This window comes from Pezoporus wallicus, unplaced genomic scaffold (genome assembly GCF_028554395.1).
Source record: "Pezoporus wallicus isolate ANWC-B61680 ecotype Strahan unplaced genomic scaffold, APGP_CSIRO_Pwel_v1 contig_8512, whole genome shotgun sequence".
Taxonomy (NCBI): Eukaryota; Metazoa; Chordata; class Aves; order Psittaciformes; family Psittacidae; genus Pezoporus; species Pezoporus wallicus.
In genome coordinates this window covers 1,095,182-1,383,539 of record NW_026635168.1, presented here as the reverse complement: position 1 = coordinate 1,383,539, position 288,358 = coordinate 1,095,182, and the positions used below count along the sequence as shown (strand labels likewise).

At 44.9% G+C, this 288,358-nt stretch overlaps 2 protein-coding genes across 7 annotated transcripts in view; one reads left to right on the top strand and one right to left on the bottom strand.

Annotated features, from left to right (window-relative positions):
* Window positions 1-12,170, bottom strand: part of ATOH8 (atonal bHLH transcription factor 8) — a 24,109-nt gene extending 11,939 nt beyond the window's left edge. For 2 of the 4 annotated variants that reach the window (XM_057410060.1, XM_057410050.1), the window contains exon 1: window positions 11,242-11,921. In XM_057410060.1, coding sequence (XP_057266043.1) covers window positions 11,242-11,688 — 447 coding nt within the window. In that variant the 5' untranslated portion in view covers window positions 11,689-11,921. Of the gene's footprint in view, window positions 1-11,241; window positions 11,926-12,152 lie in introns of those variants that run through there. The other 2 variants (XM_057410044.1, XM_057410035.1) reach the window with 2 other exon arrangements.
* A 90,452-nt stretch (window positions 12,171-102,622) lies between these two features.
* Window positions 102,623-275,389, top strand: FGFRL1 (fibroblast growth factor receptor like 1). 3 transcript variants are annotated; one of them, XM_057410013.1, is made up of 7 exons: window positions 102,623-103,101; window positions 104,141-104,250; window positions 188,717-188,989; window positions 260,681-260,761; window positions 266,123-266,407; window positions 270,405-270,758; window positions 273,571-275,389. In XM_057410013.1, exons 2-7 carry the CDS (start codon window positions 104,190-104,192, stop codon window positions 273,978-273,980), a joined length of 1,464 nt encoding a protein of 487 aa, XP_057265996.1. In that variant the 5' UTR covers window positions 102,623-103,101; window positions 104,141-104,189; the 3' UTR covers window positions 273,981-275,389. The 3 variants fall into 3 exon arrangements, with proteins under 3 accessions (XP_057265996.1, XP_057265989.1, XP_057266005.1); XM_057410006.1 differs by lacking the exon at window positions 102,623-103,101 and adding an exon at window positions 103,359-103,438; XM_057410022.1 differs by lacking the exons at window positions 102,623-103,101; window positions 104,141-104,250 and adding an exon at window positions 177,469-177,595.
* Window positions 275,390-288,358: the final 12,969 nt, after the last annotated feature.

Below are 288,358 nucleotides of genomic sequence, written 5' to 3'. Positions count from 1 at the left end.
GCTACTGATACCCCTGATGAGGCAATGAATCATAGAATAGTTTGGAAGGGACCTTTGGAGGTCACCTAGTCCAACCCCTCCCTGCAGTGAGCAGGGAATCTATTTATTCCCTGGGAATACCCAGTGTCACTGCTGCATTTTCCTCAGGTGGCAGCTGCACAAAGCAAAAACTCTGCTGGTAACACCAACCCAAAAGGAACAGAGCCACTTCCATGTCCCTCCTGCTGGAAACATCACTATGTGTCCCATGGGATTCAAGATACACCCTGTAAGACCCTCTTTCCAAAGCTGGCAGTCAAGGAAAAGGCAAAGCTGAGTGCTGTCCCCATCTCTCTATAGTGAATCAGTGGGGTGGCTGGAAATGGCTGGAGTCCATTTCCATGGACATGCTGGAAAAGGGCACAAAGGGCCCCTTTTTGACAGACAAAATCTCTCTCTAAATCCTCATCTTCACTTCTTCCGCAGCACGATGCACGCACCAACTGTGCTTGCCCTCAGACCGTAATACCTGGCCCCCAGATGCAACAAACTCAGAGTTATTTTGAAAGCAAGAGCTCCAGGCCGCAGAAACTCCCAGTGTAACAGTGGAGATCCCAGATCAAACAGCAGCGTGAAAAGAACAAAGCAAGATGGAAACTGAAATGGAAGAATTCAGTGAAATGTGGGAATAATTTCAGAATTAGAGCAAGAAGGAAGTTAAATCGAGTGGAAGGAAAATAGACCACGAAATCCTTGATGCTGATGCACAGACGCTGTCCAGTTACAACACAAGAAGGCAAAAGTCTTTTTTTCCTCATCTGTTTTGCTCTTTTTTTGTGTGTGTTTTAAAAAAAAAACCACCCCAAAACAACCCAAAACCAAGAAGAAGGAACAAAATAAAACACAAACTGTTCTGTGGGACGCTCGCTACTAATTGTGAGAAAGATCTCAGTGCTAACACAGCTGACAAAGCCCTTGCCTGGGAATACACAACACTCTTCCAACATGCTCCAGCAAAGTCCAAACTGGAGCTGCCCCATGCATCCATGGGAAGAGGTTCACCTTGAGCAGCTCAGATAGCATCGTGATGGGTGCGGGGCACCGACATCAGGAGATAAGAGTTTTGCCATGGTTACAGTGTTAGAATAACTATTTCATCTGAACCCTCCCTGTCTTGGCTCAGCTCCTGCCATTTTAATGTTTCCTTTTGAATTAAACATGGGAAATTGAGAGAGGAATGAGCCACTTAGTTCAGATCCAGATCCAAAGCTTCCCCAAGCAGGGGGTGGTGTAAGAAAGTGAACTTTGATTTTATCCCTTCTTTACTATAAAGCCAATAGGGAAGAGGATATAGATTTGCACAAGCTGGAGTGAAGGGTATCGATGACACACCTGGATGCCAAGAGTCTTCAACATCCAACCCAAACCAAAGCAAGCATCTCAGAAATAGGAAAAATGCCTGATGCTGGTGTGGCCACGCAGGTGTAACCCTCCCAGCTTCCATGGTACACAGATTTTCATCACGAGGTAATGTGAGCAGGCATCCATCGCACTCCTGGTGAGTACCAAGCCCTTTCCTTCCACCACCTTCTTGCTCATCACACCTGAAATGAACAGACACCAGTGCTTTGGTGGGAGAGCTGTGAAGACAGGAGCTGAGCAGATCCATTCAGAGCCCAAGGGAAGCAGGGGAGAGCTCAAGTTCCCATGCAGTTAATGACAATCCCTTATCTGACCCCACTGTTTTCTGCCGAGCGGCAGCGCAGCTCACCATCTATCCTGCAATATTTGCAGTGATTAAAAGGAATTAGGAAGGAACTGCAACTGAAATTTCACACTGATCCGAAGGAATGCAGCTGTCTGCTAGAAAGCAAAGCATACGGGCACCATCCTCAGCGTTGGGAGATCAGTATAATAGTGGGCTGGGAGCAGCAGCAGCTAGGGCTTCAGCCAAAGGATGTCTGTTGGTTGTGTCTGAGAAGGGCTCTGCAGAGTCTCACCCGTCTTATCAGTGATCCCCAGGCTGGCAGGGGCTGGAGATGAATGCTCTTGAGACATATTCCTGTGCAGAAGAGTCCTTCTTTGGTAGGAAGGCAGAACGGGATGTGACCTAGCAGGTCTTTTCTATCCTTGCCATTTGTGATTTAGAGGCAGCACGCTTGGAAGACTGAAGATGATCCCTTGAAGTTCATGGGAAGACTGCTGCACATTTGACTGGAGCAGCGCTCAGCCCACAGCCAGCCCTCTCGAGGGTCACTGTTATCCACTAGTGACATGGTCTTGGGGTTTATTCACACCAGGACACAGGAAAGAAGACAGTGGGATAAGGCTGGGGAACAACTAGAGAAAAAGATGGCTGAGAGGGTAAAATAACCACCCTGGCCATGCAAGGATGCAGGGTATGTTCACCATGACAGGTCCATGGGGAACAACCAGGGGCATACCACGGACTTTAGAAGCATTAAGCCAATTCGCACCACTGAGCTGTTGGCTGGGTAGCTCTGTCTTTATCAGTAAGACACAATTTCTACGTCCACTCTGCATGAGTATGTTGGAACAAAGAAGAGTGTTGGGTGCTGGGGGTCCAGACCTCTCTGTTGCTGGAAACAGGACTTTGCAGCACAGACTTGCACAGATCCCTTCCACATGAAGGTCACATAGGGCAGAATAGGCCCTCCTGGGTAAAGCAGGGAAGACGGGGTGGCTCCAAGACAGAGAAACGCCTGTGTTTGCGACACAGCATAAGCTAAGCCCTCCTGAGAGTTAGCTCCTTCCCAACATGCCGTATTTAAGCTGCTGAATTTACCTGTCTGCTAATCCATCTGGTTTATTTTTATGCTGGGAGTTAAAACACATCAGCCTCCCCTCTCAGGAGAGCATCTGGCTGCCTCTTCCCTGCATCTGAACACCATAGAACTGCACTGTCTCATTGTCTGTGCTGTGCCTCCTGCCAAAAATGTTTCCAGAAGGTTCATACAAATGTCCAGTGCTTAATAGTTCTGGCTCTCATACATCTCTCCTTCCACTCCAGAGTGAGTCAGATGTTTCCTGGGGTTAAGGCACCGCAGGGGAAAGGCAACAGGGCTGCTGGTGTTTCCTGTGCACAGGGGAAACCTTCCTCTCACCACCTAAGGTATCTCCATGGCTGGTGTATGAACTACTGTGTGGAGAAGGGGAAGTTGTGGATGCCCCATCACTGGACGTGATAAGGGCTAGATGGGGCTTAGAGCAACCTAGTCTAGTGAAAGATGTCCCTGCCCATAGTGTGGGGTTGGAACTGGATGAGCTTTAAGGGTCCCTTCCAACTCAAACCAGTCTGTGATTCTATCAGCCTGAAGGCCTTGTCCAGAAGATCATTGTCTGTGTTAACATTGTGGAGCGTGTTTGGAAAGGGTTTGGATCCAGCCGTTTTCTTTCCACCCAGTTCTGGATGGAGAAGTTCCTACCTCTTGGGGGACCCACTGGTTGATGGGCTAGTTGGTGTGTTCAGATTCACCAGCAAGGGACTTGGCTTCCCTACCTTGCTCCTTACAGCTACACACCCCGAGTCTTCCTAACATCAAGGATGGGATATGATGATTTACACACTTTTGTTTGATGGGAAAGCCTGCAAGCGTTACTGGGATGTCCTTTCCCAGTCCTGCCAGACCCCTTCAGTACAGTTGGTTACCAGTGAGTGGATATGGTGATTGCAGTAATGGCATCATGGCATCCATGGCGTGACTGAACTTAGGACCCAGAAGAACCACAATGAGCCACCAAGCAACTTGCAGCTTAGCTGCCTGCAATACTACTCCCAGAAGCTGCTGAATGGCCCTGGTCCCTAAACACCCTTCCTCCTGCCCATGGCACAGCAGCAGTCAGCTTCCACCGATGGCTCCTCCATGCCACTGGTGCTCACTACACCAAACTGGACCTCTGGGGCAGCACAACACGGGTTTGAGCCCAGCAAGGCCAGATCCTGCTTTGTGGATGGTCTTCATCTTCAGCTAGATGCTCAGAGCCCTGTTCAACCTGGCCTTGAACACTGCTAGGGATGAGGCATCTACCACCTCTCTGGGCAACTTGTGCCAGTGCCTCACCACCCTCATAGTAAAGAATTTCTTCCTTATATCTAGTCTAAATCTACCTTCTTTTAGTTTAAACCATTACTCCTTGTCCTATCACAACAAGCCCTACTAAAAAGTCCCTCCCCATCTTTCTTATAAGCCCCTATAAGTACTGAAAGTCTGCAATGAGGTCTCCCTGAAGCCTTCTCTTCTCCAGGCTGAACAAGCCCAGCTCTCTCAGCCTTTCCTCATAGAGGTGCTCCATCCCTCTGATCACTTGTGTGGCCCTCACTCCTCTGGACCCTCTCCAACAGCTCCATGTCTTTCCCATGCTGACGTCTCCAGAGCTGGATGCAGTACTCCAGGTGGGGTCTCACCAGAACAGAGTTGAGGGGCACAATCACCTCCCTCAACCATCACTGTGTCAATTGCTCCTCTATTCCTGCCAGCGATAGCAGCTATTTCATACCAGGGGCATGTGGGGCTTTTGTTTCTCTGCCACCAGGCTGCAGCGGTGGGAAGGGGCAGCCTTGCTCTAGCCAAGCAATCACAGCAGCTTCAAAGCAAGCCTCATCCCTGCCCCGCCACAGGCAGCAGAGCATCCAGCCAGGGACCAAACCTAGCTTCCAAATGCCAACAGGAACAAAAGCAGCATCGCTCAGGCAGGAGAACTAGTCCCGACCCAGGCGCCTTTGCCTCTTGGGTGGGTCCAGGCTGTCAAATAACCTAGCTCCCGGTTCCCTCCCTGCTCCTGGCTCCCCCATCGCTCACATTGCAAAAACATGAGTTCACTCCTTGGAGCGAATGAATTGGCTTCCTCCAAACAAAACCTAGGTGTGGTGCTGGGTGAGTTCACCCCAGGGATCTCTTCCAAATGGCAGTCTGGTTAATGCTGCCCCAGCACTGGCTCTGCTCCATTTTGGACAGTCCTCCTGCACTATCCCCGGACGTTTTGCACCGTCAAAGCCTCCTGCAGATCCTCGGGGCATGCAACACACACTCTCAGTATCATGCATGAAAAATACCACGTTGCTGGGCTGCAGCAAAGCTCTTATTGCAGGCTCTTTGAACCACCTCCCAGAATAAATCACTACACAAAGGGCTACTGCAGTATCACAGGAGAAACCCCAGGGCATCTCCTCTAGAAGGGGCTACCCTCAAGCACTATAGTGGGGAAACACTTTGAGTGACACTTTAGTAGTGGTCACCATATCTGAGGTCCGATGGGTCCAATTCACCTGGGGAATAGGACAACAAGCTCCACTGTAGCTAGTGGCATTACACCAGTTTTGTCTTGGTGTTCTTTAGTCACCAGCCACTGCTGGACACCACAGGGGTTTCCGCTCCCTTTCTATCACTGCTTAGACTCAGGAGCTGCCCCAAGCCCAGCTCAAGGAACTCAACTCTCCTGCAGCACAGACATGGCTCTGCTTGCATCCCCGCATCCCTGCTTGGCACAAGGGACAGTGCAAACTGGGACCGGGGTGGGATATATCACTTTGTGAAGACACATGGCATGGACCCAAGGAGGTGCAGGAAGGGAAACAAAGAGCCTGAGGGAATCTGCTGCGAGCTACCATAAAGTGTCCCACCTCCCCACCACAGCCCGGAGAGGAATTTGAGAGCGGATTAAGGCAGGGAGCGGAGGCTTGATTCAAAGCCCGACGGAGAAAAGCAGGCTCTTTCCTCTGATTTCAGCAGGAGCCGTAAGAAAACACAGAGGTTAACTCGGGGTGGCTGCAGCAGGCACAGCAAATACCTCCTGACAGGAGCGGGATTTGTAGCAGAGGATAAAATCAGTTAGGCAGTGGCCAGGGGAGCAAACAAACCCCATTCTTGATGACACACAGGCATTGTTTTCAGGATTTTTGTCCTTTTGTCTGGTTTCTCCCTTATTTTCTCTCCCCTCGTGTTGCCTCGGGCCAGTATTTTGTCATCTTCTTTAGCTGTTAAACCACAGTGCCACTCAGTTCTTCCCCAACCAGGCTCTAAATAATCCTAAGCATCACTCTGGGCTAGCTGAAACCACCGAGATGCTCCAGTTAACACTGTGCTGTTTGATGACGACGTACAGCGGTGGCACCACGCATTGTAAGCAACACGTGGAGGATGCTCCAACTCTCCTGAAGCCCAGCAGCATCTCCCCAACTGCCACCGTGGAGCAGAGTCAAACCTTCCTGCTGTCACCCCCAAGGAGCTCACTGGGAGGTTGGTCTGAAGGAGCTGTGTTTGAAGGCATCATAGGGCTTCCTGCTGGTGGGATCATTGGGGGATGAATCACTGGGAAGAGGGCTGGGAGATGTCAGCAGGTGATGGAGAAAAGCTCTCAGTCTTCCCACCACGCAGTAAGGACACTGGTCACATACAGTGTCCCGTCTGCAGAGGTGACAAACCACAGCCACCTTTGGGATGACACGCAAAGAGGACAAGCACGTAATGTGGCATTCCCAGAATAGTCACAGCCTCCACTGGCTTGTGGCTAAGGGACTGCTCAAGCCACAGGCCCTGACAGGCTTGTCCCTTCGAACCCCTGCAGACAGCTTGCCCTAATGCCACCCCACAGCAATACAACCTTCTCCCATGGCCTTGAGGCTGCTGCTCTTGATGTCCCACCATGCTCCTAATGGGAGTGAGCTGGGTCTTCTTTGCACTGATTTAACACCAAGCCACAGCAGCCACGTGCATGCCAGCAGCAAAGAGTGAAAAGATGCTGGTGTGGGGGAAAAAACCTCTACTCCAGCAGCTAAAAAGCCCTATAAAACCCTAAAATATCCCCTGAACCCACATGAGTGCAGAGAGCGAGGCTGTCAGCTGCTAAGGCTGAGAGAGCCCTGGTAATGCAGTGGTGAAAAGATTTAGAGGAAAGTCAATATACTTCAAGGGAAAATAAATGTCTGTGGACACATTTGCTCCCGGCGCAGACTCGAGCTCGCTGTGGCTTCATGCTTTGCTGTCTTGAGGAGGAGCTGGACAGCAGTGCTCCATAGAGAAACCAGATGTGCAAGAGTAGGCAGGCTCCAGATGAGGAAGGCTGCTGTGGTTGTCTCTGTCCACCGAGGGAGCGTTTGCTGCCACCTTAGGGTCTGTCAGCACAGCTGAGGAGCTCAATCACAACCCCTGTGAGTGCTATGGGTTGGTGGGAGCTGGCTTGCTTGGGTGCCCACTGCAGCCTAACGGAGAAGAGCACTATCTCCTCCTGGCCAAGGCCTCCAGGAGCAAACTGGTGGCTAAGTCAATGCTGTAATAACTGTGCAGATGGCTCTGTTTCACACTTGGGATGTATTGGAGTAAGCAACCCTTGTTGCCAAAAGGAATTTGCAAACAAAGAACGGAGCCAGTGTTGCTGGCAACCATGACCCAGTCTGGGTAGCAGTTGCTTTGCAGATGTGCAGTGGTGGCATCGCATCTTGTTTCCTCTGAACAGTTGCACCACTTCATGAACTGGAACATCCACAAAGGCACTTCAGATGGAGGAGGAGATGACCCTTGGGCTCTTGTGAACTCATTGCTGCATCTCCTCATCAGAGATGTTTGGGTTCATTGACCACCCACAATGGCAGAGAGAGGAAGAGAAAAATGACAACGCACCATGTCACTTATGGGAGGTCCAGGCGCAGCTGGGACAGTTCAGCTGGACAGCAAGAACTCACTGACCAGCACTTACCAGAGCATCCGAGGGCAGACCAGTGCTCCAGGTAGGAGCTGCCCAGTTATGGGGACCAGAGCAGCACCCAGGAGGGACACCTAGAAAGGCAGCAGCAGAGGGACAGCAGAGTATAGCAGAAGTATCTCCACCATGTCAAAAAGCCGGTGAGTGTTTCCCATGGGGAACGACTCTATTAGCCCCAGTGGAAGGATCACAGGGACAAATGATGCTCTGGATTGAGCAGGGGAAACCTCTTGCAGACGGCACTTACAAGTGCCAAGATTAAGAGGAAGGAGCTGTATCTCAGGAGCATCTACCCTTGAGTCCCACTTCAGTGTTACAGACCTATGGTGAAGGCAGCAGCTCAATACAGAGAGAAACCCTCATTCCAAGTGGCCATAACACCAAAGGGCAAGCACTACAGCAATGACACATCTCTCCCAACAGCAGCCAGCTTCCCGTCTATCTCCCACCTCTGAGGTGGCCCTGGCCTTGGAGGCGAGCCGGGGACAGCTTAGCGCTCAGGGACACGGCTGGATTAGTCTCTCTGGTATGAAACAACTGTGGTTGGCTCTTCCTCCATCAAGAACTGGGGAAGAAAAAGGAAAACAACACCCCTTCCTGCCATCTGGATTGCTAGACGACACAAGCCGAAACATGTGTGCCATATGTACACAGCTGTGCAGCGCAGGGATGCCGCTGTCAGCCCATCTGCCCCACACGCTGCGTGCCAGTCACTCACCCTGGGGTGGGCTGCCAAGATGGGGAGGGTGCCCTGCATGGCTTCCCCTTCTCCTCCTCCTCACCAGGCATGGATGGGCTCCCTTCCTACAAGCACTAGGGTTTTATCCCATGCATACCAGCAAGGATGGGCATCTCCAGTCCCACGCATCCAAACAGGGTGGGGAAGGGGATGATACTGCATGGGTGCTGGGTACCGGTGGTTGAGTGGGGCTCCACATCCAGCACCCAACCCCTTCCCAAAGGGGCTGGAGCCGGCTGTGTGCAAGCACTGCGCTCTCCCGTGCTCCTCTCCCCCCTGTCTGCAGGGAGGTATCAGTTTCAGTGCCTCAGGAAAAACCTCCCAGCTGCTTAAGGGCCTGATACATGATGACAAGGAGGGGACGGAGGACTAACTGAGGAACAAGTAAACCGAGGTCTGTGGCTGTTGCCACACGGGGGTTGCCTCCCGCATGGGGAGGCATGCCCCCTGCTCAGGGATGTGGAAAGCTAATGCTTACCCAAAGCAAAAGAAAGCCTCCCTATTGCATTTCCTTCCTCAAACACACCTCTCCACGCCCCTGCTTCTCGCTGGACATGACCGAATGCAACGTCCTCTCATCTGATCCGATCCAAACCGCTCCTCACAGACCCTTTCCGCCAGCACCGGTGTGAATGATTTGAGTGACAAGCCAGCGCCGTGCGTATGTTCCATGAAGCTGACTGTCACCTGATGTCACGTACAGCACCAAGCACGCCGCTGGCAGCCCAACAAGAAATGAATGCAAATGTCATCCAATGATGGTGGGGACAGCCAGCCCACCCCTCAGCAAATTGCTAGGAAGACCTCGCAGCAAGCGTTTCCCAGAGAATGATTCCTTTCTCTCTGCAGCGTGAATACAGCTCTGCCTGTATGCTCCTGTGCTGACCCTGGAGAACGGCTTTCATGGGAAGAGAGGACAGCAACTTGTTCTCCAGGCTCTTTGTGCTCCCAGCTGAGTCCAAGGCTGAAATGATTTATGAAGGCAGGGCCAAGGCCAGGAATCTGAGGCTTTTCAAGAGTTGCCCATTTCCCAAAAGAGTGCTGCTTTAATTTGTTGCTTGCCTGACTTCTGCTTGAGGCTCAGCCTGGAACAGGATTGCCAGTGATTTGGGAAATCAGTGCTACTTCCCCTTGCGGTTTTGGTGGTGTAGATGTCTGTCCATGGAGAATTAGGCTGACACTTCCAAGCGTGTTACACAGTCGCCAAACAACCAAGATATGGAAGCAGCTTAAAGAAACAAGATATATCAAGTCTGGAGTTTGCATCTACAAGGGACAGCCTCTCAGCACTGGAGGGACAGCATCCAGCATGGGCTGGATTACCGTGATTATAACAGAAGCTGTCAGATCCCACCACCGTGCGGTGATTTAAAATGCTCTGATTTAGATGCTCGTTGGCAATTCCCTTCTGACATACAGTCCTAGTCTTAGCTGAGGTTGGGGATGGAAGTCTGTTTGCAGCAGATGACAGGGAAGGATTAACTCTTGGGGTGCAGCTACCCAACACACAGCAGTCACTGAGAGGGGCATCATGCAGGAGATGGGAACAAGCAGAGCTCCTCTAAGCAGGAATCAGGATTGAGTCTTAAAGTCCCCTAGGGAATGGGTTGGATAAGTAATGTCTGAAAGATGGTAGCCAAAAGTCTGAGTGTGTGAGCCCCGTGCTGCTCCCACTGGGCTGGAGGGACCATCCTGGGAGAGGTGATGCCCAGCATCACTCACCATTAGATCCATTTGCAGCTCACAGCCTCCAAGCCCTGTGCACCTCCTCCTGTCTACACACCTGGGATAGTCCCAGCAGCATCCTGGAAAGGCAGAAAAGCTGGGACAGCTGGGCTTGCATAGTGTGACAGCACATCTTTGTCAGTGAGCTGTTACAGGATGCCTACACACAGAAGAAAGCACAGGGCTGATGACAGTGGCCAGGGCACTGATTTATTCTTCTGGAAAAGATACAAGAACCTTGTGGCTTCTCCAGATCAAACCTCACCTTCCATAAAGGTAGGAAGGTGAGGGAGGGATTTTGTCCAGAACCTTCATTTACCTTTCAGGAGGTTCACCCTGCCAGTGAGAACACATCTATTACCCTTCACAGGAGACCACAAGCATTTTCAAGACCTCTCAACAAGGAAGCCCAGCACCACACATACTTCAAGCACACACTACTATAAAAACCTTGGGAAACTAACTGGGACCACAACTGAACTCTGCTATCCCGGGCAGACAGAGGACACACAGAAAGTTTCAGAGGTGGCCGCAGGAACCTCAAAGACCCTGACACAGAAGTCAACAGAAGTTTGCTACTGCCCAAATTCCAGGTGATCCCTTTGAGCGAGCCCACCCCAGCAGCAGAGCTGCAAGTACACGTGCTCTTGGTACCAGAGCATCACCCAGCTCGCAGCGTGGCCAAGTGCCTCTCTGCACCCGCTGTTTTCACTCGGAGGGCTTTCTCTGTTCTGTTTTCATTTCCCACCCCTCCATGCAGCTCTCTCTCCGGGATGATGGGGGGAAGTCCGAAAGTTCCTAACTGCAAGCAAATTAAAAGCCCTTATTTATTTATCTTGAGTGTTAGCATACTTGCAGGGCTGGTACTTCCAGGCATTTTGAACCGACTTCCCCTTCTGTCAGGCGTCCACTCCGGACTCCTGCCTTTAACCCACCCTGACCTCAGCGCAGAGCAGCCGCCGACAGGGAACGCGGGGCGGAAGGCGATGGGGGGGGGGGTTGCTATTTGCCCAGCGATGCCCATCGCCATCCGCGCACCCTTTACGCGCCCGTCCCGCGGGGGTGCGGGCGGCAGGTACCTGCTTGCGCAGCGCCTCGAAGGCGGCGCTGATGGTGTGGACGCGGGTCCTCTCCCGGGCGTTGGCCAACAACCGCCGCGTCTGCTGCAGGGCTTTGATCTCCGGAGAGACTCCGGACGCCTCGCCCGGCCGCGGGCGCGGGGAGGCGGCGGGCGGCGGCGGCGGCGGCTGCTGCGGCGGCGGCGGCGGCGGGGCGGCGGGGAAGGCGCTGGCGGCGATCGCGGCGCTGCGCGGCTGCCAGGCGGGCGGCGGTGCGGCGGGGGGCGGCGCGGGGTGGCTGTGGTTGTGGTGCGGGGCGCGGAGCCCCGTCCTCCTCCCGCTGAGCACTTTGAGCTCCACGCGGAAACTTTTGCAGCCGTGCTTGCGCCGCAGCCGCCGCAGCCCCCCCAGCTCGGCGGGGCACAGGCGCGGCCAGGGCTCGCCTTCGGTCAGCGGCGTGCTCCGCATGGCGCGGAGCGCTCAGCGCCGCCCGCTCGGCCGCTCCGCTGCTGCTGTTGCTGCCGCCTCGCCGCTGCCCATCTGCGCCGCAGCGGGCTCCGTCCGTGTGTCCGTGCGTCCGCGGCTCCCCGCAGCCTGCCTCCCAGCGCCGGCAGCCGGCCCGCCGCGCCGATGAGCGGCTTTAAAGAAACAGGAAGGCTGGGCTTCTTTTTTTTTTTTTTTTTTTTTTTCTCTCTTCCCAAAACAGCTGTGCTGCCAATCTCCTTTGTTCATCCCCCCCGCACCCCCCCTTCCCTTCCCTCCCCTCCCACCCCACTCCCACTTTCTTCTTTAATCTCGCTTTTCCATGCGATGGAAGAGAAATCCTGCCCCCCGGAGACTCGCCGCGACCCACCGTGTGCGCTTCCCTCCCACCTCCCCCCCCCTTCGCTTTGCCTCCCCAGGGAAATCCGTGATTTGCTTTGGTTTCCAACCCGTCTTCATCCCGTTTCTCCCCTCCTATCGCTTGTTCCCCCCCCCCCCCCAGTCAAGATCCTCATCTGCGAGGCGGGGGGTGCCTGACTTCACGTTGCCTTCCTAAATGTCCCTGGGAGCAGCGAGGGCAGCCGGCGGGATAGGTAGGGAGCCGGGGCAGCTCCAACATCTCCCAGATATCCCTCCCGCTGCTGCTTCGCCTTCGGCTGCTGCTCTGCCAGCGACTTTGGATCTGCTTGGAAGAAGTGTTCTGCAGCAAAAGGGCTGCCCTGTTTTCCAAAGGGATAACAAGGGAGCCCGGATGTGTGGGTAGTTCCTACCAGCCCTGGGCTGCTTTTTGCCTGCATCCCAAAACCCCCTTAACTCCTCTTGCTCCAACATGCTGTCCCAGTGTGGCAGGGCCAGGGGTCTCAGCAGAGCAGGAGGGAGGGAGGGATGGAGAGATGCAGGGACTTGCCTCTGGTCACAGTCAGAGCTGTGGCACGTCTAGGGATAAACTGCATTTCACAGGGTTGTAGGAAAACTCAGGACAGAAGGGACCTCAGGAGATCTGTCAGTTTTAACAGTATCTCTGTTATTGAGGCTTCTGTTCTTAAGTCACCTAAACCCCTTAGACACGAAGTCATACTGAAAATCAATGGGGTGTAAGCCCTGAGATGCTTGAGTTCACTGAAGAGAAAGGGATGTTGGTTCCTAACCTGCTTCTCCCATGGCATGTCACCCTGGCAGCCACCAGCGCTACATGGGGTGGGCAGAGGGAGCTTCTAGTGACCAAGGTGAGGTCCATGAAGCAAGACAAGCTCTGCCTGATGGCTGATGTCCTCTGCTTTGTGCTACTGTGGCCAGGCTGCCCCAAAGCAGACACAACAAGGTGGAGAAACTAGAGGTACCGGAGATAGTACTAGAGAAGATGATGGGTCCCAGGTCAGCATCACCCCCTGCCTGTGGTGGTGCTGACAAACTGCTCTGATATCCTCAGCTAGAGCCTCTGAATTATTGCTACTAGTGACAGAGCATGCCCTAATGGCCCTTTTCTCCATCTTTTGTCTCCAAGTTCCTCTAACTCGCAAGGGTGAGAGCCAACAAAGGGGTTTTTGGTTATCCTGGTTTCTCCCAAGTGTCCCAATGAGCGGCAGTGGCACTAGGCCCTCCAGCAGCATCTGTCTTTCAGTGGAAGCCTACGTTAAACACTTAGTGCCTCTTCTCACAAGAGAAGGAGGATTAAGCCCAAGATCTTGGCCAAACTTCAGTCTTATCCATTAAATGCTGCCTACTTAAAATCCTCCTGCTGTTCCAGATTGACTCCATGGACCAAATCCATTTACCAGGGGGTAAATAGATGAAGCTCTTTGAAAACAAAATCATTTTCAGCCACTTACACCATTTGTTTTTCACATCTTGCCCTTAAGGCGCATGTATTTTCTGGGTGCTGGTTATGTAGCTGCTCCCTTGGCGGTGGTTGTATTACGGAGTGCTTCCAAGAAGAAACCTAAACCTGAGTGTCCCCAGTCACATAACTGCCTGTCAGACCTTCCTCTTCTCTGCTTTTAGTATCCTCGTGGTTATGGGCATCACGGGAGAGCTGGGGAGGCCCGAATCAGGCTGAGTCACCATGGTCCTTGTCCCTCAGGGTGACGCACTGTGTGGTGCACACAGTCCGTCCCCCTCTGTGTCCTGTTTGCAGACAATACAGCAACGACAGACGCTGAGTAGATGCAAACCTGCACCGAGTGCATGAACCTGCTTTCATTTCATTAGTAGAAGTAGTGCAAGCTGCCTGAGGACTCTCTTGTATCATAGAATCACAGAATCACAGACTGGTTTGGGTCGGAAAGGACCTTAAGATCATCCAGTTCCAACCCGCTACCGTGGTCGGGGATGCCTCACATTAGACCATGTCGCCCAATGCTCTGTCCAAGCTGGCCTTGAACACTACAGGGATGGAGCATTCACCACTTCTTTGGGCAGCCTGTTCCGGTGCCTCAGCACTCTCACAGTAAAGAACTTCTTCCTTATACCTAACCTGAACTTCTCTTGTTGAAGTTTAAACCCATCACCCCTTGTCCTATTGCTACAGTCCCTGATGAAGAGTCTCTCTCTGGCAACCAATCATCTGATTGAGTTGCTCCTTTTCACCTTAGAAGTGGTTGAACATAAAACTTACTTGAGACTAAACTGAAGGGAGAGGTTTAAACTCCAATGAAAAGGCCCAATACAACCTCTTCTACCAGCTGAAAGTTACTCTTTCAGTTAAGCAAGGATGAGTTTCCTGCAGAGTAAATCCTGTCCTTCACAGCACAAGCCACAGTAGCCCCAGAGTCACTGGCACGCTTTCCGCATGCAATGGAGGTGGGCAGTGATGCCTAAGGTCACAGACATCACCTTAACTCTGCAAATTAAAGCAAGTGGGGCCATGCTGGCATCAGTATTCAGGTTAGGAGCAGCATGGCCTTGTGCCAATGCACTGGAGCAGCACACCTTTCGGGACTGAATGCAACAGCATCTCCAGGCAGTGCTGGCTGCTCTGGGCCATATGGATGCAGGAGCTCATTCTATGCACCAAAATGATGGCATGAGGTAGAAAACGGAGGGAATCGCCTGCAGAGTAAAGGAGCATGGTTGTGAGTTGTAGTGAAGCTTCTGACCTTTCCTTCCTGCAGACCACTTCATGTCAGCCCTGTCTGCACTCAGAGTTACATCATTTTAGCAGTGCTGCAGTGTCCTGCAGCATAGATGCAGGTAAGGGAGGTGCTTGCCCTAAGCTGGTCTCTGGGTGAAACACCTCAGTGGGTGTTAGTCTGCTCTGCTAAAAGTTAATGTGGTTGAAAGAAATGTATGTTCAGACAATATGTTTTTTAAAAGGATAAATAAGTAGAAAGGAAAAGGAAATGGTAGCAATATATTGTCAAGATTTAATGGGAGGTGCAGTCTAGGGTGTTTGAAAGGGGCAAAGATGTGCTGCAGGTGGGTGCCAGGGAGGTGTCTCCAAAGCAGAGCCCAAAGGACAGGACTTCTTCCCTAGGAAAGCATCCTGAGCATCTCTGAAAGGTGCTTCAGCTGGTGACAGCTTTGTACACTCTGCAAAACATAGCACACTTCCAACCCCTGTGATAAAACAGAGCTCTGCGCTTGTACGAAGGAACATCTACTCTCTTGTGTGCTTTCCAACATCCTCAGGCAAGAGGAATTACTTTAAAACACTGTTGAAGAGCAAAAACCTAAAGTCTGATTGCAAGTGACAGGCCGAGTATATCAATGTGAAGTTGAGTCATCAAAGTGAGATTGAGTCACAGCCTTGAGCCTTCTTCTTTCAACGTTTCAATGTGTGTCGTGTACTCTGACATTATCATTAGGAGCTTGACAGCATTGGAGTCTTTCTTGGGAGCTAAAAAAACACAGTGTGTGTTTTGAAGCGTGGAAGATAGAAGAAAGGAGAAGAGGAGAACTTTTCTCTTTCTCTGCCATAAAAATTCCATCAGGAGCACATTCTTGTATTGTGAAGTATTTAAACAACAACAACAACAAAAAGGAATCAAGAAAAAGCTTGGCAGGATTAAAGTTTGTCCAGTCCCAAATCCGGGGAAAAAAAGAAAGAGAAAAAGAAGAATTAAAAAAATGCAGTGTTTTTATAGTTCTATGAAAAATGCTTCTTAAAAAGCAGCAATTGGAGAATATAGGCAGAAAAGGAGAGAAAAACTGAGAAAAAGCTGCTGAACACATGTCTATTATTAGTGAAGAGAAGAAAAATTTCTCCAGCATTAGGAAAACCCTGTAGCATTGCTAAGTACCCATAAAATGTACAGTGGGAGTTGCAAGAACCAGTAAAGTTGGTGGTCTCTCATCAGTGGGGGTTTTTAAAGCTATTTGGAGACTTGGCGAATGTGCATGGGCAGGATTATAGGATAGTGCTCTTGGATCATATGAAACTGAGGAAGGATAGTGAAATGAGGTAAGAAATGAGAATTATTCACACCCAGTGTACATTGGAGACGTATCTGTCATTGACTTCAAACTGAATTTCTTTTTAAATGCTTGGGTTTTTTACTTGACACAGTCCATATGCACTCAGAGGGAAAAGTGCTAATGACAGTCTGCAGCTTAAGGTTATTCTCTAAATGATTACATTTAATCCTCCTCTCCTCTCCTCTCCTCTCCTCTCCTCTCCTCTCCTCTCCTCTCCTCTCCTCTCCTCTCCTCTCCTCTCCTCTCCTCTCCTCTCCTCTCTCTCCTCTCTCCTCTCCTCTCCTCTCCTCTCCTCTCCTCTCCTCTCCTCTTTCTCTCCTCAGCTTAAAGAGGGGCTGTAAGAGTGATCCAAGGTCTGAACAATATGTGTTGGCAGTGTATCTCAGCAAAGAACAAAGCGTGAGGTGCTCATGGCCCATTCACATCGCTGCTGCTCAGTCGCTTTCTAGCCCATCAGAAAGAAGTGCAACGATTTCCAGAGGCAGAGCAAATGAGGCTTGTGATAAGAGCTATGTAGTTATGCTGAACATAACAATCTTTGCAATATATTACCTAAAGGAGCCTGTGCTGCTTGAATTCTGTAAGCAAAAGCTGGGCATCTTTTAAAAGTATGTTATGGTTTAAGCTGTGGACTTGCTGCAGGAGTTGTGGTATGAATTTATGTGGAAAGCTGGGCTAAATGCTGATGCGGGATCCCCCTGGCTGCAATAGCCTTGAATCCCAATCAGGTGTCTGACTGTCTGAAACATCAGTGCACGTGTTGTTGGAAGGCATTGGGTGCTCGGTAGCCTTGCAGGTTGGTTTGGATGAGCTCTGCTGCACATCAAGAGGCTCAATTTTATAAGAGCCATTTTATTTAGAATCTTTAAGAGCCTGAAGTTCTCAGCCTAGCCCCAGTGGAAGTACTGTGTTACCCAGACCAACACTGCAATGCCTCCCTCCTGCTGTAGCAAGGTGAAAGACGCATCTCCTCTAACCTGCCAGAAGGCTGAGCCACGTGTTATACAGTGACCCTGGAGCCACCAAGTCCAAGGACAACTCTTCCATTGACTTCAGCAAGAGCAGATAAGGTCTCCTGCATTGCAGGGATGTGAGATGGGATGTTGGATAGCTGGGGAAGGACCTGCAAAACCCTCAACTCTTTCTCCATCCATGAGCTAATCCACGGGTTTATGCAGTTGTACTGCCAGCTGGACTGGCTTCAGCCCGATCTGACCTCATCCATCACTGACACCAGTAAAAGTCCTCCCATTTGTTTGTTTAGGTTGTTCGTGTGGTCAGGAGAGGGGTTGTGTGTAGAGGTGGACACGAGGTAGTCCCAGCTCTGCCAAAACTTCTCTTGTGGGTTGCTCCCTCTGGTGCTTCTGGTCTCTTGTGGACTCTGGCACGGAGCAGTACCCTGTCCTTCCTCACCCTGACCCAACTCCTCACTGTGGTCCCTGTGCCCTACAGCACCAACAAGATACCCAGTGTCAGCATTAGCTCAAACTCCTCCTCCTTTAACCAGTCAAGGCAGTGAGAGCTGAAGTAGATAGTATTTTCTAGGCTTGTCAAACAGTTACTCTTTACATCTAGACAAAAGATACACAGGATCATGCAAACAGCCTCGGGCTTCCATCTGCTTAGTTTCCCCGCTGAGCATCCTTTGAGCTTTGCCGATCTTCTCTTTGGAGTGTCAGGTCCCCTTTCTCAGCCTATCTCCCTCCAGCGTTGCTTTTCCCTAGTCAGTGAAAGCAAGCTTGTTCCTCTTGTCTCCCCATCACTTGATATTCCTGGTCAGCCACAAATCCTGCCCTGTTCCTGCACCACTTGGTTTACTCAAGTTCTTGGCCAGCTCTGAAATGCCGATAGGCAAGAGGATAACATGACCTTGAATAAAGGTGTCTTCAGTGACAGTGTATGCATAGTGACAAATGGCATGGCAAAACCAGTACTAAAAATCTCTATGGAGAAATTGTGGCAGAAAAGAGAACAAAAAAGGATGAGGTGGCAAAGTCTTTCACTTAATATTCTTTTGGGCTAGAAAAAGGACAGTGGACCTTAAACAGAACACAGGTACAGTCTCTTTTTGAGTTCAAACCTATGTATTTTGGATGGAAGTTTACTTCTGTGGGTGAGGGCAAAGCACTTGTTTGCCAGATTTTTTTAGTGGTGGCTGTTGAATGTAGTTTGCAAAGGCCCAAAAATTCCAAAGTGGTTACAATTCTCTTAGTGGTTACAATAAAGAGAGCAAAATTAGAGACACTTTTATTATAAACTCTCTAGTCAAATGCTTCAGGTGTAAAAGAGCTTTTAATGGTGAGGAGGGAAGAGTACTACTATGGGAGCTTCATTAATGTAAGCCATGTGCCTACATCTCCTGTGGGCAATCACAATGATGGTGCAGAAAAGGAGGTTTGAGAAGGTAGGGGGTTCCCAGAGAGGTTTATCTTCATGAAGGAGGTCTTATCACCTGCTAAAGTTTATTATTTTCTACTATTAACCATTCATCAGAAGGGCTGAATTTGGTATTTTCACGCAAAACTTCATGTAGCAGCCTGTTTCTGGTTAGGTTTGAACTTCACGCTGGGATCCGTTACTTTAGAGGCATATTAGTGAACAGAGACATGGGAGTCCAAATTCATACTGTTTTGTAGTAGAAAGATTGTAAGAAACTGTGCAGAGCGGTCCTACCCATGGGATATCATCCCAGCTTAGCCAACAGCTAAGGGAACTCGAACTAAAGGTTGAGTTTGGACTGTGGTGTTTAGTATCATAGAATCATAGAATAGTTAGGGTTGGAAAGGACCTTAAGATCATCCAGTTCCAACCCCCTGCCATGGGCAGGGACACCTCACACTAAACCATGTCACCCAAGGCTCTGTCCAACCTGGCCTTGAACACCGCCAAGGATGGAGCATTCACAACCTCCCTGGGCAACCCATTCCAGTGCCTCACCACCCTCACAGTAAAGAACTTCCTCCTTGTATCCAATCTAAACTTCCCCTGTTTAAGTTTTAACCTGTTACCCCTTGTCCTATCACTACAGTCCCTAATGAAGAGTCCCTCTCCAGTATCCCTATAGGCCCCCTTCAGATACTGGAAGGCTGCTGTGAGGTCTCCACGCAGCCTTCTCTTCTCCAGGCTGAACAGCCCCAACATTCTCAATTTAGTAGTTATGCTGGAGCTCACCACCATTACTATTTTAAGCCCATTTGGACTCATTTGTAATATTTTGAGTCCCGTATCTCATTTGTGAGAGAAATGTCTTTCTTCCTGTTCTAAACCCACTGATAGTTTCTCTGTCCCCTGATGTTCTCAGAAATGGTGCACAATTATTTCCTATTCACCTTCTCTATGCAACTCGTGACTTCAGAGACCTCTCTCAGATCCCCTCTACCTTCTTTTCTCCCCCGTTAAAGGTTTTTAGCCCATTGTGGTTCATCTTGTCTGGAAACTGTTCCCCATCTCTGGTGTCTTGTTGCCCTTTATTGCCTACTGTAGTTCTGCTCTATCCTGTATGAGATTGGTGCACTGGAGCTATGTGCAAAAACTCTTTATATTGCTCTGAATTGTTTTCCTACTAGTTTTTAATTTTCTCTTTGCTTTTTTAATCCCCACAGAGCACTAAGTTCTCATTTTTAGAAAACCATTCAGAGTAGCTCCAGGATTTATTCCTAACAGTGGAAGCTCACTCAGTGCTCATTCTTGTGGATGTGCCCTTAGGGTTGGAACTTGATGATCTTAAGGTCCTTTCTAACCCTATGATTCTATGATTGCTTTTTTCTCGTTACTTATATTATTCTGAATGCAGTTTTCCATTTTATTGCACAGTCGTTTAGCACTGTAAGTCCTTCTGAATTTCTTTGCTCATGACTTAATTTGGACTATTTTAGATGGTTTAGTATCATCAGAAAAAGTTATCCCCCTGCTCTTCTGGAATAAATATATGTCGAGCACCAGAGGTCCTAGCAGCATAGAACCTCCTCCAATTATTTCTTGTTTGATCTCCTAGCTTTAACCAGTTATTGAGCCACATTAGAACTGTTCAAGAGCAGCCTGACAGTGTTCAAGGACAGAGTCTTGGGCGACATGGTCTAGTGTGAGGTGTCCCTGCCCATGGCAGGGGGTTGGAACTGGATGATCTTTAGGTTCTTTCCAACCCAAGCCATTCTATGATTCTATAGGTTCCCACATTGAGAATCCAAGAGAACTGTGTTATTCAGAACACCATCCCCCAAAACTCAGTAACACCCTCAAAGATCTTGATTTGTGAGGCATGACTTCCACCTGTACTGGACTCTTCCCCATGATGTCTTGCTCCCTGATGTGTCTAATACTCTTTTTGTTTGCTGAGTATTTATCAGCTTGCCCTATACAGAATCACACTTGCCTGTATTTATTTCTTCAATGAGCCATCTCTGGAAACTGCTATTTCATTTTGCACCACGTTTACGGCTTCTATTCTTTTGCTGTAGGCTGATTTAAACAGCAGGTTGGCTCTGCATCACAGAACTGTTCAGCAGCTTCCTCTTTGGATTTCCATTGAGCTTTTGGGTGAATACCATCTGCTCTTGCAGATTTGTCTTATTCACTTTATCAGCTTGTTTGAAAATCTTTTCTACTGACACTTCAATTTGAGATATCTCTTCAGATGTGCTCCCTGTAAGGGAAGGCTGTAGTGTGGGATGCATCTACAGTATTTATTTGACTTTGCTATCATGAGATAATGTGTCTTGAGTGCTCATCTATCATGTATTGATCATCTAGTAGTCTGAACAGCTGGCTGGCAAACTACTTGCTTTGAGGGTTTTGGAGCAGTTTTTATTATTAAGTTTCAGAGCTTTAGGAAATTGCTCTTCTGAATGCTTTTTAATAGATTGATATTATTTTATAACACTGGCTTACCTATGTGCATGGTTTCCCTATATTCCCCTTTTGAACTTTATTCCCACATTTCACTTTTGAATAGACTTTATTCTGTTGTTCATTTTATTAATATTTAAGATTGAAAATGTAATTTAGGATTGAAATGAACACTGTGAGTCCTGAAATCCTTCAACTCCTAACTTCCCCTTTCAACTTCCTTTCAGTACAATTCTCCAGTTTTGGGTTATTGCCTGTCAGCATCCTACACATACAGAAAAAGCTCTGTTATTTAATATATGAAAGATGTGATTGGTAACCTATACATCAGTTTACTGCACGACTTGGTTTAGTACTAGTCAGTAAATGTCTTCCTAGGTTTAGTATGATATAAAATATGACCCCTTCCAATATTCAAGCCAGTTCTGAAATGCAATTACTCCACTTTGGCCTCCTAACATGATTCACAGCACACAAATGAATGCTTTGTGGATATTATCAACTTTCTGACAGTTTGGACTGTGAGCTTCTACATTGATCAGGATCATGGTGGGTAGGGTAGCAAAAGAGATGGGGAAAGAGAAATCAGTGGTGGGCTGAAGTACAGTCGTCAACATGTTCCAAGTCTCTCTCTAAAGACCAGAATGCTGGAGCTGCTGGAGGACTGAGATTTGGCCAAGATTTGATGACCTGTTGACAAATACAAAGCTGCCTTAGCAGCTTTTCTGCCTTCAGGGTTAGGTTTGGGTATCCTGCTTTCTTGCATGTGAGCTGTTCAGTTCTGAGAATTGGACATCCATCCATCTGGGTGACATAGAGACAGCGTGAAGAGGTTGATTCTCTAGTGCCATGTCTGTGGTTTGACACTTTCTTCCTTGGCTAGCGATAGGAGTGGTGGTCTCTCAGCTGTATGAAGATGGATTGGTTTGTTATTGCTGTTGAATTCATTCCTGTCCCATCAGCCTGGTGAGGACACTCATAGTAGGACTATGTCAACACACCAGCCAAGCCTTTCTTTCCTACCATTGAAACTTTCCCAGGAGGGCAGGTAGATGCCAAACCAGGACCATCCTCCAGTCTGCACACAGAAGTGCACACCATGTCAGAGGACAAGCTGTTGCCCATACTGTTAAATCACAAGTATGCTCTGTTGGGTGGGTTTGGTCTGGGCCAAGTGAATTTTCTCAGGCAATGCCTGAGCACACTTTGGGGATAGCCTGAAACAGGGTTGATTCCCAATGGACAATTTTTATGTGGCCAACATTGGGGTTTTCCATTCTTTTTTCTGTTCTTTTTCCCCTTGTGTCTGGGTGAGGAGCATTTAGCCATCTGGACCCACAATATGCCAAGACAATTGACATCGTAGCTGTAAAATGGCCTTTAGCTGTTTCATTTATCATTCTGCATGCAACTGCAGTCTTCACTGTTGTTCTTGAATGGTCTTGGGTGTAAGTTTGAGCAAGTCTCCTTTTTTCCTCCAGCCTGCTGTACAGTCAGCCTCATAGATTCTTGGCTTGGTTTGTGTTTGGGAGAAAAGATAACTAAGCATGCTGATTATTGAACAAGCAATGGCATTGCTGATCAGCCATGTCCCTTAACCAGGTCTCTGGTTGTTAAGAGGTCTCAGCAAGGTGGTCAGGGTCAGGCAAGGCTCAAAAGAAGTCAGTGAGGGCAAGTGTGGTCAATGGATGTGAAGCCAAAGAATACAGTGGTCCAGATAAGCGAGATGAAAGGCCAAGGTATGTCTAGGAGCTCTTTTAAGATGAAAACGAAAGTTTAACCTGGTATTAAGTTGCAGATGAGGAAGAGCAGTGACATAGGAGAGGATCCAGTACAAGGACTAGACAGAATGGGAGTGAGGTCAGGCGGATGTGGACCAGGGTTCAAGCATAGCAGAAATCATGCTCAGGAGGAGCAACCATAACCCAGAAGGATGGCGAGGAGCAGAGAACAGTGAGAAGGACTCCTTGAATAGTGACTGCTTGAGGCAAACCTCCAATGGAACCTACATGAAAACTCTCAGGTGCTTGGGCACATTTGTTTTTTTCTTCCTGGCTGCAGAACACAAAATTCAGGCAGAAGTCAGCACTAGTATGGGAAACATTTTGGGACATAGCCAGAGAACACAGGAGAGGCAGTGACGCAGAGACTGCAGGTCCTATGAATAACTCTGAAAATTAGCTGTGAATAGTCCCCAGCAGTACTTGGCTGTGTTTGTGAAAGACATCGATACTCATGGTATCAGTGGTGTTGCCCAATGCAAAATTAGCAATGGAGGTAACACGTAAGAGTTTGGGTAATAGCTTATTAGTGGTATTTCTTACCTTCTCTAAATGCAATTTTGAACAACCTTTTCCTGGGTATCCAGATGTTTACTTGGACTCTGTTCACTGCGGGTTGGGTGGTTGTTCAAAGGAGGAGCATCTTCCAGCAAAGCTGTCGAAAGCGTGTTTCTAAATAAAGTCTCACACTTTCAGGCATGATCCAAAACCATCTTTCCATTGGTTTCCAGAGGCTTTTGGATTAAGCTTCATATGCAGATTTGCCAGTGCTCTCAGATGAAAAACAGTGAAGGATATGAAGTGCCAGATGGTGTTAAGTGAAATTTATTGGGTTTGGAGGTAAGACAGAAACCCTCAGCTGAATAGACCCAAAAATTCTGGCTGCTGGAGTGTGGTTCCCCATCTGTACTGAACATCAAGGTGGCTCAATTAAAGGTCAGGGACCCATATTACCATTCTCTGTTCCACTGGTGGCTTATAAAATATTTTAGGATGCATTGAGTGGGCTGTATAGGAACAGCCTGACTACTTTAGCAGATGTCACCCCTAGAAGAATGTCTGCCGTGATGCGGTGTCTTGTCCTTTGATAGCTGTTCAAAGAGCAGGCAGGAAATTGCACTGCTGAAAAATAAACGGGATATTAACACAGCAGAAAGAGCTGATAGTGTTTCTCTTTGTGATACCAGGCTGGGTTGGAAAGCTAACCTTAGCCACCCTGAAACGGGAGCTTGCCTACTGAAATATGTGGTGTGAACTTGAGTCCAGTTTTCATGGGGACATTTTTATTCTTGTGCTTTCCACCCACCTTTTAGCAGAGCCAACAAACAAGGCATTGAGGCCCTTTAATTGTAGCATTCACCCTAACTTCCAACCATTTTCCTGCTACTGATTGCTCCTAATGACATTCAGATTCCCCGAAACTCATTCACTTTCAAATCTAGAGGTACATATCTTGGTAACTGTTAAACACAATCACAATCAAGGTGGAAATGGGGTGGGAGGAAAGCCATGGAGCTACTATGAGGCTCTGTTGCTGAAGTTCCAGATGACTGTTTCAGCTGATATTTAAAGTGGTTAATGTGCACTGAACTGAGCAAGGCAAAAGAGCTGTTGCAAAATGTTTACCTCTCAAATGTTTTCTGACAGAAAATGTCATTATGGATTAAGCAACTTTTTTTTGACAAGTGTCTGTTTTCAGCATGAAATTTCAGATGTTTACTGAAGATTTTCAGCTAAAAGCAGAAAGTTTATTTTCAGCTGTTTCTATTTTCTTTTTTTTTTTAAAGTAAAAGTTAGAATTTTTGAGAGAGAAGAAGAAAACTTCATTTTGAGACCAGCTGTGGTCTATCCACTCTTTCAGGTGGAGAAAAGCCTGAATAATGGCATTCTGAAGTGTCAAGCTCTGTGTGAACACTGAAAACCCTTAGTAGGGTCCTGGCTAGATAGGTCTGGCTCATGCCTGTCACTTGGCTTCACTTCCTGCCATGGGAGAGACCAACGGAAAACAGGGCATGTATGAAACCTCACATGTTAAATGTTTGACTGTCTTTAGAGCAAAACATTTGCATCATGAAGGGTCTTTGTTCCTCTTTCTTAAACAGTGGATGCCAAGCTGCTTTTGGCGCTGACAAGATAGCTCGTTCCTACCCAAGTGCAGCACTTTGGTGTCCTACCCATCTCTGACCATGTGTACCATGTTGAGATCAGTGGACCACACACACGATGCCTTGAGCAGGCCAGGCCCTGGGTTTGTTTGTGCTGTGTGACAAATGGTTGAGATACAGCCTGAGCAGGAAACAAGGCCAGTTGAGTGACTCCCATGCTTGATGATGGAGTCTTGATGGGTCTCCACAGCATACCTTGCTCTTCTGTCACAAACTCTAGGTGCCTGCTGATGCTGATCTAAGCCAATTCACCCTCTTCAGTTCCAAACCCTATGAGAGCTGGATGAACCAGAAAATTAGTTTGGCAAGGCTGGTATTGAAGGAACTTGAGAGTATCTTTCTCCCTGGAGCGAAGGGTTTGAGCAAGGAACAAAGCCATGCAGTGTGTGTGGGGAAGGGGACACCCCATTCTGCAAAGAAAAGTGTTTTACATGGTGGATATGGGTACTTGTTATTTGTGACTGCTTAGCAGAAGCAGTGCTGGAACATTTCAGGACTTCCCACAGAGCTGCATTCAAGTGTAGGGCACAGGATCCCAACCACGGGACGACATGGTGAGCCTGCATCATCACATTTGGGTACGTGTCTCCATGCATGGCCTACTTGCAGCACTCCGAGTCATTGTTTGATCCTTTGGTTCCACAAACAATCTTGCTCCCTCCACAGGAGGAATTATCCTTGTTTCCATCAGTTGATTTTGGATCTTCGCACTGTGAAGCGATCCAAGCAGTAAAGAGCTTGTTAATCCGTTAGTGCAGAGCCTGAATAAACTGACTCACAAGGTAGTGGCTGTCACTGCTGAAAGCCTCTGCATAAGAAGATGTTTAATTTGTCCTCCTGGGGCTGATGCACAGCCTCTGTTTTGCTGCTTAATTCCCATGTGTCACAGAGGGACCCTCCTTCATGCTGCTGAGAAGGCAGCACCACTTGGCTCTGCGGCATGCAGGCATCTTGGCCACCGACGTGTCGGCTCTCTGGGGGCAGCTGGTAGAAGTGATGTGGGAAGCTCAAACCTGAAGTCATCTTTCCCTGCTTGCCAGTATGAATCATTAAATCATCTGCTTTTACAGGCTGTGGCCAGCTATAAGCACCCGTGGAAAGGGAGATTTCACTCTCCTTCTGCCTCCACACAGCCACACATGGTCAGATCCTAGCCTGGTTCCACTCCAGTGGCTTTACATCAAGAATATTTGCTCTTTTCTAAATTAAGCTAAAAGTGTTGCTTGTTTTATTCCCCCACACTCTCTCAAAGATTGTTTCAACCAAAGCTTCTTGAAGATATTTTATAAAGTACTTTTTGGGAGGGCCAAGAACACCTCTTAGTGTATCTGAGCATCTATCTAGACATTACTCCCACTAGCCCATCCTAGCCACATAGGGTGGGAAGGGCAGAAAGAACAAGAGGGAGGTATCTGCATGCAACAGGAACTCCCCCTTTAATATAGGGGATATTTTCTCTCTCCCACTTGATGGTCTGCTAGGTAATAACTTCTGCCCATTGAATATGAAGCTGGTCTGCCACAGCTGGCTACAGGTGAGCTAAAACTGTCAGACCTGGATTTGGTTACTGTTGGGTGATCTTTCTGGCAGTGGGAAGAAGATGATTGTTGAGAAGATGATTTTGTTTAGACTGAACAACTTCCCTGAGCGCAAGTCCCTTTAGCAAAGCTAGAGTTGATGGCAAAGTGGTATCTGGCAAGCAGAGCCTTTGGTTGACTCTCACATCTCATTTGCTTTGTTGGGTGGAAACAAAGTGATGTTTCTTCTTTCTTTTTTCTCAGATACTGAGACTCGAGGCAGCCTTCTTTAATGCCAGGCTGCAAAGGTGGAAAGGTGCAACAGCAGCACCACATAAATGTACCCCAGCAGGCTATGGACAGCAAAACACATAAAAATGGCTTGAGATGTAGAATAACCACAATTGGCACATGACTTATTGATTACACCCGTCATATGATCAGCCCTCAGCTAGTTATAAATATTATATTAGAAGTGTTAGTGAAACCAGATGGGTTGCAACCAGTCCAGAATGTGGTGAGCCTGCGGCCTGAAATAAAGAGGGAGGAAGCACAATGCTTTGGCATTAAAAATCATCTTTGTGCTAGAACCGAACACTGATGAGGAAAAAGAGGAAAAGACACAGAGCCGGCTGTGCTGTGCGCATGATGCCTGGGAAATCATCTTTCTGTGTCCCGAGGCATCGAAATCTATTGCTCAAGAGTCTGCAGTGTATGTTGGATGTTTCATCCTGGTGCTAACTAGCACTTTTAATTAGTCTGATTGTGCTTATTTTGAGTCAGCAGTGAAAGAAGAGGGAGAACATGAAGGCTATTGCCCATTGGATGTTTCTTGCATTCTTGGATGTGGCAGGACTTTTCTTCTGAGCATACAGGACTAGTGCTTAGGTTGGTGCAGGAGTAAGGAAAGAGGTGAATGCAGCTTTCTCCATCAGTGCCTCCTTCCCTGACCCCTTCAGATGCTATCCCCTATGTCTGAGAAGGTTTTAGTCCCCTGATACTCAGTGCCTGCTCCAGCTCTTGCCTCTGGGTGCTTTATATGTCCTCAAACACATCCCAGTGACTTCCCAGCTTGTGTTAATACTCCCCATGTTAGCTCCTCCCCCAGAAATCTGTTCTGGTCTCATCTCTACTTGGAGGACCCCAAACATCCATTAACTGAATCAAGAGACCCTTAGAACCCCATTGACTCAAGGGGCTGATCCAGGAGCATACGCATCCCACGAGCAGCAACCCCGAGCTGTGGGACATGATGGAGCAGGGCTGGCTACACGCTGCCGAATCCCACATGGATCAAAAGACTTGTATAGCATGAGGTGTGTTAGCATTTGCATCAACCCCTGCTTCAGAAAAGCCCCAGGGTTGTCCATGGAGCAACTGATTCATCCCCCGGCTCGGGAATGGAGCGGTCAGCAATACAGCATCAGAGTGCAGTGTCCGGCTGTTGACAGTGGGGCTCAGGGTCACGCAGGTGCACGCCGAGCCCTGTGTGACAACCCGCAGCCTGTGCAGCTGACAAAACATGCCCGGCATCTGGCGCTGTCCTCGTGTCTGGGTCTCTGTGCTGGCACGCCAGCCCCGCGCAGCCGGTGCCTCCCAGCGTGGACAGAGCTGGATCCTTACACAAACACATGGAGGCGGCCGCAGCGGAGCTGTGCCAGGGTTGGATTTGGCCCTGTCGTGCAAAGCAGCTCAGAGTCGTGCCTCCAGCCTTGTCTGCGAGGTCCTCACCAACCTCGCCTGTGCCTGCATCTCGCCTCCTTCCAGCTTTCTTCCCCAGCCAAACTGTGCGTCACCATCCTGTCTCGCCTGGTCCTCTGGAGATGCCGTACTCTCCTGCTGCGGTCCCTAGGCAAGTCTCTCTGCTTGCTCTTATCACCCTCCAGTCTAACAATAAGGCTTATTGAGATGCTGGGGCTCGCAGGCTTGTTGAGGGCTGGTTGCATCCATCCTACTTGAGCTGTCATGGGGAAATTACCTGGCAGCTTTTAATGAGCCCAAAGTGTGTGGTTGAACTCCTGTGTCAGATGGCTTTAGGCTACACACTTGCTTCGGTTGGGTTTTTGAGGGCTGCGTGCATTTGCGGCAATACATGGATACAAATGACTAAGAATAGGAAAGCATGTGCTGGGTCTGCGTCCCTCCTTTCTGTCCTGAAAAGGAACGGGCTCTCTCTAAGAGCCCTAACCTTGTCTTGAAGGCCAGGACAACATGCTTTGCTGATGAGGTGGCCTGAATTTCATCACCCTCATATCACTTTTGGTTCTTGGCAGACGTGAGAATCTGTTGCTTATAATACTACTTACCTCTTTAAAAGGGCTGTTCATCTCAAAGGGCTTTAAAAAGAAGCCAAGATCATTATTTCCATGTTCCAGATGGGGAAACTGAGGTATGGGAAGCAAAACTGATTTCCATGAGTTACACAGCAGCGCTGAGGCAGAGCAGGGAAGGGCTTCATCCTGCCCATGTCCCTTGGCTACCCTGCTTTGGGCTGCAGTGCTGGAGCACAGGGTTAGGTGGGAGAGCTGACTGTGACATTTATCCTTCAGGGTGATCGCTGTCCATCAGTGCTCCCCTTGAACCACGTTGAAGGTGCTCCAGTGAAGAAAGAGGCACTTGAGGGCAGGCCATTAGGTGTTATGGTTCAGTAGACAACTACAGCCTCTAGTACGGTTGTATGGGCTGGTCATTTGGATGTGATCCTTTATAGAAGGATTAAACATCTAGAAAAGAAGTTGGGGAAATGTTTTTTTTCCCTAAGACGTTCTCAGGAATGTGGGTATTTTATTAAATAATGGTTAGAGATACTTTACAATAAACCCAAATAATTCTCACTGTTTTTCTGTCCATGCACTTTGTGAAACAGAGTCTCTTTCTGCCCTTAAGGCTACAAAAAAGCACAGGAAGGAAAAGTTAGTAATATCTATCTTACACTAGAAGGATCTGGGACAAGGGATTCTTCTCACAATCACACAAGAAACTGGTGACTGAGCTGGGAATGCAATCCATTTTAACTAAAGCCCTTGTCCAGTGATTTAATGCCAAGCTCTTGTTCCAAGTGTGAATCTCTTAAGGTGAAAAAGGACGCAGAAAAGGAGAGCGATGGAGAGCTGGGATACTGGATGCACTTTGCTTTGTTGTCGCCTGTACAACAGGTCCAAAGCCAGGGGGAAAGTATAAAAAGAAAGGAGTTGATGGAGAGACAAGAGTGGTTGAGCTGAAATCATCTTTAAATCATCACCCAACCTAGGAGACCCCCTCAGGGATCCCCACCTGCAGATCATAGCTGGGATCTGTCCCTGAGGATCTATAGTTTCTATCCAGTTTCTTTATGGATTGATCAGATTTGCCTGTGCCTCTTCTCCATCTGCAATGGCAGTCTCCTTGGGTGTCTTTGCCCTGTGGAGTGGTGACACTGCAGTGGAAGATGGGTGGGTGCTGGTGATGGACATCGTGATGCTATGTTTAACTGCGAAAATGCTTCTGAAGAGTATTGAGCCCTGTGGTTTGGAGTCACAGGTACAGCTTGGTCCCTGGGTGTGATTTCACCAGAGCTCCCCTCCCTCTCACACATTGGGTTTTACCTATATAGATGGAGAAGGCAACAATAAGGGCAATTTTATTGCTCCTTTTTATCTCTGGAGAAGTGACATCAGCCCATCATGTTCTGGTGATTGGGCTGCATTCAGCTGCTGGCTGAACACTGATTTCCCTCCTTACCAAAAGGGGTTATCCCTATCAATAGTGGTCACTGTGAGTCGGGTCACCAGCTTGCTCAGAGCATCTCCAGCTGGGATGCCCTCCCTCCCCGGGTTATTTAGGCTCTGTATGCAGCCTGACACCCAGCAGGAACAATACAGCAATGAAAAACTACAGATGTGCAGACAAGAATGCCTCCTCCTGTGCTGTGGGGAGTTAATGGACATTTTTCATGTGGAGAAATACTTCTTTTTTCTTTTACCTACTTTCTCCACTCCTGTAGGCAAGTTAACCTTGACAGAAAACCCTATTGCCTCCCCAGAATATAAACAGAAGTCTCTTTTCTAGTTTTTGGTACTTATTACTGGAGGAAAAGCTATGCTTGTTTGCTGGAGGGTATCTTTGGAGGCATTGGTACTGCCCCATCCCTTCCCTGGGGCTGCCCACTGCCCCAGCACTGCAACTTCTGCCTTATGCATGGAGGCGGGATCCAACCTCACCCATCGAAATACAGCTTCCTCTGCCAGATGTTACCACTGCGCAGAGCATGGGGGTATTCCTGCATGAAATCCCATTCTCCAGCTCCCTGGCCCCAGAACTGCTGGGGCTCTGTTTGCCTGGGAAAGGGGGAAAAAAAAAGGGAAAAAAAAAAAAAAAAAGGCAACATATACACACAAGAAGAAAAAAAATCTGAAGGCATCCAGTTGCTCCTGGGCAAATTGCCAGTGATTGAGTGACCTGCTGCTTCCCCAATATTGCATTCCACTGGCATGTCTTTAGCCCTGGCTGACGCCAGCCATCTAACTCACCCCCAAAGCAAACATTTCCAGTTGGCACCGCTGCCTTGTTTTTCTGAAGAACCGATTCATGCCTCCCTTAAACAGTTTTACTATATCCATTTTTTTTTCCTCCCTTTTTCTTCCTCCCCCCCCCTCAGTGCACGGAGCCACCAAGGACCGGCTGCTGCTTTAGGGATTTCTCCTTCAAAGAAGAAGGAAAAGAAGAGAAGAGGGATTTTGCTTTCCGCCTCCCTTTTTAGCGAGCATGATAAATCCATTCAGAGCGCTCCTTGTGCGCCAGTGTGGAAACCTTCTGCTAAAAGAGTTATTCTGTTCTCATTCACAGATAATTGCTCCCCGAGGGGCCTGGGAGGGAGTGAGGAGGAGAGACTGATAATCCGGGAGGACATGGATACAAATATCAGGCTGTGGCGCTGAGTGCCTGCTTAATTTATTGGGAACGAGCTGTTACTCAGCACTTTGCAGGATTAGACCCGCTGTTAATTCTGTTATTTAAGGAGAGACGGACGACAACAACAACAACAACCCACCCGGGGCCGTTGCGGAGACGGGAGGCGTTGGAGAGGGAGCACATGCTGGTTTATTTTTTACGCTATGGAAAGAATGAGCTTTTAGGACACAAAGTCCTCACTGCCAGCAGCAGGGGAGCGAGGGGACAGCCTGGCTCCGTGCTGGCCGCCCTGACGTACGGACCCAGGTTAGGGTTGCTGCTCGGGCAGCTGGGATGATGTATGGCAGCAGGGGGGCTCCACTGCAAAGGGCACTGATTTACTGCCATGCGGCACCATCAGCATCCTCACTGCTTGGCAGGTAGATGAGTGACAGCACCCAGCATCACGTAAGTGGGTCATGGTCCAGACCACCAGTGCTCACTGGGTCTTGCTTGGCTCTCAGGGTGCTGCTTTATCATCGGTTGTATCTAATCACGTAGTGCACCAGCCTCACATCTGATGGGCTGTTCTTACCCAGGACTTCACACAAAAGTGAGAATTCAGCTTCCTTCCCTTTTAAAATCTTCTTAGGGTTCATCCTGCATCCCCAAAATAGGGGTAAATTACTCACCAGGATGCCAAGGATCTTGAACAGGGTAAAGGAAGGCGCCTTCTTTTCCTTGTCTTGACGGATGGCTTCTTTCATTCTGGAGTCCTGGTGATATTTGACACATTTGCCTGTTTTTTCATTGACCATTAGGAAAAACACCCTCTGGGAAGCCAAGGATGTGGAAAGAAATGTTTAGACTTTTCTGGCCCAAGTGCAAGTTGCAGTGACATGAAGATATAGCAGACTTTTCTGCACAAGGTTTCTTTCTTCAGGGACAATAAATGCATTAATCTGATCGTCTAATAAAGCATCTATCACACCAACAGAAAGAGCCTGAACATGGCATTCTATTTTCTCATGGGGTGGTCCAACAAGGGTGCTCTCTGTAGTGTTATGAGCTATTTATTTCTCCCAGATCCTTGGGTGTATTTCTCACCTGGCTTTCTATGTTTGAAGACCCATTCAGCTGGGGAAACAAAAACAACCAGCTCATAGAAAACATGGTTCCTCCTTGGGCAACATCTCCCACTGTCAAACCAGCAGCTATGACTATGTCCATTTGACATAGGGGGAAACTGAGGCAGCATGGATGAAATAACTTCCCTAAGGACAATTTTGTTGGATAAGGGTAAGTGCTTTCAAGCTTTGTTTCATGTGACTATTGAAATAAGAGAACTGAGAGCCACTTTAGGGCTTCTCCATGTATCGAATTGTTTCAGGAGAGGTTTCTTTTTGACAGAAGTAATTGGGAATTTTGGTGATGCGGGAATAAATTATCGCTTATAATTCTCTGGAATTTCTTGTTGAGTGGGATTAATGATGATTTCAAATCAGGGGGTTGCACTATGGTATCAAGGATATCATCCCAGGGACGTTTTCCCTTCGAACAGCAGTAATTGCTCCCCTCCTCCTCTCCTTGTGGATTATTGAGTGATTTTTGGCCAAAACAACCCTGTGCTCATTTCATAGTAGCAGCAAGAAGAAAAACTGACAGCTATGAGGTAGTAAAGACAAATAGTGGAAGGCAGAGACTTAGGAAAGCGGGTCTCAGGCTGTGCTTATGAGGAGTGATGACAGCAAACCCGTTTCTCCAGCAGAATGAAACCTGAAGGGGAATACTTTGCTCTTTCAGGCTGCTAATGTAAATAAAAGGCACGCAGAGGAACACTGGTAGGTTAACAATCAATTAAAAGCAAATTTCCCACCCTGTGTGGTGTTAGAAGGCTGTGGGTGATATAAATGAGACAGAGATGAGGCACCGTGGCGAGATTCTCGGGTAGTGCAAAGACTGGGACAACCAGCACAGCAGTGGGGTTTCCCCTTTGGTTTGCAGTCTCACCCTCTCTGAATGCTTCAGGGATACATTTAAACTCACACAATTGATCTGATTTCAGCTAAAAGAAGAATGATGAGAATATTGCTACTGGTCTTTCAAGAACTCTTAAGGTATGGTCTTAATGTGATCTGACTTAATGTGTCCCTTCAATGTCTCAATGGTGCTAAAAACACAAAAGCATATTTAGTTCCCTAGACATGTAATTCTTTAGCTGTTACCTGATTGGTTATTTTAGTGATGATGCTGTCATTCCATGATGCCATATCTGAGCTCTTCAAACCATTTTCACCTGGTTTAAATGCCAGCACCAAGCTGGAGCAGAATGGGATGGTGCATCACCAACAAAACCAAGGTTAAACAAGCCATGAAAATTGATTGCTTTCAGTCTATGATATCAAAGGCACATAAATGCAGGGCCCATAACATCTGCTTGGATTTCCATATTGTCCAAACCATGTCTTTTATTCTGCACTGCTCTTCATTGCTCCTCCTGGTGGAATGAATCGTGGCACAGTCAATGGTTGCACCCGGTGTTTCCACATGTGCTGGTGGCTGTTGCATAGCATCACAGCATGATTTGTGTTGGAAGCGACCTTAAAGCTCATCCAGTTCCAACTCCCTGCCACGGGCAGGGACACCTTCCACTAGAGCAGCTTGCTCCAAGCCCCTGTGTCCAACCTGGCCTTGAACACTGCCAGGGATGGGGCAGTCACAGCTTCTCTGGGCACCCTCAGCACCTCAGCACCCTCACAGGAAGAGCTTCTGCCTAAGATCTACTCTAAATCTACCTTGTTTCATTTTAAAACATGAATGCGTGGTACCTTCACCATGTCTAGAAGAAGCAGCCACAGAACATATGCCCATCATGTGCTTAGCCCCATCATGCCTGATCTGACCTACCCAGGTATATGGTTTGGATGGGGCCATGGGCTGAGCCTGCAGCCTGTTGGGATGGGGATGCTGCAGCTGGAGGATGCTCCAGTCCATGCTGCACAGGGCAGGATGAGGCCAAGCCCTTGCGGTAAAGCTGCTCTCCTGCTGATTGCAGCTGCCCTGCAGGCAGGAGGAGGAGGAGCTGCTGGCTGCCAACTGTGCCCTGGGGGATAACCCCAAAGCAGCTCTATAACCCTCTGGCCACGGCTGCTCCAGCTGTCAGGCAGCAGTTGCTGTCTGCGAGTCGGCGGCTGCCTGTGTGTTATCCCACAAGCACAGCTGGGGAGCATCTCTCACGGCGCCAATGCCTTCAAAATGGTGTTGATTTGGCACCTGTCTGCAAGATATATATGGCCTCCCTGTAAGTACCTAAGTCTGGTACAGCCTGCAGTGTGCAGCCTTGCAACTGAGCTGTCCAGGAGGGAAAATGTCCCTTGTCATCCTCATTAGGTTGTCAGTACCTGTGTGCCTTGGTTCCCTGAGACACCCCATACGTTTGGGGCACCTGGACAGAAGGATGACACATGGGTTTCTCTGCAAGAGCCTGTGTAGTGTGGCTGCCGGTGGCAAAATGGTCCATTGATGTTGATGCCAGAGCCATCTCTAAGATGGAGAAGTGAAGCCCACCACTGTCTTGGTAAAGACACTGCAACCTTCTTTTACCTTTCTGGACCCACTTGGACACAAACCCAGCCTTACCTTACCGGGACCAGCTAAAGATGTATCTGGGTGACACGAGAATGCTTTTTGCTGGGTGCAGGCTGCTCTGGTCTCCCCCAAACCTTCCTCTCCCAGCATGCTCCAGCCAAACAATTGCTATAGTTGTTAGCAGCCTCAGAACTGTCCAACTCCCTACTCCATTTCCTAATTTTCTTTTTCATATGGTGGTTTCCAGAGGTGGTTTCTTTACTTTGGATGGGTCAAATCCATATTTACAGACACCTCCAGGCCAGGTCTGAACTGTGGTTTGGACCTTGTTGATCAGACTCATGCCTGGTCCTGATGCTTTAGTGGCCAGCACTTCCACACTTTCCTAGTGAGCACTAAATAACCTCATAACAGTCCTAAGGCTTAGGAACCAGAGCACAAATAAAAAGTGCACTTTAAAAAGTATATATATCCCCTGTTCTTGAAGGCAGTCTCATTACATGGGGAGCCTGACAGCATGCTTCTGGCAATAACAAGCAACTTCTCATCACTCGACAAGGAAGAGTGATGGGCAGTATCAGCAACCCATCTGAAACACTGCTGAGAATATAGATGCTTGATGCAGATGATGCTGATAAATCTGACAAAAGTAATTGGTACATCGAGAGAATTTACAGGGATAGGGCCCTGGTGCTGGCTAAGAACATTCTCTAGCACCATCTAGTGCTCCGAAAGTCCAGTTCCTTAACGCTGGGGTTTAATCATTGAATAGGTCAATACCATAGGCAGCTTTGAGCACTATGGTGCAGGACTGTGAAGTGATGCATATCTTGGAATAGATTACATGAAAGAGTGAGCATTAAACTGAGTTAAGTGTTGGCTGGGAACCTAGGTAATAAAATGTGGCATATATACTGCAGGCAATGCAGATCTGTGATTTATGCTCGCTGGGCTTTGAAAGCAGGAATCCATATTATTAAAGTATGTGTTCATCATTTCATAAAATAGGAATGGATTCATAAATTCAGACTTCAGGGGCTGAGCCTGAATACCCCTGAAGCATTTCAAATGTGTCCTCCTTTTCCCCAGCACGTTGCCACTTCTAAATATCTCTGTCCCTCTCCAAACATGCCTTATCTTATCTGATATCATTCCTATTTTTGCAAGGCTCCCTTCAAGGCTGATGAGATTCATCCCCAGAGGAGAATACCCCATTTAAAAGGAACAGAAGAGGGGATAATAATGAGCAACTCTCAACATCTGCAGCAGCTGAAGGTGCTATTCAAGCTGCATTGAATCTGGCTGTTAAGTTGGGGGGAGAGAGACAAGAAACTATAGGGAGGACACCGGCTGTTTAGTTAAGAGCCTGAAATTCAAGCCGGGTTTGTCAGGTGAAACCCACAGCAAATCTGGGGCCAAATTCCGAGTGTCAGAAAGGGGAACCCATGGCACTATGCTGTTGTTTAAATATTGTATTTTCCTTATTTGTTACATGCGACTGTATAGACATAGTGTTGAGCTGTGAACCAAGCTTGTAATGTTTTCTATTCGGTTTTATGCCAACTGCATTATGGATCTTACTTGCTGTTTCCAGGACTTGTTAAACTCTGATGGAGGAGATATTTTTTACCATCCTGTGTAATTTCTCTGGTACAGTATTTTCCCAGTACCTTCTTTCTGGAATGTGATAAAACTGTTATTAATGAGATGGTGCTAACAGTTCTCATAACAAATCTCGTCAATTGTCAGGTTTTCTTCCCTGAAATTCCTTATGGTAACACAAGTTGCCAGTAGCCAATGCCAAGTTGATCTTGTCTGCTGATTTTCTGTGTTGAGCTTTATTTCTTCCCTGTCACCACAAGTAAGCCAAAGCAAGAAACTCAGAAGGTACATGCTTTATCCATTAAGCCATTATAATCAGCAAGTTCGTTCAGCTCAGCTGCATTCACTGCTCAGACATTTGTTTCTAGCTTCATTTTTTCAGGGTCAACGGCAGTGAAGTTTTGGCTGGGAAGTTGTGAGTGAAAGTTATGAAGGCTTCATGAGATTTCAACACAAAACAAAATCAACCTCCAAGACAGACACAGCAGCCTGCTGCACTATTTGTGCCAGCTCCAGGGGTTGCAGCAGGACAAGGAGCCCATACTCGAGAGGTAGCCCATGTTTTTTGGCATGCAAGTGAGGATGGGACATTGCACCTCCATATGGCCTCTTCATCACCAGCACTGATGAAAGTCTCTCTTGAAGTAAAACCCTCCTGAACCAAACTGACGCAAGGGAAAAGAGGTGAAGAAGACATCAAGAGGTGCATGGCCATGCAGGTTACTCTCTAATCTAACAGGAGTGTAGGCAATTGCCATTTGGGGGGCTGGAACTAGATGATCTTAAGGTCCTTTCCAATCTTAACTATTCTATGATTCTGTGATTTTATGATTCTCAGCTTGTGAAGTTAGACCCTCCTGGGGTAATGCAATAGTTCTCATTGAAGGTCTAGGACTCTGGATCTCTCTTCTGGTGCCCGGTTCTTTAGGTAGAGAAGGACCATTGCTTTGAGCCAGCACTCCCCTGCACACTGGGATTGCTTATTTCAGTTAAAGAACAACACCCAAAGTACTTTAGAATGTTAATAAAAAAAAAAAAAAAGAAAATATCCTTGGAATCAAGTGGGTTCTCACTTACTGGAAAAATGATTTGTTGTAAACAGTTTATTTCTGGCTGCATCTGAGCAATATGTGTCACCAAAAGGTATTTGAAAAACTTGCCAAAAAATGGAAACCAAATCTGTTTCAAAACCTTTTTAATCTTCTCTTGTTCAGCTCTCATTCAATATCCCCTTTGCTTTCAAAACACTTCAAAACCTACATTATTTCTCACATTCAGAGATGCAAGATAGAGAGGAGCAGGTAGACAATTTTATAGGTACATCTTGACCTTGGCTAAAACCCCTTGGGTCTGGATCTAAACAAGAATGTCTCCAAAGCTGTGGGGTTTGGGTTTTCTTGAAATAGCAGGTGGCTGTTCAGATAAGAAATGCTGGTTCTGCTCATTATACAGACAGGAACCAGGTGCAAGGTGCAGATCTGCACTGGAACTTCCTGTAAATTTGGGAGTCTGCAGCCAAAATGCTTCTTGGATCTGATCACTGCTGTGCTTCCAGTTATAATTATTACATTAGAGTGTGTCAGATTGCCTGCAGCTGAAAACACAGTCTAAAAATATACATACTTCAGTATGTCAATGGGAACTGTGCTAATGAACGGCTAATAGGCTAATGAGCAATGTCATGTTTGGGATATTCTCTGCCATCGAAGAAGATCAGTGCTGGAACTAATGCAACGATAACTTTTTGCTTAAGAACAGACTCACGGAGTAGGAAAGTGAGAGTAATTTATGGCAAAAAACGTTGTTTAGCTAGTTAGTGGCTGCCAAATAAGTGAAGTTGGGCTATGGACACATGTGGATGTATTTATCCTAATGCATTCCTTGCCACGGCAAGGGTTTCAGATCCTGGTGGGCTGCTGGATTCCTCTGCTCATCCAGACCCCGCCACTACACTGGCAGCTCAGTCTTATACTGACCTGGAATTATTTCATTGCTGTGTTTGCTTCAATCCCATGACCCCCAACTTAATGTCAGTTTACATGCAGAGAACATCTTAGTTATCATCCGTTCAGGACTCATTCAACATATTTAATTAAGACAAACACTTAGAGGTATAAACTTTCTGGTACCCAGTGCCCCTTCTGTATATGGGAAAACCAACTCCATTACCTGTGAGTAAGAAGGAAGACATAAGGTCATGAAAAATGTACAGGGGGAATTGTCAGTGGTGTAAGTTTGACTTTCTCCTGTATTATTACAACTTATCTTTTACTAAGTAATAAGGCCTCATCTATAGTCCAAGATAAACATGATAAACATGTTTATCATAATGATAAATCATCTCTTTTCGACTTTGAATACACACTAGAGAAATCAGACGGTGTCTGATTAAGATGGAGCATTTATTATTTCTTAGAGCAGACAAGACAGTAACAGTCTTAGTGACTGCAGATATTTGTGTTGTTGAAGACGGAGTTACCACCAGAGGTTATGCAAATGCCTCATCTGTGCTACAAATTAGACGGTGGTGTAACCCAGATGGCTAATCATAGCCTAATGGGAGTTTCCAAGCAACCTGTATTCATAAAATATATCACATAAAATCACTGAAGATAAAAAGTTAAGAGAGAGTGGATTAATTCTGACAAAAATCTTGCTCTAACACTGGATAGTCCATGTATCACCCCATCTTCAGAGCTCTGCATCAGTGAACGAACAGTCGTAACCTATCCTTCAACCTCTGCCTCCAGATGGCTTTCCATTGCCTCAAGTGTATTTAAAGAGTTCTTCTGAGAAAATGGAAAAGTAGAACATGCCTGACTCATAGAGAGAGCTTTCCAGAAATGGGCAACTCCTCTGTTATGGAAAAATGCACATCCCTGGAGGAGAACATATAAAAACCTTTGACTGACTTTATCCAGCTGAGATAAGCTAACTTGTGCAATTTGGTGGATCTACTACAGAGTTGCACCACTTGTTTAAAATAACCTTTTCTTTAGGTTGTTATATAGTATTTTACATTGCATCTCACTTCTGTACATCCTGCCTTTAGAAAATGTCTCATATTTGTGGGCCTGATTTCGCACTTGCCAAAAATCAGATGTTTGAATTTGCACCTAGACCACTGGAATAGTGTTTCTTTGGGTTTCTGAGCTACCTAATTTCAGGCATATATCTATATACCTGAATATATATATGTGGAGATATATATATATATATATATATATATATATATACCTAATTGCAGGCAGCACTTTGCACAAAGACCTGACTCATGAGGAGATTCAGGTGAATGAAGGAGTCTTTCTGGTTCTGACACCTTTAAGAGCTGGTTAACATGCAAGTGCGGAAGAAACCTGCAAGTTATCCCAGAATTCCCTAAAATGACTGAAACGTGCTCCTGGTGCATACTGCTTTCTTAAAAATATGGTTATTCAGCATCAAGATGGAGGTCAAGTTTGAAGCTCCACGCTATAAGGCACATCTGCTGTAGCACATGAAGAGGGGAGGGATTCTGCGGTGGGTAGTGGGCAGTTATTTTATGAACACCTATGAAAAGCAACCAAGTTAGTGACTCCTGAGTTTCCTTTCCTGCTCCATTCTGTTGATGGCCACATCACCTTTATAGGGTTGTGTTGGACACCTTGACTTCAAAAGCAGGGCCCAACTCTGCCCGGATCAGGAGTGGAAGGTGGAGAACTTCCAAAGGTTTGCAAAACCTGGAAATAATCCCCCTCAGCAGGGAAGGCTTAGGTTGGGTATTAGGAAGAATTTCCTCATGGACAGGGTGCTCAGGCATTGGAACAGGCTGCCCAGGGCAGTGCTGGAGTCACCGTTCCTGGAAGTGTTCACAAACCATGCAGAAGAGGCCCTCGGTGACATGGTTTAGTGGTGGCCTTGGCAGTGCTGGGGTAATGGTTGGACTTGATGATCTTAAAGGTCTTTACAACCTAGTTGATTCCATGATAAACGGAGCATGCAGTGCAGGAAAACAACTTGTTTTCTCAAGTATTTTTCCATTGTGAGCTGCATGGTTATTCGTCTTTTAACTGCCTGCTCTCCTGCCTGCTCTGCGGGTCAGGTCGCTGTAGCTCATATTGGTTCCCATGAACCTAATGAAATCACGGCGTAATATTTTCCATGCCTCATATTGTGTCCTTGCTACAGTGAGTTACATGTTGCTTGTAAATTATTTGCTTTGTCTGCTTAAAGGGGAGGAATGGGGGCGGAGAGAGGGTCCTTTCACTGCCTGATTTATATGTCAAATATAAAACTAAAATGAAACATGTGGCTGATTGCCTACAAAGTTTTATGTCAGGTGTAGAAGTCAGTGGCCCCGCTCGTAAATCACGCTGCTCATTTGTAGCCGTTGCAACAGATTTATGCGATTTATAACTGGGTTATTGAGCTATGTCATCAGCGTAAGCATTTTCTTGTTAATAAAAGTACTGGCACATTGAGAGATGGTTTGTAAAGCAATTGCCTAGAAGTTTTTCATGATGGGAGGAGGGAGACACTATATTGTTTGTGATCTATTAAAACAAAATGCTTGTGAAAGGCCTGGGCCCCTCCCTGTGCTCCCACTGCTTTATTTCTTCTCTAGGGACTTGCAAAACAAGCTCCTTATTCATAAATATGAGATGATGCTGTAAGGATGATGTTTCCGGTGGTGATTCATGTGATTTACTCAGTGTGTTTGATTCATCCATGAAGAAAAACAAGCTCTGGCTGAGGGACAGACACTTATGGGGATTTGACATTTGATTTTAGCTGGGTTATACAGGGTTATGGACAGGGATGTTTTTTTCTCTATATAACAGCTTTCCCCAGAGCAGGAAACCAAAGCAATGCCCTAAAATGTTGCCTCTGGTCTGTAATTGCAAAGGAAAGGAGGCATTTCTACATGGTTTAAGTTGCACTCTGAAATTCCCCTTCTAAAGCTTTGCATTATGTTGTAGGGGTGTTAAACCTTCCAAAAGGGAAAGGAGGGCGTTGCACTGGTGGGTGAAGAGCCTCGGGTGCTGTTGTTTCAGGATGCCTTAGGGTGGAAGATGCCATGTAAATGTGATGTTTGCTACAACGGGGGGATCATCTAACTAAAGAGGGGTCTTCCACAGATGTTAGGAAATAGAATCAATTGAGATTCCCAGGAATGGCTTCTCTGACCCCAAGCTCTGAAGCAGGTAATCCCGCTCATAAACTGGAACATCCAAGTTCATATTCATAACAGGTGACTTCAAAGTCCCAGCTTTGAGCACCCAGAGTTTTAACTGAGCTTGGTTTAAATTTATGCTAAAATGTCCCAATATATTTTTTCATTAGAATTTATAAATATGGTTAATATCAAGAAATTACTCAATCTTTTAATGCAAAAGTACCACTAATATGTTTTATTGTATTTTATTTTTATTATTTTATTTTATTATTTTATATTTTAATTTATTTTAATTTGTGTGTGAAGTCTCTTATCATTAAAAATGACTACAAAGACCTGACTCTACAGTGCCTTGTATCCAAATTTTATGGATGCTTCTAAGAAAATGTCCCACAAAGACTATATTTGAATCTTATTTAATTATTTTTCTTGTAAGAAATGCGAGAAGCCCTGCCCTACAGGACTCTGTCAGATCATTAAACCCAAAACTAGAGTCAGATTTCATTGTAGCAAAAGGGAAGAAAACAAAATGCCACTTTTCATGGGATGAGATTCTGTGTGACGATTGTGAAAAAAATCTCAGCATTTAATAAAACTGCTCAAAAGTGACCATATTTTTTCAATGGAATTTTTTAAATTGTTCTAATAATTTACATTTAATACTTTTTATTTGGAAGTGATTTCTTTGCCTCTTTATTGAACTGGGAATATACACAAGGCAGTGGTAGCTTCTTTAGCAATATCGGGGACAGTTCTGATCATTGAGGCTAACTGGTAGGTGATGGCCTTCAGCTACCCTACCCTAGCAAATGCTTTCACCACCCAGCCAGGTTGACTGCATCCCAAACACCAATTGGGAACAAATCCTGGACTCCTCCAACCCCGCACCAAGCCTGGGAATAGCTTGGAGATGTTTGTGACTGGGTTGGGACATCAGGAATAACCTAACAATTTCCTCACAGTGGCAAATGCCTCCCATGCATGGTAGCATTGCTGGTTGAGCCTGAGTTGACCAGAAGAGGCACAGCCTTCCTGTGTGGTACTCAAGGGGTGCCAGCAACCAGGAATAACCCTTCAGGGGTCTTCATTTGAATGTGCAGCTAAAACTCTTTATAGTATACATGCTATTCCTGTTCTAATGGTGTTCGAATACTTCTTGATCTTAAATGAATCTACCTTGACAGACGTCTGGGGAAGTGACGATGCACAGGTAACAGTGTTCCATAGGGGGAAAGACAAGGTTTAGAGACACAATGCTTTTTAAGGACAAAACACTTGTGTTTTTTCTTTAAATGACACACTTTTATGCTGGCTTTGCTGGTCCATTTACCTTGATGGAAGTGGAAGAGGAGTTCAAGCTAGAAAACGTCAAAGCTGAGTCTAGGTCTGGGTATTTGGTGCCCTGAAGGCTGAGACCACATAACATTGTCAGTGATGGTGTCAGATCCAGCCCAGCAGTGAGCATGTGCTTGAATTCATCTAAAACAATCAGGATTGGAACACAGGACTCTAAGTAGGTGCTTAGGTGTTTTGTTGCATTTGGGGTAGAGAGAAGAGAAGCAGGAACTGTTTGGGCAGATACTGAGAGAAACACAATCCTAAAGCTCCTGGAAGTTGCATTCATTTCAATGAGCGATTTGTCCAGGGAAAGGGAATGAGGACCCTGATATCTGTGCTATTCTGGACTTGGACTGGGCAAGGCACAACAGAACTAAGATGTGAAGCTGATGTCCATCGCTCACTAATTTAAACTCCACTTGAACTGCAGCTGCCTTTCCTAGCAATGCACTATTTTAAAAACCCATTATCTGTTTTCTTCTGTGCTTCACTGTCAGTAAAACATCAGAAACTTGATTAAAAAATCCACAACAAACCAACAAAAAAAAAGAAAACCCCCAAACAACAGAAAAAGCATCTCTACCAGATTTATCCTCATCCATTTGGCAAACTTTGCTTTTCCGCCCCGCTGTTTCCTATGAAGCCACAGCCAGCATGGCTTTCCAGCTTGTTGATTTCCTTGTGCCATCATTTTTAGTGCTGTCTGTAAATATCAGCTCTGCTCTGGGGATTTAGGGCAGTTCATCCTGTCCACTCTGCTGGCTGCCTGTCCTGCTGCAGGAGCAGAGTGAACTCATGGCCGGATGAGGATCCATGTGCTGCCTTCTCTTTGCTTATTGTAGATAATGGTGGTTTTAATAAAATGCTGGGCACTGTTCTCTTCCATTTTTGACATTTCTGAATGTCTATTGCTTGGTGGTCTTCTTGGAGGCTGGCAGAAATAACTTCTGCCCAGGACCAATACAAACTCATGAGAACTTGTGCTGATGAGAAGGTGTACAGGTACCTGCCAGGAAGGAAGTGGTCACAGAGGTCTGCAACACAATGGAAGTCCTCTCTCATCCTACCACAGACTATTAAGGGCTTTGGTATTATAGAATCATAGATTCATAGAACTATTTGGGACAGAAAAGACCTTAATATCATCTAGTTCCAACCATGGGCAGGGACGCCTCACACTAGGCCATGTTGCCCAAGGCTCTGTCCAACCTGGCCTTGAACACTGCCAGGGATGGAGCATTTACCAGGTCTTTGGGCAACCTGTGCTAGCGCCTCACCACCCTCACAGTAAAGAACTTCTTCCTTATATTAAGTATCCATTGCTCTTCTTGGTGTTAGCAGAGAGAGTCCTTGGGAGGAAGAGCTTGAGCTTTTCAGGAGAGGTGTATTTTCATTTTGCCTTCCGGACTGAATCCGTCAGCTGCTGATGTGATGTGTGAGTATCTCGTTACAAATGAGGAGTGCAAAACCTGTATGGTTTTAGTTTCTAACTGACTTTTTAGCTGACAAAGTTCATATTCTTGTAGCTATAAGAGAAAAGGGACTATGTTACATGTGAACGCAGACTGGGAAATAAAAATATCAGCCAAAAGAGAAGTTAAATGCTTGTGGCACCTTCAAGAGCATTGGTGTGTGGCCCTTCATTGCAGAATGTGTTACCTGAAATATGTGTACAGGCTGATAGGGCTGTAGTTACAGACTGTGATGTTACCCTCTCTCCAAACATAGGAGTCATAAATCCAGGGTCTCTTCTGTGCCCTTTACCTCCAGTCTCTGCCTCCTGTCACATAGCCATTTGTGATGACAAAGTAAGATGCAAGTACCCAAATACTTTCAAACAAACTTCCGATTTCCTCGTTTCTAAAAATGTTTATGGCAAAGAATTCTAGAGAATTGGGCACTGTGACAATCGTTTAAGAACCAGATTTGACTTTCTTGTTCGTTCTTCCTGAAGTAGAGGCAAAATGTAGATAAAGCAGTGTTGCTTTGAGTCTGATGATGGACCGTGTGTGCAGGGATCAAGCTCCTGTGTCCATAACATACTATGAAGTTATAACTTAATGATAGATACCCTGATGGATCATAACAACTCTTCACTCAGATTTTGAATGCCCAAGGACTAGCTTTTATTTATCATTTAATGTGGCCTCTCTGAACACAAATGCCATGGCAGCCTACTCCAAAATGCTCCCCCAGTGGCCTCTTTACTGCTCCTGAATGTATGTGCCCATGCACAGTGAAACTCCACACTAAAGACAAACCTAAGAGGCACAAAATCCTCACTTCATATTGTTGCCATCCACAGGAAGTGCCAGGAACAAGAAGTGGAGATCCCATGGAGAGGATTGTGATGTTCAGGTGCGGAGTATCTCTCCATCAGGCTGGCTGGGGAGGACCGGGGCAGGGGAGGGATGCTCTGGAGGTGGAAGATACAGAATGCATGGTGAAAGGGTGGCAGCTTCCACCCTTAAGGCTATTTAAATAGTAAGGTAATGAACTGCTAATTTATGGCCCAGTTCTCCTTTGTCTTGCACCTTGTGTGGTCCTCTGCTGCCAGACACTGGTTGAGCAGAATTCCCCACTCTCACTGTTAACAGCTTCCCAGTGTGTGAGAGCACAGATTTATTGGGGGAGAAACTGCCTTTTAACCCAGCAGCTGGCATCCGCTGTAGTTCCCTCTAAGGCTTTGGAGCTGTGCTGCTCCAGAGAAATGGGTTCAGTATCAATTTCAGTTTTATATATTTTATTAGAGCTGTTAAATAAACTAACCTAAACCCAGGAAAACATCACTGAAGTGAAGCTTTTTATTAATAAAATATTGAGCTAACCCAACAATAGAATACTTAAACTATCAAATGGACTAGCCAGGGCAAGACAGTTTCAGTGCTGGACTGAAGCTGAATTATCAATTGCACTAAAAGTGTAATGTCAGCTCTTTTGTAAATGTTAAAAGGGGGTCTAAGAAGGTGTAATTGTAAGTTGTTAGTCAGGAATTTTATCACTGTCATTCAAATGCATTTAAAAAAGTCCTGATTAAATAGGTTAAATGTCACTTGTCTGAACCACAACATAAGAACCATTTCCTTACATTTCAGTTCTCAACTTCCTCTGCTCTCTCTCCCAGAAAACATATCATAATTCAGACATTAATGGAACACTATATGGCAGGTGGTTCAGAAGCTTTGTTTATTGGGATTTCAGTAACAGCTCAGAATTTGGGGACTTCTAAGTACAGGGATTGTTTCACTGAGTTTGGGAAGGACTCCAAAGTTTGTTGACTTTGGAATCATTGGGCCTGGAGGACTTTTCTATCTGACCTTCTCCCGTGGCAGTTTTATGAGCATACCCATCCCCATAAGCACACAGTCACTTTCTGACATCCGAAAGCTAAATGGGATCAGAGGATAATTTGGACAGAAAACCTAGAAACATGGAAAGCAGGTTGCTGAAAATGCTGAAGCCTCAAAAACTTGTCCTTTATTACTGCCTTCTATGCTCCTCCTGCTCTCACAGTGGTGTGTCTGGAGCTGCTGGAGAAGGCCATTGATTGTGGTGATGGCAATTCTTTGCTGGACAAGTGCTCCTCACCATCAGGCCATCTTTGAGCATAGTCCAACACTACCAAGAGGTGTCTAAAACAGCAGACTTACAGAATCATGGAATCAGAATGGTTTGGGTTAGAAAGGACCTGAAGATTATCCAGTTCCAGCCCCACTGCCATGGGCAGGGACACCTCACCCATGGACCACGTCACCCAAGGCTCTGTCCAACCTGGCCTTGAACACTGCCAGGGATGGGCATTTACCACTTCTTTGGTCAACCTGCTCAAGTGCCTCATCACCCTCACAGTAAAGAACTTATATCTAATATATAGCCTTATATCTAACCTGAACTACCCCTGTTCCAGTTTAAATCCATCACCTCTTGTCCTATTGCTACAGCCCCTGATGAAGAGAAGAGACTTCCCTCAATCATCCTGGTTCAAAAGATGGGACTTCTTAGCCATCCATGGGCTTCTTAAAACTCATTTCTCTTTTCACTGCCATGCAGTGTGCATTGCTGAAGCTGAAGGATCTATCTGGTACACTGGAGCCCTGCAGCTTAGTCCGGTCAAATCTGAATTAGGTCACTGCTGATCATTGGTAAGTAGGAAAAGTCATGCACAGGCCAAGAATATTTAAAACGTTTAACATTTTGCATAGCAGAAATTACTGCTGGGTTTCCCTCCTGGTAAGTCAACAAATAAACAATGAAACAGAATATCCTGGGACATCAGGTCACTTCGGAGTAATTTTCCATGGCCTTATTTGTGTTACTAGTCCTAAGTTTTCTGAGAAGTAGTTATAACCTTCCCCAAGCAGGATGAATAGGAAAATCCCAGCCCAGGTGAATCAGCTGCCCAAACACCCATCCATCAGCAAAATCAAAGTACATTCACACTAGCAGGAAAGCTCAGCATCATCCTTCTGTCCTTTGCCCCTGAGAGCTTTGCCCATGGAGGCTGATTCTTCATGATGGCAGGGTGCTTATAATAACCTCCCTGTTACTGGGGAGACGGGTTGTTGTCAGTCATGTACATCTCAGTGGTGAAATGCTTCTAGAATGTTCAAGACTGGGCTTGAAATATAAACTTTAAAATTATAAAGTATAGGGAAAAATCTGTATCCAAAGAAAATCAAAGCTCTAAAAGCAAGCACTTGGATTAGGCACGTAACCAGGAGCTTAACTAGGAGCTGTAATTTATTAATGCTCTCTGTGCAGCTTGTATGCTTCTGTGCAAGGAGAGGCTTCCCAGGAGAGGGGAGAAGTTCAAAGGACTTAGTGCAGTGGAGCAGTGTGTACCGAGATCACACAATGGCATTGCTTCTTCTCTTCCCTTCCCTTCCCAGCTCTCCACCCTATTACTGGTTGTGTCCAGATGTGTCCGCCTTTCCTCATTACCCACAAACTATTTATTCTTTTATGAGCTGCCCTTTATTTAAGCAGCTCAGTGTGCTGCTGTTCTGTATTTTCCTTTTGCCATTGTACAAAATTTGTTTATAGGTTAGGCTCATGACAGTGACAAAACCCAGCACATGCATGAAGAAATCCTCCTGACTGCTGAAGAAATCACTGTGGTACAAAGTGCTCAGCTGGCATTAACCATGCATCATCCCTTGGGCTTATTGCTTCACTTATTGGCTCTAGACTGTGCTACCCACACAGCATGACAGGTCTGCCCCATCACAGGTGTTGCATGAGTTGTGTGTGGTGGTAACGCTTGGGAGCTACTAGCATGTGTATCTGGGTCAAAAGCTAACTCCTGCATTACTTCCCTCTGTTTTCCCTTCACTCAAGCACTACGCATTGAACCTCCAATGATCTGGACATCTAAGCAAGATATCTGGAGTAGGCCTTACCTCTTGGAACTGGGAAGGTGACCTGATGCTGAACCAAGCAGGGGTAGGATCAGGACTATGGAGAACCTGTCACATGAGTTGGGATTGCTGGATTTGGCTTGTTTAGTTTAGCAAAACAAAAGCTCAAGGGAGGATGTGACAGCTGTCTATAAATATACTAGAGAGAGAAGAGAGTTATTTCAGCCTAAAGACAATGTTGGCACAAGAACAAATGGGCATGAAGTGGCTATGAATATATCTAGGTTAGAAACTGGGGAAGGTTGTTAGCAAATGGGGTAATGAGCTCCCTCCTAAGCAGGTAGAAGATGGAGTGTGGTTGATTTATAGAAGGATAGAAGGATTTTTGTGATGATTTTGCTTAGGATTGCAAATGTCAGTGAGACAGAGGACCTCCCAGGCCTGTGTCTTGATGCTCACTGGTTGGGATGCTGCTAGAGGTGCAGTAGCTGGGCCGAAATGAAGTGCAGGTAATTCGTTTACAGATTTTCAAGGTCAAAACAGAATCTAACACCCAACCAATCCGACTTCTACCCAGCACAGCTGGTACCTGGATCAAGTTCAGTGTTTCTGTCATGAGATGTCCTTACTTCAGGCAAAGAATCAAAACAATGGGGAATTCGCCTGACTTTGGAAACCTGTTCCTCAGGGTGCACGCACAAACCAGGCTGTGAACTGAGGGACAGCCCTGAGCAAGCAGCACATGGCACTAAGTCCCATCCAGCACCTCTGTGATCCATGATGGTCTTTGTAACCAGCTGCTGTGATGTCTCCTGCAAAACATGAGGATTCTGGGACTAAAAGAGGATAAACAAGCACATGGTGGTATTTCCTTTGCTGCATTCATCAGTTTGGGTAGTGCCACCGGGAATCTTGCTGAGCAGTGGGTTCAGAGGGGTTAAGGTCTGATGTCTCCTACAGCTTGTTGTGTGGTGGCCCTGCACGGTGGCTAAAGGAGGCTCAGGCTGAAGTGAAATAAGTGAGGCAGTTGTTTTTCCAGATATCAGGCAGTGTTTTGCAGTAAAGGGTTGTTTCTGGCTGCTGTGACCGTGACTCATGGCGATGGGTTGTAATCAGCGCAGTGATGGGTTTGTCGCTGCAGATGGAGAGGTCAGGAAACCACTCTGAGTTTTTATTCTTCCAGAGACTGTGTTGCAGCATGGGAGATGTAGTACAGGTTTAGAAAACCATGGAGGTGTTTGCTATACTTGAGCTCCTTGCCTCTTCCAGGACAAGAGCATGCAAACCTGACTGGAATCTCTTTGGCGATGGCTACTGCTAGTCAGTCTCACCCCACAGCATGGCCACCATCAGTCTGAAATCCCAGTCCTTCCTGGGTTGCATGAGGAAGTCCATGGTGTGGACTGTGGCTGTGCCAAGACCTTAAAGTCCAATAGCACATGGGAGTTGTTGGCAATTTTCCCCCACTGGGATTTCTCAGAGAAGATAGAAGGAGCTCTTGCATGGGAACGTCCCCCGGCCTGGGCAATGGCCATTTCAGCATGAACAAGGTACATCTGTGATACAAATATGACTTCATACTGATAGGATAACAGTCTGGAAAGGGCCATGGCTGAAGATTACCCATCCTCTGGCCAAAACAAGCCAGGGGAAGGCTGATCTCAGATCACTTAAGGACATGGACAGAGATGAGATTTTTCTAGGTATTCTGGAGGAGGCTTAGGTTTTCATTGTTTTCTGTGTACCCTTACATGGGGAGTTTAGAGGAGGATACTGGTCTTATGTGTTTCTGGAAGGCAGAGAGATATAAAGCAGTGCTCTGTGCTAATCATGGCTGTTTCCCATCTGTTTCCTTTTGAGATAACAGCTTCATGGAGAAGGCTGTGTAATACCGAGGGAGATGCTAGAGTACGGGTTGGAGAAGACATATTGTAGACAGGTGAAAAAAATGCCCCACTTGAAGACAGGAAGGTCAGGAGTGCATTGTGCTTCTGCTTTGAAATGTGCTGAAATAAAGAAGACAGGTTTCTGATTTACTAAAAGTGATAATCTGGGAGGATGTAAAACTTTAGAAGTGTTGGGCAGCACTTTAATTATATTTTTTCCATGAGTTGCACAAAATGAATGTATTTGAGTTGATAAAAAAAGGGAGAAAATGCACTGAATCTTAAAAAAAATTGAAAGCATATAAATAAGATTATTGTGGATCTGACTATGGAACACAGCCGTTGTAGCCATGTGATAGAATCACGTTGAAGGCGTGGGCAGAATTGTTCTCCTTTTCTGCTTCTACTGGAGGTGAATGTTTGGAAGATGCTCAAACTATTTTGATCAAAATGTGCTCCAAGCCATACTCCAGCATCTCCCTTGGTACTACATAACCTTTTTGGTACACAACTACTTCTTTTCCCAACTACAAGCTTAAGATGGAAAGATTGGATTTCTTCAGCTTGCGAATGCTGTCCCCATCTTTTCCTTGTACTCTGAAGTTTCTTTTTAGATGTTAAGAAGTTTTCCAAATCTCTTTCTACAAATACTCATCTCTGTAGTGAAGAAGCAGGGCAAGCAAAGACAGCATAAACGAAGAGGGCAACTGCAAAGCTTACACAGCCTCATTGAACTCTGCATGGTGAAGTTCTCCTTGCCCACAAGAATTTAAATAGGGAAGAGATATCCTGCCAGAATAACCTGGGGCAAAGACGAACACCCAAGTGTGAAAGCCAGTGCCAAGACAAGCAGTGCGGGGTAGCAGTTAACACTTGCCAGCGGTGAGAGCAGTGGGAGTCCATCCACAGCTGCCCAATAAGAACAAGCTCTCTGCAAATAAAAGAATGGGTGATCCAAGGAGCCCTAACTATAGCCAATTGACCTGGGTGAAAAGCAAGTTGTGTGCGTAAGGCATCTTAGAATAAACCAGCCTTGGCTGTTGATGTGACTTCCCAAGATCCTTCACAGCAAGGTGGTAGTTGAATAATTGAGCAAAAGCCCCAGTGCTTCTCACAAACCAGAGGTCAGCCGTCAATGGGTATTAATGGACTGAGAAAAGTAATTAGGTCTAATTTCAGATGTCTCAGCCAATTAAATATCAGTGAGAAAAGCTGCGTTAAATATCAGTGAGAAAACCAAAGCTGTTGAGTTGCCTACATTTACAGATCTCATGCTGACCTCTTGGAAGGCTTAGGCAGGGCTGGTTTGGGAAAACATGCAATTTGTGCACAAGGTGTCAAGACCAAGTGCACCTTATGTCTTTCTGGTTCATAAAATTTGCGTCTTTCAGGTTGAAATGCTTCAAAGCTCAGCTTCAAACCTCAGGCATTCCCATAAAATCAAGTTGAGCCTAGCCAAACCAAGAGCTGTGGCTGGGTCTGAAAAGAAGCCTTCAATTCATAAATGGGAAATACTCTCCCCAAAAAGCAGCTGTGTGCACTCGACCTGACAGATACCAGAGCCCACATAACCACTTGCAATTGAGCCGTATCTTACAATAGCAGTGTCTGCAACTGTGGCCCCAGATCTTGGACTTGGTTGTTCATGACCTCCATACGCAATGTGAATGCGATAGAAGTCAAGCTCTTGTAACTAAGGCTGGAAACTGGCTCCTAGACTCCAGTTCTCCCTGATGTACATGCTGGAGCTGGGCCAGCCCTGCTGCAGTCTCAGGTATCATGCTGTTTGGCCAGGCACTACTGCTTTCTCATGCTGTGTCTGCTCAAAAACATCTTTGACAACTCAGAAGTAACTATTGTAAGAGATGAGGTCTAAGGTGCAAAGCTGCAATGGAAGGTGCTGAAAGCCTGGGAGTACAGGAGCTGAATGTCAGAAAGATGTATGGTGTCTGTAGCCTTCAAAGACATAAAGACTCTATAGCTAGCAGCTCGTGGAGACTGTCAAATGAATGACTGACAAGCTGTTTGGCTAATGGGGGATCTCAATATAAGCCTGGACCAGTCTCAGATCCCACACTTCTTTACACAAGACCTATGCTTGGGGCAGATCCACCTGCAATTGGAGAAGCCAGTGAAAATCTTATACTCTGTAATAGCATTTTTCCTCTGGCTACAAGAAGGGATTCACAGCTGATCAAGCCAAAATTTGCATGGTAACATCAGAACACTCTTCATTCTGTTGGAAGTCAGGGGAGGAAAATAGAAGGAATGATGTATGAAGAAGAGAGACGGGACGTAGATATGTCGCTTCTCTGGTTGATCAGTCTTGGCTTTAAGCTCCCTCTTCCAGAAGTGCAAATGTACAGATAGTCTTATGAATATGAATACTTTGCACAACACCTTTCCTTGTGGAAAAGGTCACCCATCTAGTGATCTGGTGAGACTGCTTGTGGAGTCACCAAGGCAGGGAATTTGGGAGCCTGGCATTTGCTAAAAGCAATACATGAAGGCCACCAAAGTAATGCCACATTCACCCCTGAGGACTCAGTGGATGAAGATAACTTACGGCCACTGTTGACCTGTGCTGGATTTGAATCAGTGACCCAGAGATGAAAGGCTTTCTGTCCTACTGCCAGTCCTTTGACTCGCTCTGCTGTAACAATAAATATCCCCCAAATCTCTTGGAACTCCCAGCAATTATAGCCTTAAAATAAACTTATAGCACAGGCTGGTGATTACTGAATGTTTCTTATTGTTTCCCCTCTGGGAGACATGTATCCCTCAGGAAATGAGTTTCTAATTAGATCGCAGAAGCAGGTCAGTAACAGTAGTGTGGGAAAGTTAAATTAATAAAAGCTTCTGGGTACGCACTGATCACCCTGTTCAGAGAGCTGAAAAATGGTGAAAGGTGACCAGAAGAAGAGTTTTTAACTGTGTCTCTTCTTGGGAGTTGCCCTATACCAGCGGTGGCAGAAGAGATGTGAATGGAGGGAGAGAAGATAGAAATAAAGATGCTATTAGAGACCCCTGCAAAAAGCTGCATGGAGTGGCACACAGGAATGCTACAGCCTGCAAATCCTAGCCTGTGTGAGGTTACTGGCAAGATCCTGTACAGTACCTGAGCTACTAATTCTTTGGCAGGTTAACAAAATTGGTGCGCATGCTCTATCCTCCTGAGGTGTTAACACAGTTCAGAATCCAGTATTCCTTTTAAATACACAATTTTAAGGACTCTGGAACCAGTTCAAGTCAGTACCCTACATGTTTACAGAAGGCTGGGGCTTAAACACTCTCGGGGCACTGTATAGATACCAGGACCAGTGAGGGTGGAAAGAGCCTTTTGGGCATAAATGTTTGTGATAGTTCATCATGCCAACTGGAATCCCTGTGTCTGGTTTTGTTTCTGTGAGTGCAAGACAAAGGCCTCTCCATCCCTTGGTTGTATTTCATAGAAAAACAGAATGGTTTATGTTGGAAGGGACCTTAAAGCTCATCCAGTTCCAACCCCCTGCCACGGGCAGGGACACCTTCAAGCAGACCAGGTTGCTCCAAGCCCCTGTGTCGAACCTGGCCTTGAACACTGCCAGTGATGGGGCAGTCACAGTCACCAATGACCTCCTTATTTCCCATGTGCCTGAGCATAGTTTCCAGGAGGATCTGCTCCATGATCTTGCCAGGCACAGAGACTGACTGGCCTTTAGCTCCCTGGGTCTTCTTTTTTTCTCTTTTTAGATATGTGGGTTACTTTCCTCTTTTCCATATTTGTTGTTTTCCATGTTGTTTTATTCCCCTCAGTACATACCATTTATAAACCTTGGCAATGCAAGTAATCCCTTGGAAAATATCTCAGATTTCATTGTGCAATGGGTTCAAACACATTGAGTCCTTCTGGAAGTGAATATCAAGTCTGCGCCCACACTCAGGAGCTGTCCTGATGTTGGTTAGTACTGAAGACCAAAATCTTCAAGCTCATCTTTCATGCTGAGGGTCATTCTTGTTCAGAAATGGTCTCTTGCTTTGCTGTGATGGACGATACATTGGAATACAAAGAGAATGGTGGGAGCATAAATATGGGTGTCATGTATCAAAACATGCATACTGCAGCCCATTTTTGCAGTGGATGTCAACTTTGAGGTTGTTTATGGGGAAACCCTGTGAAGTCTTTTGTGATTTACTTAATACTAAAGAAGGCAGAAATACCATTTATATACATATGTAGCCCAGAAGCATCGGGGAAGGTAGGATAAACAGCAACAAGTCAAAATAAAACTTTGAGGAGAGAATAGGATTTAATTGTAGGTGAGAATGTTGCCGTTCTCTGGGCAGCTCAGAGCTTTATTTTACTAGTCCCTATGTGGCTGAGGATATTTTTAGTCTGAAGCCAGGGAACCTATTTTTGCTGAATTTCAGCTTGCAAACGGAAGCAAATTGCAGGGATCCCAAAACTGCTCATACCAAAATCAAGAAAGACAAAATTAGCTTCGTCGTCTTGGAACCGAAGCCGCAGGATCTCAGCCTGTTGGAGCTGCACTTAAAATAACTAAGTACTCTGTCCTTAGGATTATGCTCAACATTTTCCTCAAATCCACAGTTAAAACCTGAGCTTCTTACATGTTTAGTGAATCAGCACTCCTCTTAAGCCCCCAGTCTATACATTTATGTTATCCTTTTACTGTGCAGTTTGCCAGATGGGTCTTTATCCTTGAGAAACATAGTAAGGAGCACCCTCACCTCTTCTGTGGTTCCAAACCGCACCACTTAGGGATTCCACCTGTGGGTATTAATTGAATCTGAAATGATGGTACCAACAAAACATCATAATTTCAGCAACGTATGTTGAAATGGCAGCAGCATAGGCTGTGTATGTACAGGTAATACGCTCAAACTGCTCCTTAGGGAACTAGAAAGAACTTAAGCATCCGCTGATGCATCCTATCCCCAGGGTTAAGACAGAATCATCAGGTTGGCATACAGCAAGAATTTACCCTCCTGCAGCTGTAATTGTGTTTTGTCTGGCTGGTGAGAGCATAAAATAAGACAGGACACATTCATAATAGCTTAAGGTAGCCCATTTTACTTTGCTGTTGCTGCACATGAGGAGTTTTTATGTCTGAGCTTCTGAAAGAGAGGAGGTTACCTTTTCAGGTCATTCAAACTCAACTGATTATGATCTTTTGTAGCTACTCCTAGATCATCCTGCCCCAGGGTAAGACTCTTTTCCAGCAGATAAGCATAACTGTTGGTTTTGTCTACTCTAACTGTAAATAGCTACCAGAAATAAACATCTTCAATGTCCCTCAAGAACCTGTTTCACAGCCAGTGAGATGTTGGTATATTCTAGCCAGGTTTTTAGTATGAGTACAAAGTCTAGGTAGGGTTGGTCTTCAGAAAAGAGAGATTATTTGGAACAAAACAAGACATTAACTCCAGGAAAGCACAAATGGGAAAAGCACTGAAAAGAAGCACTGAAAATTGCCTGCTACATTGATTTATCTAGTGTCCTCCTGACTTGTACCAACATCTTCTGTTCAATGTGTACTGGTAGTAACTCAAATTTAGTTGCAGTTGGGTTTTCACCCTCCATATTTTCTTTTCATTGATTATTAACATGATGAACAGAGAACAGAAAAGGACAAGATGCAACTGTGGAGAACAGACCTCTCCATCTGTCCTATCATGGATTGTTATTCATATAGATAAGAACGCCTTAAACGGTAACACATTCATGGGGATGCTTTTTGGCGTGTCTCTTTTTATTTCCAGCTTGCAGTGTGAACCATCTGCCATTGCTGGTTTCACTGGTGCTGGAACTAAAGCTGCTTCAGGACTGCACCTGACAGAGCTCGGCTTGGAGTATCCATCTTTAATGTCTTGACTCTATCCCACTGGTATTTTAACCTTGTGACTGCTGTCTATGCAGTGCCCTCTCTGATAAAGGGCACATATCAAGGTTCTGTTTATTAAGAAGAGACAGTGGCAATCTGTCAAGAGATATTGCTGAGACCACCATTTACTTTGCTGGTCCCTATTACATGTTATGTATCCACCTGCCATTTCTTCCATACTTAGATTGTCAGCTCCTTGGGCAAGGACTGCATGCATGTTCTGCATTTGTAAAGCACAATAAAAACACAGCAAATATCAAGATATCTGACCAGCATGATCAAAAACACAAACGTGTTGCGTTTTCCTTTTGTCAAGTTCAGTCTGGTCCAAGTGTCACATAATCCCAGGCTGTAGAAGGTAACTGTTCTTAGAAGGACCAATCTCCTTGAACTGTTTTCCCCTCTCGTTAGCAATTTCCATCTCATTTCCTATTTCCGGCTCTAACTCCTGCCGATAATGGTCCTCAGCTAATATTGAAACCAAGAGGGGAAAATATATGAATAGTAGACATCCGATCCAAGCTTTGTGTGGAGAATTCAGGGATGTAATGTTCTTGAGAACAAGAGGGGTTTTTAAATAGCAAAAGATTGCTTGTTTAGGAAGAAAATCTGCACCGACACCTGTATTCAGCGCTGCTGACGTTTGTTCCCACACTGCTCTTAGGTACAGTGTAACCATCTTCTTGAGAATGCTTTTTTCCTTCCTTTTTTCATCAAGATGTTCTCCATGCAGAGGTGCCTGCGTGGCACTTCGCTGCATGGCTGCAGCTTGCAAAGGCATTGTCTCTCTGGCTTAAAAGAGTGAGCTTGCAAATCCCACAGCAGTCACTGGGTTTGTGGGAGCATGCAACGCTGTCTGTTGGTTGGCAATATTGGCTTGCTGTGCCCTCGCCTCCAGCACTGGTTTCTCAATCTCCTGCTGTGCAGCAGTTGTGCCAGCAGTGTTTTCTGCATCTCTCCAAGCCACATCCAGTCCCTTCACTTCCAGAAAAGGCAGGTTTTCTGCACCCGACACACTTCTTGGTGTGCAGATGGTTGTGCAGATGTTCAGCTACTGGTGGAAATGAGTAGCTAGGGCACATATAAGTGTAAATCAATATAAGAGCATGGGGCAGACCCACCTTATCCTGGTGCTGCAGCTAGAAGTATTCCAAAACCAATTTAGGTGAGTTTCCACAAACTCTTTTGCAGAAGAGATAAAAGCTAATACTTTATTTATGTAATGATGAGTACTCATGCAAGAGGTGGATATGGGAAGTCCTCCCTGTGCAGTGACCATGCGAGGGTCTGTTGTAGCAGTTTTACAACCTAACCTACACTGGAAATGCCTCAAAGAGGCATTGGCTATGAAAAGCAGGAAGGGAGTGGTCTGAGGAATTGCAGCTACACCAGTGAGTTGAGCAGAGCCAAGGAATGTCCTCAGGCACCGCAGCTCAATTGTGCTGTTAGATTGTCAGTCCCTGGCCAGCAAATGCAGATGGCCTGGGAGTTGGCAGGGGCTTGGGACACATCCCCATGGCAGCTTGGAAGTGGCCACCCTGCTTTGGAGGACAGCAGTAGGAATGTGGGCAGTTGCACGCCCGTGGGCTTCAATGCCAGGGAGCCATTCCAGGCATGAGCGTTGGGATAGACAATTGCTGATAGGAAGTTAAAATGGCATTTGATGGATTCATTCCTTTCATATTAATATACCCAGATTTCTTTGTTGGAAGGAAGCGGATGTATGTGTTTCAGAGTCTCATATGCAGCTCCAGAAGTGGAATTTGGACTTTTCAGAGCTGCCTAATCTCAAGTTACTGGAAGATCTGTCTCTCCTTTGTTGTAAACCATCGCATGCTTGGGGCTTAGAGTTGCTTCTGATGGATATTCAGCTAATGGAGGACTGGGATGCACAGGGGGAAGGGCAGTCCCAGTTGTCCTGGTGTGTAATGTTCTGGCCCAGTCTGCCTCTACTCCTGCTGTTGGCCCTGGTTGGTGAAGACAGGTCTCCAAGACATGCTATAGCTCAAAGTCAGGTGTGCATCTTCCTCCTTAGGGGTCCTGGCTCCCCAGTCTCTGCTACTGGCTTCAGGATCTCTGCTTTGATTGTTTTTATCATGTGAATTTCAATCTCTTTTGTGCATTTATCTCCCTGAATACCTCTGCATATGACACATCTCACAGCACCAAGGGACCAACAGTTAGCCTAAGACTTAGGTGATGATATTTGAATTAACTTTTTTCTTTAACAAATAACCCTCAAAGGGAATGATTTTTTTGGCTCTATACTGAACACTTTGTTGGCTTCAAGCCACAAGGGATCCCATCAAATCCCAGTCTATTTGTACTCTTTTCTTTTTCACAAAGCCATCTGGGATGGTGTCTTGAGGGCAGAGTGGAGCAGCAGAGTTACGAGCACATCAATGCTAGCAGTGTAACTTCTATGACCATCACAGCCCAAGGCATCATTATCCCTCCATCTATCACTCCCAAGGCAGCCAGTGTGTGTAGATTCCTGATACCCCACTCTTTCATTTACCACTCCTCTTCATCCCTCCCTCATGCCCTGCTCTGGCTGGTCCCCACCACTGCCACTCTGCAATAACCTCTCTCAGGGTCTGAGAGCCTTCAGTAGTTAATTTGTGCCAATAACAGGTTTTCTGCTACCAACAAAATAATTCCCTTTCCCTCCAAATGATAACAATATAACAGTGAGTCAGGAAGGCACAGGTGTGTGTATTGTCCATAGAAATGGTCTACAAAGCTTCTCCATGAGGCCAGCAATTCTCCTACTGACCCTCAGCCACAAGTTGTCCTTTAATCACAAATGGTTCATGTATTTTATCAAAGATGTTTCCAGCTTCAGTCCTCATGATCTTTGGTACGTATGGATGAAAGAGGGTCTTTGAGAGCAACCATGACCTGAAAAGAGATGCTTCCATTGTCATCACTGCTTTATTCCTATTCTCACATTTTCATTGAGGACACTGAGGTGAAGCAGAGAGGTAGCATTTGCTAGGACCGTGGTTTCTGAAAGCAAGCCTTAATTTGGGTGTTTCTGTTGGATGATCCTCGCAGACAGATACAACCCTGTTAAGAAGGTTTGGTTCAGCTTCACCTGGACCAGGTGTGACTTATTTGCCCCCATGAAAGGAGGTGGGCCCAGGGCTTATAGTGCTCAAACCCAGGTTATTTAGAGCTAAAGGAGGTTGAGGATGGTCTGTTGGTTTGCAGGTTGAAAGCCTATGGGAATAATGCGAGTGGGATTGTGGGGAGCAAGGAAGATGACACAAAACTTCAGTGCTGAGCTAAAGCATTGCCTTATGGTGAGCCAGAGAAGAACTTTTAGGGTTGTCTTAAGCTGTGTGTGACTGCTGGGTCAGGGCCTTAAAGAAAGCGAAGATGCTGCTTTGCTTCCTGGAGTAAAAATGGTGCCTGTTGCTGGAAAAACTGGTAAGTCCTTTTGATTTTTGGCAGTCCAAACCCTGGTGAGTCCCATCCTGAAGCTTGGCAGTGGAGGTCAAAATCCTTTTTGTGTGTAAGGGCTTCTCTCCTGTTCTTCTCTCAGCTGCATAAACACATAGGGGATTCATAGAGGAAGTCTCCAAATCACTTCCCTTAACCAGCTTTTTATTGCTTTGACCTGAGTGCTGTAATGTGTCCTGAGCTCTGCCAGCACTGGATAGGGCTGAGTTGTCACCAGAACTCAGTATTGGAGTATTGAGTATTCTGTGGTTGGGCTCTGGTAGCTGGGGAGGGCTCCTCCAATGAGGAACCAGACAGGTTCAGTTACAGGATGCTGAAGGCAGGGAAAGGCTGGGGACATGAGCTAGAAATGTGAGTGTTGGGAGCAGGTTGTGTTATATCCACGTGGGGTTTGGCACTGGCACAGACCTGTGGGTCCTCGCTCCCTAACCGTGCAAGTGTCTCCTGGACTTCTGAGCCTCTGATGGAAGAGTGAGGATGCAATGGGTGGCAAGGCATTTCCTGGAGCAAAGGAAAAGCAGTCTGGAGAGTGAGGGATGGGGTTGGAAAGGCAGTGGAAGAAGGAGCTTCAGATGTGCCTGAGAGAAAGAAACTGTAGCTCCCCTGCTGCCCTGAGAAGGGCAGGGGATGCTCCATCTGGAGAGTGATTGTTCTCTTGACAATCTCACCCAGAAGACAAGCGCTTGGGGATGCCCATGAACTTCTATCTTGAGTTGTGGGGCAGGAGCCGTGCTGCTTGCTGCTGGGGCTGGGGGAGCTTGGGGGGCTTGTGGATGCGCCTGCACTTTCTCAAAGGCTTTTGGAAGCCCACAGAGCTGGGTGGGGGAAGCATCAGGGAAGAGCTGCCAGCTGGAATGGCTCCTCTGCTCCCTGCCTTGGCTCCTTGCTGGCAGTTTCCATCCCTCCATGGAGGTTGTCCTTTAGGAGAAGGCATCACCAAGACACTTTACGCCACTAGTGACAGTGCTGGCAGGGCCTAATGCAGAATGCTTTCCAGTTCTTGCATGGTGAAGTGGCCAGCTTCTTGCTTTTCAAATGTCCCTTCAGATGCTTCAGGCTGTGAATGTTCCCATGAAGCAAGAGTGAGGATGGGAAACAGACTTATTTTCCTGGGGCATGAATAGCAAAAAGGACATGGAGAAAAAAGAATGACAGGAGCTGGATCTCCAAGCCTTGCATCTGCCTAAATCCAGGGAAGTAGCAGACTGAGGATGCCTGGCATAGAACAACCCCAGTACAGCAGATGGTGGTGTGGGGCCACAAGATTTGCTGCTGATCCAGCTGATGGGAAGCTGAAGAGCAGCCAAGATGGGTGAGAAAGGGGGAGCCTCAGACTAGGCTCTGAAGTGTAATTCTGGACACCTGAGAAAGAGAGTGGCTTCTCAAAACCACCCTCACTCAACTGGGTGCTGTCAGCGCTTGCTATGGAACTGCTCCCAGTCCCAGCACTTTGTTTTTTTCCCCCCATCAGAAAATGCCAATTCATTACAATGGAAACACTCTGCAGGGCTGATGCTCTGCCTCTGTGATGCTGTGAGAGAAGCCAGGCTCTTTTCTTACCCAACTCCTTGGCTCCTCGCAGCCCCCCCTGGCAGGATGCTGCAGAGCCATCATCCTCCGGTTTAACCCTTTGTCCCATCCCGATACCTTGCATCCCTCCTTGCTTGATGGCCAAGCTCCTGCTGACCTGTGAAGGTGAAGCAGCGGTGCAGTTTCTTGCTCCCTGGTCTGATAATTTTTTGGCTCAGGCATCACAGTGGCTTTTCTGACTAATTGTGCAACTTTCGGGAAGTCAACCAGGGACTAATTTCATTCCCGGGCTGTTTGGGGAGATGCTGGATCAGGACTGCTTACTTTCCTACTGGAAGCTGGTCTGTTTCCAGGCAAATGGTATGTAAATGGTGTCTGGAGGGATGTTATTGAAGCAACTTAATCTAAGGAAACATCCGGATGAAATTGCCCTTTTGAGGGGGAGTGCTAAGATTGGAATTGCAGCTTTCACAAAACACATAGCTCTGTGCAGAAGTTGCCCGTCTTAGACCAGTGGTGTTGGGAAACCAGAGCATTTTCACTTCAAGATATCACAGCAACAGCTTGAGGAGCTGTTCTGCTGCTTCCTTCCTCGTTTTCCCCTCTAGGAGACAGGATCCCAACACCAAAGACTCGGAGGTAAAAACCTGACTTGCCCTTTGCAGGTGATTCATGCCCAAAACTTACCTCTCCACAGCATTCCCAGATGGAAGCAGTTTACTGCTTAGAATGCCCCAGCCTTGGTTTTCCTGCAGACCTAAACAGCCTGAGCAATTGAAAACTTATTTTGGCTGAAATTCAGAGCAATCCTGTTCACAATCCCTTCTCTTAATAAATAAACACCATTAACATCCAGTGAGAAATCCCTGGGCTGGGCATGATGTAGCTGCAGCACCATGCTTGAGCTGAGCACAGCTTGATCCAAAGACGGAGCTGAGCCAAGAGCAAAGAGAGGAGAAAAATAACACATGGAAAAATTAATTACATGCTAAACCACCCCAACACTGCAGCTTCCATCCTCTCAGGAGCTCACAAATGGCAGGGAGCCTCTAATAAACTAATTATTGGCTATGGCAAATTGTGGAGGAGTTTGCAAGTTGTTCTAGTTGAGTAGAAGTCAACAGTGTCTGGTTTACAGTAGCCAAGACTCTTGCTCATAACTTTGCATTGCACAATGTTATAAATAGTGGAAGGTATTTGCCCTGCCTCTGTTAAGATACTGGTGGATTGGAATGAGACTTTCCTTCAGAGCTCTAATTTTGATCAAATTTTGTTTCACATAGAAAAATAAAATATATGTGTAGAACATGTATATAAAATATACATAAGAGATAATTACTCAGGGCCTTAAATGAGCTATGACAGTGCAAACACCTCCATGATTTACGGCTTTAATCTGCTGCTTCTCAGAGTGGTGCAGCAGGAGGTCAGGATCCGCAGGCTGCGTGGCACAGCAATGCTCATGGGTGCAAATAACCTTTGAGTCTCCTGAAGCAACGTTTCACTCTGAATAATCCCTGTGATTTAGCTCCCACTAGAACATCAGTTTGAGTTCCACTTTGCTTTATTGCTGCCATGGTTAATTGATTCAACACCAGGATGGAGCTGCATAATGAGGCTGCTTAATTGTAATGAAAGCATCACATTGTCAAAATTGAGTGTTTTGTCTGATTCTGGAAAGATCACTCATTAAACACTTCAAAACTGCTAGATAAACTGCTAGAGAGAGGTGCAGATTTAGGAATGCATGAAGCTGCAGACCTGGAGGACTAAATATTTCATTTCTCATCCAGGGCTTCTCCAAATATGTCAATAGAAATTTCAGGGAAATCAATCCTTTTTTAAACACCCAGCTATGAAATACCTTTAACTGGAGATGATTGTCACTGGGAGGCACTTGTTTGTTCCGTGTAGGTTGATGTTAGCTACATGGCTGCCTCCTAAGAAGTCTTGGAAGGCTGCTTATTTTGGGAGCACAGCTTGGGAGGTGGATGCTGTATGCGCCGTGCCAACAGCCTCTTTGCTGGCCTCATGGCTGTGTTTGTAGTGGGAGACCTGAACTAAACAGCTCAGTCTCAGTGTGGTTTTCATCCTCGCTGAGCGCCTACTGAAAAGGGGTGGAAAATTCAGTTTCTATGGAAAAATAAGGCTGAATAGCCCTGTTACATCTTCTTTCGTTGGGATTATTTCCCGCATCCCTCTGCAGCCCCATCTGAAGCAGCCAGAGAGAATCTGGCTTTCTCCACCAGGTGGTACTGTTAAGCTGTGGTTGGGGGAAGATTTGCTTGCTCCTTCCCAAACCCACCCAGTTATCCCCTTTGGATTGGCATTTCGAAAGCTTTCCGCTCTTGGTGTGTTAAAGTGAAGCTGGAGCCCCTGTTAATCGTGAAAGCATCAGCTGAATGAGTGCATTCATGCTGTGTTTCCCTTCCCATTTAAATCATCTATGGTTATTCCCCCCACCAATGAAAGGAGTGAGCTGGGATCTTCCAGGGAGACAGTGCTCACAGCATGTATTTGGGATCACTGCTTTTATGAAGATATTATCTATAGGAGCACTGTAACTCCTTGATAGCTGTAGAAAATGCATTGGCTTTAATGTGCCCAAGGACACAGCAGGGCCTTGCTGCGAGTTTGTGTTCCTAATCTGATGTGCAGCTTTGCATGTGTGATGCAGATAACACATTTGGACTCTCTACAGTGGCACAGGGGACACTGTGGTACCATGAGGGCTCCTGGGGCTCTCCCATGCAGGGCTGATACCTGTCTATATACTCTTAGACAGCTCTTCTGATGACCTGGAAATGTTGTTCAGGAAGACTCTTGAAGGTGTTTTCTGTGATTTTATTCCCTCTGATATCTGTAATGGAAGTCATTACCCAGCCCTACAGTTATGTATCTATATACCATAGTTCCTGTGCCTGCACTGCCATCTGTCCTGAGCTCCCAAGTGCAGCCATAGGACATGTCCCAGAACTGCATATATGTGCAAAAAGCTGGAGGCGTTTAAGAAGCATCTCTCATGCACAGTAATTCTGTCAGGTTGCAGAGATGTCAGATGTAGTGTTGGTATTGCTCATCTGGGAGAGAAGAGGGCACAGGTATGATGATGACTGCTGTGCTGCTATTGAGCTATTAAAATGCCATAGGAGCCACACAGTCACTGACATCCCTGGAGACACTAACAACCCCTTAAAATCTGATGACATTAACGTTAGTAGGTAGTTCAACTCTTGCTTCCATGAGGACACTGCCAGTGTACTCCATCCATTGGGATTACCTGCCCATGTAAGCATGATTAATACTTTTTTTGTGCTTAGTTAACCATGAATTTCTGTACGTCTGAGCAAACACAGCCCTTATCTACTGCTGACTTTCTACACATCCTTTGAGTACTTCCCTAGTCCATGGCCTTGCTTAAGCAAAGCTGTTTGCATGTGCTGTGCTGGCGTGCCTGGCAGGGCTTTTGCTTCAAGGCTGGTGCTGTTTATAGAGGGCCTATATAGAGGGCCTACATATATAGAGGGCTCTATATATAAGGCCACAGAGATGATGACAAGAGATGTACAATGGAAGATTAGGTGTTTTCCAAAGCAAACCAGTGGTTTGGTAGAATTTGGCCAGCTGGAGCATCATCAACAGCAGCTGCTTTTGGAGAGTTATAGCTCTGAGAAGAGTTCATGATGTTTATGCCACTGTGACCATCACACAGGCAGTGTGAGGGGCTTTGAACAATGAGCCCAGCTGTAAAGCAGTCTTCTGAGCATAGAAGAATGCCTCCAAATTCGGCCAAGTGGTGGCATGATGTGCTTGGTTACCCTGAGGGTCCAGATCCAATAACAAATCCATATGGTGCAGGACTGAGAAGCCGGAGTGATGGTGTTGTCTTTCTTGTTATCCAGGCAAACTTAAAAAAGCTGCCTACAAAGCCCAGTGGACCTTTCCATAAAGCATAAAGAATGATGTTGCATCCTTAAGATGATGGATGAGGCGAAGAGAGTTAGTCCCCTTTGTCTCTTCTCCTTCCCCAAACAAGCACTGTAAGATTTAGGTTGGTGAATTAACAGAGGGAATGAAATCTGTTTCAATCTAATGAGAGCCTTCAAATCAGTCATTTTTTCCTGCTGCCTTGGGAACTGGTGCTAATTTGCAAACAAGACATCTATTGCTGCTTGGGTTTGACTGTTACGGTTTTGTCATTGCCACTCCTGCTCTGTGATGGCGTGACCTTGTGTGATGCTGTTGGGCTGCGGAGGGAGAAGAGCAGGGGCTGCTTCATGGGGAGATGTGAGGGAAAAGGGGCCATTGGTGGAGGAGCAGCAACAATTACTGGGAATGCTTTTCCTCATGCCAATGTGTAGATGGAGAAAACGTCCTTTCCTTGATCTTTAGGGGTTTGACAGACCTTGGTACATCCCAATTAATTTGATTTGTATTATTATTAATGGAGCATCACACTGGACTCTTTGAGCCTCTTTTAGATCTGCACAGAGTGTCCGCTCCTGAAGTGAAGCAGGGGTACCTGCAGAAAAGCAATTGCCGAAGCCTGAGACTCCTCATGGGGCAGAAAGCTCACAGCAGGACCAGCCTGATGTCATTTATAACTGCCCATTCCTGCTTCCTCTCAATTTAATCTCTTCCTGGCTTAATTCGCTGGTGCCCTGTCCATAACCTCGCTTTTCCCTGGTGTCCTTTCTCCTGGCTCTGGCTGCATCTCCTCAGCTGCCTTTGTGGACCTGTGGAACGAGTTTCACAAGTTTCCAGCTGTGTAATGTTGACGTGCCAAAACGATTTGGTTCCCGCGTATCAATATTGATGTTGCAAGTGGTGGGGTCATGAGACGTTTTGTTTTTATTCCTTTGGGGCTCCTTTGTACCAGTCCTTTTGCTCTCCTCTTATATTTCTGTCCATTGTGAGCATTGTTGTGGTAATATCTACCTGCAGCACTTCTCACTGTAAGAATATGTGTGTGTCTTTGGTTAAAGTCCTTCTTAGGGCTTAAAAAACAGCTCCAAAAAATCCTCGCAGCTTAAACATTCTTTTTCGAGCAAAGGGTTTATCATGTCCCCTTTTGCCGTGCATTTCCTCTCAGATAAGGCAGGTGGTTCCTATCATCACCTTTATCACAGAATCCTAAGGGTTGGAAGGGACCTCAAAAGATCATCTAGTCCAACCCTCCTGCAAGAGCAGGGTAACCTAGAGTACATCACACAGGAACTTGTCCATGCGGGCCTTGAATATCTCCAATGTAGGAGACTCCACAACCCCCCTGGGCAACCTGTTCCAGTGCTCTGTCACTCTTACAGTAAAGAAATTCTTCCTGATGTTCACATCCTTTAACTTTCTACTTCTTTCCTTAAAAGTTGAAAAGAGAGACAATATTTCTATACTGCAATTGCCCAACAGAGGAAGGTGTTACCAGCAAATCATTTGGCTTTCAGAGCTCCGAACACTGTGCAAAGCCTCAGTGGACTCTGTGTGATGCTCATCTTTGCTTGAATATCTGATTACTGGTTTTGGTAACAAATGCACCCACATATCCCTATGAAATACATGTAAATAAGAGCTGCTGATATTCTCTAAATGAATTCCTTGTTTAAAGCCTGTCTGTTCTGGGACTGGACAAAGATGCCCAGCAATGGAAGAAATGGAGCTTGGTATTTCAGCCTGCTGCTCTAAAGAAACCAAACTGTCTAGGAGTCGTATTTGCCCTGAAATACCACCTAGATATAATAGCGAGAAAAATGTAGTTTCAACCCAGATCAAACCAAAATACCACCTTTGTGTACTTTGAGCTGCAGCACCTAAGAATAGACAACCGCATGAAACCAATTTTCTGTCCTCAAACCACTTTTACCTGGTTTGACTGAGCAAATGCAATCACCATAGCACCACTGCCAGCAGGTTGAGATGAGGAGCTTGTCTGAGGCTGTGCTGGCCTTGGGCTGGTGATACATGGCAAGGATGAAGGGATAAAGGGGGCTTGCATAGGAAAGGTTCATAAAGATCCCTAGTGCTTGGCAGGCTCATGGGTGTGTTGGCCAGCATAAGGGTGGCAACTCGGAAGTAATGAGATTACTTTGAAATAAATAGTCTATAGCAAACACAAACATTTGGAGGAAGATTCTGCAAATGCTCCTAAGCTCTGTAATTCCTTATATGTTTTAGGAACCAGTTATCCGCTGCTTGCAAACAGATTTTGCTGTTATATATACTGGAAAAAAGTAAGCATTTGGTATAGTAGTAGAAGATTTTAAGTGAGGAGAGGGAGTCAGCCATGCTTCATTAGAAGATTTGACTGCAGAAATTGTTTGTCCTTCCCTCAAAAATCATGCGTTTGATTTTAACTTTTCCCCTCCCAAATCTCGCATAAAAATAAAATAATTTCAATATTTAAATTAATTTATTTAAATCGTATTATTTAATTATTTTAACAATTTATGGATCACTTGCATCAATCTGTATATGTCACCAATATGAGAGTTATCAACCAGCTCTATAATCTATGTACATACTATGTATCTATATCTACCACCCATCAAGACTATTTCCTTAGCTGTATGCTTGAAAGCTTGCTTTATTTTATCAAGAAGTGAGTTTGTAATAAGGGCTGGAGCCCTGGGGAGAGCGCCAACTTTAATCTTTGAATGCAGCCTGTGCCTTCACTCTGCAAGGACCAGCCTCCGTTCTGCAATGCTATAGCCTGTAATGCTATACATACACTGCCTTCTGTCCCCCAGCCTTCCCAGCAGCTGCACAATGTAATTGTTGCCTTTCCTATATGGTTTCCTTTCCCATTTCCTTTCCGATATGTTTGCCTGTCCCCCTTGCAAGCTTGTGCCCGCTCCACTGTGCTATGGGGGATGCATGACCAATAGTGAAGGTGCTACCAAGGACTAAGGTATCATGTGTTGGTGACCTTGTTTTGCTTGGGTGTGCTTTGGGCATCTAAGGCCAGTCTTTCGTTGAGTGGGGAAAATGCCATTTCCCAGTTATGGAGGGTGCTGGAAGAACTGATTGTTGGAGGGTTGTGAGCTAAAGGACTGTGCGACAGTACTCAGGGCAGCAGGAGCTCTCCCTCAGCATCACAAACCCTCTACTCAGCTCTTTGCCTTTGAGAAATGCTTCAAGGTTCACAGAGTGTTTCCTGGAAAACAAAAGATCAGTTTTGCAGTTCTGAAAGCTAAATGAGTGCTTTTGTGTGAGACTTCCCGTGCCTTATGTTGGGGATTGATCATCTTGCTCACGTCTTGGGAAAGCTAGAGAAAAATGTAGTTTCAACCCAGATCAAACCAAAATGCCTTCATCTGGATGGCCAAACTGATGGATTAATTCTTCTCAGTCCTCCTTGAGCACTGGGAAGAGATTTATATCTTTTCCCTGTAAAATGAGCCATGTAACTGAGAGATGTGTGTGTTTTCCAGGAGCCAAACTGACTGATTGCACGTATTCTATATGCAAGCTGTGGTCAACTGGATGAGACTCATGGTCACAGCTGGTATGTGTTACATGTAACAGTTTCAAAACTGGGTTCCTGCAAAAGCTTGTGCAATGCGCTCTTCTCAGTGCCACTTTGCAATAATAGTAGTAATAATAATATAGTCTAACTAGGGAATTAAGCATTATGTGCAGATTGGTCACTGGAGGTGACTAAGTGGCCTGATGATCCCTCTCCTTTGGGTTATAGCCTTGGCTAGCTGGATCGAGTCATTGCAGTATATGGCAATACCGTAAGCAATAACTGAAGAGAAGGATACTGGTTGGGGAATGCAATTCATGTTTTCAAAAGCTTCATGGTAATAGATAAGTTGAAAGTGATACTGCTTATCACCAAATCTCCTTTTGCTTATCCCCAAAACTAGAGGGCAAAACTTAGCAGAAGACCAATTTCAAGGAGGTATTAGAGCTTCTGTGGGTAAAGGCAACAAATGGTAGGACCACAGGAGGTTGTGGAGACAGCCTCAGCAGGCCCGAGGAGGAGCTGGACAAATGCATTGACAGTAGAAGGACTCAGTCCTTGCTGATGTACAAGGTGACAAGCACTGGCTGGGAATGTGGAATATATTTCCTCTAAATATTTGTACAGCTAAAGCTTCAATGTTTGCGGAGCAGGAACGTCGGATGAAGGTGAGTTTGCCTAAGCTGAATTAATTTGCAGCCTTCAAGGAAAAAGCATATGGAAAACCTGTTGGAGCTGATCCACCCCTCACCCAACACTCCACGAACGGGATCTTTATCCTGCCTGTGGCCCCTGAGCAGCCTGCTGTGCCTCAGCCACATCTGCTGGGACTTGGATGCATCAGATGCAGCTTCCAAGCTTACTGTGATGGAGCACCATGGATGCTGGGGTCCTATCTGGGCTTTCCTATCTCTGTTCGGGGTGGAAAAAGGGGCTTGTGGGAAAGTGGTATAATGGAACTGGCTGCTGCTTGGCGTTTGTCCTTGCTGTGGCTAACCTGTGCTTTGAGGTACATGCTGTGGAAAGATTGTCCTTCCCCTTGCCTGTTGAACTCCAGCACCAGCACTGTAAGGGACACAACAGAGCCTATTTTCAATCAGGCTGGGTTATTTTGGTGCGTCTCGGCGCTCCGTTGTGCTTCTCCAAGTGCTGCTTAGGCATGTGTGAGTGAGCTATGGGGTGAAGCTGGGGTGAATAGACCCGGGTTTGTTCTTGAATAGCAGCAGAAAATTCCTTTGGAGGTGTTATGTGTACACAGAGGCTATTGCAGGCTTCCTGAGGGCCGTTACACCTTCCTTTCCTTGATGGATCCATGGGGTTTCACACACTGGATTATTACAGGGTGCCCTTTTAGCCCCTTCTAACACGACACCATTTGCATTTGTTCTCCCTCTGGAGAGCAGGAGGGAAAGAACAGTGAGATATTCAGGGGCTTAAAACCCCTGCACTTAACAAAAATGAAATGGGATCTCATGCCAACTGCGTGATTCGCACTCTCCTTGCTTTGTGTGCAACTTCAGGGCTCTCTCCCTCCTCTCTTTTTAGGTGATTAATTCCACCTTCTGCTAAATGAATTTACAATTAAAATGGGCTTATTTGTAGCAGCCACTGAATTTTCACTCTTTTTTTTTAATATATAATTGAAAACACACCCAAACTCAGGCCGCCTGTAAGTATTAATTTTCATTTCCACAGAATGCTCTGTCTCCGGGGCAAGGAAGGAAATTCCAGAGAGTTAGCCAAGACAATCAGGGTTAATGCACTCTTTGAAAAGCGTGGTGCAAGCAGGACCCTAGCTTTCTCATCCAAAGGTCAGGCCTGCTGCTGGGACAATGGTCTGGGTACAGGAGGGAGAAGGCACGGGTCTGGCCCAGTGTGTTTGGCCCAGGATGCGGTTTGGGAGACCACAGTCCATGTGCAGCAGCCATAGGAATGGTGATGTGACTTTTCAGTGTGGATCACTTGGGGAACATGTTCGCAGAGGAGCAAAGGCTGTTTTCAGTTGTGCAGGGGATGCCTGTCTGCACAGCATCAGTGATGTTGTACAATTGTGTGTATAGAAAACACTTATGGAGCTGGTGCTGTTTGGTTGCCCCCCCCAACATCCAAGAGAAGTGTAGACTGTTTAGGTGAAACCTCATTCAGCTCAACTTGAGTTGCTTCAGAAGTGAAGTAGAAATGAAGATGGTGATAAAAGACACAGCATGGCCTTTCCACCTTGCTAGTCTAAGCAGTGGTCTGGATCACCCACCAAACGCTCATTTACCAGTGACCAAAGGCATCTCAGCAGCACAGATACTGGCAGGGCTGATTTTATGGCTCTTCATTCCATGTGTTCAGCTTGCTTTGGTGTTAACATGCCTACAAAGCTCACCCATAAGCGTTACAGACATCTGCTCTTGCAGTGTCCTATGTGCATTCAGCGCCTTCTATCTCTCCATCCCCATCAAAAGGCTCAGAAGCCTGAACACAAATGTGTTTTTGTGCATTGGTATAAAACCCTCAAAGTGAGACTAAGTTACTGTTCTTCTACCTCTTCAGTTAATCATATTTGGTCTGTGTGTTTTTAAGGTCTTGCTCTGTTTCCCAGCTGGCTCCTTTCTCCCCTTCGGAAACAGGCAGGAACAGCAAGTTCTGCTTCTGTGATAAGTTTCATGGTCATCCACCTAAATTCCTCTCCTCCTCCTGGACCCAACAGCTGAAATGCAGAGGAGTGCCATGGCTTGTAGGAGCGTTTTCAGCTTCCTTACAAGTATTCAAGCCAGCAGCTCAAGGCCTGTGCTAGAGCAATGAGGGTCATCTTTTCCTCCCTGCCCTCCTCCTCCTGTTAGCAATGGGGATAAGAAGTGCTGATAAGTTTACTAAATATTTTCCCTGATGAAAAAGCTATAATAATATTTAGGCTTATATTCAAATCTAAGCTCTGCTTGCCCCATAGCCCTCCATAGTATGTGGTAGCAACACTTTGGAAAGCATACCGTGCATTGGTAGCAACAGACAGGACAGTTTGGGGAAGATGTTCAGCAGTGCTAATCCCTACCTGTATGTCCTCCTCTGCTCCTGTATGCTCCCGACAGTGGCTTTAGTGAATGTGGACATTTTCAGAGCCATGCTGCTAAGAGAGCTTTCCAAGAGGTTTTCTTCATTTAAATCTTGCTTTTTGGTAGGACCATAGACCCAGGCACTCAATGGTCCTGCTAAGCTGTTGCTCACGGGCATGTCGCTCTGTTGCTGCTTTGATCTTTAATGCAATCTTATGTTCAAAGATTAAATCAGATCCTGCATGTGTCTAGCTGGGCAACCTCTACTTACATGTGAAATGGGGACAACGTGTATGAGGCTGATCAGAAATAAAAGGAACATCTCCTTTTATTTGAAAGGAGCAGTTGGAGAGGTGAGGTAAAGCAGTAGACTGTTGCTGACCAGTAGTCACATGTGAAATCTGCTTTTCTGTACTCGTTCTGGAGGTAACATTGCTATCGATACAACTGGTAAAGATGGTTTGTGCTGTGAGGCTGGTCCAGCAGCTTGATAATTAATAATCTAATTTAGAAACATGTCACTTGGAGAATTGGGAAAGAACAGAGCAGTGGTAGGTCAGGCATGTGTTTATTGCCATGGTCTTCAGAAATAAGACATACCTAAGAGATCCAGACGCTGGTCTCTTGACCACAAACACTGTCTTATGCATGAACACAAAATTAGACTCTCTTTCTGTATGAGAATGCAAGCATCCAAATCACTAATCTCTCTGAAAAACCACCTTGTTCCTCAATGCTTGTTTTTCTTTGTAATGCTCCAGGCTGTATTGATGGCATGTTGTTTTGTGAGATCTTAAGAATACCTTGGACAAAGAGAAGTCTATAAATTAAGAGTTTGTGCAGACAAATAGTTTTGTTTTTTTAATACTCCAAACCATGTAAACAAGTAGCATGGAAATGTGAGGGTGTTTCTGTCTGCAATGATCCCCTTAAGGCAGGTATTTTACTTGTTAATGAAAAGCTGATGTCCTACTGGTGGCAAAGGAAACAACAGACCTGCACACAACTATTGAGAAACAGGGGCTGTGGGGATCTCTGGAGACCATCTATTCCAACATCCTGGCCAGGGCTCAAAGCATCATCGTCTCATTTGTTAAGGTAAAACTGACTGCATAAAAGGTCTCTTGCTGCCATCAAGTAACAGGAAGCTGAACAGTGATGATACAGAATTTTTCCCAAGTTTGTCATTTTGAGATGGTTTAATTTGCTATGATAGGTGTGGATATGATGTGGCTGCAGTTTTGGGCAGCTTGTGGTTCTCTAACTCTGCACTCCTGCATCTTTAGCATATGTACGTTGAGATGGTCGTTGTCTTTCTCTAACGGAGAGATCTAACGCTCTATGGCCTTGAGAGAATGCTGCGCCATCGAGAAAATGACTTTATGACTTAGGAAAAAGTGTATCAGTCAAATCCCTGCGCAGCACAGAAAAACTCAGTTTTGTGGCGTCAGAGCGGTGGCTCCAGGCAAGTTAATTATAGCAGGGTTATTATTTCTTCTACCTTTGCAGCAGCAGGCTTGATTAGGAGTCTTGGGCATTGCTTTGACAATGGTGAATAGTCGAACTTTATTCCTTTTAGGCCTTTACGCAGAGCCAATCAATCTAACAAAATGCTTATTTGTATAGCATGCCAAGAAAAAGTGATTACGTCTAATACTGAACTTCTTGTGTCCCCCCAAAACAACCCAGGTTAGAAAAAGAGCAGTTCAGCTTTATAAAGTTGTCATTTGTATAGAGCCAGGCCAGGAAATTGTGCTATGGGTAGGGTCAAACTAAATGGGACAAAACGGTAAAGAAGAAATGCAGTTAGTGCTCTTGTTCTTGTCCCCTTTGTACTGGGGAATCCAGCCCAATTTGAGGATGTGTCTTCTTTTAAACCCTTTGTCCTCATGACTGCAGCCAGGTCTTTGTGGACCAGCATTAACAAATCTCTTGCAGACCTTTCAAAAGGCCCATTTGTGTTTGGTTAGTCTGTAGGTTCACTCTGTTTGGATTCCAACTGTGCAAATCTTGCCATGGAAAAAGGCCTCCCTGTGGGAAGTGACATTCCTCACTGTGAGAGTCGTCCTGTTCAGAAATCCCCTTCAGCTGACTGGCAAAACCAACCCCTTTTCTTCAAAACACTAAAAACTGAGGCAGATAAGACAAGCTTTTCACTTCAGGCATGACTGTAATCCTTAGAAAGGACATTTAACAGACGGCTCTCAGAGCTTCATGACAGCATCATCCCTGTTCATGTGCTAGGGGTATAGATAAAGAGCAGCATGTGCTGGAACCACCTCAGAGACCTGGTGTGCTGGTCAAGGAGAAACATATTTAAGTGTAATATTTAAAACACAAAAAATACTTTGCAAATAATGTGTATTTCCACCATCACATTGTGGCTTAGCGAGTTGAAAGATGCGAACCAGTTAAAGTTTGCAGAGGGTGGTTGTATCTTTTGTTCTCTAAACTGGTACGATTGAAGCAAGGAAAAAGAACATTTTCAAGGTGTCCTAACAGCACACAAGGAATAGGGTTTGAGGACGGACTGGGGTTTGAGGAGGGACTGAGAACTGATTCAGTGTTGAACTCATGGGGCTGGATCTAGCAAACCTCAGCAGGGGTTCATAGCAATGGGCAAGGGACAGCTGTTCTTCTCCATGCTCCTCCATCCCCCATGGCTGCAGCTGTTGAAGGAGGAAAAGATCTGGGGTCAGCAGAGTGGGTTGGATAGATTAAATAAACCTGCCCTACCCAGCAAAGGGGCTGGGAGGCTCCACCCCCCACTTGCTTGCTCAGTAAAACATAGTTGTGGCCATTTGTTATCCCCCTGTTGCATGCTTGCTTGTTGGTTGTTATAATTGGGACTGTCAATGGCCCCAGCTTCCTTCATAGAATCAGAGAATGGTTTGGTTTGGAAAGGACCTTAAGATTATCCAGTTCCAACCCCCTGCCATGGGTAGGGACATCTGACACTAGACCATGTCACCCAAGGCTCTGTCCAACCTGGCCTTGACCACTGCCAGGGATGGAGCATTCACATCTTCCCTGGGCAACCCATTCCAGTGCCTCACCACCCTCACAGTAAAGAACTTCCTTCTATCTAACCTGAATTTCCCTGTTTCAGTTTAAACCCATTTCCCCTTGTCCTATCACTACAGTTCCTGACGAAGAGTCCCTCTCCAGCATCCTTGTAGGCCCCCTTCAGATACTTAAAGGCCAAAAGGAAAAAAAGGCAAAAAACCCCTAACCCTCCCTCCCATAAAAAAATCAACCCCAAGACTAAAAAAATACCCCACAAAACAAAACCCCCAAACTTTACCAAGGGCATTATCTGATTACATGTGTGATGCAACGAATGGGGACAGCATGGCCAAGATCTGTCCGTCCACATGACAATAGGACAGTTCTGGCTTTTTAACCTCTGCCTTTCCAGTTTTCTTTGAGACCTTGACATTTGCAGACTCAGGAACTGAGGCTTCAGCAGCCTCCTGTACCTAGGGGCCACTGCTGGACTAATCACTAAGCTTATGTTATTTTAAACTGGTGTGGATGAAGTGCCTAGGAAAGACTGAAGACCACTCACTTTATATGGAAATAAGGGTAATGCAGTTGGTAAAATTGTTTTTCAGTTGGTAGAACTGATTCCTTCTTAGCTTATGGTTCTGGTGATGAATCTCCCAAGTGCTGCGCTAAAGCTGTCTTACTCTGTCCATGAAACCCAAGCTATAGGCAGGACCTTTACGCTACTGTGGGCTTGCAGTCTCCCTTAGTCTTGGTTGAAATACTGAAAGCCTCATTACACCTTTAGCAACCCTCCAGCTTTTCCTTGAGGAGATCTTTCCTGCATGGCTTCTCATGGCTTCATGCAGGGTTTCTCATACTTTTTCATACTCTCATTACACCATTTCTCCTTCAGCGCTGAGCCAAGCCATCCTCTCTGCCACTGGAATTGGTGGGTTTGGCGTGGGTTGCATCGAGAGCATGACCTGTGACTCCAGCCATAGCCTTCCTCTTCTCCACCTTAGCCTAAGACCTCTTCATTTAGTGATGTCACCTTCACTGTTTCCTGTGGATCCTGGCCATGCTCTAGGGATTGAAGTATGTGTTGGTAGAACTCTTCTCATAGGGGACTGCTGTCATCATGCCTAAAATCCCAATTGGGCTGGCAAGGGATGGAGTGTAGTGCATGTGCCAAAACCGTGTTTTTTCTAGAAACTGGGCTGTGGAAACTGATCCAGAAATTGTCTTTTCCAGACTGCCACTGCTTTTTCATCAGACTACAGAAGATTGCACCAAAATCTCCCTTCTGTCTAAAACAAAGACCTGATGATTGCATGGGCTGTGTCAAATCTTTGGATCAACAATTCCTCCTTTCCTGTTGTCCTTTCTCAGCCCTTCAGACCATCAGGTGAGTGGATGGCACCCAGGAAGAAGGCTTCTTGATGAGGATTTGCTAAAGCCTTCCTGGCCTCAGGCTTGTTTGTAAAATGAGCACATCCAGGTCCCTGACTACACAGCCCTATGGTTTGGGGTGGGTTTGATTTGCTGCTTTATCTGTATTGAGCCCCTGGGGACATTTGGGTAAACAGTTCAGTGTTTGGCTGTGACTGACAAATAGATTAGTACATTGCTGCTATGGGAGAGAGCAATCTCAGTTAAGCTAATAAGATATACCTGTTTCCTGTCACTTGGGAGGAATCCTCCCAGGGAAATGTATGCATTTCTTAATGTTTATATCAAGTTTTAAAAGGATTCTCAAGGTAAACTCAAACAATGAGGGGGTCATAAAATTAACAACCTGTTTTCCTCTAAAGTGTCATGTGAAAATGTAGGAAGGGCCTTGGGTGAGGATTGAGCAAGCATAACTTCCTCCTTCTTCTCTTGGCTGTGGCTACTGCATGCTTTATGGTTCTCCTCCCTGCTTGCTGTGGCCACGTACAGCTACAGGTTCAAGTCCTGGAGGTGAAAAACAGCAGTTGTTGCACTGTTGTTTCCCATATTGATGCAGAAAGTGACTCCAAGATCTTGCACTGCACAAACAAATGTTGCAGCTGTGGGACCCTTGCTCAAGTGGGGATGACTTTTGTTCATTGGAAGGAGACCCGAGACACTCTACCCTTAGGATGAAATAGTTGCAGGGCTAATTTAGCACCTAAGCTTGAGAGAAAGCTGGAACTGCAGCCGTATCCCTATGGATGGGACAGGAACCAGCAGGTTCCTATTGGCAACAAATGATTCTTTCTTTACAGTGACTTCAGGGAGGACACCCCACTTACAGACCCAAGAGTCAATGCAAGCGTCTATGTTATATCTAGAATATCTAATAGCGATGGTCTGAATTTCACCTGATGTCCATCTAAAGCAAAATGCCAACAGCATCATGCCCAGATCACTAGAATTAAAACTCCAGAGGACTTAATGCCCAGAAGTGGGAGGGGGTCTGTGTAAACCACGTTAGACGCAGTGGGGTGAACTGCAGCTCATGGCATGGCTTGGAGTCTAGCAGGGGTTGTAACTCCCAAACTGCTGCTCCACAAGCATGGTCCTTACCAGTCTGGGCTTGTGGCATGAAAATCAATGACGTCTACTGCTTTAGCAGATGGCAGCAGGGGAAGAGCATGTAGGTACATGTATATGCACACATGCGCTCGTGTTCCTGTTCTTTACAATCAGAAAATTAATGGAACACATTCGCCATCCCATCTGAAGGGATTGCCATCAGCACACACTGTTCTCTGCAAGTCTCACTGTAGCAATGTCAGTGCCCGCCAACATGTTAAATCCTACATGGTCCTCCTAAAAGCTGCTTTCTGATGCTTATTACAGGTTAGATATAAGGAAGAAGTTCTTTACTGTGAGGGAGGTGAGGCCCTGGAGCAAGCTGCCTGAAGAAGGGGAAAATGCACCATCCCTGGCAGTGTTCAAGGTCAGGTTAGACAGAGCCTTGGCTGACATGGTCTGATGTGTGGTATCCGTGCCTGTGGCAGGGGGTTGGAACTGGATGATCTTAAGGTTCTTTCCAACCCTAACTATTCTATGATTCCTTTATAGCTCTTACAGCTTCTTTTCCCTTGGCTCATTGCTCCATGCTCCGATATACTTGTGGCTGGCTCAGTGTCAGGATTCACACAGCGGCTGAAGGATGGCAGCAGAGGTGAAGGTCAGCAGCCCCAAGGAGTAAAACAGGAGGATGGGGGGGGAGTAAACTTCTAAATTAAGGGACATTTGGAAACAATTTCCTTAGTGCTTTGCTATGCAGCAGATGGAAGAAGGGTCCCTGTTGCTGTACAGCACCCCCCAAACACCTGCTGAGCAACTCAGAGGTCCCAAGGAGTGGAACTCACTTTATCACAAAGTCAGACTGAAGGAGCTGCTGGGCTCGGGGCTCTGACAATGAAGGTAGTGTCACCGGCTTGCCAGATTCAGCAGAAAAGCTTATTAGAGCCTTATCTTAAACAAAGCTGCAGTTTAGTGATCTGAAATCATTAATCAGGCTAATTGCAGCTCGTATTTATTGGCCTGTAGCTGCTGTGTAGCCATGAACAGCTGAACACACTGAACTTATCAGTTGAGTAATTGTCTCTGATAAATGAATTGCCTTCAAAAGAAAACAAGTGATGCCAGCAATCCATCATCGGGATGTCTGAGGGAAACCATGGGACGTGTTCAGTTCATACAGGCACAGTCCTACTTGGTGATAAATAAAGTGCAGGGGCAAATTCCTGCAATGACCTAAATCCTGCACTTACACCCTGAGGTTGTGCAGCTTCTGGTGCAGATGATGAATTCCTTCCCAGAAAGGGCAAATATATCTTTTACTTATATATATGTATATTATATATATTTTATATATATATAATCTCTGATGATGCCTTTGTTACCAGCTTGCTTCTCTTCATGCTTTTCTCACTGTGTCTTCAGTCCCACAGACCCAAGGGGCTACAGGGGTTTGCCCATGGCACGCAAACTCATAGGATGAGAAGTCTGGATTTAGAGAGTTGATGGCACAGCTTTCCCAGTTCTTTCCCCTTCTTCACAGTGGTTTCTCCTGGATGTCTAACTCAGCCTCAGAATTACCCTGGAAATCAATGGGAATTTTGCAACTTTAAATTCTGGCTGTGACTATGAGCATAAGTAAGTTTCTTGAGTTACAAAACATGCTACTGCAGGCAAATGTTGGGGAAAGATAGGAATAGGACTTGGGAAAATGGTAGGAAAAGGTGATAGTGTTGCCTTCTTAAACAGTCCAAACCTAAGCAAACCTCCATCCTTGCTCCATGAAACTGCAACAGGGCTCATAGCAGCAGGAGGAAAGAGCAAAGGGGCCAGGGTAGCTTTTCCTTTGCAAATGGCCATGACCCACATGTGCGAGAGAAGGAATCACTGGAAAAAGAAGGCACACATACCTGGTAGGAAAGAAAGGGGTGTTTGTGCTGCTAACACACTGGAGGAAATTGTTGAAGAACAGTTCATCCATGTAAAAATATGACCCGTGTGAGGCTGCCAAGGCGAGTTAGAGCCAAGCAGATTGGTTGTCTAAATGCAGGTCAGACAAGTTATTGGTGCCTAGGGGCAGCTTTCAGTTACGCACACCATTTCCCACCCCCCATAATTTGTAAAACTTATGGACAGCAGGATACAGGCAAATGGCTCATTGGGGTCCCGGTTACTCCTTCCTCTTTCGAATTCCTTGGCCTCCTTGTGGAAATGCCCTTGCTATTGCTGTGTTTATCTTTAGACTTGGAGCAGTTCCACTTGCAGATCGTGGGCTGAGCTGGAGGAAGAAGAGTTCTGTTCTGCAAGAGAAATCACCTTTATGTTCCCTTGTTTGTCTCTTTGGTAATAGAGAGAACAAACACTAACTTGTTCTGGTGGCCTTAATGCCTTTAGTTAGCAGGAAGACGTCATAGATTTGTGAGACAGTTTAGAAGTGGTGTTTCAATGATCTACTCTGACTTCCTAGATAACAAGACCACAGCTCCTGCTAACACAACAGTACAACCACAAAGTGAGAGTTTCAAAAGGCAGCAAGCCCCACAGAACTTCCACACCGTCCATTTCAAACAAGCGTATCCAGTTCTAAGGTTAGGAACCAATATTTATCTTTCTGTCCTAATTATAAGACAGCTCAAGTAAAAGGAAAAGCCTTGCTGCCACCCTTCTGCTTGCTTAATTTCTGTTTTATAGAGAAAAGTGGTTTACAGCCATAGGTTAAGAGTCAGGACTCCTGGGTTCTTTTCCCAACTTAGCTACTGACTCATATTACATTTGGCAAGTCATTTAACATCTTTGCTTGGCTTTCTCTTCCATAAGAGAGATGTAATAATACTTCAGTGGCTTAAGTAACTAAACCTTGTAAAGCACTTTGAGATCTTTGGATGAAATTGTTCTGAACGGTGCATATTGTGATGGTAGGAACAGCATGATAGAGAAGCACAGCATGTACCGGGTGTTATGGTGAGGAGAATCTGCCATGCACTGAAGATACTGAGAATGCTTGGGAGGAAGGAGCCTGAAATTTCCACCTCTCGTGACAACTAATCTTTGATGGGTGGCGAATATCATGTCTTTGGATGCATGGAGAAAGTGGTTTTTGAATAGAGGGCAGCTTTGAAGGGTAAGGCTAAGCTGCAAGCCCTTCAACTCGGCTTCAATGGCAAGTAGTGCAAGAATGGGTCAAGTCTGTGTGCTCTGGCTGTTCCCTTTGCAAGGAAATCTTTGGGATAAACTATTGTCCTCCCCCCCATTTCTTGCAACTCTCCTGAAGTCAGTGGAGCATCTTGCGCATAGCTATCAGCAACCTGTTCCCACAGAGAGCCCTGATGGTTTCAGTGCATCCTCCAAACAAAGAATGGAAACATGGGTGCTGGGACTCCTGTGTGAATCAGGCTAGCCCATAAACTGTCCTCGCTGTGCTTCATTAGTCAGCATGATGGCAAAGTTAACAAATGGGCTGTATCGCCTGGGCTCCTTGGCTGGATCTGTGAGTGATGGATTGCAGATGCAGGAGTTCCTCCCAAGACATGCAAAGCCTCACCCCATATGCAGCACAAGGCACTCCAAAATTAACATGATTTCAAGGGTGCAAGCCATGCTGTATCCATATTGCCTTGGACCTTCAAGAAAGTAAGAGGCAACAGGGTCTTTTAGTGCTGATTATGTGCTTATGAGAGGTCCCACCATCCCCATGCAGGATCAGGGCCCTACCAATGGGCACAGGGGAAAGCCAAGTGCATGCTTCCTATGGCTTAGTTTTGACAAGCAGCCTGGCTTGCAGCAAGGAAGGAGTGAAACAGCCAGGAGGGAAGAGAGGGGAGAGTGTAGGAGCTGCGAGGCATGTGATTTCACAGGCCTGCTGGGTGCGCAGCCGTGGGGTGTTGAAATGTTTAAAGGGATTCAAGATAAATAAATCTCACCCAGGCCCTGTCTCAGCAATGCCTGTTAACGTAACTCAGCATCGGAGCAGAACGTAACCTGCTTTTTATATGGAGAGTGTGACTCAAAATGGGTTAATCCATCACTCGTTTCTCCCCGCCTTGCCCTCGCCCTGCTCCGTCTGGGATAACTTCTAATCAGTGCTTGGGTCCAGACATCGTCTCAGCAGCTGGTCCTGACGCAACGGCGCAGCAACCCCTCCACCCCCTGCCAAATGCAAACCCCATCCATGCTTTAGCTACACCAGCAGCCAGCCTCATCCTCTGTGTGCCAGCCCTGCCCCAGATAGGGTTGTGCTTGCCCCATCTTGCTTTTCTTGATGCCCACCAGCCCAGAGGGGTCTGCAGCCTGACCCAGTGCCCCATAGCTGGTGAGCTGTCTCCAGTTTAGCAGCTGGACATGCTTGGTGCTGGCAGTAAGTGGAGAGGTGGTGGGTGTTTTATTTTCCCACTCCATGCTCCTTTAGGCAGTGTCAAATGTGTAAGAACAGCCACATATTCTGTATTAGTTTCTATACACGTTTTGTATTAGGCAAAACTGCCTCTTTGGGTTATGATTTCTCTAGAACTTGCCTGTTTTCTCCTAAAACTCACATGGTCCTTTCCTAATGTGCTGTTGTTTCCTGTAAGATGCTCAGGCTGGGCTGGAGAAGGCTAGTATGTGTAACAGGATGGAACTTTTATGGTGAAGGATAGGCAAGAAAAGGGATGAATAGAGATGTAACAAGAAGCCACTGGTTTCATAGCAGTTTTCCATCTTCCCCTACTTGACTCTTTCCTTTGGACAGGGGATAGGAAAGGAGCAACAGTGTTTTTCCATGTGATTTGTTAAGCAGCAAGAAGTGCAAAAGATGGGCCACTTGGGCTCCGTTAAAGGATGGCGTGTTATGGCTAAAGTCATGGATGTAAAGCAAATATCTGGGGAAGCAAAGGGACATATTCTTCCCCTTGTGCAGCCCACTTTCAATGGTTCAGCAAGGGCATCTCCCCAAAATATTTAATGATATCTGATCTGAGTCTCTCCAACACAGGTATTGCATGGATCACAGGTCATCTCCATGGGGAGGGAATACAATATAGGTCTAAGAAATTTTCCTCCTCCAGTTGAGGAAGAGCCATCATTATCTTGAAGGTCTCCACCACTTGATTTTTCCTCTAATTTAGGGAGAAATTCAGTAGAAACCTCCAAACCCCGTTTCAGGCTGCTACCAAAAGGCCCTTATGTATTTTCTAGTGATCTCGTTCAGCTTTGAACCATCCATATCCTCTGAGTCTCCCTGTTCCTGGTGGATCAGATGCGTATCTCATTCTTCACGGCAATGCTGTCTCTGCCTTAGGACAGGGATGCATTTCTCCACTGTTCACATTGCTCTGCTCCATCGTTCTGATGTCCTACAAAGCCCTTTTCCAGCATTGTGTGTAGGATTGGCCCATCCTCCCTTGGAAGTAAAACTGTGCTTTTGAATCATTAGTCACTTCTAGGTCCTGCCCTCCCCGCGCTCCCAGTGCCACGACATGAGTCATTCCTCAGTTTTCTTGGCAGACAGACCCCTGAGGAGCAACAATTCAGGCCACATTACTGCCGAGTGTGTCATATGATTGAAACAGTGTTGAGAGACTCTCTGCAAGTCAGAAAAGGAGAAACAGCCTTTCCCAGAGGATGCTCTGCTTCATTAGTGCCTTCATGGACAGTTTGATGATGGGGCTGGACTTCTTCCAGCACCCATACTAGGTGGATGTGGGCTTTAGAGGGAGGGTAACAGCATTAGATCCAACTCCAGAAAGTGCCCAGGCAAGGTGGGCAGACCTGAAGTGTCATTTCTACTCTGTCTTGCTAGGAAACACTGTCCCAGGATAAGACCTTTTCCTCCCTCTGCAAAATACTTGGCAAAGACCCAGGCTTTTCTTGGTGTGAGCTCAGTGATGGACTTGGCTCCTATGAGATTGCATTGCACTGTCAGCCCTCATAGCCCTATGTTTATAATATGGAGATGTCAGTTTGTCCACTGCTGGTGCCATGTGGATAACAACATCTCTTGAACAGTCCAAGGTTTCCTTCAGGTGTGTCATGGTGCACCTGCAGCATTGTTCACTTGCAGATAACACTGCTGTAAACCTGGAGTGGGAGAGGAGGGTTGGACAGTTGTGGAGCTCACATCTGGCACAGCCCTCCCTTGGGGTTCTGGAACAGTGGCACCCTTAGAGTCCTTAAGGAGCCTGTGTGAACTTCTAGGTGGACATTTCAGTTTACATGGAATTTATTAGGCAAAACCCTGTGCTGGACCAGTTTGTTACCAACCTGGAGAGCAAAAGTCAGGCTGGCTGAACAGTGGTGGCCCATGGTGGCCATGGCAAATGGATGGCTTCTCATAAGCAGAAGTCACAGCGGTCCTGGAGGTTTTATGACATGACATCTCCTTCTTCCCTGTTTTTCCTGCTTTGTTATGTTAACTAAAAGACAAAGATGGAGCCAGTACACACAGGCTGGTATGCGTGCACCTAAATATGTATCTGTGTGTATCCTGGAATGAGGAATGAGTTCAAGGCATGATGTGGCACATCTTCCTTGCAATACAGTCAGCGACAGAGCCTAATCATAGAAATATAGGATCAGAGAATGGTTGAAAGGGACCCTAAATGTCATCTAGTTCCAACATCCCAAATTGATTTTTTTTCCAGTGTTATGCCTGTTTACAGAGCCTGAGGGTTTGACTTGGTGACCAAGAGGGATTTAAAACCCTTCACAAAAAATATACTAAGATTTTATTTTCTTATTTCAATCCAGCCTCAAGGAATGGTATTAAAAGAAGAAGGTATATTTCATGGGGAAAGACACTCAAGAAGTCTTTCACAGGGCCAGGGTTTGAAATGAAGCCTCTTACTCAGTGCCACACATTGAGAATCATCCTTCTTGCTTCAACAGAGCCTGTGAATTTTGTCCAGTACACAGTTTTTAACCAAAGGTTTTTAACCTTACATGCTGGAAGGAGTCCTATTGCTTTCAAAGGGAAGTTCACAGACAATGAGAACCTCTTGAAGTTTGATGTCTGGCCAAGGTATCTCCCGGCAGGATGGTTGCCTGTGTTTGTAAATTAAACGTGCAAGATGTAGAAGGGTTAGTGTTCTGCTCTCCCTCTGACCTCTCCTGGGCACAGTGTCAGTGCTGACTGTAAATAGCTTTTGTCCCACGAGCAGAGTTTACTCTTTGTTGGGTCCTACAGTAATATTATTCTAAGAAATATCTCCGCTTTCTTGCACTTTTTCTCGTTGTTCACACAGATCAGATCCAGGTTGGCTTTAGGAAGCTGAATTCTTTTTCAAGATAAGGAGGGTTATTTTGGCTTAATGTCTGCCCCCACTTATCACTTCATTTGGGCACAGACTGCTGTTTCTGAAGCAAGAAGAACATTTCAATAACGACGTGACCGTTGTGTCTTCAGTCGCCTTTTCTTTTTGCACTTGGGTGTTTTTGTTTCTCCACCAAGGCAAACTGACCATTTCTCACATAAATCAACAGCTGAAATGTACCCAGGGGAGCTGGAAAAAGCCAGGGCTGTGTCCTCTAGCCCTTGATCAGCCAAAATTCTCTCTGTTGTCAATGGGAATTGGACAACATGAGAGGATCAGGCATCTAGTGAGAAAACCAACCTGCCAGTTAAAATTAAGTCAATAAATATCCTGGTCAGAGGCATTTGAAGGCTGGCAGCAAATAAATATGGTACCTGTCTTTAAGAAGACCATGAAATCAGGTCTTGGCATCTTCTGTGTTATTACCTTGTTGTCTGTTTTGGGGAAGGCTTAGGCTTCCCAGTGTTGAAGGAGTTTGTGTAGCAGCAGTCAGTAGAAAAGCATCCAATAGCCAGCAAAGAACAGGGGTGTATTCAACATGGATCATGCCAAGCAAATGTATAATTGTCTTTCTGATTTAGTAGGTGCAGTGAACCTAGTGCAGCCGTCACGTATTTGGGATTCAGCAGGGTATTTGATATTGTGCTATACTAGAAACTGGACAAAAATACTAAGTGGTTAAAAATACACTTGCTCAGACTATATATTATCCAGGAGGAGGGAGCTGTTGCTATTGGTGAGCTCCCCAGGGTGCAGCAGGGTGCCAAGGAGGTCAGTAGTGGAGGTGACTCTTATTTCATGCCTTCAAGACCAGGCCAGGTCCCGGTCATCTGGGGACTTGCTGTTTCTCTTGGTCCCAGACGGTATCAAGGAGATTCATGGGCTGATGGAACGCTGAGAGCAGGCAGCACTGCCAGGGATGGTGAATAGGGATCTGGTGGCAGGGACTGCTCTGTGGTGAAATGTTGGGGTATTGCAGGTGATGGCAGTGGGTCTAAAACTCCTGACGTGATCAGAGTAGAGAATGGAGGCAGAGATAAAGTGGGATTGTTCTCTGGGAAAGGAGAGCAAGTTCATGAGCTGTGGGATCCTGCAAAATACACTGAGGGTGGATGTGTTCATAGAATCATAAAATAGTTAGGGTTGGAAAGGACCTTAAGATCATCCAGTTCCAGCCCTCCTGCCATGGGCAGGGACACCTTACACTAAACAATCTCACCCAAGGCTCTGTTCAACCTGGCCTTAAACACTGCCAGGGATGGAGCATTCACAACCTCCCTGGGCAACCCATTCCAGTGCCTCACCACCCTCACAGTAAAGAACTTCCTCCTTATATCCAATCTAAACTTCCCCTGTTTAAGTTCTAACCCATTACCCCTTCTCCTGTCACTACAGTCCCTAATGAAGAGTCCTTCCCCAGCATCCCTATAGGCCCCCTTCAGATACTGGAAGGCTGCTATGAGGTCTCCACGCAGCCTTTTCTTCTCCAGGCTCAACAGCCCCAACTTTCTCAGCCTGTCTTCATACAGGAGGTGCTCCAGTCCCCTGATCATCCTCGTGGCCTCCTCTGGACTTGTTCCAACAGTTCCATGTCCTTTTTATGTTGAGGACACCAGAACTGCACACAGTGCTCCAGGTGAGGTTTCACAAGAGCAGAGCAGAGGGGCAGGATCACCTCCTTTGACCTGCTGGTCACGCTCCTTTTGATGCAGCCCAGGATACGGTTGGCTTCATCAGTGCTGATGACCTGGCAGAAAACCTTGTGGTGCCAAAAGTGGAGGAGGACAGAGCCAAACTGGAGTGGAGAGGAGAAGTGTGGCAGCCATGAATGAACAACAACCCAGATCTGGGGAAGAAATGAGTCCAAAGAAAATGTGAAAGTTGCAGTAAATAATGAAATAAATGCAAGTTCAGGTTGCTGCTCTCGGAAGCCCACAGCCCTGAAAGACCCCATACTGAATGTTTTAATTGCTCTTGGCCTGTGCAAGCTAAGAAATGTAGGCATAGAAATGATCAAACTGCTGCAAGGTTTAAAACCTGATATATAAGGACTGATATTTGGTATGCTTGCAGGCAGGAAAATCACCTCATATTTTATTACTAATGTGTTCAAGCAATGATGCAACTGTAGGGAGGGACTTGCTCATTCTTGGGAGATGACTAGATAACAGCAGCCCTGCCATGAGATGGCTGTATACTTCAATTCTCATCTCAGTCCACTGAGCATCCAACTTCACGTCCAAAATCCTTCTTGTGCTGGTGGTGACAAGTGTAAACTTATCCTTGGAAAACATATTCCTGCTCTCCATAGGGACATCACGTACCACTGGCCTGCAGCATGGTGCAATCCAAGCTCCTGATTGCTCATGTGCCAGATCACTGAGGGTACAAACCTTTGAAATGACTTAAAAATCTGGACGTGTTCCCATATCTCCTCAAGATGACAGACTTGGGCAAGTAGATGCACAATACGTGTAAGTGTAGGCAGATTATAAGTGGGCAGACTAGACTGAAGTCATCTAAATCTTGCAAAGCTCTCTCTGCTTCTCCCACTTAAGATTGAAATGGTAGTGCAGTGCTGGCTGATACCTGTAACATCATCAGGATGCTTCATTGCCATCCTGATTTACTTGAAACTTCAGTGCACTATAAAGAGACATTTCGAGACTAAACACATTTGCAGAGCTCATTGCAGACAAATAATTTATCATTACTAAGACAGCAAATGCTTGCAGCCATCAGTCTGTCAGGTCCTGTACTCTGCAGTGCCTGAAATGCAGCGGCTATTTCCCCTTCTTGGAACAGGAGATGATTTCATCCTTTCATACTGTTTCCTGTAGCAACATCATTACATGCCAGTTTTTTGGTGGGGACGGCTGTGCACCTAATTCATCCAGCTCACTCTAGTGCTGCTGCTGACAATCCCTAGCATGGATCTTCCCTGAAGCTGTGTTTGTTTAACCAGTATTTAGTGAAGTCGTTGTTTCTAATTTGTCTGTCTAATCTGTGCCTAATTAGCTCCTTTTGAACTCATCATCCTGCACACCTACTTCTCGGAAATGATCCTGGGAGGTGGAGAAACGTTGCTGTCGAAATCCAGTGAGCTATGTTGGTGCAAGTGAGCTCAGAGCTGGGCGTGATATGGCAGTGCTGGAAATTGCTCTACTTTCAGGGGCCATGTTTTAGACTTGGATTCTAAACTGTGCTGCTGCAAAACGAGTGGGTTTATCAGTTAATTTTTTCACATCAAACCTAGGCTTGCACATTCAGACCAGTTATTTCTCCTTGAAGAGCTCTTTTCCAACATCACATATCCCTTTGCAGTTGCGTAGCTTTGCTCTTCTGCAGCAAAGGGTGGATTGGGAACATCCAGTTCCCCATATTCATGATCCAGATGAGTAATTGGCAGCTGCTCCAAACATGTGTCCTAATGCATTTATGGATATTTATGATCTTCCTTCGTAGAGAGATGAGCATGTTTTGTCTCTGAGGACCCTGCTGAGTCTACTTTCTTTTTCACTTTCATTTGCCTTTGCTCATTGCCTACACGTGGCTCATGGCCACACAGCTGGACAAATGGATATATGGGTATCTCAATGTCACATTGAAGAGATATGCTGAAGCATCGTTTCTCCTGGAGGCAAGACTAGCAGGCTTGGCAGACCAGGGCTGTGTTTGACAGCTCCTACATCTCCATGATCCTCAGTAACTCTGCCTTGTGCTTGCGGTTCATTTCTGCAGGTAATGCTGTTACACCACAACAGCAGAGCTGTCTCCAGATCTCACTTCTTGAAAGCTTCAGAAGAAAGCTTTTCTTCTGTGCTGCAGTTAAGCAGAGAGGGAATCCACATCCTTTAACCAGAAGATGGCACAATGTAACCGTTGTATGAACCTTTCTATCCTGGCGGCCCATCAGAGCGCTCTTCCTAAATAAGAATGGAGAACAGCAAAGAAGAAGGCTAAACCATGAAGCGTTTTCCAAGGGAAGGTATAGTGGCTCTCAGGTTCTGCGTTGCACATCACACATTTCTCTTCCTGGGGTCTTTTTGTGCTTCTGCAAATGCATGCAAGCTACTTGCCTCTTCCTTCTCCCCCATGTGTTTGTGTGCATGCACGGGTGAGGATATCACATATACATCCACACGCCTGCATGGTTTCCATAGGGTTACACCCTCTTCCAGCAGGCCTGGCTTTGGCAGGCACGCTGGACAGCCCACCTGCTTAATTATCCCCCAAACCCCCAACAGATGCATGCGGGACCCCAAGAACTCATGTACAGGGACCCTGAGCTGTCATCACCAGCTCATGGCCACACTCTCCCTGCCTGCCGGTGCACACCTGGGCTTGCTGGCAGCGTGGGGTCCCCCGTGCTCCCCGTGATGCATTCATTCCTCTGTACTCCTTCCTCTGAGCTTCAGGGGCTTTCTGCCCGTGTTTGTGTGACTCCTGTGCGCTCTTTGCCTTGTTGTGGCCCCTACGCCTTGTAACAGAGCTGCCTGAGTTGGGTTTGTGCTAAAAGGGTTGAAAAGAAGCTTCAGGTTTGAGAGGGCAACACAACACAGAACAGCCTGTGTTGGGTTTATACTGAAAGGGCTGGCAAGGAGCTAAAAGAGTCAGGGAATGGCTTGAGAGGGCAACCTTGTTGAAAGGTGGTGAAGAGCACCCAGGCATCTCCATTGCTGTAGATAGCTTATTCGTACCATAGGGGTCCCATGGCTGGTGTCACGCTGCTGACTGAAAACCCAAAGCTCCTTTTACAAATGGGAAACCGAGGCTCATAGCAAGATACGGGACTGGGCATGCAGAAAATGACACAGCCAAGAGCAGGAGTCCTCCCTTTCCTCCTTGAGCAGCCTCAGCTGTGGCCATAGGCAAGTGAGTAGCTTTACTGTGGCAAACACAGCTACCCCTCTTGTGCCTCTGACCAAATTCTTAGGCACATTGTATTGCTTAAGCAGCCAGGACATGTAAAGCCCTCTGAGAGTCCTGTATGAACAGGCCCTTAGGAGTGCTAAGTGTTGCGGTGCTGAGAATGGATTATTTGAAAGGCAGGGCACAATTAATGTTGTTGATGGTGATGGCATGACAGGCAGTAGCTTAACAGCAGATCCTAGAGTCATAGCTGCACTGGGGTGAATAAGTGAGCAAAGGCCAGATACTCCTGTAATTTTCTTCTTCTTTTAGCTCAGTATTGACATTGAAGTGGCACCATTGGGTATCACTGTAAGAGATGTGTTGCAGAGGTTTTGTGTCTGTCTCCAAGGACAGAATTGATTCCCAAGGTTTCTTTGATTGCACTTTTGCACCCTACTCAAACACAAACCCTTTGCCTATCTAGGAAGATACGAGTCCAAGAAAACTGGTGGCAAAGAAAGCTTAAAAAAGATAAATTAGTTACTTGTGTTTTTTCTTATCTGGGTGAAATTTGCTCTTTGGAGTGGGCTTGATAATATTTGCATTAAATTATCCTCCTCTGAGCAGAAATTGTTGGGACTAATTTAGTTTCAGGGCATAAATCCAACCTTAGAAGACTATAATAACGTGGCAGCTCTTTGCCATTGAATTACATGTTAAGTATCTTACAGTGGAACTGTAATTACATGCTCACTCCAAGCATTGACAAGTAAACAAGATTATAACAGTCTCTGGAACCAATGTTTGCATGAATTCTTCAAGAGAAAAGAGAGACTTGAGGACACATATGGGGTTTATTTGCTGGCTGAAAGCATATCATCGTTATTTATTATTCACACACTACTCCTATACATGGCAAAACAGAGGCTGTGCAGCACCTACCAGCTAAGAGGGAGACATGGGTAAGAAAAGAAGAATTAAAAGTAAGTGTCGGCATTTTCAATGTTTCTTTTATCTGTGAAGGCAAGTGGAGATAATCGGATATTAACAAAAAATGAGGTAGCTCTGGCATGCACTGGGAGCACAATGGAGATGTGACTGCACAGAGTCTGCACTGAATCATTCGGGCCTTCCAGTGATGATCAGTGCCCATCTTAGCAGGTCTGGAAGTCTCTATGCAGAGCTTCTTACCTGTTTTTCCTTTTGCTTCCTAACACTTCTGCGTCTCAGAGGACTTATCCACATAAGGCTTAAGTAACTTTTCACCTGGCCCTGGAAATCACACAGTTCAGTTCACATGACATCGGTTGTAAGGAGCAAAGTGGTGGCATGTTGCGTCCGATGGAGATGTCTCTGCACCACCAGGAGGGTTCAGCAGCAGATGTATAAACCACCCACCTGTTACTCATCCATAACTGAGGCCTGGCAGCACTTATTTCTCCCTTTCTCTTTTGTCTTAATGCTGGGATAAGGTAGGGGTATGGCTAGCAAGGGGTAGACAACAGCTTAGACAAACATGTAGTCTTCTGGCTATCTTCAGGATGAAGTGAGATGAGGAGATGTATTCCTGGCAAAGTTCAGAAGTGTCTGCAAAACTTCCTTAAACATGATACTAACCCAAGTGAGTTGATGAGAACATGTCAGGACAATAGGAGGGGAAGAAGAAGATGCTGGGAGTGCCATCTGCTCATGTAGGTATTTGGAACAGGCACTAGAAACCAAAGCAGCATGTGTCCCAGTGTCTTTATGAAAACTTCTGTTTCCAACAGACTGAAAAACAGCTCCAGGCCCAAGTGCTCCTGAGCTTTGGAAAAAAATGGACTTGGAGATGAACTCTGTGGCTGTGGCTCATCCCTGACCAGTGTTTTGCTAACCTTAACCTGTGTGCTCACATTTGCTCTCTGCGCAAACTCCCTGTGTTAGGGGATGGTGTCAGCCACTTGCCCTAATGAAAGCATCATTAAGAGACATTTTCACACCATGTGTCCTGTACTCTGCAGTGGCATCCAGGGTTTCATGCAGGCATTCTCACTTCCAGCTTGGAAAATGGTGGCGTGGTTTGCTGTAAATCAGGAACCTGCATGGGACTGACAATTGAACTGGCAGCTAGAGGAAAAGGGCTGGCATCTGGCTTATGCATGCTCTGTGCCAAAGCTTGGCTATGGCCTTGGTGGCAAAACCTCCTCCACTGAAAGCCCTTCAGCTTGGTTGCTCTGCGATCCTGAGGTCTCTCCTGTGTTGTAGGCAGACTTGTTCTCACACCTAATATTGCTCTTTTATGAAATGGGAAATGTCCATAATGAAGCACAAAGGCTCATGAAGGACAAGGAGTCTGGGCTCCAGAGCTGCAACTGACTGGGAGAGCTCAGGCAAGTGACTGAACTTGCCAGTGTATCTTGCTTCTCCATCAAATGGAGGTACTTACAGAGCAACAGAGCAGGAGATGCATCCAAAGGTAACCCTTGCTCTATGCAGAAAACTCACATGTAAGCCTGGAGACATTACATTCATGGTATTTCATCTTACAGTTTCAAACATCTCAATTACCTTGTGTCTTTACCAGTCTTCCCAGAATAAATTGTTGATTCAGTTGCCTTTTGCACACCTGAGATTGTTTTAAGAACATCTTTATTGGTAAACCAGTTATAAACTTCTAAAGTATGTGGTTCATTCCTAGAAACATTTGAGCTATGTCAGCATTCAAGTTTGTGTTTAGCTCTGAAGCAATCTGGCATCTGGTTTTGTCAGGGCTATAAAACCATGCTGTCTGACTTAACCAAGTACATAGCTCAGTGGTCTGATGCATGTGATTCCAGCGACCCCCGTTAGACAACCAGTTTGAGGGTCTGGAAGGATTCCTACAGAATCATACCTGCAAACTGTTCTCTAGCATGGCCATGATGTGCCTTTCTGCATAGTGCAATGAGGCCTTGGCTTCAATTAAATGCACAGTACCAATGCAGAGAGTGGTACCAAAGGGGCCTCAAAGTGATGGGAACAGCAGATCACCTTCTTCAAGAACCTGCACTCTCTTTCTCACAGGATTGTACCCGTGACTAAATGTTATTACATTCTTACTCTCCTTCCTGAAGGAAACACAGAGACAGAAGATGCAAACCAACCTGCCAAGAGCTGAATATAAGAAGGTATCGGTTTCTTTGAGTCCCAACATCAGATGGATGAAAAGAGGCTGGACAGGAAGGCTTAGCTGATGAAAGCAGAATGCTCTGAGGGACCATAGCATCCCTGTAATGCCCATCTGCCCTGTGCACTGCAATTGATAGAACTGTGTGCCCTGCCAGAGCACACTAACCAGCATGGCTCTCCCCACCTGGAGTCACAGTCAGTGATTTGGAAATACTGACCTCCAGTTTTAATCCTCTTTCTGCTTTTAATCTCTTTGTTTGAAGTGGAACCTTTCATGCAGATGACTTGGGTGTGTGTAACGCAAGTCCCTCACCTTGGTGCTGGAGCACGCGACCGATTCAGACTTACTCCACTTTGTTGGAAAATACAGCTGAGTTTAGGTACGTTGGATTATTCCTGTAATTCCTCCTGGACTTGAAATATATTATTTTTTTCCATAATGCCTGGCCTGGATTTCCATGTCTAAAGCTCAGGATGTGGTATTCCTTGAAGAATTCTTCTGCACTGTATAGCTTTACAATGTGTACAATTCCTTCTCTCCATTCATTCAAGTGCTATGCTTAAGTAAGGGTGGTTGTGTCGGTAATCTGGGTCTCTCAATTAATGGCCACATCAGGACCCAGAAGTGTTCCAAAGTTCTTATCCTTTTCATATTAGCAAATGATTTATGAAGAAGACATTTGGGGTCTGGTTAGGAAAATGACTCCATAAAATTGGATGTCTTTAGTATTGCTGCACTTGTGTGTCTGTTTTCAACTGAAATGATGATCCCTATTCCCTTGCTAGCACAGAAGAGGTAATACATCCATAAAGCTGAGCCAACAATGTATAGCAATATGCTATATATTGTCAAAACTCTTCATTAAAGCTCTGACACTAGAGTCACTGTAGAAATGAGGAAGAGAGCTTCATTTTTGGCTCCCAGATTCATTGTCCTGTTTTCCCATGGGAAGGACTCTCGCACCTTGCAAGGGCAGAGAATTTCCTCTGCAGCTGATGGGAAACAAATGTTCCCGAGTCACTTACAATGTACTTTTTCTAATGCCACTGCATGAAAATGAGGATGTCAGCTCTGAAAAACTACTCCACATATGTTTTACCCTACTTGGATATTTACTGCTCATATAGCCAGATGAGGGTTGATCCTCAAGTCTTTTCCTTTGCTCTCTGCAGGGCAACCCAAGGATGAAGGGATGGAGACAGACCAGGATCCACCTTGGATTATGTATGAACGCAACAAGAAACAGACTCGGACTTGCACAAAACCATTCATTTTTGCTTTGGTTGCAGAGAGGTGAGTGCCTCATTTCTCTTGCAGGGCTCTTATGGGTATAAAACAGTAGTGAGCGGGGGGGGGAATGTAGTGATCTTTGTATCATCCTCTCCTCAATTTCTTGCTGGGGGTAAAACAGCCTGCGGAGGAAGACATATCAAGTGGCTAGCCATTCACAAAGTGGGGATCTCCATGCTGAGGATGGGAGCAGGCAATCCTCCCAGTCCCTCTCCTGCCCCGGGACATCGTCCTGCTGGCTACTATTGTAGGATCCCCTGTGCTAGGAAAAACCCATTACTGCCTTCAAATGTGCCCTTGACTTCACTGGAACATCCTTAAAGGAAAAGGGGAGGTGAAGCTGAGGGCTTGACCCACCAGTACAGGTTGAACTGCAGGGCTGGCAGTGAGATAAGTATGGTGCTGAACAGATTTGGTCTGGAATCAGTAAGGAATTACCCGGAACAAACCCAGCTTTCTCTGCACTCCTTTTAGGAAACTTGCACGGATCATTCAGAAACTGGGTTTCTTCACCCACACAAACCTGGCTGTTGCAAAGATTTTTCCTCATTTTTTTCCTTCTATACCTTCTGTTTTTTTTTGCTACTGTTTCTAGTGTGGATTTGGGGACACCCCCAGAACATCCTCTGCTCCCCTATGTGTTCTGTTGGGTTCTCCTTCTTGCAAACATCCATGTTCAGGTTTTAGTGTGGGCATTGTTTTCCCTTTGATTTAGCACAGCCAGGAGTTATTCCATTATACCCAGACTTGTCTATTTACCCTCTAAAGCATGTTCCTTTTATTTACTCCTCCGGAGCTGCCTGTTTAATCCAATCTCTTTTCCACTGAATTACACAAGCACAATGACACCGGCCAAACAGGTTCAGCCTGGGTCACGGGTGGCAGAGAAAGGAGCTATATTCTTGTTAGATAATAACTCCAGTATTAAAACCCTCCGTAGCATTTACTGGGACTGATGAGCTTTATAGCTAGAAGGGAGCTGCTGTTCCCAGTCAATGGTTTTGCAGCACCTATCCCTGCAGAAACTAAGCAAATGAGGGTAGAGTCTAGCTCCTTCCTGCAGGAAGTCTGAGGTTTGTTGGAAGTCCTGGGAAACGGGCAATCCTGGTCAGTCCAACCTGGGACCTCTTAGAGAAGGCAGCGCCTAAATTCACCCCAAAGCTCCACACCACAACCCTGGGATGATATTCATTTGTTTGACCTCACAGCCATGTCTAACATGAATAACAGCACCCTGGTGAGCGGAACCTGGGGCTCAGAGCCAGCGCTGCAGTGGGGGCTGCACCCTGTATCACCAGCATCTTTCTTCCCTCTGGCCTTGGGTTACAAACTGGGTGACAGCCGAGGACACCCTCTTAGGTATTTATGGCACATTTCTGCTCTTTTCCTAGTGTGTTACCTCTGCCTTGTATTGCAAGACTGTCAAGTTCTTCATTGTTCTTTCTTGAGAAGCAGGGGTTTTTTTGGCTCTTCATTATTAATGTTATATCTTCATTGCTCTCCCAAGTAAACAGACACCTGCACTTTACAGAAACGTGAGAAGATAAGTTCTTCAGCCTGCGGAGGTTAAGTTCTTATTTATATCTTTGATATACGATTTACTCTCTAGCCATCTTCCTAGCGAGATACGCTGTCACCTTCTAGCAACCCTGGGTATATCTGCTGCTCACCAGGACAACAGCCAGCCCCACACTGCTCCTGTTACTTTGGAAAACCAGAGCTATGGGTTTCATAAAGGCTGGGTTAAGTAAACAACAGATTTATCTTCGTCTAAAGATAAAAGCGTTTGGCAGCAAACGTTGGCAGCCCCTTGCATGTTTCCAGGGCTCCTTAGTATGCTCTCTGCTCTTGCCTTCACGTGGGGATGGCTGTGGGGGCAGCCGCCCAACTGAAATGGCTGTCTCTAACACTTAGCCTAAGTAGACCTGGTGTGGTTTAACCCTGACTGTGCCTAGGGAGGGTGGGAAGGAGGATCTCCTATGGAGGCTCTGGTGCATCACATCCTGGTGGATTCTGTATCTGTCTTCCTTGGGCTGTGGGCAAGTGGGCAGGGAGCCCAGTAGCTGATTCCCTGTCATGAATAAACATAGAACCTTGGAATGATCTGGGTTTGAAGGGACCTTAAAGCTCATCCAGTTCCAACCCCCTGCCATGGGCAGGGACACCTTCCACTAGACCAGGTTTCTCCAAGCCCTCTCCAGCCTGTCCCGGAATGCCAAGGCTGAGCTATTGTGTTGGTGTGGTTGCATGGGCTGAGAGCCATTCACAAGCCAGCACCCAGCCTGTGGCATCTGCTTCAGGAACAGTGCATGTGCAGGAGGAATGTCCTAAAGCAAAAGCATTGAGGATATGGATGCATCTCCCTGCAAACGCTGTTGCTGTACCAAAGCAGCCTGTCCTGGTTGGATCTGCACTTGGGGGACATCCAACCAAGGAGACTTTCTCAGCACACCTTGGGTGAAATGAAGCTCCTGCCAGTCCAGGCAGGATGGAGCAAGAGGCTCCTCATCAGCCAGTGCTCCCGGGCAAAGGCACAGCGTCGTGCTGAGGTCCCGCTGTCACTTGGGACACAAATCCTCACCCAGTGATGTCTGACCCCATCCCGCTACTCAGTAGGGCAGCAGAGTCCTTCCACCCCATTTCTCAGCCAGCATCCCATGCCAGCCTTGCCTATTATTTTTATTTGCATACAGATATGAAAAGCAATGAGATTTCCAATGAGGATTGTTTTCGGATGGTTTTACGCATAGGTAAACAAGGCATAGCTGTCGACTGTATAGTTAACATGTTTCTGGTGGTGTTCCCATCCAGAAAATGCAGCTGTGTTATATTCCTGTTAAAGTGGAACTAATGTTCAGCTTCAGCAAGAATGTTAATAAATGAAAGACATTTCAAACAACACTGATTGAGGCAAAGTGTAATCTCCTCCCAAACCCCCCAAATAAGGCTTCATTTTTCTGTAGAGTTGCAAAAAACTCTGGCATTGGACCTGGAAACCAGTAAATTTCTGCTCCTGGTTGCACTTGTATGAACCTGAATTGGCTTTATTGGTTTGGTCACTGAGAACAAGGGTTGTGCTGTTGCTTGCACTCTGCTTACAGGTTCTTCCTTCAGATAATTTGGTTTCCCTTCATCATGGAGACTCAGCCAGAAAGGGGGAGGTTGTGCTAGTACCACCTACGCTGAGCCAGTGCCCCTGACATGCTGCATGTGGCTATTGCCTAATATCCTATCGCTGACAATTAAAACACAAACGTATAGTCACATTTTTGGATGGAACTGGACAAACATTTCAAAACAGTTTATGCATGCAGATTTGTATGTTATCAGAGCGCCACACATGCACATGGAATTTATGGAAAATGCTGAGAGATTTGAAAGGAAATAGTTTGGGAAGTTGTCTTATTTTTTTGAACATAAATCCCCAAACAGTTTCCCTTAACATTCCTCACGTCTGTGCAGCAACTACTACTTGACGTTGCTGGTTTTCACTCTGTCTGCTGATCCTGGGCTTTTTTTATCCCTCTTCTTTTCTTTGTTGTTTTTCACATCTCTCCTTTCGTGTTTGCTACATCTGTTTGCTAAACCCAGCATCAACATGTACAGACAAACTTCCTTGCATGGGAGGTTGATGTGAAGGAGCAGTAGGAGATTTAGGCCTTCAAAACTGTGGTCACGTCCCCAGATGAGGTGTTTAGACTCAAGGATGCATATTCAGCCTTCAGCTCTGACTACCTGGACTGAATAGCTGCTGCACAGATGAGTCTGTTGGCTTGATCAAGATTTTTTCTCACAACGATTCCAATGGCTCCAGTGGGATTATTCTTGTCCTAGCCAGATGTAAAAGGAAAGCAAAATCAAATCCTTCATACATCAGTGTCAGACTGACTCCAAGAAACCAGTGTTGAGTGATATAGAGGATAAGGGGCCTGAGGAAGGATGTGTTTATGGAGAACATTTGGAAACTTTAACTACTTGTAGTTTGAGCAAATGCTGAGTAAGGGAACTACCGGCACACGTTTAAGAGTGGAAAAGAAGAATGAGAGCATAAGCAAATTGCTTGAAGGGATGTGAGGAAGAAGAATGAGGTACAATTAAAGAAAGCAGGAGTACAGTTCTTTTAGAAGAAGTCAGACCAATTTGACATAAACCTTTTATACCGTATTCCTCACCCAAATCGCTGAGCACCTTGCAGGAGTGTGGAAATGTTGTGTTGAGTGCCAGATGTGGTATATTCCTATTGTAGCAGTCATGGGGATATAGTAGTTGGGTAGAAGGGAAAATTCCCAAAATCTTGTTGGGAGACCTAATACCTACTCTTGGATCTACTGAGAGAAGCCAGACAAAAAGCACACGAAGCCTGGGACTTGCTTGTCCAAAACCTTCTCTGTGTTCTTCCATCTGCATTGCTTGTTTAAAACCCTTCCTTGTGCATCACCTGTCCTGCAGGAAAGGAGAATTTTGCATGGATTATGCTATTTTATTATACTGGGACCTTCTTATACACACTTTTAAAGGAGGGAAGGCTGTCTTGGGCAACGTGGTCTAGTGTGAGGCATCCCTGCCCATGGCAGGGGGTTGGAATTAGATGGTCCTTTCCAACCTGAACCATTCTATGAGTCGATGGTACTATATTTGAAGCTGTCACCAAGGGTATATTAGCTTATACTTCTTAGGACTGCCCTGGGATGCTCTGGCTCTCTTTGCCTTTGAGAGAGAAGAGTTGTCCTTTGCTATAATCCATCTTGGCGACCTGAACTAAGCTGCCCAGCAGTGTGATGTGGACATTGAGACTTTGAACTTCACTTGGCAGCTCCTGGGAAGGTAGCGTGAGAGACTCGTGCTGCTTCTCATTGGGATGGCATTCCCTGCGCGCTGCCCGCACCCTGCTCAGGGCTGTCCTGTTTCCCTGGTGCCAGGGAGCACTGACACAGTGTGCCTAACCTGGCCAAGACAGATAGGGTCTCCCGGCCAACTGGGGATGGTGGAAAGCATTTCCTGCAGATGCCATCATGTGCAAATTTAGCTTCGATGAGGAATCCAAGCACATTCTCCAGGCACAGTGAGGCCAGGCAGTGTGTGTGTGACTGATCCTCAGGGGATATGCTGGCAACCCTCTCCTGGTGGTACTTCAGAGAGGGGTCATTTGTGCCCTCAAAAAGCCCTGAAAGCCCCAGTGCAAGGGCCATGGGGTAATGGGACCTCACCACATCCTGCACAGAACCTGAGGTTTGGTGGACAGGACAGTTAACCCTGTTAGCATCTTCTCTGCCTGACAATGGTATCCACACTTCATGTATAAATGTCAACCTTATGCATATGATGAACCATTTGTTTCTTTGCAACGCTGCCTAGAGCAAAGCATAGTCTAAGGGAATACGTGTATATGTGGGGAGAAGAAAAGTCATTTTTGGCTAAGAACAAAATACAGCTTTCAAGACTGTAACACCCTGGCTCATCTTTCCATCTGCCCGTACCTTTTCTCTGTATGTTACATAGATCTTGGTTACCACAGACAGGGGAGATGGTGATTCAACTCTCACAAAACACTGCTTTCTCTGAAAGACACAATTTCAGCCTTAACTACAGACCCAAGTGGATCAGCACAGTGACTCTGGTGGTGTGCAGATGGCAAGGTGTGTGTTGTGCTCCATGTCTGCCTGGTTGTGACATTTTCCGTGCTGTCCTGTTGCACGCCATGTGCTTAACCAGAGCTGATCCACCCAGGGAAATCTGCCCCATTAATCATGTTATTTACCTTTTTCCTCATGTCCAGAGTGATCCCTTCATCCCAGATGGATGCTCAGGCTGACCCCACGTGGCTGCTCCCATTTGGTAACACGAGGAGGGCTGCATAAACGGGAGAATGTGCCTAATCCTGGCCGTGCCCTTCCACCACCTTCACATGCTCTGTCAGCTGCGCCCAGCCACCCGGTCCTGCACACCCTCTGCTCCGGTGGCATGTCCCTGTGGACCCGTGCCATGGAGCCTCGTGCTCTTGCAAGGCACCGCTGCCAACCCAAGTCACTTGAATGGCCTCAGCCCTCAGCCTGCCGGGTGTGATGGGGGAATTCAACCGTTTGAAAAGAATCAGTGAAATAGGTTAAGGAAGTAGAGCCTGGAGGTGTTGTGTCTGCCAGGTCTTCTGTAAAAGGCAAAAGAATCAAGATGGAAGGGAGAAAATAGGGAAAAATGGAGTTCTGTGATGATGGAGATGAGTGGCTCCTGGGAGAAAAGAGGCAAAAAAGCTGGAAAGATTCCAAATGGTGGTTTCAGGCACATGAGGAAAGTCATTCTGGGGATGGATGCTCACTAGACCATCACAGCTAAGCAAAACCCAAAAAGCCACAGTCTGGAAGCAGGGCTTTGGGGACAAGTGGGATACAAATGGACTGCTAGGCTCCTTCTCAGGCCACTTGGAGACACGTACTTGGTTGCTTAGCATTCCGTTTTGTTTGTCAGCTCCAGAAAGCTGTATTCCCACAGCCTTGTCTGAGGACTGTGGAGTGCAGGAGCAAACCAGGGCTGTTGACTTTCAGACTACTCAATCATCCTGCACATTACAGCCAGCCCAGGGAAAACACAGCTCTGCATGTTTCCTTATTTAGGTAGAAGTGTTGGGAAAACAGCATGAGATTCAGTTCCTGATAGACTAGGAGCTGTTTCAGGAATATTAATTGTTCTTGTTGTATCAGTGTTTTACAGTTATTCCTCTGTCGCAGTATCGGGAATGAGACGGATGGAGTCTACAGCGTGGTTTTGGACTGTCATGAGCTCCCAAGCCCCAGCATGAAAAGTAATTGTGCTGACATTTTGGAGGCAGTAGGGGCTATTTTCTGGTTATTTAAACCTGGGGTATGGAAGCTGTGGGCTCCGTTCCTTGCCCCATGCAATCCCTTTGCCCCATCACTTGGAGTCAGATTCCTAAAGAGGTTCTCGATGCCTAAAGTTTAAGGGGGATCTAAAGGTGTTCAGGAACCTGGGTGCCTTTGAAAATCCTATGTACCACCTCTGTAATCCTTCATCTCTCAGAACTTCCCGCTGGTGAAAGGATGCAGGAGGGATTTTGCTGCTTTATTTGGAGGAGAAATGCCCACAGTGGGAGATGTTGGAGCCTACAAAGGCACACATGGGATTTTCAGTAAGTAAGAGAGGATGGAAGGAGTGGATCCATCAGAGGATATTTATCTGTTAAGTCCAACCTGAGCTGAATGCTTGACACTGTGTTTGGCCACAGCCTGGGTTGGAAGATGGTCTCTTCTTCCAGACTGGAGCTGAGTCAGGACCAGACAGTTCACCCCAGTCTCTCGACAGTCTGTGATAAGAAAGCCACAGTCTATGTGGGAATTAAACCTCAGTCTCTGTGCATGAACCAGAAAAACAAGGCGAGGAGCAGGAGCTCTTCAGTAAGGCCCTCTAACATGGTGGGAAGCCCACCCATGATGGGCCAGCATCCTGCATCTGAGCCAGAACTGAGGCTGCTTTAGACTTCAGTCCACATGGGAACGGAAGGCTGTACAAACAGTTTTGGGGCTGGATCACCTGGATGGCAATGTCCTTGAGACAAAGTCCTTGATTCCTTCGTGGTGGAATGGCTGGGAAATGCTTCACACACCATCCCTTGAGATGCAGCCTGCGGTCGAGCTCTCATTCTGGCACAAGTTGGGAGTGATTTTATCAGAATCCATGGCATGAATATGACCATGTAGGTCAAGTCCTGAAGGTTTGCCTCAGTCAACACTGTCTTTGAAGTCAATGAGGCTGAAGTTATTGCCTGGTTGGAGGAGTAGTCAGTCTCGGGTTTCTCAGATGAATTAACTTTAATGTTGAAAATGATGATATAAATATGTAAAATATCAAAACAGTACGGTCAGCTGCATTGTCTGTTTCTGGTTCAGGGGAGTCGTATGTGTAGTCTTCAATGCTTTTTCACATTGATTTTGTATATCGAGATTTAATGCTATCAGGAAACACTGAATAAAAATATTTAGTAATAATAAGAGTGTGTGATTTCATAATCCTATCAAAACAGATGAGATGGATGTTCAAACTACTTCTTGGCTTGGGTTTAGGGGTTCTCTGGGTGCCTATCAGCATTGGGACAGCTTAAATTTCAAGGAGGCCTTCATGCTGGAACATATCACATAAGAGATCTAATAAACAACAGCATCAGCAATAACATTGTACAAAAAGCACAGCTATTGAGGCAGCTTTTCTTCTCGTCATTTTGTTTAGTCTGTTTGGTGAATTCTGCCAGGTTGATTTTTACCCTGTGAAGAGAGAAATTCACTGTAAGAGCGGATGCATCAGCCGCGTCCTGTTTGGAAGTAAATAATAAATAATAGTAACAGTTAATTCATAGCAGCAGACGCTTCCACTGTTTATTTTCCAGTTGGTTTAGTTTAGCTCAGTCCCGTCTCTTTCTGGCACGGTTTGCAACCCAGCCGAGAGACCAAAACGACCCCAGCGATGGGTTTCAAGGAGCTCTCCTTGCATTGGAAATAGGAGCGGTTTTGGGGGGGGGGGGGGGGCTATCTCCACCACCGCTGGGGTTACGGTGTGCTCCAGAGGATGCAGGGTTAAGGGAGAGGATGCTCTGGGATATAGCGGGGCTCAGGGCCGGCACCGCGGGGTACCAGGGGGTCTCGGCACTGGGTCGCTGTCTGCGGGTCGGGCTGCGCCGGAGCTCCGCGGGCAGCCGCGCTTCTCGCCCTCGGCCGGTCCCGCGAAGGGTTAAGGGGAGCAGCGGCGCGGCGCGGGCCGGCGGGGATGGGCGGGAGCTCCCGGGGATTGGTGCGAAGTTTGGAGCGGGGCGGCACCGCACCGCCCTCCGCCGCGGCTCGGCCCCCACAGCCACAAAGCCCTGCAGGGAAAGTGGCTTTATCGCTTGTTTCTCTCGCCCCGGCTCTTCCCCCCCCCCCCACCCCCCCCCCTCCTCTTCCCCAACCCCCCCTTTCCCTCCCCTTCCCCAGCCCCTTTCCCCTCCTCCCCTCGCTCCTTAAACGGGATTCCGGCTGGGCGAGCCGCAGGACGGCATCACCGGGCATCCCGCGGCGGCGAATGTCAGGTCCCCGCTGTCCCTCCCCGCACACACACGCTCAGCCCGACCCGGAAAGCAGGAAAAATAATTTACAAGGTCTCCCCCCACCCCCTCCGCCCCTTTTCCCTGAGCTCCTCGTCCCAGTGCTAAAAATCGCCCCTGGGGCGAACGGGGGTGGTTGGTAAAAAGCCGGTGTGGAACGGGGGGGAGCCGCCCCGTGGGGAGGGCACCCCGGAAGGCAGCGGGCAGCCCCTTCCCGCCCCCCTTGAGGAGGGGGGGGGGGATGAGGTAGAGGCCGGCGGCGGAGCGCCCCGCCGGGCGCCGTGGCCGCGGAGACATGAGGCGGCGAGCGGCGGTGATGGGCGTCAGCAGCGCACGGTGCTAGAGCCCCGCAGCAGCCAAGGTAAGTGCCCCCCAAACCCGGCCGGGAGACCCCCGCTTGAGTTGACGCAGAGCTGGAGGGTGTCGTCCCCCCCCCCCACTCCATAGCCCCCGGCCCAGCCTCCCTTCCCGGACCCGAATATCCCGTTACCGGCAGCCGCGGGGCTGAGCCGCGCTGCGCCCCGGCTGCCGCCTCGGGGGGAGCCCCCGCCGCCCGCCCGCCCTCTCCTCCGTACCGGCTCCGCGCTGCAAGCGGAGAAGCTGGTGGCACAGCGTCCGTGTTTGCTTTGCTGGATGCTGTACGCGGGTTGTTGTGTGTCCTGGGGGCACGGAGTGTTTAAACCGGGGAGTTTACAAGGGTGAGGAATTCAGACAGTGTTTAGAGAGTGAGAGTTTTAGGAGGAGAACAGGGTGTAATTAATGTAAAACCTGATCTACCCCGGGTTCCCGTATCGCAGCGAAGGCATCTTCAAGAAGCTGGGTAATTAAGTGCGGTTTTGCTTTGGGACGCACCTCTGGAGCTCACGGAAACAAGTGGGACTTGAGGGGGGGGAGAGGAAGGGGAAAAATCAGTGCTGCTCAGAGAAGTTGCGGAGTGGAGGAAGGCGCGTACCCAGAGCGGAGCCTGTCTGAGGGGCACTGAAGCAGCAACGCAAAGTTTTCTGGGCTGTTGATGGGAGAGGTAACATTCCTCCTCCCCCTTCCCTAAGTTCCTCCGCAAATTGTTAACCTGAAATCTTGTTTTATGGCCACTTGCGCGTGTTTTGTTTGCCTTCCAGACTGGTTCTGTACAGGATACCAAAGAATTATGCATTAACTGTAAACTTAGAGGAGCTCGCTGGCCTCAGTGGGTTCTTGATTTATATCAGGTTAAAGCAGAGAGGAGGGCAAAGTTTTACTTGCTGAGCGCCAAGGAATGAATTACAAGTACGTTGCTCTTTCATTTGCTGTTTCTGCTCTTAAGTCTTGGCAATGGGTTTTGAAACTCTGCAAAGTTGTGGGCAGTTTGGGGTTTTTCTACCCCTAGTATTTACTTTGCTCTCCCTTTCTCTTGCCTCCAGGTCTGAGAGGACGGCAGCCTGTGCGATACGGAGGGATCTGGTTTTCAAAATGGAATTGCAGTTCGCGCTCCTTTTAGCAGGGATAATCGCGTTCTCGGACTCGGCCAGAGGTAAGGAGCCTGTGCTCTGCAACTCGCACTCTTCCCTCCACTCCACTGGGATTAAGCTCCAAAAGCACTCGTGGTGCCCTCGGAGAGACCCCGTAAGGGAGCTGCTGTTGGTGCTGTCGGCGTGAGCTCTGCACTTTGCTTATCAGGGCCATTGGTTTGGATGGAGCGCGGTTGCTCTGGGTTTGCTGAGGTCTCTTAGGCGCAGGTGAACTTCCAGGGGCTTTTCTTGTGCATGTGTTAAAACCACACAGACAATTTTAAAGAAAAGCAACTGCATTCCTCTGTGGATCAGAAATACCTCTCCCTTCCTGTAATCCCTCCAGCCTCTGCCCTGTATATTCCCACTCGCAACCTAAACAAACACATCCATTAACTTCCCCGGTGACAGACAAATGACAGTTCCCAACAGTGAGAGCGTGTTTTAGCGCTGGGGCTCCAGCAGTTGATCAGATTTCAATAAACAGGTTACCCTACCAGAGGCAAATTGAAGTGCATTGACCTGGGAGTGACAGGGGGGTAGGAAAAATGAAGTTTCTTTATGGGAAGGTGCTTTAAGCAAAGCTCTGGGATCAGAGTGGATGGAGCTGTGGCTTTTCCTCCGCTCTCGCCTGTGTTGTACCTTGGTGGGTGCTGTCCTTGGAAAGCCTGAATGAGAAACCATGCTTTCAGCTCCGGTCACAAAGGAGGGGCTTCATTGTTCCAGGAGAATGGGATATGGCTTTAGGATGCAGATTTCTCCAGCTGCAATTCCCAACAGTATCAGTGTTGCATGAATTATTGAAAGACCTTTAAATCACCCAGTGCCATGGAGTTGCGAATTAAAAGGTTTAAACTTGCCCTTTGCTTGGACAGTAACTTGCCAAAAATAAACCTTGGGGCTGAGGGTAGGAAAGGACAGGGGGAGCATTACTCTAAAACCCCCAAGGTTTGGTTAGTGTGCTGCTTTTTTTTCCTTCTTGGCATTGACTCCCAAGCAAATATTTTATGGAGGCAAAAGCGCTATAAAACGATTCGGCTGGAAGCTGAATGAAAAAGAAAACAGTATATAGGGTGTAAGTCCTGCAAACTTGAATTCCAGGCAAGGTTTACAATGGAGACTCAGTTTAAGTTGTAGGCAATGGGCAGCAGTGTACGAATTAGGATGACCTCATGGATGTATATTATTGCAATGGACCTGAGAAGTTGGTGGAGTTCCGGGAAAAGATCTGAAGTGTGCAGAAGACAAAAAGATGTTTATCTCTGTTGTGAGCGGAGCATCTACTGCTTTCCTGGCTGACCCTGTTTCAATTTGGTTTGCACTTGTCTTGCTCAAACTCTTTTATTATCCCTGGAAAATGAAGTGCTCTGGGCTGCTGTTGTGGGAAGACGCGATAGAAAGTTAACAGCCAGTAATTTTGGGACATCATCATTTTTCCTATGGAAAGGTCTTTTTAATGTAACTTTGATAGGATCATATTGGCAATTGGGTTATTTGAACTCTTTTCAGAGCTGGAAAAAAATCTTTCCTACAAGTGGATGGAGAGATGATCCTGGTTATTTCAAAAACAGTATAGAAACATAGTTTAAATGATGTAGAAATCGGGTTTAAAAACCAGTGTAAAAATAAAGTTTAAAACCAATGAAAACTGTCATTCATTCACATGCTGATATCAAGAGAGAGGAGCTAAAGAAGAAAAATGTGTCATTGCTGTAAAATATAGACAAAATCCTGATCTCTAAACCCTGCTTTGGACCTTCTTAAGGTTGAGAGCATTTTTGATAGCGGAGGATGTAGATGGATGATCAAACTTGTGAGTGCGTGGAGTTGAGATGACAGCCTTATTTTGTGCTGTCAAATATCCCCAATAATTAGATATTTACATTGGGATGATTTCAGATTCTTGGAAAAACGTGCTGGGTTGTTAATCTGCCTGCAGATTTTTTCCACATGTCTCATACAGTGGGTTCGGCCACTGGAGATGTATAAATGTTACCTGCTTCAGTCGCTCAGGTTTTACAGACAGTCCATGGGCCAAATCCCAGCCTGAGGTTGTGAGGCTTTCCTCTGGAGGAAGAAGGGCTCTTTGTTTTTGGCCAAACAGCTTTTAATACCTGTATCCTGATTGCAAATGAGACGTGTGTGGCCCAAAGCGGTTCCAACGCCTCTGATCTGAGGTGTCAGAAGTTAAATAGGTGCTTGCTGGCTTGCCATCAAGGGAAGAAGGTGGCTGAGGAGGCTCTCAGTGAAAGCGCTGGTCCTTCTCTTGCACTCTTATAAGGCAAAAGTACCTTGTGCTGGAGTTAGGATGTTAACTTGGAGCCAGCTGATGGCGTGCTGGTGTTGGGGAAGGGCTGTGCCATAGTGCATTTGCACAAGGGGGCAGAGTGAAGTTGCCCACGCGCTCTGGCTTTGCTATTTCCTGACAGTTGAGTGCTCAGCTGCAATCTTGCATTAAATGTTATGTTGTATTATTTTTACATCTTCATTTAGGTGATGCCTTTAAAGGCAAAGGGCACCGCAGAGATGAGTGATTGGGCTGATGCGGCAACTTGGGCTTTTTCTTTCCTTCCCGGCAAATGGGGACATATTTCCAGGTTCAGAGCTGTGCCTACCAACTCTGTTCCTTCTTGTGACCTGATGTGTCACATCACTGACGCACAGAACACTGCAAGGAAAGGGATATCTTAGCGAACCAAGATAAACTCTTCAGAAAGAGGCAGTATGTTCAAAGTAACCACACAGAACAGAGAGCAGGTCTGATTTTAGAGGTCCGGGTGCAGAACTTGCTGTGTCTGGAGGGATGAAGGAGAAGATAGGTCTGGCTAAGTTTGAACCAATGCTTTCAGGCTTGAAGTTTAAAGACTTTGGCTAAGGGCTTGTCTACACCTGCAAATGCAATGGAATAACTCTTCCAAAAACCTTAATCTGGAATAACTCCTCAGTGACCAATGTTATTTTAGGCTAAGGATCTCCTGTTGAGAGCCAGTACCAAAGAAGTCTTCTTCAGGAGCTATTCTGGTAGATATCCAAGCCCCTTCTTTCCCTTGAGGGTGGAGAGAAGACCTTCCATGTGCTCAAAATCCACTCTTTGAGAACAAAACCTGCATGCTGTGGTTTCCTAAGGGTGACTATGCCTTCGGCTGACAGCCAAGACATAGGGTGGCAGCTTCAGCCCAGTTGCCAGCTGCACTGGATAGTGCTGGCCCTCAACCCAAGATAATAGTGAATGTCCGGTGGCTCGTCCCTCTTGTCAGTCCATCCCTGTTCTCTCCAAGCAGCCCTATACTGGGCATAAAAGTCCTCAGTGTCCTCCCCTGGCCCTCCTCTGCGGGGGTGAATGCCATCTTGGCTCAGTAACCTTTAGTGACTATGTCCCGCAGCAATGTAGCTCCTACCACCCCACACCTCCGGTCGGATACAGGTAATACAATCTGGTATTTTCCTGCCCATATTATCTCAGTGACACACAACACAATATTTGTTCCAAATCTGTCAAGTTGCCATCGTATTCACATTGGTGACCGTATACGGTAACATTGGGATGTGCTTGGCTAGGTCGCGTGGCTTAAACAAGATTTCACATGGTATGCTCAGGAGTTTTTGGTAAGAGCAGCAACTCCTCTTAGTGAGTAAACTGATATTCTGCTGGAAAGTAATTAGTTTGGATGTTGATTTCGTTTTCAATGCATTGCGTAGGGAGGGGAAGAACGGGACCTTAATTGCTTTCTGCTCTGGCACTTCTCTGTGCGACACTTGGTTTGCAAACCTGGGTGATGTTTTACAAGGACTTTGCTGATGGGGCCACCTCCAAATACAGTGGTTTCTGCAGAAATAATGTTACGTGCCATTTTTGTTTCTCTGAATGTTGGAGAAAAGGGAATAGGATACTAGAAGGTTCTTGTTGTTTCGTGGGAGATGAGTTCTTCATTCTGGTGAACATATTTACCAGTCTGTAACTCTGGGGTTTATAAGAGTGAATGGTGTTAAGCGTGGAAAAGATAAATAATGACAAGATGAGTGATGGTTGTTGGCTTCTGTTTTACTCCTTGGATGGTTGTTACCAAGTATAACGATTAGGTAATTTCTCACTTGTGAAAGAGAAGCAAGTTCAGATTGAACAGTCTGATTCAGGCTTTATGTAAGTCACTGCATATCTTTTGGTTAAGCTTGGGGCATTTTTTGAATGGTGCTCTTGGGGAACTTGCTCATGAATAACCTGCCAGCATGATTTGTACCTAGAGTCAACATGACGACCTAAGAAAATCCTCCTTGTTTTCTTAAACCCTGGTTCCTCCCTTCTTCCATCGTCTGCTATAAATTGTGGCTGAGTTTAAGCATAAAATACAGCATGCGTCATATTGGAAAATGAGGGTTGATTTTATTTTATTATTTTATTAGCAATATTACAAAACTCAGCAAATTGCTCAAATAAATTTAGATTTTCCTTAAAGTTTTTATAACCTTGTTTTCCAAGTCCATATGTTGCTTTGACCTTCATTAAAAGCTGCAAACAGCAAATTAAAATACATCTTCCCTGTGATGAACTTGTACACAGCAAAGGCTGGACTCCAAAGCCTGACTCTTAGCCACAGGAGAAACTTTAATGTGCCATGTGGTGGTGCTTGAGAAATTACAGGAAGAAGAAGTCATTCAGGAAGAAGAAGTCATTCAAATCTAAAAAGCCAAAGTGACACTCGCTAGCAAGAAGGAGCCCACTTTGCAAGGCTTGGGACCACTGGTACTGATTTATTAACTAAAAATGAAGTTTGCCAGCTGGCATGAATTGCCTGGTACAGCTGATCTTTTCCAATGAACCATCTAATAATTCCTTTTAGAGAGACAGTCTCGCGACAAGCAACACTGGTACATCTGGGTGCAGAATACCCGTTAGGGAATAGCGTGAATGCAGTGGAGAAGGTCACTGTCTGGCTGTGCACTTTTGGATTAATTATTGGAAGAGATAAAACTTTCCATTCAAAGAAGAGAATAATAATGCAGAAGTCCTGTTCTGCCTAGTTTGAATCTAAACAAAACCACCCCAACACCCTTTAGTCACAGCTCTGTTCATTCAGTGGGAGTAGAACCAGTGGAGCTTTCTGATTTTCCTGAGACATGCAGCTTCTACTTGTGCCTGCACTGAAATGTAAAATCATGCTGCTCAAAGGGTCCGTGCAAACATATTCCAGTGTTACAGGAGTCAGTGGAAATGCTCCTTTCTCCCCTTTCTTTCATGAACCTGCTCATTTTGTCTTGTTTCAAGGAGTTTGTCTTTTGTCTGACCTCTTCCTGTCTTTTCTGGTGGGCTGATCAGGCTGAAATGCATTTGATCTTGTTTTGAATGTTTAATTTGGATTTCCATTCCTTGTTCTCTGTAATCAGTCTTGACTTGGAGCTTCCTTTAATAATAAATGCCCCCCATACATACTTACCTGTATTGACCTGCCCTAATTTTTTGCACCAAGGTGACACAACTAGGTGATCTTAAGGTCCTTTCCAATCCTAACTATTCTATGTTTCCATGTAAGGGACTTCTTTAAAGAGTAGAGCCAGAGTTCATGTAGAAGTTGTAAGCACCTCTGTCTGATGCAAGCCTGTTGAGTCTGGTAGCTGTGGCACTAAGGGAAGAGCAAAACATTTCCACAGGTAAGCTTGAATAATCCGATCCTGCTGCCCCAATGTTGTATGAGATATGCAGATGCGCCCACGCCAGTTTATACAGGTTAGGACCTGATTCAGAGCCTCTGAGTGTAGGTGCAGTGACTCCTACTCACTCCCCTGGGCTCTGGATCCATCTCTGAAGGATGACTTACATAGATTATTTGTTATATCAACCTCTGTGTGGATCCCCCACTTGCAACAGCAGGACAGATGTGGGTTAAGTGAGGTACTTTGGATCCTGCTGTTTGCCTTCTTCACCAGACAGCTTGGATTCCATATTTTTATTCCAGAAACACACTCCTTCTGCCCACTGTGGTGGTGCACTGCCAGGGCTGAAAGCAGCTTGGAAATGCATTGCTTTAACTGCAAGAGGGGTTTATCCCCAAAAGAAAGGGTGCTGTTCTTCTGGCAGTGTTGCTAGGTGTGGAGGGGCTGAAGACTGGCCTGAGTGTTCTTTAGCAACTTAATATATGCTGTTTGCCGCTGAATCCATTCACATCTCTGATTTTCCCCTTATTTTTTTTCCTCTCTTTCCTAGTCAAATAAACACGGGCTGCATAGAGCTTGGTTGCTTGCCCTGATTACACAGTCTCCCCATTGTATCCCTGTAGAAACACGGTATCCAGCAGCGCTGCGAATAACCTAACGTTTTTATTTCATGCCGACCACGCCAATTTTCAGGGAGAAATTCAGCCAATAACTCCAGGCTGCTACTTCCATTAAGTGTTCAAACTTAATTTTGAGCTTCACTAAGGGAAGAAGAATGTAAATTGGGAACAGAGGCTTCTCAGAGCAGGTTAATGTTTCTCAGGATCGCTGCACCTCTATTCTTAGCCTCTCTGCGAGTGACTTCCAGCTTGATGGGACCCGAAATCATTTCTCCTTATGTCTGGTTAATTTATTTTATGACAGATTTACACAATATTGGCTGTTCTGTCAAGTGACTGAGAAGTGAGTAATGCAAGAGGTGTCATACCCTAGGTGCCACTCGGGGTGGTGGTGAGTTTGGTGGGTATTTTAGGAGCTGTCAGTACTATGTGCATGCTAGATCAAACCACAGGAACAGCAGACGAATGCAGAAATGTGGACTTGGTTTGTGCAATAGGCATTTCAGCTCATATTCTCCTTGCTGGGTTTGCTCACACATGCCTGCTGAATGGATGTGACGGTAAGAGTCTGATCCTGGAGTTGTGCAGACTCTTCCTGGCAATTGCAGGCTTGCTCGTTCTGCCCAGAACAAGATAATCTGGAGAGGAGAATAAAAGCTGGAGGAGGACATAGATGGAAATGGGATCATTAGCCAACCTCCAAGAGAAAATCTAGGCTGAATTAGAACTGCTGCTCTTGAGAACTGGTGCAGCCAAGCCTTGGGAGAGGATTTGAAGTGGGCAGCATGTGTGCTCTGAGGAGGAGGCTGGGATGCGGCTCTTCAAAATCTGGGCTGTATTTCTTTTCCCTGATGTCCCCACATATAGATGTGATGCTTAACCGACTTTGAGTAGAAGAAGCATTCTGTGGTAAAAGGGGAAGGGAAGTTCATTGTAGTAGCTAGTATTTTACTATTGCTTGTATGGATTTAAATCTTCCTTTTTATAGACAGAAGTGAGGATAAGTCAGCCGCAAAGGGAGGGAGAAGGGACAGTTACTCAGCCCCAACGGCCTCCTACAGCTGAAAAAGCAAAACTCCTGGAGTTAGGCTGCTGCAGATGCTGGAGCAACGCAACCTGGTTTCTTTTCCTCCTTTTTCTTCTCAAATAATAGACTTGTGTGCGTTGGAGTACTTGAGGAAACTATTTTTCTTGGGGGTTATTCTCAGCTAAATGTGTGTGTTAACACTGGTTAAGCAATGACAAGTGTCAGATGAGTTACAGGTGTATGAACTGTGTGCCAAGGATGAAGGGTTAATGAATAACAGGATAAATCTCTGGGTGTTGTAGAACATCTCCCCTGCAATACTGCAGACTCTGTGGAAGGAAGAACATTTGTTTGGCATCTACCAGTCAATGTAAAACTAGTGGCTAAAACTCCTTCAGAGTGTGGATAGCCTTCCAAGAGAGAATGCTGTGGCCATCTCACTCACCTTCTGGTTGGATCAGTGTCTCTTCAGCCAGACAAGTAATGTTAGGAAGTGTTTAATGTATCTTGGAACGGCTTAAAGTGGGAAACTGGGAGAAGATTTTCCAGTTCCACCATCATATGGAGATCAGGTTCTGTGCTCTGATAAGTTGTTTCATATTTTAATATTCAGGGTCGGATATTGCTCTCCATTATAAAGGTGGTGCTCGTCCCTTTAGGTTCAGTGAGTTGTGGCCGAGTATCTGGGAGTAGGATTTGAATTTATAACCTCACTAGAGAGGAGAAACTGGGCCCTTGTAAAACTAGGCTGTGTTTCAGTTCTCTATAGTGTGGCACCAAGCCACGGGAGGGTTGACTGTGATCTGCAATAGTTAATATAAAACTAGATTAACAGATGAGAGCTGATGAGTATCTTTCCTCCTCCTGGTGTTCACAACCAATCAGACTTGCAGTATTGCTGGGTTTAATTTTGTTAAGGACTAATGAGAGTGGAGCTTTTGACTTAATGACAGGTGATTACTGTTCCTTGACAGGTTCCGTGGATGTGGACAAGGAATCCTAAGCGTAGGAGGGAGCTATTTGCATATGCAAAGGAACTGGCTTTGGACAGTGGATTCCTAATTGCCGGATTTGTTATCTGCAAGTGTTTACCACTGCTCTCAGCACACAGCTATTGTTTCGGGGGTACAAAGAGGCACAAAGAAGCGGTTGAGGTTTGTCAGGGCGTTTTGCTCAGGGGCTGAAGGAGCCACAAGGAAGGGATGGGGCAGTGTTTTATCCAGACCGAAGCAAGGTCCTGCTTGTATCACGAAGGCAGAATGTTTTTCCTGATTCCCTGTGTGCTCAAACAGGGGGAGGCCAGAGGATTTGGAGGATTTCAAGCAGTATTTTGTGGTAGTGATCTATACAGGGTTATTCCTGTCATTGGAATTTCATTGGAAAAGTCAAGACTAGTCCTTTGCAGCTGGTGAAGTACCTTCAGGATATTTAAACTGAATAGTTGAGTTCAGGGCTCTTCTCCCCTGTATTCCCGCTGGGAGGAGGATTGTAGCTTTACTAACAGGGATGTGGATCTGTCCCTTTCCCCCATGTTTTACTGCTAATCTCAAGGAAGAAAACAGCAAGGTGTACTCAAAAGTAGTCACAGCAATAGACCTGCACATTTATAATAATTATTACTATTTATTGAGAGTTTCCAGTGAAGAAGAAAGATCTATATATAAAAGGAGCTCCCCCAAAATGCTGCTCAGCATAGGCAGCATTCCTCTTCCGGTATCAGGAGAAAAAGCTTGTCTTCCTGAAGACCGCAGACCAGCTAAGTGGAGTTTGAGGCTTATTTTTCTTTTATCCTAGAAAATCCAATAAATCCAGTAAATTCATTCAGTGTGGTCTTCCAAGAGTTTTTCAACTTCGCCTGACTCTCAGATTATTTCAGTGCCATTATAGACTTGGGGTCAAGCAAGTTAATTCCCCGAACAGTATGCTGCCCTGTTTTCAAACTGTGCTAATCGGGGGGTTGAGTCAAAGCATGGTAGTTTGCTCAGTGAAATTATTTCCCTGTTAGAAAACATTACAAATATGCTCTGACTATTCGTGTTGGCTTCAGTCACCAGAGCACTTGCATCACATGTGGAACAAAGCCCCACAGGGATGTATCAGGGCACTCGTGGGGGCTCATTTCCCAGCTTCCAAGACGGAACTTGTGCAAATGGGCTGAAAACTTATCAAAGGAAAGAAAGAAATTGTTATGGTCACATTTATACCTTCCATAGGACCAAGGGAAGGCTGCGTGGAGCCCATCCAAGCTGTACCGTGAATGTCCTGCCTTAAAGGAGACATTTGGTGGAGTTATTCAGTTACCTCTCCCCCTCACCTATTTGTAATTGGCTCTTGTTTACTTTTTCCTCCTCCTTTCCCGAAGCTTATTACCACTGTTTAGGCAGAGGAAATGAATTAACATAATTTACTGGGATTTAGAACAAGACACATTCCCTCCATGTACGCGTACACACGCTCCCAGTTGCCCTCCCAGTGCTGTGCAGAGGAGCGTGTTTACAGAGTCTGGGTCCATTTAGGGAGAACAATACCCTGATTATGGAGGGCAGCCTTTTATTCCCAGAAACCAGAAGGAACCATTCGCTTTGAGCAGCTACTGTTCCTTGAAGGTACAGGCAGTGTGAGCTGCTGGAAGGGAGGAATAAATCTGTTGTGGACACAAACCAGCAGCATTGTTCTCTGCGGAAGTTGATTTAGGGGTAGGGGTGAGAAGTGGTCTTGGGACAAACCAAATGCCAAGGTTATGCTCTACCAGGATGCAGAGAGGTGTTGTGACTTCCAATTTAATTCCCAGATAATAGATGTGAGACTTTATGGAGGAGACCTTAGAGCGGCTTCCAGTACCTGAAAGGGCCTATAAGAAATCTGTAGAGGGGGTTTTGACAAGGGCGTGTAGTGATAGGATAAGGGGAACGGCTTTAAACTGAAAGAGGGGAGATTTAGATTAGATATAAGGAAGAAGTCCTTCCCTGTGAGGGTGCTGAGGCGCTGGCACAGGATGCCCAGAGAAGCTGTGGCTGCCCCATCCCTGGCAGTGGTCAAGGCCAGGTTGGATGCAGGGGCTTGGAGCAAGCTGCTCTAGTGGAAGGGGTCCCTGCCTGTGGCAGGGGTTGGAACTGGATGAGCTTTAAGGTCCTTTCCAACCCAAACCATTCCATGTTTCTATGATTATTGGTGCTTCCTGAGCTGGCAAGGTGCTGGGGAGGCTGGGTGGGAAGAAGATGGTAATTGAGCCACGGAGTGTTTCTGTATGGTCTGAGTCGGGTTGAAAGGTGCTGTTATGTGTGAAATGCTGGTCATTTCTAATTGCAGTCATGCACCTGTGCCTGGTGGATAATGCTGGAACCATGTCATATGGAGCATTTGCTTCACATGATGTTGGGAAAGGTCAAGCACTTGATTTCTACCCTGCTAAGTTGGGCCATTAGTGGCACAAATAGGGCCCTTCCTTTCTCAGCCCAGCTGCAGACACTCGGATCCTGGCAGTAAATGCTTCTCAGGTGTAATCTCCTGGCAGCTGAAGATGACTGAACTTGACTCCATCACTGTCCTGTCCTTGTCCTGCTCTGCTCCCAGCCTTTTAACTCCCTTGTGCTGGCATAAGAGCAATTCTGACCTTGCTTTTCAGTGTTTTGGGAGGTAACCTCGGCAAGAAGCCAACCTGGAAAAGAATGTGATGGATTAAATTGTTAGAGGAGCATGGCCTGAGCTCGTGGGGTGTCGCAGCGTGACCACAGGCAGCAAGCCTTTTCCATTCCCAATTATGGCAGGAAGGCTCACGGAGGACTGTGTGTTTATGTGAACATTTATAAAATGACCCTTTAGGAATGTAAAATGCAGCAGTGTCCACAGTGCAAAATGCAGTGCCTGGGGTACTGAATGTGGACACTGGAAAATCAGATTTGGATCCTGGATCTTTCCTTGGTGGATCCCATTGGAAAAAAGTGCATATTACCGTGGTAGAAGCTTCTCATCCAGTAGTGGTTTGGGCCATTCCAAGCAGGCAGTAATTATTCCTCATTGGCTTGCACTCTTGGATCTGCTCTGTCAGAGAACAGTACTTGTGAGATTACAGTTTTCACACTCCATATCACGACAGTTTTCTGTTTGTCTCAGTGCTCCCTTGAAATCTGGCTTGCTTTATAGAGAAATGGGAACCTTCCTTTCTCTGGCCTCTGCTTTTGGCTTCTGTGGGAGAAGCATCATTCTGGGGAGCTGGGAAACAGCAAGTTAATGCTGTCAGCTTTTGCTGCCCTGCTGTGTCATTGCCTGCTGCAAGCAAGCAAGGAAGGAACTGCTCCATGAGGAGCACAGCCAGCAGCAAAGACAGGCTGCAACCGGTGCTGCTGGTGTCCTAGTTCCCTCTGGTCCAGGCACAGTGTGCATCAACCCTGGTAGCAAGGTGAATGTGGCCTGAGATGGAGCCAGGTTCCCCACAGCCTTGACTTTGTCTCTATGGGGACTCCTGAGTTTTGACACCACTTCAGGGGGTTACCAAAATAAGGCAGATAAAAAAAAATCTGTGCAAAACATTCCATGTGGGAACAGAGCAGGTCGGCTGCACAGGGAAAACTGCAGGGCTGCATTAACAATGCTTGTAGGGGTTTTCTGGAGTGAGGATGTTTATGTTCGCCTGTGAGATGTGGTGGGTCAGTTCTGTCTGGGGATGATTGATGCATGTCTGATGTGATGAATCATGACCCTGCATCCCAGAGAAACTGTGGCTTTTGCTCATTGATCCAGCTTTTTGTAGAGAGGGGGAGGTCCTGCTGCTTGTCTCAGTATCTACATTAAGGCTGCTGGGGTTACTCCACATGGAAGACTGAAGTCTGGTGCACGCAGGAAAATCAGAACTTGGTACTAAGTAATTATAACTCTTCATAGGCAGCGGGGATGTGCTTTTAAATTTAAATATCCTCTAAAATCTGCCAGATCTTCTCAGGCTTGGATGATGCAAGAGGGACAAGCACCGGTTCCCATGCTTGCATGGGACTTACTGCATGGACTGCAATAAAGGCAACAAGAACAGAGCAGTAAGAATCGCTCCAGGGTCCATCCCTGTGTGTCACCACGATGGATTTCTGCTGAGAGCGTGAGGGTGTGCGGTGATCTGTGGAAAAATGTGAATCTTGGCAGCAGTCCCTGATTCAAAATATCTGGGAAACGCTGAGCCGGGAGGTTGAAAATACATCTTTGGGGTTTCTTTCTCCAGAAGGAAAACTGGCATTGAACTTCCACTGAGACAAGTGTTTGAAAGAAGAAATGTGCAGTGCAGAATTCAAAGGGACACTGATTGAAACAGCAGCAGAGAGGAATAAGCCTGAGTGGCTTTTGATGGCCTCTTGATTTAGATCTTTTTGTTTGCATACTTGCAGGTGTTTTAGGTCTGCAAAGTAATGTAGATCCTATACTAAATGCATAAAAACCCAACTAGCAAATGAATAACTTGTCTGAGGGAGATGAAAAATGCACCAACATAATTGAGTAAGCTTTCTGCTGTATCCCAGCTTTAAAACCAGAGCGGGGCCTTCTGTCTGTGGCATGTGTTGGAGGGTATTTTGCTACAAGATGGATGTTAAGGCAGAGATCAAGGAGGACTACAACACCTAAAATGTTTAATACTGCTCTTGGATCAGGTCAGCAAATGAGCAATGGTTTTGGTTGATAGCATGAACACAGTGTAAGGCAAAGTTGTTATTATAGCTGGTGTGATTTTTTCCAGTATTGGGATTCCAATTGCACCAGATTGTATCAAAGCTGTTTTGTTGTGTTGAGGGCTGTCAAACCCAGAATGAATGAGACAGCTATAGTCTTCAATGTAAGTTACTAATAGCTCTTTGTATAGAGACTTAGTTTTGCTCTGACAAAGGCTCCCTCCCAGTGTTCTATTTTACCCACATAAACCTGAGAAAGGAGAGATCCCATATTCACCTGTACCACGCTGTGCAAAGCAGACACCTTGATAAGGATTTCTCGCTGCTGCTGCAATACTATGCTACAGGACAGATAATCTTGTGCCCAAACCCTGGGCAAGTGCCCAAGGTGAAATAGGTGCAAATGTATCATTCATGCACAGGCTGAAGAGCTTGCACCGTGTACCTGATGTGGTTCGTACGTGGAATCGCAAGCCCAGTCATCCCCTCTCTGCTTGGTACAAACTTCATCGTTGGCTTTAGGGAGACTTGGGCATTGCACCATGCTTGTTTTTTATGGAAACAACTATCAAAAGTCCTCAAATGAAAAGAAACAATTACAGAGATTATTAAAACATTATTATTGTAATTGCATGATATTAATAATAAATACATGAATATAATTAATAATAATCATAAGCAGCAGCAGCAATGTGCTTCCATGTGTGCTAATAACAAGGTTGATCTAGTTGAAGATGTCCCTGCTCATTGCAGGGAGGTTGGACTACATGATCTTTGAAGGTCCCTTCCAACCCAAACTATTCTATGATTCTACGATTCTAAGGTCCCACTGCTCCCAAACATTGCTCTACATCCCACTGGAGCCACCATGGGTTTCTATTCCCTACTGGAAAGGTGCAAAGAAAAGCCAGCCTAAAATCTAGGGGACGGGAAAAGGGTTGATAAGGGCAAATTTTCATGCAGGCACAGAAAAAGAGGCTCTTCCGAATGATTTGGTTTTGCTTGGAAAGGCTTGAGGTGGCTGGTTGTTGAAAGGGCATTTCAGTGGAAAAGGGCCAAGCAGCCCTAGGCAGAACCAACACCCTCAATTGAGAGAGATTTTTCAAACAGCAGGGCTGTTAAGAAGTAATTAAAATCAAATAAAACAAGGAAAATAGTGTATGACACATCAGTTTGAATTCATCCTGGTCTGAATCCACTGAAACCCATGCAGTGTGACACCGGAGGCACTCAAGGGGAAGTACAAACCCAAGTACTTCAATGCACTTTTGTAACTGCAGAAGATTCTGATCTCAGACACCACTTTTACCAAGTGTTTGAGCACATGCTTACTTTTAAGCTCCTGAACATTGCTTGTATTTGAAGAAACACTTGCTGAGGACGTGTTACACAGTATGCTACAGTTATTGGAAATACAGAGGAACTAAGAGTAGGCTAAAGTGGTAGCAACTGTTTCACAAGGATTCTGATGCTGGGTTTTTCACCATACAATGATTTTTCTGGGAATGGAATTGGGAAATAATTCGGCTTTCAGTTGAAGAAAAAGAGAACCTAACCTGTAACATTTCATCCTTGATGATTTTGAAGGGTAGATAGAAAATAAGAGTTGCGTGCATCAACCTTGCTTAGGCACCAGGAGGGAAATAAAGAACCAAAGCACATTTTGAATGACTCCTCTAAACCAGCCCTGCTATTTTGAAGTCTGCTTTATGATTTTGGGGTGCTGTGTTGTGAGGGCCTGAGCCTGGTTTTGCACCCTCCACATTTGCAGTTCCCTTTGCTTCGTTCCTCTGGCTCTCCTGCAATGTTACCTGGGGAAAAACTTGGAAATAAAGAAAAAGAAAAGGGAAAAAAGGACATTCTGGGGGCCCAGCTGCGTCACTTCAAGCTTTGCTGGCTGTTGAGGAAGATTTGTGAGGACTCTTTGGGGAAAAGAAGGTCAGGTCAGTGGTAGAAAGCCGCTTACCCTGTATCAGAGGAGCTTCTAGTGCCAGGGCAGCTCCCTGAGGAGCATCTGTCTGTCCGTCCATCCGTCCCTCTAGGGTTGGCAAGAGGCAGACGGCCTTCCCCCCATCTGTTCCCTCTGTCATGTTATAAGTGAGATGCTGAAAAGCAGCCCTTGGCCTTGAGACAGCTCTTCTCTCTCTAGCTCATTCTGCCCATCAATTCATGTCAAGCAAAGGAGTTTTATGGCTGTTTTATCCCTTTTTCAAGAGCGGGACCCTCACAACCTTGCAAAGGGAAAGTCCAGCTCCTGTGCAAGGTGGCTGCCAAAAATCTGTGAGTGGTGAGTTACGTGTGAGAGCAAACAGGGCTTTTCTTTTTGTGATAAAAATCATAGAATCAATCAGGTTGGAAAAGACCTTTAAGATCATCAGATCCAACCGTTACCCCTGCACTGCCAAGTCCACCACTAAACCATGTCACTAAGGGCCTCTTCTTTACGTTATTCCATGGAGAGTTTATCCAGAAAAGAGCATCTTTATTATAAGTGAGTGTGGGGAAAAAGACATCATTATCCTTCTCCATCAGGACAGTGGTACTTGACACCAGTGTTGGACGTGATCTTCTGTCTTCCATTTCTGATGTGCTTCAAAACCTGGTACCAAGAGCTGGTGGCTTTGCCTGGACTCCACTGCTCCCTAATGAGATCAAGCAGCATTTTGAGTCATTGTTCACCCTTGTAGCTCTTGGCCTGAGTAGTGGGTGTGAAGTCTGAGAAGTGAATTATATAAAGATCATGCATAGCAGCATATTTCCTGATGGAGAACAGCGGGCTGATGGTGAAGGCTTTCAGGCCGTCTCTTACCCGCTCACCCTCTCCTCTTGTACCAACTTCCAGCAATTCGCCTGTGTGTTTTCTTAGGAACCAGCTTCCACCCAAAGGCTACTGGATTTTTCTTCAATGCTGGTTTCTGTCAGAGCTGATAAGGCTGCAGCCAGCCTGCAAAGATAACACAGGGTATTGAGGCTCCTTGGGTTTGTCTTTATTTGGATTTTTTAAGCAAGTCTGTGACACATGCTGAGAGCTGTCTGGAGACTTTGGGTTTAGTGGGTCTCTTTGTCTTTGGTTCCAAAATGCTTTTAGGGTGATTTCAGAGAGAAAAAAAGAGTGCTAATGGAGCTGGTGAATTAGTGGTGTTTACTGAAGGGAAAGGGGAAGATGGGCAGCTGGGGCTGGATGCTGAGAGCAGCTCTGGGTCCTGCTCTTTTGATGGCTCCAGTTGGAAAATATTCACCCCAACCAGGGTTTAAAGGGGGTGAGGAGCCACAGAGTCACCCTAAATGCCTGATCACTGGCAAAAGTGAGGAAAGCTTGTGATTCATTTTCTTTTCAACTTCCCCCCAACTCTGGCTCCCCTTTTCTTGAGGTGTTATCCCTGTTTGGGCTGCTGGCTTTTGTTAACCTGTGAGGGAGTGTTTACACTTGGCTTATGTTAACCAGAAAGGAAAGTTTTGCAGCCAAAAATTGATTTACCTGCTGATGCTAATGATTTTGTTATAGGGAGCCTGGTGAACAAGGCAGATGCAGATAGAAAGCATAACCCTCGTCCTTACACAAAGATGTCTTCTATCACCCTTGGAGTGTGAGATTACTATCCATCTTCAGCCTGAGCAAGCCCCAGGTGATGTAGTGTGTTCCCCCATGCTCACATCTTTGCAGTGACCCCGTATGTCCCCAGCTTTCTCTCTGTCTGATGCAATACTGTGAATGGTTGCATCATGGACCAGGACAGAGATCTGGCTGGAAATCCCACCAAAAGAAAAGTCAGTCATGGTACAGCCCCTATAGCCCTGGGTTTTCTATACCTGCCTGTTGCTTGTGACACCCCTCAGGAGGTTTGCACACATGCTGTTCTTCACTGATACTGAATACTCACTGTTTTCTCAGTGATGTTCCTCCATGGCTGGAATTATGACGCCAAACACCAAGTATCATTTTCAAGTTTCAATGCAATTTGTGAGCACATTTTAATTAGGATTCACAGCACTGCTTGGAGGAGTGTATTTTATGCCTGAAGTATGGTGCAGGCAACCTCGTACAGTGAGTCAGGAGCAGTATGGGAACGCAGTGTTTTTGTTATGCGCTTCTGCCCAGCAAATCTTTCTTGCTCTTTAATGTAACCTGTCGCATATGAAAATAATTTCCAACATACATTTGCTTACAAAGTAGCATTCTTCACACCAGAAATCCATAACAGTAGAAGAAACCACTGCCAGATGTCTGTATTTATAGAAAACTGGCATGTTCTGTCTGGCGATGACAGAATATTTCAGGGTATTTATGAAGTGCTCATGTTTGTAGAAATATAGAAATCCATTCACTATCAGTAGAACTATTCATCAGACATCTTGCTTTCTTTATTTTAGCCGGCAGAACATGTTTCTTTAGTTGATTCAGTACACCCCCCCCCCCCCCCCCCCCAAAATCTTTCCTTACCCCTCTGTTATCACTGTGACTCTTTTCCAGCTTTACAAACCTCTTCATTTTAGAGGGGCATCTCTGGCTTTAAAATAAATGTCGCTAGAGTCTCATGCAACTTTGACGATGTACTTCTATGTCAGGCAATTTTACTTGGGAGATAACTGCTCATCAGGCTGAAAGAATAATTTCTACTCTAGGAATAGATAGTGCAGCATTTTTCAGCTTTCAGAGGTTTTTTCACCTTACATGCCTTGGGTGGCATGGTTTAGCGTGTGGTGTCCCTGCCCATGGCAGGGGGTTGGAACTGGATAATCTTAAGGTGCTTTCCAACCCAAACCATTCTGTGATTCTATGATTCTGTGCCCCCCTCGGTTGGGTTGTTACTGTGCCCAGGGTGGCACATTTGGATCTGATCCCATTGAGAGTTAAATTTGGATCGAGCCAGAGGTGTTGGAGGGGGCAGGAGCCCTGATGGTTGAAGTGTGAAGCCCATCAGAAATTGTGTTCTCAGGACAGTTCAGTTTGGTTCCAAACTTCGATGATAACAGTGAAATTGAGCCACTTGATGCCTCAGTGTCAAGGTTTTTGCTTTTACAGCTGGTGTAGACGTTGGAGAGTTTTCAGAGTTAAAGTTTTGAGAGCTCTCCATATTTCTTGGTTAGAAAGTGCTGCTGGAAGCCAGGGATGCATACCTGGCAGTACATAAATTGAAGGGATTTAGATAGGTGCCGTTATGTGTTATGGTGACAAATGAGGAGCTGTACAGAAACATAAGCGAGAGGGGCTCCTGGTGGATTTTACTATTGGAACACAATTGCTAATCTGTGCAATCTACATATCAAATTAATTGGGTTTGCTCAGACCATTGCTAAGCACAGTAGCTTGCAATGAAGGCAATGGGGGTTTGGCCTCCCTATCTTTGCTGCTTACTTGGTTTTTAGAGAAAATGCCTTTGATAAATGTAAGTTATATTTCCGTGCATTACAAATGATAGATTCCTCCCCCATATCCTGTGACAGCCTTCCCTGGAGACAGACAGTCTGTGTTGGTTTAGTGAGATGAAGAAAGATTAACGGGAAAGGTTTTGCTAGTGTTTGCAGACTTCCAGCCAAAGGGAAAGGTTTGGATTGAGGATTTAGTGAGAATGAGAACTGAAAACCGCTGCTTGCACACAGGGCTCCCCTCTTAAGCAGGCAGCAGCCTGTAAGGAGCATCAGTACATCCCTGATAAACTCTGAGGGTGCAGACTTAACATGCACTTGGCTGTGTGCTCCTGCTCAGGTAGATCTGATCCCCCTGCACCTGTAGGCCTATAGGTTATTTTCCTATAATAACCTATATTATAGATTATTATCTCTATATATAATCTATACATAGATTATATATGGATTTCATATAATCTATATAATTATGTAATAATCTATATAATATAGCTGTGCTGGTGCATGGGTCTTTGGCTGGGCAAGGAGCCTGTATACCACTGGGGAGTGTGAGAAGGTGGGTACACATGGGGTAGGTGCTCCAGGGGATTCCTTTGTTTTTTCCAGCTTCCATGGGGCTCACCCCACCACACATGGAAATACAGTCCTACAGCATGAAGCCAAGGCACTGTGAGAGGTGTTCAGTTCTCAGATTCAGTGTTCTATGTATTGATGTCTGATCTGCCCTCAAAGTGGATGGAGATGTTAGTAAGCAGGGCACTGAGCTAGTATTGACCATCTCTCTGCAGATCACAATGGGAGTTAGACACCTAAATTTAGGTGAATCCAAGAGCTGAGTCCTGGCCATATTTAAGTTCCTAGGATAGTCAGCGGTGATGCTATATATGGTTACTGCTCATCTATCTGTATGCAGTGCCAGTAATTAAACCCTCTGGCTAAAACACAGACAAGTCCTCACTGAGGTTTTTTATTCCGAGCCTGAGCCTGGTTGGGCTCTAGCTCGCTCCTTAGCTCCCTGATATCCTCTGCTGAGGTTAGACCACCCTTGCCCAGAGCCCCCAACTCCTCCCTGCTTGGTGTGGGTGCCTGAGGACACATCACAGTTCACCCATGGTACCTTTTGGTCACTGTCAGCAAATAACTGCATCTAGGAGCTTCACACACAAGCCGATTGATCCTAAGTGTATAATATTGCACGTATTTGAGGGAAGGGGTGCTTTTCCTCCCTCCTGGTTTTCCTCCCTGATCAGTTCATAACCCAGAGTGGGAAGGACTAATAGCCCTTGGGGTTTTGTCATCACCATGAAGAAATTAGGCCAAGCAGGAGGGTCTCAAGGACCTGCAACCTTGTGTGGTGTTTTCTTTGTGAAGCACAGGCGGGATGTACAGTAAAACAGTAAATCAGGTTCAGGCAGTTCTGTTTGATGAAAACAACATCATTTCCCAGTGACCCTGAAAACATGACTATTTGTTTAAGTGTCCTAGCAGAGGGATTGTAGGTGGATTAAGGAGGAGGAGTTGTGCGTGGTGGAAGCAAAACTTTCTTCTCTGATTCATTGCTGTAAATCCTGCCCTTGCTGACAAGGCTGGTGATGCACACAGAGGACTTGGTGGCCTTCACCATGGCTAGGTATAGGGTTGATACACCTTCTGCTTCGTGTGAACCAGAAAAGGTAGTCATGGTGGCCTGGAGCCTCACTGTCATGAGAAGGAGCAACAAATCATGGCAGCAGTTTGGAAAAGCCACCAATAAAAAGTGTTCTGTGCAGAGCCCTGATGGTCCCTCTGGCAGTGTGAAGGAGAGAAGGTTGTCCAGGCCCTGCTATGATGCAGAGCAGGATATACCTGCATGGGACTGAGACGCATCATACCCTAAAAGCACCTTTCACTCTTGTAAAGGGTGGTGAGGGACCACTCAGGTGCCTGCAGTCTGTGTGTCTGAAGGTAGAGGTGAAGGAGTCTTGATGAAGTCTGTTTTTGAGCATGTCCGGGTGGAAATCAGGAGTGGTTTCTTTGAAGTGGTAAAGAAAAGGCTAATTTTAAGCCAATAAACATGCATTCACCCTCAGGCTTCAGTGAGTGTTAGAAGGATTAATGTGTGAACCAGCCCACTTCCTTACACAGGCAAATCTCCTCATGCTATGAAATTCAGCTCGTTGCAGAAGGCCCAGGTACCAGCAAACCCCTCTCTTAAGGACTTGCACGGGAGGCCAAAGGTCTATAGACATTATGCTGCCTGAATGTCTGCACATGGAGAAGTGTCATGGTAAATGAATTCATTACCAAGGATTGTTGATTTAACACCTTTCTTCTACCTCTGGAAGAAGCTTCTTTCCGGGTCTTAAATCTGTGTTATCTACAGCTCCCTTGGTGTAATTGGGGATTTGGGGATTAGAGAATGGGAGCCAACATTCACTCCTGCTTTTCCACAGTTTTGGAATGTGAGGGAAGAAGCTGGGGGTGGAAGAGCTCTCCTATGTGCAGTTTACTGGTGTGTCTTGGGTGGAGTTTTATTGCTTTGTTAAAAGATGTTGAGCTGTATGATTTATTAGCACTGCCACGGAGCCTGTATTAATGATTATTTCACATTCCATGGGATCTTAGTGGGTCCTGCCCATGGTGAGGTCAAAACGAAGGGGCGTTTGACATAGTACTGCTTTACTTACAATAACAACTGATAAGGAGCCTACAAAATAAGCAAGTCTCTTTGACTGCAGGGAGCGTTATCTTGCAGCCTTCCAGAGAGAACTGTTGACCCTTTACTGTGTGTTGTCAGATCTCTAGGAAGTGCCATGGCAAATCTGCATACGTGCACACACTTGAAAGTGCTTTTACTTGCTTAGGAGCAGCCATCCCAACATTAGCAATTATCCTTGACAAACGCAGGCTGCTGACCATACGAGATCATGGGGTTTGGTTGGGAATGACCAGGCCCAGTTGGTATGAAAAAGAGCTTGTAAACATTTGCTTTTCTTTTTCAGGGCTATTCTCTAGTAAAAAGTCAACATGACCCATTCGGTGCCTTCCAGAGCTATGGGTCAGGTCACTAAGCTGGGGCTGGTTAGGCTCAGGTTCATACCTGAAGTAGCTTGTGGTTCTTTGACTATTTCTGCTGCACATTCAGAGTTCTCTAGAAACATGTGGGTGTTTTGGACTGCAGCTTTCACATTACTGCCATGCTGCAGGAGCTGAAGCTTGAGGGAAATCAGTAATGACTCCAATTATTTTAATAATTAAACCCTTCAGTATATTAGGCAGAGAGTTCCATTTTGGGTGATTGGTATCTAGCACGGCAGACCAGTTCCATAGGGCTGCATTTGACCTTGCAGATTTGGTTAGGCTAGCTTGGAGTGACAGGTTGTTCATGGGTCAGCCTTGTCCTTGCAGCATCTGTACTGGTGGAATCATAGAATCATAGAATTGTTTAGGTTGGAAAAGTCCTTCAAGATCAAGTCCAACCGTAAACCTAACACAGCCAGGTCCACCAGTGAACATATCTGTAAGTGCCACATCTGCACATCTTTTAAATACCTCCAAGGAGGCTGAGGAAGTTGGGGCTGTTCATCCTGGAGAAGAGAAGGCTGCGTGGAGACCTCAGAGGAGCCTTCCAGTATCTGAAGGGGAGCTATAGGGATGCTGGAGAGGGACTCTTCACTAGCTACTGTAACAATAGGATAAGGGGTGATGGGTTAAAACTTAAACAGGGGAAGTTCAGGTTAGATATAAGGAAGAAGTTCTTTACTGTGAGGGTGGTGAGGCACTGGAGTGGGTTGCCCAATGGAGTGGTAAATGCTTCATCCCTGGAAGTGTTCAAGGCCAGGTTAGATAGGGCCTTGGGCTTGGAATTAGATCTTAAGGTCCTTTCCACCCCTAACCGTTCTATGATTCTATGGTGACTCCACCACTTCCCTGGGCAGCCTGTTCCAATGCTTGACAACCCTTTCGGGGAAGAAATTCTTCCTGATACCCAATCTAAAGCTCTACTCATGCAACTTGAGGCTGATAAGGCAGCAATCACACCCTCTGCTAGCTCTCCCTTGCTTCCAAAGCAGATGTTACACTGTTTTGTTAATTCTTCACAAGCTGCTACTGCCCAAGCAGAGACGTTCCTTGTCTGTTATTCACAGGGAGAAATGCTTGATTAGGGCTCCTCTTCCTGGAAACACCAGTAAAGCTGATGCCCTGGATACTCTCCTGCAGATAAGATTAACATTGAAATCAGCACGCTTCTGGCAGTGGTTTTGACTGGCTTAGGGTGGTAATTGCAGAGAGGCCGTTCTGGATGGCAATAAGAAGTTTTCCAAAGGATTTCCCGTATCATTTGTCAAGCACTGCTTGCTGGTGGGTGCTGGGGGCAGAGAACTCACCTAACTGAGATGGATACCTATTTTCATGTTGCTCCTTTTGGTAGCAGTGGCTGTGAGGGTTGCTGCTGTGAAGGGAATGAGTCGCTCATCTGTTTGAGGCGGTGAAGAAAGGTTCAGTGTGTTCCCACTGATATAAACATGAAGCTGTGATGTTGGTGGTTTCCTTTTCTTTCTCTTTCAGTGTATTTGGTTTTCATATCAGGGAGGTCAGGAATTCGGGTTTGCTGCCTTTGAGGAGGAAGGGATCATGCCTTTTTTAGCTCTTTTTGGCTGCCCATCCCAAACTGCTGTCATCGGAGCACCACAGAACCTTTTTCACTTGCCATTTTCATGGGGAACCTGCCTAAGCATCCAGCCTCATGGAGCTATTTTACCTCACTTGTTTTTATTAAAGTCACTGAGCAATACAGCCGTGGAAGGCAGCCAGGCTTTGTTTCATGGCATTACAATCTGAAGGATGTGAGGATCAGTGTGTAGCGTTAGAGTGGCTGGATTGTCCTGCCTGGAACAGAGCTGGGAGCTTCATCTACTTAGTCTCTTGTGGGGGCACAAACTTGTGTTTGATTAAACCCATTCTAGCACCAGTCTATGTAATTATTTCCCTGCAGGCAAGTAAAGGACAGAGGGAAGCAGCTGGCATGTGATAGTCTCCTTTCAATAATCAGGAAACCTCATTTCCCAATATTTTTCTGCACAAATTCCACTGACTTAACCCCAGTGGGTTTTGCCTCTTTAGGTCTCTTACTTAGCAAAATGATGAAGCTGTTCCTCTGGTATAGCACCGGTCCAGGAGAAAGTTGCTTTTCCTGCCCTGCAAGTGGTATAAGAGACTGCATCCTCCTCCATTTCACTCCCCACAGGTAAATTTTCTCCAATAAAGAGTTGTCATCTGGGACATATAAATCTAAATATTGGGGAAATTTCAATTAGGTATAAGGCAGAAGCTCTTCCCTGTGAGGGTGCTGAGGCGCTGGCACAGGGTGCCCAGAGAAGCTGTGGCTGCCCCATCCCTGGCAGTGTTCGAGGGCAGGTTGGACAGGGCTTGGAGCAAGCTGCTCTAGTGGAAGGTGTCCCTGCTTATGGCAGGGGGTTGGAACTGGATGATATTAAGGTCCCTTCCAACACAAATCATTCTATGATTCTATGGTATGTGTGCATATTTCACATATAAACCCCAGCCACTGTCTTGTAAACGTTTGTTGGCTGCTGGTCCTTCTAAAAGCTGGAAAAAGCAGATTTCACTTACTCCAAGTAAAATCTGACCCCCAAAGGGACACATCTCCACCTGACATCAACAGCACCCCGTGAGTCTGTCATCATTTTTACTTTCATTGGATCTATAATTAAAAAAGCAAAACCATCCTCACCCCCACAGAGACCATACTTAGAACTGGCTCTTTCTGTTTGATGCAAACTCATCTCTGTTTGATGCAAACTCATCTTTTTAAAGCAGAAAATGTGTCTGAAAGTGATGTAAAAGCCACACTCGTCAAAGAAAAGCACCAACCCGTTTTGCCCTCACAGTTCTGCAAGGGGTTTTATCTTGTGCAAATCTTTCCCCCTCGGCCCCTTGCCCTCACCCAGAGCTGTAAGTCTGCTTTTGTTAGGCCGGTGTCGTGGAGCTAAATCCTGGAAACGTAATTTATTCAAAGTGTTCTGCACACATGTAAATGGGCAAAACTTATTGACAGCTGAGTTAAAGTGTCTCTTTCTTCTGCGCAACAAGGCACTTCTGCTGAATCTGTCAGCCGCTGGCTTTGTTCCTTCAGACGGGTGAAAGGAGCTTATGGGGGAGAAACAGGCAGGCAGGGAAAATGCCTCTGGTTGTGTGTTGTGGCCTACATGGTCACTAATCTGCACATGTACAGTGTGGCAGCACCTCTTCCCACACCTACATCCCAATTGCATTGTAAGGTGTATGTGTGATGCATGAATGTGGGTATATATCTGGTCATAGAATCATAGAATCCCAGACTGGTTTGGGTTGGAAAGGAGCGCATCCAGTTCCAACCTCCTGTCATGGGCAGGGACACCTTCCACCAGAGCAGGTTGCTCCAAGCCCCATCCAACCTGGTCTCAAACACTGCCAGGGATGGGGCAGCCACAACTTCCTTGGGCAGCCTATTCCAATGCCTAAAGATATAACAAGATATTAAAGACATAACAATATAAGAAGAGCTGCTGCGACTGCATGCAAGGGTACACGATCAGTGTACGTGGTCCTTTGAAAAGCTCCAAGTGGCCATTTGTCTACCTTTAACTGTGTAAAATGACAGTCCCCAAAAGGCTCTTGGTATTTGTGTATGGTATTCCAAGCACACAGTCGGTTGGGCTGAACTTTCTGCTGCTTAAGCACTACTCTTTCCTCCTCCATACAAGGCCTTGAATTAGCTAATTACAATCTAGTGAAGAGAGGGAACAGCCTGCAATGTAGTGAACACACCAGATTTCTGAGGTCATTGCTGGTACAGAGTTCCCTCACTCTGTCCCATGAAAAGATTTTTAAGTATTCATTGGAAATCTCCCATGGATTTAACTTCTTCCTTTGTTTTGCTTTGCAGCAAAAGCTTGATTGAAAGTGGCTGTGGCAGCAGTAATGCCTGGCTGAGTTTGGAGAAAACAAGCTCTAGACCCATTTAGACGTTTCATTTGAAAGCAGCTTCCATTATCTCCTATTAGGGGCTGTGGTTAGTAAGTAGCAGTGTGAATGCATGTGTGTGTTCATCCATTGTGACTTTTTATCAATTTTGGTTTTTAATCACTGTTTTTTAGGGAGAGATGGTGTTATTTTTTTATATGTATGTAGGTAATTAATGTCTGATAAACCTGAATCCAGATTTCTAGGGATAAACTTTGATGCAGGACCCTAGCAGTATTAATCCAGTTGATTCCAGAGTTAAACTTATTCCTCTTTATCCATCCATCTTTTAGAATTTCTTTAGCATTCCATGAAAGAAAACTAAGAAAATTTGGGATTTTTCCCCCTCTTATGTTTTTTTTTAGGGAAGAGAAAGTTTTCAAAACTAGAAATACGTACTGGAATTGAAGCATCAATTAGTATAACCTGATCAAAGGTACCTCATGTTATATCAGTCTTGTTTCCTGAGCCTCAGCACCAAAGTCACTTTGAGGAGTGGTTCTGCCTGCACTCAGGCACTGCAGCCCCACTCACTTTAGTGGTACTGGATGAAGATTTTGAGTTTGGCTTTGTAAAAGTGGAGTAGATCAATGCATGAAATGAGTACTTATTAATTAAGGACATGGCTAGAAATGTTTTGTCTTAATCCCCAAGCAAAGAGGGCACACGGAGGCAGTACTGGCTTCTGCAGCATATCTCAAGCAGCATATCTCAAGCAGCATATCTCAAGCAGGGAACTGCATGAGGGAAGTTCTGCCTTAGCAGCTTGCCGTGCTGGGACAAAGAACTGTTTGTCAGCAGAGACTGTTTCATGTAAAAATCATATTTTCAGGTGAGTTTCATTCTGGAGGCCCTTCTCTCCCCACAGCCTTTCCTGCTGCTGGCTGCCTGCTCCCTTCTCACACTTCTCTGGCTGCATTGGGCCAATCCGACTCATAACACTAATGCAACAGAACATTTTCTGCTGGATTAATGACCTGACTCTCCCTTCTTACTACATCAGTACCTAGGGAGTGACCACACCGTGATGGGAGGAAAGACTTGGCTTGATTTTGCTGTAGTGTTCCTTTGGATATAGGTCTCTCCAAGTTCATAGCCTAATGTAAATGTCTTCTTGGTGCTGGTGGGGGTTGCTTGGTTTTATCTTTGCATTTTGAGGCTGAGCTTGAAAGAGCTCAGATTTAGGTCTTTGAGTTCTCCATGGAAGTGAAAGGTCTGATTCTGCGGTGCCTTGAGGTTTCTATTTTTGTTAGGCTAATGATAGGAAAATGCCACTTGCTGTTTAAATTGATAGGATAAAACAGCTCCTAAAAATACCCTTTCTGTGAGGGTTTTCCCTGGCTGCTGGAGGAACATAGGGAAGGCTCTGTGCTGGGACAGGAGATAGGCTAGAAGCAAGCCAAAGTGTGGGGGAAATGCAGTCAGTTTGCACTTCCAGAGCCTGAGGTGGTGGGAAGGAGTTAAGATGAATCCTATGAATCCCAAGGCAATTTCAGACCACTCTTGTAGGTTCTCCTCATGGGTCATCCTTGCCTTGAGTAAAGAAGGTGGACTGGGGTGATGTTAGGTGTTGTTCACCAGGCACACAAAGCCTCCTTAAGCTGGAGGCTTCCTTTGAACAGGAATTTCAACACGCTGGATGAAGCAGGGAGCTTCAAGAGGGGACTATGATCAAGAAGAACCTCAGGACTCTCTGGGATGGATGTTAGCTCTACCCCATGATGGACAAGAAGATGTTTGACTGTTGTGACTGTTGTCCTATGAGTCTGTCTTTCAAGAGTGAGGCTCCTGGGCTGACCAAGCAACGTGCTGTGAGGATTAATCTTAAATTAGCCCAAACCAGATTACTTAGTGAAGCCTCATTCTTGGGGGAGAGGTGTTGGTGTTGTCAGGCTTGGGCAGGGCCTCCCTGTGGCTGCTCTGATTTCTGTCAGCTTTATAAGTGCAGCCGTGAAATTAATCATTTAACCATGTAATGACTTTTTATTTGATTTAATTTTTCCAACACTATTTATGCACAAGCACCAGGAGGGCTGGGGTTTCTAATGCAGTACTTCTTCGGCTCATTTCCTACCCAGCTGTTGTCCTCTCTAGCCCCATGTCCCCTGACCCGGTGGTGATGTGGCTTTTTGGAGGTCACATCTGCAGCTCTGCAATGACCACCTCAGCCTGCTCTGCTCTTTAGGGAGCTGGAGCCAACCATAGCCTGTAACCATCCGGTTTCTGGCTTGCTTCAACCGTCATACTCAGCATTGACCTGGCTGCTATCGCGGCCATCAGGAACTTTATCTCCGGACCTGGTGTCTGATGAGGCCGTCATGGGGCAGGAGCACTTACTGGAAAATGATTTATACTAATTAGGTGGCTCAGAGGTTTCTTGTGGAACAGTAGGAGGGAAGACACAGAGGTCAGTCGTCTTTATTCTCCAAAAAGCCATCATCACCTGATAAAGATTCAACTGCCTTTAGGTTTTGAAGAGGATGTTTCATGCCGCTTCAGCCAAAGCGGGGAGTGAAGACTTCAATCTTGCGACCTTTGTTCTCTAAAGAGCGTGTCAAGTTTTGGCTGTGCTGCTGGCCTTGACTTTTAATTGTTGAAGAGGATGTGAGATCAGCCCCAAGCCTTTGTGCTGCAGCTTACCCGGTGGGAGAGGGGAAGTGCCGTGCTTCTCTGCACATGGCTGCCATGATTTAATGTGAAACAAGCATAACCAGCCCCAACCCTCCAAATAATGAGCTACCTCTTAACAGCAAGAATTAAAACAAAGTAAGAATAAGACGTGTATTAGAGATGGGAAACCTGATGATATCAATACCTGTTTTCATGCAGATTGTTACACCACGATGCAATAGGGGATCGCTCTTAATATAGCTTGTCTTTAGCATAAATTTAATCCCCATATGATGATCCAAACCCCACTGGCTTCCTCAGTGATAGCATGTGCTTGTGGGGTATCAGAATCTGGCCTGACAAGGCTGCCTAATCCTCCCTCATGTCTCAGAACCAGTTCCCACCCCACTGTGATCCAGCTGAAGCTGATGCACCAGAGGGAGGACACAGCAGGATGGGTTTGTCAAGGGCCAGTATGACTATCCCTGCCAGGATTTAGGGAAAGGGACCTTGTTCTGTGTTTAGATCAATCCTGAGCTCTGAGGGGTATTTCTCCGCCTTGCTGTCAGCCCATCATGTGTTGCTCTGGTGGGGGAAAGAGACCCATGGTGGTTTGCAATCATCTCCTGTGGAAGCATATCTATAAATGAGGTGCCCTGTAGACCATGTAAGGCCATGCACTATTGCTCCATGCCTCTTGAGTGTACCATCCTGTGATTACCTGGCATCCTCTCCTTACCCCTTGTGCTGGTGTTTGCAAGGAGGCCCTTCGAAGGTAACTACGTGTGCTCTGCTGTCTTTTCTAGACAGCACAAATGATTTATGGCCTTTATATGCCTCTTTGGCCCTTTTACTTGACATAAAAGCGGTGGAGTATGACTCAAAATTTCTCTGCTTGTCTGCAGAAAAGAGCCAGGCATTAGAAGGTGCTTCCTGCTCTCTCTCCCAGCATGACAACCCTCTCACTAGTGATGGTGGACAGTCATTTTTTGGCTGATCTCTCCCAGGATAGTCCCCAACGTGTTGAGTAGTTACTGTCTTGGTTTCAGGGTTGCTGAGATGTCTCCTGTGGGGAACGGTGCTCAGGAATGATCTTGTTTTCTTGACAAACATCTCCTTACAACCTTGCTGCTCATGTAGGTGATGTGATTTTCAGGCTGGCCTGGAGCCTAGAAGTGAACTCATAGGCCTCAAGGAGCAATAAGTGCTGCAGCATTTTAACCAGCCCAGCCAAGCTCTGTGTGTGTGTGTACGTGTGTGAAAGCACTTTCCAGCAGGCTGGCTATCTGGAATGATAACCCACTTGGCCTAGATCCATTCGATTGTGATAGCAAGTTGCAATGCTCTGGTCCCATCAGAAAACCCATGCCAAACAAAGGTATTTCCTCCTGAAAACAGCCTGTTTTAAACTGAACAAATGTCACCTGTAGTAGTGTGTGAATACAACAAGCCTCTCTCAAACTCAAAGCAAAGGAACTGCTGGGAAAGCTGAGGTCTGAGCTGGTGCCTTTGCATCAGTGAGGCATATCGCAGGTAATCAATCTGAAATCAGCTCCCCTCATTCCTCTTCCAGGTGCTGCCGCCTTTGCAAGGGTTATAGCAAAGGGATTTAAAGGCAGTGAACATGCTCATGATGGATTTGGAGGTTCTGTAAGCAAAGCCTCTAGCCTGTGGCTTGGAAACAGAATCTGTTCTTTTATATTTGCATTGTGCTCTCCTATAAGTGGCTCTGGAGATGCTGGGCTGGCTCCTTTGAGAAACCAAGGAACTTGTAAAGGTGTTGAATGATTCTAGTATGAGCTGAAAGGAGCTGTGAGTGCTTCACAAGCCCATCAGGAGTGAAAAGCCTGTCTTATGGTACCAAAGCAGTTTTGTATCTGGCTAGAGCCCAAGAAGGAGGCAAGAGAGAAAGGCAAGTTTATGCATTTGCATTTTCCAAGGGTCTTAGAGCTTCAGATCATAGGATTGATGAAGGCTTTGAGTCGGAGCCCATTCTTATTTTACAGTGTCTGCAGTCATTGCTCTATTGCTGTCTGAAGAGCCTGTCAAACGGGGTCTTTGAGGAGATATGCTGGGCTATGGGCTAGAAGACCTGGTGTGGGAATTGTCTGATCTGTCTTAAGTGCCTGCATTATGAGGAGATGAACAGAGTCTCTCTATGCTCATGGTACAGAGAGCTGAACATAGACAGCTGCATTGTGAAAATCTGGGCTCCTATTTGGTTTCCCAAACACAGATAACTGGCTGGTACATGGGGAATCTTAGCCAAGGCTCTGTTACCCTCCAAGAATATAGGCATCCCATAGGTTCGGTGTCCCAACTGCCAGCTCCATATGGATGACCTGGGGTACCTCGTGCTGCCCTGGGCATTCTATGTATGAAGTGACTCAAGACCCTAAACCCAGGAGAGTTCTTTCCCATCTCTGTCTAACAATGGCTCTGACACTGATTTATCCTCATACGGTGGCAATTCCCTTTGGAATTATTGTAGGCCTTAGAATATTTCCTTCCTATACCACCATTTGGAAACGCAAGGAAAATTAACCCCCCTGATTTAATAGTTCTGTGCATTTTTTTCTTTCTCGTAGTCCTAAATCAAGATGTTTCTCCAGAAAAGCTTTGTCAGCTTGCTGGAATCCCTTCAATAACACCGCAGCCTGGGGAACAAGAAGGGAATATTGGGAAAATCATTTGTTTAAAACCAATGTAGTGAATTTTGAACTGATGTAAAGTAGCAGCACTCAGCTGGGGCTCCAGTGCCCTGCATATACAGCCATGATCCAGATTTTCATGGGCATGCGTTGTGCTAGGAAAAGGTACCACTCCCCCGACTCCAGGGCATCTCTTGCGGAGCTCTGATTTCTACCCACCTCCTCAATGTGGTACAGTTCAAAAACACAGTGAAAAGGCTGGAGAACACTGTTGTTAAATAGACCTCCAGAATTTGCTGTTTACCATGGACCAGCCTGCCCTGACAAGCCCTTGAGCCGTCAGAACTTTTCCCTCTCAGCTTCCTGACAGGAGTGTGCACGCCGTAGTCCAAAAAGACTCCTGCCAGGGCCAGAAAAGGAGAGACGGTGTTGCTTTGCTTGGAGTTGTCCTTGTGCATTTTCCTCCCTCTTGTTACTGAGATAAGGAGTCCGTGAAAGACTGTGCAAAGCACCATGTCGGTTTAATCAGCGTACGAGGGAGAAACTAGATATGCCCTGTTAGTGCAGTCACAGTCCAAGCATGAAATTAAGTGGAGGTGGGGGTGGATGCAATGGAGAGAAATGCTGTCCACCTCTCAGGCATGTAGCTGAGAGCCCATGGAAAGGGAGAACTGAGCGAGTGCCCTTGCAGAAAGCCTCTTGGAGCCTGGCAGGCTGGGGCTGCTGTGCCTTGCAATTATTGCACATAATAACCCAAAGTGGGTCACGCTGCTGTTTTGTGCGATGGTATTAAATGGCACTTTGGGAGAGTGTGCATGCTGATTACAGCTGGTGAGGAATGCCATTGCTTTGAGAGGGGTGGAAAAGAAGAAGTGAGAACGAAAAGACTTTCTTTGTGCCGTGAGGGATGTGAGGATAGTGTTTTCCCCGTCACCTCAGAGATCAGGGGAGAGTTTCACTCACTCAATCCGAACATCAGACCCAGAGGCTGCATGTTGACATGGGATTTAATGCAACCTATCTGCTTAAATGCTCCTTGAAGCCATGGGGCTGTGTGGTGGCTAATCCTTCCTAGCCTGAATTACTGCACAGCAGTGCTGTGCACTACCAAACGGTTCCTGCCCTTCAGCCCGTAGCCGACTGTGATTGTGTGTCTGACACTCTTCACAAGCTGGTACCACTGATGAGAAAAGTGGTCCTACCTGCCTGCTGCCCCAGACCACCTACCAGGAGTGCTCTACCCATTCCTTAGTGCTGCTGTAAGCAGCTGTTATAAACTGGCCCTAATTAGAACCAACATCAGCCGCAGCAGTGATTTAGGCCAATGTGCATTGCACCGCTACAGCTCTACTTTCCCCTCATGGTTGTCTCATGTGGGTGCAGGAGGAGGCTAGGTGAGTTAAAAGTGGTCTGAGAGTCAATCCTTTTACAAAGAAGTTGATACAGGTTGAGGTTTTACTGCCTGTTCTGCAGAGCCCCCCAGGCTGGAAGCTTTATACCAAAGATTGCTCCAGGCTGTTGCTGTGGTCCTCTGCTCTTGGTGTTCTGATGCACGTGAGCCATAGGCTTTTTTATTGGTGTTGTCTATTAAAATGAAATATCTTTCTGGCAGTGTAAGTAAAAGGAAAATTACTTATAGGAGGATGTGATTCAGGACTGCCCTTGCAACTGGTGAAGAAGCCTTTCTTGAGACACTAATTTTTCCATCAAGTCTGACTTTTTGCATTTTCTACAATGATTTTAAATTGGTATTTAAGCTTAAAAACTGAAAATGTTGTAAATTTAATTGCTTCTGACAATACTCAGCTGTTAATAGATGTCACAGACGTGACAGTTGTTTCTGATTTGACAATTAAATGGGGAACCCACAAGCAATGCTGTTGCAGTGACACGCCATGCTGCCTCAATCTCTGCTGTTTAATTATCCTTTCTCTGCATACTGATGAAAGCACTTTCCATCTCTTTCAGAATGAACACATTGAGCAGAATACTTTTATGTGCATCTTATTTTTGTCTTAAAGCAAAGAATTATTTTAGTAGTGTCAGCCTACCCTTTGAGCTCTGTGTTCTACCTTATTCAGGCCACTGCCCTGCTGAAATTCATGGGTGTTGGACCTTGTAGTGGAGAGGTCTTAAAATGCTTTACAGAGGCAGTTGGCACCCTTGTCTCTGCTTTACAAATGCAAGACACAGGAAAGAGTTTTCTCTAAACCAAGCAGCAAGGACAAGAATCACAGAATGATTTGGATTAGAAAGGACCTTAAAGCTCATCCAGTTCCAACCCCCTGCCTTAGGAAGGGACACCTTCCATTAGACCAGGTTCCTCAAAGCTGCACCTGATAGTGGCAGTGTTGTAGGTCGGTGTTAGATCACCCCAGCTCAAACTGCTGCTGTCTGCTCTCCCTCCCGCGGCTCTTTACCTGGGGCTGAACATGCTAGTTATTAATATATGGAGAATGAACTGGATTTGGCCTCGCTTATTTTGTGTGTACAACGTGCAGGGTACAAATCTAAGTGTGTAATTTTGCTGATATGGAGCCAATTCCCCAAAACAGGGCTATGGGCAAAAGAAGTTTCAAAGATAAGTGAAGACAGGGATGCTTTGCTGAAAGGGGCTTCTCCCATATGCTGGAGGATTTGACATTCTCACTGCTGCTGCTGTAGCTTGTGTAGCATCACTGCGGAAATCATGTCATGGCTCTTTGGTTTCTTATTCTTAGTTACTCTTGATAGTTCTGAGTACATCAGTTCAGTGCTGGTTGGACAGCTTACTCCTGCTGTGGGAATGAGCTTTCTGTAAACTACATAAAATCATCTGGCTGCGGCACTTGTTCTGACTTGATCACATAGACCCTCTGGTTTTCTGCCTGCCACTAGTCAGGTTGGAAAGGGTCAGGAAGCAGCATATATATTGCTTTTGATGTAGTCCTCACTGCTGCTTTTCCCATTGTGGCATGCTGTCCTGCAGTAGGTCAGTCCCTAGCATGGGGGCATCAATCCTGCACGGCTGCAGGAATTGCTTTGCTCTGAAGCCATGCACAGAGCGTTGCCCTTCATCCAAACTGCGATCTCTGCCATTCTCCAGCCTGGTCCCCCAAATTCCCCACCTCCTTTCCTGCCCAGGCCCTTTGCATGCAACGCAGTGGTGACCTACAGAGCCGTCTCCCTGCCAGACACCCGGGCATCCTGCCAGCCGCCCTGCTCCCTTGGGCTGACAAAGGCTGGGGCTGCTGCGGGAGGAAGCGTGTGCAGCTCCCAAGGGGAAAAGGAGAGCGAGCACTTTGTATCGCTTGACAGGAAGGCCTCTGCTTGACAAAAGAGCGTTGCTGACAGGCTCCAAAAAGCAGCCTGGGGCTTGTGTTTCCTGAGCCAGCAAGACACCGCGAGCCTTAGTGCAGGGGGGTTAAATAGATGGGAGCAAGAACAGGAACCGTGGGTGTTTGCGGACGTTAGCATGGCTTTTGCATCCTAGAAGGTGAGTTTTTCCCTCCATCCCTTCCAGGTTTTTCCCTGCAGCAGCTGGGGCACTGGGGATGCTTTGGGAAAGCACTTCCCCTTCTGCTCCCGCCCTGGAGGCTCGCACAGCGGTGAAGTAATCTGTGACATTCAGACAGCGGGAAGGGGAAGCCGCTGCAAAATAAAACAACAGCATCAGGAAGCGGCACCGTGCTCTTTCCCGCTCCCAGCTGGGAAACGACAACACTTCATTCAAAGTAGTTAATGGACAAGGCTCAAAGCCTGTCGCCGGTCCAGCCCTCCCTTGCTGAGCAGCGCTGGGTAATCACCTCCCTTGGCTGTCCCCACGCGGTGCTGTCTGCCCACTGGGCTCAGGGGTACCAGGAAGATGATACAGGCGAGATGCCAGCAGAGTCACTTTAACAGCAGGCACTGCACAGTAACACCTGGCAAAACAGTTGCTTGGGTTTACAGCTTCTATGAAGACCCTGGAGGGTGTTTCTTTCACATTCTAATTCCTGCTGGCTATATTTTGCAGGAAAACCGGAGCCTTCCCCCTTCCTTTTATGGCGGCTGTTTCTTTTACAGATGTATTGCAACCCAAAGCTTCACAGCCCAAATCCAGTGTGTAATGTGTCAAAGCGAGACCGCCGGAGGCAAGCTGACCGCTTGGGCAGCCTTTGGAGAGTGGTTTTTCTCTCCTCCTCCCATTCTCAGTGCAAATCAACCCCTGTGTGCAAGGCACTGCCTCTCCACACAGGTGTCTGAGTGCAGCAGGCTGGTCCTGCATTTAGAATCATAGAATCATAGAATAGTTTGGGTTGGGAAGGACCTTACAATCATCCAGTTCCAACCCCCACTTCATCCATGGCTTCTTTTTAATGTGCATGAAAGTGCAGGGAAGTCGATGAGCCTTTTTCTTTGTTTCCAACCCTAACTTTTCTATGATTCTATGATAATCTGTGCATACAGACAGCCAACAGGCAGTTGAACCATAGCTCCCAGGCAAAGGATGAAGTTTGTTCCTGGGGTAATATAATCCTAGAAGAAGAGACACCTAGTTTTGTGGATGCCTGGGTTTGTTAGCACCAATCTGTCAGTGTGAGGAGGACGTGAAAGGGAGTGTGTAAGAAAGTGGAGGTATCATCTAACTGTAGGCATCTAATTTGGGTATCTAAGTGAGGCCTCGGAGTGGTGTCTACTCTGTCCATTAACTACACGGGAGGGTAAAGATAGGCAGTGTAAATAGCTCCAGACATTTGAGCCTACAGGACAGCCTCTGGAGTGAAACAGTGCTGAAAATGCCACCACTTTAATGGTTGGAATGGGGCTGGACAGTGCACCAACAAGGAGCTCATGTGCTGATGAAATGCAAGGGCTCATAGCGACAGGTCTCTGTCATTATCCAGCCCTGCTAATCTGAACCAGAAGTGTTTCCCTTCCTTCCCTAACAGCACGCAAAAGCAACCCCACTTTTCTCTTCTGTAATGCTTTCTCTCTTTCTAAAATATTAGGAGGTAAAGAAGAAATCAACCTGGCACATCAGGGCTGATGGCACCAGCCAAGCACCTTAACATTGACAGCAAGATCCATAGACTTTAAATCCTCAAAAGCAGATTGTATTCTTTGTTTATGTATGACTGGAATAAGCAAGGCAAAGCCTCTTGGATGATGTTGTGGATGAGGTTGCTGTTTGACAGGGGTGTTTAAAAAGGATGAGTGCTTGATTGGAAACAAAATCTTGCCCACCAAAGACTCACCGTGATGACTTTTGAACCTAGAATGCAGCTTGTCTTCTAGGGATCCTAGACTGGTGTTTCCAGTAATTGGAGTAGTTCTCAGGGTTAGAATACAATTCCTGTTCTTTTTAAATCAGATTTATTCTGATTTACATACACTAACAACCTTAGGAAGTAACAAAGGTGATGGAGCCCCACAAGTTGCCCCTAAAGCTTCCAGCCCTCCTCTTTGCATGCTGTGGCTTGATGGCATTACCCAAGAGATGCTGTCATCTCATCACTGCGCTGCCACCACTGGACATGGGGAAAGGAGAATACACTCCATGGCGTGTATTGGTACATGTATTTGGTACAAAATACCAAGCTGGTCCTACAAATTGCTGAGAGGTTGCACTCACTGTAATTGAGGGTCTCCCCATCCACTGACTTTGTGGATTGTCATTTCAGCCCTTCAGATGTTTGTGGCCTGAGCGGTTACCCCCATCTGCATGGAGCTGCCTTGTAAGGATGACATAAATGTCTGTCCATGTCCCTGTGGGGTTTTTGGAGTTCCTTCTGAGTGTTGAAGTCAGTTTGTGTTTTATGCCTGTTTTTTATCACCCAGGCTCCACCACTGTCAATCCTCTTCCAACTGCTTATGTTAATCCTCTCTGTGGCTATTTCTTTTCCTCTACCCAGAGTTGGTCTCCCCAGGCCTCTCATCCTGCTGTAAAGCTAAATCCTGAGAGCACTGCACTCTTCACCTGCATCCCGAATCAACATAAAACACCTGCAGTTTGTCTTGGCCAGGTGCACTAAGCAAGCAAAGATATTAAATGATGTCACTATCTACTGATGGTGCTGGTTTGGTCCTGGTTTGCCACAGAAAGCACGAGTGCAGCTGTGAGCTGTAAAGAGGAGGCCCCTCCCATGTATGTCTGGACCCATGGTGTCCCAAAATCATGTTTCCCTATATAGTGAGTCTGATTTTAAAGTGTCTGCTTACTTGCGATTGTGCAAACCTGTGTGAAGGCTGGGGTGACCTGCCCTTGGGTGATTCCTGCCCCTGCAATCAACCTGCTGTGGGACTGTGGCCAGGTCATTTCACTGCATGGTGTGTTTATACCATGCCTCATTTGATAGGGCTCTCATCCTGGCTGGGACCTTGGGGGAACTGTCATAATCATGGTGTAAAACCCTACTGTGTCAATGTGACAGGGCTTTAACCTGTTTTGCATCACTGTAAATGACTCTTGCCTGTAGCAGAAGGACAAATATACACTCTCTCTTTTCTGTTTATGTAATTACATTAGCACAGATATAGAGAGTAAAGTGAAATCAGGGACAGAGCTATTTTCCATCAGAAATCATAGTCCTATTGCATTGATAAGAAAGTGCCTCACAGAGTTGCGTGGTCTTTACTGACCTTCAGACCTGAACAATCCTCTTGAAAATAAGGCTTTCTTAAGGCAATTTCCACACTTTAGGTGTTGCTGCTGCTCCACATCAGTCTGGATTTCAAAATCTCTGAAACTGTGTATGAAGCAAAATACCCACCTTCTGCCTACCTCTGGATGGCAGGAGGGTTTCCATGCTCTTCCCTGTGGGCTGAGCAGCATGTGGGCTTTAGGGGGAGTGGGCTGAACAGAGGGACACAACTCAGGGAGCAAAATGATCTCGGTTGTGTTGTCCGCCTAGGAACAGGCTCCACGTTCAGCCCAGGTCAATGAGCTGTGTCTGCAGATAAAGAGCTATTCTGGTAGAGTGCACTGAGAAGGGATGTGTAGATGCAATAAACCCTTAAATATATGCAATACATACCCACAGCTGGGCTGCTTCTCCCCTGGAATTGGAGCTTCTGATCTGTTTTAGGAAGTGGTCCTCCTTAAATTAACAAATCAGACAAAGCTGGCAGTAAATAAAGGGACTCGTGTGACACAGAAGCAGCAGCAGCTTTGCTATGGGGACACCCCACAGCAGACAGGGACACTGCCCACCAGCTTGTTAATCTGAAACCACCATGTGCTGGTCTTGGGATGGGTTTTAAATAGCAAGTCAAGAGGGAAGCCACATTTGTCTGGGGCTGAGGAGGGAGCCAAGCCTAGGATAGTGGCACTTGCTGCAGCATCTGGACAAGCATGGATGGAAAGGGCCCCCTCTTCCCATCATCCAGCCCCTGCTTGGGTTTTTGGCTTCAAAGGTGAATTTTTCCTGATAAATGCCTACTGGTGTGGGGATTGGCGGAGGAAAAGTTGGCAGCTGAGGCAGAGAAGGGTCTGCTGTACTTTATCTGATGAGATAGTGGTCCAGACTGGCTGCAGTAGGTAGGTAGGGTGTGATGTAGAATGATGCGGTGGGTAGGGCATGTTGGTGATAAAAACCTGAGGTGGCTGGTGGGCATGGTGTGTGTGTGGAGTGCCAGTGGTGAGGGTGATGGAGCAGGGCAGGGTGACAGATGGGATAGAAGGGATGATCCTGGTGGCAATGGGAACTGGATGCAGGGCTGTGTGCAATGAGGACACCAAGGTTTTCAGGGGAAAGGGGATGGAAGTGACATCAAATACAAGCAAGATTTATAAAATGCAGCCTTGTTTTCTGGTGTCTGTGGCCCTTTCAGCTGTCCAGGGATGGCTGTTGTCCCATTGGGTGTCCTACACTTTCATTTAAAGGGTGTTTATGGGGTTTGCCCGATTTCTGCAGATGTTGCAATGATGAATAAGGCCTCACAGCCAAAGCAGCTCTTGTAAGGCCAAGGGAGTAGGATCAGTCCATGCTCCTGAAAAAAGGGTGAAGGAGCCTTCTAAAGTGGTCTTGTTCCAAGGTGAGAGGAGACCGTGGTGAGCCCCGCTTCCCAGCCTGCTGCAGTCATAAAGTCATAGAATCACAGCATGGTTTGTGTTGGAAAGGACCCTAAAGCTCATCCAGCTCCAGCCCCTGCCATGGGCAGGGACACCTTCCACTAGAGCAGCTTGCTCCAAGCCCCTGTGTCCAACCTGGCCTTGAACACTGCCAGGGATGGGGCAGCCACAGCTTCTCTGGGCACCTTGTGCCAGCGCCTCAGCACCCTCCCAGGGAAGAGCTTCTGCCTAAGAGCTCATCTCAGTCTCCCCTCTGGCAGGTTAAAGTCATTCCCCCTTGGCCTGTCCCTACAGGCCCTTGTCCCAAGCCCTTCTCCAGGTTTCCTGCAGCCCCTTTAGGCACTGGAGCTGCTCTAAGGTCTCCCCATCAGGAGCCTTCTCTTCTCCAGGCTGACCCAGCCCAGCTCTCTCAGCCTGGCTCCAGAGCAGAGCTGCTCCAGCCCTCGCAGCATCTCCATGGCCTTCTCTGAACTCGCTCCAACATTCCATGAAATTACTTAAGGTACTAAGTGGTCATTTTCACCCTTTGGAGGTTCCCTCCCTCGCCCTGGGGATTAACTGGGATGTGAAGCAAGGCTGAGGTGGGTGCTGGAGCCTGGCGTCTATCTCAATACAAAGAGGTGTGGGTCTGCTGTGTGGCTGGGGCGCCTGCATTTGCATCTCACTTGCACCCTCCAAGACATGAGCTGTGTCATTTGAAGTATATACCCGCTTCCTTGTACGTATTTGGACCAAGCAGATAAGAGCTAAACCTTCAGCCAGGAGTGCTCTCCTCATTTATTAGAGCCTTGACAAGTTAAATAGAGGTAGAGATTAAATATGAATGGGACTTATGTTGGAAAGATCAACCTGAAAGACATTAAAGAAAAGGGAGTTAAGTCAACAGGAAAGTCACCTGCCTAATGGGAGGAAAACCTAAGTATGAAAGAGGGGGGGTTCTGTTGGTGTTCTGGTTCCCTTGCAGAGCAGAGGAACAGGGGGCAGGACACCTGAAAGGTGCCTGGATGATTTGGTATCACCCAGCTCATGGAGGGAGATGCAGCCATGGATAAGCACCATTACTTTAAACTTCTTACAAGTTTGTCATTCTGAAAACCAAAGCTGTCCATTTCTTCAACCTACATGCAGTGCGATTAGTGGCTCCTTTCCATGTGCTGACAGATTTCATCTTAATTATTAATCAGTCTGCTAAACACAAGTTTCTCATTCATTATCTTTATTTATCGTCAATACTTGTCTGATGGCATGCATGGCTGTCAGATCGAACTAAGTATTACCAGTTCCTGGCATATTTGTGTATTATTGCATGGGAACAGCTTTCTGCTGCCTGTTAAAATCAGAGTGAATGTGCACTCATGTTCATGACCAGATCAGGATGACTCCAGCTTTGTGTCATCGTAACAGAGAAACTTGGACAACAAGCTATTTTTTGCCATTGCATAGGAAGGTTTTTTGATAATTGATGGTCTTTTTCTGTTTCTTTTTCAAAACCATTTACTGAATAAGCAAATGCCATTTTAAGGCTGTTTCTTTAGCAGGGAAGTATGTTATAAATAGAAGGCAAAGTTCTTCATTCCAAGAAAGCGCTGCAAATCTGGACACATCTGCTGACTTCAGCAGAGTCACACCAGGTTTGCACAACACTGCAGCTGGTCTCGTGTGTACTTAGAGTTAAGTCATCACTAGAGGTGACGGGAACAGTTCTGTGAAGTGAAGCTTTCCTGAAACTGTTTTTGTTGAGACCAACAAACCTGTGAAGAAGTAGAAGTTCTGAAGAAAATATAAGCCAAGGTGCCCCAAGAGGCCAAGAAAGAGGAAGAGCAAGGCAGTGTGGTGCCCATCATGTTGAGTCCAGGTTGCTAGCTCAAGATATGAAGCTCCAGGTTCAAATCTCTGGTCTTGAATAAAATGTACCTTTGAAAGAGGGGGAATGAGGGACACTTGACTCTGCACTTCCAACTTTCACCATCAAAACTGTAACCTCATTCCTGAATAAAAGCTGAAATGAGAGTAAAATGAAAAGAAGAGAGAGAAGAAGGGTGAATCATAGAATCTTTGTAGAATCATAGAATGTTTTGTGTTGGAAGGGACCTTAAAGCTCACCCAGTTCCAACCCTTGCCATGGGCAGGGACACCTTCCACTAGAGCAGCTTGCTCCAAGCCCCTGTGTCCAACCTGGCCTTGAACACTGCCAGGGATGGGGCAGCCACAGCTTCTCTGGCAGTTCACATCTGCACTAGTTGGTGCAGTATGTGTTTGTGCATTGCTTGCTGTGCTTGTGGAGGTGTACAGCCTTCCCTCTGGTGTCCTGTGTGGCAGCCTTCATCGTTTTAAGAGCTTTCACAGTCACCTTGAAGGTACAATAGCCCCGCAGGACTCAGTATGTAGCTCTTCCACCACCAGAGCTGGCTCCTTGGTTACTGAATGGTGGAAAGGCAAGTGGAGCTCATCCTTCTAGGTTGAAGCATGGGGGAGCTGGGCTCTGCCACATAGATCCATCCTCCTTCTTTATTATCCCTGGTCATCTGATGTTGTGCTGGTGAGGTTGTTTATGTGTGTGCTTGGCAAATAGGATCAGTGAAATGAACCAGTTTTAAAACCCCAAAATGCCCCAAAAGAAGATAGCAGAAAAACCCTCCTTGAGAGTTGGTAATGCTTCCTTTCCCCTATTGATTCTTCTATGCAGACTGTAAGCATAGAAGGCAAGGCAGGAGCTGTCTCTCTCTGGAGCACAGAGACCCTCTGATCTCCCTGGCATCCTTGAAGAGATGTGTCATAAACAGGAAGGAAAGAAGGAATAGCCCAGGTCTTGTTGACAGAGAGTATGTGGCTATGTGGCTATTTTTTTGCAGGCAGAAAACCTTACCAGACCCAATAGCTTGGAACCTGGATGTGCTTCTGAGAGGTAGCCAACCTTTCCTAGATGTAACCTTTTGCACTCTTGCTGTTGAAATCCCCACACTGACATCCTAACCCTGCTGGAGTGCAGCCTTTTCATTTCTTGGATGTGCCAGCAAGCTTTTCCTTCTTTTTGTTCCTCCGCCCAGTCAGTCCATTCAGTCCCTTTAGAACAGGCTGTCCTACTGGGGCTTTTCAGTGCAATTAGATATTAGGTGTCAGGAGCAGATAATGGGCAAGCACATATCAGGGGAGATGGCACTTAGCTAATCACTGGCTCCCTTTATCCTACAGGCTATTTTGGGGGAAAACAACAACAATGCAGGAGAAGTCCCACTGTAGTGTCTGTGGCTGAGATGGGCTGCTCTTACGCTGGGGTTGTGTTGGCATTTCCATTCTCGCCTCACGTGGTGCTTTCCCAGTGGCCTTGTTTTCACAGCTGCCCATGATCGGGAGCCGAGTGGCAAATCAGTGTAGCCACAACTCCTGCAAGACCTCGTTGTGGGTACATCTGCATTGCTTTTGTGTTGTCTTGCTTGTTTCCCCTGGCAAACCAGGGGAGTAGGGTGTATCGGAAAGGGAGATAAGCTAGTAGGATAATTAGCATCATCCATGAAACTTCCACAGTTTATATCAGAAGCATTTAGGGCTGAAGTTGCATCTTTAAGTGCATTTAACCACTTGATTCCCTGAATCTCCAGCATCTGCCTAGTTGAGGTGTCTTACATCATCTTTCTGGGATCTGTTTCAGCAGCAGAGAAACAAAATGTATGTTGAAGAAAACCTGGGATTGCTGACCTTACGCACACAGATTAGTTTTCAAACCTTCTTTGCCTGAAACTAATTGCCTCATACTAATTAGGCCTTTCAAAGTGGTGAATTGTTGGGGAGGCAGCTGTGGGTGCTGTCAGTCAGGCTCCAAAGTCTAGCTCCTGGTGAAATGAGAGCCCAGTTGAGCCTCTGTGGTTTACATGAGGGTTTGTTCCTCTGAGGACTTGCCCTGGGTACTGCAGCTGGTTAAAACAGTGGAGAAAAGCCAGGAGAAGCTGTGTAAGTGTGACAGTTTTGGGAAAACAGCTTTAAAGAGGGATGGAAACTCTATCTTCCTGCTTGCTGCTGTGCCATGCAAAAAAGAAATCTCTCCGTGTAACTCCTGAATTGCAGGAATTCCTGGAGTCCCAGCAAACCCTGTCTAATCTCTCCCAGTCCCTCACATATCGCCTCTGAATGTTTTCAATGAGTTCCCAGACCTCGTGCTTTCTTGCTCCTGATAACTAGCCATTGCTGGGATGCCAGAACCACTGCACTGCATAGTTCAGCTATCAACAGAAATACAGTGAGATAAAGGGGGTGGTTAATACCAGGGTGTCTGTGGTAATGCAGATGTCAGAGATACTCAACTGGCTTTCCCGGAGAACTTCTTTAAATGGGTCAAGTTACTTTGGGAAAATAGTATCTAGCCCTTTTGACAGTGTTAACATCCATAAGAGCATCATGCAATCATTTCCTCCTGTTGAGGAGTCAGGCAGCCATCAAATATACCCTTAGTACTTCAGAGTCTTGGCAAAGTAATACCACCTCCTCTGGGACTTTCCAAAGATAACCGTCTGGGTGCTGAGCATGTTTGGAAAGCTCAGAGTTGCAACTGCAGATGAAAATGTGGCCTGAATGATGGCCAGTGATACTTTTGAGAATTAAACCCATTTAGGACCATATTAAGCCCATGAAAAAAAAATGAAATCTGATAGAGGAGCTGAAGGATTTATTGAAATGACTGAACAATTGTAGGGTTGCAGATGCCAAAGAGGAAGAATAGGGCTATTGGGTCTTCCTGCCAGACCAGATCTTTTCCCTGTGGTACATAGTCTAGCAACCTGTTCAGTTGTTTTGAGTGATAGTTTCCCTTGCTTCCCTTCTGAGACCATTGTATTTCCTGATAGGAAAATTTAGTAATGAGACCTAACTTCCAGGCTAAATTTTACTTCCATCTAATTGCTGGCGAATATTCAGTTTAATGGGAAATACATACTCAAAACAGAGAGAAGGGATCCCATGGGGTCCCTTAGATGATGTGCCATTGTCCATGGTATTTCCACCAGTCCGTCACTGAAGAGTAAATCTTGGCATTTAAGTGTTCATGTCTGTCCACGTCCAACGGGTGTGATGAATTCGTAGCTGAGACAGTTTATACAGCTTGTTGTGAAGAGCAGTTCCAAACATGTTTTGTGTTGAGGTCTGTGGCCTGTGGAATTGAGTAACGCAGGAGAGGTTTCTTAGTGTTGAAAACAGTTCTTGGGAGCCAGGATGTGCAGTCTCTTTCTGACTTTGCTACTAGTTTGGGAAAGCATCTTTAAGCTATGGTGAACTCACGAGTGAAGTAAGAGGTTTTCCCTGCTGGTCCCCATCAGAGGGATACTCGGTCTTTTTGCAGCGCAAATGACGTGTAAGGCACTACTGCATGTGTCAGAGCAAATGTGCTCTTGGCATGTGGAAAGAGCAGGGCAGAGTGTGTCCATTTGGTTTCTAATGAAAGACATTTGAGCTAAGGCATTGGCATTTGAGATGTATGCAGAGCAATGCTGCACTGAGAAGTGGTGGCTTGATTGTATTTGGGAGTTTATATCTCCTATAGGTAAGGTCCAGAGAATATTTGAGCTCTGTGCGCTGAAGAAGCTCTGGAGAAGTGCAAAAGGCAATGGTTAGAGAAGTCCAGGGTTTTATCCATGGGTTTCTGGCTCAGCGTGGGTCTTGTATGCCTTTCTGCTGAGTAGGGGAGTGAGAAGCAGGAAAGAAGAAACTGCAGTCACCTCCTCCATTCATGGGGATGCTATGGTTTATGGAGGGGGGTTGGCCTCAGCTGTGGAGGCAGCTGCCAGTCTGCCCCTCCTGACCGTTAGTTAATGCTTGTTAAATGAACACAACTTTTAGTTTAGGTTCAGCATTTCACTTGATAGCTCTCTGTGCAGCCACCGGGGCTGGGAAAAGGGAGGGAAGAGGAATCCCAAGAGCAGAAGCAAGACAGAGGAGAATAGTAAAGGAAGCGAAAAAATAATATAAGGACATTGTTTCTAACAGCACTTAGTGGCCTAGATTTTCCTTTCACAGCTATTTCAAAAGTCTGCTTTATTGTAGATCCATTCAGCTTTTATTGGTATATAATGCACTGCGTGGTAGCAGCCCCTGTTGTCTGCTCAGCTCTTAACATGATACTGTGCCAGATGGCAAGAATATAAACCTGCATTTGTACTCCGGGACTGATCAAAGTGTTTTTGCTGTTGTCACCCCTGTAACGTTGTCACAGATGTAAGGCTACTACACCCTGGCTCCCATCCCTGCAACCTTCCCGTGTATAAATGCAGCACAGTGCCCCTTTTCATAGCAATATAATGCCCACATTCCTTAAATCCCAAGGATAGCCCTGTGTAGGGGAGGACGCACTGCAAGGTTGCACCAGGAGTTTTTTAGACAAGGCTTGTGCACGCGTGAGCATAGGGAGTGAAGCTGGCTGTGAGGAGGATGCATCTCCACTAGATTTAAATCAGCAGCCCCCTTAGTGTATCTGATTTACCTCAGTGGGGATCCTGGCTTGGGATCTGGACAGAATCCTCCAAAGGAAAGGCATTTGGGAGTGATTAAAAGAAATACTCAAAACAATGATTGTTCAGTGGGTTTGGATGAAGGATCCAAAGGAAGATTGGAGAGAAGCTGTTTTGGTAGGGGGCATGGGACTGTGCGTGCCTATGGAGCAAATAGAAGTCTCACCCTGTGCAGGCAGGAGATACAGGGGGATGGCGCAGGGGTCCCGCTCTCTGCAGTTTACTCAGAACAATTTAATTAATCTTTAATGAATTTTTCCTTTCCCATCTGCTTCCTCCCATCCTTCCCTGGTTTTCATTCCCTATTCTCACATCCTTTCTCTTGCTGAGTGTGTGCTAACACACTCCTGCAAAGAGCACTAGTAGTCCTTGGTGACTGCACCACAGGCTGCACTAAACTCCTTCCCCTCCCTTGTTGCCTTGGGGAGACCCATGGGGATGCATTACAACATCAAACCCCATGGGGATGCATTACAGCATAAAATTCCAGCGATATGGTCTTTGCTTAGAGGGAAGATTGTCTTTGCTCCAAGAGAAGGAGGGTGTCCTGTGGCCAAAAATGTTGCATGCCCACAGCAGACAGAGGGGAGCAGATCAAGAGAGTCAGGAGCAGTTCTTACCCCTGCCCTCTATCCAAACAACTTGTAAGGAGGAAGAGGGGGAAGTTGATGTCCAGAGTCTGTAGGGAGAATAATGTCCAGCGCAATGTAAGGCTGCAGAGAGAGCAGCAGGTCCTAGGTGGGAAATGAAAGGGGTCTGGAGATTTGAATCAGATGCCAATACCCAGTGTGTGGTGTTAGAGGTCTGGGAACACTACTCTTGCCTGTTGCCTAAATGATTTTTACAAGACTGCGCTGCTGGAATCCCACCTTACCCTGCTGGACCAGGGCCACATTGTGTGGCAAGGTGAGATGATCGCCTTCAACATGCCACTGCGTATGAATCACGTCTGGAAAACTGGTGCTGATGCACGTTGTAAAAAAAGGCAAATCTGTCAGTTTTGTCCTCCTGGGGCTGCACAAAACTGGCAACTTTCTCTCATTTTTTCTGTTTTAGTCTTTTTTTTTTTTTTTAACAGTTTGGGTTTTTCTCATGTTGATGGAGAGGAGGGGAGAAGCAGCCTGGTTTGAGATGATTTAGGGCTCCAGGGGTGGCTAACTTTGCAGGACCCTTGTAGGAAGAGCCTCCAGAGCATGCCAGCTCTTATCAGCTGAGCTTTCATGAGATACACTGAGAGAGATAACGTTTTATTTATCCTTTCACAACAGGCTGATGGAAAACGTGCGTATCCCAGACAGGGGAATTCTTTCTCCTTCCTCTGTCTCTCTTTGCCCCATTTCAGGCTCCCCAGGAGCAGCTGGGCTCACTTACTCCTGCAGTCCCCAACAGTTTCAAATTCACTTCCCTCAGCTCCTTCAAAGGAGGTTTTGATAAATGCATTGCACTTTACAGCCAGCCAGGGCTCTAATTGCCAGGAGGATTATGATAAGTTTTTTTTCTTGTATCAAGACAATCTGGAGGACAGACAGCATGCCCTCCGGGTGCAGAGACCCCCTGCCACAGCCTGACTTCAACTGGGCACAGAGAAGGCAGCAGAGGTGCCATATTTACCCTGGTTATTGCATTAAGCTGGTGGTTAGCTGGTTATAACATATATATGATGTAATATGTAATATATAATAAATACATACAATGTATACTATATAATATATAGTATATAATATATAGTATATAATATGTATAATACATAACAACCAAAGCATTGTCAACCCACACTCTCTGCAGGCCTATTGGCGACCTGTGTTCTATGGGAGACTTTTGCCAAGGCAACTTCTCCATTTACTGCCAAGTATTCTGGCACCTCTGGGGTCTCGGGAGTCCCAGCACCAGCCCTACCTTATGGGCCAACGAAGTGGAAAGGGAAGAGGTCTGTCAGCCCCTAGGAGTGATTTCCTTTCTCCAGCCATTAGCTAGTCCATGCGTATGGTGGGGTTTTTTTATCTAAAGGACATTCTTGCTCCTTTGCTGTGAAATTTAATGACCATTGTCTGGTTAAAGAATAATGCAGGGGAAAAAAGCAGAGCTGCCTTAAGTTGTGATCTAAAATTAGGGAAACCTACACCATTAAATTGAGAGGATTTAGAAGCATAACCATAAAGCCAAGAAGGGTTTGCCAGGAGCTATCGAGTGACACAGATTTCAACTCCTTGCTTCTTCTGGTTTTCTTCCTTTAAAGGTGAACTGAACAGGCTTAGGTTTCTGGTTTGCTGCTTTTGACTCCAAAGAGAGTTCAGGGAGTTCTCACTGTGACAGTTATCGATAGAGGTTCCTTTGCAATTTTTATTGATTTTGTTTGTAATATACTTCAAGCTCCTTACCATCAGCAGTAAAAAGGCTTTGTAAACTCTATTTAACCCTTAAATATCCCAGTGTGGGATTGATGTACCTGAAATCTGTCTGGGAAAGGAATTAAAGGACTTGTAACCTAGAGGGGAGGGGAAAGACTGGTTTAGTGGTTACCTTTCTCATCTGGTGTGTAACAAACTATGGTTTAAATCTTTGTGAATCAGTCTTCCTGACTGAGCTTAGAGAAATCCCATTTGTCTGTGCCATCACCGGCATGTGCATGAGTTTCTCAGGTATGAAACAAGTATAATGATGCTCCACAGAAATACTTTGACTGGAAAACACCAGGTTGCCTGTAATTGGCTTCCCCTGGAGAGATGTGGTGTCCAGGTCAGCATTTGGAGTGGTGATTGGATTGGAGGCTTTGAAATAGACCTTCTAAACACCATGCTATGCTCTGGTACCAAAACTGTTACTGATATCCTTTAGCAAGATTTACCCTGTGGACCGTTTTGGAGGAACACTATTAGGAAAGTTCCTGTAGGTTGATCTTTATAACATAATTCCAGGTGATTTCCTGCTCAGTGACTGACCAACTCACCTTAATGGTCCCCATCTCTTTATGCTCGCAGATCATTTCACCTCAGTGAGGTGTTTTCAGACAACATGAGTTCCACTTCATTGTCACTTCTCTGTAGGGTTGGTATAAGCCAGCGAAGCTTTGTTCAAACTCAGCACCACCTTTTCATGTCTAGAAAATCAGTTTTCATATCAAAAGCAGATTCCCACTTAGCTGGCATTGTTGATTAAGAAATGTTGCATTTTACCCAATATTCTTATCTACTTACCTACCTTTGATTGCTCAAGGCTTCAAGATGTGCTATAAAACCCTACATAGAACTGAGATTGTATTCTTGGACTGGTACTCACCTTAGATGACGCTGTGCTGATTCACTATTGCTGTGCATGAAAAAGGGACAGCTTGCTGTCAAGGAGGGCCTTGTTGACCTCTTTTTTCTGGATGGTCTCTTTGAATCAGCTGAAATATGTTTCTCAGATGCCTTGAGTATGGACAGAGCTGTCCCTTAAGCCACAGGCAGCATGACAGACAAACAAGGAGAGATTCAGGGAACTTTGAAGGTGGTGAAAAGCAAAGTTATTCTAGATAAGCTCTGGAGCATACTGCCATGAGATAGTACCAGGGCCACATGCTGGTTTGGGATTAAAAAATATGTAGGTATGCTGATAATGGGAATATCTGCTCTCATATTACCCAGTTTTTCTTTTTTAAGGGATGTTAATCCTTGATGGTTTAAAAGCATATGCTGAATACTGAGGATACAGTTATTTAAGGAGTGCTTTACCGGTATATAATGCTGTGCTCTGCAGTCAGTGGCTTCCTGGTGTGAATATGGCTGCTACATGTCATCCGTCACAGCTAAAGCATCCTCTGAAAACTTAAGAAGCTGAAGGCTTTCCCATATATGTTGTCTACACTGGAGCCTCCTGCCTGAGGCTGGGATCACTCTTATGCAGCCTCATCGGTATTAGTGCCTAGATAATAGTCTAGATGCAAGATGCTCAGATCAGGAAGGCTGTAGATGTGAGACAATACCTGCACATCTGATCCATCACGACTGCAGTATGGTGATGCTATGAAGGCCACTGGCCTGGGTACCAGCCTGAAAGTCCAATGCAGGACATAGTCAGGCACCTCTTGTATCAGGGAGGAAATGTGATGGCTTTTGAAACGCTGTGGTTGCTGGTAGTGTGGGTCTAAACCATGCTGTATAGGAAGGAACTCACCACTGGCTTTGAAAATACCTTTCTAGCCCCCATGCTGACAGCTGGCTGCTGTTGTGTTGGTTAGCTTGATATCAACTATCAACTTGGGTTGACCAGCTAACAGGGGAAACAGATTCTGCTATCTTAAATATAAGGTATTGCCCTTCTTAAACTTACTGTATGAGGGAAGACACAAATATATGCATGAGAAAAGTACATGGGTATTTTCAGTGTCCTGCAAATGAAGGGGGAAAAGAAGATATCACAGTATGGCTTGGCTTGGTATTTTGAAGAACGCTTCAATCTGAATTAGAAACACTACCTTTGGGCAGGTATGTTCTGCATGCTTCAAAATGGGATTAGAGATGTCAGAAGAAAGCTTTCTATTGATTCAAAGGGAACTGCATCTATATTCTGACCTGCAACAATACCCCTAGAGCTCCTCTAACTTCTCTGTCATTTCAGAGCAATCCCATTTGTTCTTAACTCCCCCTCCCTGTCTCCATTGCCCCAGTACTCCAGTTTATTTAGCAGACATTGGCCCAAACTTTTGAAGCAAGGGTAAACAGAGCTAAGGTCAATCTGAGAAACACAGCACCCCAGGAGAGCTGCTGCTTTTCACTGCTGCTGGTGAGCCTGCATCCAGCTGGAATTGGGGGGAATCTGAAAAGATGTGTTTAGGATTAATCCCTGCAAAGGTAGCAGGGTTTATGTATTAAGAAAAATCACACAGAACAAAAGTGTGCAACCTTAACATGAATTGGGTAAAGCTATACCCCTCTCATGTTTCCTCCCTTTGAAGACCTTGCATTTTGTATTCACATCCATTACCATATGAATCAATGATTAAAACAACCCCAAACCCAGCATCTTGATAAGAACCCAACTATGCTTTACCAGTCCATCCTATAAGGTAACCAGAGAGAGTTCCTTTCACTCCAGCCATTGTTGGTAACACAGATTATGTTCTTCAAAGACTGTCTGTCTCATTCAAACACAAGGTCCATATCTTGACTGAACATTAACGTTACCTGATAGGCCCTATGTCCAGCAGCACCTTGCCCTTCCTGGCGAATTAGGCTTTATAGCAGAGTCACAACATGAGCAGAGAGAATAAAGAGCCTTTGTGCTCCTGCTGGGTCCATCTCCTGAAGCTTGATCAAGCACCAGGATTGATTACCAGGCAGGTAAAGACCTGATAACCTCCCCAATCTGCATGAAGACCCCTTTCTGATGACTTCTTCTTCTGACTAGCATTTCAGGCCTCCGTCTCAGTTTAGAAGTGATTTTATCTGTCTTTCACTACAGTGCAAACTGGAGGAAGTTCACATGAGAACAGGCAGCAAGGAGAGCTTCAGCTTGAAGGCCACTCTTTTAGTACCCTACAAATAGAAATCAAGACCATAATCTGTTATTTACTGTGCAGGAATGATTAAGTCAACTCCTTTCCTTCACTTACCATTCACTTAACATCCATTAAATCTATTTGTAAATACATAAAATTACATCAAACAAGTCATTAAGGCTGCAAAACAAAGAATTGAAGAAAATGTCCTTTTCTGCCTCAATTCAACTTGTCTGCATGTGCCAAATCGTAGTATTCCTAACTAGACATTCTCCTACCGTTTTTCTCTCGTAAGAATGTAGTTACATATCTCAAGCATGGAAAAGGCTCAGCCCAAATAATCTTGCTTGGCAAAATGATGAGCAATTAGAATGTTGTCTTCATCAGTCTTAACAGCTTGTTGATTCTCGCCATAACCACAGGGACTCCTGGTAGTTATTAGCTATGGAAGTCCCATACGTAACTCCTCACTTTCGTTTGGGATAGCAAGATATTTTGTGTAGGAAGGGTTTCTTAAAATGCTTAAATTATGCAAAATTATTCTTAAAATGCTTAAATTTCTTAAAATGCTGATTAATTTAAAAAATGGTGCTTCATTTTTAAAATGCTGTTTCTTTTATGGAGGCCCTGGCAAGTAATGGTGGATTTTATTCAGTGCCTCTTCTCCCCCTGCTCTACTGGTGCGTGGTGGCTCCTAGAAGTGGGTATGGTTTGTGCAAAAGGCTCTCAAAGTGGGACTGTCCTCCCTGCTATTTGTGTCCATGTCAGCTGGAGGATGCTTGCCAAAATACGTGAAATACTCTAAGAAACTGTCTCCTCTCCCCTCTATTTGGGAAGTGACCCAACATGCCCCAAAGCTCTTATTGCTGCATTACAGGAACTATGAGGAGAGGTGAAGCCTCTCCTCGCCTAAACCCAACAATTATAAACAAGCCACTTAGCCAAAACATAAAAGATGGTATAAATGGAAGTATGTCTTCCCTTAGGGTTTTCCATCAGAGGGTCTCTTTCCCTGACACCCATCCCTGGGGAATAGCCTGCTCTTTTGTGTGAGCAATTCCTACGGGAGGTCTGAGGAATTCCGAAGCTGTCAGGCTGTAATACCCCGGGTTTAGCTCTTTTCGAGACAGCACACTGTTTTCCAGAGAGCGAAGCCAGATTGCTGGTTAAAGCTGCTACATCTCACCAAAAGAATGCTGATTATTTCACAGTCATGCGAGCGCCTGACCGGTGAAACGTGTGGGCTGTCTCCCGACTTCTTTTTTCTCTCTTTTTTTCCACTGATTTGGCTCCTTCAGACAATGCCTGAAGATCTTTTGAAAGGGCCAGAGCAAAATCTGCTGACGGCTCACGCAGCTGATCTGACCCAGAGCGCCTGCTTGGCTGAGCAGAAAGATGACACTGCAGCAAAAATGTTACTTTAAGGGGAAAAGAAAACAGGCGCAATGCTCCTGCCATTGTTTGCAGCCTCTGTTCTGGTGCCAAGCTCTGCGCTTAGCAAAACACAGGGGTACCAGGTTTTAACCTCTCGCCTGCTTCCCGCAGGTGTTATCTTTTGCTCTGAATAGGCAGGATGAGGTCCACAAATCACATTCAAGCCTCTAGCAGCCCCGCTGGCTATGAAAAGACAACTTATAGTGAGTTCTGCTTCCAGGCTTAACAAGGTTTTCAGCTATTTGATTCTTTCTAGTGTTTCAATGTAATACTGGGTGAAGCCACTGGTGCCTTCTTGCGTAGTGCTGAAACCAATGGATGTGGTTTGACGTTGGGATATTGTCCTGGGTTCCAGACAGATACCCATCCCATGCTGAATAGGTCCTATGGAGCAGGCAGGTCTCTGTTTTTGTGATTTAACTATATTTCGTCATTGATAGAGGAGTAAAAAAACCCCATCAAACTGAAATGGCTTTGGTGAGGCTCCCGTTTAAATAGTTATTGTTTTGAATGAAAATGGTTTATGGAAGGAGAGCAAAGCGCTCTGACTTCAAAGCTTGTCATTGTAAAGAAATCTGATGGTGAGTGGTCACGCATACCTGAACGTCACTCCTCCTGCAGTAAAGCCAAAAGTGCTGGCAAGCAGCCTGGTCATGTTCCCATTAAAGTCAGGGTGAGAGATCCTCAGCTGGTGCAAATCGTGATAACTGTGTTGAAGTTGGAGATTAGTTTTGTTAAACTCACTGCCTGCACCGGGGGCTGGATCGAGCCCCTGATGAGCCTGTGGGAGCTTATTAAAACCTTCTGATCCTGTTATTTGTTTAAATCTCAGAGAAATCCTTTGAGCCCGCGAAAATGTGGTACAAGTACAAACAAGACTTGCTGTGTTTCTTTTTGGTTTTCCAGGCTGCCTTGCCATCCTGTTGCACTTAACAGGACATTGATAACTGCCCGGGTGTGCTGTTCGTGCCTAAGAAACTGAAACTGCTCATTAGTCCTACTGAAGGGTCATTCTTTTGAAGACCTACCATACCATGTTCCTGTAGCTCAGTTGGGTGCCGTCCTGGACCACTGGGACATGGCGGCCAGAGTTCAGCAATGTATCTCCCTATACTGTCTAAGCAGTGTTGGTGTTCAGCTTGAAATATGCAGGCCACAAGCCATTTTTCTCCCCAGTAGATAGACAAGCAAAGTAATAGGCATGCACAATCGCACCCTGCAGATCAGGTAGCTCCGTTGTGCAAGGATGATGTGCTTTACAAGGATAATGCAGCAGTGATGACAAATGGGTGCCTCTAAGTATTTAGAGGGTGCCTGGAAGGCAGACAGATTATCTCAGAAGCACCTCAAGCTAATCCTGCTCAAGAAAACCAGTTTTACTTAGCCTCTAATCCACCTGCTGAAACGAGGGTGGATTTGGTATGCCTTGTTTTGGAAGAAATGGGAAAGGAGATGACATGCAAACCTGCAGTTCAAGTCTGGAGATTGCTTGTTTGTCTTTGGGTGTGGAAAAAATTGGAAGGCATTAAATATTCATTGACCAGTAGTCATTTTTAGTGTGTTTGTGGAGATATCCTCCTGCGTACTTGGAAGTGATAGGTGTTGATGAAAACCCACTGCCACAAGCACTGCTTGGTGCTTTTGTCAGCGAGGGAGCTGTGTATTATTCTGCTCTGGTCATGCTTAATGGGAGGTTTGCAATGATTCAAACTTTTCTTCTTGGTCTCAGTTGTGAGCACAGTTTCAACAGAAGCATCAGAAGTGATGTGTATACAACGGGGAAGATTTTACAGGAGGAGGCTGTGATTTCAGCTGTCCAAAGGATGGCAGATCTGTTGCTTTTTTGAGATGAAAAAAGCCACTACTGTTCTGCACTGGAACAAACCCAGAATGTTTCACATTTCTTTTTCCCTGCAAGATGGAATGTCAACAAAATGTCCCTTTTGGACTGAAAATCTTGAGCTTTTCCAGTTCTCCTGGCCACTGTTTGAGTTTACTGAAACATGCAGTTACTTATCCCTGCTTCTTTATGTGGCCATCCTGGCAGTAGGACTTTCAGCTATGCCTGTGCAGTGTTGCTTAGATCCCAGTCAATGCTCTCCTGGTGACAGAGATACCTTCCCAGGTGAAGCTGTAGCCCAGTTTTTGCCAGGATTCTCCTTGTTTATGGATGAACCCATTAACTGTCACTTAACTCCTCAATCTGCACATTATATTTAAGTAAACATTAAGCTATTCCCCCTCCCTAAGATAAATCTTGGAGGCCTGCTAGCTGGCTCATTCCAGGTTGTTGTTTTTGTCATTGCTGGGGTTGTTGTCAGGTCATGCTAACCTAAACACAGATGTATATTTTAATTGAAGGAAACATGGGGCTGAGTCTTCAGCTAAGCTTCATGGCTGAGTTACAATTGCTTAGCTACACCAATTTGCTTTAAACGAGCATCTGTGACTTTTTAAAGTGACATGACCCTTAAGAAAAGAGTTTCATGAAACATGGGCTCAGACAAGCCTGGACCAACCTGTTGGGGAGGCAGGAATGGAAAAGAAGAGAAAGAAAAAAAGCCATAACCTGCACTCTCACAGGGTTTCCTGGTGATGATGTTACCTGGGACTGTTCTGGTGCTTTCCCTTAGTGAAAACCTAACCACTTTATATATATGAAAGAACACAAATACCACCATCTCCATTATACAGATGGGGAAATGAGGCAGAGAAAGATGAAAGGACTTACGCCTATTCATCCCACCAGGAAAACAACATCCAGGTCAGCCAAGTCCCAGTCTTTACTCTCTAATCCTTGGCCATGGCTTTCCAACCACCTTGCACCTGTGTAAATAGGGAGGCAGGTGCAGAGCCCCATGTGCTGATCCCACCGCTTTTAGCTGTCCATTGGGAAGACATGTACGCAAAGAGATGTTGTCAGAGGGTGCTTGAACAATGTAAGTGCTCCTTAACTCTGCTGCCTGCCCCAGACAGTATGGCTTGTGTCCCCCCATTGCTCTTGCAGTGTGAAAGCATGTAGTCAGCACAAGAGATTTCATGCTCTGTCTCTTGAAATCCAATACGGAGCAGTTGCCTTCTCTCCATCCCACAGGCTCATTACACAGCTCCATGTGTGGCCTCTCCCCATAATTAACCTGAGGGGGTTACTTTCCTTTTCTAATTTGTAGGAAGTGGCTCATGACATCTGTTGCAGCCCCGAGGCTCCTTCCTGCAAACCTTTAGCTGGTTTTCGTTGAAATAAAAAAGGCAACACAAAGAGGGATAACAATTAACTGACTCAAGGCCTGGCTTTGAAAGTAGCATCTTCCAGTTGCTCAGTAAAAACCTACTGAGAGCAGAGGAGGGTGAATATACCTTTGTAAAGGGAACCATGGACTTAAACCTTGTAACTAAATATCTTAATTTCTCATCTTGTTGACCCTTCAGAGAAAAAAAAAACCCAGGTAACCTAGGGAGAGTTCTAATGTTCTAATTGCTCTAATTGTTCTAAGAGTTCTAATTGTTCTAATAATATTCTAAGAGTTCTAAGAGTTCTAATTGCTTCATTCATTCTGTTTGTTTCATGGTGCAAAGTTATAGTAGCCCTCTTCCTGTCTCACCCCTACTCCTTTGCAGATTTGCACTACCTGTTGCATCTTACGTTAACTGAGATTTGGCACTGTGGGGAGCTCCCCTATAAAAACTGCTAAAGAGTTTGATACTAAAACTTAAGCCTTTTGGAAGCAAGAAACATCTTTCCTGGACTTGAAAGTCAAAAGGGATCATCTGAATTCCCTTATTATGAATAAGCTTTTCAGTTTTTCCATTGTATTTGGAGTTAGGTGGTGTTTTGGCAAGGAAAAAACCCAAAGAGACAGAAAAATGCACCAACCTATTCTATGGGAGGAAAATCATGGGTCTCACCAGACCAATTAGTTTTAGGTGACACTCTCCCAGTCTCACTTCTTGGAGCTCTTTATTATTATAAAGTCAGTATTCCTCAGGCCAGAAAGAGAGAAAAACTGTAGAGGTGCATCTATGCATGCACTAGAACTGTGAGAAAATACCTAAGTCTTGTTCTCACTGATTTATTACAGGGCTTACACTGAGATTTTTGTGATCTAGGCTGTGGATGTTCTGGGAAACATAAATTTCCATCCCGGACCTAGGAAGTTTTTTACAGTATATCAATTTTGATCTACTTTCATCCCAAATTTGCGCTTTTCTTCAATTTGGCAGCTTCTGACTGAAAAGCAGGCAGCTGGGAAATGCTTGTGCCGTAATCTCAGCCGACCTCTTGCATAACGGGCTTCACAAATCTCACCGCAATTTCTGTATCGTTTCTGTTGGGCACAGAATTGAGGTTGTGTTTAGATAAAAAAAAACCTTTAGAAAGCTGTCTACTTTGTGTTTGCAGCAGGCAGTTGTAGCACGAGTCGGGCAGCTTTGACCTCCGCCAAGGGTTGTGATACCTTAACAGCAGTTGTGTATGTGTGTACTGCGGTAACGGCAACTGAATGAGAACGTCTTTGGAGTTCCTGGCTGGCTGAGGAGCAAAAGTCCCGTCGTCTTTCAGCACTAGTGGTGCCTGCCAGGCCATCCGGCACTACTGCAAATCCCCCTCCCTGTTCCTCATTGTGAACGTAGTGAAGATGACTGATAGTCAAAGTGCCATTTGCCTCCTGCTCTCTGAGCGGTGGAAGTAGCCTGGTTGATCCCACTGAGATTCATATCCGTGTGAGGGCATTTTAGGTTTTGTGATTGTTACTGAGGACTTTTAAGGGAAAAGAATCCCTTCCTTCATAAACTGAACTGCTGTTTGTGAGGGTTTGCAGATGACTAATGCCTGAAATGTTGAGTTTTGTGGAACACTGTGTGCCAGCTCGGTCAAATTATGGCCCTTCCTCTGGAGCAATTTCACATCCAAGAGCAGGGGCTCAGCAGAGCAGAGCACAATGTCTCCTGCAAAATCCAAAGACTGGTCTGATGAACCCAGGCCTAAACCCCTGTTCACTGTCTGAATGGGGTCAACTGTGTCCTGCCACATCCAGGCTATCAGAAAGTCCTCTCAGGAATGAACCTGTGCTCCCACCCTGCTCCTTGTGCATTGGGGTAATAACAGTAATGTCACTGCTCCCCATTAATAAGGATTATTGCTGTACCTAGGGTACAATATATAGCAGGGAAGGAACATTCTTCTGCACAGCACTGCACAATGACAAAGGCCCTTTTAGTTTAAACACTGTATTTTTGAGAGGTCTGCTTGGCAAAGAGCTGAATGGCCTCATGATCTGTACAAAGGAGAAACGTATGGCAGAAAATATATGGCTCTGTTAATAAATAACAAGGTATATGTGAATACTTTCTAGGTGGCTATAGCTGTGCTGCTGCAGTCTTGAGGGCTCTGTTCAAAGAGAAGGGGGGCTGATGGAACAAGCTGTGTAGGATCCTGACTAAAAGCTGATGGGCTTGGATATAAGGAAAATGTTCTTTACTGTGAGGGTGCTGAGGCACTGGCACAGGCTGCCCAGAGAAGTGGTAAATGCTCCATCCCTGGCAGTGTTCAAGACCAGGTTGGACAGAGCTTTGGGTGAGATGGTTTAGCGTGAGGTGTCCCTGCCCCTGGCAGGGGGTTGGAACTGGATGATCTTCAGGTCCTTTCCAACCCAAACCATTCTATGATTCTACAGAGGTTGCTGAGCTGACTCTTCTGGAGAGGAGTAGTAATGCACATACTACTTGGAGCCATAGGAGCCTGTGCTCTGCTTGTATGTGTGTGAAAAGGCTCAGAGAGGAAGATGAATACTTGCTACATCCCTCAGCATGTATCATTCTTTGCTTTGTAAACATCAGAAAACTGTTTTGTGAGTTCCTCCAGAAGAGCCACTTATGTTTTGGAAGGAGAGGAGAGGGAAGGAATGGGAGGGTTAAGGGACAGTAAGAAGTATAGTTGACATGTTGTCTGCAAGTGACCTGTGACAGCTTTAACCACTAAAGCCCTGACCTGCTCAAGTGCCCATCTGTTGATCTCAGATTTGCACTGTAGTGCCTGTGTCAGTATAGTTGGCCTCTTGCAAGAGGAGCTGTACTTGGGGAATTGCTGAGAAACATTGGTCAAACCTCCCCTGCTCTTCTTCCTTCAGTTTGGTGTGTCCCTAGTACAAAATGCACTTTCCAGACCTTGCCCTTACTGGCTGTTAGTTATCACACTGCTATCACCCATTCGATTCAATTTCAGGTTATGCTACAGGCACTAGAATAATCTCATGATGCTGTAGTGAGACAGAGATTTAGATTTTTACCTACTTCATGTGGAAGAAAGAACACTAAGAAGTTAAGGCCCAAGCCTTCAAACTCACGTGTTTAATGGTAAATGCTTAAATCTGCTTAGACACCTAAATGTGTTGCCTTGTCCTGATCAATGAAGGCTGTTAAGCCTTGTAATTCCATTAATTTAATGCCAGTTTAACAAGCTGGCCTCCCCTGCTCCTTGCTGGGGACCATCCTCTCCACAGAATAGACAGCAGCTCAAAATGGTTACAGAAAACCTCTGATTTCATCCTAGTCAAGTCCTGCAGCAGATGAGGAAGATGTAATGTTGTCCTTCCCAGAACCATGACTCAGTCTCCATCACTCAAGAGGATATTGTAAGGTATTTTAAAATTCCCATTTGGGCTCTTGTTATTTGTTCTCTGGCTCAGGGCTCAAATTCTCAAGCTTTTCACAAGCTTGTCACCACAACAGCTAAAAAATTCCTTAAGGTTCATCTTTTTCTTTGTGTTACCTCATTACTTCAGAAGGAACTTCATGAAAACATACTAAATATAGTGAACTCGGGGTGAAAAGTTGGCACCTCAGAGAGTTTTAGTCGAGCCCTAACGTTTACAAGCCTGTGAGAAACAATGGACTGTGAGTGGCACCTTCTTGTTGAGTTGACTTCTTTCAGGAATTCCATAAAGTCAGCACAGCCGAGGGAGGTTGGGGTCACTCCTCACCCTCCTTGTGCCTTGTCAACAAAAAAAAAAGCATGTAAGCACTGACTGCAGGTTTTCCTTTAATTGCATGAGATGGTTTGGAGAGAACCAGCTGTTATTCTCCTCCCCAGAGAAGCTTTTGGGCTGACATAACCCAGCAGCAAGGGAAGTGGATAGACGTGGGAGGGAAGTGGTAGAGGAGGGCAGGCGTTGGGTCTCACGCCTCCCCAAACTGAATTAGATGTCTGTCACTGTCACATCTTGAAGGGGATGGCTCAGGAGGCAGTTGACATAGGTTAAGCGCTACAAGAGCAGTAGAAGTACCATAGCAGTGCATGTCACAGTGGGGATGCTGTGACAGCCACCCCGTTTGTGTGAGTTCAATTCAGTGTCACCATGGGAGCTGTTTTCTTGCTCCTCACTGCGCTTGTATCACACGCCTCAAGACTCACCGGTGGTGGTGAATGTAACTTGATCGTCCAGAAATCAAAGCATGGCTGTGCAACAACCACAGAGCTTGGCCTAGGCTGAGTCCTCGGTGGTTGGTAATGAAATTCAGGGAATTCCAGACACAAGTGCTTCTTCATCTCCCTCTGCTTTTATCTGAATGACCAGAGTCATTTGTGCAGAGGGATGGAAGGTCTTGAAGGCTATGCCAAGATAGCGTGTTGTGCAGGGTGGAGAGTAGGTCACTCTGCAAGCGTGTCACTTCCCATGGCAGGGAATTGAGAAGTACAGGCATTCCAGAGGGAAGGGATGCCATTACCGATGTGTTCATCTGTCAGTGCATGTGAGTGAAATGATAAGGTGCATCTGGCATGAGGTCTTGGTGCGTTTCCTCCTTGTTTGCTGACATGGTGAGCTAGCCCTACGTTACAGCTTATTGGTGATGTACATGAAAGAATTCAATGCATTGCATCTTTCATTGCCATTGCCATTAGGGGAAGGGGTTACTTCTACTTTTCTAAAGTCCAGTGTGCATGAAATGTTCTGTATTCTGTGTTTAAGAAGGGTAGCTGGTGGTTGTGCCAATGCACAGCTGCAGAAGCACATGGGTTAACATAACACCCATGAACTGCTGCAAGGCATGGAAGTTTAGGGTGCTCCCACATCACCATTGTGTCTAGCTGAGAATTTTTGGAGGTAAGATTTTTGGAGTGCAAGTTGCTGGCTCATCATAGCTGAAATGTTGAGTGTTGGAGTGATTTTGGTAATTCTTCAGGTTCATTTGAAAAACCCCAACACACTGCTCTTTTAATCTGTTTCACAACTGTGCCTGGGAGAATTTATCTTGGATCAGGACAGGCTAATTGTTGTACAAATAAAGAATGGAAGGAGTAAAATTGTCTCTCACCCAGGGAGGTTGTGATTGCAGTTAATGTCCTTCAAATGAAAACCAACATTTTCTGATTTGGAGTAGTTTGGGTTTTGTCTGTGATCTAGGTTATTTTTTACCAAAAAAGCTTGAAAAGGTAAAAAACCAAATAACAATTGCCAGGATTGAAATGAAACACTCCCAAATTGCTGATGCAACATTTGACCAGATACGAAAATGTTCTTAGATTAACATACTGAGAAATTGCTGAGATCCTCACTTTTCATTATTATTTGTTAATCCTCTTTGGAAGAGAATTTTCCTTCTGAAATTCCAGAAATAAAAATCATCTCTGGGGCCTGGAAAACCATTTCCCCCTCGTTTTCCTTGCAGCTGCTGCAATTGGGCTATTGTTGAGGGGGGGTGTCAGGGTATGGGATTTTTCCCAGTGTTTTTCCTAACCCCACTCACTCTAAGCTGAGTTAGATGATCCAATACTAAAAACAGCTGAGTCCAGTCTTGCATTCAAGCACTGCTATTGCTGCTACTGGCCGAGCAACCCTTTCTATTTAATGAGGAGGCCAGTTTTTGCAGGGCAGACAAGGCCAGGATTATTCCCTGGATGTGGGGTGGGTGATGTCATGCTGTTGCAGAAAGTAGGCTCTGCATGTGGTAAAATGGCCATGTATTTCAAGATACAGAGCGAGAGCCCTCGTGGCTGTGGAGTAGTGCCATTCATTTCACTAAAACACTGCTATCCCAATTCTGCCTTCATGAAATATGTGGCAGTGCACACACATGCATTTCTTTGTACGTGGGGTGGTGACATGTCCTGATCCACAGAGCTATGGGATAAAATGCATGCATTTTCACATGTAGGCTGGGTGTGCCAACATATGTTATGTGTGCTGTTCATGTGTGCGTGTATATACGTATATACTGCTAAGTTTTACAAAATTCTTTTGTTTTGACTTAGAAAAGTAGATTTTTAATATTTTTAAATATTTTCTTATTTTTTAATAGATAGTTTTTGATATTTTCAGTCATTGGCTACATTATTTAACCATCCTCTTTGCCCCCTGCTCTTTGTACCGTTCCCACCAACAGTCACCATTCTTTTCCATAGCAGGAATACCTTGTTGGGCATGCCCAGTGTCACAGTTTGGTGGGAGGGGGGGTTAACAGGAGCACTTAGGCAGTGATGATGCTGTTGATGTATGTGTGTTATCAGCAAAGGTGTATCTGCACTTGGAGCATTGTGTGCAGTTCTGGTGTCCTCAACATAAAAAGGACATGGAACTGTTGGAACAAGTCCAGAGAAGGGCCACGAGGATGATCAGGGGACTGGAGCACCTCCTGTATGAAGACAGGCTGGGGAAGTTGGGGCTGTTCAGCCTGGAGAAGAGAAGGCTGCGTGGAGACCTCAGAGCAGCCTTCCAGTATCTGAAGGGGGCCTATACAGATGCTGGGGAGCGACAGTTCATTAGGGACTGTAGTGATAGGACAAGGGGTAACGGGTTAAAACTTAAACAGGGGAAGTTTAGATTGGATATAAGGAGGAAGTTCTTTACTGTGAGGGTGGTGAGGCCCTGGAATGGGTTGCCCAGGGAGGTTGTGAATGCTCCATCCCTGGCAGTGTTCAAGGCCAGGTTGGACAGAGCCTTGGGTGACATGGTTTAGTGTGAGGTGTCCTTGCCCATGGCAGGGGGGTTGGAACTGGATGATCTTAAGGTCCTTTCCAACCCTAACTATTCTATGATTCTGTTCTATGATTCCGTGCACCAGCAACAATCACAGAACAAGTGGACTGTCCTAAAGATACTGGGAGGGTGAGAGGGAGAGGGTATGCTTTCTTGTTTTTTCACCTTGGCCACCAGCCAGAGGTCCTCCAAGACACACATTTTGGTTGCTAATCTGTGCAAAGCCCTTACCACTGTGCTCTCATGGGTGTCTGTCTCAGCGCTCAGCCTAAAGCTCACAGGCACGTGGTTGTCTGGGCTATGCGCAGCCCTGCGCTGCAGGTCCAATTTGGCATTGCAAACGTTCACCATCCACAAGGTTCTGAAGCTGGGTGTGTTTCTTGCAGCATGACACAGGCTTACTCACTGTGAACAGCGTGTTCACACAGGAAGAGGGGAGCGGAGTCACTTCTATATGAAATCCTGAGTCCCATGGGTTATGTGGGCTGCTTTCCCTTAAGGTTGCTGCACATTGTTTCTTCCAGCTCAGCCTGCTGCCCATTAGTCCCATCTGCCTCTTGCTCAGAAGAAGTGAAAATAGGGGGTTTCTTGCTCCAAAACAGCCTCTGAGCTGGTGGCCTCAGTCCAATGCACCTCCCAGAACACCCCACTGGGGTTGGCATGACAGGCACCTGCTTTCCTTACCTGTTTAGCTGTAATACATCTCACAGCCTTCCTCTGCACTGCTGCATGGGACTGGAGTTCTGCTGTCCTGTGGGACCCTGAGCTGGAGAGGGCTGACCTCTCTGCATCCTCCTCCTCCATCATACCTGAGGACAGGTTCTCCATCACAGCAGGGAAATGCACATTCTCTGTATAGATGAGCTTTCTTCCCTGCTGCCAGTTATACAAGTTCTGTGAGTACTGAACCCCCTTAAAATAAGCATAAATGAGAGAACAGGCAGTTTGTAGAGCCCCTGGAAGTTCCCTCCTTTACATAGCATCTTCTTTCATTTTTGCTCATCTCTTAAGACTATTTTTCTTTTTGCTTTTTCCAATTCCCTTTTCCTTTAGGAAAAAAATGGTGCCATATCTGGAAGCTTTAGGGTCACAGAGTCAGCCCCTTCCTCCTGCTGGTACACGATTATCTGCCTGAAGGGTTTCATTTAAATCACAGCAAATTAGGTGTGTGAACAACTGCTCACTAGTGAAAGAAAGGTTCATATTCCAGTCCTGGGGAAAAAGAACCCCGCCAGCCTCCCAAAAAACCCAGCTTCACATTATCATAAAAGTTACTCCAAAGAAATGCCTTTCACTTGTATAATGATTACTTCTCCTGGGACATCTCTCTGCAATAGCTGTCCTCTTCCTTTAAGTAGTTACATATTGAGGATATGATATCCTGCCAGGAGAGCCTTGATTGCTCTACTTCAGGCTAAATGAGCTGTAGAAAAGAAAGGAGCTTTATAAGATTGGTGCTTTCTGCTAATTGCTCTGCAGAGAGGCTTTTGCAAGCTCCACACTTTGTGCCAGGTCAAAAGCCCTCACCGCGCAGTCATATTTCTTTTGCCCTTCTGTACTGGGGGGGTGTTTGCAGTAAGAATGTCAGAATTGCTTCTCTTCACCATCCATGGAGATATTTAGAAGACATGTAGCACTTCAGGACATGGTTTAGTGGTAGACTTGGCAGTGCTGGGTCTGTACTTTGACTTGGTTATCCCAAAGGTCTTCTCCAACCTAAATGATTCCATGATTCTTCTCAGATGTGACTCTGAATCAGAAGGACATTGACATTTTGGGGGGGAAGGGGGGGAAGAAAAATGAGTTAAACGTGGCATTTTGCATTGATTGGATTTACAGACGTGGCTACGTAAGCACATCCACAGGCTGAACTCTCCATGCTGAAGTAGTCCCAGTCCTTGCGGTAATGACAGTTGCAGTTGACATATGGTGCATCCCCATGTGACTTTGTGTCATGTTGCTGTGCCTGCTTCTTAGAATGGTGGATTTTCTCTGTTTCAGCATGATATTTTTGGTCTGCCTATTAGCATAGTATTTGAAAACTCCAAGGCTTGCTGAGCTCCTCATTCATGGCCAAGGTTTCATAGGAGACAGCATTTCCTGGAGGTGGAAGCATTACCTGATTGTCACAGTAGAGCACTGCGGGTCAAAACTGGATTCCTGATGCTGCCACTGAAGCCTTGCAAGGCAGCCTTGCACAAGTCGTGCTGTTTCCATACTGGGCTGCATTACATTTGCAATGTAGCTAATGTGAAAAGGGGTAGAGATGCCAGCAGGGACCCTGGCAGTAGTCATTGTGATCAGATGTGTGGTGTAGGTGGACACAGTTTTTTCTTCTCCATGAAGTGTGTGAGGACACTGGCCGAAACATTTTGAAGCCTTTATATCAGAAAGTATCCTGTGTCATCCTTACGTTAACAGGCAGCTATGCAAAGTATTGTAGTCCTTATGCTTGTATTCCCTAAAGGGAATAGTGAGCAAAAGCAGCTTCTAGAGAATTTCCCATGCACAAATGAAGTGGAGAGAATGAAACTTTTCACCTTCAAGGTGGTGTACCACTTTCTGCCCTGAATTCTGATTTTTGGATAGTTTAAACCAGAACATTTTACTGTTTTAATGTAAGTTTTATGTTTAAAGCACTGCAGTACTATACCTCTTCTGTGCTGGATGTGCTCCAGTCTAAACGATCTCCGTTCTGCTTGCCTAAATCCCCTTCTATAGTTTCAGCTGAATGTGAAATTCTTTTCTGCTCCTCGCTCTGAATTGCCATGTGCCCTTCCTTGGGGCTGCAGGAGAAGCTCGTGAGCTCCTCGCTGGAAGTGGCAGCATCTCTGTAGTGCGTGAAACGGGGTCCGTGTAATCCTGTGGGATCTTTCAGGATAAAAAGCTACCCTATAAATATTGTATCATTTTCATTGTCAGTCTGGATTCAGGAGTGAAATGATCCCACTTAGTTAAAGCAGGATGAAGTGTCTATTTTCATATTTGCTTAATTGAACCACTCAGCGTGTCTGCTAGTAATGGCTTTATTTGAAGCATGTGGTTCTTGTGAGCTGTTAAGATACCAATAGCATTTGGATTAGTCTTTCTGCCAAGAAATCCAGGTCAATTCTTTGGGAAAAAAAAAAAAATACTAAGGCAAATTTTATTTTAACAGTGTCTTGAGTTTCACTTTAGGTTCCATAAATATTTTTCAGTGTTCCTTTTGTAAGACCCAGGCGAGCCCTTGGCAAGACATGAGGTCTATCTCCAGAACATGGAATATAAATAAATTCCCTGAACCGTGCCGGAGAATTGGAGGTAACTTCAGCCCGTGCAAGAGACCTGAAGCCAAGCAAAGGGTTGACCGTGGTTCTTGAATTACTATTTGTATAGAGGAGAGGGAATGGGGGAAAAAAGGAGAAACAGAGAGAGAGGAAAATACAAACAGTAGTAGAAGGTATGTGAGAGCCCACACCAACCTGTACAGAAGGTGCAGGTCATTTACCAAGGCAACGACAGAAATGTGACTTCTGCCTGGATTCCAGTTGCTGTCTGCTCCTAATGCTTCCAGAAGAGTTAACAATATTTTCTCATGCCCTGGAGGATAAGGGAGGAAATCTTACATTCTTGATGGGGACTGGTAATGCCATCTACTTCAGGACAAAAAAGCACTGTGGAGCCATCCTATATGGCCCCATCCCCCAGTTTCCTCTGAATACCTTTGATATTCCTGAAAGCTTGGTTTACTTCTGTGGTTTTCAGAGCTATATCTAAGAAAAAAGGGAGAAAAAAGAAGCCCGTGATGATTTCAAAGGCTTGCCTACAGTAAAGTACTTAACCAGAGGTTTAGGGTGCAGGGCTTTTGATTTAAGAGCAAGCCCTGTTCCGAGGGGGGAAATAGCTGAAATTTTATCCTATCCCTGACCACAGATTGAGATTACCAAAGCAGTACAAAAGCAGGGAGTCAGAATAAAGGAGGTGTATTGAAGGAAGCGGGACCTTGGCTTCTAGCAACACACTCTGGTTGCTGGATCAGCTCCAATAAAAATCTGAATTCAGACGAGCTGAATGCCGTGTTTGTCTGGTTAAGGGGGAGGAAGGTGGGGATGGGTGAAGTTTTTCCTCTACCTCTAAATGTTAAAATAATGGTAGTAGGGATGTGAAAAGTACCCGTTCCTGAAGAATGTCCTGTTGTAATATCAGGTAGTTAGCAACTGGGTTTCTTTCTTCATTACATGCATAAGCTGAAGGACTACAAAACGTGGATAGAGGTGTGAGAGGCGTTTGCTAGATGAGAACCCTTTTAATAGTGTCTGGAGATTTAGAATTGTATAGTGTCCATAGATTTATATCTGTCCATAGATTTAAAGTTTCCTACAAAACACTGGACAATTTTAATCTCCCTTTAAATTAATGGGAATTGAGTGCTGCTCATACTTCATGAGATCAGACTGCCTCTTTGCATGAGGAATTTCCAGCAGTGATCAATGATCTCCATACCAGTCCTCAGTTGTCTGCAAATACTGAAAGAAAAGTATAAAAGAACCATTAACCCCCTGTTTTCTGCTTTCACAGACAGCTGTCTGGGGCCCTGTAGCAGTTGATACCCTTTCTATTCCTGCTATGCTGTTCCTTACGTATGGTTTGGAAACAGTGACTGAGGTTTGCTAGCAGTTCCTTAATCTGGCTACTATGGATGTTAAGGGGGGGAAAACTCAGGCAACAACCTCCATCTGCAAAACTACTTCTGGTTTTGTGACTGGGCTTAATATACAATGAGCAAAGTCAGATCGTTTTTTACTTAGAAATACCCTCTCTGCCTCACCAAAACAGGAAGCATCTTTCCAGGAATGCTTGGGAAAGCGTTTAGCTTTTGTGTCACTGAGATAACTGGAGAAAATATTAACTTTAAAGCTAGCAAAGGTTTATCCAGATAGAAATACTTTTCACACTCTATAGGTGTAAGAGCTGCCTCTTTTATCTAATGTGAGACCGATTTCTCCTCAGTGTATATGTGTGCATCTCTCCATGGTGACATGAGCAATTATCAGACCACAAATGATGGTTGAAATGTGGAGTGTGTCCCTTGGGAGCCACTGCCCAGGGTCACGTCCTGATCCTGTTGAATATGCACCAGAGATTGCTCTGGTCTGTCCAGAGTACCATACCTCATGCCTATCATGGATAGCAATGCACATAAATTGAGTTCAAGGCATGTAAAGTGTTTCAAACTCCTTACCTAACTTTGTTCATTCTTATTCTTAAGATACCATCCCTGGCAGCATTCAAGGCCAGGTTTGACAGGACTTTGGAGCAGCCTCATCTAGTGGAAGATGTTCCTGCCCATGGCAGGGGGTTGAAACTGGATGATCTTAAAGAACTAGATCCTTTCAACCCAAACCATTCTGTGATTCTGTGATACTAATATTTTTCTTCCCAGCGTAGTTTTTTCTTAAATGGTAGTTTCAGTTATGTTTTGGAGCTTCATAAAACTTGCTGAAAAAAGCTTTGCAGCCCATTTCTTAATCCTATTCCATTATATAGCTCATGCCAACAATACGGTTTGGCAACTGGCTGTTTAACTTTCTGCACAATGTCCAAAGAAGTGCAGGAGGGACAGAGCCACAGTTAAGTGCACGCTGGCAGGGTGTATACAGGCATTTCTCTGCCTGCAGGTCAAAGAGTTGAATTACTTAGGAGGCTGTGCAGCATTTCCAGGAGCTGCTGCTGAGCACAGGCTCCTGGCTAATGGAGGAGGAGGGGACGGATGCTCTCGTCGTTCCTGCACCAAGGGCTACAGTTTGCACAGCTTCCTTGTACTGCACAGGGCTTTCCTGCCCTGCAGCTTGACTTGCTCCGTGACAAATTATTCCTTAATTGCTGGATGGCAGAAGAAAAGCTTTACAGCCCTGAGGTTATTGCTAACAAATCAGGTTACAGAAGCCTTGGAAATTATATTGAGCAGAAAAGAAGCACCATGGGGTTTCCTTGGGTGCTCAGGCTGTGTTAGGCGATGTGCTAATGAAGCTTGTTAAAATGCAATCGTTCGTTAATGCTGTGGATGTAGAAATGAGGGTAATCGGCAAAGAGGTGCTAGTGAAGCTGTTGTGATTATCATGATTTGTGTGTGTGTCACGGCTGTGCTCAGGGCCTTCACCCCGCTGTGCAAGGTGTTGTCTGAACACAGCAAGGAGGCTGTGCCCAAATTGCTATGAGGTGAAGGATGATGGCAGGAAGATGGAGAGATGGGTGGAGCAAAGCAGCAGTGGGATGGTGTTGACCATGGGGACCACCAGAGCTTAGTTGCTGACCGGTGATGGTGGGTACGTGGTGCAGGAAAGCTTAAAGGAGGAGTGTGTGGGGAGAGAGCTGGTGCTGATGAAGAGCTCCCACACAGGGCAGGCAGCTTGGCAGAAAACACCTATGGTTTTCATTGAAAACTGTAAAAAAATGAGAAGAAAGCCAGGACTTCTGGGCCAGTTGGAAGAGGGCAGACCTCTGGTAGGAGGAGGCCAGGAGGATCCTTGAGAAGTGAAGACAAGTAGCAACTTGATGGGCAGGGAAAGAGAGAACTAGACGTGAAGAGAAGCAGATGTGCCCAGAGCAGTGCCTACAAAAATGGATATGAATGAGGCCAGAGTGTGCTTCATCAAGGCTGGAGCAGAGGAGTCACGATGAAATATGATGGGAGCCTGGATGAGAAATGCAAGTGAGTGTAGGGACAGCCAAGGCTGGGGTTTATCAGTAAGCTGCAGGAAGACTCCGCAGCTCACAGGATCTGGAGAGCTAGAGCAAAGTAAAACATAACACTGGGGATGTGGGCCTGAGCGACAGGCAGGACAGTAGCAGTGTCTGCGGCAATTAAAGCAGGAGGTGGGGAGGGGGAGGAAGATTAAGAGCTCTGAGCTTGAGCTGACAGCTCGACTTCCATGAGATGTCAGGGAGACAGGCATGGGTTTTGTCCGGACAGAGAGAGACAGGCCCGGATGATCAGATCAGACAACTGGGGGCACTGATTTATGTGAGAAGATTAGAAGAGCTACTTGTAAATATATGTGTAGCTTGGCTAAGTGACACCTGAGGGGACAATAACTGTCTGCAAGTGTATGAAGGGGTTGGATACTGGAGCCAGGAGGAGGGGGAGGGAACAGCTTAACAGTGTAGATGAGGATTTTGACTAGAGGCAGGGGAATGAGGTGGAGCGAAGCAGGGTGTATTGCCTGGTTAGGGAAAACATCACTGCAAAACTGGGGAGACTCTCCAATAAGTCTTGAAGCCCGCATATCTATCTGGGTACCCACCTGCACCCCTGTTATCACAGGGTGCCTGGCAATCTAACATTTGTCCCCAGAGCATCCCAAAGAGAGAGCTGTCCCTTTTTGTAGTTGTGGCACTTCAGTACCTTGTGTATCTGCCTTGAATCAAGGACCTAAGAATGTATCTTAACCATTGGGCTCTCTTTCCCTTTACTTGTCTCTGTTTTAAAGGGTCAGTCCTGGTGATAATACAGTAGGATGGATGGGAAGGAGACCTAACAAAGCTCCTCCAGCCTACAGTTTGTGTGGTCTTCTCCACATGTTCCTTATAATATTTTACTCCTTATGAAGTTTTACCCTGGGAAGCCAAGAGAAGAAGCAGGTATTTGTTGCTCACTCCTACACAAAACTGCTACATCCCCAGTGTGGGGTTGTACAAGCATCAGTGGGAGACTGCAGGAGAATGTGAATTGCTGATGGGTATTGCACCTCTTTCTGTGCACAAGGTGCATGGGGTGTCATCTCCTACCAATGTCAAACCAATTACCTTAGTCTCACTGTGTGTTGGCCAAAAAAAAACCCCAACAGGTGGGACTCAAATAATTGTCTTTTCCATCTCTTTATGCAGACTTTAGCTGCATCTCAATGGTATAGCACTTCAGCAGAGACCACAGGTCTATTTGTTTTATCCTGCAAGGAGCTCGTATTTGACCTTGGCACTCACAGTTGAAAGCAGAGCTCTCTGCTCTGACTTCCACTTCTGTTTCAGCAGGACCAGAATCTGTGGGGCCTTTCTGAATATTTCCCTCCTCACCCAATATTGCTGAAAATGAGCCTGAAGTGTTGACAGACAGCAGCACACTCTGTGTGTAGGAATCCAACATAAACAGACTTGCCGTTTGTGTACTTGGACATGTTAAATGAGGTCTCTGCTTTGATCTTCCCTGCACTATCCTAGAGCCCAGCAAGCAAAGGCTAAGTAAACACACCTTTGATTTCAGGGCTGTTTGGAGCAGAGGTCTTGTAAAACTTTTATCAAGGGCACAGCAGAGCTACTGAAGTCCCTCTTGGACTGTAGGTGCTACAAGAGGGGCAGTGTGGTTTTATTGACCCTAACGTCCCTCTTCTCCTTCCTTCCCATAATGACAAACATCTGGGGATATGAGCCAGCTTCCTGTTGATTGTAGCATACCAGTTTTTCTAGGAGAGACACCTGCTTATAATCTCCTCTATGGTGAATGGAGCATAAGCTATATTAGACCCTACAGCTATTGGATCCCACAGCCAGTATAGCTTTTTGTGAATGCATGTCATAAAAAAGGTTAAATAAATCTCAGGGGATGCACTGGGAGGAAACACTCACATTACTAATCCTGTGTTTTCAGCACTCCTGGGTCAAACCCCAGAAAACCAGTACCCTAGGTTTAAAAAGCATAAATGCCATGAAGAATTGGCTTTTATTTATTTGCTTCCTGGTTTTAGCATATTTAGTGATTCCCCACAATAACAAAGGACACAAATTTCCTTTCATGTTCAAATAAACAGGAGATTCGGAGATTCTCCTTCGGGATTATGGCCTCAGAAAACAGACATTAACAAACAAGCACCTAATATCACAAGATTTAAAAAAGAAAATGGTGAACGCTGGCAAATTCCCCTCAATGGATGAAACACAAAAGTTATGTTGGCCTCTGCTTTCTTTTAGTTTAATATTTCTATCTGCTGGGGGGGTTACACAAAGGAGGCTTTGGCTTCCCTTCCTACTGTAGGAAAATGATATGAGTGTAAGAAAGATCCCGCAAAGCTAATTTATTTATCTAAAATTATGAATTTTCCATTGTTTTCAAAACTGAGAACCACTGTGCTTAGCAGTGATGAAGCCCAGGCTCTTACCGATGAGCCAGAGCTGTGGTCCTTACTTCCTGGGCCTTTTAATCCCAAACTTGGTAGCTCAGGATCGGAAGTTGCAGCATTTTGCTTGTTGGTTCTTATCAAGGTGAGTACCAAATGGTAAATTCATTGGCCAACCACTCCATGCCAACACTTGCCATACTTCCTGTAGGTAAAGCTGAGATTGTTGGCTAAGTCCGAGCTCCTACCAGTACATTGTGAGGCTAAGTGCATCTAGACTCTCTTTTCTTTTGTCCTCACATTTCTATAGCATGGCCTTAAATAATAACCTTTTTTACACTGCCTTTTCTGCCTTAATCACCTGTCTTCGTTTACTGTGTGTAAAACAGTGCCCTTGTTTTCAGAAGTGAATTTTGTCTTTTGTCAAACCCGCTATCAGATAAAAAAGTGTTTTTAACAGCCCTTCATTTGTTGCTATATGATGGCGGTTCTTTGATATCTGAAGGGGTGTGCAGCACTGTATGTGATCTATAACAAATTGATTTTACACATTTCCATTTTTTATCGATGAGTCTTCCAATGGGGTTTCCCTGTAATCAGATTGGAGATTACCGCGGCACAGCCGTTGGGAAGGGATCGGAATTTACATGCAATAAAGATTAGGGGATTAGTGACTGATTAGGAAAGTGCTGGTTTATTCAGCCACAGGTACAGCAAGGGGTCTTGCACGCCTGCTTTTCTTCTGACCTTGGGTTTTGACCTCTTGACTCCTCACTTAGAAATGCCAGCGTGCAGCACAGAGTGATTTCTGATGTGGCTTCTTTCAAGAACAAGTTCAAGTCATTGCAACAGTAAAAACTCCTGTTCTTGGGAGCAAAGTTCAGAAATCCTTATGCGAGTGGACGCTTTGCTCTGATGTCCATTGACCAGGACAAGCTGAGCAGACAGTGGCAAAGCTTTAATCTGGAGTCAGGAATTCCTGCTGACAGCTGATGGGATGTGCGTGTGCTGGTACACGCACGCACAGTGGGGGATAAAGCAGCTATGTAATCACGCGGGGAGACCATATTTCTCCATGCACAGCTTTTCCTAGATAGCTGTTATGCTCTCCAGGTTTCTCCACACACACACACACACTTGCAAGAGAGTAGCTGGGACCATACATTACCAGACTGTGAGGTAATAGGAGTGCACAGTGATAATCCAGTGTAGCTCTATCTACCTGATAGATATGATGTTACATGTCAGTGCGTAGCCCGCCACTGCAACGACGTCATTTGGAATTACAGGGCAATTGATGTCAGCAAAACACTCATTAGCTGTGTAGCTGCTGGAGTTTGGGCAGCTCAAATAAAGCAACCGTACTGACAGTCACAGGCTGTGCTAATAACAGGGGGTTGGCAGTTTGCTTGTGTGTCACATAATAATTAGCATCATCTTTCTATTCATGCAGATTTATAGAGATAAAAGGCAGGCGATGTGGGATCTTCAGCAAAGGTGAACTATTTCCAAATCCTTTGGATAGCTTGGGGAATTTAAATGGATTTATACTTTAAATATTTATTTTTAGTGTTTCAGTTTAGGCAGAATATACTTATTGTTAGATACCGTTTTGGTAACATCATCCATCCTGAGATATGCCACACTGGTGTGCAATAGAGATTAAGGAAGAATACCTTCCTCCAGATGAACTGAAGCATCTTTTGAGCAGCACGGGGTGCAGTAGAGCTTTGGACGTGATATACACTGATTTTTATCTGATCTTAGCTGCTGAACAATCCTGGGGCTGTCCAGAAAAGCACCTGCTAATCCTAGGCACAAACCATGGTGCTGTGATTGGATATAGTAAGCCTAACAAAGCAACAAGTCTTCACTAACTCCTGCTAGAAAAACTAATAAAGTCCACACAAGAGTGCACTAACGCTGTGAACAAACCAGCATGTAGAAAAGCAGGAGCAGAGGAAATGGATCTGTTTGAAGCTGTCCCAGTCACAGGCAGGCTGCAGAAATCTGGACTAGCCTCTGTCCAAGGCACCAGCTGAGCCCTCAGACTGTGCCAATGATAACTGACAGCCAGCAGGTCACTTGTGTATGGACTTGTGCAGGCATCACTGTGTGTTTTACACTGTGCTGTGGCACTGGTCCAGGTATGATCCGTTTGAAGAAAAGGTTACTGCTTTCCTTTGGGTATGGCCGGGAGCTGAGGCTGTTTCCTATATGAGATCTGACAATATTCTGCAGGTATGAAGGCTTCATGCATTAAGAAGTCCTGGCTTCTGGCAGTACTATCAGGTATCATGTGCTTTTACATCAGGTATGGTGTGCTTCAGTGCCTGGGGAGCAAGGAACCAGATGTGAATGCTATAAGAGTTCAGTGATGGTTTCCATGTTTTCCTATGCAGAAGACTGGGCGTCTCTTGAGTTTAAATGTAAGTTTTCACTGAATCAACCTTGTGAACACTGTCTTTTAAAATGCATTTAGGTATGGTCCCCTCCTGGGAGAGCTGTACAGGTGTGTCTACGTTAGCTTGTAGAATGGCACAGCAGGAGCAAATCTTTAAAGTAAAATATTTGGTGCTGAGGAGGTGATGTTCACACTGGAGGCATTTGGGGAGTTTATTTTGGATTTGCTCCAGTCTGGTCATGTAGTTTGAGTGCTCATTAATGGAAATCCAAGAGCAGAGCTTCTGCTTTTTTACCAGGAACCCCACTAGCAATTGTTGGCTGTGTCTGCTTTAGCAACCGGTGGGATTTGCAAAGATTGGATCTGTAAAGCAAAGCATTTGATGCTGAGGACCTGGTACCCCCATTACAGAGGGGTGTTTCACTTCAGAATAGGCTAGTCTACTGCTATGAACTAAATGCCCATTGGAACTGGAGCGCTCCTTGCAGCTCAATCTCATATAGAAGCAATTCAGTTCATGTTGATTATTTTGTTTGTACGTTTCATTTTAATTTGCCAAAACTATGACGCAAAAGATTTCTTAAACTGAAAAGAAAAAGAATATTGAAAGAGAAATCCAGAGAAATTCTTATTTCTTGACAAAAAAGTTATTTTCTGATAGAGAAACATTTCTGCAAAACACTCCATACCAGGTCTGCTCTGCAGTCATTCAGCTAGAAGTGCTTTGTGCTCTAGAGAAGCCTCCAAAAATATCTTCAGTTCTTAAATACCAGAGTGTTTATCTCTTTGTGGTCACCAACAAACAGTTGTCACCACGTTTTTGTGGTAACCAAACTTAGAAGCCCCCAGTGACAAGGGCAGAGCAAAGAGAACAGCCTTACCATGTAGGGCACTGCCACTGATTTCCCAGCAGCAAAAGGCTAATGGGTATTTTGGCAGTGTCTCCTGTTTGAGAGTGAGTGTTCAAGTTGGGTTTTTTTACTGAGCCCTTAATTCCATAATCACACCTTTTCCATTGTGGCTATTGGAAAAGGCCATCAGGAAGCAGCACTGGATGGAAGAGTTTAAAGTCTTCTCCAATCATCCCTTAGAGAGAAGTTTCTAGAAAAAATGATTTTAGAGAATATTCTGAGGAAAACCAAGCTCTTGGATGCAAGTGAAAAAGGCTCCTGTGTCAGTGTATGGCCAAAGACTTGCCACTGTGGAAGGCAAACCAGCTATTTAAAGGTCTTCATTCACATCATTCCCGAACATGGCACGAAGTCAACAATCGTGATTTCTGTTTCCCTGCAGACATAAACAATGACACTTACAATTTCCTGCTTGCGCAGCTCTCACACAAACGTCTGTCTGTAAGGGAAACGGCTAATTACTTATTAAACTATGTACTGTGCTTTGACTGGGTTAAATATTGACTACCAAAGTTCAAGGGGAATCCATGCCTCCAAATGTGAACTTGGGCATCCTATTTTCTTGGAGCTATTCAAATAAAATGATTGGGCAACAAATTACTGCACGTAGGCAGGAGGAACAAAGAAGTGGACAAAAACTAGAGCAGATTGGTTCAGAAGTAAAAGGCTGTCTTTGAAGCACTGGGTTTTGGAACATGGCTGCAAGTGGTGGCTTGAAGGGGAGTTTTTGTTACGAAATGAGTGAATTAAACTGAGATTTGCAGAGTGTCTGGTTTGTTTTGCTGAAAGTCCTGGGAGATGGTGGGTGATTTGGCTGGGAAATCCTCTGGGCTCGTGAAGCAGGATTTGCATGGTTGGGAAGCAGTTGGAAGGGCAGAGTACAATAGCGTTTGGGGTAGATTAACCCCAGAAGCTAATTCAGAGCTGCCTGACTGGATTGTTTCCCAGAGATTATGGGAGGCAAACAAATGCCTTACGTTGGCAGGAATGGCCCCTGTGTGACTTGTGGTGGGCATGCTGGGGTTCGGGTTAGGTTTGGTGAGACTAGGTGGGGGATATGGGGAAGGATTTTCAGTTGGGTTCTGGACCCTCCTGCATCTCTCAAGACAGAGGATTTCCAGCTTTCTTCCAGAGTTAGGCAGTCTGTCCTTCCTGGAAACAGGAGGCTAAAAAAATGCCTTTTAATTTGAGAACCTTGAAAACGTGTTTTAATGCCGCCTCTTTTGAAAAAGCGCATTAGGAATGCTATTGTTCAGATGAGTTTGTCTTCCTAAATGGGAATGAAAAAGGCAGATTATGAGTATGTGTGCTAACACACCTTGGTTGTACTTATGTCTTCTCTAAGAAGAGTTTTCTGGTTATCCATTGAACTGCATACCTGAACTGCGCCGTCAGTATAATTTTTGCCTTAGAGTAGGAATATTAGTCTTCTCTTCTGGCCCACGCTAAGCCCACTGGCAGCACTTAAGAAACAATAAATAATATCTTTTATTCCACACTGGATGAGAAACCTTTTAGCATATGAAGTCTGTTTCTTCAAGAGTAATTTGAAGTAATCCTAACTCTCCTCTACATTTGCTACCTCAAAACCTAAGGGATAAAGTTACTATTTTTGTTGCTGAAAAAAGGTTCAGCAACACTTGCAATTGAATGTCACCCATTCATGTTTAATTTAATAAGATGGTAATTTCATGTTAAATAAATACCAACTGAATATTGAAAACATATGCTCAAAGGATTTAAAATCCATGTAAGAGATACGCATCTCATCTACTGTTGTTGAACTGCAATAAATCTATGCAATAATCAAGTGCCAATTGTTTAACATACAATAACTATTTTATTAAATCTCAGTGAAATGCATGTGCAGGACACTTAATTAAATGGAACATGTTCCCAAATATTCTATTTTTCTTATTTTTGGAACATCTAGAGTAGAAAATTTACTGGCAGCCTACACCCAAGGGGCTAGTTATTACTCATGTAAAAATATGGCAAGCACTTCTTGTGCTATCAATAAATATCCATTTCATCAGGAAAGTAGCTGCTACCTCAGAGGTAGGGAAGAAAGAGAAAATATGTCACTTTGCTTGTTGTAAAATGAATCCACAACGCTGTTTTCTCCATCAGGTTGTTGGGCTCAGCTGTGTAACCCAAGCTTAGAACTTGCTTATAGTCCGCTATTCCCAAGGCTAAGCTTGAGCAGTCATCAGGGCCAGTCAGCAAATACTTGTGGTGTTTTTGTGTTCCTCTCTAAGAGTCTTTGTTTCACAGAGCTGCTGTTGTTTTTTTTCTTTAATCTTTTGATTGTTTTTGATAAGCATTGTTTTTGTCTGTGGGCGCCTATGTTTTCAAATCAAGAAGGACTCATTAGCTCATCTAATCTGATCTCCTCATGTCACATAGCAAAGCATTTGGCCCAGTTACCCCTACGCTGACCCCTACTTTACTTGGCTAGTGCGTACCTTTGGGGAATGAGAACTGTTTTGTTCCGAGCATATGAAAAGATGTTGGATTCACCAGTCCTTTCAACTCCTTAATGGTATACATGAGCAAAACATTCATCCTTTTATCTTTCTCACAAAGAATTTTATAAGTTCTGCTTTTCATATAATGCCTTTCCACTGTGCAGAGAGCCAAGAGTTCCTCTTTCAGGAACACCTACTCATGTTGACTAAAACGCTTGCCATCATTGCTTTGTAAGCCCTTCCCTGTAGGATTTGCTTCTTGGTAGGCGTTTTGTCCAGCCCCCAGTGTAGTGAGGCCTCTATCTATTGATCTGTCATTACAGATTGAATACCAATACAAATAATGGGAAGAGTGATGTGTAAGTGTATAATCCTCACATTGGTCTTGCAGAGAGGGTTAAACTGTTGCAGAAAGTGTTAAACTCCTACCAGGATTTGTCCAGCCCAGCTTTCTAGCAATGGATGACCAATAGTTAGCCAACCCTGGATTCAAGTTTAAAGCATGGCTTTTAGATAGTCCTTTCCAGCCATCCATGTACATTCAAAGGATGGGAGAGGTGAAGGAAATCAACTTTGATGTGAACAGCCTTGCACTATGAACTTTGGAGGATCAGTTTTTACAGCAATGAGTATGGTGAAGGTCAAATATTGCCTCAAGTGCTGGTGTAAGAGGCTGTGTTTATACCAAAGAAATGGTTTGGTTAGTGGCTGTTGTCCAACTCGTTTGTCTCACTATCATAATGAAAGATTTCTGTGCTTGGCTGTATGCTTCTCATAGGACATGCATTCTCTGTGGTACCCCAGTCCATGATGTTAATTCCTTGCGTGCATTGATGAGCTGTTTGGGTGCTACATGGCAAATGACTTTGCTAATTTGCTAACACAGCACTTCAAAAGAAATCTTATCTCCATAGAAAGTGAATGTGTTTGGTATTAAATAATAAAGTATACATAACCCATGGGACTCTTAAAACTTATTTAACTTCTTTATAAACTTTACAATACAGTATGTGGATATTATAAATTACTTTCCATTCCAAGAAACTGTCCAGGCTGGTTGACCTTCCTTGGAATTTCCTCTTTGTAATTATGTTTAATGTGTTAATAAAGTTCACTTTGAACTGTATCATGGCAAATGGTCTCATAGGACGTGGGTCAGTGCTGGTGCGTTCACCATATGTGAAGCTTGATGTTTGCATGCAGTTTAGTTGAAGGAGTAACAAGGCTAAGTCCAAACAATTGTAGGAGCAGTATCTCCTCCCCAGGTTAGCAGTAAAAGGGGTTCATGGAAAGTTAGGAATGTGGAGTGGGAAATCATTTAGCTTTCACTGCTAGGTGTTACTAAATTATAGTGCTAGGTTCAAGTCACTATCAAAACACCATATATCTAGAGGGTTTTCACACAGAGCTATAAATCATGTTTACTGCATGTATGAGTTGAATGAGTGCACGAACTTTGCAATGCAGTCCAGGAAAATATAATTACATGTGTGTATGTTTTTGACTGTGAGAAATACGGACAGGAAGCTCCAGGCTATTCCACTGGTGTGTCTTACATACACTTCTAGAAATTGTTTTTGCTGCTTCCCGGAGATAGCTGTTTGCTGAAGCAAATTGGCTATCTTGGGTTTTACATACCTCCTTTTGCCAAGAAGTGGCAACCACCATCCCTTCCAAAGCACTGGGTGGGAGAGCAGGAATGCTGGTAAAGCAGAGTCAGCAGCAGAGCAGCAAGTGGGGCTTTTCTGTGGTATAGGATGGTGGATATAAATTGAAAATTGCCCAGCTGTTCAGTAGGACAGGTGTAGGATCTGTCTTTTATATAATGGAACAGAATGGAGATTCCAGTTGCTTGTATTTGTAAATGAGGCGAATAAATCTGCACACTTGTCTGCATGTATATGAGCAGAAATATTTAAAACAAATGAGGTGATCACAGCGTTTCCCTGTTAATGTTTGACTGGGCTTATACGATCTTGCACAGAAAGCTTGGTATCTGGCTGGGCTTGATGGCTTCTTTCTGGGTCTACTTACATGTATTTGCAGATGGGGAACCTACAAGAGAGAAAATAACTTGGTGGAAAATGTAGGTTTAAATTATATTTTAAGCCTGATTGCACCCTGGCCCTTGGAACTTTTGGCATGATCCCTTCTAGTAACTAAAATGATTTGAATGTGATGGGGCAAAGTTATATTTAGTTTGTATTTGGAGAAAGAAGAACGAGCAGCCACAGGGGGAAGCAGCTGCATTCCCGTCACTTCTTCCCAAGTCACATCCATGGATGTCAAACCCCACCCTCCCCCTTAGCCAACAAATGATTCTCTCAAACTATTGGGTTGAGGACAAGGGGGACTGAAGAAAACCTGTGCACGGTGGGTTTGTGTCGAGGTAGGGCTTAACCTACAGTAACAGCTCCTTCTGGTCGCACAGGCTGTGAAGTCAGCTGCCTCTTCTCCAACACGGTGGGGCTCTAAAGCATGTTTCTGAGCAGTGCACTGATGCCATAGAGAGCTGCCTTTGCCTAATGGAAGATTGCAAGAGTGGAAGCAAGAAACAGTGGTTGTTTTCCCTCTCTCCCCACCATTGCCCCTCCTTTCCTGACTATAAACGTGTGAAAATCCAAGTCAGCACTTTTGTTGGAATACCTACCTGGGGCCTCGCTTTTGACCCCTTCTCACATATCCCATGGCAAAATGCTGCAGAAGTAATTGTTGCTTCCAGGAACATGAGAGGTTGTAGATTCTCAGCACTTAAAGACTGACTTTTTCAAGAATCACTGCCTAGCGGCTAAGAAATAAGGGGGAATATGGCGTAGGACACCTCCTCCAGGATTTACAGCAGGACTAACGAGCACTGCTCTCTCCTCCTATGGTTTGAAAGGATCCAGTCTGGAGCTTTAACCCATGGGTGCAGGCACATGGCAATTCATGACACACACACACACACACACCCCCCCACAGACAGAAAGATGGTATAAACTGGCATTAAAAAAATTGTGTTGGTAGATATATGAGCTCACAATTGTAACAACCTGGTCTAACAAAATGATTCAGGCTTGATGTAAGGAAAAAATTCTTTACAATGAGGGTGGTAAAACACTGGTACAGGTTGCCCAGAGAGATGGTGGATGTGCTGTTCCTGGAGACATTTAAGGCCAGACTGGATGTGGTTCTGGGCAACCTGATGTCCCTGCTTATGGCAGGTGGATTGGGCTAGATGACCTTTGAAGGTCCCTTCCAACCCAGACTATTCTATCATTCTATGATTTCAGGTTTGTAAACAATCCCTTGTGGTGTGGCTATCCAGCTCTTGCGGGGTTGCCCTGATGCGTAACCCACAAACAAGGCAAATGGCCATAAGGCATTGCTCTCAAAGTATGTTAAATCATTTCTGCTCACATGCAACACAAAGTTAGAGCCTAGGATGGCTGAGGCTGTGGCACTGGCTGCTTGAGGAGTAATTGCATCTGCTTTTTTATGCTGAATTAGAGCACATGAGAGCAGCCTGCAGCAACAAGGGATGGGAAGTTGGCAGCAGTCAGGGTTCAGCCTGCTTGTACCTCCTTGTCAGCTGAAGGTGAAGGAGCAACTGCTGAATTTTGGTAATTAGATAGCAGCATCCACTGCTTGGCAATATTATAGGCATATTATGATTTTGCCCCTCTGTGGTGCCCATGAGAAATTAGGGTGCTCGGCATAGTTTTGCTGCGTCTTTTTGCTCTGATCATATCGCAGAAGATGGAGCTGCCGTAGGCAATTAATGCCTGTACATTAGGAAGAGAGACAGAGATCCGTGACGATATCAACATTTTATTCTTGCTTAGCCATCTACAGGAGGCTCTGCTCTCAGCCGTGAGCACACACATGCCCCAGTCCTGTGGGAGACACCACCAATGGACACCCAAAGTGACCTATGGCAGGGCTGCCAGCTCCTAAGCACTCTGCTCTTATGGCAATATTATAGGCATATTATGGGACAGTTCTGTAAGGTGAGGAGCTCCCTTCAGTATCAGTGGTGCCCATGAGAAATTAGGGTGCTCGGCATAGTTTTGCTGCGTCTTTTTGCTCTGATCATATCGCAGAAGATGGAGCTGCCGTAGGCAATTAAACTCCAGGGTAACCTGGGTTATTCTGGGCAGCTTAAATATGTGGATTCAGAGTGGGAATACCATATAGTGCGGGATTTCATGGTATGTTGTGTGATGCAGCTCTGTGTCAGCAGCACCCGCTGCACAGGGGATGCTGGAGAAGGGCCTTTTTGCAAAGCATACTTCCCCCTCTCCACCTCCTCCCCTCTAAATACTGACAGTGCAGAGCGGGGAGATGTGCCAAAGTATATTTTGACTTGAAGAGCATTCATCTGTCACTGCTGCAGTCCCAAGGCAGGGCTGGGCCGTGTGGATACGTAGTGAAATAGGACCCGGTGGATGCCTGTACATTAGGAAGAGAGACAGAGATCCGTGACGATATCAACATTTTATTCTTGCTTAGCCATCTACAGGAGGCCCAGCTATCGCTGGCTTGCCAGGGCCTCTGAAGCTCTGGTTGCAGAGAGAGAGCACTGCTTGCACAGAAAGTTATTAAGGCAAAGATGCTAGGTAGTAAAATGGGAATATTTACAGCACCAAATGAACAGAAGAAAGGTTTTAGCATCTTTGTCCTGAGGCTGTACCTTATTGAGGAGTGCATGCAGCTGTATCTGGCAAAATAAAGCAAGAAAAAGGAGGGTGGGTGGATTTTTATTCCTCATCCTGATAAAGTCGCTTGAGGGGCTAATGAAGGGCTGCAGAGTACCAAGCTGGTGTGTTTCTTTTCAGACAGAAAAGCCCTAAGAAATGCAGCCTTTCCTAAATGTCATCAAGGTCTGTGAATAGATCCTGTGACAGGGCACGATCCAGTGATTCCTCAGAATGAAAGGTCAATCAAAGGAAAATGGCACCTGGGAGAACAAATCTTCCTGCTGACCCAAACATGTGACGGATCCAGAAGCAAGTCTGGTGCCATCGGGAAAGCTGCTTCTGCAGCCTGCCCCAGTGAGGCACATGACGTGACTGGGAAACTATCTGATTCCTCCGGGTCTCGGAATTCATCAGGAGTCAACCTGAATGTCGGAAGGAAAAGGATTTTGAAGGAGCTACAGCAGGTTTCCAAGTCAGGAGGAGGGTGCTGTCTCTCCAATGTCCCTGCTTGCCCTGCACCAAACATTTTTCCCTAGCACTAATTATAGATCTGTTTTTGCTATTTGAATATGCAAGGAGTAGTATCCTGGCTCACGAGTAGATTGCAATGAAGCTACTCTTAAAGTCTGGTTTGGTTCAGTAGGGCTCTAAGGCAGAAAGACCTCTCCAAGGGCCAACCCAGAATTTCAACAAGGTCGTGGAATTGTCTGGACATTTCTGTTCCTTTACACTGAGTGGAACGCTGCACCATGTAGGGAAACGTAGCAGGATTTTGGGCTGGATCCTCACATGGTGTTGGTGAATTCTGCTTTATCAAAGCCAAAGACACATACACACCATCCTCCCGATGGGTGGATTTTCTCTTTAAAACACTCAGCATCATGACTTGTGTCAGATCAGCATTCAAAGAATCTTGGCATTATCTCTCCATCCACAGAGCTGGAACGTTCTCATAGCAGCCTTCCAGTATCTGAAGGGGGCCTATAGGGATGCTGGGGAGGGACTCTTCATTAGGGACTGTAGTGACAGGACAAGGGGTAATAAGCTCAAACTTAAACAGGGGAAGTTTAGATTGGATATAAGGAAGAAGTTCTTTACTGTGAGGGTGGTGAGGCACTGGAATGGGTTGCCCAGGGAAGTTGTGAATGCTTCATCCCTGGCGGTGCTCAAGGCCAGGGTGGATGGAGTCTTGGGTGACATGGTTTAGAGGTGTCCCTGCCCCTGGCAAGGGGGGCTGGAACCAGATGATCTTAAGGTCCTTTCCAACCCTAACTATTCTATGATTCTATGATTCTGTGCGCTGCTGGATAGGCAGGATTTCTCATGGTGTTTTGCCAGTCCCCTTGAAGGGGGGGGGCACTGTCACTCTCAAGATGCGGTCCCAATGGTGTCTGAAGGAGGGATACAGAGATGAGTGTTATTTTTGCCAGGGACTGACTTCTTTAGAGTAAGTACTCTCAAGATGCCCACTTTGGGTCTTGAGTAGTTCATCAGGATCTGAATGTGTCTAAGACCCATTGGTTTAACCAGGCTCTTAGTTGAAATAATTAATGAGTTTCAATCTAGTTCATGACTCTCTTCTCAGCTTGAGCAGCACGTCTGCTCTCCAACAAAGCTGCAAAATTCATGGGTGAGATTCAGCATGAGTAACTGCCACAGCAGTTCTGTAGTCACTCAGGAGCTGGACTGTATGTGGTGCCTTAGTCATGCTGGGGAAAATTCATACAGGCATTGGAATAACAGGAATTAGTCATGAGGAAGTGCAAACACCAGCTCTGTATCTTATCCCGTGTGAGTCCAATGCTGCAAAACACTAGGAACAGGAGTCAAACATGAGGGAACGGTTCCAAACCCCACAAACAGCTTGTGGGTTTTGGGTGCAACTCGGCATCAGCAATCCTTAGCAAAACATTTTGTCCTTATGCAAGAGCAGAGCATTTATTATCACACCCATTAATAGGTTGTTCTGGGAAGAGCATTGCTATTGCAGTTTGTGTGGGGAACTTGTGCAATGGAAAGGCAGAAAAGGCAGATGCAGGAGAAAGACTGCTTCAGCTTTTCAGAGCCTTGGGAAGAAATTCCCGTTTAATTCAGCTGTGGGACCATTCCCACTGCTGGAATCTTTATCACTTCTGTTTTCTGAGTGTTGGCCTATCCAAGAGCATCCTGTTATCGAATGGCAAACAGTGTGCTCACTCTGTGGCATTCCAGGGACACTCTGTTTTGCATGAAATTATCACATTTAACAAAGAACAAATATTTGTCAGTTGGGTCAGACCAGCAGGGTTGCTAAGGGAGTTTATGAAAATACCCTCTTTTGGACTGTAAGCAATGTTAACGTGTGAGGTTATGCTGTCTTTTGGTGAAGTGCTACCCAATGAATGCTTTGTGTCCAACAACTGCAGGCTCATGCATCTCAGAAAAAACCCATCTGGTGACTATTAAGGGGAATTACTGTACATACAACATGAAAGGATTGAAACATGGGGGGGTGAGGGGGCAGTGTTTTGTTTTAAGTGCCAGTGCTGTTACTAATTTTGCCTTCAGGATAGGTGTTGAGTTTAAAACAACTACAGTTGCTCTACCAAATACAGCTGAACATTTTGTGTGTTGGCCTCCTCCTTGCTATAGTAAAATGAGGGTGCTTTGGAAAAGCAAAGAATCAGGCTTCCCTGGTGGATTAGCATGAGCTGATGATGATGGCAAGGCTACAGCTTCATGTCTTGCACAAAGCAGTATCTCTGTTGTTTTATCCTTCTGTAATTGCCTGTATTTTAGCCTTGATTGTAAGTGATTTTTGGTAAGCACCTTTCACTTTATCTCTGTGTAAAAGTCAGTGTAATAGCCTGATTGATGACTTGTCTTTAAATCAGTTCTATGTCACTAGCAAAAACAATAACAGCTCACTAGCAAAAGCAATAACAGCTTCTCCTCTCTCTGTTCTTCCTTAGGCCCCCCAAGGATTGCAGATAAAGTGATTCACCGCCAGTCCGTGAGGCTAGGGAGGACCATCAAGCTCCTGTGCCCAGTGGAGGGTGACCCCCCACCCCTCACTATGTGGATGAAGGATGGCCGCACTATCCACAGCGGCTGGACAAGGTTCCGAATCCTTCAGCAAGGGCTGAAAATTAAGGAGGTGGAAAGTGAGGATGCGGGGACCTACATTTGTAAAGCCACCAATGGCTTTGGCAGCACCAATGTGAACTACACCCTCATTGTGATTGGTGAGTAGGGCTGGAGAAAAGCCAGGCTTCACCTACTCTGGGATATGAGAGCAAGCTGATTTCTGTGTAGCTGTCAGTGACTGCAGATTTGCTTTGCTAATCATTTACTGACCTCCACTCTTAACTGGCCCTTTCCAGTGTTTGAGGATTGCCAGAGCTGGCTATGTTGCTGCACATCTTCTGCTGCAGCCAGCTGCAGGCAGATAAGATTACGCAGTGCCAAAGGTTACAAATAAACAGGAATGATGCAATAGTCACTAGGGTCTAGATCACAATGAATTCCACACAGGAAAGGCTGTGTGATAAGGAGAGGTCACGCTGATCTTTATGTTTGCTGTTGTAGTTCTCAAAACAAATGTTGAGGCACCCGTATAAAGGCATAGAGCTGGAAGATCCATGCTTTTGCAAAGCATGGTGTCTTTGGGAATAATAATATCAAGGTTAAAATGAAGCTCAGAGCTGGCATATGACCCAGGGATGTGCAGCTCCTGAGAAATCTCCTTGGTGGAGGCAAGATTGAAAAAGCGTCAGATCCTGTCTTGGTGACCATGGGCTGTGCTTTTGAGCATCTTCAAAGGGCTTGCTTGGCCTGGCAATGGGATTTTGGGGTTATCTTCTGGGCTGGGAATTCCTGAAGGCCCCAAGGATGCTTCTTTGGATAATCAGAGATTCTGCTGCTGTGCCTATCATGGAAATACGCTCATTGGTCCTTGTCTGTGAGAAGGGAAAGAGCTGGATGAGAATGTGATGCTGAAAGATGCTGAGGGAATAGAGAGGGTTACAAAGCAGGGGGTGAGATCACGTGTTGCTCATCCTATTGCCTTGTTAGCATTCCAAGTATATGGTCTACAACGTTCTGTTTCTCACAGACAGTGGAAGAGAGGATAGAGTTTAGGGCATTTGCCATCTGCCTACTGGTTGGCACTTGGCCTGGTTTTGTTCTGTTTCTCCCTCTTCCCCTTTGCAGTAGGAGTGCTGCTATGGACTCAGAGCATGTAGCAGACACTTGGTGCTGCTTGATGGAGGATTATCACCCGATAACAAGGTGATTCTTGGAGAATGCACTTTGCTACAAAGCCAGTAAGGGAAATAGACCAGAATGTGAATGTCTTATCAGGAAAGAGATGTTTAGGTGAGGGAAAGCCTCTCGTGACACGACTCCTGTAGCATCAATGGGAGAGAGCCACAAAAACCATCTTATAGTTTATATACTTTGCAGATTTGTTTTTTCTCATTCATCTCTTTCCTGTACATGTTCATCATCTTTGCTACAGTGAACAAAGTGGATATAATCTATAAAGTGTCATGTCTATACAGACTTATTTTGGATGTGCTTTCCAGATGGTTTGGTGAAGAGAAAGAAATGCTGCAAGAGCCTGCTTCACTCCTGCTTGTGCTTTTGCAGTATGTGGAGGTTGCCAAAGGTTTTGAACTTCTGTGTCATCCAGTATCTTTTGTAAAGCTCAGAGCCCAAGCCACATCCCGTTGTTCCAAGGCAAAGAGGCACTGAAGTATCTGTGAGTCAAAGAAGGCTCTAACTATTCTTGGTAGCACAACAGAAACAAATGAAAGGGAAAAGCCTGGAAGCAGAGGGTAAAAGTTGGACTAGAATTCAGGAAAGATTGAGGCAAAACCTCCAATTCAGTTGCTTGGGGAAATGGGATTATCAAATTTAATTGTGTTAAGAACAATAGTGTTCATTATATTTGGCACTGAAAAGCCCTGGGCGCAAACACTACTTATTTACAGCCTCATCGGGCAGCTATGGAAGGAAACGGCAAGCTCCCGCTGGTCTGCTGTGGGTGTGAGGTTGAGCCCTATGCAAACAAAAATTGGTCACCAAGTGCCAAGAAAAGGGTAACTTTAAACTAAAAGTGTGGCAGACATATGGGCTTGGTTATCATTCATCTCCACGCGTCCTTGTTGTAATGCTGCTTAACCCCAATACTTCTTAGCCTCTGTGCACCTTCCTTCTTTGACTCACTGTGTACCCTTGTGCACTGTTGCTGCTCAAACCATTTTCGATGGATTGCTTATGTCCCTTTTCTCCAGTGGTACAGAATGTGTTCATGTAATGTTTCAGACCAATTGCTCTTCACTAGAGCAATTTCCCCTGAAAACAAATGTTCCCTCACTGTCTTTCTTGCCAAAGTGCAAGTAAACACAAGGTATCACTGACTTGTTCTTTCAAGGGACCCAAACGTTTAATGTGTTGACCAGATGCTTGTGTTCGTCTTGGTGAAAATGCTTTTGGTTGAGAGCAAATTAATCCTTTGTTGACTTTTGAGGAGGCAGTGATTTAAAACCAACTGCATGTCAGTTTTGAGGATGAAGATCAAATTGATGGAGCTGTTTTGCTTGTGCCCCAGAAAGCACAAACTTCATTAGGCTGAGTGGCTTTTTGAACCATATGGCCTCTTTATTCTCCCACTCCTTCAAAGGAGAAAAAGCCCTCTTATTCCAACTTTACTGCTGACACCAAACATGTAAACCCATGCAGGTGTCAGACATGGGAAAGGTGTTTAAGATATTAAATCTAGAATAGCATTAAAGGATTTGTTAAATGCTGGACCTTGGAAAAGATAAAACTCTTTTGACATTAAAACATCCTGGAAGCTTAAGCAATAATATTTGGAATTGGTACAGTAGCTTATTGAAAGGTTTTGGACTTACCCTACATGCTTTTAACGGAGCTCTGCCACACTGCTGGAAATGTCACACCTGTGTTATACACGTGTACACTGCAATAGGATAAGATGAAGGTTTACCCAAGGTTCTACAAAAAGCTGAGACTAAAGTTCAGCAGCCCTGAGCCTCTCTGCCTGCATTCAATGCTATACAACTCTTATTAATCTTAGCTCTGTAATCTGTTATTGTATAGGGAACCAACAAAAACTGTGACATGGTACATAGGAATAAGAAGGGCAATGGTTCCACCAACATTAATGGGTGCTGGCAGACATGGCAAAGATGAGCTCCTTGTCTCCGTTGCAGGTCGGTCTCTGTGAGGTGTATTAATTTTGGTATAAGCCTGTTTGAATGTTGCTTTGTGGCTTTCATGACTGATCTTGCTTGCAAGCAGCCAGCTCAGGGAATGAGCAGAGCAAACTTAAGTCTGCCTCTGCATGTCTGGTAGACATACCTACATGTTGCCTGGACAGAGAGCTTCTCAGTCTGCAAGTGTGGATGAGACAGATTACTATGATTTTACAACAGTAACTAAAGCAAAGAGAGACCAGGTGATTAGTCCAAGGCCACGTAAACTATGAGCTGTGGCTCAGAGTTGAGTCTAAACCTCTTAACTCTTATCCTAAAAGACTGTTCCTCCATCATAACACTTTCTAAACTCTTTTCTTACTAATTTAGCATCTTCGTGCTGCTGTGTTGGAAGGGAGTCTTCTCTAGGTTTTTGATCTTCTTTCTCAAACAAAGGTTTTGCCAACCCAGATGGCAGTTTCTGCCCTGCTGATTTCCCCATCTTCTCAGACGATGGGGCCTGGATCCCAAAGATCCAAGGAATCCTTCTCTAATACATCCCTGCATGAAATGTAAGCCAGTAAAAGCAGATAACCAATATAAGTCAAATTTACAATTTCCTCTCCTAGCCAGCCTTAATAGTTTTTGTGGCTTACCACAAGATTTGGGATGCCAATTACACTGCAGACAGATTTACAAATGCTGGAAGAGGAACTTCTCTTTAATCAGTATTAAATCAGTAGTGCAGTTATTAAGCACAATAGTTCCTTTTTGTGGAGAATTATCTGTAGCTCATCAAAACAAATGTGCTGTACCTTTCCAGAAAGTTATTTGTACAGTGATGCCCATGAAAATCTTGTCTTTAAGGGTTTTTTTCCCCAGCTGAATCAATTCAGAAGAGCTGATTTATGATCTGCAGGTGTGAAAAAGTTACTTTATTTGGGTTTTAGATGCTTGGTTGAAACCTGTGGTTTCTTTACTGCAGAATAAAACTCCCTTGCCAGTGTGCTCTAAAAGGAAGCCTGAGGTCAAAGAGGAAGAAACACAGCATTTGAATAGCTGCTCACTGTTTGAAAACTGCCCACCTTGTGTGCTGCATGGAGGTATGCTCTGCAGAGAAAAACAGCATGTGATGATGCAAAACTGAAGCCTGTATCAGGCTGTGACCAGCTTGGAGAAACTGAGGTTTCATATATGGAGCCATCACACGCTCCAGCCAACAGGTCATCCTGGGAAATCTTAGCCTAAATAGGTGAGATTTGCCTGACTTGTAAATAACTGAAAACAAAGTCTTCTAATAAGGAAGTGCTGGACAACCTTCACTGCCGTCTCTTGCAATTGCTGTTTATTATTGCAATAATAAACAACATCACTTGTTCCAGAGGCCTGGTCATTCTCTGAAAGGAAGATTGTTGGTGAACAGCTGTAGGAAGGACTATTAGTAAATATTTATGCTGTAGCATAATGACCTCTTTCACTAATGCTCAACACAGAGGACTTTTCACTTGCAGAAGTGTTATGGGCCAAGTCCTGCTAGGTGTGCCAGCATTGCAACATGCAGGGCTATTGCTACAGGTGCTTCCAGTAAATACTTCATCTTGCATCAGTTGCTCAACCAAGTGATGAAAGATCCAGCTCTCTATTTTCGCATCTGCCTGCATGTTTCTTATAACCTTCTGCAGCAAAGAAAAAGGAAGCAGCAACAAGAGAAGGGTTTGGGATTGTCTTTGCACTGTCGACTTCTTGCTTTGCTTAGGGTTTGTAAACTGCCAAAGACAAATCTTGCTCGTGTGCATGTCAGCACAAGAAAGATCAACATTTAAATCCAAGGAACAGCTGCTCCAGTGTTTCTCCTTCTTGCCCCATGTCTCTGACTGTGGCAATTGCTTTTGCTTTTCTTTGGATTTATTTGGAGGACGGTTTTGGTGAAGAACCCGTCATCCATCCAGTCCATACACCCTCTTGTGCCTGGCCCTCTGAGAGACTGAGCCACTTGGCTCCATTTGGGCTGTGGACTGATAAAATCTTGATGCAGAGAGCAGGAGGAAAAGTGCAGCTTGTTGTCCTAAACCTCTGATGGGCTCTTCAGAAATTGAGCTGCATCTCATTTTCAAACAAATCAAATTTACCATTAAATGTCTGCTGTCTGTCTGCTGCAATTGATTGCTTTGAGAATCTTCCCTGACATCAGATGATTTATTCTTAAAGTAGCTTTTTCCTGCTGAGCCAGCTGCTATTTTATGCTTTTTTTACAGCTTGTCCAAAGACAGCTCTCTTTGATAACAGACGTGAAAAATTTGCATTAAAATAACCTTTTTTTTTAAACAGTCAGCATAAGTATCCTGCAAAAAAAAAGAAAAAATCATGGCAATGTCTGAATGGGTATTTATTTAAATGTGCTTTTTTTTCTGCTCACAGTAGTAGAAAATACTGTGCGAAAAAAATCACAAGTGCAGTAAAATATGGTTTGCATTACAGTTCTCCAATGAAGTAATCAATCCATGTCTCAGAACTCATTTACAGTGCAAAAGCTGAGAAAACATTTGTAGTCCAGAGTCAGGTGCCTCCAGCCATCTTGGAAAAGCATGACCAATTCATTGGTGTTTGGGTTTTGGCCTCTTAGTAAACTCTGGGGACCAGAGAGAGATGTGCTCGGCAAGAAGATGTGAATCAACACTGAGTCAGCAATGTGTGCACCAAGGGACTGCTAATGCTAAGCAAAAACTGGAATGAGTCAACTCTTAAAAAAAGGGGGAAAGGTGCTGTATTTGCATTTGAAAAGAAGATGGTGTAGCTTGTGCTGGTTGTGCTATGGAGTTAGCAATCCATCTTTAGCGCATTTACTTCAACCCGAAGTGTGAAAGGCAGCCCATCCAGCGTGGGACCGTTAACACAATCACAGGGCATATAATCATGACTAATGATGATTAGTCAGTTGTTATATGGAAATGAAGAATTCCTTGTGACAATAAACAGTAACAAAGTTCTCATGTTTAATTTGTTCAGGCCCCAATCCGGCAGCTGGATCTACGTTGGTGGCCTCCTGTGCGCATGCAGTGTGATTAACACCAGATGAGGATCTGGCCATAGTCACTGATGCTTAGTAATGGTTATGTTGCTAATTAAAGCTCAGATTGTTTTTGGCCTTTGGGAGCCTTAGTTTACTACTCGAGGCCTAACAATTGCAATCATTGCACAAGGACTTCTTGTCCCCATGTGGTGTGGTGTCACTAGGTCACAGTAACCCCTCTGTGGAGATGCAGGTTCATAACAAGACCTGTCTTCGTTGTGTTACTAAGTGAGGGGGTCCTGCATGTCAGCCTGTGGGAAGAGACTGTCAATATGCATGAAATGATTCCATTGACTAGAGGAATCAATGAAGTCCTTGGTACAGGAAATGTGTGTATTGCCATGTTTTGGTGCAAACTCATAGCTAGAAACTTGTTCACTTGGAAGTGAAGCTCCTTTTCCACTGGAAGTGACTCATCATTGACTAATGATGCCCTCACCCAGTCAATGGCTCTTCTTTCTGGGTGTTTATTAACGTAGGCATAAAACACACACCCTAGCCAGATTTGGTGTGCTTAACAGCACAAGTATGCTAAAAGCAATCTAAAAGCAATCAATCAGGAGTTCCTATCCTCTGAATTTCAGTGGTGCTTCATTTCCTCCTCATCTGGGGAATCCCACTCACAGCCCAACAAAGTCCCTGTCCCCATATGCAGTATGTTGAGTCTTGGACACTGTCTGGGAGAGGGAAGGAGGAGAGAGAAATGCTCCAAAATGAAACGGCGACTCTCCCTGGGTTGCTGCAGAAAAATGATTTCACTAGTTTTCATCATTTTGATGGTGTTACCTTAGATTGTTGTCACAACAGCCCATAATAATTTGTTATTGCAAAGCTCTTTCTCCATAGAAAGGTGATGATGTGAGCACCAGTATTAGCTGTAACTATCCTAAAAATGACTGATCAAAAATGTAGCACCAGGTGATTTAGCTGATGGCTCTCACTGAATGGGTGTAAAAGGCTGAAAAAGTCACAGCTGGGCAGCAGTCTTGTTTCTCCAAGTCCAGATCTATAATGTAACTCAGTGCTAATGCTGTATAATGTCCACAGTTTTTACAAGATCTTTGTTAGGTTTTATTAGTTTCATTTGATTTTGTAACAAACTTTACAGTATGCTTATCAATACATCATGTTCTGGCTAACAAAAGCAGCACTGTTTAAGCTGATCTCTTGTTTTCTCTTCGTGAAGCTGTAACATAGAAGCCAAGTTAAGAAGGTGACAACACCTGTTCACAATTTAAAGGAAATGAAAAGATTTTTTTTCCATGGATGTAAGCATGAAATTCATACATATCTGTATGGATATATAATTTCCCACCATACTCCATCCTGTGGTAGACTGTGGCAAAGCCAGAGCTGCAGCCAGTGGAAATTCGAGGCATGCAGGACATATGGATGCGTTTAGCCCACAATCCTTTGCAGATGCTTTGGAGTGCGTAGAGACTGCTACACCCATGCAAAAAGTAAGCTGCAGCTCTGTTTGCTGAATGAATATTGTTTGGGAATAAAAACAATATACACAATACTGGGCAGGCTGACATTAAAAGCGCGTTTGATCTGAGCAATTTATAGCTTCCTTCTGTTAAATGATATTAATAGAATTAGCCTCTGATCCCAACGAGTTTGTGGTTTACATGTCAGGTTTTTCTTGTCAGTATGTCTGAGGCTAAAAACATCTTTTGCCTCTGACTTTATAGAATCATAGAATAGTTTGAGTTGGAAAGGACCTTAAGATCATCCAGTTCCAAACCCCCTGCCATAGGCAGGGACACCTCACACTAAACCATGTCACCCAAGGCTCTGTCCAACCTGGCCTTGAACACTGCCAGGGATGGAGCATTCACAACTTCCCTGGGCAACCCATTCCAGTGCCTCACCACCCTAACAGGAAAGAATTTCTTCCTTATATTCAATCTAAACTTCCCCTGTTTAAGTTTTAACCCCTTCCCCCTTGTCCTGTCACTACAGTCCCTAATGAAGAGTCCCTCCCCAGCATCCCTGTAGGCCCCCTTCAGATGCTGGAAGGCTGCTATGAGGTCTCCACGCAGCCTTCTCTTCTCCAGGCTGAACAGCCCCAACTTTCTCAGCCTGTCTTCATACGGGAGGTGCCCCAGTCCCCTGAACCAGAGTTGTCTTTGTTACTATCTTCCATACATCTATTGGAGAGCATTTCAGCCTGTGGGGACAGAGCAATGGTGATGTGCACAGCCACTGATTTGTTCACATCTATGGATCTATGATGCTGCATTTGTGAGTAAAGCCAAGACAGTCCCTGGTCAAAGCAGGTGACATGTATGTGTGTGAAAAGCAGGCATACAGATGGTGGTCTAGATTACCAGTCAAGATCTGCTGTGATTGCAGAATTTAAGAGTATTTTGATTAATAGCACCCCAAGTAATGAGAAGCCATCAAGCTAGTTGCATGCCTGATCATCAATGGTTTTGAGATATCTACCAACTTGCCAGCCGTCCAAGATGAACATCTTCCTCAAGTAACAGGATCATTCAGTTGACTTCCCCACTGTACTCCCCTTTTCCTGATAGTGTTTCCTTGGCACTTGTTCTCCATCCCTCTATTGCTTGCCAAAGGCTGGGAGTGAAGGACTTAACGTGGCCTTGCTGGCCTCAGAGGACCACTGAAGCTGAGTTGAGTTTCATCGACGCAGTGTCTTCAGGACAGAGTGCTCCAGAGAGAACTGTGCCCCATTTCCTAGTGCCCAGGGGAACCAGCTTTAAGTTGACAGAGGGAAGATTTAGATTAGATATTAGGCAGAAGTTCTTCCCTGTGAGGGTGCTGAGGCGCTGGCACAGGGTGCCCAGAGAAGCTGTGGCTGCCCCATCCCTGTCAGTGTTCAAGGCCAGGTTGGACACAGGGGCTTGGAGCAAGCTGCTCTAGTGGAAGGTGTCCCTGCCCATGGCAGGGGTTGGAACTGGATGAGCTTTAAGGTCTCTTCAAACACAAACCATTCCATGACTTTATGATCATATAGCTCTGCTGTCCTCCATTTGCCCAATAAATACCACAGTTACCTGGTTCTTAGCCAAATTTTAGACCTGTTGATACCAGTTAACTCAGAAATACACAAGTGGCATACTTGTAAATTAAGGTGCAGTGTATAATATTTATTATAGGGAGAACAGCACCAAGTTGGGCTATTTTATAAGGTGAAACTTCAATGTTGATTTTGGAGACTCCCCCTTCATGTGTAAATGCACATACATACCACTGATTGCTCACATGCTGCTTCTTGATCTATGCATGCAGGTATGTTGCTTGTTAAAATGTAGGTTCTTCAGGAGGTGTATTTTTACATTCCTGCAGGGTCTGGTTCTGTACCTTTCCTGTGCTGTCTTTGGCATCAACATTAAAAAAGAGATGAAAAAAGAAGGAAAAAACCAACCAACAAAACTGCTGGCAATTAGTGTCTAAACCTATTTTTAAATCAGATTTATTTTTGTTTCAGGAGAGAAAGAGCGTATTCTACATTGTGCTTGATGAATAATGTCATTGTGCTAGAACACTTGTTGATTCTCCTTCATAATAACGTGGGTTTCATGGTGAGAAGACCTGAGTGTTTATGTTATATACTTTTGGCAATAAATTTGGAAAAGGGGGGGGGGGAAGCACTAATCCCAGGAGTTCTGAAACCTACACTCCTTCTTAAATGTACCCTGTTAAAGACATTAAGTCCCTTGCAAACATCCATCTATCAGCAGTTGAGAGTTTGTAAAAGGCGTACTTTGTTCTGAACTCCCTGCCCTACTGATTATGCACAGTTCTTTTATTCTGTGAATAGGATGACGACCCCTTAGCCTGGTAATGATGACAGATTTATGTATTTTAACACCCAGACGCTGCTGTATTTGCTAAGGGCTGCCAGACTCCAGCAGTGCTGCAACTGTAGTTTATTTTCATTGTCAGTTTGTGCTGCTTTTTAAGGTGTTCTGCAGCCACTGGAAGCAGTGCCGTGGCTGCTCGCAGAGGTTGAGATGTCAGGATGTTAAGAGCATAAGCCACCATCCTTGGACTGTTTCCACTCATAAAATGTCAGTTTTACTCTGGTTGCACTCACGGGGTGGAACCTGCTCCTTGCACTGAAGCCAGGGAAAAGAGGGGGGAAATAAAACCCCTCTGAGCAGTAAAAGGAATCAGATAACATAGAATTTATCCCTTCACTTTCTACTCCCATGATGTATTTTGCAGCTCTTGAGTTAATGTTTTGAAGAGAACCTTCTATTAACGTCTAGTAGAAGCAAAGAACATAACCATACCTTGCAAGCTTAGCTGGTAAAGCACTGTATGGGTCAATACATCTGTCCTCGGCGCGATGCATCTGTCTGTGATTTCTTTTGGGTTGTTTTAAATTACTGCAAGTGGCAGAACAATAGGGAGACAAACAGTGAGAACAATGCTGTTGTTCAATAACGAGCTAAATCATTAACAGGACTGTGCAGAAAATATTCCATGTCAGTTAAAGGGAAACAAATTATTTGATTTTCCATTGCAATGACCCAGTGCAACAAAGGAGGTTGATGTCTTTCTTCTTTTCTTCTTTCCATTCCTTTCATCTCACTGTTCCTGTGAGTGTATATAATTTTCTTACAGACACACTACAAAGGTCAAACAAATGCAGAATATGATGCGTTTCTGATCTCTTCATGCCAACCAAACCACTACCTCTGAGTTTATCACACAATCCTAATGACACATAGGGCTTTTATGGACTTTGGGTTTAGGTTTGTTTTTTTTTTACTTCCAATTCATTGTTTCCCTGAAAAATGTTGTCAAGTCAGTTGAACTCTTTAGATGAGTCAGTTTTCTGCTTCACTGTCAACAAAAGGCTTGGAAATATTTGGGATTAAATCCTCCATTACGAAACTAATCTGTTTTGGAAAAAGCACCACCACCGAATTCTTTGCTGAGTTTTCTTTGGCCCAACAGTATATGTTTCACTTCTTAAAGAGAAACCGTGTGAGTTGGCGTGTTGGGTTTGTGTTGGTTTTTTCAAGGTAGAATAAATGATGGTGACATTTCCGTTGAAGTAAACAAGGATCTTCATCTTACCTTTGTTGAATGTGTAACTGACAGGAAAGGGAAGAGCTGGTGACAGTCCTCCTTGTTCACTGGCAGGGAATTTGGGAATGGAGTTGGGTTCACTTCAGACGCAGGCTGGGATTCCCAAACCTGTCTGCTGCTCTCTCCCGAGCAATCCCAGGAATCTCTTCAAGGAGAGGAATGGCACCCCCCCAGTCCCAGCACAGGCCAGTGTTTGTGCTCTGTTTGCAGTGTCTCCTGACAACTGCAAACTCACTGCAGTTTCTCCTGATAGCCTTTGGGTGTGCTTTGGCAAGAGAAACTCCAACCCAGGAGAAAGTTGTGGGAATCTGACATCAAGGGGGGTTTCCAGCTCTTGGGAGCTGGTTTGGTTTGAGTGTGGTTTCATTAGTCCCCTTTCCTTCAAAGAGGCTTGGAAGATGCAGCAGCCTTCCCTTGTGGGAAGTGAATAATATTGAGGGTGAATTTTGAGAAGCTGATCTGTGCCTTCAGCTTGAAATGCAGGCAAGGTGCTAAATGTGCTCCTCCTGTACTGACAGGCATGCTCCTGAGATGGGAGCTAAATAACAGCTAAATAGCCCATCCTGCTCACACTGGTGGATTGGTCGGCTTTGTCTATGGGGACCCCATCATGCCCAAGGAAGCTGTGAATGCTCCATCCCTGGCCAGTGTTCAAGGCCAGGTTGGACAGAGCGCTGGGTGACATGGTTTAGTGTGAGGTGTCCCTGCCCGTGGCAGGGGGGTGGAACTGGATGATCTTAAGGTCCTTTCTAACCCAAACCATTCTATGATTCTATGATTCCCTGTCTTCTGGGATTGTTTTCAGAGCCTCTGGGGAGGTGTTCAAGGAGCTGTAATCACAGCCATGTGAAAACATGTCTATGTGACCTTCAAACAAAACAAGGTTGTTCTCTGGGTGCTCCATCCTTGAATAATTATGGAGAATTCTGTGATGGCCCCTTGAAACCTTGCCATGATAAACAAACAGAAGGGCAACAGCTTTCAGGGGTAGATCGGTGGAATTGCATCAGAAAGGGGTTTGGCCACCTGACATCCTCGGTACTGTCAGAGCTCGTGTGTATCTCCAATCTCTGACAGGAATGATTTGGATATATTTTACCCATGTTCTAGATAAAACCAGGGTCATGGACATACTTAACTATAAATTAAACTGTTAAACCTTAAATACAGAAATTACGCCTTATATGTGGTTATTGCTATTAGTTTGTTTGACCCATGTTAGCTTTTCTTAGGAAATTTTGGCCTTGTGTTCAAAGCTCCACACTTTACAGGACAGGCCTCCCACTGGGGGCCAGTTTCGCCACCCTTCTGCATCTGCAGTGAGGGAGGGAATATTGCAGCTCCTATGACAGCAGTCTCTCTTCCTTCAAAGCCACGTTGGCTTGTCCTGAAGGGGAAATAAGTTTCTCCAGATCCTTCCCACCTGGTATTTGAAGAAAGCACTGTTCTGTGTCTGGGGCAAAATCGCTTAATCTTTGCTCATATGCTATGGACCACAGAGATAGAATGAAAGCCAACACGTTGCCATTCACTGAAATAACAATTCCTGCTATTTCTGCTGCAGCCTTTTTTTCACAGTATTTTATTGCTTTTCTTATTGACAGCTACCTCCCTGGAGCCCCATATCAGCTCTTTAACTTAGCACAGGGAGCCTGTTTGCTGTGGGGAAATAACCAGTTTCTTATTCCTTTATGGAGTTCCGACCTGCCTTATATTTCACGTGTGGTGCGATACCTGGTGCCACCCCAGCTCTGCTGGATGCGCAGTGGTAATGTTTTAACTTACTGGGATGGCATTGCTTTTGTGCCTTGCTTAGATGTTGTCCCATTGACTTGGAAGGTATTTTCAAGCGTACTCACTTCACCCTGCCTATTTTGGGGGCTTTGCTATTGTAATGCAGTGGGACTTCTTCCGCAGTCTCAAATGCTAAATCACTGCTGAGGTGATACAACCATTTCTTTGGTGATGCTTTGTTCTCTGCTCAGAGTGTAAAGTAGTGGGTAGATTTTTAGTCACTGCTTTTCTCAAGCTTCTCTTCAAATATGGTATGACTGAATCCACGAGTGAAATGCTTTTCATGTTCTTAGTGAGGGAAGAAGTAGACCCCACTTAGAGGTCTGTGATTTTAAAGGAGGATGGTAAACTAAAACTTACAGCACTTTATCTTGGGGGCTGTGAAAGATGGAAGATAAAGGGGAGGTTTTCAAAAGCAGTCAGCCGAGGCTGGGTCAATCGTTTTTGAAGAATTCCCATGAACTTCCATGGGATGAGTATTGCCCGTGCTGAAAGCTTTTGAAACCTTACCTACCCATCCGGTGACACCTTTTGAGACATGTGTGTACTAAGCACACATTCCTGGGAAAATGTAAGTAGGGTGCACATGCGTTGAATACCGAGGAGCTATCTCAGAAGCAGGTGTTTTGAAAGGAAATTGAGAAAACAGGTTTCTAAAGCAATTTTAATGAGCTCTATTGGCTGCCCTGGTCAGTAGGGACACTACTTAAGTTGAAGTTATTTTTTCTCTCCCGCAAACAAGGCCTGGCCATAAGTTGGCTGTTGCAATAAGCAATCCCTCTAACACCAGTCCAACACATTCAGCTGTTGTGTGAAGTCATGCTGAGCACAAAACAATGGCAAGGTTTGCTAGGGTCTAACTCAGAGCTTGTACGATGCTTTGGGATTCGGAATATGGAGGACATTTCTGTGCCACCTCTGGATGTGAGCTGTAACTGCTGTAACAGTTAAATACAAATTAATAAGAACATGAATCCGGGGCCTGAGACAGTCCCAAGGTTGCAGTAAACAATTTTTATTGTTTTTTCTGCTTTAAGAAAACTCAGGCTCAAATATCAGGATCACTGCTGCTGGATGTGGTCCACACATGCAGTTGACATTGGTCGTGTCAGGAAATCAGTGGAGTTACTCACAAGGAATGTATGCAAATGATGGAATGATAAGTAGAGTGCTCTGCCCGTGTTGCAGGGTAACATCCCAATACCTGCCCTTGTTAGCTTCAGGACTGCTGGAATTCATCAGACTCATCTGAAGGGAATGGCTTGTCTTGCAGTTCTGCAAAGGGAAATGAAGGAGAGAAGGAGCGAAAGGAGAAAAACATCAGGGGAGGGATTTTAAAGAATTCCTTCCTTTTGCATTGCAGACACATTAAGCACTTAATATTTTAAGAGCATCTTCTTACTTAGAGAATCTGGCAAAGATGGGATTCAGTATGAGCCTGCCAGATTGATTTACAAATCGGCCTTACGAACTCCTGCTGCTTAAACATACCAGAATGCGACAATTAAAGCCAACATCTGGAATTCATTGGTGGATCTGATCCTAGATAAACATTAAATGAATGTCCATTTCCTTAGCATTGGATTTCCTCTGGCTACCACAGCTTAAGTAGTGTCATCCTATCAGATAGAGCTGATGATGATAGCAGAGCAAATGTCAATGTCATGAGCCAGGTCTGTTTGTTCCATCTCTTAACACTGAAACTAGGACTAAAGCTGGGCTGAAAAGACAGTGTTTTTTTATCACTAAACTGTGAGAATGGGTTCCTCATCTCAGAAAGCTGGGCTAGGCTGGTTGTGTGGCTGCCTTTCACTCCTGTGAAGATGGAATGTTTCAGATTAGTTAGGTTAATCTCACCTGAGGAATTTTGTCTCAATAGAGCTTCTCCTCTCTGTTTCCCCCAAACCTGTCAGGGTTACTGCAGTCTCCCTCCATTCTGCACATCCAGGGAGAGATTCTGTTTGTTCATTTGTTAGAAACAGAGAAAATTGGCTAATGAATTTGGGACTAAGTCCCAAGTTACATAAATGGGAGCCAGTCACAACAAACACCATGTTTGTTGTGACACGTTATTTGTTTCCCTTTGCAACAGATCTCTCCCCTGAGGCTTGGCTGGAGTGGGGAAGTGGTCAATGCTGTACATGTCCATAGTGGTTGAGATGGAAAGCCCTAGAGAATTCTTCCTCTCAAGGCCAAGAAAAGCTTGCTTATCTTAGCAAGAATCAGATTTCTTTGTGCCATCCAACCTACCTGTCATCATGGGGGAATTGAAAAGCACCTTTTGGCTTTCAGTCATGCTCATGTTGCCCTCTAGTCTCTGACCTCCTTTGTCACTGGAGGAGCAAAACCTGATGGTCTCTGGGGGGTTTTATTTGCACAATCACTGCCTCCTCCCTCTGAAGCAGCTCAGTTCTGGATCACTGAAATGAAGGTGAGGAGAGGTGTTTCCATGTGGGCAGGCATTCTGGACCCCACAACCTGAGGAGAAAAATGCCCCTTTAATTCAAAACCATGACTGCTTTTAGAGGTGTAGCCTTCCACTAAGGCACATGAAAACACATTTGCTCAGGTCTGTGCTCAGGATACCATTCTTGCCTCTTATCTCAAAGAAACTGGATGAGGTTTGGGGTCTTTAGGAACTTTCTGGGAGTCAAGGGCATATATTGAAGTGCCTGATTTCACCTGTCTGAGGCATGAGGTTTTGCCCACAAGCAAACAGAAATGGATTTTGCAGAGAGCCCTCTGAAGCAATCATTTTCTGCTTTGTACTGCACAAGAGCTATACTGAAAGAAGTAAATGAATTCCTGGTGCAGGGGATCCTCCTTCCAACCTTGAGGGAATCTCAGTAATCTCAGTTAGTGCCTGTTTGGGTCTCCAGGTCACCTCTGCTAGGCTCCTGGCTTTTGCTCAAAGCACAGTCTCTCCCTTGGGACCCCATAGTCAGCATCTTCCCACTTTCACCAATCTGAGAATCAAGAGGTCCTCTTTCCCACTTCTTGCCTAGTCATTCACCTTCATATGAGCATTAGCTCAAAACCTTGGTTTCCTTGGGGAAAATCACATGAATCCTTCCCTTTCCTTCCCTCCACTTTCGCACCCTCAGCACGGTGATGCAGAGGAGCCACGAGTGGGACCCATACGGTCCTTGCAGTTTGCATTCTGACAGAGTAGAGTCGCCTGCTTGGGGAGACTGAAGAGTTCTTCTTGCTGGTTGGCCCTTCTTCCCTTGTGGGTCTAGGAGCATTCATCTGCAAGTTGAAACCATACCATGAAAGTGCTCCACAGAGGGGAAAGATTCAGGTAAGCTTACAGTTGTGTTATTTTGCTTTGCTGGTGACTTCTATCTGGTGGGTTTTCCAAGGCAGCTGATAAATATCTTTGTTATGGTGCCAACAGTAGCCTGAAGTCTCAATTTCCCCCTACAGAAGATAGACCTTAGAGGTCTGTAAAATTTATACAGTATACTTTCCAATTTTTATTAGCCTAATAAAAGAGATCATATTTTGTGTGCTTCTGTGTCACTGGAAGTTATGACTGGGAAATCATTCTGCGGGGCAACAAGCTGAATGCTGTGGTAGAAAATAGTGATTTATCTGAGCTGTGAAAGTGGTAGACCAAGCAGATAGTGAAGGTCCTTGAAATGCTTCAGACACACACAGCCATTTTAGACTATCCCACAAGGGGGCTATGGGTTATGCTGTCATTTGGCTTTTAGTTGCTGCTCATTAGTTCCACCTAAATAGTGATTTCTCCAGCCCATTCCTCATCTCTCAATTGTAGTACTCCAAAGAGTGAATTTTCTTTGGCCTCTCTGTGTTTGAAAACAGTTTTATGGCAACTGGTCTGCTTGTGGATGTGCAGCCCATCTAAACGCCTTTAAAAATATAATGATTTTTAATAAACGTGCTTTCAGGCCCAACTATGTGTGGGAAGAGTAGGGCATAGCAGAAAGCAAGTCCCAGACTTTGTAGTCTGAACAGGTGAAGTTGATCAAGGACTGGTTGAGTAACAGAGGTACAGAAAGGTAAAGGGAGTCTCTCAACCTTGTGCAGTACATTGGCGCATAAGTGGCCTCTTTATGACCCCTATTAGTTTCTTCTCTGCATTGTTTTTCTTATCAGAGCAGCTAAAAAAAGAAACAAAGCATTGGCCAGTAAAGCACATGTTGATTAATAGCCTCTGTTTCTATTCAAATAGAAGTTTGTACCAACACTGGGTAAATAGTTCTGCTTGGGACAGAGCAGGGCTGGAATGGATCTACCCTTTAGGTGTGTGTAACTTCTCCCTGCAAGTTCATCCATAACTTTTATCTTGATAATAAGGAAAATGGCTTTCTTCCAGTGAAGAAGAAAAAGAAAATTGTGGAAATTTGAAGAAGGAATAAGTTTTTTCCATTGCTTGGTTTAGGCTGGAATATTTTTCGGTGTGCACATTTTGCTAAAATCATTTGCGTGCTAGTGGGAAAGCCTCAGAATGACTTTATGTCCATACACCAAGAAACATGGGAGTGGAAGCAGTTGATACTGTCACTTGTTTGGGATGCTGGGAGGAGCAGACCCTGATGGGAACTTCCGCTCTTTTCCCCTGGGAAAACGATGGCTGCTGCATATCCTAGGCACAGTCTCTTGCAGCCAAAGGGCAGCTGAGCATAGAGGTGAGGAGGCTTTGGGGCTGCATTACTTCTGCACAGTACCTAGAGGTGCTGTCAGAAGGAGATGCCACATCCTCCTGGCCTCCTCCTTCCATGCAAAACCCTACTAAATAGCTGTGTCTTTACCACAGACATAGGTGAGTCCCCCTTACCACCACATGGAAGCAATGACTGAGCTCTTTGGCCTTTTTGTTCAGTAAAGGGCAGTGGAAGGTAAAGCTGAGGTGACTCCGTTGCCTTCTACATCATTTTTGTGACCTAAAAATAACACTGTGGCCCCTGCGGTTGCCATTAGGGTTATTTAGTGCTTCATCCTTTTATTTTTCCCCCTTCCCTTTCCAGAACACTAGTGCTGCTGAGCAGAAGAACTGCTCCATTGTGCAAGCCCAAAGGAAACACTGCATAGAAAATGCAAGGAATTTTTAGGCCATGATATGTTTGGACTAGGAAACAGGGGACTTGCAGGAATGTGGAGCACGGTTCCAAAAATATTCCTTGCAATAGTGCTCTTGGTCAGTAACAGTTATTTTTGTTGGCCGGCCAGTGCCCTGGAGCAGAGGTGATGTCATTCCCCAGCATTGGTGGAGGTGGGAATACAGAGAGTGCCCTGTGGTTTTGCAAGGCTGGGAGCAGACAGCTGAGCCAAATGCCTTCTCCTGTCTCAAATGCTCTTTCTGTTGTAAAAATAAATGAATTAAAGCAATAGTGTATTGTGGGGGATGGTGAGGATGGCTTTAAAATCATTCACGGCACCATAGAAACATTTTCTATAATGATTGTCTCTTCACCCTAAGTGATCTCCCTTCCTGTTAGCTCTTCTGCTTTTCTCCTTATAGTGACATGTGTGCTTGGGGGGTGCTTTGTGTTTATAATGTTATACTTCTGTAGTTACTGAAACTGATCAAATCATAATCAAATGATCAAATCATCATCAAATGATCAAATCATCACGTGCCTCAGCATCTCTGGGCATGTGAATGTCTTCACAGTGATTGAAATGAGCTGATGTACCCTAGAACAGCCCTGAAGAAGAAAGCCAGCACTTCTATAGTAAACAGGGTAGAACAGCAAAATATTGGGACCTTTATCCTTGCTGTTGACTCTCAATATTCATTGTGATCTTGGTGATGCTGATTTGACTTTTAAGAGCATATGAGAGAGAGAGAGCAAGTGAGAAGCTGTGATTTTTTAAAACAGTTTGTCTAGGCTGGTATGATAGTAAAAGCTGTGTGAACCCAGTGAGACTGTAACTGCACCACAGTCTTCCCTACCCTATATTATGTTCACACAGGTAGCTAAGCCAAATTTCCACTTTACCCCAGAGATGGGTGCACAGCATACTGGACATGAGGCAAAGAGATAAGAAACCTGGATTTTAATCCTGGTTCTGACATTTAGCTACTGGGTACCACTGTGTATTGCTTTCCTACCTGGATCTTAGATATGCCACTTGTATACTTCCAGAGGGACAGTGTTTGACCTTGAAGGGTCTTATGGCATCTTTATTTAATTGCATGACAAGTAGTAGCCACATCAATGATGTCTGCTTCTTCACTAGCACTTGGCAACAGATTTGAGCTGTTTTGGATCATGAGAGTGGTCCAAAAGTCTCCTGTTCAGCTCTATTGCATGATGTTCCACAGGGAAAGGAAGAACCTGCAAGAAATCACAGCGCTGCCTTTCCCAGAATTCCTCAGCCAGGTATCTTGGGGCTGCAGATGAAAGAAAACTGCATAAAAACAACCCAAAAGCATACGAATGCAAAGGTTTCCTAACCTTGAAATTTAACGTTGGGGTTGATAAAATCCATGCGACGCTGACAGTTATACAGTGGCAGGAAATTGTTAAAGGTGTCAGGTTTTCCATTTTAATTCCGGGAACACTCTGGCAGTAGATTTCCTTGAAAATGCTGTTGAAAAGGTCCCACTTTCTAAATTGGAAAGATTTACAATTTACCTTTACTGTTAACCTCTTGTTCCTCAAAAGGTTAAGTAAGGGAAATTCCTTAACACTGGCAGCTATGTGACAAGGTTTCCTTAGCACTGGGCTACACTGGCTTTCGCACCAATGCAATGGTAAAAGAAACTTTTCCTTGCAAGTCATCTACAGGAATAGGACATTCCTTCCAGCCCTTTCACCAGCTTTGTTGTTCTCTGGATGTATTTAAGGACCTTAACATCCTTCTTAAATTGCAGTACTCAAGATGAGGTGGCACTAAATACAGAGGGATAATCACCTCTTTTGACTGCATGGGTGTCATACACCTTCAAAGTATTATACAATGTTGAGTGAATTCATCCTCATATAACCCATGAGAGAATCACATATTTTTGATGGCAAGGTGGAGCTTGAGATATCAGCACAGCCAATTAATGAGGAGAAATCTACTTTGCTTGAGGGTGGGCAAGCATATTTGGCACTGCTGTTGAAATCTGAATTCCTTTAGGATAATTGTAAAGCAGAATGGGGTCTGGTAGGCTAGGCATCAACATGTGGCATAAGACTTACCCGTAATCAGTACATAATGTCATCAAGTTTTGCTGGGGAAAAGATTGATCTTTGCTAATGTGAGCTTGAGGCAATGGAGATTGATGCTTCAGGTGCAGGATGGTTGCTGAGTGCAGAGCTTGAAGAGTGGGAGAAGGAAAGAATGCTCCAATGTGCTTTGGAGGTGTTAACGCAGGCTGTGGGATGTGAAGGCTGGGGCAGTGCTGGAGTAGGAGCACTAGGACAAGCAGATGGGAGCTAACTTGGGTTAAAACTAAAGCATCTATGGCAAGGACTGCAAAAGATGTCTCTCAAGAAAGAAGTTGTTGAAGCTCTTGGAGGGTCTGGAAAAGGATCAGGTAATCTCAAGGAAAGGTTTTCCCAGAGATAATCCACATCTCCAGATTTCTGTCCATAACAGTTAAAGAACCAGCTGCCTCTTCCCTGCCTGGACCTTGATATGGTCGGAAGAGCACAAAAAAACAGTTGCTTCTGAGGTTTCATCAGAATTTCTTGGATTATATGCTGACTGCGGAGCAGGCATGGAAGACTGCGGGCAGACTATGGGCTGGGGAATATGTCAGGATTAATAGACCAGCCGTTCCCTTGATTAGCTCTACCCTGGCAGCTGCCTAGTAGCCAGCTTCCAGTCTAAACAATCTTATAACTCTTGGGTTGATATTTCCAAAGCTTAAAATATGAAGGCCATACTGTGCTCTTTCTCAATATCATGACCTTAATAGGTTTCCAGTAAGAGCTATAAAAACTGTCCCCGCATCCTCTCTGCTTTGTGACTTGAAAACATCTGTGCAACAGTGCATGGCTTACTGTCCAGGGCAGGACTGAATGAAGCCCATTGCCTAATTGGAGAAGAAAGGTCTTTGATGTGCCCCAGATTGAAGACATCTGATGGTCTCTCAAGTTAGCTGTTTACTGAAGTAGATTTTTAGTTCTGAAGCAAATTGTGTCAGAAACATTAATGGTCGTGGCTAATTATATTTAGAATGGAATGGAATGAAAAATGAAATGGAACAGAATAGAATAGAATTTTTCACTTGGAAGGGAGCTACAACCATCATCTGGTCCTCCAAACTCCCTGACCAATTCAGGGCTGACCAAAAGTTAGCATGTTATTAAGGGCATTGCCCAAATGCTTCTTAAACACTGACAGTCATGAGGCATTGACCGCCTCTCTAGGAAGCCTCCTCCAGGATTTGACCACCCTGTCAGTAAAGAAATGCTTCCTAATGGCCAATCTAGACCTCCCCTGTGTAGCTTTGAACCATTTTTGTTTCGATTCTTCAGACAGTCAGATAAACTGCAATTAATTAGTTTATTGTTGGGACACATACTGAAAGAGACAAACAGGACAAAGGAAGCAGCAGCACATTGTACTGCACTGGGAAAAGCGGGTAGCGAAGAGGGATTGTAGAGGGTCCAAAGGTCCCTAGTGCTTTGTTTTAAGGAACTCAGTGGGGCAGGCTATGGACACCTTATTCTGAAACCTAAAGCATCATGTTTCTGTTGATAAATCCTTCTGTGCTACCCTTAGGTAAGTTCCCAAATGCCATGAAAATTGAAACAAGGTTGTGCAGAGGCAGTTTTATACAGCTGGCTGGAGCATTAAGGGAAAATAAGCAACCTTTGGACTTAAGGGGTCCTGGAGACAAAGATGGTGAAATGGGGAATAGAGACGCCAACAATTTCCTGCAGGGGGAAGTCCCTTTTGTCTGCTAGAGCCTTGCTGTGTATTGATACAGGTTATTGAAACAGGGTGTTACCATAGCCACTTCCTCACACTGGCATTGCAACACCCTCCCCCAGTGAAATTCCTGCCTTCACTTCAGTCATTAGCAAAGTCCCAGTTTCTAGCCAGCTTTCCCATGGGTTGCTTTGCAGGGCAGGTCATTTGCTGCCAGGCTCCTCTAAAAAGGATTTCTCTATCTGGATTGTACCGTGTAGCAAAGCCGGCACGGAACACTGGATTCATTTTCTGTGTTATTGTTAGAGTGAGCTCTTTATAACCATTCAATTTTCTTTTAAATAAATCCCATTTGGAAAAACAAATCCTGCCCATAAAAGCAGCTCTCTGTGCTGGGTTAGTTTTCAGCATACCGTACACAGCTGTATATTTGGGTTTATGTCTCCAGGCTAAACTCTCATTCCTCTGTGCAGCCAGTGTATTCATGCCAGAGCAATGGCAAAGCTGTTTCTTGGGACTCTTAGGGTTTCATTTGGTCTAATGGCAGTAGGGAAGATGGAAGAGAATAAGGTGGGAAGGTGAATAAGCCAGACAGTTTGTCCCAGAGGCTCTTGTGTGAAAGATTATAAAGGGCCCAAGTTCATGCCCGTAAAGTCTAAGGTGGTAGAGATCCCTGTGTCAGCTTTTCCCCAGTCCTAGGCATTGGATTCATCCTGCCACGTTGGCTCCCAGGTTTTGCCTCTTTTTCCCTACTCTTTCTTCTTCCTCCATGCCGCCTGTGCATGGAGGTAGAGCAACACCTCTGACCACATGTGGAGGTGGGAGGGACATCTAAACAGGGCAGCCATCATCCAGGACAGAAGTGGAACTTCTCTGTGACCACCACTTTTTCTGTGCCTACAGCGGATGCTGGGAGGGCTGAGTCTGATTAGGAATAGATGAAGTTTGCTGGCACCCAGGACTGCATTAGAAAGCTCCTCAGAGCATCATCTATCCAAATAAAAGTATCTGACCAGTGTATTCATGTTTCCATGGAGGACAGTCCTACACAGTCCTACAGCATGGCACTAGACTTCCCAGATTCCTTGGCTTGGAGACCTTAGTGGCATTCAAGAGTTGCAAATGCAAGGGGAGAAAACATGGGCACTATAATTTTTGCCAAATTAAGAAAAAATCTTCAGCTGTTTGAGTTTACTCAGTTTACTGTTGGAGGTTCCCAAAGGGTCAACAGCAGATAAATGGCTTAGGCCATGTTGTGTTCATGAAAAACAATCCCACTCAGGATGCCCTGTGTGTCTCCTAATTGCCAAGTCAATGCTCTTCCAGCTTGACTGCCTCAGTCCCCTGGCCCTTCCTGCACACAGCCATGGGATGGGGAGGACCAAGTGAAGTTGTGCTGGTGGCATCTGACTGTGGGAGTCATTAAGAGCTCTGTGATACAGGTCCATTACCCTTAACTTCTGCTTCAGTCAGCCTGCTGGAGAACCTAGATATTGAGGTGTGCTGCATCTCTCCAGTTCCCCAAGCCTTCCACTTCATAGCTTCATGCTCTCTGAAGTGTATGGTTTAAGCTTCACGGCTTCTTGCAGCCTGTCTCTTTAAATTCCTTTCCCCCCTTTTTTTTCCTTGCAAGAGGGAGATGAGAAGAAGCAACTGTCCCACAATTGCTGCCAATTATTTGCTGGCTGATGCTTAAATATAAGGAAAAGTCAGCAAAATATAGAATCTGTGCAGGGGGAGACAGATCTCAAAAGAAACCATGGGAATTGGAGCTCGTTTGAAACAAAAGCACTATTATTCATCATGGACTTCATCTGAGCAATTCCAGTGTGCAAGGCACTGCAGACCTCCACTGTTGGGACACAGAATGGGATATTCCAGCTGGAATGAAAAAGTCATATGAAGATATAATTATGAAGTAGCGTGAGGCACCCTCTTCGTTTCCATCCTCATTACATCTGGAATTATTTCACACTGTTATTTAATAACGCTGTAACAATAATACTTTGCAGTTCTTTAGCAATAAAGAAGGTCATTAGTGGGGAGTTAACACTTAAATTACGTAAGATTATTTAAAAGTATATTTCTTTTAATTTCTGTGTGGAATTCTTGAGACAGGGTCATTTATTTCTGCTTCTGTCTATCCTGGATGTGAGAGAATTCAAAGACCTACTTCTGGATATTGTCTTTGCGGAGAGCTAGGGGCTTTTTTTTCAGCGAGCTTTCAATGGTGGAAGGAAGCCTGGTTTAATACTTCAGCCAGAGCACAGGATGAAATCTTTTAAAGCAGTTTTTGCTTGCTCTAGGGCCTATGTGCCACTGTTGAGGAGGTGGGGCAGGATTTTTGGACACTGCAAAGAAACCATATTGTTCTATATAATGCGGAGTGAATTCCTAGTGGGACTTCCTCAGGCCTCAGTGCACAAAGTTGGCCAAAGGCTCCTGTTCCTGCATTGCTTTTGACCTCCTGTTCATCCTTTCTTGTGTAAAACAATGCAACGGTCATGGGAGAAAAGTCCTTCAGTTCCTGTGGATCTTCACAGCTTGCAAAAGGTTCAGCATTTGTGTAGCTTCTGCTAAAACAATTTCCTTGCAGAAAGAATTAAATGGAAATTGGAAAAGTCCCCTTATTTCAAGTGGCAGTTCTCAGGCTCAGGAAAAAGCAGCTGAGCTCAGGTTTTCATTGTGATTCTCCTGTCTAAGGAATTTAGTGAAATGCGGGTTCTGGTTATCTCAGAGTTTACTATGGAGTGGCTGAATGAGAAGACGCAAAGAGAGAAATAGAAGTGATTTGCAGATTCATGTCTTAAATATTACTGAAGGCCAGGGCTCAAGCTCTCATTCAGGTCAGACCCTCAGCAGCAATTCATGTCACACCAGCAACACCTTGCTTTTCCTCAGGTAGATGTTTTACTTGCTGTGTTCATGTCCTTGGGGAAAAATAACAAGTGCCTATGATTAAGAAGGTGATTTGATAGGACTGAAAGGGAAAATTGCTTAAGTTTTAAACTGAGGTAAATATTGAGTGCCTATGTCAGGCATACGGCATTTGATTTCCTTAGTGCGTTACCTCTCCTCCCTCCCTCTCCTCTTACCTTTCTCTGTCACCCAGCTTTTTGTACGACATGGAAGTACCTGGTAGAGGTTTATGAACTCAAGGCTTTTACAGACCTTTAATTTGAAGAGTGCTGGTGTGATGGCCAGAAGTGCATTGATAAAAAGCAGGATGCTGCCTCCTGTGCTCCCTTGGGTTTCAGTCTAGCCTGAGTTGTCCGTTTGCTTGGGAGTATGCCAAGCCTGCGTTTGATTCTCCAGTTTCAAAATGTGCTCCCTGTCTCTGGGAACATCTCGCAGGTATTTTTCAGGATCCAAGAATTACACCATGGGAGAACTGGACTTATGGCATTTTCTCCATATCATTTTACTGCTCCTGTGGTGGCTAACAGCACAGGAAACACCATGAAATAAATCCTGGGAACCTACTGCCCATTCCCAGCTACGCACTCTGCCTGTCATGCTGCAGAATTGGTCTTTTCTTCTTCAGACAGCATCATTTGCCTTTATTGCAAGAAACTTGTTGATTTTGTTGTTTTGTTTATTATTATCATTATTATTATTATTGTTTTGTTCCCTTCAGCCTATTTTTTATTTGTGTTCCAAACAGTTTTAAATACATTTGGGTCATTTCTTATTTATATGATAGTGCTCAGAGGTGCAACTAGAAAGCAAAGCCATGTTGAGCCGGTCCTTTTTCTAACATGTGGTAAGAAACAGACTTCACCCCTATGATTTTACAGGCTAAGTCAACTACACAGACAAATGGTGAGTGACAGCCCTTGTCCCATTTTACTCAGTGAGGAAACTTGCTTGAAGTCCCAAAGGAAGTTTGTATAGGAACTGGAAACCGAGCCCCTGTGTTACAAGTCTAGGTGCCATAGTCAGAAGTCTCTCCTTTCCCAAAACTTATTAATAGATGTTGTTTCACTGCCAGAGAGGTTTTTTTTTTTCTGATTTCCTGATATGGAACCTAAATATTTTCTTTATGAATTTCATTCTGCTGGTCTGAGGTAGGTACATTGCAAAGAAGTTGATGTCCCTTTCTGATTTGGCTTTGGCTTTCTACTATTGACAGCACACATAGTGCAGATAGGTTGTTGGTGCATCAGGAAACTTCTCTGTCACATATAGAAGGTATTGTGTGTTAAAATTTTCCACTCAGGAAGGATTAAAAGGTATATTAAAGCAAGCTATTATGTCTCAGTGTGAAGAGAAGACATAGGACAAGGGTGCTTCCATGCACACATACCTGGCCCAAATACAGAGGATACAGTCTTTTTACAATTTAGAAGGTTCTGGTGTATAACCTAAACCCTGACTATGATGGATATTTCCCACTTTAATTTATATTTTGGTTTGTTTTATTTTTCCAAATTGTTTCTTTCCAAGTAACACGCAGTCATTTGTTCAGATCTACTGCAGATTACAATGGTGCCTAGAGCAATAGTCATTGTGAGAGCAGGCTACAAACTTCCTTTCTGAGCATATCCTGGAGTTTGGTGGAACCAGAAATTTCTGTCGAAAGGTGGCTTCTGTGCTAAAACCCATTCACATTTCCGTAAGAAAAACAGTAAGGGAAATACCTCCATAGAAGATGTCCCCTTGAACAGTGTAACATGGATGTAAGGTCTTTCTGACCAAACCCAACTCAAAGCAGGGGCAGGAAAGCTGAGATCCATGAAAGACCGGTCCAGGGAGGGCTGTGCCCTGCACTCACCATGAAGGTTTGTAGCTTTGCAGCAAGAAGGAAGTTGTGCATTGAAAAATGTTTTTCTTTCCTTGATGCTACAGTCCTACATGGCTTGCTTCACACATAGTGCTCATTTCTGCCCTTCACAGTATCTTGTGTGATAATTTACTCAGCAGGACTCAATACAATGTGTGTAAATAGGGTTTTATATCCAAGCCATCAATCAATCAATCAATCAATCAATCAATATCCATTTTGGGTAAATGACTGCACAACCTTGAAGAAAGTGAAGAATGGAGGTTGTTTCCTCTGATTAGAGCATATTCCAGAGTAATGTCTCTGCGATTCAAACCGAATGGAGTTATTTAGGTAGGCAGCGCACAGGAATTACCCACATCGGAATTTTGGCTAAGACAAACATCTTTGCTTTTGTGAAACACGCAGTGAGATTTTTAATGATGATGAATGATCAACACACTGGTTTTATGTCTTGCCCAAAAGAGGGATGAATCATAAATGTAAGAGCTGGAAAAGACTTACAGGAAGAGATCATCTAATCATCCTCAAGAAGACAGGCTCACATTAACGTCTGATGGTTCAAGGCACTTGAGGAACACTTCACTAGTAGTAACTTAGTTGTTCTGTTCACTTGATTTTTCCTCATGCTTTCAGTTTTTCCTTCAGTTTCACTGCATTCCTGAAAAAGAAGACAGCACATCCTAAGCCTTTCTCAATGACAGATGCTAACCAGTGCTCAAATCACAGAAGCCAGATTCTGCCCAAGACTTTCTGGTAACTGCCAACCAATGAAGAATTTCATAGTTTGAGCGTTTTGCAAAGATAACAACCACTGGATCAGTCATTTGCACAGTGCCAGGAAAATACTACGCTGTTTTTTACTAGGCACAAAGCTGGCATTTTCTCTGAGAGCTTTTTATGATGCTTTAATTTAGGTTTAGGAGGTAGCCCAGTTGTGTCTCTCATTTAAAAAATGTGTGTGTATGGGAATAGCTAAAAGTTAAGCAAATGAGTATAAAATGACATCCTTTTCTAGGTAGGACTAAGCTGCCCTATAAAAGGAAGCTTTCTTTGACAAGATCTTCTAAATAGAGCCTTTAAGCTAGTTCCTCTGGCAAGTGAGGATTTTAATAAGTATTTAGAAAGCCATCAACCCAATATCACCCGTTATTTTCAGAGTTTCTGCAACTGTTTCCTTTTATACCATTTGGATTAAGGACTCTTCCATTGCACCAGAGCTAGGGGCTGTGTTGAGAATTTGCCAGACTCTTGAAAACCCGGTGTAATTTCCAAAATACGGGGAAAATTGCAGCTAGTGCTTATTTGGAATATGGCAGGTTGCTTCACTGAACATGGTAACGCAAGAGCGTTACTATGCCCACAGAGGGACACATATTTTGACAGAGCTGTGGCTATGCCAGCCTGTCCTGGATGTCCTGAAAACTCTTTTCCTGTGTCCTGTTTTTGTAAGCAGGGATTTCTGAGTAATTTCTGAGGAGGAGACGTTGCATCATGGGATGGTATTAGGAAAATTGTCTGAGCAGCTGCAGCTGGTGGACTTCATCCCTGTGCTGGATGCTCATCCAAACCTGTACAGGACTGCCTGCCTCTCATTGAGAGTCATCAAAAATACCTGCAGCAGCTCATTGCCTCTGAAAGAAGCAGAGAATTCAGCAACCAAATATTGCAACCAACTCTTTTTAACAGAAGTAAAGATATCTCTGATTTGCAGATAGAGAGATAAGCTTGTCCTTGACTTTCCAGAGCTCCTGCTCCAAAACACAGTTAAGCATATTAACCACTCACTAACTTGGGTTTCTGTGAAATACCTGAGATCACTTCATGCATTTTTAAAAGCAATAATCGTTGTTCACAGGGACAAATTATGTTGAATGTTGTGCTAACAGCTATGTTTGCTAACAAGATGCTTTTCTTCTTTGCAGATAAGACTAAGGTATATTATTCCAGGTAGCCAGAGAAGGGAATTGTGCGTGTCCTTTGCTAAAAGCAATGCTGTGGGCTGTGTGGCTTATCACTCATGTGGCTAGGCTGGTGCCAGGAAGGATGACTGATACCATTGCATCTTACATTTAGTTACCTAACAAGAAAATAACAATAACAACTCAAACAAGATGTAAGGCTTGTTTGCATATCCATGTCACCTTGTGCTTTGTGCTCCTGGGATGTGTGTCTCATGGCCTGAATGGAGTCCCTGGACAATAGCTACAGAATAAATAGTAAGTTACAAAAACAACAGTCATTGTAATGACTGTGATCTTACATCGTTAAAATTCACAGGTTACCTAAAAGAAATTCAGGAAAGAATAAGGAAAATAGTTACTGCCATGAAATAATTCATATTATGCTGTTTTCTAGCCCAATCTAGTACACCATACCAACAAAATGAAAGCCTTTTGTCTTATTTCTGAGACAGCACAGTGATTTCAATATCTTATCTTCTGTGCCTTTCTCACATGGCAAGGACCTTTCATTGCCAAAGCAGGAGTCATTGATTTTTGCTTTAGTGCTTTTGGCTGGGATCTCTCAAGATACTTAATTTTGTGTGTGTTTGTAGCCAGGGATATTGCTGGTACTGGGGCTTATCTGAGGCAGTTAACTTCTCAAACTGAGTCAGTGCTTGGGCTTTCACTGTGGTGCTTGGTGTAGCTGCTTCAAAATTGGAAGCTGTGTTAACTAAAGACTTTTGTGTTTCCTGTGAAGAATATAGGCAATGTATTATGCCATGTGATAGGAATGCAGTCAGTATACATGTTCCTGTGATCCCTTTTGACCTTCAGCTACAACACCTAAATGTACAGGTTATGTAGGAAAGGCCAGGCTCATCCCACGGATGTTTTTCTGTGGTTGCCTCAAGAGAGGAGCATTTGGCTTCTGTGGACAAGGCTTTGTATGACTGTAGAGCACCAAAGCTGTAGAGCTACCACTGTCTGTTGCAAAACACAGTAGCTGCCTTTGCAATTTATAAAGAAACTTGATGAGGAGCAATATTTGTGATGTGAAGGACTGAAGGAAGTTGGAGATTTCACTGAAAGCTGCAGAAGCGGGAGGCTGACTGCCCACAAGGTTTCTTTGCTGAAAGAGCCATCTAATAAAAGTGGTATCAGCCAGCGTTACGTCAGGGAAGCCAAATGAATGTTGCTTTTACCTGGGGATCATTTTCTCTGTGTGAATCTCTACTGGGACTTTCTTGCAGAGAAAATGAAGCCTAAGACTAGCTATGCAGCTGGAACAAATCAATTTTACTAGCAATAGCAAGATTTTGGGCATATGATTATATTCTGGTTTTGAGCAAGGAAGGGTTTGGCAATAGAGGTGTGCAAGTATAAAGTTTCTAGTGTAGATGAGGCATCAGTAGAGAGGCTGTGCTGAAGACAGGCTGAATTACATTTGCTAAGTGGATGGAGCCCAGCAGGCAAACCACACTTCCCTTTAGAAGCCTGTCCCTGTGTATAGAACTGTCTGGTATCACAATGCTTTTCAGATGTCTTTCAAGCATTGACTTTTCTTAAAAATAAGAAAGGTCAAGTGTCCACCCTTGCTACGTGGATCTCAGTGTGAAATCTGATTTTGTTGAGTCAGTGTCCCATACAGGGACATTGGCTCTCCCTTCTTACTGTTCCACCTCTCGTTTTGTCTTAGACTATCCCCTTCAGTTCCTTGAGTTTACCATTTATTGATCAACAAACAGGTGAGCAGAAGAATCACAAAGCCTTGTTATCAGTTTGACTCATTTCTAATTAAATGCTCTCATCAGACACTCCTGGAGTCTTAATGAGGCAGAAGAAATCAGTGAGTGACAAGGTGCTAATGCACTTTGCAGTAATTACAGGCAGTGGGAATATCCTTTGAGGTCCTCTGAACTGCATAGGTATAAAGGAGCTGGATGTTACATCCTCTACTGGGGAAAAAGAAGATGCGTTCGGATTAGTGATAAATGAAGAAGGTCTGTGAAAGGTTGTTAAACTATATGCTATTGTTGAGTACAGGATGGTGCCCTGTTTGCTAACTGGGATTTTGGTGGTTTTGTTTGGGGTTTTTTTGTTTTCTCCCTTTTGAGAATGATCCCACATTGTTCCAGGACTAAGTCTGATTTACCAAACTTTTGGGAATACACAATGCATTGTTCAGCCTCTTTGGTACAGTGCATATGAAAATACAGGACTGATGTTCTGGCTCCCTTCCATGCCACTAGGATTTTTGCAGAGTAAACTGAAGCATAGGCTAAGATCTTGTTGATGGCATAAATAGGGCTCCTTGCCATTCAGCACAACTTCTCAGAAGGCAGATTAGCCAACCAACGTCTGAACATGTTTTCAGCAGAGGGAGAATGCACCGGGGGACTGTAAACATTCACATTTGTTCTTCTTCAAAGAAATGGCTCTGCTCTCATTACTTCCCCTCTCTCCTCTGCATGGCCCCAGCTCTACCCTATTTAGACTCATGATTTACTGGGCTTCCTTGAACTCTGACCTGTGTCAATAGGACCTTGATGTAAACATCTTCCTGTGGCTACAAAGCTGTGACCTGTAGAAGCAGGTGGGGGGTGATAATGGGGTTGGGGTGAGAGTCATGTCATGTGTGCGACCCTATTTTTGGCCCAGAGCCTTATTATGAAGACTACAGTTCCTAGCTCTCCAGAGCAGCAAGAGCCAAAGTATATAGAAGTCAAGAGGAGCCTTTCTGTTGACTTGAATGACCTTTGGATCAGGCCATATGTTTGCTGTGCAAACTGGAAGACAGCCCTCATAAAGCCCACCAAGTGAAAGAGGAAGATTTCCCTCCAGATACATGGAGGTCCCTCTCTGTGGGTGATCTTCCTTTGCGAATGAAAGCAGATACACGGTTCCTTGTGCAAGACGTGCTGCACAACAAAAGAGAATCTGGCATTATGAAAGCCAGGCAGGGAAGTATCCGGCTCCAGGCACGTAGGCAGAGCTCGGTGCCTAGCCCAGGAGCTGTTTTGTGTTTTGTTGTTCTCATTGGTGCAGGTGCCAGTATCACACTACAGCCCATCTGGGAGGATGCAATGTACTTCTCTGGTGAGCGGGAGTGGAAGGCAAGTGGGTGTAGAGAGATGTTGTTTTTGTGCAACTCCTGGGGGTTATTTGGAAGGAATCAAGTGTCAATCAGTGGTTATAGCATTCCTTCCAACCTGCATTGTGGAAATGCCAGCAGGGCTGCTCGCTTTTCCACAGCGTTTAGTTTGAAGTCAGGTTTCAGCCTGGCATCAGGACCACTGTGACTCTCACTATTTGCTATTTACTTATGAAAATGAATATTGAAATTAGTCTCGGTGCTCTATTCTTCCACCTGAGAACAGCTAGTTTTCTTCAGGACTGCATCTGTTCCCGATACATTCGTATTTGTAACATGATTTTCTCCAAGAGCCATTTATGAAGCCAGTATTACACACATGAAATGGGATCTCAGACTGAAAAACTTGGATAGCATGGTTGCTCTGAGAAGCTCAGATAGTCTGTTATTTTTCCCAAAAATATCTTGCTGGTGAAGGAAGACAATTTCTGTTCTTTCTACTGACCTCAACTTCTATGGGCTCCTCTACAGAAAAAAAATCAGCTCATAACTGCACATATAAAAAGGTTTGCTTGGGTTTAGCCATTACTCTAATTAAGTTACCTTCATTTCTTGTCCTTCCCAGCTTCAGCCAGGTAAAATGATTTGGTGTTTCAGCTGGCTACAGGGTGCTACACACGGTGGGGACCTGACAGAGGTTTTTTTAAGGCACTATCACAACATAAATGCTCATTAACTTTTAAGTGAACAGCCCCTATCATGAAACTGTGACATCAGCTTTCTTGAAATGTGCCAGAATCATTCAAGACATTTTTTGGAATAAAGCAAGGACTCCCTTCCCCCTTGCATACAGTTTTAGTTTGGCTCAGATGGGGGGTGAAGGTTTAGGTCAGCACTTGCGTTTGGTGTTCATAGACAGCTGATGGTATTTGTTATCCTACCCAGAAGAAAGCTGAGGCAGAGGGCTGAGTCTGAATTCATTTGTATTTGCATGCCAGTAAAGTGCTAGTGAATTTACAGCTAAATTCAGGCAACTTAAAATCCCAGGCTTTGGTTGAACAATGGTGGTGTGATAGCCAATGAGCAAACCTTCATCGGCTGAGCTGCGGTAGCCAAAACAGCATTTCTATGCCATCACATTCACAGCAGTTTAGATTTCCATGTTTAATTTGCTAGTGGGGTAGACAGTGATTATTTACTGTGACAAAGCAGTGGCTGTGATAGATACGGCAGCTCCAATGTGTTTGGTTATGAGCCTTTATGCTAAAAGAGAGTGTAGCCAGAGTTGTTCTTTTGGAGTTGCCAACATCCTAAGCCATAAACAAGATGCTGTGTACGGAGACGGTAAAAAGCAAGTAGGAATGTCACTGCATGTCAGTGTTGAGATTATGCATCCCTGTGGATTCTACCAGCAGTAAAACCTCCCAGCAGAAGCGTGTGGAAGGCATTAGAGGACTGGGACTGGGAAGCAATTACAGACAGGAGCGGTCACATAGAAGGCAGCAGTAAAGAAGCGTGGAAGAGGGATACAAAGGAAGAGGGTCGACATACACGTGATAATTTGGTGTGAAGAGCAGAGGCACTGGAATGAGGTGCACAAGTGGGACTTGTTCACCCTTCCTTGGTTGAAACCTCCACTGGGGCTTAGCAGTAGTAACAGCAGAAAGACGAAGACTTGTACAGGCTCCTGGGGAAGAGCAACTGTCTTGGACAAAGGACACTGGAATCTCTAGTGACCTAGAGAGAAGACTGCGAATAGCATTATATTGGCATGCTCAGCATGTAACAACGATTTCTCAGAGTCCTACTTCTTGTTTATTGGGTGGGGTATTTTTCCTCTTTCTGCCTATCTCTGTAGTGGATATGAACCACAGCTGTTGACAAGGAAAATATGCAGTTGCTCTGCAGCAGCAAGAAGGAAAAATAAATCATTCTGCCCCCCAGCCCTTCTGTTACTATTGACTTACCAGCAACTATGCTAAGGTTAAAACCACACAGAGCTGCATGCGTAAATGACAAGGAATTTGCTCTGAACTGGAGCTCTCTGCCACTCGTGACAGATAAATTCTCTTTTATTTCTAGTTGCATTCCCCTTTAGCAGGCAGATCAGCTTTACGGTAGAATGGTTGTTCCAACAAAGTTGTTCCTATTTTGTTCCAACACAGTGTTGGGAGAGCATGGCTCTAGCAAGAATGGTGAGAGCTGGGCACTGGATTGATTGTCTGGAGCTCCAGATGGGGTTAATTGTCCTCTGTGCAGCCAAGGGTGGAATTTGCTTCTCGAGATGTTTAATGATGTAGTGCTTTTTATGCCAGAGCACTCCCACTGCCCCTCCTGGTTCTCCCAGCAGACATAGCTGCACATACTCCCCAAACAAACTCGAGCAGATAGTAAAATTTGCCCCAGAAGGCATGCATACTTTTGTGAATAGATCAGATGTGACCAAGGGCACAATTTCAGTCTGTCAGGGACAGGTCTTCCTCTGGTTTATACTACAGATGCTCCTTCTCATTAGTGGAGTTACATTCATTTACGCTAGCTGACAGTGTAGCCCTGTATTTTAGATGACTTTGGGGATATATATTTTTTCCCTTTTTGAAGCCTTCTGCCCTCAGGCTGCCATTCTGCCTGGCAAATGGATGTTTCCAAACGACATCCAAAGCCAATCTCTGTGTCCTGTGTGAAAACAAGACCGACTGTATTCATTCTTTCTTGTCACCCTCTAAAATATGTCTTCCTGATTAAGTTAGTGGACAAAAGCTAGTCACACACTACAATATGATACAAAGAATATAAAGACGTGTACTCTGCTCTCCATGACCTTTCCTCCTTCATGATCAAATTTTGTAGGGTTTTTTTGTTGTTGTTGTTAAATACCTTCTGTCTTGAGAACTTCTCTTCCTTTGGCTGGTCCTGCTGACTTCTTTGTGAGAACAGATCAGGACATGAGCAAGGACAGAATTCCAGTCCATCTTGCACAGACAGCACATATTTCTGGTTTGCTATAACTGTTTATATCAGAGTAAGCACACAGAGGGCACGTATAAAATCTGGATCCAGCGTACTATGCATTGTACAGCAAATTTGGTGTTATTGGCCTAACCGCCTTTTATTTGCCCATTAAGCCCTTAAAATCAAACAGTTTCATGAATTTCAAACCATCCAGTCTCCACTCTCTAGCTTGAAGTTTGAAACTGGATTAAAGGATAAACCCAAATGTCATCACAATTGCTACCTATGCTACATAAGCTCCTTTTTTCTTTTTTTTTTTTTTTGGAAAAATGGTGAAATTTTTGGCTTTGTTTTTTGGGGGTTTGCCTTTTAAAATTATTTATTGTAAGAAATTAGGGTTAAATATTGCTGTCTGCCAAGATGGAAGTTAATGAAAAGTGACAGGTTTAAGAACCCGCGAAGGATTTGCTCTGAAAAAGCTTCTTCAGTCCCACATAACAGCTCTACACCTACGTATGTGTCCAGGAAAAGGCTGGAAAATTTGTTTACTCAAGGGTGTGAAGATGCTGCTGAATGAAACGTAAAAATTATACTGCTACAAATTCTCCTTTGTCATTTGTTGACTTCCATCACCAGTGGCTTATATATCCTCTGGATCACCAAGATTGCAGAGGCCCCAGTTTTATGTTTTGGTTATGTAGTAGTATCTTTTAAGGGGACTCTCTTCTCAGCCTTCTTTCTATTAGGATATATTGAGTACTTTAATGCTTTCAAGTGTTTTCTCCTGGTCTCTTAATTGTTAATGGCTCACTTTGCTCAAGTCTGGAACCAGAATTCTGAGATGCTATTGTGTATACAGTCAGGTCACCTATCCACTTCTGTAATATTCTCCTTGTATCCAAATAATGCATTAGATGGCTTTGCCACAGATTTTGCCTGAGAGTTCAAGTTGAACTGTCACCCTAATGTCTCTGCTTTTGAAGACTGAAGCTTTGCACTGTTCCAGCCTCATGCACACTGCATAGACCTGCCAGATGGTCACCTATTTGGTGGATGATGCACTTTATGCCCTAACATTTATCTCTCTTCTCAGGATATACAGTCCTTCTTTAGGGACTGTAGTGATAGGACAAGCGGTAATGGGTTGAAACTTAAACAGGGGAAGTTTAGATTGGATATAAGGAAGAAGTACTTTACTGTGAGGGTGGTGAAGCACTGGAATGGGTTGCCCAGGGAAGTTGTGAATGCTCCATCCCTGGCAGTGTTCAAGGCCAGGTTGGACAGAGCCTTGGGTGACCTGGTTTAGTGTGAGGTGTCCCTGCACCTGGCAGGGGGCTGGAACTGGATGATCTTCAAGTCCTTTCCAACCCTAACTATTCTATGATTCTATATACAGTTTCCACAGTTTGCTTTTGCTTCTGTCCTTTCAGTGCTAGTACTGATAGTTTTTCCTTCCCCATACAGCAGCAGGCTTATCCTGAACTAGAAATGAGTTTTTAAATGCTGCATTATTGATGTTGGCTTGATGAGACCCTGGTGTTTCAGTCTTTTAACTTGAGTTTTTTGCAGGCTGTGTTTTTTAAAGACTAATGGCATTTTTCATCAATCTTCTTGCTTTTCAAGGAACCTGTATATATGTGCTTTTTCTTAATGTTTTAGTATTACTTTCACACATCATTTCAGCCAAGACAGGGTTTTTTTGCCACTACGGAAGTTCAGGCTGCATGGGGTGCCCTAGTAAATACTTCAACTAATCTCCGGAAACTTCTTTTTTCTTTAAACCCCTGAAACAAAACACAAATGCTCTGTTAAAGGCTTAAGGAGCAGTCATTGTCTTTGTTAATGGCAGGGAATGATTTGCCATTGAAAATAGATGCTCTATGAAAAATCCCCATGGTTGTCCCAGCAAATTGGGCTGAACTTGCTGTAGGTAAAGACTGTAAATCTCTCTTCCTCCTTCACATGGTCTGGGGATGTTTAGTGCAGAATGGCACAGGCATTATAATCCCTCCAGCCTTCCAGACACAGGTTTATCTTTGGAGGATAGTAGATGTCTAATTCAGCATATCCTGTGGGGAGGACTCCCGGCAACTTCCTGATCACCCACAAGTTAATTCTGCGTCTCTCTGTTGATTCATCAGCTGTAGAAACTGGAATCTGAAGCTAAAAGTGAAAGCCGCTTTAGGTTCTTCATTTGTAAAGAGTAGTACTTTTAGTTCGTCTGTATTTTATTACAAACTCAGATGGTGTAGGCTAGACCAGTCAAGCACACAAGGGACATTTGTTTTGTTTTCTACAAGAGTACAGATTTCAATGTTAATTTACCTCCTCAAGTCTGTCAAATGATTGACTAGAATGTCTCCTCCTTTCCTTCCCTGGTCATGCTGTAGTGGTGAGTGAGCAGTTATACAGGATAAGAGAGCACTTAGAAGTCTCAAGAACATCATGCTGGACACTGTTAGTTTCCTTCTCTGAAGTTTAACTTCATGGAAGATGCGCATCAAAACTTCAGGCTTTTTGTGTAGATGGAGTTAACTTCCCCTGAAGTTTGTTTTCTCATCTAAAGCAAAACACACATGCTCTTTTAGCTTGACTGCACCTGTGTATGGCATCCCTGGGATTAATGCCGTGAAGAAAAAATAAGTGCCTAATCTTCTCTAATGAGGAAGCTAACCAAGGTGTGCCTGTGGTTTTATTAAATGTGCAGTGCAGAAAGGATAAAAGGGACCTTAGAGGAGGAGAGTTTTGCTGGAATCATGGTCCAGTTGTTAGGCCAGTGGGGCATGCTATATTTTCCATTTCTCACATTGCCAGCAGGCACATGAGTAATCGTGTGGTAAAGGGAAGAAAGGAAGGGACTGAAAAGAGTGCAGAGGGTGAATGTGTTGCGGTTTAATGAACGCCGTGCTCCCGTCCAGGTGCTTGTTCCCAGCAAAGTGTCGGCGTGTCACTGATTATTTAGAGTCTCCAACACTTGCTCAAGGTGCCAGGAAATAAAAACAGACGCTGACACGTAGCGGGCACAGAATGAGATTGCAGCAGCGCAGATGCGAGGTTGGATTTCACGCTCCGGCCTTCGTTAACATGGCGCGGAGGGGATCGTTTTCAGAGAGGCCGACCGGGCTGCTCTCCAAATGAGGCGTTCCACCTGATTTCACATCAAACAATCACTGCGGTGACACATTTGTTGTTTGATAAAGCAGCGATGTGCTGGAGCGTTCATTGAGGATTTATTGATCGGGCTATTTTCCTAATGTGTTTTAAGCTGCGGTATTACAAATTCTGGATGGCGCGTTACCATGTTTCAGTGACTTGGAGAGGCACACAGCAGCCATTCGTCCTGATCAGTTACTGTCAAATACTTTCCTCCAGGCCCAGAAAAGAACTTCTCTTGCCTGGAGGAGTAGGTGTGCGCCATGAGAATGAAGCTCAGCAAAAAACATAACACTTATTCTCCTGCCTATGAATTGCTAGCCACAGGAGTGGACCTATTTGGTGCTGTGTCAATGAAGTATAAAATAAACCAATGCGAGGCTTCTCTTCTGGGTGTTTTCATAGTAAATCTGGCGTTTGAGCCATGTTCAAAAAGGTTTGCCAGGGGTAGTAAGCCTTGCCAGCTTCTTTCATGATCCAAAGACAAGTTCTTTATCTGGCAATGCAAGAAACTTCATGAATTTCAAATTGACTTATGACTTGGAGATGAAAGAAGTATGTCACAAGAAACCAAAAAAACTGTTACAAAACAAGGCAATGGGAGTGTATTTTTTCTAGTATTTAATTATACTGGAAACAAGGTAATTTCTAAGATCCCCAGCACAAGGCGGGTCTCTATTACACTAGCCAGTGTGCAGCGAATAGAAAGATGATTGAGGCCTCAACTAACAGAGTTTGTGAAAGCTATCTGGAAACTTTTTCACAGTGACGTTTTCAAATGGAAAATGAAATTTCCATAACATTATAAATCCATTAATTCAGAAAACTTCTGATTATGCCAAAAATATCAGCTCCTCTGTTGAGAAAATCCCAAAGAAATTTTATTTAAGTATGCATGATTCAAATTAAAATATTTTATTTTATTGAATCTGATTCAATTTGCTTTGCTTTGAGTCAGTTCAATAGGGTATTAAGTTGCTTCTGTTAATGCAGCAAGCACCTTCCAGCAGTTATGCTTCAGTCCTACACTTTTTCCCATGGGCTGTTTTCATAATGCAATACCTGTATCTCCTGCCCAAACTTGTTTGATCCATTGCAAGAATCAGTCCTTCTGCATACCTATTAGAAGATGAAGTATGGCTGGGAACTACAGCTCCCATAAGGCAATATGCAAGAGGAGGAGAAGGCAGTCTAGTGTCAAGATAACAAGAAATGAAGCATTTGGGGCTTTTCCAATACATGAAAATAGGCTGTTGAATTTTTTAGAGCATTAGCATGTTTTGTTTGGATTTAAGAACATGAAAATGAGATAGTTTGATGTTTTGGTTCGTTTGACAATATTAAGAGGTGTAAACATTTTAAACCCAGGATATAAAACAAGTGTTGAAATGTCAGAACTTTCCATAGAGTGGAAATTCTGGATATTTCCATGTTCTTCAGTTTGTTCCATCCTCAAAGTTGTCTCAAGAACTCTGCGTTAGTCACTTTTGCATACTTCTAACACAGGTCTTTCTAAGGTCACTGGGCTATAACCATGCATTATTTATTTCAAGATATTTTGTATATTTCGTCCCTAAATTTTTCCATCTTCCATTTTCAGTTCTATGAACTTACAGGTTTGCATGGTGCTTGCATCAGAAATAATGCAGAACTAATACTAATGTTCCAGAAAGCCATTTAACCTGAAGGAAAGACTCTGCTAGAAATTCTGTCTGGTTCAGATGAGGAAGAGGTCCCTAGTTTTTTTGCTGCAGGGTATACTCCTGATATGCTACTAGAGATTGTCCTTAATTCTGTTAGATTCACGTGTTTTCACAACCTGAGGTTGTTTAGATCCTGGCTGTTGGCTTGTGCTAATCTTTAAGTAGATCTTTAATGCATTAAAAAGGGAGTATAATTTATTTGTTATGCATATAAGTGGCATTCTCTTTTTCCCAGCTTGAGTCAATTCTCTTTGGAGAAGAGGGAATAATATGTCTTAAGACATGGAGCAGAGCTTGCATAAATACCTGGAGACTTGGAAGATTCTGCAGTATTTATAAGTGATAACACTGCTGTGATCAAACAGTTGTGGTTTTGTGTTTGAACAATCATCTCCTTTCTTTGTGATCTTGTGCAGTGGGTGTGTCATTGAAAAGAGGGATTTGGTGGTAAAATCCATCTCTGAAGGGAGACCTGTCTTCTAAAGCAAGGCCTGTAAGCAGAGTAAGTAAGGGCAGTGATTAAAATCTACCCACACTGCTTTGATGGTGGAGAGGGGTAGTGTTACACGAGGGGAGCATGCACAAATTACTTGTGCAGCAGATAAGAGAAACCTCACCCCTTCTATCAGCAAAGAAGACAAATATTTAACTTGTGCCTCCTGAAAAGTGATTCTTTTTTTATTATTATTGTGGAAGCAACAAAGGTACTAAATTCTCTTTTGATGTAAAGAGACCATTATAATTCAGGTTTTCATTTAATAGATTTATTTTACCTTCATTACAAAGAGCAGTGGCTTTAAAAGAAGCTTTGCCAGCTCTTTATTGTCATGGTACCTCAGCCAAAACCAGGACATTTATAGACTGGAGTTCTCTGCAGCAGATGGAGTGACCACATTTCTTGCCTCCATGTGCTGTTCAGCAAGGAGTAAACCTAGCACCCTTGTGCACCACAGGCTTGTCTCTTTTCTGCCTCTGGGGTTGGAGCATGGACTCAGAGGCAATAGAAAAGGGAGCCCTTGGTCATCGCCAGTGGGTCACATCCTGCCTGCAGGGCAGTCCTCATCAGGCGTCAGCCTGTCTGCTGCTAAAGATGACTCCCATCCAAATGGGAGAATCCAAGCCAAGGAGAAAGTCCTGGCATCACCAGCAGAGAGCATCTGCCAGGCCTGGCTGTCACTGTGTATTGGAAAAGCCGAGCCTTGTCTGCGTGGGGAATGGCACAGGTTCAGCAGATGACAGCCAGCACTTGGCCCCACCAGCCTTGACCTTTGTGGCAGGTGGGAGGCCAGGCCAACGTTTGCCTTGGCCAGTCTGATCAGGGTTTATTCCTCATGGAAATGCCAATAAACCCTGACTGCTCCGTTCCCATAGCTCACAGTGTGCACTGGTGGGGTATACTGCATGGCATCGCTGGCAGGATCTGACCCACTAACTGTCCCCCGTGGCAGCAGTTGGTGACATGTCTTGCTGCTCGTGTCGCCAGTTGTCTTGGGAAAAGCCTTAGTGGGGCAGTTTGTGCTTTATTTATTTCCCATCAAAATCCTATTTTGTTGACAAATACAATGAGAAAATACCAGCTTTCCGAACAGCTGTACTAAGGGGAAATGGTTTCATGTGTGTCAAATCTATCAGACATATATAAATGCGCATTTTGTCTCTATATATAACATTTATATGTATGTGTGTGTGGCAGTAAAGAGTTAGTGCTGAACTAGACAGGTATTTCACCTTGTATCTCTGCTCTACAACAGTGAGCAGCTACCTTGCAGGGGACTGGGCTTCCTTCATGAGTGTGGGGCAGCATTTATGGGAGGAGAATCCCTTTCTCACTCTATTTTAAAAACAATTTTATGAAGATACTTTCTCATAAACCTAATGGGCTCATGCTAATGCAATGGTGCAGTTCTAAAGTATATGTACATAGGTATTATACAGTAAAACTCCAAGGCCACTTGGAGCTTTGCATTCCCAAGAAAGACTGGGAAGTCTGTGTTGCTTTGATTGGAAGATGCTGGAACGGAAAGAGATCAACATTTGGTTGGATTGACAACTGGAGCCCCAAATCTGAACTGGTGTAAGATACTAATACACTTTAGTTTAACACTTGGCCCACTCATTAGGTCCTGTTTGGTCCAGGTTGAAATCTATATCAGTAAACCTTATATATGTTCAAGTGGCAGAATTTTCCCCTCACTCTTGAAAGACAAAGGTCATAAAGGGCATTTTTCTTGTGATCATAAGCCAGGTCCTGATCTTGTTTCCACAGCTAAATTTCTGGAATAACATAATGTGTTTAATAGATTCGCTTCAGATCTTTTGGTCATGTGAATGATACCGTGAAAGACTCTCCCATCCCATTTAGCACACATTGCACTGACCCACTGAATCGAATTACAGGCTCAAAGAGGAAAATGTGCTTTTAAACATGTGTGTGCTGAACACACACTGGTTCAGCACGGTGGATGCGGCATGCAACTTGCTGCAGTTTATTGTCAGAATGTTTCATTAGTTAAAGCCAACGACAGAAGTTGATGCTTGGACATCACCCAGTAAAGAAACTGTATCCCTCTGCAGAAGGCACTTTGAGTCCTTGGGAGGACTGCAGCGATAGATATATGCATACATGCACATTCACCCATCCTGATACAGTAGATCTCCTCCCAAGCTTTCATCTAACTTTTGCTTTGGAAAATACCTCTGGCCATACAAGAGAAAGGCTATACCCAGTGAAGTCTAAAGTCTGTTCCTTTGCCCTCTTTTAGTTCATGCTTAGCTGTGTTGTTTGTCACCTTGTAGTTAGGGATGCACTGATATCCTAGCAGCTGCTGGTAGTTAACAGGAATTTATTTGAGAACCATTTAACATGAGGGTGACCTTGTGAATGAAATTCTGAATGAAATAGTTTGTTAGACACTTACTGCACAGTAAAGAGTGCTGCAATACTCTCTGTTCTCAGTAGCTGTGCTGCTGTCACTATTCCAAGCAGTCAACAGTAATCATCCCTCAAATGTTGTACATCTCTTTTTATCAGCACTTTAGAAGAAATGTATTGTTCTGTAATTGCACTTTAATTGGGAAATGCTAATGTATCACTCTGCAATTACACCTGGAAGACAATGGGGATAGATGGGTAAAGGAGAATTTATGGTTGATCTCCACAGAAAGGAGCACTGTATAAACACTTTGGTATGCTCAAAACTCTTCCACTATATATCTGTACTAGAAGTCTTAGCACATTGAATCCTTGAGGGCAGAAAGCAGAAGGACACATGGAGAGTTCAGCACACTGCACACCAGGCTCTGAAAGGACAAAGAAAGATGATGAGACCTGTCAGAGCAGCTCCAGTCCTACCTGGTCAGGGTATGCAAGTGGTCTTTAAAACAAAACACAAGCAAGCAATCCCTTTTTAGTGTTTCCTACTAGGACATATATACACCATGGTGGTTTTTTTCATTCCCACTCCTTTGTAAGCCCATCGCAAGACAATTGCCTTCATCAGTTTTTGCCTGGTGCCTGAAGCCTAAATCTCAGATAGTACGTTTCGACTTAGGTCTGCTGGTGCTGGTGCAGCTGCACTGATTCACAACAGTAACATGATCTAATTAACTTCTCCTAGTAACACATTCACAAAACCTTTCTGTCTGCTTTCCCTGGCACTGGCAGGATTGACTCCACATGGGCAGATTAAATCTCTGTGAAGCCTGGTCCCTTTCTGTTTCGAGGATGCCTACATTTTGATGTCTCATACTACTGGCTTTTGCTCTACCCTCAAGTCGATATTCCCAAGCAAAGCTCTCCAGACAGGCAGTTGGTAGCAATTTCTAATCTGCTGCATCACCATCTGCTGCTTTGCTTCTACTTCATTGCTGCATTAGTCTGGGGGCCCTGGCTATAATGTGCCCTTGCTGGTACTTAACATTTGCTAAGAGGAATAGTTTACTGTTTTGCATTTTCCACTCTGTTTCTTCCCTTCTTGGCTCCAGTCTTTTGTCTTGTTTTCCCATTATTGGGCATGGTGTCTGGTTTCTAGTAGCATATTAGTAATGTAGGAAAAATGGACATAATTGCAAAAATACCACACAAAGGACTCATATGTCGCTTTCATTGCTTAATCCGCTTGCTGGAAATAATTGAATGGGATTCCTTTTGTTTTGTAGCTGCTTGATTTGCTGGGTAGAGGTCCCCTCCTCCTATGCCTGAGCCTGCAAGTACTGATGGGCAGACAAGCTTGAGAGAAATAAGGACCGAATCCAGCCCTTTGAAACTGAGCCTGCTCTGGGCAGTCAGAAATGCACAGTTGAAAGTAGTAATACTTGTCACTTCTCACATCCTAGGTGCTTTGCAGACATTGGCAAAGATTTACCTAGACTGTGGTGTGAACTCTGCAAGTCAGTACTGATAAGCTCTGAGCTACTTTTGCAAAAGCCTAGAGTAAGGTGGATACCAGGGGGGCTCTGCCACTTGAATGGGGAGAGCCTTTCCTAAGAGAGCCATAATTCAGTAGTGTAGTAGTGGGAAATAACCTTAGAAGAGACCTCTTCTGTCAAAAATGCATTTTCCTGTATAGCTGTTGCTAGTTCAGTTTAAACCTCACTGGTCCAAATGCATGTCATCACCCTTGTTTTAGATAAATGTGGTTGTTCAAGGTGGGCTCACAGCCACAGAGCTCCTATTCATACCCGTGTGTTTCAGCTTCTCCTCTGCACTACACAGTGATGTGATATTGCTTTGCACAGCTCTGATCGTGTTAGTGTTCCTATTTGCCATCTCCTCAATTGCTTCTGCATTTGTTGGTTCTATCCAGAGCACAGGCAGAAGTATAGCTGTAGGAGATTGCAGCAGGAGCAAGAGCTGCTGGTAATACTGTAGGGGAAAATGTGTCTGTGTCTGTGACACTGGACAGGCTGTTGGTGCTATACCCAAAACTCTGGGTATCTATAGAGGGGCCTGTTAGGAAGCTGCAGTTACTATTGCTGTGCTGGTTTGTAGTAGGAAAGGACATGCTGAATGTGTGATGGCCCAGAGACATGCTTTGGGTCTTATTTGACCTGTTCATTGATGCAAACTTATCCATTGTGAGCATTTGGTCTTAACTGATTAACAACTGTTCATGTAATCCACACACAGCTATTGTTTTTCTCCTTTTAAAATATAAACCAACTGGATATGAAGTCTACTAACACATGGGTTCAAACTCCAGCACCTGCTCCTAATGGGAGCATAGAGAAGCCTGTGTCTCAATGCTCTGCGCTGGGATAAGTTTGGGAGTTTTTTCCTTCTCTCTTCCCTTCCAGTCAAATCCGGTAACTAAATACTGTCTTGCCAACAAATGAAGTCTGCTTTTTTTCCTCAATTCAGGTATAGAAATAAAGAAGGATCTGCAGAAATGCATTTTTATATGCTGAGTACCTCTCTCTGTATGTTAAAAATGATTGTATATTGATGTAAATGATGCCATTGCAGAAGGGCTAATGTGGTCTCATTTGTCGGAAGCAGTAGGTTGTTTTGCCGTGTGAATAGCATTGATCAGATAGAGAAATGCTGCTCACAACCAACAGGCCCATGCCTCAAAAAGCACACTGATATATCGAGGGCTATATAAAAAGCCACAAAAATGTTGACAGGATGAAGACAGGGCCTTAAAGAAAGAAGTTTAAAGAACTCCAGCTGTAAACCTTATCAACAGGAAGATTGAGAGGTGACTTAATTGCAGTGTGCGAGTACTTCATGGGCGGAAGATACAGGGTATTAAACAGCTCTTTAATTTAGCAAAAGAAAGGCATAAGCCGATATAAGAGCTAAAAGGTGAGGCTGGACAAAAGCAAGGTAGAAACTAGCAGGCAGTGGAGGTGAAAAACCCCTGGGACAAAGTGCCGAGGGGAAGGATGGACTTTCCACCTTTTGATGTCTTCAGCTTATTTCTGGAAGCTTTCCTGGAAAATGTTTTTGCCAAATACAGCAGCACTAACTAGATGGGAGTTCAGATTAGATGTTCAAACAGTCCCTACTTGCTTTAAAGCCTATACATCTTCTTGTCACACAGGAGTGTGAGACAGAGGACATAGCTCTGGAGGGAGGCTTGGCAGGCCTGGCACATTCCCAGCTCTGATACTGGTCTATTTTATAAACTTGGGGAAATTAACTTAGAATGGTCCTTTAAAAAGTTATCCAAGATGAAATATTCATACTGTATTTGGAAGGTTAAGCACTTTGTATCGTTTATGTGTAAATGACCTGGGTATATTGTTGCTTGGCAGAAGTGAGAGCTGCAAACACTTTCCCTCTTTGTTATCCTGAAATAAGGATAATTATATATGTCCCAAAATAAAATCTGGATGCTCCACTGTTTTATAGTCAATTAGATTGCATATCTTCCTTTTCCTGTATGGAACTGGCAATACTTAAGCTCATCCTACACATGTAAAGTAATAAATTGTAAAAGTCATGCCTACTATTTCATTTTGGAAGCAAAGCAATTACTCTCGTGCAGTAAGCTTTTGCCTGTACGAAACTCAGCACAGGCTGTGGCAGTTTTACTGTGCAGCCCCACAACATTCCTATCAGTAATATATGTGTGTGTAGAGGGAGGGCGGGCGGGAGGTAATTGTTTCACTGACAGAAAAGATATAGACAGATGCACAGAAGCATTCTGGAACAAAAATGGGGCTGCATCCACTGAAACAACAGATGCTGCCTTGCAAAAATATTTTTTCCATTATAGCTCCAATGTCATCTCCCACTTATCTCTCAGAAGTGCAGAAGGAGCTCGTTTCAAGGGTACCTATTCTTGCCAGTGGCATTCCTCCTGCCTCGCAGCCTCAAAAAAGGGAATGGGTTTTTAACAGGCATCATGGTGGGGGGACCATTTGTCTGCGATTAGGCCCGAGAAAGGAAAGAAACTTTTGTCCGAGTGAAAGGGAAGCTTGTAGTTCATTAAGCAGTGGAGGGATTAGCCATGTCGAGAGCTCTGTTCTGAAAAAGTGCTGGAGAGGGCCCGGGGAGGGGATGTCTCTCTGTGTAAGAACTTTCTTCCTTTTCTCTTCTATTCTGTGGGTCTTTAATGGCTTCCCTGCGGTGGGGCACGGCATAAGTAGGGGATCCTGGTCTTATTAGCGGGCTTTGGGTCCCCCACCTCCCTTCAACCCAGCATCTCTTTATCATTCTGCCAGTTCATTACAGGCCCCAGCCAAGACTCCACCGGCTTGGGACTAAGCTAAAGAGAGAGAAAGAAAAGGGGGAGGAGGGAAGAGGATGCAAAGCAATTAATTTGGGAGCATTCAGGCCTGAGAATGTAGGCCACTCCAGGAGAAACAGTCCCCTCGAAGAAAAGAGAAAATACAAACCTTTAACAATGTTTTCTTTCAAGGTTTTGGCTACTGTTGCATAAAACCCCTCCAGAGCTTTGATTTTTTCCAGTTCTAATTTGCCTGCACTGAAGAGTTTCTCCATAGAAATGTTTCCCTTCGTTAGGAGCTTTCAGACTTCCCCTTGATTCCCAAATGTTCCTGCTTTGTAGGCAGAGGGTTTTTTTTTTTAGGTATCAATAGTCCCTTAGGGCTAAAACATGAATTTTGTGTGCAGGTAAATTCCCTCTGTCCTTGCCGGGAACCTTGGCTGAGTATTCATCACTATAACAGGCAAGTCAAGGCACCAGGGTTTGCCTCCTGCTGTTCCTACGGAGCATTCTTTTTGCAACCAAAATAGTTCTTGTTCTTTCAGGGAGTATGATCCAATGCAGAATTGCTTCAGCTTTAGCTGGCACAGGGAGCTGACTGGGGAGCCTGCTTTGCTTCCCTTGCAGGAGCACTTGGAAACTTCTGGAAAAGGTATCATGGCATAAACTCGTTGTTAGACATTGATTCTGGAGTGCAAATGCCTCTTCCCGGGGGTCTCAGCTCACCACTCATTCCGTATCTTGGCTTAGAGCTTGGCAACAACAGTATTGCCATGGGGCTGATGGCAAGATACTTTTTCCGGAACCAACTCCAAGCACAGATGCTCTCAGAGCTATTTCCTCTGGAGCAGTGGGAGTTTTGGTGGGCCTGGAGGTCCGGTCTCGCTGCCTCACCATGCCTACATAAAGGCATCCAAATAATTTAGCTTAATGAAAGAGCCACAGATGAGTAATACAAAGAATACTTCCAATTAGGAGCAAAACAAGGGCAAGTTAGAAGTTGTAGTTGTTTATTTTCACCTGTGTGTAGCCTCTTCTGATAAATGGATGCACACTTCTATGGATAAGGGGATATACAGCTGACCATTAGGCAGTTTAGGCATCTTTAAAAATTATTGGGATAGATGAAGATGGGATGAAGATGAGGGGAGTCTTTTCGAGATGAGACCATGTAAAACCAGACATGTGCTACTCTGGCCTTGCATTTCTGTGCTAACTGCATTCACCGCATCATTGAAATACTCAGCATATGCTGCATTTCCACTAGGGATGAGCCACAGCTGAACAACTCATGTCAGTTTGACTAAAGAAATCTGGGCTAACCTTTTAGTGTTTTGCCTCCTAGTTATGGGTGCCAGTGTGTTTGTTGTAATCTGGCTTCTTTAAAACGCATCCGCCTATTTACTCATGATCTTACACGATATGGAAGAACAGTGTTCACACAAACCAGTGCAGGAACTCGCTCTGTTACTAGGAGCAATCACAATTCAAACATTTATGCTACAGAATTCCCGTGTTAACACATTGACATTTGATTGCAGACAAATGCAAAGGTGTGCCAGCGGGGTGGGAAAGGGGATCCACACTGTGTTGGCATAGCTTAAATCTGTGAAACAGGATGAATGTGCGATGAGATCATTAGATTCCTAATGAACAAGGTGAGAGGAAGCCTGTAAAGGCTGGGACATCCGCCACACCACTGGCATCTCGTTAAAATACAAGCAGCTTTTAGTCATACCTGGAAGGTTGTAGAAATACTCAGTTGCCTTCAGAAGAGACTGAGATGAACTGATTTTGCTGCTTCTTCATGCTGCCTTTCGTGCTCTATTGCAGTGCTTCTGGGGTCTTCTGGCTCACTTAGAGCACCCTTAGGGCCTTGCATCTTTGGGAAATGACCTTTCCCAGTGCTGCGAAGGGCAGCAAAGGTGATTTGCTTTGCAGTGACCTGTGGTCAGAAACACGGGTGCCAAATCCTTTTGCTTAAGCATTTGTTTAGCAGCTCAGTTGCCAATTTCTATCTAAGGGCAGGATTTAGGCAAATAAACTGAATGCATTATCAGGAATGCTATCTTCACTTGTTTTCTTTGTTTCCCTTTTCGCTTCCTTTTTGGCCAAGGTTAATTCAGAGCTCTCATGGGTTCCCACTGGAATGATTGGAGAATGTTTTTCATATTTTTCCAAAGTGTTTTCCAGCAAGGGCTGCTGGTATGAGGCACTGTAAACACCAGCATAAGGCTCATACTAGCAACCAACAGCTCTGACTTCCAGTATTTTACCGCAGGGTGAGCCATAAAACAGAAGGTGGTGGGTAAACTGAGAATATTGTTGTGGTGAGTAAGGCTGCAGGGAACATCTGCCTTTCCCATCAGTGCAAAGGCAGAGCAGCTACCCTTTTCATTATTTTCAGCCATTTTATTTACAAATGTGATATTCCACTGTATAAGAGGTGGTCAGTTAAATGGGTGGTTTGGAAAGTTACTTTCATCCTGAGTCTAGTCCTGAATGGAGTGAGGCTGACTTGGGCCCTGAATCTAAGCTTGTGTCCCATCTTGGGTTGTGCCTCCCACTGTTCTCAGACACAGTTTTGATTCCTAGCCTGTAGGGAGAAAGTTGCATTTTAATTATGGATGGAGCTAATCAGATAAAATGACAGCCCTCTTAGGTTTTAGCACAGAACTCATGGTGCATTTTTACAGTGATTCCAACCCAAATCCTCCTGTTTCTCTACTCCCTGCCCCCATATGTGTATTCCCTTGGATTTCTGGAGTTTGGTCTGGTTCAAAAGCAAAAATGCTAAGCAGTAATAAAAATCAAGGTTAATGTACCATAATATTGAGTCAAGTGACTTGTAAAAATTCTTCCTTTAGTTTCTTTCAGTTCACAGACATGAGGTTCAGAACTTTTTCCAGCAAGATTTGCTATTGCAACATGCTCTTATTATGACAGCTTTTATTTTTAGAAATGTTGAGAATCTCATTGGAAACTATTTTTAGGTTGTCTGCCCAAGTATGCTCGAGCTTTTTATTTTTGTTTAATTATTTTAGACATAGTTTTGCTTTAATGTTTTTATTTCGTGACATGGAATTTCTCTTTATTTTGCTGCTGAATGAAACCCAAACATACGAGCTGTTCATTTGCTGATGTATATATTGAAAAAGTTTGGGAACAAGAAGCCTGGGGCCAGAACTTGCTTCTCAAGTGAACTGAGATTCAGCTAAGCCATGATTTAACTGTTGCAGTCATTCAGGATAAATTCACACGGGTAGACACTCAAATTAGTTTGTCAGATGCCATGGGTGAGTGCTTGTTTGTCAGGGCTTTATGCAAACCATAAAGAAGCAGTTAGTTTAAGTGCCGAAGCTGACTCCCTGCAGAGGAGAGGATGCTTTGCTCCATCCTTCTTCTGATCATCTGTCCCCTTCTGTTGTTTTGGGAGAATCTCCGTGCATCCCAGCTGCTGACTGACAAATCAGGGCAAATCACTTTGCCTGGTTTTTGATTGCTTATTACCTAGAAAGTAACTTCCATCATTATTTCAAATTATCCAATTGCTCTGATTCTCTTTTTCCCTCACTAAATCTCCATATTGACAAGGCTCATTGCCACACTTTAGAGAGTTTAGGAAAACAGCAGCATGCCTGTGATTTTATGAGGACTCCGCAGTGGAGAAGCTGTATATATTTGTGTCCAAGTCAGAATGACAAGGGCTGAAATGCATGGAAACATGTTAATCTCATATGTTAATGGTTCTTTTCCTGTCTCGGAAATGTCTGTTCTCTACTCAGCCGAAAGAAATAAAACGCAAAAGGAGTTATGAATAATGTCTGATTGAAAATCCATCCCTGGTTTTAGATCTTCGAGCAGAAATTAACCATGACAGCAGCTTCTGGAAGGTATTTGTCAATGCTATTATGCAGAATCCTGAAAAATGCCTTTTTTTCCTGGTAAGCTGTTATCAGGAACAGTTATGTGCTTTGCCTCAAGACTATTACCTCCATTGTTTTTGAACTTTAGACCAGACATACTCTATCACAAAAATAATCACTTGTCTTGCGACAAAATAAACCCTTCCATTTCTTTCTTGTTTTCAAGGCACCTCATTATCAACTTTGGAAGGAAGTGGCATTTATAAAAAGATAAGTCATGTAAATAAGCTGGAAGAAATCTAATGAAAGTCCTTTGTCTTCTTTGGCAAGCAGAGCTCCATTAAACCATGATTCTCCTTTGAAGCTTCAATTACCTGACTTACCAGAGCTGGAGCAGGAGAGATATAGCCAATGTTTCTGAACAATGTGCATGTGTGTATGTAAGGAAAAGTTATTACCTGTTGGGAGGGGGGAGGAAAAAGAAGTCTGAGAGTGTTTACAGTTTGCAGGTTTATTGTATTGGCCAGCTGCTTAGCATCACAGGATGAAATTTATCCCTGATGTGTGTCCACTGTAAGCGAGCAGAACAGGGCCAATAAATGCCGTCTATGGCAGGACCAGAGTTCAACACCACAAGAGAGGTTTGTGCCCAGTTCCCTTTCTCACGTACACATGGGTGCATGTGAGTTCAATTCACCTTTGCACCCACTCAAGGCCACATGTGCTTGGGGCTCCAAATGTCTCTTTTATTGTGTGCCTTGCATCAGAAATACCTTGCATTGCTCCCACACTAGACTCTGTTGCACAGGGCTCCTTAGGTGTTATTCTTTGCCACTACATTTGTGTCATTTCATCCCATTGAAAAGTAAATGTCAAGTTCCTCTCCCTTTTTTGGGGGGTGTGCCTCCACAATTTGTCTTCAGTGCAATGGGGTGATGACAGATGCAGTTAGACTAGATATCATGGGGAGCAGTGTCCATCTAACCACAGTGACATGAAAGTCTGTGTGTCTTATCATACTGTTAGGCAGAGTAAATCAGAAGAACTGAGAGATCTTAAGTATTTCAGGAAAATCTCCCGTGTTAAACTCTGTGCTGCCTAAAGAGCTTCCTCTGAACTCATCCAAGCTCCAGGAATTGCCACAGAGACCCATCAGACATGCAAGGCAGTAAGACCTATCTGCCTTCTCCTGAATGACACGGAGCCACACACTTTCCTATTCTTCAGTCATGTATTCGGCTGAGGCAGCAATGAGCTGCACACATGCAGCTCGCCACGGCTTTCTTACAAATCATTTTAATCCTTCTAAAAACTCTCCATCATTCCGGGTTGTGTAAATAACCTAGAAAAAATGAGGGCTGAAAACATGGATTTTCTGTCCTTCATTGGAATGCTTCTCTGGTGTAACTGAGAGGAGAATTTGACCTGCTGTATCCGTTTTTGCAGAGTTCAAACCGTAATTCCAGGCCAGATTCTAATCTGTGCTTCTCGCTCATATTTCACTGAAGCTCTCAAAAAAATACACATGCTGTGGACTCAAGTGCGGCCTTGCAGGGAGTGAGGAACTATTATCTGGCCTGAAGGGTCTTCTGGAAATAAAGAATAAAAGCCCCGATAGTGATCAGGTTGCTGAAGTGAACAACCGATGGGTGTTTTAAGTCTTTAATTTGTTTTCATTTGCTTGGAAAAGCAGACCATGTTGGTCTTCAGAGCAAAAGGCAGTTATTGATAGCACTACTTAAGTGAGCAAAATAAAATGCTTGCAATGACAGTTATCAAAGGTTAGGTCCCTGGAGATAAAAAGCTTTTGTGTGCATGTACACTTCCAACCAAATCTTCCTGTGAGCCTATAGCAAGTATACAACAATGTGCTTCCCTTCTGAACTTTTTTGGGACATGGCATGGAAAGACTGTAGCAGTCTTCATGAAGTCAAATCCCAGATGGGTATTGGTTTCAAAGGGAACGATGACTAGCCAGTATGTTAAATATTTTAATTCAGTAAAGCCTCCTGTTCTCCTTGATGTTTGCTAAAGTTACGTTCAGCAGCTGTAGAGGAGAATGTGCACAAGAAACCAAAGGAGAATCCTGTGTCCTCTCCTCATGCCTAACCAATAAATTTTACCACTGAGTAGGCAGGCACAAGCCCCCCTCACCTTGGCCCATGGGGTTGGGAGATGAGCAATGAGGGGTTTGGATGGAAGTGGAGCCGCAAGCAGCTGGACCAGGTGCCATTGGTGCTCTGAAATGTCACTTTAAAGGCTATTAACATAGTGAAGGCTTTTGAAGGCTGCTGAACTGTTTGTAGCATAATCCTTCCGCTTTTCTCCTGGAGCACTCTGCATGTTGTGCTAATAGATGCTTGTGCAGAAGAAACCCACCATGCAGATAGCTCCAGAGAGAAAAATGTCAATAGGTGCTTTAATAGCAGACAGTGGCAGATAGTTAGTGTTGGAGCTGTAAGTGTGATAGAGGCAGGCATTTGGGTCTGACCTGCCTCATTTTTAGGTAGATTTGAATTTTACCTGGATCTGGGCAGAAAGACAAGAAATGTATTAATAGCAGAGGTGGGGTTTGGGGGGGAAGTCTGGAACTTCTCTACATTGCCAATACTTTCTGCAGTATTAGAGAAGAATCCTACCTGCAATATTAGAAAGTCGTTTGCAAACATTCTTTGGAGAAAGGGGCTGCTTTTGCAGTCAGCCAATACAAAAGTCTTTGCTCCAAAGCAACTGCACTGGTTTTTGTTTTCTGTTGCTTTCTTCTGATAGATTTTGGCTTCTATAGAGTTTGTTTAATCTTACCTTGCCTGAACTATGAATCAGTCTTTAGACCTGCTAGATTATCCCAGGGGATCTGAGGCGAGTCTTTATGCAGCTAATTTTTCAGTGATGCCCCACTTCTCCCATTTGGCTCCTTGCTGTCCTGCTTGGTCAGACTGGAGTGAAGGAGGCAGGAATCTACTTCCATGCTGAGTATGCAACAGTTAAGACATAAGAAAAAGAAACCTCTTTTCTGTCCTGCTATTTGTGAACCTGGTTTTGATACTCAAAATGTTCTCAGCTGTGACTTTACACTACTTTTATGTTCTCTGCCTTTATGTTCTCTAAGTTATGAGGCATTTAATTCATTTTCTGAGAGCATCTCTTTTGCTTTTCACAGGGTGAAGCTCAAATGTGTCATTATGAACTACACTGTAGCTGGTTAAATTAGTTTCTTCTTAATGACAATCTTTTCGGCGCTGAGTATTTGATCAGCTTGTTTCTTTTCATTGTAATTTATTCCTGGTTATGTTTTCTTTGCTCAGAAGCAGTAATGTATGACATAAAAGCCAGCTCTCCCCTCCCTCCTGGGCTATACTTGTCAACTGTGTTCACTCGTAGCTGCTGCCATTTTAATAACCAGTTCCTGATCTTAGATCTTGAGGATGTATGATTAAAAATCCAGCAACCAAGGCCCTTGTGAAATGCAGTGATTTTGCTAGAAAAAGGCAACCCTTCAATTTATCTTTCACCTTGGCAAAGGAGGGAGGTATTAAACTAGTTGTCCAGTCTCCCTCCTATCTAGACAATTAAATCCTCACCTCTCTGAGACTAATTGATGCCTGCTCAGTTCCATCAAACAGAATTTCATCCATTCCCACTCTTGTCCCTGTTGCAAGACTGTCACTCTTTTATCGGGTAAATTGCCGATGCTGGAGTGGCTTCACGCTGTCCACCATTCCCGCAGGGAATATTTCGTGCTGAAGGGAAAGCACTTGTCACTTTCTCAGCTCTGGTAGGCAGGAGGTTGGAAAGGTTCCTTAGAAATGTGCTTTGTGGCCATGGCAAAGATGAGTGGCTTGTGTTCAGGAATCACAAGCACAGAGAAACACTTAGGGCTAGGTGGTGTTTCTTACATGGGCTTGTCCCTTTCCCAGTAGCACATGGTAGCATGCTTGTGTACTACCTGATTCGGTGGATGATGTTGGAAGCTTGTCCTTTGGTTAGATGATGGAAGCACCAACCAGTGCTTATCTACAGTGTGCAGACAAACAATACTTCTCTTTTAAAGCAGCAACTGTGATAACCATGTTCCCTAAGAATACGACCTTTCTGGTCATATTACAAATGGGGCCTTTGACTATGTATGCAGATCAGGATTTATCATAAGGCCTACTACTTGTTAAGCTCAAAAAACCCCAAGGTGTAGATCAAATCAGGTTGCAAAGAACTCAGACAAATAACCTACATAACATCCATTGTCCTAAGGCAACATGTTACTAAACAGATGGTTTTGCATCTTCCATCGCCTCTCTTTGTGTTGCTGCTGCTAACTAGATATTTCACCTTCCCATCCAATAATATCCCTGTGCAGCAGTGGTGTGATTTAGGTTGGTTTTCAGGCAGAGACTTTGAAGGGTGAAGGTGGCAATTTTATCCAGGCTTTTTTCTTAAGTAATTTGCATTGTTCCTTTGGCTGGGATGTTCTACAGCTTGTACTTTACGTTGTTTTTTGTGGGTTTTTTTTTCTCTTTGCAAAGGCATTGCCTCAGTCCTGCTGATATAATCCCTTAATATACAACAGAGACCATTTCAGCCCTTCGGAGACATGTCATTGGAGAACAGTTTCAGGTTATTGGGTCTTTCGGTGTTGGTCACATCCATCCCTAACAATGCTCTTCATCCATTCTACTTTGAAGCCAATGAAACATTTTAATTGGCTTTAGTGTGATTTGATCAGGCCTGTGATAGTTGTGTAAAGCTGCTGTCATGCTATACAGGTTGTTAAAAGCAGTTTGTATTTAGCCACCCCTCCAAATGAATGCCAGTATTGCTCTTAGGTATTACTAACTCCTTATAGTAGGGTCCTGTTGCACAACTGGTTGTGAGCGGTTGGTCAACCCTTGCCCAAAGAACATGAAATCTTAATAACAACAGAAAAGGCAGAAGTGATTTACCATGGATAAAAATTTGAGGCAGTAAGAAGAGTAAATAACTTGCATTGGGCAGAGCTGAGAAGCCATCAGCTCCTCTGTGCCTTATACCTATGCCTTATGCTTCCACCAGTTGTTCTTGAACACACCAGCTACTCCCATTTCAGACCAGTGGAAGCAGTGTATGGATCTGAAAGCAGAGCCTGGCCTTCCATATAGGTATCAATTTGCCTATTGCTGTGGAGCAACGACAGAGGAAACTTTTTAACAGTACAAACCCCACATTGTATATGAGATTAGGACAGGAAATATGGGATTGCAAGTTGAAACTGCATGGTAAATTTAAGTGAGTTATACACAGTGTCATACACACAACAGGCCTGTCTGTGCGTCTATGCTTGTAGCAGAGAGGCTCCCAATTTGGCTGTGTTTATCCTCATATTACTCCCAGTTGGTGGGAACTCGTTGATCCTGGTTTCACAGGCGAGGTCCTGGGCCAGCAGCAGGGAAGGTGGTAGAGAAAAACCTAGAGCCTGGCTAAGGCTGTCCTTCCTGCTCCACTATTCCTCTTTGAAGGCGAGGAAGGGCAAGAGGCTTTGCTGGCCAAGCTCTCTTTCGAGACATATTTCCAGCACAATGGTCATATATTGTTTACCCATGGAGGTGAGTATGTGTTCCTCAGCTTTACTGACTCCAAATTAGCTTTTTAACTTCTTCCTTTTTTTAATCAGTACCTAAAAATGCTTTTTCACTTTTTTATGTTCTTTCTTTTTAAAAAAAGGCTAATAGAAAAAAATCTCTTTTGGAGGTAATTTGTTTTCTTTTGATAAGATTAACCCATTGCTCATAAAGCAGAAAACTGTTTCCATGGAACAGGCAAAAACATAACTACTGTAACAAATAATGGGTAATTAACCCGTCTTGTCTGGAGGAGATAACACGTAAAACCCACTGCACTACTTTCCCCGTGGAATAAAGTAGCAATGGTGTTAATCCAAGCCAAACATTCAAGTTTTACAATCAGTATTATTATTATTATTATTGCAGTTGTAGAATTTTTATAGTCAGAGCAGAAGGCTTCTGAAATTAAGGTGATCTTTAATCTTCTTAAGACTGCTGGGCACCAACTAACCACTCTTGCTATGGAAAGGAGATAGCTGCCTTCTGCTCTGTTTTATATGGAATTGATGCCACACCTCAGTTTCTGGGAAGTTTCCAACACAGTTTTCATCTGGAATGTCTGGTCACTTGAGTAACATGTAGCTTGGAAATAAAATAGAGGCACTTTCCTGCTTCATTCAAAATGTAATCCCAAATTCAGCCAACTTCAGCCTGGCAATCCAATGGAAAGGTTTCAGTGTGGTGCTTTATGATTGAATGATGTATTATGAAGCCTGTTTTGCATCTCTGGTGTACTGACAGAGCAGCTGCATTAGCTCTTGCTTGTGAAGGGGTAATGTGGTGCATCACCTTCTAGACAGCTTCTCTGGAGAGCCATTCTAGCCCCAGGTCAGGCAGTTGACCTTGGCTATCCTTAGGGATTGAGGAACATTATATAGACTGGGCCAGGACAATGTGCGCAAGTTTAAACAGAGCCAGTGGAAATCTGCCTGCTGAGCTGCCTGTGCAGGAGGGCCAGCTCTCTCTGTTATGAGAGGGTCTTGTGGAAGAGACTTCTTGCAGTTTGAGATGCCGACAAATTATCGTTACACCATCCAGAAGTCAAATTAAGGAAGATTCATGTGGAGGCCGATACAGTTTTCCAGCGGTATAATTTCTGAGTGCTCAAAGAGCAAAGCCAGCACAGTTAAATCCTGCTTTCCTGCTGTGTTATCTCAAAGGGGATTTGCCAAATCACCCTGACTTTCCTCCTCCTATGTGGGACTCCAAGGGAGCCTGTGGGAATCAGCTGTGGCTGCTGCTAACACAAGATTCAGGGCATACAGGTAGTGGGGTTTCTAGCCCTTGGAAATGCATCAGACAGTAGATCTTAGTCCAGGAGTTTACTGTAAAAACAGTGACTAATCTGTGCCCAGACGTGGTTGGCTTGGAAGTACACGGGGATTTGTAGTCAGACTTCCTTGCAACAGGCTGGTGATTGTTCAGTGAGATATTGGGCAAGTCCGTTGCAAGTCATACTGATACAGGAGCATCCTGACTGCCTCAGACAATCAGAGATCCAGTGACTTCAGCAGTGAGATGTAGCATCTCAAGCCTATTTTTCATATAGAAAATATGATATTTTGGCCACAGATATGACCCAAAAGCCTGCACTCTTGCTAGGTTCTGAAGAGTTTACCTTTATGTTTTTGAACAGGAAGGGATCTGCTCTTTCCTGTTTTTCAGAGCTTCATAGTTATAAGACTCCCTACTTGTTTAGCACAAATATCTCTTCTTTCAGCTTGTGAATCCCAGCATTTCCAGCAGAAACACAGACAAAACTGTATCAAATCATTGCAAGAGCTGTTTGGCTTGCCCTCCTCAGTTATCTTCCCCGAGCCTTCAAAAGCACTCACGGCTGTGCAAACCACAGGTTGAAAACTTACTTCTCTTGGAAATTCTGCTTCTATCCAAAATATCATTAGTCGCTCTTCCTCTTCTCAATGAGTCTTCTTCAGAGCAGCCCCTCTCCAGCGTTCCTCTCATCCCACTGCCATGATGCTGCCTTTATTCCTGGTCGAATTCCCGCAGCCCTCCCTCCTCCCTGCAGCATTCATGCGTCCCGGCACAGGGTTTACCCCAGGCTTCCCATTGCGTAGGCCTCTGTACCGCTGCCAGACGATACTCGCAGTATATGCTGCGGGTGATTCTCTCAGCCTCTGGAATGAGTTATTTTATTGCTGCCAGCTTGTCAGAGAAATCAGCTTGAAAGCTGAGCCAGAGAGCAGTCCTGGGAGCGACCGGTTCAAAGTGGAAGCAAGTCACCATTGAGCAAAAATAAATAGGGGGATGGATCAGCTGGATAAGATGAACGCTGTTTTATAAGAGAAATTCAAAAGAACCAATTAGGCTTCAAAAGGGAGCCAGGTCTTATATTTAAAGCTTGTAAATATACAAATAGTGATATTCTAATGAAGTGCTGTTGTTTCCCAGGTTTTGGGGTTATTTTTAAGGGTATAGTTTTCTGTTTAACCGCTGTTCTTGTAAAGATTTGGCATGGTCGGGGGCATTTTTCTCTTCTTGGTTACCTCATGAGGAATTTGCATTCCCACCCTGTGCCTGCCCTTGGTGTGCGTGCTGCCACTGAAAAGGCTGTGAGCCATAAATAAAAGAACAATATGACCACAAGCACCCCCTGCAGAGGCAGAAGAAAGGCATGAGTAAAATAATATGCCGGAGAAAATCATAGACCAGATAACTGATCCATCCCTAATTATTTCTGGGCCAGAATGAGATATTTCCAATAGTAAGAAAACAGCTCCTTTCTTTTTTTTTTAACTAGTGATTTCAAACCATTGGCCCATTGCACTTTGATTCCATTTTAGTTGTCTGTTTGTCAAGAAAGAAATCACCAAAGGTCACTTACAAGCACCACAGAATCGACTGCATCTATGTTTCTGAAGCAGAAAGAGGTTTTCCATGCATTTCTGACACTTTCAACCATTCAGATTCTTACATCATGAAAGAAAACACATCTCAGGTGTCGCATTAATCTGGCTGGTATGAGATTATGACTTGCAAATTGCTGATTTTGGATGTGGGTGTCTGGTCCATTGAGACAACTTCAGCATAAATAGCAGTAATAGACTACAGTGGTGCAGTTTGTCAGAGAACAGGACAAAAAGCTGTGCTTGTTAAAGCAAAAGGGTACCCCAGAAGCAGGAAATTTAATATTATTAATGAAAACAGAAGGAATTACTAGGAACATTTTTGCACAATAGAGTCCCTCATTCGGGATGTATTTACCAAGGGGTCTTGCTGGATCTCTTTTCCTTGAATGTGTCTGCAGCACTGCGAACATTCCTCTGCTATAACCTGTGATGTATTTGTAACATTTGCATGTAATCTGTCAGGCAGGGCCTCTGCTCTAGAGCGTGGGAGTTTCGGGCCTGTGGGATTTGCAAGGGTACAGATGCAGAAGTTGAAGTCAGTCAGATTTGTGGCATGGATAGGGGTTTCCCCGGTGTCAGGAGAAGCAGAGTAAGCCGTGAGTACGCCGCAATCTGACTGCGCACAGGCTGTACTCACAAGGTTTCCGTTTTCAAGGTTTGGATGCGTTTTGGCATTGGAGTTCTCCTTTTAAGCTGATCCTCGGCAATTTTTCAAGGTTCACCCACAAGTCATAATTACCCAAGGGGATAACAGCACATGGATGCAATGAAATGCATTCATAAAAGTGCTTGGTTTTGTACTGATGGGGCTCTAACCGCCTGTTATCTCTGAGCGTGATTTAGAGGGACGTAAATGCAACATCTCAGCCTTACGCATTCATAACTCCTTCCATCAAAAAATCTCGAAGCATTTTACACGCAGATGTAACCAGATAATATGTCCTGTTGTCTGTGTGGCATCTCCAACATCAGTTATCATCATTCTAAACCATATGCCAGGGTCTAGAGTATTCCCTGAAGTATTTTACTTACATGGGAGGAATACGTGTAAATAGAATATCTGGCAATCTATGAATGGCTCACAGGATTTTAATCAACTGCACAGTTTTAAAATTGGCATTTAAATCCCTCTCACATCTGTTGTTTAAAATAGCCAACAGCTTGTGGGATACATTCAGTATGCAATATTCATATGAGTATGTTAATAATAGTATACATTAGCACAGTCAAAAAAATATGTTGTGTAACTGCAGTGCTTGTTAGAGTAAGTAGAGGTTTTGGAGAAAACACTGTTTAATAGTAAAAAATAAGTGTTTTCCCACACACACAGATAATATTGAGATATATTCTTTGTGTTTTGAATAGAGGACTTAAATGTTCCCTTTTGCACCCTTGGTGCACACTGTGGCTGCCAGTGCTCTACAAGAGCAGTCCTTATGGGATAAATTTCATAGAAAGCTAATAAATTGCACCTACTTTAGCTTCTAAATATCAAATAAGGTGAAATGCTCCTTGGAAAAAGTCATTTATGGATCTTCTATGTAAGACTTTAGGTAACAGCTAGCTTTGGTTAGGTGTTTGCTAGCTGTGGTTCATTAACAGGAACTGAAATCATTGCAGCCCTAGTCTGTCTTCTCAATGCATCTGTATGGTCTTCATGCCTTTTTTCCCTATCTGCAAAATGTTATTACTCATGTAAACTCTGGCATTCTTTCTTCTTCCCAGTGAAACCTTTAAAAGAGGTTCAAGATATGAAGTGCACTAGCATGGGGTGTGTTGCATCTCTGACTGTAGAGGGTTCTGATTGTTGAGGAGAACTTTACACAGACTCTCCAAAACATTGAGTAACTCTGAGACTGAGCACCCAAAAGCTCTTGAATTCTAGCTAAAATAACCTTGTGTTTTGCATGTTTTCTTACGTAGCTTCTATCTTTGTTCCCTTCTGGTCCTACACTAGTGGTTGTTCGCATACACTGCTGGTCATGTGCTAGGACAGGCTTTTAAAAAACTAAATAAATACAGTGCAGAAAAGCACAAGGGAATTTATTTCCATCCCACAGGAATGACTGTACTACAGTAGTCATTGTTTGAAGAGTGTTTTAGGAATTTGTAATGACAGCACTGGGATTATATAGTTAATTGTGGAGCAACCATTTTTACAATTTGTGTTTTACCCCACATGGAAAGCTGTAATTTACTCCAAGTAATCAGGTTAGGTTTAATTTTGGCGAGACACAGGCTCATATTATCCCATGTAATATACTCTAATCCTCACGTTAAGTGAGGTGCCAAGTATTCCATTTGTTTTGGGAGCCAACAAAATTGCCACTTGTCCAGAGTTGTTCTTGGACAGAATTGTGAAAGTGGTAACATTTTGCTACTTAAAGTAGTTTATTATTAGTCTGACAATGGTCCAGAGGTATAGGTATTATTTATTCATTGACTGTTATGTAAAGGGTACATGGCACTTTGTATTTAACAGCACATGGGGACAATGTTCAAAGGCGTGACATCTTCAGACACGGAGGCTGCTTTCTGTCTTTTATGATTGGACCCAAAAATGTTAGTTTCTTTAGCTTCTTGTCATGCTATAAAGCATAGTGGTCAGAGAGATTCCCTGACAACGTTCTGTGCCTTACTGAATATGACTAACATCTTAGACAAGGTTTTTATGTGTTCTGTAGCATCCAATTAAAAGCTGTCATCCTTTGTTGATCTTTTAGCACCTTCCATTTATAGGTGCTGTTATTTCTTGAAATCAAAGTTAAAGCATAATAGGCTAATGATGGATCTTGATGAGGTGTGATTTCTTCCCTCAAGCAAGCTCACATGGGGCTTACTTTTCCCATTAAAGATGTTAAGCAACAGTCCTCTCTGAGAGTTTGCTTCGTTTGGTAATTGTCATACTCTATAAGATGTTTCATTTTCTTCCATAGGAGTTATTTTTACTGTTCTACCAGAAGACTGTGAAATATGTAAGCCCATAAAGATTGCTTCAATAATTTTTATTCTGGTGTTGAAGAAACAGCTGGATCCACATTCCTGTCTGTAAAGTCCAGTACTGCAATTCCCAGTTCATCATGATGGATTGGGTAATTCCACACTAAGGAATTAACTCAGTATTTGGAAGGGACAGGATAGTATGATTGATTATTTTTGTTTGATTATACATACCATTCAAAAATAATTTGTGTACTCAGTCACTGGCATATATGACCTCTCTTTCCAACTCCTCTGGAAATTTCTTTGTGCTGGCTATTTTGAACATGTGAAGGGAAATAGAACATGTATCGATGATGTTCCTGCATGTCTTGGTGAAGGAAATAATACAGATTGATCAGTGCTACTAGGAAGGGGAATGATAGAGGTATAACGTTATGGGGAACAGCAGCTGCATAGTGGTTAAAATAGAAGGCCGAGAGCCAGGTCTTATCAGTTTATCCTTGGCTCTGCTGTAATCTTCTTCTTATCATTAACCTTGCATTAGTCTTTTCAGTGGCATGCCTCCCTCCCCCAGCCCTAAGCAATTTATGATTGTTGAAGATGGAATTTTGGCAGATGTTCTTGAGTGGAGTGTTCATACCACCTCATTTTTGGCAACCATGTGGCTGAGGCCCCCTCCATCATCTCTTTGGCAGTCAGGGAAGAGAGGTAGATGTCAACCTGACCTTCTTTTCATTCTCACTCCTAACTAGGGCATTAGAAGTAGCTTTCTAAAGTAAAGGATTATTTCAACATCTTTATTTGTCAGATAACAATTAAATTCACATAATTCTTCCATATGTTAATAAACTTATTGCAAGTAATAATAAATATAAATATAAATATAAATATAAATATAAATATAAATATAAATATAAATATAAATATAAATATAAATATAAATATAAATATAAATATAAATATAAATATAAATATAAATATAAATATAAATATAAACATAAATATACATATACATATAAATATATAAACAATGAATGCAATAAAATTATTATAAATTAAGATAGGGTGATTGGTGTTATAAATTAAGCTTTTCTTATCAACTCTGCAAGACCACCATCATTCCCCTAACAACCGGATGGTGCTAAGAAATGTGTTTCTTGAGACACCTTAATACATGTAATGACTGCAATGACAAGGCAGTAGACTCTTTAAACTGGGGCTGCCTTTTGTGCTGTGTGTGAACAATGTCTAATAGTGGGAACCTGTCTCTAAGAAATCCATGATTCTATCATGGTGCAAGTAACAATTAAAAATAGTGGGAAATATTACCAGTTTGTTCAAAGTCTGGAAAAGCTGATTGGCAGTTGCTGCCTTTTTGGTGCTACTATTTCATGCTGAGAATGTGCTGGTGACAAGGCAAAAGCCTAACCACTTGTCTTCTGTGATTTCTTCTCCCTTTCATCCTCTCCAGTAGTAGATCAAGAATATAACCACAGACTGGTGCCTGTGGTGCAGGGCTGTCAGGGCTGCTGTCTGTGTGTGCTGGTAAAAAGTAACCTCAACAACAACAACAAAGAAGGAAGAATTGTTTTCTTGCCCCCTATGGAATGGAGACCTGAAGTCAGGCAGGAGGTCCTGGTGTCTGGAGGAGTCGACATGGTGGAAGGCCTGTGATTGCCTTTTCAATGTAATTGTCATAATGGTAGGCCAGGGAATTGCAGTGGTTCAGTGAAAAGCTCCAACCATTTCTCATTGTGGTTCTTTGTGTGGTTACAGAAGGAGCTGGAGCACCCATATGTGCAGATGTGCCATGACTGAGAATGTCTCAAATGACTTTGTGAGCTCTGTGGGTAGCAATAGACCACAAGGAGCAAGGGAAGAGCTAAATCTTCAAGAAGGCTTTTCCCTCCACAACTTTATGGAAAGGGGTTGAGGAATGAGGGGGAGGAAGAGTTAGAAAGGAGATGCAGATCTGAACTGGATACAGAGACATGGGCATAAAGAAAGGGAGGAGAGAGATGAACTCAGTACCAGCTCATAATATAAGCTGGCTCTAATATGTCTGTGCTATCCGGTAGTCCCTCCTTCATTCATTCTGTGGAAGGGAGTTAAGTATTTTTGATCTTAAAGCAGTTGCTTTTGATGTATGTTCATCTGTGTGTTGAGATGTGGGGAGCAGCAATAACCACCATATAAGACCTTCATAATCTACAGGTAATAGGATGAGCCTGTACATCATAGTAACTTAAAAACGTGAGCTACTGATGTAGCTGAGGACAGAAGTCTTGCTCCTTCACTACGAAGCTTTGGTCTGTAGACTGTGGAGCCTCTCCAGTGTTTCAGGAGGCTGGTGGGCTGCAAACATTTCTTTTGCAAAGCATCCTTCTTACAGAGAGATCGACAGTGCTGGGGCTCAAGTGAAAGCCATGAAAACTTTTTGCATGGAAATTTTCATGAAAATGGCCAGAGCTGAAAATACCAAAAAACCACTGACAGAACCATTTTTTATTTTTATTTTCAGGAAATTCCAATATCAATACCTCTGTTTATTTTTGGAGGCAGAGGCAGTAGGCAGTAAAGTCTTCAGTGTCTATTACAGAGGCAAATTCTCTGCCAGTAACCTTTTAGTTTGTGTTGGTTTTGTTGTGGGCTCTTTTTGAGAGAAGTGGAGTGTTCCTTGGCTGTGCAATCCTCTGAGTGGGTTTCGTCTTTTTCATCTTGAGGGGTTTTATTTGGCTGGGCCTAAGGAGCGGGGGTTCCTCCATGAGACCTTTTTATTTCCCTCCAGATATTCCTGGTCTCTTTGCTTTCACTGTGCCTTTCCAGATAAATTCTACACACATTTCCTGTCTTTTCATAGCATTGTTAATACAGTAGGTGACACTGTTAATATAGTAAGCAGGTTGAGGAATAGTGAGCATGAGATGAAGGCTTGATGGATGAACCATGAAAAACATTCAAAGTAATATCTAAGAGTCACACCAGGTTTGTGTTAGTGGGATGAGTTCATTGGAGTTTTGACCTGTCTGCGTTTAACAGACAATAGGGTTCAGTGAGGAGGTTTGCAAAATTAGAACTCATCGACAGGAGGAAATTCAGAATCAGTGAAGATGAGGACTTTGCATCTTGATCTTTGTCGTGATTTCTAATCAGCCTTGGGATTCATCTATGGATCACCAGTCCCAAGGGTCCTGAAGGCATAATACAGACTTCACTAAGCAAGCTGAAAAAAATCACAAGGTCTCAAAAATGAACGTTTTGTTCCTTTTCCTTCAAGCTTTTAGGGTATGTTTGTGCAGAGTCATTCTTTACAATCACAGATGTTAAAAATTGTTATTCAATAACAACAAAAAAAATAGATTCCCAAATAGTCACTTGTCAGGATCAAGGTCCTCCAGAAACACCTCAGATATCACAAGGTGAAACCATAAAATTCTGGCAGCTGGCAGCCTGGTAGTTTTGAAAGGGAAATCATCCCAATAGGTTTGATATGTTTCCTTGGTCATTGGGGGTTAATACCAGCTGAAATTCTAGTGAAACCTGGAGTGTTAATCTACATTAAGGAGATCTGAGGAAAACAAGCGCCTTAATCCGTACAAACCCAGTGATAAAGTTGTTACTGACTGCCTACATACATACCTCGTGGACCATTCATCTGGGCGTCAGACGAACCAGTCAAGATAACAGAAGGCTCCCTAAAACAAAATGCAAAATTATCTTTAACTTATGTTTCCCCTTAAATTCCTGAGTTTATCTGAGATAAACTGCAGAGACCTACTTTTTCAGATCATCCTTACTTTCATGTGTGTTTATCTTCCATCTGCTACACCATCAAGACTGTTGAAAAATAAGTCAAATCACTGCCTGGTCTAAGTCTATGATGTGTTCCCATCCCTCAGTTTTACTGGTTAGGCTCACCAGAACAAATTCTGATTTAACCCCTTGGAAGGCCCAAGACCCACCTCCCACAAACGGCGTGCGTTTTGTCACTCACTAGGCATCTGCAGCAGTGAAGGACATTGGGGAACAAATATGATGTGCAGATATGATGCATCTGGGTAAATGCGAGAGTCAACTCTTAAAGCTGGCATACAGAGAGATCTCTTTCATTCATCCATGGGAGAAAGCCTCATTATAATTGTTCAAGCCTGACAGGATTACATCACTTTCCCCCTCATTTCACTCCCTCCCTGCTTACCTCCCTCCTTTTATTTACACCCCTTGTTCGGTGGCTGCGTTGAGCGGGGGCTCCCTTAATGATGCATGCTGATCGCTTCATTCCCCATTGCCCCCCCATCACGTCCCTCAGTGCTTTGAAGTGTGCTCAGGTCTCAGGCTCCAGTTCAGAGGTCACTTTGTTTATTTATGCAAAGCTGGCTCATCTGTGAAATGGGGCTTTCAAGGCCTCTGACATCAAAGACTCCAAAGCTGGTCCCATCAAGTCAGAGCAGGGACGGGCCTTGCATTATAACAAATTAAAGCAACTTTGTGAGTTATAGGGAGATATTACAGCTAGATTTTTTTGCTTCAAAAATGGTTGGTTTGACTCCTGGTTGGACGCTCAGCACGTAGTATTGGCCTGAAAACCAGTTATATCCATTTGGCTAAAACACGAAGCCTTCATGGGGAGTCTGTGGGTAAATAAGATTTGATCCTGGCTTGGTAACAGTCTGTGCATAATTCCCATCAGTTTCCCTCAGAGCCGGACAGTTATGCAGAATTTTCCATTTCTTTTAACTTGTAAGAAGGCATGGAACAATTCTGCTATGGTAATAAACTGTAACTACACCCCATAGGACCTCTTTGCCCCATAGGTACTCTTTTACCCCATAGGTACTCTTTGTCCCATAGGACCCCAAAATGCTTCATCAATTGGTGGAGTTACATCTGGAAAGCCCTTTTCTGCAGAAATCCAGCCTGTTTTGGGACAGGGAGTAGACCAAAAACACACATGGCAGGAGATACCAATAGAGCATCGTGCTTTCTGGGTTGAGAAAGTGCAATTTGGCCCATGACATCAGCATTGACAATCAAGGCCTTATACACTCAGATACATCCAGCCTCATGCAAAACAAGTCCCAGACTGCCTCTTTCAGCCCCACCACACTTCCCCAGCATCTCAGTCCCGTAGCATCTCAGACATAGAAGCCAGCTGGGATCAAGATTCTGAAGCAGGAAAGAGGCAATGGCTGGAGAGCAGCTGGGCATCATGACACTGGGATGACATTCCTGAGCAATGGTCTGATGCTTCTGGATCAATTCTGGCTCTGTCTTGTGTGGGTAGGTGTGGTATTTGGAGGGAAAGGGCTACATGAGTTTGTCCCATGTCTCCAAGTCTATCACCTGACGTGATATTGAGGCTGGTTTCTCAGCCAGCCAGCATGCTTTGCAATACCATGAAACCAAATTGCACAGTGAGGACACCTAAATCATGTGTGTGTTTTCTTAGCCTCAGATACTCGTGACATAAAATTAGTCAGTGATTATTTTTCAAGGCAGGTTTTCCACTTCGTCTTCCAACTGGCTGCTCTCCTAAGCCTGTGATACTCTCCAAGAAGGACAGTACAGGATGACCTTCCAATATAGGTCACAGAAAAGGGAGCTTGTAGGAAACTTCAGCAGCTCATCCCTCTTAGCCCTGCCTCTTGCGGTAATCTGCTGGCAGCAAAGCTGGCAATGCTGCATAGCCGGTCCCTGCTGCCCTTTGGCTGCAGGCTGGGTTTTCTGTGTGTACTTATCACCCTGACCTGCCTGCCTCTGCGGGAGGTGACAAAAGCATGAGTAAGAAATCCGCTTATTAGGTCATTTTTGAATATAGCTAAGACTCATGTGATTCCAGCTACTAACTCATTTTGTATGCTGGTCATACACGTCTGAATGTGGCTCGTTTTTTTCAGGTCCACTCTATCAAATAAGAATATTATCAGGCCAGTTGCATTTGTAAAGCTTGGGGTGAAATGCAAACAGCAGGTCTTCACGGCTGGCACTATTAACCATGCTTCAGACTGCAGGTTTGGGCTGAATCAGATGCCTCTGAACTCTCGGGAAACTTGGCTTTGCTTTCAGTGTTGTAGGTTCCTCCCTAGGAGTGAGTAAGCTGACCAAGGTATGTTTGTGGTATAGGAAGGTACCCATCCTTGCTAGCACAGGGACTAGAATGACTGTTCAAGTGTTTCCCTACACTAGGAAGCCACCTGATGTTAAATCTAAAAGTATAAAAAGGTTCTTCAAAACAGGGAGAGACAGATTCTTTTCCATCCAGCCTCAGAACTAACTTTGGATTTAACTTTGGAATTTGAATCTTGGTGATACCTGAGCTAGACAGAGGCCTTCCATTTGAAAGGTGTTCCTGAGATATCCGTCTCCCACAGTGCTGTTCCACTTTATGTAATAATAAGCTCTTTTTCTTGTCTCTCTGAGACCACAGTTCAGAGCTTAAGACACTAACCCAAGGTGCAAGAGGGGAGGTTCAAATCCCTCTCTGAATGAAGCAGAAGAGGGAATTGACCTTGGGTCACCCACATCCCAGATTAACACTTTATCACTGTATCTGTCACTAGCTGTTCTGCTGCCTCACTCATACTTTTAAGTTTGACTGGAGATTCCTGAGTTTCAGGGAATCTTCCCAAAATGAGTTTCACCCAGTTTCTGAGTCTCATAAATCAGCTTTTTCCCCTACAGTTCTCAAGTGTGAACATTCAGGTACAGTAAGAGCCCAGTTCGCTGCATGTTGCAGTCAGAAGGAAGACTGCTGTAGCATCCCTCACCCAGTGTACAACACCAGAGATGGGCAGGAGCAGCTTTGCCCTTCATGAGTTTCCATGTTTATGACATTTTCGCCTCCTTGAGACTTCTGCTATGTCTTGTTGATGGAATGAGTTCCAGTGGATCCAAACCGACATGCCTGAATAATTCCAGTTATTTATTTCAGTCTTGCTCCTCTGCCACATTATCTGTTTCGTAGTTCAGCATTATTTGTCCTGATCTCTTCCCCCCCAGATGTCTTTTTCTGGGTTTGGTGGGTTACTCCGCAGGTTGGCGATTTGGCAGGATAACAACTGAAGAAGTATCTTCAAAGGATCAAACAGATTCAGGACAATTTTACTTACATCAAAAGCTTGGCAGCATGTCAAGAGGTGTTGAGAACACCAGTCACTCCTTGTGTGTAGGCAGGAGGAGCGCACATGGGCTGACATACTGTAACATGAGGCAGGAGGCAAGGGAGGATATACTGCTCTTTGTACATCAAGCTGAGTAGGATTAAGATATAATTGACAGTACATTGCCACTTAAACATCTTAACTGCTTTTTAGATATTCAGCAGTTAACAATGGGCAGGAATCCTACATCCCTGACCACAGGTTTCCTTTCTTCTGCATTACTCAATAAATATATTTCTCCAATTTTGCTAAGGGATTTACCAAGTTCTCTGTCAGAGAGCATCCAAGATTTAATTCATAGCAATACTGATATTTATGTGAATAAAAATGTGCAGGTGCCAGAAGATAATCAATTCCCTATTTTGACTGAAAGGAGACAATCTGTTGTATGCAAGCCATCATACAGAATGAGTGTATTTGTATTCCCTGCACTCAGTTTGCCAAGGTTGTGAAAATAAATTTGCTAAACACATGAGTTATTCACCTCCTCTGTAACACAGGCCAGCCTTGGTGGAGATTGGATGGTGCTTTTGCACTCACGGCACTGCATGAGAGCTGATGTTCCTACGGGTGATTGTGGTTTATGCCACTTCTCTATGGTTTGGGATGGAAGCTGACTGGGGCACCAGGGAAAGCCGTTGGGTTTCCAGCAATGGATGGAGTTTGAGAGGGAGGAGGGAAGGGGCAGTCAGCTGGAGTGAGCTGCTCAAGTAAGAGCATGGAGTGCTGCTGCCCTGACGATTTTGTTTTCCCCTCGAAGTGACAGCTGTACATACCTCCAGGGGAAACTGCACCGAAGTAACCACAAGGAGAAGGGAAAAGTCCACCAGGGTCGAGGGGGGACAAATCCATGTGGTATCGCAGCCTCCCCGCTTAAGGGACAGCGGCAAATGAGAGCAGAGCATGTGTTGGCATAAAATGCCCCATGCTGAAGAGCTGGGATGATTTTCCAAAATAGCAAGAAACTGGGGTGAGGATGGGGTTAAACACACATTCTTCTTGCACAAGGACTGCACACGTGTTTATGCACTAAATACTGCTTAAGCACAAACCAGCTTCTAAAGAGCAGTTCTGCTATTTGTACATTTTGGGGGGGGGGCTGATGGAGGTGCTCATGTATAAACTAAGTTTTTTCTCTGCTACAGAGGTTACAGGAAGAAATTTCCTCTCGTTTGCTCATGAAACCTTTTTCATATGGGTTTTAGACTTGGGTGTTTAGAGGGATTCAGGTATTTCTACTTCTCTTGATTTTGTGGGTTTTTTTACACCATTGTGGAATAGTTCTTTATTGAGGTGAACTTTCTCCCAGCCTTTACCTGACCTATCTCTGAAAATCAAACTTTACACACTTCAGTATGCTTTAACTGGAAGTGTGTAGCTCTTCACCTTAAATCCAGCTGGTGTATGGGGCTGTGCCATCTGTAGGGCAGAGAATTAGCCTTGGAAGAGCCATTCTTTGCTGCACCATCACCTGTAGGTTCCTGAAGTCCCTCAGGTGCACATGGTGTGATGCATAGCTAGGAAAGGTTGCTCTGAGTTGAGTGTTTGTGCAGGAGACGTCAAGCTGTTACTGGAGGAAGAAAAAGCTTCACGTCTGGGCACTGCAGAGGTGTAAGGCCCCCAGCATCACCAGGGTTGCAGAACGAGGCTCAGGGCACTCTCCTGCTCCCTTGACCCTTGTAGAGACCTTGTAGGTGCCCATGCCACGGTGGCAATTTGAGGTGGGAGCTGCTGAAGAGGTGGAGGTTTAGCCTTTTGGTGATTTTCATTTCTCCTAAGAGTACTGGGAACAGAGTTGATGCTGCTCTGTAGTACTGGTATAGGCAACTGGGGTGATAAGGACAAAGTGGTATGTTGTTTACGCAGGTAGATGGGTGGTCTTAATGAAAACAGAAAACATCAAACCCACAACAAAACACAAACAGCTTTTCAATTCAATGTTGCCTTCTCCAGCCATAGCTTTGCTGTCAACATCCCTTGAGGGCTCATTTGACCCCAGGCCTACTTGCTTTCCTGGTTTTGTATGGAAGCTGAAAGGTGAATTAGTGGCCCTAATTCCACTGCTTGTGCTCTGCGTGACAGATCACATAAGTCTTGCCTCAGCTCCTAGGTTTAATTATCTGTAATTTTGATTTATACCATTATTTGCATCAGATCAGCTCCTCCTAGGGAACAGCAACCTGTAAGCATAAACAAAGAGGCTTTTGCCAGCTATTAATGAAATGCTGATTAATCTCCTATTGCTTTGGTAGCCTGCCAAAAGGCACATAAAGTTACAAACTAAACTGTTCGTTAAACTGGCCAGGCTGTAAGTGCCAGGATGTGGATGCCAAATGTATGCTGAGTGTATTTCAGATGCATGGTGTCTCCAGGAGCAAATGCAGACCCTTGTTATTGTACTGCTGCACTGCAGGAGACCTGCTTAATCATCAGAATCATATCAGAGAATCCCAGACTCATTCGGGTTGGAAGAGACCTTAAAGCTCATCCAGTTCTAGCCACTGCCATGGGCAGGGACACCTCACACTAGAGCAGCTTGGTCCAAGCCCCATCCAACCTGGCCTTGAACACTGCCAGGGATGGGGCAGCCACAGCTTCTCTGGGCACCCTGTGCCAGCGCCTCAGCACCCTCACACTAAAGAATTTCTTTCAAATACCTAATCTAAATATACCCTCATCATCCCTTTCCTTTCCTTTGCAGATGATGCCAGCTCAGGAAAGGACAGCCAGGTACCCGAAGGCTCCAATGGAGAATATGAAGATCATTCAGGGAAGCAATGGGGTAAGGAGCAGTGTATGGTTTTGTGTTTTCCTTGGCTCTTGGTTGAGTGCTGTTCACATTTCTCAGTTGCTGAAGGAAGGGAAAAGCAGAGTGACTGGAGCGAGTTCTCCCCAAAGATGGTCAAATAATAAACAGAGCGTTAGCTGAACATGGTGTGATCCCATCCAAGGGTCTTTCTACAAAAGGCAGCCCATGATCCACTCTAGGGCCCCCTGCCATATACCCCAGCATGGTTCTCCTTTGCATTTGTTTTTCTGGGCAGGGACTTTCTGTTGCATGTGCAGCTATTACAGCTTTCATAGACTCTCTATAAAAGGCATATTGACTTTTACAGCAATAATTCCAAAAGCCTTCAGTGCCAACACAACAGTGCTCCCCACTGAGGGCAAAGGGGAGGTCTGACTTCACTTCAGGAGAATTAATGTTAGGCCAAAGCTGAGTATTTCTTAAAATTACCTACTCTTTTAGACACCTGCATGAACTTCTCTAAGCCCTGGGCTTTTTAAGAATAGGATTTTGATGCTGTTGCTGAGCTTTGGGGAACTGCTGAAATCTCACTTGGAAGAGGTTCTGAATCACCGCAAGACTTGCAGGTCCAGTGTTTGGTCCAAGCACTCCTGGAAGGACAATAAGTTGTCAGGCTGATGCCAAACAGCTTTTGGCCATTACTGAGAGGAGTACAATGTGAGTTTATGACCTCGAGAGATGAAGCACAGCATTTCCATTCTGCTCTCGCAGTACATCCCTCCTTTCAATTTTGTAATATGGAGGTGGTTTTGTGCTACATTTGTGGCCAGGGAGTAACCTCATAGCAGTGATGGGGGGTGGAACCTGTGATGTTTTCACTGTATGAGTCCCCATCACTTGAGCTGAGGCCAGTTTTCTTCAGAGGCTGGAAAACAAGGGATGTTGTGTGCTGTGGTGTAGCCCAGACCACACTTGGAGGAGGCAGAGCCGTAATAGCTTTGAGTTAACAGATTCACCTGAGATTGAGCATGCACCGGGAGAGGAAGGTAACCTCCACTTATTCTGGGAAAGGGTGACAACATTTTAGAGGTAGAGAAAGGATGGTTTAGATAAACTACAGGTCAGGAGTCTTTCAGAAGGGATTCAGCTGCTAGAATGAAAGGCTAACATCTCCCCACTCTTCATTATCTGAGTGGAGATAGAAGCAGACGTTGCATGCCACAGCTGATGCACTCCTGGTAGAACTGGTGAATGATGGATCAATACCACAATTATATTATGACAAAAGATGTAAGCACTACTAAAATTAGTGGGCAGTAACAATCTCATATCAGACTGTGTCTTAATCTGTGCCGTGTCTTAATCTGTGCCCTGGTTTAATCTGCCCTGGCTCAGTCCTTTGTGCTTCAGTGATCCTGCACCTCTGCTTTTTCCCTTTTTCCTCCCTCCTGTTCCCTCTCCCCAAGCAGAAAAATGCTGGAGCAGGCCACACACACAAGCCCTTTCTATCCAGCAGTGTTTTCCAGCAAACCACTCGTGTGAGCTGGTGTGCAGGGAGGGTCAGTGTGTGTGCCTGCAGGTCTATGGAGCACAATAGGTGAAAGAAGTTTGTGTTTGCAGAGTCTTGGGCCTTAGAGAAGTGGGAGAGGAGAAGCATGATAAGAAAAATCTCCACTTTGCTTTCCTGCTGCCACCATACAGTGGTATCACTGTGGTAGGAGGTCCTGCCCCCATCAACAGCCGGAAGTTGATGTGGGGAAAGATAGATATACCCCCTTCCACATCTTCCCACAACTGACTTGAAAGTATTTCAACACTCAGTTGTATCATGACACTTTTTTGTATAAGTCTCATGAAGGTGATATTGACCATCACTGTGTAGAGGTAATTATGGCAGATTGCAGCACCCTACATGTTTCAGCCTCACTCTGTGTGACCAATGCTGACAGGAGCCTCTGGGACTAATCCATGCACCTCAAGGTGTCCCCCAGGGAGAGGAGACTGCTGATTTCCTTCCCCAGTCTTTGTGCTAACAGCCTTCTGTTTCACTTAATTTTCATTAGCTTGAATAAATCTTGATGGTAAACAGCATTTCAGCAAGGAACCCGTACACAACACTGCCTCTTTGTCCCCATCCACTTGTGTTTTCCCTTGCTCTTGTGTGTGGCATAATTTATACTGTACAAATGTGTGGTTCATATTTGTGAAGCAAACGCCAAGTGATGTGGAGGAGAACAAGCATGTGAAGTATAAATAACACAGAGGCACTTTGTAATGGCCTTCTCTGGCACTTCAACAAGCAAAACTTCTGTAAATGGCACAGATTTGGGGACACATTTACTAGCAGCCACTCAAAAGAGACTTTTTCTGCCTCTCTCACTGCGGCTTCTTCCTCTTTCTCCTTTGTGCTTGCTGGGTCTCTTTTTCTCTCTTGTGTGTGTGTCTCTCTTTCTCCTTTTGGGTTAACTGGCTTTTCTAAACTTGTGCAATTCAGGCTTTTGTCAAGGAAACATTCAGGCCTTTGTAAATGGGATCTGGTTTCAGCATATTGCACACAGCTTGGAGTAGCTTTTGAGCCCACATAATCACTTCACCTTCTTTTAACAGAAGAAGAAAGGAAGACAGAAAGAACCAAAGTAGTTTAGCTTTACCTGTAGTTTGATATGTATCTGGGCAACAGTGTACGAGGAGTGAATGCAAAACTCCAGACAGATTCATGGGAGTCACAGTGGCAGGAAAAGCAAATGTTACAGGCCTGGCTTTTTGGGAAGGAAAGAGAGTTTCTGTGTTACAACGCTCTTACTGAGCAGGGATACCACCAAGTCCTTCTGAAATATGGCTGTGGAAACAGGGAAGAGGTAAAGTGAGAGCTTAGAACCACTCATTTGACTCTTCATTCTGCAAAAGCAGTGTGACTGTCCTGTCTCCAACCTGCTCTTTGATATGCTAGTCCCATCCAAGGAATCCCATCTGGCACGGATCTACCCCAGCCTGGACCTGCAGTTCCTGATCTCGGAATAAATAACTGCCAAGTTAGAGGATAATTGTTTAGACCCATTTCCCGGCTGGTTCCTAACATCTCCATGCACCTTGCAAGCATTTACTCCATTTCCACAATGACAGCCTTTATCAGCACGTTTCCCTGAGCTCAGACTCCAACTTCGGCATGTCATTGCTCACAACATGCAGCTCTGACAGGGTTAATTGTCTCTATGGGAGGGTGATTGGTTTTACTGGGAGGGGGCCTCCTCTTGCAGCAGACCCCCAAGGGAATACCCAGCGATTTACGCAGCAGGACCTATGGAGTGGGTTAGTATGTCACACTTGCTGCTCAGCTGTCACGGCAAGGACTTTCAGTGCCGGAGTTGCTCCAGTTCATTAGATTACACATGAAAGCCTCTCTATGGAGAGTAAAGCATTTCTGAGCAAGAGTTTGAAATAACATGAAATGGCTGGGACCCAAAATGACAGCCAAGGGGACAAGGGAAGGCTGTGGAGACAGATGGTTTCCCCCTACAGAAAAAGATTCTGAAGGCAGGGGTATGCCAAAGGGTGTCTTCTTCCGAGAGGGAGGGATGTTGAGCAAGTCTGCAGGGGGGTGAGGGCTATGGGATATATTCACAGACCTCAGAGGGTAATGATTGCCATTCCTTAGTGCTTGGAGAGAGGAAGCTGCAAACCAGCCTCCTCCATCCAGCAAAGCTCCATTATAATGTACATCCCTGAGCTTCTGGCCCTCTGCCTTGGGCAGAAGCGCTGGCTCTCTAACAGAGTCCCACTGTGCCATCCTGTTGCTAACTTCTTTGTTACCTGAAGCAGAGCATTCTCAGCTTGCTTTCGTGTTTTATTTGCCACTGAGATTGTGGCTTTCCAGTTGCCATTGGTGAAGGCAGTGGCTGGTGGGCATAATTCAACCCAGTGTGCCACAGAGCAGGCCACTTTTTACCTATTTCTCTTATTTCCCTAGGAAAAGATCAGGGAGAATTCACAAGGGGAGTGCAAAAATGCAGGGGGAAAGTCCTTTGGGGCTGAAGGGTAACATCCTCGGAAGAAAAAATAGGGTTCAAAAGCAAGGGGAGAAATCTGTTGTAGAAATGGAGGAGAAACTGGCTTTGCTAAAATAAGAAGACAGGTGAACTTGGCAGGAGTAATTTGGATGTAGGGGGAGAGTGCCAAGTGGGAGTCAGAAGTGGTGTTAATCTCAGCAGGAGATTGCACATCTGTGCTCCTGGACTGGCACTGCATAACTGAAGTAACTGTGAGAAACGTGTAATGTCTTTTGAATTCTTTAGCACAGGATACTATTAGACAAGCTGTTGCCTTGCAACAGATCATGTCCTCTTGTTTCAACTGTCTTAAAAGTTTCTGCAAAGATCTTTTTCTTTCTATGGAATTTTTATTTGTAAGACCAACTCATGACTTCACAGGAAGATTCTCTGCAATGTCAGTAAAGCTGCTAGTGTGTGAAAGTGCCACCTCTTTTCCCCCTGGAATTCTGGCATAATCTGATTTAATGTTGGGGCAGATTTTGCCAGGTGGGGCCTTTCATTTCTCTAGTGTTCTTGTTACTGCCATTGAAAGTACTGGTGATCTCCTTGCTAAGACAAGGTGACTATCTTAACCCATGAATCTGTCCACCAGCATCTATTGCTTCAGCTTCTCAATTTCTGGGATGGACTAGCATGGCGTACCTTCTAATGAACAAACTCAAGGGGGTTTTATTGACTTTTTATTGTTTGTTTGCTTCTTTTGAAGCCTTTCAGTGTGAATGCTTCATAAATTAATGCTGAATCAATTGCATACTTTTAAGTTCAGATCAACATACAAAAGTCTGGCATACTTCTAAGACTTACCTACATATTGAAATGATGTTGACTCTTCTTAAGTCGTATGAATGCCAGTGAGAACTAAGGGGCAAAACATCTTCAGAAAATGAAGCTTCAAGTGACCAGCAAAAGACTGAGAAAATGGTCAGCCTGACAGGAATCTGAGGTTTTTCCTTTGGTCTTGGCCAAGGGCTTGCATTTGTGGCATGGAACATGGTAACAATTATAATGTGATTATGGGGCCACATTTGGACTTCAGCTACAACAATGTGATTTTGGTGTTATTTTGTGAGATGGTTTGATGCTGTTGCCTTACAGACACTTAGAAATTTTAGGGTTGTGCTATGCAGAAAGCTAACGCTGCAGCCAGTGCAATAAGACATTTGATTGCATCAGGCTGAATGTCTCCTTTCTAAAGGAAATCAGTTTGAGCTGATATGAGCGATACACTGCTACGTGGCAAGCTGCCAAAGTCACTCTCAAGTGACTTTCGCCATAACACTTGACAGCAGCATCCTTCTTTGCATGCCCTTTCCTCATCACAGTCAATATTTCATGCCTTTTACAGCCCGGCCCAGGTTCACGCAGCCTGCCAAGATGAGACGGAGAGTGATCGCCCGTCCTGTCGGCAGCTCCATCCGCCTGAAGTGTGTGGCTAGTGGGAACCCACGGCCAGACATCACATGGCTAAAGGACAATAAGCCTCTCACACCCCAAGAGATTGGGGAGAACAAGAAGAAGAAGTGGACACTGAACCTGAAGAACCTGAAGCCAGAGGACAGTGGGAAATACACGTGCCGAGTGTTTAACAAAGTCGGAGAAATCAATGCAACGTACAAAGTTGAAGTAATCCGTAAGTGCAGCCTGTAGGGTGGAAAGGCAGGGAGGCAGCTTTGGGAAGGGCTTGGCTGGGTAAAGAAAGTGCGATGGCAAGTGTGCAGTGCTGATAGCTGGACACAGAAATGGGGAAGTGTTAAAGCATCATCAGAGACAGCGAAAACATCACTGAAAGTCTAGAATAAACCTAACACCTAGGCAACACAGAGCAACAACAATGCAATGTAGATGAAATAAGGAGAGATACTTAGAAAACAGTCATCTCTAAGGGCAGCTGTGTGGTAAAAGTTAATTATTGTGTGGTGCAGTCTTACACTACCAAAACAGTCAATTTAAGGGGAGATGGAGAAATAACTGAGAAAGCCCTTTCATGTACCACGGCAGGTATGTATGTGTGTGTAAATGTTTAGGATGGCCCAGACTGATCTATCAGAGTGGTTATAGGGTGAAACCAAACAATTGGCTTGACCAATTCAAAGCCCACCAAAGTCAGGTTGGACAGGGCTTGGAGCAAAGTGCTCAGTCGAAGGTGTCCCTGCCCAGGACAGGGGGTTGGAACTGAATGAGCTTTAAGGTCCCTTCCAACCCAAACCATTCTATGAGTATATGATTCTTTACCTGAAAATTTAGTCTAGATAGCTGTAATAAGAGGCCTGCTTCATTAGAGAAATACCCTAAGGGAATTAGTAAAAATATAGAGAGATTAGGTAGACAAGGCTTTAGGGCCAGATTTTCAAAAACATTTGGACATCTGAAGGTTCAGGTAGGTATAAATGAGATACTAAAAAAGAGAAGTCTCACCAATGTCCTATCTATGTCTTTAGATGCCTACAAAGCTTTAAAGATTCAAGCCTTAAAAGATGAGCTGTGGGGGATTACCCTGCATTGTGGTGGGGTAAATTGCCCTTCCTGCTATCTAGCTATCCTGATTCTTGCTCTCCAACCTCCTGTTTCCCCTGTTATTACAGAAGTTAATTATACTCAAATCTTACCAGAGAAGAGATCTTATTCTTAAATTATTTTGCTTTATCTATGACATCATCAAAAGTTGTCATGGAAATATACAGAGCAGCCAACTCAAGAAAGTGGAGAAGATGATCTGAGTGGAGGGAAGACTGAATAGCCTTCATTAATGATGAGTAAGGGCACGAGGAGCGATTTCCAGCCACATGGAAAGCATGTTGTTTGTCTGCCTGTGCATACATTTTAGCATGAGAAAGTTTATCCCAGTGTGAAAGACTGTTCTTAAAGGTAAAGATCCGTTCTCTGATAAGTCCTTTCTCTAGAATCGCAGGAATTAAAAGCACATGTGTGGAGCTCTGTTGGGCTCCGAAGGCACAAACCTGCTGGACATCTGGGATTGATAAAGATGCAGCTGTGTGGAGACAGTAAAAACATATGTTTACACTAAAAACAGGAGCAGAGACAGGGAAATGAATCAAGCCCCATCCTAATGGCAGCTGTGGCATTTTCACTTCATCAAAACCAGACAGCGCCAGGAACAAGCCCCTTTCTGTGTCCCTGTTTATCTTGGTTTTTATCAACTTAAAGATGTATGTAACCTTTGTTTTCGTTAGCTTTTGCTGGCTAGGAGTGAAAACAGTAACCAAAGCTGGAAGCAGAGTCAAGGAGATAAGGGCATTAAGCAATTTTCAGACATCTTTCTATTTTTAACATCATTCTGTGCAGCATTACAGGTTTTATTCAATTTCCTCCTTTTCCCGCTGCCCTGAGCCTCCACTCCTGAGTCCTGCTTATCTGAGACTCAGTCTCCCCAGCTGTGATTCCACTCGTAGTCCCAAGGCAAAGCCTATAGAGACCACTGTGGTATTTTTGTTTCCCAAGCAGCCCTCATTATTGAAAGTATCCTGAGTTTTTGAAAGAGGGTCCATTGTTCCTTCCTCTCACCCCAAAGCCAGTGCTGGTGAGAGCTGTTTTGTTACACGCTCAATCCAACAGTGTTTGCTGTCAAAAGCAGTTGATGATTGCCAGCAGTTACCACCCACTGTGATACCATAATTTCTCTCTGTGCCTAGGATAGGGGTTTGCAGCACCTCCTTGTCTAGAAACTGTGACTGATTTCTCTGATGCTAACACAAAAAAAGTCCAAACATTCCTTAGAATGGGGGATAGATTTTTCCTCTGACTTTATGTGGTGTTGACACAACCTAAGGCTTAGAATCATGCTGGAAAGAATGGCCTTGTGAGCCTCTTGTGTTTGATTTCCTTTCCTACCATCTTGTTTCCTTGATCAGCTGAGGCAAAAGATTTGTGAGAAACATTTCCTATTGGTTAGAAAAACAAAAGCCTTTTGAGCTCTTCCTCCACAAAAATTTGCTCCAGAGTGAGTGTGGGGATGATTAGACTGAAGGAAGGAAAAACAAAAGCAGGGAGGTAAGGATGGAGTGAAGATATCCCTCACTGATACTGACTGCAGTTTCATCTCCCCAGCAGTGGATGATATGGCATGGGATAACTTCAGTAGAGTTTTCTCACTGCAGGCTCAGCAACAGAGATGACAGGTATCTCCTGAAGGACTCCCAGACAAAAGATCAGACAATATCCACAGCCTGCCATTAGTCTGTGAAAGAAGCAGCTTTTTCCTATCCGATTTTGTCTGTCCTTAGGGAACATTGGGAAGACCAAAAGGAGAAGGAGCATGTCTTACCCTGCCCCTCATTGTCCCCAGACTGGGGTAGCCACAGTGATTCTGGTGTGGACTGTTAATAGATAGGTACTTGTAAATAGTCTGGTAAAAGTCTGAGGTCCTGCCCAAGAATATGTAAGATTCTGTCATATTCACCTGTAAATTGCACCCTACCAGACATGGTGATAAGAGACAAAGCATCACACAATCACATGGTGCTGGAAGTGACCTCTGGGAGTTGTCTGGTGCATCCCCATTGCTCAAGCAGCACCACCTAGACCCAGTTGCCCAAGAGCATATCCAGATGGCTTTTGAATATCACCAAGAATGGAGATGCCACAATATTTCTGGGGCAACCTGTGCCAGTGCTTGCTCACCTTCAGAGTAAAAATGTGTTTCCTGATGTTCAAAGCATCCTCCTGTGTTTCTGTTCATGCCCATTGCCCTTGGTCCTGTCCCTGGGCACCACTGAAAAAAGGCTTCCTCTCCCTTACACCCACCTTTGAGATACTTAGAAACATTGATAAGGCATCATCAAAGTCAATATCAAGTGAACATTTGCAGTGAAATAATCATCTTCATTTGTGTTCAGACCTGTACTATTGCCCAAATATAATCCTGAAATAGGTTGTGACGTTTTGGCTTGTATCAGGCCATTTATCTTCCTCTGTTCAAGACTCGGGAAAGATCACTGCAGCTTCTGACCCTGTAGGTCAAAGTACATCATTAAGATCCCATTACTCTAGGATATGGTCCCTGAGACATGAGGATAAGTGGGAGTACAAGGAAAGATGGCCCTTTTTGTCATCTCATAGCTGAATCATACGAGCAAGGGAACGGGGAAATTCAGCAGTCCAGACTGGACTTGCCAAAGAGCAGAAAGGCCAGGTGTGACTTGCGTCTTGTCAAGTAATACCACCACAAACTGGGTACCCAGATCTAAATGCTTCTTGAGTGACCTGCGAGGGCAAAAAATACCTCAAAGACAGAAAAATTCCTAGGACCCTTTTTGCTTAGGAGTTCAGTGTACATAAAAGGGCTGAAGAAAATCTTCCAAAATATAAGGGCTAAGATGGAGAGCAAACTTTTCTCCAGGTCTGATGCAGATAAAGAAAACAGGAAGATTCAAGTTGAGTGTGAGAAAAGACTTGCTAAGCCTCAGACAAAGAAACTGGACAGCATCTACCATTAGAGGCTTTGGCAGAGGCTGGGCAAATTTATATCAGGATTGATTTGCAGAAATCTCAGCCTGTTTTAGTGTAGGGAATTGGACTAAGACAATTATTTTTGATCCTTTCCACACCTTTTTCCTATGTTCCGGCAATCACACATTGGCAAACATGGAGCTCCCTGTGTTTTTGTGCAGAGAGGACGAGGTCCAAGCCCATCCTGACAGGGACGCACCCCGTCAACACGACGGTGGACTACGGTGGGACCACGTCCTTCCAGTGCAAAGTCCGCAGCGATGTCAAACCCGTCATCCAGTGGCTGAAGAGGGTGGAGTACGGCACAGAGAGCAAGTACAACTCAACCATTGATGTTGGGGGACAGAAGTTTGTTGTGCTGCCCACGGGCGAGGTCTGGTCCCGGCCTGATGGCTCCTACCTGAATAAATTGATGATTACTCGAGCCAAGGAAGAAGATGCAGGGATGTACATTTGCCTAGGGGCAAACACCATGGGCTACAGCTTCCGCAGTGCTTTTCTCACAGTCCTGCCAGGTGAGTTATGCCTTTTTTTCCCCACATCTGAACCAATGGTCTGCATCATAGTATTAATACAACACTGATGCTTGTTGGGCTCCATGGCTCTCTGCTGATTTAGGCTAGCCCAATTCTGATAAGAATGAATGTGAGACTAAATCAACCCAGATTAAATCAGCTCCTGCTGAAATCCTCTGTAGGATGTTTCCTTTACTCCCTTCATGTGGAATAATGATTCCAGCAAGGTGAAATAAAATGAATGATCTGTCCCTGTATGGAAGAGGAGCTGGGAAAGGATGCTGCAGTTGCAGGCACTACATCACTTTCATGGTAGGGTGGAGGACATGAGAGCTACTGAATAGCAGTACAGCTTGCAACCCCATTCCTTTATATTTCTCCTTTCTCTTGCTCTTATTTATATTGCTTTTACTGGTAAAAGGAGACAATGATACAGGCCCATACAATGAGAGAAGAATAAAAACTGTCCCAGTCACAGGGAAAGAAAAATAGTAAGTGTGAAAGAGAGAATGATTGATTAGTTAAATTCTTGCTTAGTGATCTCCTGGAGACCCTTGCATCAGATTCACAGCTGCTTCCTTCTCTCCACAGGCCTCAGAGCTGGTGGCCATGTCCGAATGAGGCTGTTTTAAGGCACACCATCTTTTGCCATTTACTCCTGATTTTGAAGTTCTGCCCCGATAGTTTTTTTTGTTAAGGACATTTCTTTCTGCCTCATCTTGCTGTGTGAATCCAGCTTCAGATCCACTTGTTTTAGGACAAAAATCAATCTTACTGCCCTTTCTTCCCTTCATTTTAGATGTCAGGTCTAATGTGGTGTCTGCAGTCAAAGACACCAGTGAGAGACAGAAATCATTAATTCTCCCAGGTTGTTAGAACTGGTTTTCTGTGTAGGTAGTGGGGAAAATGCTCTTGTAACTAAGGCAGCATGGCTTATTCTGCTCACTGATGATTGCCAAAGCTCTGCATTCAGGCAGCCTCTGAGAGTCACTAGCTTGAATTTAGATACTGACATCAGGTTGCCAAGTAGGAGAATGCTCTTGGCATCTTCTTCTGCATCACTTAGATTTGGGACTAAACTCCGACTAGAAGACCTGTCAATCCCAAGGAAAAGCTGCGTGGGTGGGATATGACTCAAAGCCTCTGGGGGTTTCTAAACTATGAGGGTCTGATCCAGCTCCCACTGCAGCCAGTGGGAGACTTTCCATTGATTTAAATGGGATTATAATGAGACCTCATACCAGAACCAGAGCCTGGAGGCCTGTTGTTATTGGCAGTGACGGAGAAGGAGAACCCAGCTTGCCCTCAGAAGCAAAGATGTGGCTGCAAGACCATGAGCTAAAAACACCATTTTGCTTGTAAATCTACCAGATTTGACATAGACATCTCCAAAGAGCAGCATGGATGAATATCAAAACACTTTCGTTTCAGCCCAGCAGAGGATTTCTGCCAACCATCATGAACACTGTTGTTTTTGTGGTCAATTGATGGGTCAGTTCTCTGATCCTGCCTTGCTTTGCACAGGGGGCTGGACCAGATGACCTCCAGAGTTCCCTTCCAGCCTAAATTATTCTGTGATTTGCAGTGTTGGTGAATCAAAGTTTTATCTGTTAAAGTCAACAGTATAGGTCCTTCTGACTTCAAAGAGACCACATGGTATATATTTAATATTTCATACTAGGTCTATTTGTCAAGGAAAGAAAAAGACATTACTGTCTTAAAGAAGTTTGGCTTGACATATGTTTGACTATAACATATTGGGCTATTTGGGTAGCCTGTGGTTTTAGAAGTTTCTTGAGTGTCTCCCTGCAAGCTGAATCCAGTGCCTAGGTATTTTTCAGGGCTTTGGAAATAGCAGCTGATAGCTATCTAGATAGGGATTTTAATAGCTAAGATCCTACCCCAGGTATCCTTCTGAGTCTATAAATCAGGATATCAATCTGAGAACTACCAGGCTAACCCAAGCTGAGGCTGCCCAAGGATGTACAGGCTGCCAACAGCAGACAGGGGAGGAGGGAGGTAAGCCTGAAAGATGCTGTTTGAAGCACCTTATCTCCTCTGGTAGCTGGATTTGCTGTCCTTAGAAAGCCACCAGTGTCTCCAAAGAGATTGTTGGAGGTAGAGCCCATTTGGCATAGGGAGCTGGACGCACACTTTAATGCCATGTGGACTCCGTGGCTTGGGCACCAAGGAGGGGCACCAGCTCATCTGTTTTCCCCATCCTTCAGCTTTCCTTCCAGCCACACAAGAAACTCAAGATAACACCTCCAAAACACCACATTCATGCTCCCTGCTATGGCAGAGCATTGCTTGAGTAGTTATATTATCGCTAGGCAGGGATACTAAAGAGTGTCTAAAGCCCATACAAGCACAGCTACATATGGCAGATGTAAGTGGAGAACGTGCCATGGCTCTGCACAACCTGATCATGCCTCCTGGCTGCTGACACGTGTTGAGTGCTCCAGCCTGGGCAGCAAAGCCCACTCCATCACAGAGTGAGTGTGTCAGGGAAACTCTTGGGCTGGCTCTAGTGCATCCATTAAAGCTTGGATAAGAAAATGAAAAAATCCCCCAAAGGCTCCCCTCCTGACCCCAAAACCATAGAAAATTAGTTGTTTGTCCTTCCAGGAGCACTGAAAAGCAAAGCAGTTACCAAACATCATGTGCTGGCTTGATTTCTCCCTTGTTACTTGGTCTGGCAGGGTTGCCAGACAGCCTGTACAAAAGCCAGCCCAAGTGTGACATCTGTTTTGAATCCACTTTGCCTGCACTTAATTAACTCTTTCTGTCTCTTTCCTGCCTTAATGTCCAGATCCCAAACCTCCGAGTGCACCTGTACCCCCTTCCTCAGCCAGCAGCCTGCCCTGGCCTGTGATCATCGGCATCCCTGCCGGAGCTGTCTTCATCTTTGGGACAATCCTCTTGTGGCTTTGCCAGACTAAGAAGAAACCCTGCTCCCCTCCAGCCGCTGCCCCTGTGCACCGGTCGCAGCCCCGGGACAGGATCTGTGTCTCCCAAGTCCCCGACAAAGACTGCATCTCCTCCATAAACTATGAGGAATACGTTGCCCAACAGCAGCATTTACTGTCCCAAGGGCCTGCACTTGCCCCTGCCATGGCATCCAAAATGTACCCAAAGATTTACACGGACATCCACACCCATACCCACTCACATGTGGAAGGGAAAGTCCATCAGCACCAGCACATTCAGTACCAGTGCTAAGAGGGTGGCCGTGTACAGTAGCTCGTTTGGGCTTTTCCTCGTGGTACCTCAGAAGAGACTGCTCCAAGTCAGCTCACACTGCCAGCAATAGGCAAAGCAGACAGAAAAGATTATATATATAATTTTAAATATATATATACATATATATATAATTGTATATGCGTGTGTGTATGTGTGTATATATATATGTGTATATATCTATATCTATCTAAATATATATATAATAGAGAAAGACAAAAAGAGAAAAGAGATTTTTTTTGTTTTGTTTTTAATTATTGCAATCAGGATGTAGCCAAGGAATAATGAAGGAACTCCAGATCTCAGCAGAGAGGCAGCCATCTCCAACAGCGGAGCCTTCCCGGATCTCTTAACCGAGGTGGCAACAAGTGAGACAGGATACAGGGACATGAACAACCGCCTCCTTCCTTGTGTTGCTACAGGAGCAAGAAGAACAAGAGGTGACCATGGTGCTTCTCTGGATGGGCACTGCTGTTCCTGTGCCTGCTTCACATCACTTGTTTTGATGGGAAGCCCCCAGACCTGTCCCACTCTGGATGACTGAGGTTTAGTGCCAAAGCACCAGGAGACATAACCAATTCACCTCTTCCAGGGCAAAAATATAACACAAGAGAGTCTGGAACATCTAATTTCTATTCACAACATGAAATGCTGAATGCTTCTCAGTCACGGTCATTTGGTCTGAAATACTAGCCAAGCTGATTGGCTTGGTATCTGCAAGGTGAAGGCATCATGATTCCCGTGTGGTGTTCTGCAGATCAAACCAGAATTGCTCCAATCCCCTGGTCCTAGGACTCAGTGCCACTGCCAGGAAAAAGGAAAGAAGGAAAGAGGAACATTGTACAGAACACCTTTATATTTATATTTAAGAAATAATAATAATTAATAATAATAATAACTGAACTGCTGATGGTGAAAAAAGCAAAACACACTGTCCTCTGATGGCTCACAATGACAAGCTACTGGATTTTCTATGTCAATGCAAAATACATGAGAACATTAGGAAAAAAAAAGTAAGAAGAGAATGAAATAATAACCTTGTAGGAAACAATGAATTTGAGAAATATTCACCTAGGTTGTGTGTGGTGGTCCCCTCCCCTCAGATAACAGTTTGCAAATGATACAGCTTCATTGCAGCTCAAACAACAGCAAAGACAGAAAGAAGAGAAAATAAATAAGGACCATATTAAATACCTATATAGACTGGAGATGAATCCAATTGCAAATATAAAACCTTTGTAATTCTATATAGAGTTTAAACAGAAGTCATGTATATTTAATTTATTTTGTTAAACAAGAAAAAAAATGTATGATATTTTCCTCAAAACAGGCATTTCTATACATATTTTTGATCAAAAAAAATAAAGATTTTGTTTTTTCCAGGTTCTATAGATGCCATGCTCAGAATACGCTCGATGTAGCATGTGACCAACTGTACTTCTCCCAGCCTGGAGGGTCATCTATCTCTATGCTTTTTTACATTATCCATGTGCAATCTCCTAGCATCATCTCAGGTACCGCTGGTGCCATCCTTGCCATCTGACCTTTTCAACTGGTTATATTCTGCCTGTGAAGGTCTGCAGTGGCCAGATGACTTCTCATGGATCCCTTGTCATCTTCATTACAAAGTTTTCTGCCCACAGGGAAAGCTGTTTCACTATGCTTTTTTTTTTGGGGGGGGGGGGGGGGGGGGGGAGGGGAAGGGAAGGAGATTGCATTAGTTTTTTAAGCACAAACCTTCAGTGGAGTTTCTTTTAAAAAGCAAATTCAGTAAATCAAAACGTAATAATTTGTGTGCCTGTAAAATGAACTTTGGCCTCAGGGTGCTTGGGAAGGGGGAAATATGAAATGCAAATGAAACACTTCATTTGTAAATGCAGCTGCTGAAGGAGCCAGTGGAGGGTGAGGTGGGTGCAATAAGAAGAGCGTGTGGGGAGCTGCTCACACCATCATTCTGCTGCATGCTACAGAGAAGCACCCAAGTCTTTAGTGGCTAAAACGTTCTTTAGAGAAGGCAGGTTCAGCATTCACTTCATTGCATTTCACTTCAAGTTTGCTGGTAAAAAAAAAACCTGAAAAATTGAAATGTGTTAATTTTTAGGATGGAAACTACTTCTCTCTCACAGCCTTTTCCACGAAAGAGATCCTTAACAAACCAGCTGCTCCGTTTAAAAGTGAAGCGCTCTATTTAACCTGAACCAAAACAGTGCTTTGCTTTTCTCTAAATGTTTCTGAAGGTATTTGGTCTGGGTTGACCTGCAGTGATTTTTCTGCTGCCTTGTTTGAATCAGCAGCAAACCAAACAGCTCCTTGTTTGCTCAGCCGCAGCGCTATGAGCTGGGGCCCTAACTCGGTGAAACATGTAAGCTTCTCATTCACTTTACCAATACATGGTGCTCCAAAAAGTCCTTTTTTTTGCCTTAGCCACCTGGATCAGTGGCTCCATCCCTGCCCACTGCGCTGGTTCTGCCTGGAGCCACCCATAACTCTGGGAAAGGGGAAGAGAAGGAGGAAAAGAAGGAAAAGGAGGAGGCAGAATTACAGGAGGAATACTTTCCTACTCACATGGAGTTTACCAACTGGCACTGTTGCAATACAGCACTGCATAGCACACTGCTGCTTTCCTGACTGCTGTAGTAGGAAATCCATGTTATAACCTCTACAGGAAGACCATCTTCAGGGATGATTTTCCTGTAGAGGTTATAATAAAGCGACTCGTTGCTATTTTTATTCATTTTGTTCTCAGCAGGAGGGTTCAGTTAAGCTTTGTTAACACAAATCTATGAAGTCCATAAAAGCTGAACTTTATGCATCCCCTCAGCTTTGGGGAGTCTCAAATGTGAGCACTGGAGGCTCTGTCTGGATACAAGACATGATTTAGGCAGGAGTTCTTAATGGTTTCAGCTTATTGAGTCATCTCATTGCAAAAAAGAGTAAAAAGCTTATACATTAAGTGCATCCCCTTTATTTTAAAAGGGCAGTAGGTGGATATTCCCATGAGAGACACTAAGGGTTACATCTCATGTCATGCCTATGAGAAGCTACTTGCTGATCACAATACTTCTCAAGCTGCTGCACGTTTGAACAGCATTTGGGGCATGGCAGAGGGCAAGATTAACCTGTAAGCCCGTGGCCCTTCCCTGCTCTCTCTGCCATGCTGCAGAGAGAGGGCTCTTCTAACACATCCTGTCTTAGCAGTGCTGATACTAGCTTCAAAGTGGAGGTAAACACTGGTTTTGTATGGTTCAGCCCTCAGAAAACCCTGAAACACTGTCTTATGGCACTTTTTTAGATGGCAGCTGTATCACTGACCCTCAGAGAGAGGGTTAGTGGGTTAAAAGAAGCAATCCTGCATTTCCTATGCAGCACAGTCTTCCATGCTGAGCATAATGCTCTCCACCAGTGCCTTCTCCCCTTTGTGATCCAGCTCCATTGTGTTGTATCACAGAGCTAAAAACTTCATATATAACCAGATGGCTCGTGGATGGAGTGGTCTCTTCCTGCCTTTTAAAGCTCCTGCCTTTAGAGATAAATGTCTAGTGATGCTGGTAGAGAGATCTCCAAAGGCAAACATTTCAGTAAACCACCCAGCATGAGCAATGGAACAGCCCAGCACAGCAGCAGCTCTCAACCATGGTTCTGGATGTGCTATATGAGGTGATATAAAGGTCTTGATTTGCAGAAAGCATGGGGTTTTCATCCTGCCTTGGATAACAGCTCCCTCTTTAAGCACCTCCTCTTGGGCACCCAAAATGGTGTGAAATTTCCCCCTAGGAAAACATCATCATATGCCCTGTTTAAGAGGAGCTGTATGTATTGTCTGGGCCTCGCACTGGCTTGCTGTACCTGAGTGGGATTTGTGTTACTGAGGAACTATTTTGCCTTCACTGGGTACCTGTAAGTGCTCTTAAGAGTCACTCTGTCCCATCCCATGCCCTACTGCATGCCATTTATTTTCAGGGCTTGATTGTGCCTTGCATGTACTGCAAAGTCTTCCTTCGTCTAAATAAATTCAGTCAGGTCCTGTTGGTGTTTAAATTTGTTTTTTCTTCAATGGGGCAAGATTTGGACTCATCTTCACACATGAACAGAGTGTGTTTACAGAAAAGCATGGTCTTGCCGTTAGCTACTGACCCTATTTTGAACACAGAAGTTTTATATGTATGCATATACATATAGATGTACACGCCAGGCTGTGATGTGGAAGGCGGTTATGCTTTTAAAGCCATGGGGCTTCAAAGATCAAAGGAATTTTAGGCTTAAAACTCACCTTCTTTGTTTATTCTATTTGCATTACAGATCAAATATGGCCTTCCAAGCCAATTTTTAAACCTTGTATGGACAATCTTTGCTCAGTCAGCCCCTTTCAAACTGAAAACTTTTATCAGGCATTGAAAATATAAAGGATTATGTGGTTTTCAATTGGTGGCAAATACAGTAACTGAACACATCAAAATGAGACGGGATGGAAGAGCGTGTCGATGTCTGTGGCTGTGTAATAAAAACTGCAGAAAAAAAGGAATAAAAGCCTGGAATTGTGTTAATAGATGATAGAGTTCTGTAAAGTTACTGTGTTTTGAAGGGAAGGATGGCTCTGTGTGTGTGAAGGTGTGCATGTGATGTGTTAGCACACATCAGGAATACGCGTTGGCGAGGCACAGCTTGGTCTGCTGTTCTGTGAAGGTGCTGTGGACCTACCAGAGGTACTACTGGAAAAGGCTTCTCTTTTTTTAGTGAAAAGGGACAATTTTTGATCACTTCCAGAGCTAAATGCAGTAGTTGCACCAGAAGCCAAACTGCAATTAGTTTTGGGGTGCCTACAGTGGAGTAGGGATTTCAAGGTCGAGCCCGGCACCTTCAAGGCAAACATATGAGTGTCTCACTACTCACTCCATAGGCAGCAAATGTCCAAGCTGGGACATTTTAAGATCAGAAAAGCTGGCCCTCACCCAAACTTCATCTTGACCTGACCTGGACCTCGGACCCAAAGAGCCTTGCACAGAAATTGCACACTTGGGGTGAGAAAGAGGAAATATTTCTCACTGGCTTCATTTCTGTGGCTGTCTGAAACTCTTTAGACATGTGAAATACTGGAATAAAACCCCAGGGGGGATTTGGCGGTGAGCAAAAGCTAGGATGTGGTCAAAGGTTAATGGGGTATTTATCATGGCTTTCCCATTTGGGCATCACCCCTGCCTGCATGGGATATGCTGAGTGTATTCAGGACTCCAAATTATCCGAAGTCAATGATTATTCCACATACAGAGCCCGTTCCAGCTCTTGCAGAGGCCAGTGGGAAAAAATCCCTGTAATGTCCGTTGGGAAATCAATGGGATGCATGGAGTCATTGCAAGGTTTTTACATCTTTGCTCTGGCTGACCTGTTGGTAGAGAAAGATGTGGCAGGAGTTAGTGTCCAGAGTATGAAGCCAGATACATTTAAATGGGAAATACACACATTTTGGAAGGAGCTCTCAAAGGAAGGGGTAGACACTGCATCTTCCAAAATCTTCAAAACAAGGCTGGGTGCTTTGTGGACAGTGTGTTTCGCTTAGATGCAAGGCTTGGGGAATGTTATTAGGATAAAGGGATACATCTGGTCCAGATGGGGTCATACAGTGGTCCCTTCTGGCCCTAAGTAATTGTAGTTAAGCTGCAGAGAGAAGGCGATGCAAGCACTGGTCCTGGCTAGCGCTGTATCTGTACACGTGCACCCCAGAGCTTACAGCAGCATTTGGCACATGGCAGCCCTGTTCAGGCTGCACACGCAGCTCCACTTGCTTCTAGACTGTAAGTAACTGCGTGATCTCAGCACTTCCCAGAGTATTACTACAGTCGTGGTGTTATTTATACAAACTAGGGCTGTGCACCGACATTTACTGTGTCTGCAAGGAACCCCTTGTGTAAACAGCAGAGCAGCCTGTGTGTACACACAGCCCTCCTCCAGTAGCATTTCAGAAAATCCTGCTGGATTTGCTGCAGTTAGTGTCACAAAGGATTTACATGTGAATCTGAATGTTAACACATGCGCTTAATGGCCTGCTCAGTTGCATAAACTTGTTACTATAGGTGTAAGTATTCCCAAATTCCCTATTTGCCATGCATGAGAGGAAACCAGGATCCTGCCCTAGCCCTGAGATGGGCAAAGCTCCCCCCAGCACACTCATTCAGACATGAGGGGTTATATGTTGTGTTGTACAGTTTGGCCAAAGTGATCCTGCAGGTCTAAATGCATGGGAACCCAGGGGGTGCAAGACCCACAGAGAGAGCACTTGTGTGTGCTTGTGGATCATAGAATCACAGACTGGTTTGGGTTAGAAGGGACCTTAAAGCTCATCCAGTTCCAACCCCTGCCACGGGCAGGGACACCTTCCACTAGAGCAGCTTGCTCCAAGCCCCTGTGTCCGCCCCTGTGTCCAACCTGGACTGAACACTGCGAGGGATGGGGCAGCCACAGCTTCTCTGGGCAACCTAGGCCAGTACCTCAGCACCCTCACAGGGAAGAACTTCTTATATCTGCTCTAAATATAGCCTCTTCTAATTTCTTTTAGGTTTCTTTTCAGTTTCTTTCAGGATTGATGGATGTAGCGAGGTTGCGACAGGCATAGTCCCAAAACCACCTAGCTTTATGGAGCAGGTCTCATCTATAGATCTCAGCAACAATTTCACAGAAAAAGAAATGGGGTGAGAACATGCTGGCCAGGATTAGGGTTTGTCATCCAAATGTTCTGGGATGCACACAGGTCACCTGCCAGGTCAGTTCTGTACTCTGGACCTGCTAGAAAGTGCTGATAATTAGGAAGCTGTAGGTATTTCAGACTTTCTCCTGACCTTATCTTAGCAGCAAAGCATTTCTTGGACCAAGATTCTCAGCTTGTAAAGGCTTGCTACAAATGTCAAAAAAAAAAACCCAAGCATAAACCCCACCACCAATAATGTGGATTGTCATAGTTGAAAATAGGAAATAATGGCTGATAAAACCATATTTAAAATACTCGTGTTGCAATTACTGTTAAGTGGCACACATTTATTGCATAAACATAGAACAGAGACTCGAAGAAGGAGGATGCCCATTTTACATTTTGCGTTTAGCCAAGACACCTCTGTGTGTATTTACCCCCTTCAGGTCTCTGAGAGCAACACATGGAGCTGTGACCTTGATTTGTCCTTATTTTAGCTTTCACATTTTATTTTCTCTTCCCATTTCTACCAGTCTATTGTAATTAGGATTAAACATATCCCCCAGTACACGTGGACATCAGCAAAGCAATGAATGCTCATTTTTTTCCCATTTTCTATAACTAAATCCAGTCCAAAGTGCTATTTCTATCCGAGCTGATCTATGCTTTAGTGAAAGCAGTAATAAATAACACTTTAGACCAGACTTCAAAATGCCTTTTTTCCTTTGATCTGAGTAATTAAAGTCAAGCTGCTGCTCCTGAGCTTTTTCTGATGGAATTACATGAGTTACTCAGCTCTTCATTTGTATGTTATTAAGCATTATGTTTTATTGCTTCTGTTCAAACAATTAGTACCTAAATATGCCCCATATTCTCATAAAGAGGCAGTAGCAGTGCCCTGGTTAATGGTTTGTTTCCATCCAGAGTCCATCATTGTGCTCCTGTGCCATTTAATATCAATCAGGCCTTTACTGATGCCCTTCTGAAGTTGTTCTCTTCTGTGGTCATTTAACTTGTGCAGCGAAGTAGGGAGAAGTCAACCCATAAAGTCAAGTAAAAATGGCATTTCTCTTAACACAGGAATTTTTTTACATTCATTGCAAGTTTTGGTTATAAAAAGGCCAGTGCTTTGCGGTGATCGGTCATTTTGACATTTTTATGGTGTTTTTATTACCCCTGGCTCATTTCCATACTAAAGAGAACGTTTGTAACAATACTCGCTCGCTCTGTTATGATTAGGATTGTGCTTTTGCCGCGCTTTGTTCGTCTGTTGCTGCGCTCAGTAATGCTCTTGGCACGCGTCCTCCCAGACCCTGCGGTGTGTTTATTCAAAAGGAAGGAAAAAGAACTGTCTACTAAAACAATAAACTACTGCTTGCGTTAACACGGCCATAACTTCCTTGTTCTGCAGACAATCAGTTAGCAAATCTGTTAGGTAAACTTGCTCCTTCACTGTTGAAAAAATAAATATTCATGAAGCTTACAGTCACAGTTTTCCTGTGCTTTCTTATCGGGTTGAAATGGTGAAGGGTTTTAAAGCAAATGATTTAATCAGAGAGATAAGGATGGAGGCCCAGATCCTGAAACTGGTGGGAGCTGGGAATTGAAATATTGCTGAGGACCTGGGTAAGGGGTCAAGGCAAATTTTTCTAAGTTACTTCAATGTTAATGTTATTAATACTGAAAATTGAAAACATTTTCATTAATTGAAAATTTCTTTAAATAATTTAATCAATTATTTTCATTAATATCTTTTCATAAATGAAAATATTTCCATTAATATCTAAGACAGAAGGTGAATGTGGAAAGCATCATGAATGGCGAGAAACAGCCATTAAAAAAGAGGGGGAGAGGTGATGTCGCAGGAGGTTTCCAGGGTAAGATCAAGTCATTGCTTTGAATGGTCTGCATGGGTTGGAACCTGGGAGGCTGCTGCCCTCAGACCCAGGATAAGCCAGAGCACTCAATGCCGCCTGTAACAGGCAATTTTGTTTGAGTACATCACTGCAGAACTCCTTTCATTCAAAGCATGCTCTTGCCTTGCCTGGATTTCGAAGAGAAATAAGGATCATAGAATCACAGAATGCTTTGGGTTGGAAGGGACCTTAAAGCTCATCCAGTTCCAACCCCTGCCACGGGCAGGGACACCTTCCACTAGAGCAGCTTGCTCCAAGCCCCTGTGTCCAACCTGGCCTTGAACACTGCCAGGGATGGGGCAGCCACAGCTTCTCTGGGCACCCTGTGCCAGCGCCTCAGCACCCTCACAGGGAAGAACTTCTTCCCAAGATCCCATCTCAATCTCCCCTCTGTCAGTTTAAAGCCATTCCCTCTCGTGCTGTCACTCACACCCTTGCAAAATGTTCCTCTTCAGATTTCTTGTTGGATGTGTTTTAAGACCTAGATTCACACTCCTGAAGCAGCAAAGTTAGGGACAGAGTAATCATGAGCTTCTTTTACTACAGAAGAGAAACTGGCCACTTCCCATAGGTGGTTTTATAGCTGGGTGGAAAGAAAGACCCAAATGGTGTTTACTGTTGCACTAAAGCCAACAAGGTAACCTAAATTTGTCACCCAGATACCATAAAACAAAAGGATGAGCCTGGCTTTGGCACTGAAACACAGCGGTGGAAACTTACAAAAATATGTAGCAACACTGTGAAGTGCCCATTTACATTAAATTTCCCCAAATCTTGCAAGACCTCAGCAAGGAGTTGTGTCTTCCCTTATGCTGCTCTGTCCTGCAGCATCCTACTGAGCCTGAGAGGCTCATGTTCCACAAGCCCTTGCTTCTCGTTGCATGGCTTCAGTCACCAGTTGCTGGCCCCAGCCTTATGCTGCCAGGGGGACACAAAGTGCCCTATGTCATGGTTCAGTCGGAGCTCACCAGCTTGACATCAGAAGAGGCACATTTTGATGTTTATCTGCAGCTACGTGCATGCACAATAGAGGCTGCATTACAAGGACAAGGACAAGTTTAACCCGTTATCACAGAGACCTGATTAAACACTCTTCTCTCGTTTTGGTGCCTCAAGGCCTAATACTCCCCTATGCCAGAAAAGATTTGTAAGGGGCCATAAAGTCAGCACAGCTCTGTTTGCATTTGCTGTTTTTGTTCCTTGACAGTGCTGCTGGGGCCTCTGTGCAAACATGGCTCTGTGGCCAGCATTTAAAATGCCAGCCCCTTCAGCATTTAGTCATCTCATTTGCCATCTTTGCTAGAACTGACACCTACAAACTCAAAGGCATAAAATTACATAGGCCAAACAAAGTCAAAATGGCATTTTTAAATAACCTACTTGTTAAATAATTTTAGGAGAAAAGATAATACAAGTTGTGTAAGTAAATGACTGAGTGCCTCTCCACACTTCCAGCTTTGCCCACTTATTCTTATTACATCCCTGTGAATTCTTGCAATTATTACTCTCTCTTTATAGGAGAGATATTGCAATACTGAGAAATTATAAGTTTTTTTTTTTAAGGCAGGAAGAGATGAGATTTGGGCTTGGATCCATGCACCAAATTAAAGTCTGTCTGAAGCCATCACCCTCCTCATTATATCAGTAGTGCTTCTTTGGCACAGGGAATCACAGGACACTGACGGTCTTTCAGAGCATCCAGGAGAGCAAACCAAGACCAAGGTCAATTATTTCCCAAACAGGAGCTGGTGACAGAGTGAAGATACTAGTGGCCGCACTGGGGTGGCTCTGTCCCAGAGCTGAGCCCTGTTTCTCAGTCAGTGGAAGGCACAGCTGGTTTGTTATGCCATTCAGGGCCTGACTTAACCTTGCTTCTCCCAGAACATGGTCTATAAAGTGGAACTGTGTCCCCAGCCATTAAGGGAGGCCATCAGAGTGTTTCGGGTTGAATTTGTCCCCATGGAAGTCACTGGGAGACTTAGATTTGACTATTTGAGAGAATAGCTCATTCTCCTTAAGAAGCTAGAAGCTTTCTGACAGCTGTTGTCATCAGCACTGAGCAACGGCTCTTTATTCCCCTCTTTTTCTTAAGCAACTGCGCGCAAGAGGAATATGAGGGGAAAACATGCTTTGAACATCCTGGAGGGACTGTGCAAGAGGTGTTAGCGTCAAACCTTTGTCCTACAGCTACTACAGAAAGTTGGTTGTGTGTGGCTTATGCACATCCAGTATTCAGAAGCTTTTATCAAAACCCATGTGTTGTCTTTAAGAAAGCTGGGGAAGGGGGGATGGGGGTGGGAATCGTGATAAATAATTCATATTTCAACTAGCATTAAATGGAAGTTTTGCCATACAGATTCAAATTATTTAATAAACACCGGGTAAGTCCCTCCAGGAGTATCAGGAAACAAATGATAGACAATATTTTGGCAGTGAAGAGAAATTGCTGCTTCCAAAAACTGTGGATGACCCAACTGTCTTGGAAACATGTTTGGATTGTTAATTTTGATAGGTTTTTGTTGCCAAGATTGTAGCTGGAGGCACAGGTATGGGGAAAACTGTATCAGATGTGGATTTTTTGTAAGCAGGTAGTGTTGAATTTTGAAATGTTTGGTGCTTCAGAACTCAAATTGAATTTCCAAACCCTTCAGTGCTTGTACCATCTAAAGAGCTTCAGTATAAAGACATATTCTTGGTAGGTTTTAATTTTTCAGAAGCCGATGAAGAGAGTTTACAATACAAAACACGAGGCCTTGGGTGGTACGGTTTAGTGTGAGGTGTCCCTGCCCATGGCAGGGGGGTTGGAACTTGATGATCTTAAGGTCCTTTCCAACCCTAACTATTCTATGATTACTGTTTTCTGTCATAGAGTAATCATTTTATGATGGTTGCTTTAATAGATATGTCACCAGTATTGAGTGATAGGGAAACCCATTTTATTGTTTCCAGGGCTGTGTAATATTTGAGCTGCCCCACGGTTGTACTTGTCATACTGCAAGTTGATGTCCTTTGGTTAGTCCACAGTGTTTGGAGCTCAGAAGATAGATGTTTTTTTCAAATGTAGTTGATTGAATGTTTAGTATTGGAGATGTGTTTTGGTCTTTGTCAATGTCGGTGCAGTGTGTATGGAGGACTAGTCAATAATTACCATTTTTCCAAGAGGAAATGTTGGACACTGGAAACATCCCAACTCCATCAGTCTGCATGGGACCCACAGCCCGGAGTGCTCTTCAGTACAACACCTCTCAAAATTCAAGCAGTGTTTCCTTTTCAAACACACTCAAAAGGTTTGCCACCATTTAATGTGATAACAGGGGGGTTGTAACTCTCACTCAAGGTGTGGGAGAAGGGCTCTGTACACTCCAATCTCTGCAAATTTTTCCAGCCAAAGCCCTGTAAATTACCCCAAATCTTGACTCACTGAGCACCCTTGGCTAGGCATCCTGATGTTTCCTCTTGCACGGGGATGAGAACAAGAGTTGTGGACCAGCAAGGGAAAGGAGGCAAGTGACTGTAAAGTCCATGGTGAATCTGTATGAGAGCTGATTAGGTGACACCCTGGACTCTCCTACCTCCTTGCAGATACCTCAATTTCCCCCTGGATCCTCAGCAGGTATGTGCAGGCTGCGTTTGGAGAGGAGGGAGACCTTATTACCCTGGGACAGGCTACCACATCTCTCAGTCGTGCTGAAAGGAATGATGGCTATGCTGAAAGGCTGGAAAAGATGGTCTGAAAATGGCTTCAAATATTGTATCTAGTGCAGGCAAGCTAGGGAGACAGCGACTTGCCAGGACCCATATTTGGAAGTCTTTCATGGACATCATCTGCCATCATGTCAAGCCAAGAATCATAAGCATTATAACAAGGAGATATACTTGAGCACAGAGGATTACAGTTTTCTCAAGAATTGTTGTCATAAACCCCATAGTGGGTAGAGCTTAACATAGTTTATGATAATAACTGAGTATCACATTGCCCATAACATCAAAAAATGACAGCAAAGTTCAGGAGCAGGTGGGCAGCTTTAATTATATAGGTTCCAAGGGGAATAAACACTAGGATGGTTTTTACTGTCTGTCTGGTATGAGTCAGTCCACAATGACCTTACTGGTGCAATTTGGTGAGAATAAAGCATCTAGCCTGTATTTAACCATGCAAAGCATCTTTTTATTTCCCCCCCTCCCACCCTGCTTGTGAGAACAGAGAAAATGGGATTTGTAGGAGGAACTGAGGGATGTATTACTGTCAGTGATTTGTACATATCAGGGCTGAAACATCAGACGGAGGAAGTACCCGAACAGCTGGGACTGCAACAGATGTTCTCCAGACAGCTCTGCCTCACGAAGATGTAGTATAGTAATAGGTCATGTTACAGAAACAGAAAATTGAAAAGAGTGATTTTACATGCATGAGCACTGGCTCCCCAGGCCCAGCAGTGTGAGTGTCACTCAACAGGGAAAGGCAGCTGGGACCCTTCTGAAGAGATCATTGTGTCCCTTGCCACCAGAACCTGCTCTTCTAACATATATATGCCCCTAGAAGGAACAACAGGACTCCCCGTACTGAAATACAGAAGGGGTGAGTGTAAAATCCCTTACTATTCCTGCAGTTTAAGGGTGGATTCTCAATTGCTTGGTGCCTCTGCTTCAAGGCTTTTAGTCTCTTCTGCTGCCTCTCTTCCCCTAGGTCACTGAGCAGTTTCCTGTATACTGACCTATGAATGAGAATAGCTGCAGCAACTTCACCTGACATTTCCCTTGATGCTTAGCTTTAGTCTTCAGACAGGGTCAGAACAGCCTGTGATGGTAAAACCAGGTGGTGATCTCCCAACTAGAGCTCCATCACAATCTCAGTCAGTCAGCCACATCAACCCAAGGCCACCCAGAGAAGGTTCCCAGTGTGTGGACCTCTTGCCTTTCCTCTTGGTAATGGCTGCTGTTTGCATGCTCCTGCATTCCTCTAGGAAGAAAGAGTTTATTGTTGAGGCAAAGGGGCCCTAGACCTTCCTTCCTTCAGACTAAGTGAGTGTCCTAACCACCAGGTCACAGAGGTTTTTGAGACCTATCCAGTCTTTTCCTTGAAGCCAAGCTGGCTTGCTGCCAGGAATGCAATAATGATGAGGTCAGATGGGGAACAGGGAGCACAGAGAGCAATATGTTGCACTGTTATTACATTTTTTTCCAAACTGGGCATTTATTGCTTCCACAATGAGCAACATCTGAAAGAAGAAATTGGCCTTCTTCACTCTTTCCATTTGTGTACATAAAGCAATTTGTTACTTTCCTGGCTGGTTGCTCTATTTTAATATACGCCCCCAGTTTCCCTCATTTACTTATTTGCATTACAAAACTGAAGGTTGCCCTCTTACATCCTGAACATCCAGGACTTTCATAGAATCATAGAATCATAGAATAGTTAGGGTTGGAAAGGACCTTATGATCATCCAGTTCCAACCCCCCTGCCATGGGCAGGGACACCTCACACTAAACCATATCACCCAAGGCTTCGTCCAACCTGACCTTGAACACTGCCAGGGATGGAGCATTCACAACCTCCCTGGGCAACCCATTCCAGTTCCTCACCACCCTAACAGGAAAGAACTTCCTCCCTGTATCCAATCTAAACTTCCCCTGTTTAAGTTTGCACCCGTTACCCCTTGTCCTGTCACTGCAGTCCCTAATGAAGAATCCATCCCCATCATCCTTTAGGCCCCCTTTCAATACATTGTCATTACTTTCACAGGTATCTTAAGCAGCTGTGCCAC

Excerpts from the sequence above, each read along its gene's own strand:
- FGFRL1 (XM_057410006.1), top strand. The coding sequence starts at position 103,374 with ATGCTGTACGCGGGTTGTTGTGTGTCCTGGGGGCACGGAGTGTTTAAA. Across the intron at positions 103,439-104,140 it reads AAACCGGGGAGTTTACAAGG|GTCTGAGAGGACGGCAGCCT; the intron begins GTGAGGAATTCA and ends TCTTGCCTCCAG. Across the intron at positions 104,251-188,716 it reads GTTCTCGGACTCGGCCAGAG|GCCCCCCAAGGATTGCAGAT; the intron begins GTAAGGAGCCTG and ends GTTCTTCCTTAG.